A 274,167-nucleotide genomic window follows, 5' to 3' on the forward strand; every position below is an offset into this window, starting at 1 on the left:
TATGGGAGTATGACTCCATTTTAGTATAGCTACAATGTCGCAAATGATGGAATAAGGTACCCATCAATACATTACCTGTTAAGTATAAATAGTTCAACTTGCCGGGTTTGAAAAGCTTAATCCTATTTCTTATGGTAGACCTTAAATAAAATGAAAATACACAACTGACAATGTTTAACGTGCACTTAAAACAAACAAACAAAAAACACGAAAAAAAACAGGAGCTAGCAATTCGAAATCCTCCAAACACCCGCTGAAGTCTGACACACAGGGTGTTTTCCTCGGTGACCGCCAGCCGGACATTCCTATGGGAAAAGCAGCTTCTTGTGTGCGGTACGAACAAAATCAACCCCTTCCTTTCATCCCTTTCTCATTCACTCTGCAGGGGGTGGGCCAACAAGGAGCTGAATGAAGCTCTCCTTTGGCACCCGGACGCACGTCTCGCCTCCTCCCCACTACTTTCTGGGTTCCCCAAGGATGCCGAAGCCGAGGACCTGGAGCCGGGTAGTGTCCCGGCGCTGCGCCCGGGGGCGCCAGGCCTCAACCCGACGGGCCCAGCCCCGGGAGAGACCAGGCACGCGAGGGCAGCCACAGCTCTAAGGGGCGCCAAGAAAAGCAATGCTCACTCGCCACGCACAGGGCTCGGGGGAGGTAAAGGTGCGTTTTCTTCCCATATTCTCGGTGAGAAAACGAGGTCGGGGGAAAAGGGGATGATACAACTGGAGCATAGCACATGGACTCAGTGAACAAAGGGACTGGAGCAAGAAGCAGCAGCCACACCAACGCAGACTCAAAAGGGCTCTCCGGCTTTACGCACGCAGCCCTCATCTCCACAGCGCTCGGCGCCCCTTACGCCACCAGCTCAGCCTCAGAGACTTCGCGAATATGGCTTTGCGCACTGCGGCGGGGCTGCGCCGCAACCGAGCTCAGCCCTGTGGCTCCTCCCCGCTGCCCTGCGCGGATTGGTGGCAGACGGCAACCGGGCCGCTGATTGGGCGGCGAAGGAGCCATTCGGGGAGGCTCTGGTGGGTTCGGCTGCCCCAAGAGTGATAAGTTCGGCTTCAGACACGCCTCAGCGCCAGCAGTGAGTCGGAACTCTATGGAGGTGGCAGCGGGTACCGAGTGGCGGCTGCAGCAGCGACTCCTCTGAGCTGAGTTTCAGGCCGTCCCCTACTCCTTCCTCCCCCTTCCCTCCCCCTTTTTTTTGTTTTCCGTTCCCCTTTCCCCTCCCTTCCCTATCCCCGACGACCGGATCCTGAGGAGGCAGCTGCGGTGGCAGCTGCTGAGTTCTCGGTGAAGGTGAGTGGAGCCGCCGCCGCCGCCGAGTGGAGCGCTCTAAAATGGCCGCCGTCCCTGGCCGCTTCTTCTCGAGTGGTACAAAATGGCGGCCGCAGGCGGAGCCGGGTGGGGCGACCCTTTTTTAGCATTTCCTCTGCGCTTCAGACACCTGGAAAGTCTTGGCCTTTGTTCTCTCTTCCTGTTGCTGACGGAGTAGAAGGAAAACGTCAGTGTTGGCCAGACCGCCGTGGGGTCATGGCAGGATGGCCGACTTCTGCAGGGACAAGACCGTGGCGGACCGAGGCACGGGTGTGCTCGGACGGCGAGGGAGCGTGGCTGGGACCGCTAGCGCCGTGGCGGGAGGCACGCGGGCCGGCAGGGAGGGCCTGGCCGTTGGCGCGGGACCAGGGAACCGCAGGCGTCCCGGAGCCCGGCCTCCCGGCGGGGAGGTGTGTAGGACCTGGAGTCGGCGGGGGCTGCCCTTCGTCGGGGAGGAAAGAGAGAGTGATGATTTCTGCCCGTTTTGTCAACAGAGGAGGCCATGGAGAGGCGGTTGTCAGTCCCGGGGGGATTTATGGGACAGGAGGGGGCCGGCTTGGAGGCGGCGGGTGGGCAGGAGGCCGCCTTCCTGCCTGGAGAACAAAGAGCTGGGCGCCAGGCCGGCGGGGGCGGCCTCAGCTGCTCCTCCCCGCCGAGCGACCCGGCCTCGCGGGGAGGTTGTCGGGAGCACTTCCCTAACTTGCTCCTGGGTGGGAGGAATGCTCCGCTCTTTTGTTCCCAGGAAGGGAAAAACGGGGCGGAGGTTCCTGCTGCCATGTTGTGGCCCTGGTCTTCCGCCTGCGAGTGGTAGTCCCTTACACCCGGCCCCTTCTCGCGCGTCTTTCCACGAGCTCTCCACGGGGAGGAGGCGAAAGGGTGGACAGGGGAAAACTGCTGAAGAGCTTTCGGAGAGACCTCATCCAGTCGCTGGCCTCGTCAAGGCAGTAAAAATTCCTGGGGAAGACATTTTCCACGTGATGTTGCTCGTGTCTGTAGTTAAAGACTTTTCTATTGATCTCCGTGCTCAGTTTTAAAGATAGTAGAATGTGGCTTTTTCAAAAGATTCGTTCTGAGCCGTTTGAAATGCTCTGTGTTCTACGAAGTCTATTTGCATCCTTGAACACCGGGGAATTTCCAGGTGGCTAAACAAAATGTAATTGTCTGTTTGTGTTTTGAGTACGTTCTAGGTTAGTCTTAACTGATCTGCAATGCAGTGACAGTGCCAGGATCTGAAATACGTTATAATTGAATGAAGGCTTGTAGATCTGTATGTTAGCAGTGTCTTAATTTTGGTGCTCTTTCTCGTTCCAGGTATTTCATTTCTCCCGTCCCCTCCCCTCCCCACCCCATCTATTAATATTATTCTTTTGAAGATTCTTCGTTGTCAAGCCGCCAAAGTGGAGAGTGCGATTGCAGAAGGGGGTGCTTCTCGTTTCAGGTATGTGTAGATTTATTTTGAGGAATCCTTTTGAAAAGGACAGTCCTAAAAACTAGTTACCATAGCAAATAAGTCCGACTTAATGGGCTGCAATTTTCATTTGAAAAGTTCTTAAGTTTTCATTGACAGCCTTCTAAGAACTGCCATCTGAAGAATAAGTAAAATCAATTATTTGCATTTCCTTTGGGTCCAAGTTCAGTCTTCATTTGTAGCATAATATACAAGCACTAAAATACAGGCCTGGCTCCAGTCTGGGCAAAATAGCGAGACCCCCCCATCTCTACAAGCAAAGCAAAACACAAAATAATCTTTATTCTTTTTGAGTGAGACATAGTTGGGATACAGTAAACAAAAATTTTTTTCTTTTAAATAGTGCTTCTTCGGGCGGAGGAGGAAGTAGGGGTGCACCTCAGCACTATCCCAAGACTGCTGGCAACAGGTGTGGTAAACATGTTAAAAAAAAAACAGCTTTATTTAACAGATTAAAAGTCTTTCCCATGTGATGGTATAATTAAGGCAATAGCCATTAAGACTCCTAATCTTAAGGGGCATGGTTTCTTTTGGGTATCCTAAATACAGAATATCAGGTCCTGATTATTCCTTGGCCAAATTATCTAAGTGAGTTGAGACTCTCAAACTGTTACTTTTTTCCTTATTCTTTGGGTTATTTTTACTAATGTTTTTTTCTGAAATCAGTAGCTATTATTCCTACTAATTATTATTAGTAAAGTAGTACGCACACAACATGGTCAATAAAACATTAGAAAGTGTTAACTGGCAGCCGGTACAGTGGCTCACACCTGTAATCCCAACAACAACTTTGGGAAGCAAAGGTGGGAGGGTCAGTTGAGCCCAGGAGTTTGAGATCAGCCTGGGCAACACAGCAAGACCTCATCTCTTAAAAAAAAAAGTTAATTTTCAAAATGTGGTTCCACAGCGTTGATACTGGGAATATTTACTAGACATGGAAATTCTTAGGCCCCACCCCAAACCAGTGAAAGCAGAAACTGGGTGGGCCCAGCAATCTGTTTTAACAAGCCCTTCAGGTGATTCTGATGCACACTACTGTTCCAGAACCACTAATCTCCAGAGTTGGCTTTCTTGGAGGGGAGATCGAGAAAGCCTAAATTACTTTTTTCTATGTAAGAGAATTTACGATGTTTAACATTTGGTGTGTGACAATAAGTGTTTTTGCTGATTTTTATTAATCAGCGAGTTCCTGGGGAAAACCCCAGGGCAAAACGCTCAGAAATGGATTCCTGCACGAAGCACTAGACGAGATGACAACTCCGCAGCAAACAACTCCGCAAACGAAAAAGAACGACATGATGCAATCTTCAGGAAAGTAAGAGGGTAAGTTTCAAGGTCTGTTTTACTGAATGATGGGAAGTATGGATTAGCTGTGTTTGGTGTGTGTGCTGTACTACTAAGAAGGCAAGGTTCATGCCCAGAGTATGTATGTTTTAATGAATCCTCATGGTAGCAATTTTTAAAAATATCTTAAACTGGCCAGGCACTGTGACTCACGCCTGTAATCCCAGCACTTTGGGAGGCCTAGGCGGGCAGATCACTTGAGGTCAGTTCGAGACCAGCCTGGCCAACATGTTGAAACCCCATCTCTACTAAAAATACAAAAATTAGCCAGGCGTAGTGGCAGGTGCCTGTAGTCCCAGCTACTAGAGAGGCTGAGGCAGGAGAATCACTTGAATACCCATAGGTGGAGGTTGCAGTGAGCCAAGATCACGCCACTGCACTCCAGCCTGGGTGACAGAGCAAGACTGTGTCTCAAAAAAAAATGTATCTTGAACTGAAGAACAGCACGTCATATTTTGGGGCTTACGGTTGCTTTCAGCCATTGGATTGCAATTCATAATCCTGTCGTGCTAGCATTTCCCTTGACTAAAGGAAGTGCTATGTTATTTAAGCCAGTGAAGCAGGGAATATAATGGTCTTAGTTCATGGTCTAGCCTTGATAATGAGATCTTTGCACTCTAACCTTGAGAAAGTGAGAAAGGATTCTTGTCAAACAGCTGGGAACCCCCCCAATCTAATTCAAATCATTGTAATTAAAATATCAGGTTTATTTCAGCATCCCTTTGGTTTTAGATGAGTAAGAAAACGTCTTGATTATTTAAAGGGAGCAAGTTAGAAGAAAAATCAGTATAATTTAAAAGCAGTTTTTCAATTCAAATTCTGTGTATTAGCTAACACTTAAAATGTAATTCCTTTTTCTCCAGCATACTAAATAAGCTTACTCCTGAAAAGTTTGACAAGCTATGCCTTGAGCTCCTCAATGTGGGTGTAGAGTCTAAACTCATCCTTAAAGGGGTCATACTGCTGGTAAGTTTTAAATATTGGCTTAACTCAAAAGGGAGAGGGAACTGTTTAACAAACTCAGTTGTGTTTTTTTACACTTGGATTACTACTTGAAACCCTTAGGTGTGAGTTAGATAGGTATGTATTTTTGAATACTGATGGTGATGAAGAAGAACCACTGACTTTAGTAGCATTAGATTGAAGAGGTAAATATTAAGTTCATGGTATGCTTGAAGAAGTAAATGTTAAGTTCATGGTATGCTTGAAGAGGTAAATGTTAAGTTCATGGTATGCTTGAAGAGGTAAATGGGGGTGCTTAGCAAGCTGTTCTTTTTCTTTTGTGGAAAACACCATATTTAGGTCTTAGAAATGCATTGTATGACAGTTTATGTAGACTTGAAAGTTTTGATATCCATGGCATTTTCTGACTCCCAAGAGATGGATGTGACTAGATGAAATCTGTATAACTGGACATTTTTGGTAGACTGTAATAGCTAACATTTAGGTGGTTGTATTTTTCCTAAAGGAAGGGTTCTTGGAGAAGTTTTCGTATTTAGTTTAAGCAATGATATTTTCTGTAGATTGTGGACAAAGCCCTAGAAGAGCCAAAGTATAGCTCACTGTATGCTCAGCTATGTCTGCGATTGGCAGAAGATGCACCAAACTTTGATGGCCCAGCAGCAGAGGGTCAACCAGGACAGAAGCAAAGCACCGTAAGTGGTAGTTTTTGTTTGCTTGTTTTAAAGTTGACTTGAAAAATTTCCTTAATAAAGCATGACAATGTCTTTTTTCCAGACATTCAGACGCCTCCTAATTTCCAAATTACAAGATGAATTTGAAAACCGAACTAGAAATGTTGATGGTAAGACTTACAGCTGATAATAAGTACTACTGTATATTTTCAGCTTAATTCTGAATGTTGGCTTACTTCATTGGTATTTTTTTTCAGTCTATGATAAGCGTGAAAATCCCCTCCTCCCTGAGGAGGAGGAACAGAGAGCCATTGCTAAGATCAAGATGTTGGGAAACATCAAATTCATTGGAGAGCTTGGCAAGCTTGATCTTATTCACGAATCTATCCTTCATAAGTGCATCAAAACAGTAAGTGTGACGGGGAAGTTAGGCTTAGGCGAATGTTGTCAGTCATTTGGAGGAAATGAGTCAGTTATTCATCTTAGAGGGAGGTTGACTAGTTAAATACAGATGGGCAACAAAATTTACTAAACAGAATAATTTGAAATACGTGGTGTGTTTGACAAAGTAGGGTTAGAACTGATCAACACAGACTGGTAGAAAGCCCTGTACTAGATTCTGTAGGAACTATGAATGAGTCAGTGCAAACATAAAGGGAAAGTACTATGCCTAAACCAGAGTAACTAAAATTTTGTCACCACGGCCTTTTATTCTTATAGCTTTTGGAAAAGAAGAAGAGAGTCCAACTCAAAGATATGGGAGAGGATTTGGAGTGCCTCTGTCAGATAATGAGGACAGTGGGACCTAGATTAGACCATGAACGAGCCAAGGTATGTGTGTAGCTGATGGAAGCGGTACAAGTAGTTTGTCTTTAAATCAAGCTATTGATTTTTGTGACATCATAAGGGATTGCCATATTTAGCCATTAACTGGGTTATAATTTTAGAAGTCTTAAAGCTGTAAATTGAACACATTTGCTTTAGCTCTTCCAATGAATGTATTCTTCTCTTACCAGTCCTTAATGGATCAGTACTTTGCCCGAATGTGCTCCTTGATGTTAAGTAAGGAATTGCCAGCAAGGATTCGTTTCCTGCTGCAGGTAATATTGGTTTCTTTAAATTTGTTGGTAAGCTGAGTTTTTGGTTTAGGAATATTAAAATAAAATTTTTTTTCAATTAAAGGATACCGTAGAGTTGCGAGAACACCATTGGGTTCCTCGCAAGGCTTTTCTTGACAATGGACCAAAGACGATCAATCAAATCCGTCAAGATGCAGTAAAAGTAAGATTGGGTTTGGTTTTGTTTGTCACATAGACTGTGTGTGTGTAGAGTAGAATGGGATTCCTCCCCACCTACCCCAAACACTTGAGGGGTCTGTCTCATCTTAGGTGGTGGAGCTTAATGTTTTTAGTGTCTTGTCTTCCACTTTTTTTTTTTATTTTTTGAGACGGAGTTTCGTACTGTCACCCAGGCTGGAGTGCAGTGGCGCATTCTCAATTCACTGCAACCTCTGCCTCCCAGGTTCAAGTGATTCTCCTGCTTCAGCCTCCCCAGTAGCTGGGACTATAGGCCTGTGCCACCACACCCCGCTAATTTTTTGTGTTTTTAGTAGAGACAGGGTTCCACCATGTTGGCCAGGCTTGTCTTAAACTCCTGACCTCATGCAAACCAAGGCTTGGGACTCCCAAAGTGGGGGGATTACAGATGTGAGCCATCATGCCCAGCCTTGTCTGCCATTTTTGGAAGAAGTTATTTACAGAAATAACGTAAATTATGGTTTAATATTCTAGGTTTCTCCCCCTAGTTGCAAGAATTTTAGTTTTAAGTGAAATAGTGTCCAGAGACAAAAAGTGCTTATTCACTTCATTTCTAAAGGATCTAGGGGTGTTTATTCCTGCTCCTATGGCTCAAGGGATGAGAAGTGACTTCTTTCTGGAGGGACCGTTCATGCCACCCAGGATGAAAATGGATAGGGACCCACTTGGAGGACTTGCTGATATGTTTGGACAAATGCCAGGTAATTTTGAAAAAACAGTGGTTTCATTAAACTGAAAAATCAGTTAACTTTAGTCTTGAGAGTTGTCCGCATATATATTTTAAGGTAGCGGAATTGGTACTGGTCCAGGAGTTATCCAGGATAGATTTTCACCCACCATGGGACGTCATCGTTCAAATCAACTCTTCAACGGCCATGGGGGACACATCATGCCTCCCACACAATCACAGTTTGGAGAGATGGGAGGCAAGTTTATGAAAAGCCAGGTAAGTAATATTTGAGTGTTGAGGCAACAAGTGTTAAATTCTGCAATATATGTGATCTCATTTGCTATTAAAACGTGAAACTATTTTAGGAGTGTGCATGTTTTCTAAACCATATCTGCAACATTTATGTCAAACTGAAATGTTTATCCTTAAGATTAGTAAAGTATTAGTAAAATCACATCACTTTATTTGACAGTTAGGTTAGATTTTTATTCTTCCCTGTTTCATCTTTTACTTTCTCTGGGCAAATTCAGTTAAACTTTCATTTTGGCTTGGCTCATCCCTTTGGTACTTGATTACCATGATTTTTGGACCCGTTTTTATCTAGACTTTCTTTCTCCTTTTCTGAAATAGGGGCTAAGCCAGCTCTACCATAACCAGAGTCAGGGACTCTTATCCCAGCTGCAAGGACAGTCGAAGGATATGCCACCTCGGTTTTCTAAGAAAGGACAGCTTAATGCAGATGAGGTACATTTGCCTATGTTACTTATATACCATAGTTTGTCAATTCAGAAATTTATTGCCCGATGATTATAAAAAGACGCGTTATTAAGAGGACTTATGCTGGAGTTCTTGACGTTTTTCTCTCTTTTCTATATTTCTTTTTCTTTCTTTGAATGTCCAGTGTCCTGTGAGCGAAGATTATGAGATATGAGGGCAAGTCTCCTGAAGTCTATTAGTTAGAGCAAGAAAACTGGTTGTCAAAATATTGTGGTTTCTTTGTAAGGAGGGTGATTTAACTAAGGATAAAACAAGGCATTTTCTAAACTGTAGTTAAATTTGCAGTTTTATTTTAATATTTTAGTCATGCTAATTCTAAGAGAATTCTCATAAATGTAAGATTCATAATACTATCTTACTACTGTATGCATCAGATCTTTAAATTTTTTGCCAAAAATTAAACCTGTTAATGTGGAGTACCTTCTTTAGTTTTTCAAAAAGCTTAATGTTTCCCTAGATTCTGTCACTGTATAGGATTTTAGGATTTTAGAATGTTGTATTTAATATGTTCGCCAACTGCATGTTGTTAATTTAGATATATTTTTGATTTGTTTTCAATTCCAGATTAGCCTGAGGCCTGCTCAGTCGTTCCTAATGAATAAAAATCAAGTGCCAAAGCTTCAGCCCCAGATAACTATGATTCCTCCTAGTGCACAACCACCACGCACTCAAACACCACCTCTGGGACAGGTACGGACCATAGTAGGACAGCATTTTCTAAAGATGGCTGGAGACTTTTTTCTAAATTTAGTGTGTTCTTCCCCCTAACTTCATAGTCCTCTTCTTAAAAATTGTCTGTCATTGCTTTGTTTTTTAGACACCTCAGCTTGGTCTCAAAACTAATCCACCACTTATCCAGGAAAAGCCTGCCAAGACCAGCAAAAAGCCACCACCATCAAAGGAAGAACTCCTTAAACTAACTGTAAGTTTCAAATATCCCATTTTAGTGTAATTAGCCTATGTTTGAGATAGAGAAAACATTAAAGATACTTGTGTTCTTCACAGGAAACTGTTGTGACTGAATATCTAAATAGTGGAAATGCAAATGAGGCTGTCAATGGTGTAAGAGAAATGAGGGCTCCTAAACACTTTCTTCCTGAGATGTTAAGCAAAGTAATCATCCTGTCACTAGATAGAAGCGATGAAGATAAAGAAAAAGCAAGTTCTTTGATCAGTTTACTCAAACAGGAAGGGATAGCCACAAGTGACAACTTCATGCAGGTAGGACACTTTACTGATTGTGCGGTAAGAACTCTTTCCACTCCAATTAGGAAATTGATAAAACTGTTGTATATTTCTTTTAAGGCTTTCCTGAATGTATTGGACCAGTGTCCCAAACTGGAGGTTGACATCCCTTTGGTGAAATCCTATTTAGCACAGTTTGCAGCTCGTGCCATCATTTCAGAGCTGGTGAGCATTTCAGAACTAGCTCAACCACTAGAAAGTGGCACCCATTTTCCTCTTTTCTTACTTTGTCTTCAGCAGTTAGCTAAATTACAAGATCGAGAATGGTTAACAGAACTTTTTCAACAAAGCAAGGTCAATATGCAGAAAATGCTCCCAGGTAAGAGAATGCTGACTTGTTTGTTTTGTTTTTTTAATATTATATCTAGAGATTTCAGTTACCTTGAGTGGATTTTATGTAGGTCAGTCTGTCCTGCTCAGATAATGATAAACATTACCACAGGTCTCACCTATAAAAAGAGATTTATAATTTAACTACTTTCATTTGATCCATATGTTGAGTTTTTTTCATTTGCTGGGTTGGTTCTCTGTTCTGCTACATGGATCTTACATACTTGGGGACATCATTTGTGAAGCTCTGCTTTCTGGACAGGACAACTTGGTAAAATGAACTGTTAGATGATGCAGGTGGCTTTGTCTCTTCAGAAATTGATCAGAATAAGGACCGCATGTTGGAGATTTTGGAAGGAAAGGGACTGAGTTTCTTATTCCCACTCCTCAAATTGGAGAAGGAACTGTTGAAGCAAATAAAGTTGGATCCATCCCCTCAAACCATATATAAATGGATTAAAGATAACATCTCTCCCAAACTTCATGTAGATAAAGGATTTGTGAACATCTTAATGACGAGGTAAGACGAATGGTTTTCTACATATAGTAATGTTTCGTGTACTAGAAAAGAAGCAGGAGACTAAGAGTTGTCTCTTGAGCAAGAAAACTGTTGGGTTCTAATAAGACTTCTTTCTGTCCAGCTTCTTACAGTACATTTCTAGTGAAGTAAACCCCCCCAGCGATGAAACAGATTCATCCTCTGCTCCTTCCAAAGAACAGTTAGAGCAGGAAAAACAACTACTACTTTCTTTCAAGCCAGTAATGCAGAAATTTCTTCATGATCACGTTGATCTGCAAGTCAGTGCCCTGTATGCTCTTCAGGTGCACTGCTATAACAGCAACTTCCCAAAAGGTGAGAGGACTTGTATCAGAAGAACGGCGTGAGGCAGTTCTTAAGCAGAGCACTAAATAATGGGCTTATTACTTCTTTTTTTTTTATTTTTTAAAGGCATGTTACTTCGCTTTTTTGTGCACTTCTATGACATGGAAATTATTGAAGAAGAAGCTTTCTTGGCTTGGAAAGAAGATATAACCCAGGAGTTTCCGGGAAAAGGCAAGGCTTTGTTCCAGGTAAGTCTTTTGTTAAAAAATTTGGTCTGCTTATTTCAATTTGCTTGGTATTAACTTCACGTTAAGAGCCTTTTTCAACTGAAATACAGGCAAGGTAGTCCTAGTTAGTAGTTTGTCTTCACCTGTACATTGCATTCTGCACTATTTAAAGCTATGATTAAGCAGAGCTACACAATGAATCAATTCTAGTGGTGTATAAGATGTTAGAGGTAGCTAACAAACTTTTCAAGGAGTATAGCTACTCATATACTTGGGAGTGACTGTACAAGTTTCGATTTAAGCTTTTTTAAAAACATCAGTAAAGAGGAAATTGTAGCTGGGCACGTGGCTCATGCCTGTAATCCTAGCACTTTAAGAGGCCGAGGTGGGAGGATCACTTGAGTTCAGGAGTTCAAGACCAGCCTGGGCAGCATAGTAAAACCCTGTCTCTAAAAAAATACAAAAAATTAGCCAGACGTGGTGACATGTTCTGTGGTCCTGGTCCCAGCTACTCGGGAGGATGTCTTGAGCCCAGGAGGCAGAGGTTGCAGTGAGCTGAGATCAGACCAGTGTACTCTAGTCTGGGCAAGAGTGAGACTGTGTCTCAAAAATAGAAAAAAAGTTTAAATACTATATATTTTTTTAAAAAGAGGAGATGTTTCTGATTTCTCACAATTTGATTTTTTCTTATTGAATGAAGTTGTAGCCCTAGGGGGAAGAACATCAGGGCATTCTCAAATCACAGTGAATGCATTAATCACCTGAAGAGCAGTTTAAAAAAAAGCAGGTTCCAGGCCTATTCCTAGAGATTCTGGTTTAGTAGGTCTGTGGTACAAAATGCAGGTGATTCTTTCTCATGCTATTAGTTTTCCAGGGGGCCCAGGCTTGAGAAACGTTGGTCCTGCATCATCTTACTACCTTTTTACTGCGGATGATAAGATTCATGAGGATCATCCTTGCAGGATTAAATCTTTAGCTCTGTGTTGTCCCAAATCTGGATAATATACCACTGTTCGTTAACTTAATATACAAATTGTTGGTAGGGATATCCTTGTTTCATATTCTAAAACTGTCTAGTACCACCTAAAACTATTTGGATGGATTTCTGTTTATATCGTGAACTATTTTAACTTACAAATCTTAATTTATAGGTGAATCAGTGGCTAACCTGGCTAGAAACTGCTGAAGAAGAAGAATCAGAGGAAGAAGCTGACTAAAGAACCAGCCAAAGCCTTAAATTGTGCAAAACATACTGTTGCTATGATGTAACTGCATTTGACCTAACCACTGCGAAAATTCATTCCGCTGTAATGTTTTCACAATATTTAAAGCAGAAGCACGTCAGTTAGGATTTCCTTCTGCATAAGGTTTTTTTGTAGTGTAATGTCTTAATCATAGTCTACCATCAAATATTTTAGGAGTATCTTTAATGTTTAGATAGTATATTAGCAGCATGCAATAATTACATCATAAGTTCTCAAGCAGAGGCAGTCTATTGCAAGGACCTTCTTTGCTGCCAGTTATCATAGGCTGTTTTAAGTTAGAAAACTGAATAGCAACACTGAATACTGTAGAAATGCACTTTGCTCAGTAATACTTGAGTTGTTGCAATATTTGATTATCCATTTGGTTGTTACAGAAAAATTCTTAACTGTAATTGATGGTTGTTGCCGTAATAGTATATTGCCTGTATTTCTACCTCTAGTAATGGGCTTTATGTGCTAGATTTTAATATCCTTGAGCCTGGGCAAGTGCACAAGTCTTTTTAAAAGAAACATGGTTTACTTGCACAAAACTGATCAGTTTTGAGAGATCGTTAATGCCCTTGAAGTGGTTTTTGTGGGTGTGAAACAAATGGTGAGAATTTGAATTGGTCCCTCCTATTATAGTATTGAAATTAAGTCTACTTAATTTATCAAGTCATGTTCATGCCCTGATTTTATATACTTGTATCTATCAATAAACATTGTGATACTTGATGTAGTGATGCGTGGCTGTAAATGGCATCCACAGTCTGGGAGAATTGTCAGCTTTGTTTTTGAGATATAGGAGACTCACCTTAGTTTGACTTAAGGACTTCCCAATTTTTGTTTTTCTGCTGTACAGGCCTGGGTTCCAGAAGGAATTTTTAGACTCTCGAAGATGAGACACAAGATTTAAAGTGTTTATTTCCTTTGAGTTACTGAAACTAACCAATATAAACGATTTTTATGATCAAAGATCACAAGTCTTATGAATTTGGAGGAACATTGCTATGCATAGCAACTAAAATTTGGTGACATTTATCTTTTGTCAGACTGAAATACATGGTGATATCTGGATAAGCTTAGCTGTCCTGCAAGCATCATTCCCAGTAGCTGCCCCGAATGTCCAGGAAGATCCCTGCGTCCTCTGGAAAAATTCCAGTGTCCCAATAAAATTGACTTGATTCAACTAAACCTCTGCATGTTTTCCAAAAGCACATATAAAGGATTTGCCTCCAGCCCTGGAACATTCTGACAATCCTAGGATTACTTCTAACATTGGCATGGATGGGGGCTCTTGAAATGTGCTACTGGAGTCCTGGTTGATGTCAACACCTAAGAACCTGTCCTTGGTGATTGGGGAGACCCTCAAAGCAGACTCATACTGCCGAACCCATTAGAACCTTGAAGTCAGAAGAGGCTGCCCGCACATGCTCCAATGGGTGGGAGGCAGAACCAATCAATGTTTTTGTGTCTTTGGGCCAGGGAAGCTAAACCTTGCATTACGGCACTCATCTTCCTTGAAGTTTTAACAAGTCATAAGATTTGGTGAGTACTTTGAGTACAGCAAAATTAAGGCTAAGCAGAGATTTGTATGAACCTACTTTAGATTTTAAAGGGGCTGTAAATTGTTTCTCTGCCCAACCCTCCCCACCAAGGGAAGGAAACTAGTTTTTAACCTAGCAAAAGGAGCAAGTGGTTGGACAGGTGGATCAGCTATTCAATTCTTACTGCCAGAATTTCCCCAATTCAGCCAGGGTATCAGGCTAAGGGAAGTTTTAGAACTAAACCTGGGCTGGGTGCAGTGGCTCGCGCCTGTAATCCCAGCACTTTGGGAGGCCTAAGGCGGGCGGATCACCTGAGGTCAGAGTTCAAGACCAGGCTGACCAACATGGAGAAACCCTGTTTCCTTCTAGAAAAATACAAAGCCGAGTGTGGTGGTGCATGTCTGCGATCCCAGTGACTCGGTAGGCTGAGACAGGAGAATCGCTTGAACCTGGGAGGCGGAGGTTGCAGTGAGCTGAGATGGCACCATTGCACTCCAGCCTAGGCAACAAGAGCAAAACTCCGTCTCAATAAAAAAAGAACTAAACCCGGTCCGCAGTGGTTTCTCATTGCTTACAGAATCGTGCTTTCATCTTCCCACCCCAAACATGTCAAGAGCTACTCAAAATACTCAACCCCTAGAGAACGTATAATACTGCTGCTACCTTGTTCTAAAGACACTTAACAGTGCACTTTATAATCTACCATACTGTGGAACGGCAGTATCTGGGTATAATTGAGATGTACCTTGCATGATTGCCAATTTCTTTAGTATCAGCATCTAGTGACTAATCTTAATTCACTTCATGGTGACTTCAAAATAAGATTGCATGTCTTTACTGCCCCCAATTTTTTTTCCTTTACTGCAGAATTGAAAGAGTTGTCCAATTTTCCTCATTCTCAAGCCTCAGTAGGGCTTCACTCCCCAGGTTCCCCACACCAAAACTTTCTCAGGGTCACCAGTAACTCCAACGCTATATCCAGTAGGTTTTGATCCTCCTGTAGGCAGCATTTGACAAGTTACTCATTCCTTCAAAGTGTTAACTTGTTCCCAGAACATCTTTTTCTTCTCAGTTTCCAATGGGAGATGCCTGATCTCAACACTTTTTCAGTTGTCATACTCTGCATCCATTCTAGCATCAAATCATGTTGATTGCATTCCAAACATTTTAGAAATTGAAGAACTCGCTTCTTCAACCACCACCCTCATTTCTCACCTAGGTACCACGGTAGCCTTAACTGGCCTCCCTGCCTAGCCCTCACCTCCATTTTTTCTTCTCAACACAGCACCACTTGGCTCAACACCCGCCAAATGGCTTCCCACCTAGTGGGATTTTTACGTCAAAATACTTAATTTGGTCTACATCACCCCGCATCTGATTTCCTTACCCCTCTCCCCATCCTTGCCCCACGACCTGTTTCTCTGATCTAATTTCCTACTGCTGGCACTTAATCCTTCTGCTCCCACCACACTGGATTTGCTGCTCCTGGGACATGCCAAGCATCTTCTTACCTTGGAGGTTTTATGTTCCTCCTTTCTTCTGGATAACTGGATGACTGGCTTTCTCCCCTTCCTCAGGTCTTGGCTCAAATTTTTTTTTTTTTTTTTTTTTTTTTTTTTTGAGCCGGAGTCTTGCTCTGTTGCCCAGGCTGGAGTGCAGTGGCACAATCTTGGCTCATTGCAAGCTCCACCTCCCGGGTTCAGGCCATTCTCCTGCCTCAGCCTCCCGAGTAGCTGGGACTACAGGCGCCCGCCACCATGCCTGGCTAATTTTTTGTATTTTTTTAGTAGAGACGGGGTTTCACCGTGTTGGCCAGGATGGTCTCAATCTCCTGACCTCGTGATCCGCCCGCCTCAGCCTCCCAAAGTGCTGGGATTACAGGCGTGAGCTACCGCGCCCGGCCTCAAATGTCACTTTTATTAGTAAAGTCCTCATTGTCAATTCTGATAACCTCCTGCAGATCTTAAGGGGCAGGAAAGAAATCATATATATATTTAAAAACTCTAAACACATCCTCATTCCTCTTTCCTTTTTGTATCTCCATGTCTCATTACATGACATACTGCATGTTTATGTCTGATTCCTGCTAGAATGTGAAGAGCATTAAGTATTTGACAGTTTTTTTCACTGCTGTATTCCCAGCATCTAGAACAGTGCCCAGTGCCCGGTGAACACTCAAATATTTGTTCAACCAAATCATGAATTAATAAAATTACCCTACATGGCAGGATGTGGACATAGAAGAAAGAAGTAGTGGAAAGACCTCAGACTCGAGTTGTAGATCGATCTAGGGTTAATCTCTTAACACTTACAAGCAGGGTGATCTTAGGTAACACTTACAAGCAGGGTGATCTTAGGTAAGATATTTTTTATCTGAGTCTTGATTATTTTAGAAATTATTTTAGAAAATTTAGCTTGGGCAATGTGGGGAAACCCTGTGTCTACAAAAAAAAAAAAGAAAAATTTGCTGAGTGTGGTGGTGCACACCTGTAGTCTCAGCTACTCAGGAGGCTGAGGTGGGAGGATCAGCTGAGCCGAGGAGGTCGAGGCTGCAGTGAGCCATGATCACGTCACTGCACTCCAGCCTAGGCAACAGAGCCAGACCCTGTCTCGAATGAATGAATGAAAATGTGGCTAACGTGCAGCTGTAGTTCCAGCTACTTGAAGGCTGAGGGTGAGAGGATTGCTTGAGCCCAAGAACTTGAGGCTGCAGTGAACTATGATCATCGTGCCACTGCACTCCAGCCTGGGAGACAGAGCAAGACCCTGTCTCAAAAATTAAAAAAAAAAGAAAGAAAACAGGGTTAATACTTAAGGATTGTCATGAGAGCTAAACAAGCTAATATGTGAAAGTCACTAGGGAGAGCATCCCACACAGCAGCCCAATAGATATGAATGTCACCCTCCTTTCTAAGATTCCTCCCCAGGAGAACTGCTTCCATCTTCTGAACTAACAAGATCATTGGCTAGATCTAACTAAAGGGTATAGCTCAGTCTTATTTGATCAATCAAAAGCACTCGCCAGTTGACTTTCCTCTTTCCCACTTTTTCTCCCAGCTTCTCCTCAGTCTCCTTTAAAAGACCTCTTTTGTCACCTGGCCCCTGAATGTTGCTGTTTTGCCTCCCTCCTTCAACACTGTCACTCACTCCTGTGGATCCGATTACCAGCTATCTGCTGATGACATCTGTATCTTGAATCCAAATCCCTTTCCAGAATGTCAAACTCACACATCCAACCAGCCCCTGGACGTATTTCTGAATGTGCCACAAGCACTTCAAACTCAGTATTCATCCCTAAACTCTTTGCTGCAAACCAACACTCCCTCCCTTTCTAACTCTGGAACCATAGCCTCATGCAAACCAAGAACGAGTCACTTTCTCACTAGACAATTTTCCAAGCAAAGTCCTACAAGAATATGCAAGAGCCCTGGATGAGGAGACAGCTAAGCACAGGGCAGAGAGTAGCGGACACAGGACATTCAAGTCCCACAGCCTGCCCTCGCCCGTCCTGACCCAGGGGGAGTGCAGGGGGCTGAGCTGAACCCAGGTCCCCGGACCGATCGGCAACGCTGTCCCACAGCGCCCTCTGCCGGGCTGCTGGGAGACCACCCCTGGCAGGCGGGTGGGGTTGCAAGGCTCTGGCCCTTATCCTGTACGGCCCACGCGGAGGCAAGACCGAGACCCACTGGTCACGCTCATGGAAAGGGGGAAGTGAGAATGTTGCCCTGGGCTTGGTCTCCTGTCAACGGTGCATGACACGACGATGTGACTGGTAAATGAGCAGTGACTCCTCAAGAGCTGCTCAGGTCAGCTGCACAGCATGCAGAGCCACAGAGCAGAGCACAGGCCCCAGTTTCCCGGGTCATCAGTCTCGGAGCCTAGGCCAATCGCTGCACCTCCCCAGGCTCTATTTGACTTACCTGTGAAATTATCCTTGGTCTGCCCAGCTCTCCAGTGCGTTTTGAGGGGCCGCATCGCTAGGTATGGAACATCAGTGATGGACAGCTGTGGAACTGTTCTACGAGTCCTTGCGTCTCGCAAACATGTACTGAGTACATATTTGCCAGCGTCTACTCCAGGGCCAGAGATGTAACAGTAATGAGACAGTCTTCTTCTGGAACAAACGTTCTGGGTGATAGCAGAGAGGCAGTAAATCAACAAACGTACAGTGCCAGGCAGTAAAAAGTGCTGTATGTAGAGATGCGAGTAAGGGCTAGGGAGTGGAGTGAGTGCTGCTTGAAAGAGGGGGTTCTGGGATGGCCTCAGGAGGAGGTGGCCTTTGAGCAAAGATCTAAGAGATGCCAGGGAGTGAACTCCACAGTCATCTGGAGGAAGAGCATTCCTGGCAGAGGGGAGGCCAAGCTGGAGGCCCTGAGATTGGGAACACACCTGGCCTGTCTGAGGAACAATCTGGCCAAGCAGAGGGCAAGGGGATTTGAGGCTGGGGAGAACGGCGCCAGCCAGTGCAGAGAACTAGTCAGACCCAGTAAGGACTTTGGCTTTTATGCTGAGTGAGATGGGCTGCCTTTGGAGGATTGCTTTTTATCATTTGTTAATATCAATCCCTTATTAAGACCAGTGCAGTGCCTGCACTGCATCCTGAGCTCTGCTAGGACATATTATGATTCCTGTAGCTAACATTTACCGAGGAGTTAGCATATGCCAGGCTGGACCAAGTGCATCAAGGTAGTCACCCCTTGTAATTGTCCCAACATCCTTGAGGCAGGTGCTTCACTATCCGCCTTCACTATCCCCATATCTGAGCCCCAAACTGAGGCTCAGAGAAGCAAAGCACCTGCCCAAGATCTTTCATGTATTTGGCAAGTAGTTATGAACGCCTTTTCTGCATTGTATTAGGCTGTTTTCACACTGCTATAAAGAAATACCTGAGACTTGGTAATTTATAAAAAAAAAAAGAGGTTTAATTGACTTAGAGTTCCACATGTTTGGGGAGAATTCAGGAAACTTGCAATCACAGGAGAAAGCGAAGGGGAAGTAGGCGCCTTCCTCACAAGGCAAAGAGAGAGAGAGTGTGAAGGAGGAACTGTCAAGCACTTATAAAACCATCAGATCTCCTTGTGAGAACTCCCTCACTATCATGAGAACAGCATGGGGGAAACCGCCCCCAAGATCGAATCACCTCCCACCAGGTCCCTCCCTTGACACGTGGGGATTATGGGGATTACAATTTGAGATGAAATGAGATTTGGGTGAGGACACAGAGCCACACCATATCATGCATGCTCTTTCGAAGTACTGGGCCACACATCTATTAAGTCATGGGGTGGTGATTCAAACCCTACACTGTAACTCAGGAGCCGGTGCTCATACCAGATACACCGAAATGCATGTTGGCGTAGGGGACAGAAACTGAAGAGAGAAAGTAAAGGGCCCGTTGCAGAGGCAATGAGCTCCTCATGCTTGGAAGTGTAACCAGGGCAGAATGAGTTCAGGGAGGGGCAGGCGCTTCTGAGGGTTGGGGCGTAGGATCTGAGGTGAGGAAGAATCAGTCCCCTAATCCTTCTGTCATGGGTTGAATTATGTCCCCAGCCCCCAAAGATATATGCTGATGTCCTAACTCCAGGTACCAGTGAATGTGACCTTCCTATTTGGAAACAGGGTCTTTGCAGATGTAATCAAGTCATTAGAGGAGGCCCTAATCTGATATGATGGTGTCCTTATAATAAGAGAAGTGGCACGGACATGCAGGGTGAGTGCCATTTGATGACAGGGGCAGAGACTGGAGTGATGCCTCTACAAGCCAAGGACTGCCAAGGTTTGCCAGCAATGCTAGCAGCTAGGAGACAGACGTGGACTGATGCTCTCTAGAGCCTCCCGATGCCCTGCTGACACCTTGATTTTGGACTTCTAGTCTCCAGAACAATGAGAGAATATGTTTTTGTTGTTCAAGCCATCCTGTTTGGGCTATTTCATTACGGTAGTCCTAGAAACTAATACATTGCCCCCAAGCCCAGCACCATCACCTCCATCTAGGGCCACTGTGCCCTCTAGCTCTGTCCCTTCCTCTCTCCTTCCCAGAACCCACCAGCTGCTTCACAACTCAGCTGGGTACAGAAAGGTGAGGGAAGGGCTTGGACGAACCAGTAAATAAAATGAGTGAATGAATGAGCAGTGGAGCTCTGTTTTGTTCTGAGAAAAATTCTTTGAAGAAAATTAGTAATCCACGTTAGTACTAAAAAATTAGAAAATAAGCCAAAAGAAAAGATATAAAGCTAAGCCTATTAAAATTTTTCATAATTTGGGGTGAGGTGACTTTTCTTTTCTTTTCTTTGTTTCTTTTTTTGTTTTTTTAGAGTCTCCCTCTTTCTTCTAGGCTGGAGTATAATGGCGTGATCTCGGCTCACTGCAACCTCCACCTCCCGGGTTCAAGCAATTCTCCCTGCCTCAGCCTCCCGAGTAGCTGGGATTACAGGCGCCCGCCACAACGCCTGGCTAATTTTTGTATTTTTTAGTAGAGACAGGGTTTTGCCATATTGCTCAGGCTGGTCTTGAACTCCTAACCTCAGGTGATCTGCCCGCCTCGGCCTCCCAAAGTGCTGGGATTACAGGCGTGAGTCACCGTGCCCAGCCTAGGGTGATGTGACTTTTCTAAGCATGTTACTCGGGGGAAGTTCCAGATTCTGTGGGGCCTGAAGTTTACATAATTTGGCAGGGGTGGTGGGGATCTCTTTAGGAAAAAGGAAACAAAATCACAAATGAAAAATTAGGTGCAGCCTTGGAAGAGGCCCAGGCAAGTGAGGGACCCTGATGCCTAAGCTTTAACTTCATGGAACATCTATCTCTTTGTGAAAAAAATATACACATCCAGAAACTATGAAGGGAATTGTTGACAGATTTGCCTATTAATCTGTTTGTCCCAAAATGTTATAAAGGATAAATTAAAATATTTGCATGTGCACAATAAAGGGTTAACCACAAAAAGCTCTTTAAAAAATCAGTGGGAAAAAAAGACTAACCTTTTTGAACTCTGACTATATTATTCTCAGAATAGTCCTGGGATGTAGACATTGTTATCCCAATTTAAACAGTAGGAAATTGAAGCTGAGGGGGATGGAGCCATTGTTCAAAGTCACATCATTTGTCAGAGGAAGAGCTAGGATTTAGAGTTCGAATAACTCTAAAGTCCGCATTTTTTTCTATTACACAGCAGTCAAAATTGGAGCTGATTTCCAAAGATGGGGAAAATAAAACAAAATGTGGCAACCTATAAATACCTGCAGGTTTTGTTTTGTTTTGTTTTGCTTTTGTTTTGTTTGAAGACAGGGTCTCCTTCTGTCGCTCAGGCTGGAGAGCAGTGGCACAATCTCAGCTTACTGAAGCCTCAACCTCTTGGGGTCAAATGATTCTCCTACCTCAGCCTCTCAAGTTGCTGGGACTACAGGTGGGCCACCATGCCTGGCTAATTTTTTGTAGAGACAGGGTTTCACCATGTTGCCTAGGGTGGTCTGGAACTCCTGGGCTCAAGTGATCCACCTCCCTCAGATTCCCAAAGTGCTGGGATTAGAGGCGTGTTTCACTGTGCCTAGCCAATACCTGCAGTTTTTATCCTCTTGAAAAAAAGCCTGACATTTTTGGTCTAACAATTTTTTCTTCTTTTTTTTTTTTTTTTTGTAGAGAAACATCTTTACTATGTGGAGTCTTCCAATCCATGAACATGATATATCTCTTAATTTAAGACTTTTTTTTTTTTTTTTTTTGAGACAGGGTCTCACTTTGTCACCCAGGCTGTACTGCAGTGGTGCCATCTCAGCTCACCGCAGCCTCTGCTTCCCAGGCTCAAGTGATCCTCCCGCCTCAGCCCCCAAGTAGCTGGGACTACAGGCACACGCCACCACATCTGGCTAACTTCTTGTATTCTTTGTAGAGATGAGATTTCGCCATGTTGCCCAGGCTGGTCTTGAACTCCTGAGCTCAAGCGATCCTCCCACCTCGACCTCCCAAAATGCTGGGATTACAGGTGTGAGCCACTGTGCCCAGCCTGAGTCTTCTTTGATATTGTTAGCATCATTGTGTAATTTTTAGAATACATATCTTATACATGTGTTGTTAGTTTTATTTATGTTTTTTACTTTTATTACTTTTAATTGACACACGATAATTGCTTGACAATTTCCGATTACTTGAGGCCCTGTCAATTACATTTGTTTGGACAACAATCTACAGTTTGGGGATGACACATTAACCTGAAGTGATCCCAATCAATAGCTAGTTTTTGATGTTTATGGAGGCCTTCGAGAGGCTTGGTGTCAAAGAAATTGAATACAGATTTAATTGTTATTCCTGGGGACATGGTTGTAAAATCTCAAGAGTTTGCCAAAGTTATAAAGAAGCATTTTAAAGATTGCTTTAAAAAGTGGTACATTAGCCTGGGCACAGTGGCTCATGCCTGAAGTCCCACTGCTTTGGGAGGCTGAGGCAGGAGAATCACTTGAAGCCAGGGGTTTGAGACCAGCCTGGGCAACACGGTGAGACCCTGTCTCTCCAAAAATTTTAAAAATTAGCCAGGCACAATGCTGTATTCCTGTAGTCCTAGCTGGTAGGGAGGGGAGGCAGGAGGATTGCTTGAGCCCAGGAGGTCGAAGCCGCAGTAAACAATGATCTCACTATTGCACCCCAGCCTGGCTGACAGAGCAAGAACCTCTCTCACACAAAAAAGAAAGAGCGGTACATCAAATGAAGATGGGAAAAGCCACCTACCGGACAAATGGGAAGGCCAGTTGTTCTAATGCGATGCAGAGGAGTGCTGGCAGCTCAGGAAAACACATTCAGCCACAGAGCCATGGGCTCTCAAGTCCTGGACCTCAAACAACACGATGGATGGGAAGGCAACGTTCTCCTGAAAACTGTTAGATGATTCCGAAAGTGGCTCAAGTACAATGGACAAAGATTCTGTGATAAATTTGAGTGAAATTATTGTATGGAATATCAATGGAGGAAAGCACTTGTTCTCAACATTTTATGAATGTGTGATTTAAACACATTTTAAATTTAATAAGTATTATTAGTAGACATTGAACTATTTCATCTACATCCCCAAAATTTATAAATTTAAGTTAGTGAAAAATCTTTTTGGCAAAGAGAGAACCTTTACAGTGGGCATGGGGTCACGTTATATTCAGGACACCTTATACTCAGGCATCTATGATATTTGAAGCTCAAGACACAGCTATTGGCCGGGCGTGGCGGCTCACACCTGTAATCCCAGCACTTTGGGAGGCTGAGGTGGGTGGATCACATGAGGTCAGGAGTCTGAGACCAGCCTGGCCAACATGGTGAAATCCCGTTTCTACTAAAAATACAAAAAATTATCTGGGCATTGTGGCATGTGCCTGTAATCCCAGCTACTCAGGAGGCTGAGGCAGGAGAATCGCTTGAACCCAGGAGGCAGAGGTTGAGTGAGCCGAGAGCGTGCCACTACACTCCAGCCTGGACAACAGAGTGAGACTCCGTCTCAAAAAACAAACAAAAACCCCCACAACTATTGCTTTATCTTTGGAAATGCTGAGCTGTAACCACCAAGTCACCAGTGCGTGGGGACAGCATTGTCTGACCACATTGCTCTAAAAAGGCAGCATCCATAACAACATGCCCTGGAGAGACAAGGTCGCGTGCATGGGGCTACCACTCCATGGCTGAGACACCTGGGCTCTGGAGAGGGGCACCCCAGCTTCCTGTCCCAGGAGTGATGCCTCTCCTGAAGTTCTACTGCCTCTCCCTCGTGCCTCCAAAAACAGGATCAGGGCATCACCCGAGTGCAGGAAAGAGCATCCCCAACGGCCCTACTCTGTGCGGTTGGAACTGGTTACCTGTCTTCCCAGCCTGCTTCAGCCCTGCCTTGCCCACGGGAAGTCCAAGGGCCCCAGTATGGACCTGGACCTCACGCTGAACTCCATACACCTGCTAATGTGCCCCCATTCTCCCTCCCTCTCCCCCCTCCCCAACCCTTCCTCCACACCCTCTGGGCCTCACGGTCTGTCAGCAGCAAATTTCCCACATCCTCAATCTCTTCTCTGGACAGTCCTGTCATCCTCTTGCTCTAAAGGAAACCTGGCTGTCCTGTGACATTATCACTTCCCCTGCTGCCTTGCGTCTCATGCCCAATGGCCTTGGCATGGCCAGTGTCCACTCTGCTTTCTGTCCACCTCTCCTTTCTTCTGAAGGCCCAGGTCCTTTAAAATTTGTGCCACTGGACTGCACCACCTCCCCGGTATGCTCACCTGCCCGCTCTTCACAACAGCTGTTTCACATCGTCTCCTCCCTAAGCTTCCTCTCACTCATTCCTCCTGCCCCTGGTAATATCTGCTTCTCCGCACCCCACCCCTACCTGCTGAAATTGCTTTGTCAGGCTTTTAAGCCTCAATGAAAGAAAAGTTGAGGGTGTTCTCCCAGAAAGGGCACATTTGTAATGCTATACAACCTCCCGGGCTCAAAGTGTAGTCTTTGGATTCGTTTCACCTGAAAGCCGGTTAGAAATGCAGAATGTCTGGTCTGACTCCTCACCCACTGAATCAGAATCTGTAGGTGATTAGCCCATTAAAATCTGACGAGCCCTGATATCCAACCTAATCTGCCCAGGTCCCATTGCTGACCAGCAAGGACTGTACTGCCTTCCCAGCCACAGTGACTCTGGGCCTCAGCTTCTACTTCATTGAGAAGCAACTCCATCCCCTATATCTTCCTACCATCCAAGTTACTGACTTGCCAATAATTGCACTGACACATGATTTCCTTTTGTGTGGACGAAGGGACTCAGCTCTTTGCAAAGGCCAACCCTTTCCTCATGCTCCAACCCCATTGCCTAGAGTCAAATAACTATAAGGCATTTGTCATCCCTGCCACAGGAACAAGGGCCTACCAGCCACACCACAGCTGTCATGAGGAGCACACTGTCAGCTCATGTGACTACTGAGAACTTCCGAGCTGCCTTGAATAGGGGTTTTGAACAAGATCAGCTGTTTGCAATGTGAGATTCCTGAAGGGAGGGTCCCGAGTCTTCTTGGAGGATCAAAAGGGTGGGAACCCGGGTTCTGAAATTTCTATAAACCATGAAAAAGAAGGAGGTGCATGGTTCCCATGCCAGAGTTCAGCTAGAACCAACAAGAAGGTTGCAGGCTGTGGAAGCAAGGTTTTAAATCCATTAAACTAGCCCCAGCATTCGTCCCTCACAGTTGCTACTGGCCAAGGAATATGGTGGTGCTCCCTTCTCCCACCTCCTTGGCCTAATTGCTTTAGCTGCCACTCCAAGCTGGCAGCAGCAGGAGGTGAGATAAGTAAGGAGCATGTCTGCACCTAGGCACAGGCACACACATGCAGACCAGGACAATCCGCAGCGCGCTAAGGCAGGAAATGAAGTCGCCACTTCTTTTCAGTTAAGGAAATCGGAGCAGCAGCTCCCATGGGAGATCAAAACAGTATTGTTTCAAAGAACAAAGCAGTTCAGAAGAGAACAAAGGTTTTGGCATTGATCCCCCTCTGGAGAAGATAATATCACAGACATTCCACCCTGTCTGGGACTAAAGACAAACCTACACGTTCATTTATTGAGATTATGCTCAAGAGTAGTGATCTTTGAGTAGTTTGACGGACATTCAATGCCTTCACAATTGTCAAAATGAGAACAAAACCTGGTGGGCATAAGGACGGTTTGTAAGAAACAGCAGCCTGACCATTTCGAGCCACGTGGAGAGGCTGGCAGTGCATCTGCTGTGGCCGCGTCTGTGAAGGGGACCTGGACTCATGCCACATGCTGCCACTGAGTTCAAGTGGAAACCTGACTCCCACAAAATGAATTTGCTAAAACACATTCTAGAAGAGCAGGATGGAGCTGCAGAGGCCTCAGAGCAGAGAGTCCAATCCTTTCCACAACCTCCATGTTTAGTTAATTCAGTTTTAAATTTATATTCAAAATATAAATTAGCATCTACTTCTTGCCAAGCTTTATGATTGGCCCCTGGAAATAGATGGAAACACTATAAGCTCTGTCCTCAAGTTCATGGTCTGGTGGGGATAAATAGATCATTTCAATCAACACTAAGGGGTCACGCAGGGCAGAGGCAAGGAGCCTGACACCTCACTTTCTACAGTAATGCACAATGATAGCAATGTTCCAATTATGACCTACATCCTCAGAAGAGGGCTAAAACCCCACAGAGGTTTAAACACTTGGCTCAAACACAGCATATACGGGAAAGGAGAGGGGTGCAACTGGGAAAGGGCACACAGGAAGCCTCTAGAAGGGATATAGAGGTATTAATTTATATTTATTACATCATATACTCTTCTATATGCATGATAAAAAGAATGAATAAAACTGAGTCTTTCATAATACTGAAACTTCTGATTGAACTGTAGCTTCCTTTCAGCAATCCCCCCGGATGTCCAGTTATAGGATACAATTATCTTTTTTTTTTTTTTTTTTTTTTTTTGAGACAGAATCTCACTCTGTTGCCCAGGGTAGAGAGCAGTGGTGCAATCTCGGCTCATTGCAACCTGTCTCCTGGGTTCAAGTGATTCTCATGCCTCAGCCTCCCGAGTAGCTGGGATTACAGGGGTGTGCCACCACGCCCTGCTAATTTTTGTATTTTTAGTAGAGATGGAGTTTCACTATATTGGCCAGGCTGGTCTCGAACTCCTGAGATCAGGTGATCCACCCGCTTCAGCCTCCCAAAGTGCTGGGATTACAGGCGTGAGCCACTGTGCCCAGTCTTTCCTTCTTGCTCAATCAGTTTGAAACAGAGTTCTCTGTGAATTGTCACCAAAACTTCCTAATTGCTACAGCATTTTCATAACTTACTTGACTATAGAACTCTTTTTTAAGGAGTATCTTTGGAACTAGCACGTCCTGGAAAACACTCTGGGAAACCCACTGGATCGAGGTCTGTTTAGGAGACAGAATTAAAAAGAAGGTAAATTCACAACTTGACTGACTTCTGCAGAAGACACCTGAAAAGCCAGCCCCACATGCCTTGCTAATAAGTATTCTCTTCACTATTTAGCTGTGGACTTCATGAACAAATATACTTGCCCTCAGAGTGTTAGAGTAGTGGCAATCCAGAATTGATCAGCTATATCAAGGCATATGCACAAAAATTGAGATATTTTCCAGAACTCACTGTTTTAAAAATGAAAAAATGTTATCAAAATACCTCTGCTATAAAGCAGAATAAAGAACAGCAAAAGGGGATGGGCACAGTGGCTCACGTCTGTAATCCCAGCACTATGGAAGACCGAGACAGGTGGATTACATGAGGTCAGGAGTTCAAGACCAGCCTGGTCAACATGGTGAAATCCCGTCTCTACTAAAAATACAAAAATCAGCTGGGCATGGTGGCATGTGCCTGTAGTCCCAGCTACTCAGGAGGCTGAGGCAGGAGAATCACTTTAACCCGGGAGGTGGAGGTTGGTAAGCCAAGATCGTGCCACTGCACTCCAGCCTGGGTGACAGAGCGAGACTCTGTCTCAAAAAAACAAAAACAAAAACAAAACAAAAGGCAGCAAAAGACAAGAGCCAAATAAATATACTTCTTTAAAAAAACTTTTTAAAATTGTTTTTGCTGGGTGCGGTGGCTCACGCCTGTAATCCCAGCACTTTGGGAGGCTGAGGCAGGCGGATCACCTGAGGTCGGGAGTTCGGGACCAACCTGACCAACATGGAGAAACCCTGTCTCTACTAAAAATACAAAATTAGCCAGGAGTGGTGGCACATGCCTGTAATTCCAGCTATTCAGGAAGCTGAGGCAGGAGAATCGCTTGAACCCGGGAGAGGGAGGGTGCGGTGAGCCGAGATAGTGCCATTGCACTCCGGCCTGGGCAACAAGAGTAAAACTAAGTTTCAAAAAAAAAATTTTTTTTTTAATGAGACAGGGTCTCACTCTATTGCCCAGGCTGGTCTTGAACCCCTGGCCTCAAGTAATCCCCCTACCTCAGCCTCCCAAAGTGCTAGGATTACTGGCATGAGCCACCATACCTGGCCCAAATAAATATATTTCATAAGCAAAAATATATCTGTGTCTATAAGAAATTAGGCTTAAAATAGCAGACAAGATTTTCAATTACTAGAAACACCTCAAGTTAATAATGCAGTTGAGGTAGAGACACTGTATTTAAATCATTTGGGCAGGGCATGGTGGCTCACGTCTGTAATCCCGGCACTTTGGGAGGCCGAGCCGGGCGGATCGCCTGAGGTCAGGAGTTCAAAACCAGCCTGGCCTGCATGGCGAAACCCTGTCTCTACTAAAAATACAGAAATTAGCTAGGCGTGGTGACCAGCACCTGTAATCCCAGCTACTCGGGAGGCTGAGGCAGGAGAATTGCTTGAACCCAGTTAGGTGGAGGTTGCAGTGAGCCAAGCTCATACCACTGAACTCCAGCCTGGGCATCAGAGCGAGACTCCGTCTCAAAAATAAATAAGTAAATAAATAAATAAATAAATAAATAAATAAATGAATAAAATAATCTAGAAAGCCCCCAGAATGTTAAAAGGATCATAAACAACCTTATTTTATAGATAGGGATACTGAGGCTGAAAAGTGAAGCATTTTGTCACATCGAGTGTCAGAGTCAAACTAGGAGCCAGGGCAGCCTTCCTATCATTAGGGGCTGATCCAAAGTGAGAATCTCTTGACTCTAGCTGCAGTCTGATTTGCTCGGCCCCAAATGGGAGGATGCACTGAGGTCTAGACGCATTTGATTTGCCTGTAGCATATACCCTTTCCTGGGCCCATAATGCCATTACAGGAAGCATTGCCACCAACCCATACTTCCTAGCACACCCAAAAGACCAGAGCATCAGAAACCACCCCTACGACAAAAGTTGCACTGATCATAGGCTCCAAATTCCAGTTTGAGATGATATTATTATCCTTTAAAAGGTCTTTCTTGCCTCTTTTGGCTAATGACACTCCCAGGGATGGAAATTGTTCATTAGTGGAACCAAAACAAGGGATACTTTAAAAGCTCCAGGAAAGTCACATTTCCTGGAGATTCAAAATATTTTTCTCAAAGGGAACGAGGAAGAATTTTTTAAAGGATGACCTGTGAAAGAGTAACTGACCTAGTCCCCACTTAGGCTAAACGAGCCAAGCTTGATGAACAGTGCCAAACATTCAGAGCCAATTCAATCACATGCATAATTTTATTGGGAATTTACAATGCATTCATCACTTAACCTACCTTATCATCCTCACAACATTCCTGAGTTGGGTATATAGTCTTTTGCTATAATGGGATAGTCTGCTTAAAAAGACTGTTAAGTAATTTCAGTGGGGAAGGATTTTAAAGCTTCGTATTTAGAATGGTTTTTCTTGTGTAAATTTCAACAAAATTTATTTTTTAATTAAATAGCTCCAATTTTATGGTTGTGGTGCTTGGTCTAGTTCCAAATGAACATCAAAGACAATGCAAGTCTTATTCTCTATTTGTGACATTGAATTGAGGCTTTCAAGATTAACAGTGGAGAAATGGTTTGATTTAGATGAGGCACGTGGCCTATATAGGGGAAGTAACTTGCCCAAAGTCACATGGCTGGTTAGTGTCATAAAGTGAGATTCCAGTCCTGGACTCCTGGGTTCCAGTATCTCTGCTCTCAGCTCTGTTGCCCAGACTGGAGTGCAGTGGTACAATCACGGCTCACTGTAACCTAGAGCTCCTGGGCTCAAGCAGTCCTCTTGCCTCAGCCTCCCAAGTAGCTGGGACTATAGGTGTGTACCACGGCGCCTGGCTAATTTTTAAAATTTTCTGTAGAGATGGGGCCTTGCTAGGTTGCTCAGGGAGGGTCTCAAACTCCTGGCCTCAAGCGATCCTCCTGCCTCAGCCTCCCAAAATGTTGGGATTACAGGCATGAGCCACTGTACTAGGCCCATTATCTATGCTGCCTGCTCCTGCTGACACCAACTCCACTAAGAAATGGGAGGCTGATCCTGAGGTACAGGCAGGAGCCCTGGCTCAGGCTGAGTCATCTCAGGATTCCTGTCCTTCAAGAAACTTTGTCTTCACTGCTTCCTCCAACCTCCTTTTTGCTCCCACAACCTGTGCAAACATCATCACCCTATTTCTCACACCACAGGAACAACAAATTTATCTTTACTCAATTTTTGAAGACAAGAAGGGAACTTTATCTCTGCATTCTCACCTCAATGGCTAATATAGCACATTTAATAATACTTGTTGACTACAATAATTAAAGCTCTTACAAACCACTACATAAAAATATTACTGTTAATTACTGAATTACTGAAAAGAAAAATACATGCTGGTACCTTAGTTTTCTTGCATCTTTAAAATAAACACTCCACAAATCTGTAAGAATTATAAAAGTCTTGAGGCTTAACGTAGGATTTTTCAAATATTTGCATAATTTATGCTACACTGCCATGCACAAATATATCAAACAAAAAAAGACAGGAAGTTACTCATGAAAGTTGGTAAAAGAATTTTATTATTACGTGGCTTAGGTAGGTGTTTGCATTCTACTAACAGAAAAGCATTTTCCACACCTTATTCAACCTAACAAATTATATATTTGTGATTTTATCTACATTGCTGCAGTATTACACTATTGAAAACCTTCCTTTCAAATGTACTTTGGTGCAATTATACAGTAGATATCTCTGCCTTCAGAAAATAAAAATATTCTCAATCTAAACTCAAAATGGAATAAAGACATCAATACCAAGTTTGTGCACCACTTGGTAAAAGATTGCAATAAAAATCAAAAGAGTATGCTGCTTAACATATAAAGAAGACGAGACATCTGCCACAGTTTCAGTCAAACCTTTGTAGGAATGATTTAACATCTGGGTTTACTTTTACTGCAGTTTTCACATATGATAGGTGGAATTGTACCACAAAGAATAGTCTCATTTGCACAAGAGACTCAAATATCGGACTCTAGCACAGGAAATGTCTCTTGGGGCTTAGTAATATACAAACTGATAGAAAAGAAAATTGCCTTAAGAAAAATTTCACAATTGACTAAACATCTGAAACATTTTTATCACAGCTTTCATATATTAAAAAAGTTTCCTCCAGAGATGAAGCTTATTGATGAAATAAAACCTAGTCACTATCATCTGACCCATGTTCTGAGCCTCTATCTGAGGCCTCATTGTTGGATCCCTCTGGTTCCGATTCATTTCCAGAGCCTTGGCCAGAACCCTCATTATCAGATCCTCTCTCCGATTCGTGATCTGATTCGGCACTTGGAGAAGCTGGGCGAGAGTCATTCTCAGAAACTCCTGAGCGGCTTCTCCCTGACTGCACAGATTCATTGTCAGACTGCTCAGAACCGGAGGGCCTTCTCTTTCTGGATGGCTGGTCACTGTCTGAGTCCTGATCTGACCGCTGTCTTCGTGGCCTCCGGGGACTGCCGGTCTCGCTGCCAGACTTGTTCTGGTTCTCATCGGAATCACTCTCTGATGAGGCATGTTTCTGTCGTTGTTCGTCCTCATCTGAGTCACTGTTGCTGTTGCTGTTCCTGGGATGTCTGGCAAAGATGATCATTGGTTAGAAGCTGAGGATTCTGGCTAACTGGGGCCTTGATGAGCAGACAATGTGCTTTTAAAACAGAAGGGCATTTAATATTCTATTTCTTGGCCTAAATAGTGGTTACACAGGTATCATTTTGGGATACTTGTTTTGTGTACTATTCTGTAAATGTGACATATTTCACAACTCTAAAAGGTTTAAAAAGGAAAAAAAGATAAGGCACTTTAGCTATAAGTCAAAATATAAACAGGGATGGTGACTCACTGGGCACTTTTCATCAGAATGAAGTATTTCCCAATTTCGTATATAAAATTATGAAAAGGAAGGGATACCTTTGTTTATCTTTGTACACAAATTAATAGCAACAAAGGTGAAATCCAGGATCTCAACTGGCTTAAAGACTTTGAAGAATTAACCCTTTTCCAAAGGCAGAAAAGGGTTTCAAAGGACATTTCCCTGTCCTATTGCCATCGGTGCTAACAGGTACCTGAAGAGTGAGGTCATTATTCCTGTCCTAAGATTTGCTACTGCACTAGGTCCCATCTTCCATGACAAGACTTGCTCAAGATAGGGAACTGAGGCTAAAGGGGCCCTTTGGTTTATTTGCCTTTGCTCCCAAGCTCTCCCCTCTACTTGTCAGTTGATATGTGAAAGAAAAGGGGAAGTCATGCTTATGCTTAGAATGGTGGCAGCACCCTCAGAGTCTTGGCTTCCTGGAGGCTCTGAGGAAAAATTATTCCCTTAACCACTGTGACCGCTCCTTTGGAGCAGACACACTTCTCCGGCACATTCCTTAGTTTTGGTTTTCATGACAGATATTCCAATAAAGGAATACTGAATCCCACAGAGTTTGGTCTAGGAATGGTGAGGGAGGTGAAATATATTACTCTCTTTCTGTATACATATTAAAGACCTGTGGGTCTTCCCTGGGATCCAATTCACTCCATTCCATCTTGCCAAATAAGCAAACACACTTTATGATGGTCAGGACAAAGCTTAACTGATGCAAGTGGCTCAAACAAACTTGGCCTTGACCTCAGGTACAGATTTGGAAGCAGCTCAGCCTCTCACAATGGACCTTTCTGCCAACACATTTAATAGTGCTCAGTCTTTGAAAACCACATATTTCATTACATTGATCATGCATGTCTCTAAACAGACCTGGGTAACACTATGGGGACAAGGGCTCAACAGTGCTTTACAGAAAAACAATCCAGATGTGTCAGCCGGTGCCTTCAGAGAAAAAGGGAACTGCAAATCTTTTTTGTTTTTGTTTATTTTGTTTTTATAAAATTTCTGTAGTGATGGAGTCTCACTGTGCTGCCCAGGCTAGTCTCAAACTTCTGGCCTCAAGTGATCCTCCTGCTTCAGCCTCCCAAAGTGCTGGGATTATAGGCATGAGCCACCTCACCTGGCCAGAACTGCAAATCTGGTTCTTTATAGATTACCTCTCTATGAGTCCAATCCCCACCAGAAGCCTTAGCCTCCTCAACATGCTAACCTATGCCTCAGGAATCCCAATTCTTCTAAGACTCAACTCAAACACCCTTTCTTTTAGAAAAAAACATCTCTTTCAACTCCTACCACCACCCAAACTCAAGACTAGGTATGGTTCCTGGATAACAATAATGCAAATTTACATGATAACATTAATCCAACTATAATGTGGGCTTTTTAAAAAAATTTTTTTTGACAAGAGACTCATTCTGTCGCCCAGACTGGGGTGCAGTGGTGCCATCTCAGCTCACTTCAACCTCTGCCTCCTGGTTTCAAGCGATTCTTGTCCCTCAGCCTCCCTAGTAGCTGGGATTACAGGCACACACCACCATGCCCAGTTAATTTTTGTATTTTTAGTAGGGATGGGGTTTCGCCATGTTAGCCAGGCTGGTCTCAAACTCCTGGCCTCAAGTGATCTGCCCACGTTGGCCTCTCGAAGTGCTGGGATTACAGGTGTGAGCCACTGCGCCCAGCCTACAACATGGTTTTGGTTTATCTGTTCTTCTCCACTGCCTCTGAAGCAGAAATTCCTTGGAGAATTTATGGGCCTATCTTTTCTCTCTGTATTCCCAGCACTTATACTATCTCACACACTGGACGTTCAGATGCCTGTTGAATGAATGAATGAAAACGATGGCTACAGAAGAACACAGCTTAGTACAGTATTAAGAGGCCTGGTTGAGAAACCCAAATGGGGGACAACTTGAGCTTGAGGAGCAAGTTTAGCACAAATAAAATCAAGTATTGCTTCACTGGGTGGGCCATGAACTAAAGGAGAGTCTTGTGGAAGGAGTCTAGGATAAGTCCTCCACGGAGCAGGTACTGTTGACTTACCACCGCACAACAGGGGAGGAAACAGTCAAGAAATAGCCTCTCTCAACACAGAGAAACCCCATCTCTACTAAAAATACAAAATTAGCTGGGCATGGTGGCACATGCCTGTAATCCCAGCTACTTGGGAGACTGAGGCAGGAGAATCGCTTGAACCCAGAAGGTGGAGGTTGCGGTGAGCCAAGATTGCCATTGCACTCCAGCCTGGGCAACAAGACCGAAACTCCGTCTCAAAAATAAATAAATAAATAAAATAATAAATAATAATAAAAAGAAATAGCCTATCTCCATATGACCAGGACCTGGCTATCTGTAATACTTTTAGTGTGTCAACAGTAGGGCAGCAAAATGATACATTTCATTTAGAAGGATGTCATCTAGGAAATTTCAGCTAACATCCATGAAGAAATGAGACTTCAAAAAAGGTTTTCTTATTTGAGAGAAAAGATGTAGCAGGACAAAATGACAGGTTAAAGTTTCTTCCAGCTCTCAGATTCTAAGAAGCTGGGGAGAAGACATTTCAGCACAGCAACACTCCCAGTTATCTATTTCCTCCAATTTTCAAGTCTGTCCCCAACCCTCTTGTTATTTATAAATAAAAAGAAAAGTGTATCTTTCCTAGTACAGACAGGCTGATTAGTAATCACTTTTGATTTATCTACATCATGAGAAGAATTTACAAAGAGAAAATATCCTACCCTTCATCAGCAATTTTAAGTTTATCCTCATCTGAAGAGTCATCACTTGATGAAATTATGGCTTTGGATTTTATTTTTCCCTTCATTGATGGAGGCAGACGTTCTGGCTTGGGCTAAAGAATGTTAAACATAATAGATTAGTCAAGACTCTTACATTAGGCCATCTTGTTAAATTGGGTTTGCATTACAATGATACAATCAAACAGCCACTGATGAACTTTGAAAACAAGCATTTGTGCTTGAGAAAGTTGCAAGGAAAGAATGTATTCTAGTGTACTGCAATCTTTCACGTCTACTAGGGGACAGAAAAACACAGTACTATAAACTTACAGCCTTTTTCTTCTCTGCTCTTGGTGGACGTCGTTTTTTCGGTTTGGGGCCATTTTCTGTTTCATCATCATCAGATCCTTCTTCTCCCTTCGGATGTCTTAAATAGTGAACAACAAGAGAGAGTTTGTCAAGAGCCTACCTATAAAGTTCCAGACTACTTTGACATTAAATTATTGTTCATTCTGAATCCTCTTCTATATGGGTGCTGTCCTCAATCATATTGTACACTCCTCAAGGGCAGGGGACATAACTTACTCTTGCTGCACGTGGCTCAGAAATCTGTAAAAACTATGTATTTATGCAATGTCTGCTGATTAGTCACTGCTGAGCTCTCATTAATTTGCATTTGAATCTTGCACTTGGTGGAGTGATAGAGAAGATGAGAAAAGACCCAGGCTCCAGATTTCAACATCTTTCCCCTCCTCTTCCTTCTTTCTCAACTATTGATCCAGGCCTGCTACTAATATCCTCACCACAGCTTCAATTCCACAAGTCTGTGTCTTAATGTATTAGCAGGTTCTTTCCCAAATATAGTCGGCCAAGGGTTGGGAAGGGCAATCTAGGTAAGATAACTGAATGGAGGTTCCTGGACAGGATAGCACAACAAGAGAGGGACAAAGTAACTTAGGAGGCACCTCCGCATGAGAAATGGGTAGGGCATCCTTGATCTTAACAGCAGAGAACACTGGGTGGTTTTAAAGGCGCTTTCACACACATTCACATCTTATGCATTGAGCAAAAACCATGAGGTAGGCATTGCTGTTACCAACGACAGAGAGGAAACCGAGGCTTAGTGATTTTTCCAAGATTGCACATGCAGTTAGTGTGGACACAATCCAGGTCTTATTCTAAATCACATGTTTTCCAATAAATATTTAGAGACACAAGAAAGGCAATTATGACTAACTTGTAGCTCTTAGAAGGAAAGCTGTGGAGATGTATGGAAATCCCAGGTACTCAGTGGATTTTTGTACTGGGTCTATCTTAGGATTAAAGTAGGAAGTGGGGGCACAAAAAGCTTCACTGTTTGGATCAAGTGTTCATAAATTCTAAACATCAAAAGATTCAGAAGGTAAAAGGTCTTTCACCACTTTTATGAGGTTACTTAAAACACATTAATGATGACATTACCTTCTCCTCTTTTTCTTCTTTCTCTCACCACCCTCCTCATCTTCACCTTCTTGTTCACTGCCACTACCCTTTCTTCTCTTCTTCTTTTTGGATATAGGTAGGTCATCATCAGTGTCATCATTGACAAATTCATCAAACTCTCCTCCCTTCTTAGAACGCTAAAATCCAAACAAGACTACAGTCAGTTATTTCCTGGTTGGTGGAATGTGGTTAGAATGCTAAGGTACAGAAAGGGGCCATATCCTATCAGTCATTTGACAATGAAGGATTTTTTTTTTTTTTTTTGAGATGAAGTCTCACTCTTTTGCCCAGGCGGGAGTGCAGTGGGGCAATCTTGGCTCACTGCAACCTCTGCCTCTTGGGTTCAAGTGATTCTCGTGCCTCAGCCTCCTGAGTAGCTGGGACTACAGGCATGCATCACTATACCTGGCTGATTTCTGTACTTTTTAGTAGAGACATGGACCATGTTGGCCAAGCTGGTCTCAAACTCCTGACCTCAAGTGATGTGCCCACCTCAGTCTCCCAAAGTGCTAGGATTATAGGCATGAGCCACTGTGCCCGGCCCAAATGAAGGATCTTTTACTAAGCCACGTGGAAGAGGTTCTTGGCTAGGCCCATATTTTAAAGACTTCTAATTGAGACGAAAGTCTCAACTGGTTAAAACTTTGCAAAAATCAACTATTTAAAAAGATAACTAAAAGGTAAAATATACTTAGCTAACCTTGGAATGCATTGCTAAATACTGGATACCATTTAAATCATTCTCCGTGTTGGAAGACTGTCTCTTAACAAAAGAGGAAGTCAAAACTAGTACGTACAGAAGGAATTTAACCAATTATCCTCATTTCTCAAAGCCAAAAGACAGAAAACGAGGTCACTCGTGCTAGTAGGAATTATCTTACCCGTCCACCACCACCACCTCTTTTCTTCTCTTTTGTTGCTTCAGTCTCACCAGTAAACATAAGAATATTTTTGGTCTTCTCCACATACTGGGCCCGCTGTTCCAAAAGTTTCTTTTGCTCTTCTTTTTCTCTGAGACGTTTCTCTTCCTATGAGGAAAAATGATAGAAAAGAAACCCCACTGAAAATTTTCTTATGATGAAAAATTAATGGCTACCATCCTAAGCAGAGGATTTTTTTCTTTTTCTTTTGAGATGGAGTCTCACTCTGTTGCCTAGACTGGAGTACAGTGGTGCAATCTCGGCTTACTACAACCTTGGCCTCCCAGGTTCAAGTGATTCTCCTGCCTCAGCTCCCCGAGTAGCTGGGATTACAGGTGCATGCCACCACTCCTGGCTAATTTTTGTATTTTTAGTAGAGACGGAGTTTCACCATGTTGGCCAGGCTGGTCTTGAACTCCTGACCTCAAGTGATCCGCCTTCCACCCATCTCATCCTCCCAAAGTGCTGGGATTAGAGGCGTCAGCCACCACGCCTGGCAGAGGACTTTTTTTTTTAAACATATAAAGTGTATGCATGCACACAATTCATTAATTTCAGTATAACTGGAAAATACAAGATACCTGTTCTTTAAGAAGTTTCTGCCTTAACAGCTCCTTTTCTTGCTCTTGCTTGGCCCGCAACTCCCGCTCTTCTTCATCTTGTTTGCGTGCCCGGGCCACGTGGTACTGGGCCTGGCTCAGTAAGTCAGAACACTGCCTAGAACATTTCAGGTTTAGAGAAACATGAATGTAACTACTATATTAAAAAACTTAGCACATCTATTTTCCTTATACAAATTAAAAAATCTGAAGCAGGACCATTAGCTGATCTATGTGAAGTCTTTAAAAAATATTTTTTAAAGAGACTTAGACTCCCACACAATAATAATGGGAGACTTTAACACCCCACTGTCAACATTAGACAGATCAACGAGACAGAAAGTTAACAAGGATACCCAGGAATTGAACTCAGCTCTGCACCAAGCGGACCTAATAGACATCTACAGAACTCTCCACCCCAAATCAACAGAATATACATCTTTTTCAGCACCACACCACACCTATTCCAAAACTGACCACATACTTGGAAGTAAAGCTCTCCTTAGCAAATGTAAAAGAACAGAAATTATAACAAACTGTCTCTCAGACCACAGTGCAGTCAAACTAGAACTCAGGATTAAGAAACTCACTCAAAACCACTCAACTACATGGAAACTGAACAACCTGCTCCTGAATGACTACTGGGTACATAACGAAATGAAGGCAGAAATAAAGATGTTCTTTGAAACCAGTGAGAACAAAGACACAACGTACCAGAATCTCTGGGACACATTCAAAGCAGTGTGTAGAGGGAAATTTATAGCACTAAATGCCCACAAGAGAAAGCAGGAAAGATCCAAAATTGACACCCTAACATCACAATTAAAAGAACTAGAAAAGCAAGAGCAAACACATTCAAAAGCTAGCAGAAGGCAAGAAATAACTAAAATCAGAGCAGAACTGAAGGAAACAGAGACCCAAAAAACCCTTCAAAAAATTAATGAATCCAGGAGCTGGTTTTTTGAAAGGATCGACAAAATTGATAGACCGCTAGCAAGACTAATAAAGAAGAAAAGAGAGAAGAACCAAATAGACGCAATAAAAAATGATAAAGGGGATATCACCACTGATCCCACAGAAATACAAACTACCATCAGAGAATACTACAAACACCTCTACGCAAATAAACTAGAAGATCTAGAAGAAATGGATAAATTCCTCGACACACACACCCTCCCAAGACTAAACCAGGAAGAAGCTGAATCTCTGAATAGACCAATAACAGGCTCTGAAATTGTGGCAATAATCAATAGCTTACCAACCAAAAAGAGTCCAGGACCAGATGGATTCACAGCCAAATTCTACCAGAGGTACGAGGAGGAACTGGTACCATTCCTTCTGAAACTATTCCAATCAATAGAAAAAGAGGGAATCCTCCCTAACTCATTTTATGAGGCCAGCATCATTCTGATACCAAAGCCGGGCAGAGACACAACCAAAAAAGAAAATTTTAGACCAATATCCTTGATGAACATTGATGCAAAAATCCTCAATAAAATACTGGCAAACAGAATCCAGCAGCACATCAAAAAGCTTATCCACCATGATCAAGTGGGCCTCATACCTGGGATGCAAGGCTGGTTCAATATACGCAAATCAATAAATGTAATCCAGCATATAAACAGAACCAAAGACAAAAACCACATGATTATCTCAATAGATGCAGAAAAGGCCTTTGACGAAATTCAACAACCCTTCATGCTAAAAACTCTCAATAAATTAGGTATTGATGGGACGTATCTCAAAATAATAAGAGCTATCTATGACAAACCCACAGCCAATATCATACTGAATGGGCAAAAACTGGAAGCATTCCCTTTGAAAACTGGCATAAGACAGGGATGCCCTCTCTCACCACTCCTATTCAACCTAGTGTTGGAAGTTCTGGCCAGGGCAATTAGGCAGGAGAAGGAAATCAAGGGTATTCAATTAGGAAAAGAGGAAGTCAAATTGTCCCTGTTTGCAGATGACATGATTGTATATCTAGAAAACCCCATTGTCTCAGCCCAAAATCTCCTTAAGCTGATAAGCAACTTCAGCAAAGTCTCAGGATACAAAATCAATGTACAAAAATCACAAGCATTCTTATACACCAATAACAGACAAACAGAGAGCCAAATCATGAGTGAACTCCCATTCACAATTGCTTCAAAGAGAATAAAATACCTAGGAATCCAACTTACAAGAGAGGTGAAGGACCTCTTCAAGGAGAACTACAAACCACTGCTCAATGAAATAAAAGAGGATACAAACAAATGGAAGAACATTTCATGCTCATGGGTAGGAAGAATCAATATCGTGAAAATGGCCATACTGCCCAAGGTAATTTATAGATTCAATGCCATCCCCATCAAGCTACCAGTGACTTTCTTCACAGAACTGGAAAAAACTACTTTAAAGTTCATATGGAGCCAAAAAAGAGCCCACATTGCCAAGTCAATCCTAAGCCAAAAGAACAAAGCCAGAGGCATCACACTACCTGACTTCAAACTATACTACAAGGCTACAGTAACCAAAACAGCATGGTACTGGTACCAAAACAGAGTATAGATCAATGGAACAGAACAGAGCCCTCAGAAATAATGCCGCATATCTACAACTATCTGATCTTTGCCAAACCTGAGAAAAACAAGCAATGGGGAAAGGATTCCCTATTTAATAAATGGTGCTGGGAAAACTGGCTAGACATATGTAGAAAGCTGAAACTGGATCCCTTCCTTACACCTTATACAAAAATTAATTCAAGATGGATTAAAGACTTAAACGTTAGACCTAAAACCATAAAAACCCTAGAAGAAAACCTAGGCATTACCATTCAGGACATAGGCATGGACAAGGACTTCATGTCTAAAACACCAAAAGCAATGGCAACAAAAGCCAAAATTGACAAATGGGATCTAATTAAACTAAAGAGCTTCTGCACAGCAAAAGAAACTACCATCAGAGTGAACAGGCAACCTACAAAATGGGAGAAAATTTTGGCAACCTACTCATCTGACAAAGGGCTAATATCCAGAATCTACAATGAACTCAAACAAATTTACAAGAAAAAAAACAATCCCATCAAAAAGTGGGCGAAGGACATGAACAGACACTTCTCAAAAGAAGACATTTATGTAGCCAAAAAACACATGAAAAAACGCTCACCATCACTGGCCATCAGAGAAATGCAAATCAAAACCACAATGAGATACCATCTCACACCAGTTAGAATGGCAATCATTAAAAAGTCAGGAAACAACAGGTGCTGGAGAGGATGTGGAGAAATACGAACACTTTTACACTGTTGGTGGAACTGTAAACTAGTTCAACCATTGTGGAAGTCAGTGTGGCGATTCCTCAGGGATCTAGAACTAGAAATACCATTTGACCCAGCCATCCCATTACTGGGTATATACCCAAAGGACTATAAATCATGCTGCTATAAAGACACATGCACACGTATGTTTATTGCAGCACTATTCACAATAGCAAAGACTTGGAACCAACCCAAATGTCCAACAATGATAGACTGGATTAAGAAAAGGTGGCACATATACACCACGGAATACTATGCAGCCATAAAAAATGATGAGTTCATGTCCTTTGTAGGGACATGGATGAAATTGGAAATCATCATTCTCAGTAAACTATCGCAAGGACAAAAAACCAAACACCGCGTGTTCTCACTCATAGGTGGGAATTGAACAATGAGAACACATGGACACAGGAAGGGGAACATCACACTCTGGGGGCTGTTGTGAGGTGGGGGGAGGGGGGAGGGATAGCATTAGGAGATATACCTAATGCTAAATGACGATTTAGTGGGTGCAGCACACCAGCATGGCACATGTATACATATGTAACTAACCTGCACAGTGTGCACATGTACCCTAAAACTTAAAGTATAATAATAATAAAATAAAATTTAAAAGAAATGTTTTTTTTCTTCCTTTTTTGTTTAAGAGACAGAGTTTTGTTCTTGTTGCCTAGGTTAGAGTACAGTGGTGCCATCTCGGCTCACCGCAACCTCCGCCTCTGGGTTCAAGCGATTCTCCTGCCTCAGCCTCCCGAGTAGCTGGGATCACAGGTGTGCACCACAATACCTGGCTAATTTTGTATTTTTAGTAGAGACGGAGTTTCTCCATGTTGATCAGGCTGCTCTCGAACTCCTGACCTCAGCTGATCCGCCCACCTCGGCCTCCCAAAGTGCCGGGATTACAGGTGTGAGCCACTGCGCCCAGCCAAAAAAAATTTTTTTTGTTTTGCATTACACTTCCCATACTATACCAATATATGGAGTCTTAATTAGCAAAATTAACTTAGTTTATCATAAGCCAATACTGCCAACTATGTTAAGTTTCCAAACTATAAATGTCCTCTCAAAGCACAGCTAAAAAGATTTTCAACATTATCTTTACATATAACTCAGAGTCATGAATTTTATCTTGACTAGGCTGACATAGCTGACATAGCTGACATAAGTAAAATAGAAAAGTATTTTCCCCCACAACTCAAGTACTTGTACTAAGGCAATTTTGTCCAATTCCCTGAAAGGAAAAAGCCCTGGCAAAGATTAGAGTCTCCCCAAGAGAAGTATGAAAGACTGACCTGTGGAAGGTCAGGAACCTCTGTTCCCTACTATGGCACTTTCCCAGCCCATGCAAATATCACTGCCTCACCCAAAGTCACCTTCCATAAATAGTAACATTACCTGGCTTCTGTAGCAGCAAGGGCCAAATCAAATCTCATTTTATCTCCCACTTTACTCAAATAACTGAAGTATCTAAATGAAACAAGAAAATACTTCACTTTAAGAAAAAGAGATTCTAATGAAATAAAGCCCTTAAAAAATTTAATCTGTGCTACAAAGTCTGAGAAAAGGTTTGCATATTGACTGATTTACACAAATTTATGCCACTCATTTACATTTAATAGACACGTTCATCAAGATGGTCTAAGTTATATTTAATATTATCAGTAAAATCACAAATAACCACAAATCAATTCAAGCAACGAGTATTTACTAAACATGAAATTTACTAAATATGTCAGGATGGAGGTTACGGGGCTCAGGCCATGAAAGCACTTATAATTTATCAGGCAAGGCAAGAATTGTTAAACAAGAATAAAAATAAAGTTGGACAAAACCTGAAGAGACGACAGGTTTTAATTTCACCACCCACTGACTATATGGCTATATATAAATACTATATGGCTAAATAAATTTTGAGCTGAACTCAATAAAACTATTAAGCATTATTTAAGAGGTAAAACCTTAATCCTAGTTCAATGAAAATCAACATACCATGAAAAGACACATTGGTGTAAAATGGAAAACCAACATAAGTGTCTAAAAAATTTCACATGTGTAAAATGCTGGGTCACATTACTGTCAGATTAATAAAAAATCTATGGCAAGTTTGCAAAGCTAGCCAGTCAGTTCCAGAGGTCAAGCTACAAGATCCAAATCTGGCAGGATCCTGACTATAGTTTGGCACCACCTGGTGGCAGTTGCTATCTGCTTTGGCTTAACTATTGCTGGAATGATTCTAATAGACCACCTTTAGAAGGAAGTGATTTTCAGCAGCTTGAGACAAATGGCTTTAAACAAAGCATTTCAGACAAAATCGGGAGAGTTCAAGATGGTATGATCATAGACCAAACAAAGCATTTCACAGGTTGTTTCTACAAAATCTTTACCTATGTGCAAGCTCCAGTTCTTTCACAGCATTAAGTACTTCCTTCAGATTACTTTTTTCATCTTTCAGGACAGAGGTAGCTAATCTTTGCAGGACCAAGGCCACATTAAACATAAGAACTGTATCACTGGGTGCCACATGTCTAGCCTGTGAATAAAAAATAAATATTTCATATGTTCAAATGACATGAAAAGGATTTTAGACAGCAGAGTATTATTAAGTAGTAGGTATGTGAACATGCATCACAAAGAATTAAAAAATACAATGTTTACTGAGAATGATGATTTCCAGTTTCATCCATGTCCCTACAAAGAACATGAACTCATCATTTTTTATGGCTGCATAGTATTCCATGGTGTATATGTGCCACCTTTTCTTAATCCAGTCTATCATTGTTGGACATGTGGGTTGGTTCCAAGTCTTTGCTATTGTGAATAGTGCTGCAATAAACATACGTGTGCATGTGTCTTTATAGCAGCATGATTTATAGTCCTTTGGGTATATACCCAGTAATGGGATGGCTGGGTCAAATGGTATTTCTAGTTCTAGATCCCTGAGGAATCGCCACACTGACTTCCACAATGGTTGAACTAGTTTACAGTTCCACCAACAGTGTAAAAGTGTTCGTATTTCTCCACATCCTCTCCAGCACCTGTTGTTTCCTGACTTTTTAATGATTGCCATTCTAACTGGTGTGAGATGGTATCTCATTGTGGTTTTGATTTGCATTTCTCTGATGGCCAGTGATGGTGAGCATTTTTTCAAAAAAAAAGAAAAAGACTCTAGAAAAAAGCAGGTGGAGTAATTGCTGTGAGTTAATTTGGCTTCAGCTTCCATGAATGTTATAAGGGCCCATATGAGGAAGGAGTGCTGCCATGACACAAGGCCCGAATTGAACGATGAGAACACAGGGACACAGGAAGGGGAACATCACACTCTGGAGATGGTTGTGGGGTGGGGGGAGGGGGGAGGGATAGCATTAGGAGATATACCTAATGCTAAATGACGAGTTAATGGGTGCAGCACACCAGCATGGCACATGTATACATATGTAACTAACCTGCACATTGTGCACATGTACCCTAAAACTTAAAGTATAATAATAATAAAAAAGAGTCTTTTTCTGAAAAAAAATACAATGTAGCACAGAAATGGATGGGAATAATCTCTCTCCCTTTTACCTTCAGCAAAGTCTGTTTGCATTCCTGTAACTTGCCACACTTGAAGAGGGCCCGGGCCAAATAGAGTACAACTTCAGTGTTTTGGTGCTTATAGAACTTTCGGAGGCAGTTTTCATACTACAAAAAAAGAAAAAAGTTAATTAAAACACAACAAAGAATAAATGACATTTTCATTTTGTAGCAAAATGGCATTGCAATTTTAAAGCTCTGTAAAAAGGTGTTTTACCCTTTGAATGGTTAATTTCAGAGGATAATTTGGGGAATGATTTTTGACATTCATCAGGATACATTTTCATAACATAAAAAATCTGACCATTAGAAAAACTAGATGCTTGAAATGGTTTCTTTCCATTTGAAATTTGGACCAACACTGAAAGAAAGGGTAAACAGATTGGAAAGCCTTTTTCATATTTTTAGCAATACTATCTAGAATCAGCTGATTGACCACTGATTAGAAGTCATACACCGTTGTCCTTTGGGTTTTACCATCTATACCTTTCTTAACGATGGGCAGAACCTACTGGCAGTGAGCATGAGGAGTCCTACAGTTCTGGTTGTTAACTTCTTGGTAAAACCAATACAATACTAGTGTTAATTGTGACATGAACATAGCACTTTTTGACCATGGAATACCTCTTGTCATAGGTAAGACCTTTTTCATGAAAAATGGTTAAGACAATTTTTTCCTGAATATCCCTAGTAGTTAATTTGCATTTATAAATGGCAACATTATCATTCAGCAGATCAGGAAGGCCAACCTCACAAAACACAAACTCTGAAGCTACCATATGCAATCTGGGTTCTGTGAGTTTCTGTGATTATTGACTTTCCAATACTCTGAATATTGATAATAACCCACCCATTTTAGAAAAAGGTAAACCACTTCTCAGAGCCTGGACTGCTCTTTTCGTCTACTTTTTGTAAGCTTTTCCTTTCTGACCATAATATATCCCATAGAGCCGAAGATCCTTTTTACTTTTTAATTTTATGGATGCTGAGTATGACTTTTATTTCGAGCTCAAGCACTCAACAAATGTAAGCATAAAAAAATTCTACAGTCATTAAATCTTATCGCTGTTTTGTTTTCTTTTTTCTTTTTTTTTCCCTGAGACAGAGTCTTGCTTTGTCGCCCAGGCTAGAGTGCAGTGGCGGGATCTTGGCTTACTGCAACCTCTGCCTCCCAGGTTCAAGCAGTGCTCCTGTTTCAGCTTCTTGAGTAGCTGGGATTACAGGCACGTGCTACCATACCCAGCTAATTTTTGTATTTTTAGTAGAGACAGGGTTTCACCATGTTGGCCAGGCTGGTCTCGAACTCCTGACCTCGTGATCCATCCGCCTCGGCAGCCTCAGCCTCCCAAAGTGCTGGGATTACAGGTGTAAGCCACCATGCCTGGCCTGTTTTCTTTTAAATAAGTCATTTAACCTTTCTAAAACTCACAGTTCAGTTTCAGAAACTGAATATACAAATGAATATTAAATCCTATTACTTACTGGGTATTACTAATATGCTAGGCATGCTAGTGCCAAGTAGTTTTCATACTGGATCCTCACAAAATTCTATGAAGTTAAGGTACAATTATCTCCATTTTATAGATAGGAGAACTGGCTCAGAAAGGATGTCCTTTGCCTGAGGCATGTAATTAGTGGTGGAACCAGGACTCACATCTCTGTCTGGATACCAAAGCCTGACCTTAGCATTATATAATTATAAATCTCTAAATAGACACAGTATCACAAGAGATAGCATGCAGCTCCATGACAGGGCCAGAATGGCTAAGAAAACATCTGCTTAACAATGAACAAGATATAAAAATATCTTGAAAGAGAAGCTATTACCATCTGAACGGCGCTGATGTACTGCTTTTGCTCCACATAGATGTGTGCTAAGTTCAACCACACATCACTAATATCTGCTGTTGCTTCTCTTACTTGGGCAAATACATCACGAGCTTCACGAAAATATCCTTTGTGGGCCAAAACAGCTCCTAAAGATATAAAAAGGTTCATACTTAAGAATTTTCTAATTGGAGTCAGAAAAACAACTAAAAATTCTATTTTAAAACAACTACATTGATCATATTTTAAGAAAAATTCTGATTTACAAACATTCCTCTGAAAGTATTCATTTAAAACAAATTGTTATGGGTACTCAAGTTTTATAATCACCTATGCCATTGGCAGCATACAGATTCTTTGCATCATTTCTGAGTACTTGTTTGTAGATGGCCAGAGCACGATCTTGATGACGCTTTTCCTACAGAAATAAGTGCTCTTAAAAAAGATTCAAACAAGAATATACAGTATCAGTTTTGTTTAAAAGGACAAAAAGAGATTACCTTTTCTCGATCTCGGGTGGGCTGATGTAAAGTTTGGAGCCACACGTTGCCAAGGGCTAGCATAGAATAGGTGTCACTCTGTGTGGATGGCTGTTTTAATATCCTCTCAAACTTCTTCTGTCCAGGACCCCATTCTTGTTTTGCCAAATGAAGATTGCCAATCAAAGACCAAGCATCTGGATGATCCTGAAACATACATATATGAAGAAGGAAAATCTGCAGTTTAGTTTGAGAGAGATCAATCATCTTCCCACAATAGCTGATTACTGAAGAGGTTTACAAGCTATATTATAACAGTGGTTTTCTTTCTTTTCTTTTTTTTTTTTTTTTTGCATGGCAATCCAAATTTATTGAACTACTAATGCTAAGTTATACAAAATTGCACCACTTTAATTAATGCTTTCAGTTTACATTTGGCCACCTCAAAGTAGTTGTAACATTAGGTTGGTCAATTTAAATACTGTGGCTCCCTGTTGGATGGACACACAATCTTTACATCCAAACATAAATGCATACAAAGCAACAAGGCACTGTTAAATAAAACAGCAATAGTTACTGCAAATTAGGCCTTGTGACCAATTACATATGATTAAAATTACTTCCCCACATTCACATCCACAGTACTTGTCTACCATTTAAAATCTCAACCAAAACCTTATACATGTGGAACCATCACTAACAGGCAAAAATACTAAACTATATTTGGTATTGCAAATACACTTATGCATGAGCAAGCATGGGATTCACAGTGAGAATCTACAGCTGCAGAAGCCTGAAAATGATTTACAAAAATTGTTAAATCATTAAAAAATTGTTTGAAAATATACACTTCTTGTTGTAGACCCCCACGAGTGGTTTTCAAACTGAGTTGATACCCATTAGTGAGTTGTAAAATCAATTTAGTTAGTATTTAGTTATCTGCATAGTAAATGCAACAGAATGGAATAAAGTAAAAATATCAGTGTATCGCCCATTGGCCAAAGCAAATAATGATTTGTGAAACTTTCATTTCAGTTGTTTGTCTATATATACATTTGTGTGTACTAGGCTATGATGTGAAATCTATTTCTTTTTGTGGGCCATCAAAACATTTAGATGACCTCTATGGTTCCACACAAAATCCTAAGATACTATGCTATAAAGTTCTCTCATATGGTACTAACTAAACTGAAAGTGAAGTAAACTAGTGAGAGTAAAAAACACAGGAGCCAGGTCACATTTGTTGAAGTGGAGTGAAGGGACGGGATGGGGGAAGGGAAGAAGGAACAAGGAAGACAATAGTAAAGATTTACATTAAAAAAATGGTCCCTATTTACAACATGATTAATAATGCAACCTAGTACATTTTTAGTATCTAACAAGTAAATGAAAACAAAACAAAACAAAAAATGACAAAACCAGAAAGATGTAGCCATTAAAAGGAAAAACTGATTTATGGGGAAGGAAAAGTGAAAATAATTATTTCTCAAACCTGAGAGTTAATATTACCAACCTGATTAATCTGAAGAGCTTCCTTAAACCAATCTGAAGCCTCATAAAAGTTTCCTTTATCTCTAGCCATGGCTCCTAGGCGCAAATAGCCTGAAAACATATTTAAAAGTTTTTATATCCCAAATATTAGCTATAAAGGATCATAATTTTAAAGTCATACTTTTGAAACAATTTTTTTTCATTAATACAGCCATACAAGGAACAGAAAAGTCCCAAAGGTGAAAAAATATCAATCATCAATCCAACAAGTTAAAGAATAATTTTGTCACCATCTAGACTTACTGTTTGAAATCTAAGACTTACCTCTGCCACTCCACTCCCAATGCTAGTTCCCTGGTCCAAGTCCTTATCTCAAGCTAAGTTATTTTAAAAGCTTGGAACTGGCCCGTTTCTAATTTCTCTCCAATACACACCATTGTCAGTTACCTTTTTAGAAAAAGCAGCTTATAATATGGCAAAACAGTGAAAGTCTGATGAATAGGTATTACTACTTAGAAGACCTGGGCTCTAACTGGGGTTCTTCCATTAATTAATAGTGAAGTGCTACACAAATGTAAGTTGTTGTTTTCTCTAGGAAATGTCACTTCTCTAAGGAAACCAATAATGGTTCAGTACTGCCTAACAAATCAATTCAAATTCAGTCTGGCATTCAACTGAAATCTTGCTTATTTTAAATCACTTTTGCATCCATAACAGCATGACAGGCACTAAGTTAATAGCTCCTGATATGCTGGACGCAGTGGCTCATGCCTATAATCCCAGCACTTTGGGAGGCCATGGTGGATGGATCACCTGAGGTCAGGAGTTCTAGACCAGCCTGACCAACGTGGCAAAACCCCACCTCTACTAAAAACACAAAAATTAGTTGGACGTGGTGGTGGGCCCTTGTAATCCCAATTACTCGGGAGGCTGAGGCAGGAGAATCGCTCCAACCTGGGAGGCAGAGGTTGCAGTGAGCCGAGATTATGCCACTGCACTCCAGCCTGGGTGACAGAGCAAGACTCCATCTTAAAAACAAAACAAAACAAAACAAAAAACTTCCTGATTTACTAGAGTCAAAATATCATGCTTTAGGTTCTTTTTAAAGAAAGTACAAAAACAAACAAAAAAACCCTCATACACACAAATAAAATTAAGTACACTATGTATATTATTATTATTTAAAATATAAAGATGGGGTCTCACTACTGGGGTTGTTTAGGTTGGTCTTGAACTCCTGGACTCAAAGCGATCCCCCTGCAGTGGCCTCCCAAAGTACTGGGATTCCAGGCATGAGCCACCATGCCAGGCCTAAATTATTTTTTAATTAAAAACTTTCCATATTTTACAATGTATAGGTTGCAAAACTCAAATTAGGACATTTTAGCAATAATTGTTTCAAGGAAAAGCACTTTTCTTTCTCACTATTATAAACATTGTAAGAATGTTCATATGAAATCAAAGCAGGATGTTTCAAAGGTAAATGCATTATCAAATATGCCAAGGAGTTGTTAAAAGCCTAACAAAGGTAGCTGACCCACTGAAGATAACCTAGTCATTGAAATACGGTCCACTTGGTTTTAGTTGCTTATTTCTAGCACAAATCTCAGTAAAGCTGCACCTTTGTTTTAAGGCCACAAATTTGCCCTGGAGAAATGGCGACATTAGAACCTTAAACATTTTTTACTATCAATTCTAAATTTTTTTTCAGGCTAAATTTTTGCTGCTCTTGTGGGAATGAAGGGATTTCATTACATAAAGAAGTTTAAAATCCTTACAGTCAACATAATTAGGATGTTCACGTAAGATGTTTTTATACAGTTTTTCTGCTTCATGGAATTCACACATCGCCTCATATAGCCTGGCGAGATTATATGACGTGGTAACGGAAATGGCGTTATAGTAATGCTCATCGTGTTCCGCTTCTGCTTTTGCACGGTCCAATGAAGCCAAAAAATATTTCTATGAGAAAGAAAAATCACACTGTTAAAAGATTTAGTTTATACACTTTTTAAAAAGGCATGCATTCAACTTGATTCAGTATAAAAGAAGCAAATATTTCTATTTTCCTACCTTAGCCTCTCCTAGGTTTCCAAGTCTAAAATGGAGGGCACCCACATTATTGAGAATCTCTGGAGGGACATCGGCCTGCACTTTCTCCTGAAGGATTCGTGTTGCTGTTCCATAGGCTGAAAGGGCACCCTGTATTTTCATGATTGACAGAAAAAGGTGTAAGTGGAAGAGAGACACTACACCAGGCTTACAAAAAACACATCATATGAGAGATTAAAAAACATTACTAAAATACCTGTATATCAGTCTGTTCTAAGATTTGTGCCAATTCAATCCAAGCTTCAACATCATCGGGATACTGTTCTGTGACCTTCTTCAAATGGCCCTGGGATAAAAGAGATTGTTAAGCTGAAGTATTCCATCTATAGGTTGTCAAAATAAAAAGTGGGGGCTATTTAAGTCTGTTTTGTTATCTAAACTGGAACAAGCTCAGCTAACAAAACTGTTTCTATCATATTTCTACTAGCAATAACAGGAAATGAGAAATGGGAGTTTTGGGATAGCTAACAGAAAACAGCTAAGACTTTAAAAAAAAGATGTACCTTGGCAATATCTCGTTTTTCTTGATCTTCTGAGGCAGCATAGAGAGAGCCGAGAATTTTCATAGTTTCATAATTATTAGGATAAGCTTTCAAAACCTTCTCAAAACACTGAGATGCATTTTCTTTGTCACCTCGATAAATATACATTTGTCCCAAACCAAAAAATGGGAGCACAAAAGAGGATGAGGCAAACTGCGTGGCTTGATAATAGTACTGAAAAGCTTGGTCATAATCCTCCTAAAGAATGAAAATAAAAAAAGACCAATATGTACGAAAGTATTGGAAAGATTTAAAACACTATAAGTAAAAAGATTAGACATTTAGAGAAGTTATAAAATTACCTGAACATGGAATGATCTAGCTAGCTGATAGCAGCTCTCTGCTTGCATAGCTTCCACTTCTGTATTATGGAATGCATGGAGGGCCAGATGCTGGACTTTACTATAATCCTGAACAAAGATCAGAAAGTCAACTGAGTGAATTCATAAGACTAGCTTGCATAGCTGTTTTATGTTAGACTAACACTTCGTTTACCTGTAAGATACATTTCCATCTTCTTCATAAATAGTTGCCTTTCAGTGCTATAACAGTTATAACCTAATCAATAATTCACTATGAAAGCGGAGTATGTTTCTACAGCCAGAGAGAGTAAAGCACTGTGGTCAGTCTAAGGTCACATGGCTATTAACCACAGTGCTTTATTCTCTCTGACTGTAGAAACACACTCCCCTTTCATAGTGAATTACTGACTTTAGACTATTAACTCTTCCTCAACTTATCCACCCACAAAATGGGAATAAGATAACCTACATCATAGAATTATTGTGAAGATTACATAAGTAAATACACAAAGTGCACTTTTTTTTTTTGAGACAGGGTCTTACTCTGTTGCATGGGCTGGAGTGCAGTGGCGCCATCATGGCTCACTGCAGCCTCGACCTCCCAGGCTCAAGTGATCCTCCCACCTCAGCCTTCTGAGTAACTGAGACTACAGGTATGTGCCACCATGTCCAGCTAATTTTTAAAAAATTTTTGTAGAGATGAGGTCTCACTATGTTGCCAGTGTTGGTCTTGAACTCCTGGGCTCAAGCAATCCTCCCACCTCGGCCTCTCAAAATGCTGGGATTACAGACATGAGCCACTACTCCCAGTAGATTTACTATTTTAAGAAACCTAAAATACCACTGCTTCTACAGAATTAGTGGCAACTTAAAAAATACAACATGATCAACATGCAAAATAAAAATGTCAGTGACTCCTTGTTCCCTACATAGCACGTCCAAATTCTGATATTACACAAATGCTCCACTATCTGAATCCAAAGCATTGCCTACCATATTATATACTATTTCATAGATTTGTGTGTCTTTCCCTTTTCAACTCTTTAGTGACCTCTTCCTAAAAACCTAGTTCAAAAGCTCTGCAGCCTTGGTGAAAATTCACCTAAGCCACCTGACCACTTCCTCATTTCTCTACCATAAATGAGTAGATACCTTTATTTTTACACTTACATTTGTTTACATGGCTGCTTTTTCTATGAAACTGAACTCCTTGAGTACAGAAACCATGTTTTACTAATCTTCACATCACTACCACAGTGTTGGGTACAGTATATAGGGGTCAATAAATATTAAGCAAATAAATGAATAAACAAATGTAGGTACCCTCAGGTAACTAATACAACATACTCTATAATTTGGAGGGGGGGAAAAATCTGACATTTTCAAATTTCTTTCCAAGTTTAAAAAAGAAATAAAATATCAATTGCAGTACAGAAAAACAAAAATCAGAATTTAAAAATAAATGACTTCTACCTTTTTGAAGAAAAAGTGATTTGCCAAGTGGTTCAATACCATAGGGTTGCTAGGATCAATCGTATAGGCTCTGGAAAGAAGCTGGACGCCATTTTTAATGGAATCAGCCTAAAAGAAAACATTGCAACAAGGTGGAGTGAAAACAATACTAAATTAGCACTTTTCAAGAAGTTTTCTTTAGTCACAAGAAATAAGTTATAAACCCTAAGATCAGACACTAAAACGGATTAGAAGCTTATGATTTTAAATATCTGTATTGCATTTGTAATTAAATCTCCCTTTTAATCCTTAATTTTTTTGTGTGTCACTTTTTTCCCCTCTTTTTATTTTCTTGTTCAGTTCTTGCTTGAGACTTATCTCATCTACTTTATTAGTCCCTGCCCCTACTTCTCCCACAAAAAGCCACCTTTGTTTTTATTTATTTATATTCATTTTTATTTTTTTTCAGACAGGATCTCACTGTGTTGCCCAGGATGGAGAGCACTGGCACAAACACAGCTCACTGCAGCCTTGACCTCCTGGGCTCAAACAATCCTCCCATTTTGATCTCCCAAAGTGTTGGGATTATAGGTAAGAGCCACCATGCCTGGCCTCTACCACCTTTGGTTTTATTGATCCGAGCTGTTTTCTTCATGTGACTGATACTGGTGGATTATGCAACAGCCATTTTACCACTTATCCTGCTAACAGAATCCAGATTTTATAGCCTGTGAAAATCTTTTGAGTTTAGGAAGGAAAGCTTCCTTCCCCTCTTCCCCAGGCCCGGGGGATGAATCATGATTGACCTACACCAGTCCAGATAATCTTTTCCTCTGGCCTAAGGTAGTGGTTCTCAACTGGGGATGAAGTCATGTTTGGTTATCACAATTGGAGGAATGCTATCGGCATTTAGTGGGTAGAGGCCAGGGAGGCTGTTAAAATAAACATTCTATAATGGAAGGGGCAGTTCCCCACAACAAAGAATTATGCAGCCCAAAACGTCAATAGTACTGAGGCTGAGAAACCCAGGTAACCCTGTTTTGGACAATTATACATAAGGGGAAGCATGATGGAGAGCTTCCTTCTCAATATAAGACAGGGCTTCTCTAAGAGAAAGCCTTTTTATCCTTTCCCTTTCCTCCCTTTTTATAAAACCGATGTAATAATGAGAAGCTGGAGATGCTGCAGCCACCTTGTGACTATGAGATGACAGACACGATGAAGAAAGGCTGCACATTAAGGAAGGCAGGACAGAATTATATAAAATCATAGGTTTGGCAACAAGGACCTATCAAATTTGAGACCTTTGACAACTGGTTTAGCAAACACTAAAAGCCCTTATGTTTAAGGCACTGGGATGTGTTTTTTGTTACTTGCAATGAAAGCATTCCAAACTGACATACAAGTCTACGACCCCTTATCTGAGATTCTGAAATCTAAATGCCTTAAAAAACAAGTTTTGTTTTTTGTTTTTTTGTTTTTTTTGGTAATCTTGGAGCAAACTCATTTGGTGGCAATACTACCTGAATTGTAACCCTATCTACTAGTGTGAACAGTCTATCATTTTGCCACAGAAATATAAGTTTGCTTTTGGGGTAGTGCCCAAATAACTGGGTGTTACACATTACAAACTACAGGTACCTTTCTGTAATCTGTAATCTTAATTTCTAAGACACATCTGGCTCCAAGAGTTTTAGATAAGAGGCTGTGGGCCTGACAAAGCAGTTAGGAGCTAGATACTTTTTTCACTTACATACCATACCTCTTTATTGTTGAGTTCTAGAACAGCCAGTCCAACCAATGCTCCCACACATTTGGAATTGAGTTCCAGGGCTCTGCTGAATGCCAGACGAGCTTTTTCCAGTTTGTTAAGTTTCACAAAGCAATGGCCCATTCCTAAACGAACTTCCGCTATAAAATGAAGTCATTCAATCTGTCAAACTAGGGCATTTTTTAGAGTTCAATTACAAAAATGCTTAAACATTCTCTATTTATGAGTTGCAAAATCCCCAAAATTAACCTCAGTATAACTACACTACAAAATCTTTTGACCTATCACAAACTTGGTTTCCTTGGAGGCTACATCACACCACATTCCAACCCTCTCCCCTATCACCGACACATTTCTCACTACAGAACAGAACACCTATAATACTGGTATTTTTCTTGTCTTCTAACATCGCTGCTAACCATACCTTCAATTTCTCATCACTGAAGAACAATTTTTAAACAGAGAACAAAAGTTCCACTTAGACCTTAAATAATGTGACTGATTATGGGCACATACCATTGCTCCCTTCAGAGCTATGCTCATATGTGCTACCTCATTTAAGGCCATGCCAAAACACAAGCAAATTCCCATCTAAAGCCAATCGCCATACTGGTCACTAGATGCCCTCTTATCTATTTAAGGATACTGCTCCAGCAACCTTCCCCTATTTTTTCTCTCTACTGGATCATTAATTCTCTTCTACACATAAACATTCTGCCATCTTATACAAATCCTCTCTTGATTCTATATCCCTTTCCAGTTGTCGATCATGTCTGTTCTTCCTTTGATAGCAAAACTCCCAGAATGATCTAGCTACACTTGCTATGTCTAATTCCTTTCCTTCCATTTTCTCTTGAATACACTCCAGTGAAGCTCTACCCCACCATTCCAGTAAAACTGCTTTTATCAAGGTCACTATGGATTTGTATGCTGCTAAATCCAATGATCAATTCTGTGTCCCTATTTTACGTGACCTAACAGAATTTGACACAGTTGGTCATCATCTTCTTCTGGAAACATTTTACATTTGCCTTTAAGGACAATGCACTCACCCTATTTTCCTCCTATACCTCTGGCTATTATCTTCTCATTCTCCTTTGCTGATTCTTCCTCATTTCCCTAATCTCTTAATATCAGAGTGCTCTAGGGCTCCACCTCCAGACCTCTTTTCTATTTGCACTCATTCACAGCTTTATACACTATCTATATGTTGATGACCTCAGCCCAGACCTCTTTCCTGAATTCCAGCCTTTCTGCTGTCTTCACTTCGTAAATTTTAAATAACGGGATTTGGCAAATATGATTAAGTATAGAGTTTATTGGAGTGCATGGTGTGAGAATGGCCACCAGAAAAGTACTGACTCCAAATGAATGATATCAGTGTTTTCCAAAGTGAAAAAGTTAAGGTTTTAATTATTTGGGGGAAATAGAGAAGTTCTAGTAGGATTATAACATTCTAAAATATAACACTAGGTGCCTATGTCACAGCAATTTGATTGGCTACAAATTGCTATATTCTAAAAAGATTATTTTATTGCTCCATGTGAGGGGGGTCTTATTTCTGGCATCATTTGATCTTAATTGTTTACAGGGAAAAAAAAGGCAGAAATTGCAACTGCATGCCACATGACTCAGGTTGTATAGCCACATTCTTCTCAAGGCTCAGGATAAAGCTCTAAAAGCTTTAAGTCTGAACTGCTTAATTTGACAACTTATATGTCTAAAAGATACTTCAAACTTTTCATATCTAAAACTAGTTCCACTTAAACTATTTCCCAAATATAGTAAAATATAACTCTACTTTTCCAATTCCTTGTGCAAGGGAGTTATCTTTGACTCTTCCTCTCTGTCTTATATATCATATGTACTCCATCAGCTCTCCTTTCAAAATACATGTAGAATCTGACCACTTGTACCAACTCCACTATTACCTTCCTAGTGTAAGCCACAATCACCTCTGACCTGCCTGTCTGCAGACGCCTTCTCCCTGCTCTCCCTACTTCTGTCTTTGACCCCCTCCCCTTGAGCCCCACTCTAGTCTCAACCCCAAAGCTTAAATGATCCTTTTAAATATAGGTCAGATCATGTCACTCTGCTGCCCAAGGCCCTCCAATGGCTTCCTGTCTCTGTCGATGTAAAAACTAAAGTCCTTACAATAATCTGTGATGCCCTACGTGATTAGTCAGTCCCTGGTTATAGCTTTGACCCCATTTCTTACTACTTTTCCCCCCTACTCTTTCTCTCTCTACTCCAGATACAATGGCCTCCTTACTCTTCCTTAAACTTACCAGGCAACCTCTTTCCTCTGGACCTTTGTACCTTCTATGCTCTCTCTCTAGGAGTGGTCTTCTCCTATATATCTGCATGGCTGCTAGTTGTTTTTTAGGTCTTCACACAAATGTTACTATCTCTGATGAGCTTCCTTGGTCATCCTTTCTAAGCAACTCCTGATGCTTCTCATAGCCTTTTTCTGCTTTATTCTTCTCCTTGGCTCTTACTGGTAGCTTACACATCATACATATTTTACTATTTATCTTGCCCACTGAAAACTGGACTCCCTGAGGGCAGGAACTTTTGTCTCTTTGGTTAATTGCTACATTCTCAGGGTTTAGAACACTGCCTGCCACATAGTTGGTACTCAATAAAAATTTGCTACATGAATGACATTTTGGAAAGAAAAATAGTATAGAGCAAAAAGATTATATTATAATCTACTATCCAGACTTTTTTTTTCTTGAGACAGGGTCTTGCTCTGTTGCCCAGGCTGGAGTGCCGTGGCATGAACATGGCTCACTGCAGCCTCAAATGCCTAGGCTCGAGTGATCCTCCTGCCTTAGCCTCTTGAGTAGCTGCGACCACAAGCACTACCATGCGCGGCTGATTTTCTGTAGAGACGGGGGTCTCACTTTGTTGCACAGGCTGGTCTCAAATTCCTGGGCTCAAGCAATCCTTCTACCTCACCCTCCCTAAGTGCTGAGATTACAGGTGTGAACCAGTGCAGCCAGATCCTATCTATTTTTTTTTCCCCTTGAGACAAGGTCTTGTTCTGTTGCCCAGGCTGGAATGCAATGGCACAATCATGGCTCACTGCAGCCTCAACCTCCCAGACTCAAGCGATCCTCCAGCCTGAGCCTCCTAAGGAGCTGGGACTACAGGTGTGTGCCACCATGCTCATGTAACTTTTTTATTTTTTGTAGAGACAGGGTCTCACTATGTTGCCCAGGCTGGTCTCAAACTCCTGGGCTCAAGTAGTCCTCCTGCCTCGGCCTACCAAAGTGCTGAGATTATTGGCATGAGCCATTGCACTCGGCCTTACTATCCAGCTTTTGATTCAAACATAGCACTAAAAAAAAAACCTTGATTCTGACATTTCTATAATCCAACAATATCTTTTCATAACTAACTTCATAAGCAACTGACAAATCCTCAATGCTTTAAGCTGGGTCATATACAGTTTAGACATAAAATAAAATTTTTCTCTTACCTGGACATCCTGGGTTAGTACGCAATGCTTTCTTATAGTAAGCAAGAGCTCCTCTGTAATCCTTCTTGTTGAAGGAAATGCAAGCTTTACCTGTAATGATTTTTAAAAATAATCACAGTGTCTGACTAAAGGCTACAAGTCTATTATGTTTTACACTAACTTAACTAAGTTAAATACATCTCTGAGTAAGAAATACTTGAAAACAGTGAACAAAATTTCATATTAAAAATTTGTTTTTCATAAAAGTATACTAATTTATGTCTAAAAATAAAACTTCTTGTTTTTATGTTAAATGTTATAAAGTTGGCAAACTACCATAGGAACAGAAAACTGAATACCGCCTGTTCTCACTTATAAGTGGGAGCTAAATGACGAGAACACATGGACACAGAGGGGAACAACACATACTGGGGCCTTTTGGAGGGTGGAGGGTGGGAGCAGGGAGAGGATCAGGAAAAATAACTAATAGGTACTAGGCTTAATACCTGAGTGATGAAATAACCTGCACAATAAACCCCCATGACACAAGTTTACCTATGGAACAAACCTGCACTTGTACCCCTGAACTTCAATAAAAGTTTAAAAAATGTTATAAAGTTAATAATTGAAATAGCTTGAAGTTGTCTAAGTAGAGATTGTTTATTGGCTCTTCAGAAGTGTATAATCAATTACTCTTTTTTGAAAAAATTATTTTTTGTAGAGATGGGGTCTTGCTGTGTTGCCCCAGCTGGTCTTGAACTCCTGGCCTCAAGTGATCCTCCTGCCTCAGTCTCTCAAAGCCCTGGGATTACAGGTATAACAAGACAGGGTCTCAAAGCGCTGAAATTACACCATGCCTGGCCTAAATAATAAATTATTCTTAACTGGTATATATTTTATTTCTACGATTTCAACAATATTTGTTGTAGGTAATTTCATCTGTAACAACATAAAGCTCTTCTACTTTGCTGTCTAGCTGAGTTATTAAGGAGCTATTACCAAGAGATATATTCTAGGCATATGCTGAAAACAATTGTTTCCTAACATGTTGCCAAAGATCACTTACCAAGAAGGGCTGGAATATTATTTGGAGACTGATTGAGTACAAAATGAAACTGCGCATCAGCTTGATCCATTTTGTCACCCTCAAGTAGGCAGAAGCAGGCTCTTCCCAACAAATGGTTCTATAAAGTAACGTATTATCTTAGACTTTACCCCTATGTACCATGAACATGTAACACTAAAGTGAAAACCAAATAGGAAGGAGGTGGAGCACAATGCAAATTCCCCTATCAAATGTAATGTGCTTAAGCTACTAACAAGCAATTCTTAATTACAAAATAAGAAATTATCCTGAAATGTAAGTTTTCTGTGCCAGTAACAACAACCAAAAGAAAAATTTAAATTCCTTAAAATATCCTTGAAATTCACCTGGAGATAATAAAATTACTGGAGCAAGTTTTACGTACTAAATTTGCCCATATTACTTAAACAGTAGAAAAACCAAAGCATTCCAATTTTAATGAGGAACCTTTCTTCTTTTTCACTCTATCAACCATGTTATTTGAAGAAAAACTCTTTCAAAAAATCTGCTATCACACACATTTTGCTTTCATGTGCTTTTTTCTCCCTTCATAAATGGAAAGAAATTTGACTTTATTTTTACCTGATCATACATAATAATTTTATCGGCCATTGTATACAACAAGGTGGCCTGCGTAATAAGATCCTTTTTATTGTCCTTATTCTTTTCTTTCCGAGCCTGTTGTACATAATACGCTGCCAATGTATCCAAGCAAGTCATCTGGTCTTTTTCATGGTCTCTATAGTCCAAATTGCCATCTATACGTGCTGCTTCCAACAATTTTACAAACTCTTCTGTTTTTCCTTGCTTGTAGTATTCCAGCTATAAGGTAATGAAACAAATTAGAATCACTAAAGCATATGTCCACATAAAAAGTTGTACACAAATGTTTATAGCAACTTTATTTGTAACAACAAAAAACTGGAAACAATCAAAATGTTGATTAACAGGTGAATGGATAAACAAGCTGTGGTGTATCCATAAAATGGATACTATGCCACAATGAAAAGGAATGAACTATTGATATATGCTACAACATGGATAAATCTCAAAATAATTATGCTGAATGAAAGAAATCAGACCAAAAAAAAAAGAGTACATATTGTGTGATTCCATTTATATAAAACTCTAGAAAACATAAAACAATCTCTAGTGTCAAAAAGCAGACCAGTGGTTGTCTGGCACGGGGATTAGGGGTGGGGTGGGGGACTTGTGGGGAGTGGTACAGAGGACACTTTTGGAAGGTGATGAATGTATTCATTAATCTTGATTGTGGTGATGGTTTCACAGGTATATACAGATGATAAAACTTATCAAATGGTAAATGTCAAATATATGCAGTTTATTATAAATCCATTAGACTTTAATAAAGCTGTTTAAAAAACTGGAATCATTCAAAATGTTCCCAATCTGCTGCTTATCTAGTTGATTTCTAACTAAAATTTTCAGATAAGTAGAGCCTAAGAGAGAAAACAACAGTGAAAGATATGAAGAATTCTACACAGAAAACTTGGGTTCTGGTTCTAGATCTACCAAAAATTATCTGTGATTTGGGCCTGTTTAATAACTTCTCTAGGCATCTGTTTGACTTATAAATAATAAAAGAAATATCCACTAGGTGTGGTGGTATGCACCTGTAATCTACTACTTGGGATGCTGCAGTGGCAGGATGGCTTGAGCCCTGGAGTTTGAGTCTAGCCTGGGCAAAATACAGAGACTCTGTCTCTATGTGGAATATCCACCACTTATTAACCACTGACTATTGGTCACATACCATGAAAGGAATTTCATATACATATTCTCTAATCTGTACAACCACTCTATGAGGTAGATGCTAACATCACTATATTTTAAATGAGGACATATGCTCAGAAGTTAGATCATTTGTCTAAGGTCACATAGCTAGTTAGCAGCCATGCCGGGACTTGATCTAACCCCAAAGCCTACATTCTTTTCCCCATAAAAATCTATATCCCACAATGTGTCATTAATTTATTCTACTACAGGTGCCATGCTAATCCTCCAATATTCTAATTTTTGTTTAAGTGCTGTTAAGGAGGACATATGTACTTAAAATATATATATATATAATATATATTATATATACATCTAAATTACCGTCTGGTTTTAAAAAAAATGTGTGTGACAAGGAGGCTTGGTCTCCATGGAATAAGAAAACTTGGCATTTCAAGTCAAGAAGGCACTGCTTGTCACTGAAAATACTTCTCTGTAAATCCACATCCAAAAGGAAGAAACTCTTAGAGCAGTCTTGAGCACTGGATATAAGCCCAATTCCAGACCTATTTCTCTGACTCTTCAAGACAATATTAGGAGCCTCTTCTGTATGTTTGTATGAAAGCAATGTGACACATCTACTTAGGAATAATGACTGTAACATTTATATTACCTATTCCTATAAAAAGAAAACATCATTATGCAGCTGATGCTGGCAAGTAGAGGATATAGAATTTTAGGCTTTCTGATTGGATTTTCTTGAGAATCTCCAGTAAGATTCACATTGAAGGAGACTAAATAGGACAAAAAACATAAGCCTGAGATAAACTTCACCCAAAACAACTTTTGTGATTTTGGGTGAAGTGATTTTCCCGGAACCTAATCACTTTCTAGAATATTTTAAGGGAAATGTTTTATTGTTATAGGAAACGATGTTAAGCAGTAATGTTTACATAGAAGCACTTCGCTTCTTTTCAGCTTATCTATAAACCATAAGCCAGCCTTCACTGAACAAGCACTAAATTAAAAAATATTCAATATAGAGTACTACTTAAATGAATTTTGCCCTTACCAACATATACTAATTCACCAGTAGAGCAGCATATCATTTAGAAAAATGGCCTTATTGTTCCATAAATTATTAACACAATTAACTTCCATACACATGGTATAACTAATCTATCATGCAGCCAAGCTGGCTATTACTATATCTGAAAACAGAAACTACATATTTTCCTAGTCAACAAATAAAAAATATTTGCTACATGAATACTGACCGCCAAAGCAATCCATATGTGCAGTTGTGTGTGTTCCTGTTTCAGAATACTGATAACTTCATCTCCCTCCGGTAACTGATCGAAGTCAAGTTCAATGACCTAAAATACAAAATGTAGGTCTTAACTCTTATTCCACTTTAAAATTCACATTTCATCTTTGCTGCTTTTCGTGAATATAATCAACACGCATATACATAGAGTACGTGTTCACTTTCAATACGGTTGAGCTAATCCATGTTAATGTTTAAGGAGCACATGACAAATAGGTTATACTATAATAAAGTTAAAGCACAGAGAAGCAAACAAACCCTGCTACTTGTCCCCAAATCACTGGAACTATAAAATGCTAGAAATGGTCTGCTTACTCAAAAATAACAAAACAAAATCCTACTTAACATAGAATCCAAGTAAAGTGCAGATAAGCACCCTAGAGACTCTTATGCCATAGGTCTGACTCCTTGAGACGCATGACCCTACAGGCCATGCAAAGTGGAATGCCACTGCACACATTAATCATGGAGGTGGCACCTGCGTGTAACAGACAGTCCTGACTGTAAGCATAAAAATAATAATAGGAAAATGTCCTGGAATTAGAGGTAATGACTACACAACTTTGCGAATACACTAAAAACCACTGAATTTTATACCTCAATATTATATCTCAAACAAAAAAATAAAAATAAAAGATATACAAGAAGACTGAACACCAAAGCTGAGAGCTTTACTCAGACAAGCCACAGGCCACCCATGAATGAGACATAGGTAAGCGAGAGGAGGTTAAATTTTATCAGCACACAGGGGCGGCTAAATCTTGGGCTATCTCGCTGAAGGAGAGTTGGTGTAGAGAACACAGTGCACCATGACAGACTCGAGTTTCTAAGGGAGAAGAGGCGACCTCCTATATATTCCCAGGGAAAGATCTCGAGTTTGAGCAGCAAGCACATAAACCCCGGTAACATCAGCGCCCACCTCTGTCATCTGCGAGGTGTTTTACAGTTTATCGGGTACTCTCACACCTCTGCTCCCGTGAGTTGGTTAGTAAAAGAGTAGCGCACTGTCAAATTCGAACAGGCTGGAGAGGAACTTTCAAGAACTCCTTCTCCGAGTGGCCCTGAGGCTGCAGAGACGCGGTGCCCCCAGCCTGAGGGCACAGGGGCTAAAGAAGATGATGATCAGACCTTGGCCAGGTATTTCGATCAGGGCTCTTAGAGAAGGAGGATGCTCTCGCTTCAGAAACGAAGTCGAGCGAAGTCGGTGGGGGCGATCGTACAAGTTCATGGCCCCCACCCGCCTCCATACACGACACTTACCTCGTCAGTGTCCCGGAGGGGAATCTCGATGGAGCCCCGCGACATGATGGGGTCAGAAGGCGAGCAAGTGTCTCGCCCCGCCGCTCCGCAGCCGGTAGTCTCCGCTTCAGGCTAATCCAGAGGTGAGTGACGGCTCCGGCTCTGGTCTTGACTGCCGCCCCGCGGCGCCGCCGGAGTTCTGGCTTCTCCTTCCCGTCAGCCGCTTAAACAACGAGCAGCGGACGGCGGACGGCCACTTCCGGCGACCCCGCCCCCTGTCCCGGAAGCACTCCCGCGGGAGCGTGCCCTACGCGAGCTCAGCTTGTGGCTCAGGTGTTTCCGTTTTGGGGTTGGCGGCTCCGAAGCTTTCGTTGGCGTGTCAGCTGTAGGGTGACCCGAGAGCCTGCAGGACCTTCGGGACCATGTGGCGTTTGAATCTCCTCAGCGCTGGCGCGGCCCCGAATGAAAGCTTGGAAGGCGTAGCCGCTTGGTCCCGCGGTGGGCGGGCCCCCTGCCTGACGTGGACCTCTTGGGATGGGCCTGGCCAATCCTGTTTTCTTCCCAAGATTGTTAGGGATAATTCAGTCATTCGTTCCGCAACCCAATCATTTGTTCATCTTTTGGCTCCCGTTAGGTGTAAGTCATACCTGTGATACCTTTGTGACTAGTTTAAATTAAAAAATTTACAATTAATTCGGTAATCATTGTGATAATTCATGTCTTTTTTTTTTTTTTAGTTCTTCGAAGCATGTAAGAGGATCTAGTATATTTGTGATTTAAATAAAATTGCAGATGAGGCCGGGCGCGGTGGCTCACGCCTGTAATCCCAGCACTTTGGGAGGCCAAGGCGGGCGGATCATCTGAGGTCAGGAGTTCGAGACCAGCCTGACCAACATGGCGAAAACCCGTCTATTAAAAGTACAAAAATTAGCCCGGCGCGGTGGTGGGCGCCTGTAATCCCAGCTACCAGGGAGGCTGAAACAGGAGACTCGCTTGAACCCGGGAGGCGGAGGTTGCACTGAGCCGAGATCAGCCACTGCGCTCCAGACTGGGGATCGATCGAGACTCCACCTCAAAAAAAAAAAAAAAAAAGAGGAAATTAATTTTAGTAATATATTTTATTTAACGTGATATATCCAAAATCTCATTTCAACATGTAATCAATATAAAAATTCAGGTAGTTTTTACATTTTTTTATACTGAGTCTTGAAAATTCGATATGTATTTCACATGTATACACTTATCTCAGTTGCCTGATTTTAATTGGAAATATTGGATCTGTGTTTAGATTTCATAAAGTTTGCAGCTGAAAAAATAGGTTCGCATACTTTAGTTTTTCCCAAATTTAATTAAAAAGTTTTTAAATTAAATTCCTTAATTGGATTAGTCACATTTCAAGTGTTCAGTAGCCACATGTGGTTAGTGAATACTGCATTGGATGGCATCAGACAGTATTTCCCAGAAATACTGTTTAATACATTTTAAAGTTTATAAAGTAAGCATTAAACAAAAGTACACATAGTGGTGATTGTTATTCTCCATGCCCAAAAGCTTCCCTGATATTAAAAACTCTATTGGTAGGTTTGGTTTTTCAGTTATTCGCATCCAAAGGCATCATACCTGATAATGCAGAGTGCTATGATTGAATAGTTGGGGCACTCAATTTAGAGTGGGATTTGGAGGAAGTGACATTTAAGTTGCATCTGGGAAAATGATTAAGGTTTGGCAGGTAAAGTATGTAGGGGAATGTGTACCAGACAGAGGGGACAGCATGTTGGGGAAGAACTTTGAGAACCTGCAAAAAGGTCATGTGACTAGAATGTAGAAAATGAGGGGGAGAGTGGCATGAGTTGAAGTTGATATAAGAAGTACCCAGACATGCTGGGCTTTATGCATATAAAACAAAACTGAAATCTTGTCCTGTTTCCAAAATGAGTGAGTGTACATATTACTTCCCACAGGAAAAACAAAATACTTTGTGTTCTGAAATAAACCGTGAAAGAACAGTATCACACTATCTGTAGTCTCCAAAGTGAACAAAACTTTCAGCATTTCCCATATATTACTGACTCTCTTACAGTTTAATTGCTGACTTTTGTACTGCTACAGTCAAGATATGTGGGAGCTTGGGGTCATATGGCAATCATATGAGAAAATTGCTCTTTTCCCACCATGAAGCAACTAACTGTAAACCTTGGTGTGTGTGTATTTGATGTATCAATCCTTCTAAAGCCTAAATTCACTTGTATATTTTTGCAAGTGTTTTTGTAAGTAAACTTTTTTTCTAAATGCTTTCGTCCTTCAGAATTTCTTTTGACTTAGTATATATTAATGATTTGGGGTTTTATGTTACATGCAAAGTGATTGAAAGGTTTTAAGTGATGTGTATGTATCAATGAGAGGGAGAAAGAATAAAAGAGAATTGGTTTTGGCCAGGCACAGTGGCTCATGCCTGTAATCCCAGCACTTTGGGAGGCCGAGGTGGCCTATCACATGAGCTTAAGAATTCAAGACCAGTCTGGGCAACATGGTGAAATTTGTCTCTACTAAAGATACAAAAATTAGCTGGGTGTGGTGGTGCATGCCTGTAATCCCAGCTACTCAGGAGGCTGAGGCACGAGAATCGCTTGAGCCCCGGAGGTGTAGGCGGAGGTTGCAGTGAGCCAAGATCATGCTGCTGCACTCCAGCCTGGGTGACAGAGTGAGACTCTGTCTGAAAAAAAAAAAAAAAAGAATTGGTTTTAAAAGATTGTTCTGGCTACGTTGTGAAAGATGGATTGGAAAGTGTCTCAAGAGGATGTGGGCAGACCACTTAGGAAACTGCTGTCCAGGTCACAGATGATAAATAGGAATAGGTTTAAGACAGTGGAGGTGGAGAGAAGTGGATGGATTTAAGATTATCATCTATCTATCTGTCTATCAATCATCTGTTGATACCTTAGTCACTAGGACTTGCCAATGTATTGGATATAGGCCGGGGTCACTGAAAAAGTAGTGTCAAGAAGGACGTCCAGTTTCTGGCATGAACAACTGGGTGAATGATGTGTCATTTCCTAAAATAGGAAAGATCAGTGGAGGAGCACATTTGGGCAAGGGTACACCACTAGTTGGATTTCACATGTGTTGTTTGTGCTGTCTCTGCGACAGCCAGATGCAGATTTCAGATAGTCGAAATTATAGATCTGTAATTTAGAAGACAGTTTCTAACCTGGAGAAATAAGTCTGAGAGCCATTGGCATAAAGATGAATTTTAAAACTATGGGATTAAATTAGATTAGATAACCTAGAGAGAGAATGGAGAGTGACAAGCGAAGGGCTTAGTTCCCAGCCTGAGGAATTCTAGCACACAGAGGGCATGAAGAGGAAGGTGGCCTGCAAGGAATCAGCGAGGACAATGAAGAGAGAATCACCTACCAGGGTCCTGGCAACAATTGAGACTTAAACTACACTCTTGGTACCAGGTTGCTACAAGCAGCCTTTTGTTTTTCCCTAAATGTAGCAGACACTGATGAAATTAGATGTTTTAAAGCTGTAGAACCAGTTTTGGAGCAATTTCAAAGATTTTATTTCAACTAGCATGATTGCATAATGTCCATTCACAAAACACCATGCCCCATATTGGGCCTGAGTGCACCAGATCGAGGTAAAGCAGTTAGTGTATTTGGCCCGCGTGGGTTTTGTTGAGTACATGTTCTAAATAGATGTTAAGATTCTTAGTTTTATGTTGTTGGTATTGCAGTTGGTTGTAATGTTGGTAAATATATACATTTAGCCAATCCGAAGAGTAAGTTATTTTATATGTTGATAAAATATGCTAATAATTAATTTATTATTTTTGAGGCAGGGTCTCACTCTGTCATGCAGGATGGAGTACGGTGGCACGATCATAGCTCATTGCAGCCTCAAACTCCTGGGCTCAAGCAATCTCCTGCTTCAGCCTCTCAAGCAGCTGGGATTATAAGCAGACACTACCACATCTGGCGAAATATGCTAATTATTAAAAAGGAGTGAAGAAAGTTGATCTTAACAAATTAAATATACATATAATTTGTTATATATAATTATATGTGTGTGTGTGTATATATATATATATATATTTTTTTTTAGACAAGGTCTCACTCTGTCACCCAGGATGGAGGGCAGTGATGTGATCATGGCTCATTGCAGCCTTGACCTCCCTGGGCTCAGGTGATCCTCCAGCCTCTGCCTCCCAAAGTGCTGGAATTACAGGAATGAGCCACCACGCTCAACCTAAATAATATTTTAGATCTTAAGTTAGATATCTTTTAAATAGCAGGACACAAATTGAAGTGTTTTAAGTAGTTTGTATAAATTATTAAGAAACAATACGAAGCTATGTTAGTTTGCTGGGGCTAGGGCTCCCATAACAAAGTACCACAGACTGGATGACTTAACAGAAATGTATTTTCTGACAATTCTGTAGGCTGGAAGTGAGAGCTCAAGGCATTGGCAGGTTTGGTTTCTCCTGAGGCCTCTTTCCCCGGCTCATATATGGCTGTCTTCTCTCTGTGGCTTCCCATGTTCTTCACTCTCTCTCTCTGAGTTTAAATCCTAATCCCATGTTCTTCACCCTCTCTCTGAGTTTAAATCCTAATCCCATGTTCTTCACCCTCTCTCTGAGTTTAAATCCTAATCCCATGTTCTTCACTCTCTCTGAGTTTAAATCCTAATCCCATGTTCTTCACTCTCTCTGAGTTTAAATCCTAATCCCATGTTCTTCACTCTCTCTGAGTTTAAATCCTAATCCCATGTTCTTCACTCTCTCTCTGAGTTTAAATCCTAATCCCATGTTCTTCACTCTCTCTCTGAGTGTAAATCCTAATCCCATGTTCTTCACTCTCTCTGAGTTTAAATCCTAATCCCATGTTCTTCACTCTCTCTGAGTTTAAATCCTAATCTCCTCTTCCTATAAAAACTTCAGTCATTGAATTAGGGATCACCCTAATGACTTTATTTTAATTCAATGACCTCTCTAAAGATCCTGTCTCTAAATATAGTCACATTCTGAGGTACTGGGAGTTAGGACTTCCATAAATGAATTTTGAGGGGAACACAGTACGGCCTGTAACAGAGGCCTATCAGCAGGACACATCTCTGCAGCTGAATTATTTTATTATTTTCCTTTTTTAAAAAAGTTCAATAGTTTTGGGGGAACAGGTGTTTTTTGTTATGTGGATAAATTTTTTAGTGTTGATTCCTGAGATTTTGGTGCAATTGTCACCCGAGCAGTGTACACTGTACCCAATGTGTACTCTTTTATCCCTCACCCCTCCACCCTTCTTCCACCTCCGAGTCCCCAAAGCCCATCATATAATTCTTAGGCCTTTGTGTCCTCATATCTTAGCTCCCACTTATAAGTGAGAACATATGACGTTTGGTTTTCCATTCCTGAGTTATACTTCACTTAGAATAATGGTCTCCAACTCCATCCAGGTTGCCGTGAATGCCATTATTTCACTCCTTTTTATGGCTGAGTATCCCATGTTGTTGCAGCTGAATTTTTAAGTTATACTTTTCCCTATTAATTATTAAAATAAGGCTTGTTTATGAAATATTAGGACAAATCATCATTAGGCAAAAGTTTTAGGGTTATAATTTATCATTACAGTTGCCTGGGCGAGTTGTCTTAGAATACCCTGTGTCATAGTTTCCTCTGGGGTTTCAATAAATATTCATCTCCAAAACATCACTATAGTTTCAGGAATTTAAAATTACATAAAATGCAGCTTTAGGTAAGAACTGGGAATAAAGGTCAACACACCTAATTTGACTGTCAGTAAAACATTCTGATAGAAATCTTAGTTCTGGCAGATTTGAATAATCAGAAAACCCTCCTGCTAAAAACACCTAGATTTGCTGGATTGAAAACACACACACACACACACACACACACACACACACACACACACACACACACACACACACACAGAATAAATGTCCTCATAAATGAATAGCTGAGCTATCTAATAATCTGAAGAACAGGCATTTACGCCCATGCTAAGACTACCCCGGTAGTGGTGGCTGATATATTCCAGTGAATTGTGTCTAATGTTCACACAGAAACAGGGTTAGAGGCTTTGGGCCCACGTTGGAACCCTTAAAAGATTACACCCTAAGTAAAAGTGGGGGAACTAAAAAAAAATCCCACCAACACAGATGTTCTGGGTATAAAAGTTATAGATGGTGCAATGGGGGAAGAGTCTCTCCTAAGCACTTATAACCACAGGTCTGTAACTCAGGTGGGTCTTGTGTTTAACATTGTCTACTTGGTCTGTGAATCCCCAAGGCAAGAGATTAGCATGGAAATTATCCCTAAGTATGTGATATCTTTGGGATACCTGAGCAAGTTACTTTTTTGGTTGATTTTACTTCCCCTAGTAGTAATTAAACAGAAAGTTAACATCTACATTTAATACACCTAACAGGTATCGAATATTTACTTGTCTCAGAATTTTACATACAGAAACTCATTTAATCCTCATAACAACCCTATAACAGGGGCACAGTAATCTGTCAATAGTGTAGATGACAGGGTGGGAGTGAGGTTGGGGTGGGGTAGTCATATCTGTCTCTGAGGATTGGTGTGAAAAATAAGATGGGGTGTCAGGTGTTAGGTTAATGCGTTATGTGTCATTGCTTTAGAAGCAGTCACTGCTTTGGAAGTGGTCACTACTCTATCCCTTGGAGTTTTCTCACTTCAGGTGGAACACAGACTCTCCAACTCTTCTCGTCCTCTCTTTCTTGTCCCCAGTGACAAGAAGCACATGATCTCTCCCTTCTTGTGTGTGTGTGTGTATATATATATATATATATATATATATTTTTTTTTTTTTTTTGGTAGAGACAGGTTCTTACTATGTTGCCCAGGCTGGTCTCGAACCCCTCATCTCAAGAAAAACTCTTGCCTTGGCCTCCCAAAGTGCTGGGATTACAGGTGTGAGCCATTACACCCAGCCCCTCCCTCCTGAAGGACTTTATTATTGATCCTTATTGAAGGAAGGAAGGAAAGAAGATAGAACTTCAGGTAGGCCTTGAAAGATGGGTAGGATTTGAATAAGCAGAATTGTGGGAAAGATGTTTTATGCAGAAAGGGTATCATGAGCAAAATCTTGACAAGAACACTCTTTAAGGCTAGCAACAAGAGCACACGTCATAGCATTAAAATTTACTGATTATCTGACATCCGTTGTGTGTTCCATCTCCAGGAAGTCTTCCTTGTTATCATCCTTCCACAAGGAACTCTCGCCTTTATATTTTTCTTATCGTCTCAAAAGATAGCTTGGCATTGAACGATATTCAGATTCGGAGAACAGTATATCACAGGATATTTACCCTTTTCTCTTTAAAGTACACTGTTGTGTATGTAGTCTTGTCTTCCCTCTGCCTCTGTCCTTCTTGAAGAGACACTTTCCAAACACCCCCTCTCTCAGGGTAAGGATGCTGCAAATGCTCATTACATACATTTTGAGTTTTCTTGTGTATAAAAAAATGGAAACATAGTAAAGAACTTTGTTTCTAAAAGCAAATGTTGTGTGGAACCCCTATTAACCTCAATAGGGAAAGCACCAGGTTCAAGAGGCCAAAGAAGAGACCCAGAGCCAGCAAAAGAGACATGGGGTTTTATTAGGGGCTCACATACAGGGGAGAGAGTCTAGTGGCGGTGGGCTGGGCAGGAGACCCACCTCACCTACAGAAACGGTCCAGTGGCGGCGGGATGAACAGCATAACCACATGACCTAGTGGAGGCAGCGGGCTGGGTAGGAAAACCACAACTGCTTGCAAACAGCATGCAGTTTATACAGCATTTTCACTTAACGCTTTCCTGCTAACAACCTCCATCTGGCAACCTTCATTTAACCGAGAACTCAGGGCCTCAATCTCCCACACAGCCTGTGTTCCACTGGATGGGCCAGGGGCTCAGATGTTCTTCATTGACAAGGAAAGAATCTCCAGGTTGGTCACACACGGATTGCCTAGCTCGGAAACACACACATTTCAGGTATATCTACCATATAAAGTCATTCTCAGGTATGCTTAAGTTATTGCTACAGGTGAATTTACCCTACAAATGTACACACAGACTTTGCATGTTACTGCTTTGTGTAGATGAAACTTTCTGCTTCAGTGTTAAGTAAATATTTTGAAGATATTTTCAGGACCTTGAAAAGATTATGCTTCACATTCATTCCTAAAAGTTGTAAAAAATATTTCAAATTAAAAAAAGATGGGTCATTTTGACCAAATGATCTTGGATTTTGTATATTAAAAGATCTTTATAAAATGGGTTAAGAACTGTTTTAAAATATTTTTTTCCTCTTTCTCTATCTTTATGTATGTTATAAACATACTGTGTTCTGGGACCTGTCAGGGCAGAGAAAAAAATTAACCTGCACTCCAGTGAGAATTCTTTTTACTTACCCCTGGGGTGCTTTTATGCCTAAAGAAGTATGCTATAACCATTTAAGAAATTCTTTCCCAAATATCCTACCCACTTGCTCCCTCAGTTAGTGTGGAAAATAAATTTGACTGTGTAGTTTATGGTTGGTCACATTAGTGGCTAACACAGCGTAACCAAACTTAGTCAACTTATCAGTGCTGCTGATCTGAGGATGTGTCAAAGCCAGGTCATACTGACTTATCTACGCCAGAGTGCAGACAGCTGGCACACGTGAGGCCTATTTACAAAGGCAATTTAAAAAAAGGAAAAAAAGGCATTGGGATCAGCACTATTTTTAGTTCCTTTTGTTTTATTTGAAAAAATTATGTTCCAATGTTAATAGCATTTTAAAATAACTATTTTACAGTGGAATAAAGGGAGAGCTTTTCAAGTTTTGGAGAGGCTTTCCATGTTTTTGATTTCAGTGATAGGACAGTCCCTTCAGGCAGTGCTTCTCAAATGTTTTGGGTAACAAGCATCACCTGGAGAGCAGACTCAAACTGAGATTTCTGGGCCCCACTCACAGTTTCTGATTCAGTAGGTATGGGGTGGAGTGGATAATTCGCACTTCTAATGAGTACCCAGGTGCTGCCCATGCTGCTGGTTTGAGAACCACGGCTTAGAGAACCTGGGGATTAGAATCCTAGAGTTGGACCTTAGAGGGAGTAGTTATAACTTCTTGGATACTTACATTGTGCCAGGCACTGTGCAAGTCACCCCCCCATACATTATGTATTGTAATACAATAGCCTTACAAGTTGGGAATGATTATTCCTATTTTATGGATCAAGGAACTGAAGCTCAGAAAGTTAAGTTATCCAAGATCACAAAGCTAGTAAGTGGCAGAGACAGAATTTGAAGTGGGGTTTTTTCTATCTCCAGATCCAAGTTGTTTCCATAAAAATGTGCTTTAGCTGGATTAAAGCTTATCCAGTCCCAGTTCCTTCCTCATGCAGGGAAAGCTGCTCTACCAACCCTGAACCACGATTCCTCGGCTTCTGCTCAGATCCGTCAGCGACAGGTACTCTCTGCTTCATGAAGGATGCCTTGCTGGGGGACAGCTAGAGTGACCAACCATCTGTTGGCCCCATTTGCCTGGGTCCTAGCAGTTTTCCGAGATGGCACTTTCAGTTTTAATACCGGGACAGTCCTGGGCAAACTGGAAATGTTTGGTCACTCTAGGGCAGCTCAAACCATTTCCGATTCTTTATAAAGAGCCAAGCCTCCACTTTTGTTACAGTTTTCTGTAAAAGGGTCTTGTACATGACAGTCCTTCAGATGTTTGAAGACGGTACTCATTCCACCAGACTCTGGACTGCTTTTTTTTTTTTTTTGAGACAGAGTCTCACTCCATCATCCAGGCTGGAGTGCAGTGGTGCGATCTCAGCTCACTGCAACCTCCGCCTCCTGGGTTCAAGTGATTCTTTTTCCTCACCCTCCCACGTAGCTGGGACTACAGGCGTGTGCCAGCATGCCTGGCTAATTTTTGTATTTTTAGTAGAGACAGGGTTTCACCTTATTGGCCAGGCTGATCTCAAACTCTTGACCTCAGGTGACCCACCCACCTCAGCTGCCCAAAGTGCTGGGATTACAGGCGTGAACTACGGCACCCAGCCTCTAGACTGTTTTTATTCCCCTTGGCCTTTCCTCACACAACATCATTTATACAGTACTTATGATGTGTCAGGAACTCTTCTAAATGCTTTATATATATATTAACTAATTTAATCCTCACAAGAGTCCTATGACGTGGGTACTGTTATAGTCCGCATTTTACAGATAAAGAAATGGAGGCACATGGTGGGTCAAACAGGGAAAGGTTTTTTTATTTTTTTGTTTTTTTAATTTTAACTTTTAGGTTCATGGGTACATGTGCAGATTTGTTACATAGGTAAACTCGTGTTACAGGAGTTTGTTGTACTCTTATTTCATCACCTAGGTACTAAGCCTAGTACCCAATAGTTACTTTTCTGCTCCTCTCCCTCCTCCCACCCCTCAACCCTCAAGTAGGCACCAGTGTGTGTTGGTCCCTTCTTTGTGCCCATGTGTTCTCATCATTTAGCTCCTGCTTATAAGTGAGAACATGGGGTATTCGTTTTTCTATTCCTGTGCTAGTTGGCTAAGGATAATATAAGGAATTATTAACTGTGCTGAAAGGATTACTAAACTATGTAAAGAAACTCTGCTCGGTACCCTAGGGCTGAGGCAGGGCACCGAAAGAAGCCAACCTTGGGAGTAATTCAGATCTCACTGGAGAAGCTGTGGTTCAGCCACCAAGAGCAGTGTCTGGTTAGGCCAGGCTGGAGCTGGCTAGAGTTGCTGGACAAGCAGTTGGCCACCCCTAGAATGCAGGGAGACGTGCAGGCCATCAGCATGTGGTGGCCTGGGTGGTCAGGGCACTGGTTTGGGCAGGAGGCCTTCAGAGCATGTGAGCCACACAAGGGCTTCACGGGGGCTCTGGTTTTTGCTGAGAGGGCTCTGGAAACGTTGTGAGTAGGTCGAGCTGCAGGGTTGCAGAGACACAGTGCTCTGAGTGCCTGACTGGGGCAAAGCTACCATGTGTCCTCATGCTCACTCCACCAACCCTCGACCTTGGCAAAATGGCAGGAAGGCCTTTTCCTCCTGCAATGTCCCTCCAGCCTCCAACTGAGAAAGCTTAACATCGTGCCCACTTTAAGGGAGAGACACTTAAAGGAAATCTGTTGCCTAGTGCAGAGCATACATTGAAAGGCTCATTCCGTGAGCTGAGAGGCAATAAATTGATACTGAACAATTGAGCACCAGGTTTTTAAAAAATTCAAATAAAAAATAATATAAACCCAAGGTAAAAATTTTCAAATCCTTTAACTTTACTTTAGAAAGATACAAAATGAAAACAGAGACTCAATTTTCTTCCCTCTCATCCAATTTTCTCTCCCTAAAAGCATACTTTCCTGTGATTCCTTCCAGAAAAAAAAAACTGCATCTACCTACATTATGTGTCAGTGTTATAATTTATACAAAGGGGATAATTTGTCCTCTACACCATGCTTTTTTTTTTTTCACTTAACATATCTTAAAAATCTTTCCACATCACATATCCAGAACTACCTTTTTTTTTTTTTTTTTTTTTTTTGACAGTGTCTCACTCTGTCATCCAGGCTGGAGTGCAGTGGTGCAATCATAGCTCACTGCAGTCTTGAACTCCTGGGCTCAAGCGACCTTCCTGACTTGGTTTCTCAAGTAGTTGGGACTACAGGCGTGTGCTACCATACCTGGCTAAATTTTTTGTGGGGAGGAAGGTGGGCAGAGTCTTGCTCTGTCATCCAGGCTGGAGTGCAGTGACGCAATCTCAGTTCATTGCAACCTCCACCTCCCGGGTTCAAGATTCTTGTGCCTCAGCCTCCGGAGTAGCTGGGATAACTGGCATGTGCCACCACACCCAGCTAATTTTTTGTATTTTTAGTAGAGATGGGGTTTCATCATGTTGGCCAGGCTGGTCTCAAACTCCTCGCTTCAAGTGGTCTTGAACTTCTGGCCTCAAGTAATCCTCCCACCTTGGACTCTCAAAGTGCTGGGATTACAGATGTGAGCCACCATGCCTGGCCTAATTTATTCTCTTTAATCACTGTATGGTATTGTGTCATGTGGAGGATGGATGATGGATCATTTAGGTACTTTTGATGAACACTTTGGGTTTGGCTTTTATAAAAATTCTGCCAAGAAGATTCCTGTACATATATATGGCTCAGTTTTGTAGCTATAATAAACTATTTCTAAATTCTTTGCTATGTGAAAGGATATGTGCCTTTTAAATTTTGATAGATTTTGTCAAATTAATGTGCAATAAGATTGCATCAGTTGTACTATCCTCTCATCAAAAGTGGGTGGCGGTATTCCTTCCCTCATATTCCTGCCAGCACTCGGGAAGCCTTTCACCAGTTTAACTGGAAAGAAAATGTTTTCTCACTATTTTGATTTGCATTTCTTCTACTATACCTCAAGTAGAGCATCTCTCCATATGTTTACAGTCTTTGGAATTTGTTTTTCTATAAACCATTTCTATCCATTGCACAATTTTCTATTAGATTGTTCTTTTTTGTTGTTGTTGCATTCATGTGTATCAGTTCTATTTATGTTAAGAAAAAAGGCTCTTTTACAAATATGTTTTCAATATTTTCCCTGTTTTTGTTTTTGTAGAAATAGGGGGTCTCACTATGTTGTCCAGGCTGTTTTCAAACTCCTGGGCTCAAGCAATCCACCTGCCTGGGCCTCCCAAGGTGCTGGGACTGTTTTCCTTATTTTTGAACTGAGTCTTTTGATTTAGTTGTGTTATTTTTCCTTCTTTTTTCATACCAAAGTTAGATTGCTATTTAGACAAACATTAATTTTTTGCCTTATTGCTTCTGGGTTTTGGGCTTTTCAAACAAAGTCCTCACCTTTCTTAGATTTGTAATAAATTGATCCACATTTTAAGATATTTTATGATTTTTTTTTACAAATATTTGATTCACTACCATTGTTAGGGTAAGGAGTCAGAGAGGAACTCGCCGTTGTCATCTTAACAGGTACTGACCAGCTGTACTATCACCATTTGTTGACTAATCTCTCTTTTCCCGGGTAATTAGAAATCTCACTTTTACTTTACACTAAATTCCCTGTGCATTTGAGTCTACTTCTGATTTTTCTTTGGTTCCACTAATTTCTTCTCTTATATCAAATTGGTTTACTTACTGGAGTTTCAAAATATGTTTTGACATCAGGATAGACCTAGAAGTGGACATACTTTGGATGGGGCAAATGGAGAAGATCTTGTTGACTAGGTGACAGATAGGCTGACATTTGAAGAGTAGGAAGTAACTAGCTTCACAGAGATGAGGCAGGAGCATTCCAGGTAGAGGAAGCTGCATGTACAAGAGCTGAAGGCAGAAAACAGCTTGGCATGCGTACAGGAGGTTAAACGAAAAAAAGGCCAGTGGTGAGCACATTAAACAAGGGAGAGAAGGATGTGAAATGGGGTGGGGAAGCTAGGCCAGATTTTGTAGGACTTCGTAGACCATGATAAGGAGCTTGGTTTTGTCCTAAGCACAAAGGGAAGCAGTTAATGAATTTGAAGTAGGAAACTGACATGCTCCAATTTCCCAGAGGATGACATTGTCACTCTGGCTGTTATGTGGAGGTGGAGGGGACAGTTGTGGAACTTTAAAAAATATCATCGGCTGGATGCAGTGGGTCACACCCACAATCCTAGCACTCTGGGAGGCAGAGGCAGGAGGATGATCTGAGCTGAGGAGTTTGAGAACAGCCTGGACAACATAGCAAGACCTTGTCTCCACTAAAAAATGTGTGTGTGTGTGTAAAATATTTGGGCTTATCTATATTATAAAGTCTCAGCAAGTGAGCAAGTGATACACTTGCTGAGATGGGGAAGGCAGGTTTGAGAGTGACAGAGCCAGGATTAAATCAGGGTTGAGATACTAAGTTTGAGAGATCTGAGAAATCCAAAAGCTGAGAGCGGGCAGGTGGTTCTTTGATATGTGTGGATCTGGAGCCAGAAGGAGGGGTCTAGGTGGAGACACCAATCCAAATAGGAATGTTATTCAAAATCACAGGAATGGAGGAGATGATGGAGGAGAAGTAGAGTGTGGAGAGAGAAGAAAAGAGGGCCCAGGCCCAGGCCCAGAGGAGCATCAGCATTTAGAGATGGGTGGAGGTGAAGGAGTCTGCAGGACACTGGTGAGCTGGTGTGGTACGGAGAGCAGGAGGGCATGATCTCAAAATCCCACTTCTTTTTTTAAATTTTTATTTTTATTTTTTTGAGATTGAGTCTCACACTGTCACTCGGGCTGGAGTGCAATGGCATGATCTCTGCTCACTGCAACCTCCACCTCCTGGGTTCTAGCGATTCTCCTGCTTCAGCCTCCCAAGTAGCTGGAATTACAGGTGTCTGCCACCACGTCTGGCTAATTTTTTATATTTTTAGTAGAGTCGGGGTTTCACTATGTTGGCCAGGCTGATCTCAAACTCCTGACCTCATGATCCGCCTGCCTTGGCCTCCCAAAGTGCTGGGATTACAGGCATGAGTTACCATGCCGGGCCTTTTTTTTTTCTTTTTGAGACGGAGTCTCCCTCTGTCACCCAGTGATGTGAAGTGATCTTGGCTTACTGCAACCTCCCCATCCTGGGTTCAAGCAATTCTCCTGCCTCAGCCTCCTGAGTAGCTGGGACTACAGGCACATGCCACCATGCCCAGCTAATTTTTTAATTTTTTTGGTAGAGATGGGGGTTTCACCATATTGGCCAGGCTGGTCTCGAACTCCTGACCTCAGGTGATCTGCCCGCCTCGGCCCACCAAGCTGCTGGGATAACAGGTGTGAGCCAACGCCTCACAACCCCACTTCTGAACCCTTCCATGGCTCCCACAGCACTTAGAATAGAGTCCAAACCCCTTTCCATTCTCATCGAGGCCCTGCCCCCTCTGGCTAACCTCCAGCTATAGCTACTCCCTACCTCTATCACCTTTTCTGGTACCTTCACGACAGCCTTCTTGTGCCTCTGCCTGGAAGACCCACCCCAAACCCCTTATCCCTTGGATGTGATTCGTATTCATGCTTAAGTTGCCTCCTTATCTTCCCTGAAGCTTCCCCTTGTCTTAGTCTATCCCAGAATCTTACTGAGTTCCTTTATCATGGTTCACGACTGTGTATTTGTGTATACAGAACAGTGAGCGCCATTTGGGCAAGGATAGTTTCTTTTTGTATCCTTAGCAAATAGTAGAGGTGCAATAAACATATGACTCATAAATGAATGAATAAGCCCTTTTAATCTTCACCCTGGTCCTGTGAGGTAGGGATTATAATCTCTGCTTTGCTTTAAAAAAAAATCTAGGACATGAAACTCTGAACGACTAGGTGACCGTTCACAGGTTCCAGCACACTGAGGAGTGATGGGTGGGTGAAAGTATTGGTGAACCTGTTCCAGCCTCCAGACCACAGAGGAACATGAAAAGGTTGGCCAAGAGCCCCCGGTGTTCTTGGTGGCTGGTGAGCCCCGGGGCTGTGTAGGCAAGGGCCCAGCAGAGGGCAGCAGAGGGCTGCACTGGACTGGGATCGCCGGAGGGAGCAGGCCCTGGGCGGAGCAAGGGGTGGGCGGCCAGGCACTGGGCTGGGACTTGGGGAGATGACCTTGTTTTGTCTAGTCCTTTGTAGGACTCTAGAGTGCGCTGATGGAGCGCTTGAGGCAACGTTCCTATTTGTGTTTACATGTGCCGATCCTCACCACAAAGTATAAGGAAGCTGTCTTTCTTACCGTGGGGCCCTTGTTGGAAAGGTCATTAAGTCTATCCAAGGAGGCGGGAGGAGAGGACAGAGGACGGGGGGTGGGGGTGACGGAGGGCCCTGAGGTGGAATGGTGAGTACAAATGTGCAAATGGGATTTTTGGCCTTGGCTGCTAGGGGACAAACGTCCTAGGGTGGCGTCCAGCAGTTAGCGCCAGGCAGGGAGCTGGGAAGGCTCTGAGACAGCTGGGTGGGGGAAATAGGAGGTCATAATTGGTTCAGGGACATACATTGTCAGAAATGATTTTCTAGGTTTCTTATGTTCTCTGAATGGATTTCCTTTCTCTTCTTTTTCGTTAGGAAATTTGTTAAAATTTCCACCCCTATCATCTATGCTTAGGGGAAAAGGGATTTTGCTCATAAACGGGGGCGAGGGTGGGGGGATGGGGGAGCCCCTTGGGGGAGAGTCAGAGTCAGAATGGAAGGCCCCAACAAGAATGATATAATGGACTATGGGGACTGGTGGGGGTGGAGGGAAGGTGGGGAGGGGAGTGAGGGATAAAAGACTACGTATTGGGTACAGTGTACATTGCTGGGGTGACGGGTGCAATACAATGTCAGAAATCACCACTGATGAACTTATCCATGTAACCAAAAACCACCTATACCCCAAAAACTATTGAAAATAAAATAAAATAAAATAAAATTTTAAAAAATAATGGAAGGCGCACTTAGTCCAGCATATGGTCTTCTCAACTAATACAAACATACACACACACTTATATGCACAATCACAACATACATGCTTACACAGTCACATCACGTGCACAATACACTCTCATACCCACAAGCACACACCTCACACACTGACACATCACACATACACACTGACACAACATGATACACCTACATCCACACTGAAGAAGGGTCTTTGGGGTGAATATCTGCAGTTGCCATTGCAGGTTCCCCCTTCCACACCCCCATCCCATCGTGGTTTAAGTCTAGGATCAAACCAACTCTTAGTTTCAGGGGTCAGTTCCAATTGGCCTAAACCCATCAACATAATCCCTGCCCCCTTGGCATTCCTTTGGCCACTGCGATTGTTTTAGGGGTGGGCATACAACCACACTGATCCCCCAGATGTGAGTGAGGAAGCGCTGAGCCCTGGACGCTGTCAGCTGCCTTGTGCTACCTCAAGGAAAGGCTGGTTTAGAAAAAGCCAACTGGGAGGCAGAAGTGAGAAACTTTCAGACAAGCAGAGTTGCAGCCCCCAAAACACTGGGAGCTCTCAACAGCCTGTGCCAGAAGCCCACGTTACCTCTAAACTTTAGATTTTGTGAACCAATACATTGTTTTGGTTGTTTAAGGCATTCAAGTTTGATTTTCTTTCCCTTCCTCCCTTCCTTCCTTTCTTTCATCTCACTGTGTCATCCAGACTGGAGTGCAGTGGTATGATCGTACCTCACTATAGGCTCAAACTCATGGGCTCAAGCAATCCTCTCACCTCAGCCTCCTGAATAGCTAGTATTACAGGTGGGTGCCACTGCACCCGGCAATTTTCTGTTTCTTATACCTGAAAATCTCAGAATGGATCAACTGCTCCCAGAACTTTTTTATAGGAAAGCCCAGGAGGGGTCCAGCTACCTCTTTAAGGAGGGCTGCTCCTTCCTCCCCCTCCTTTGTCCTCTTGGTCCTCAAAGTAACCGCATGCACCTGACGTGGTTCTTGGAGCCTTATGCATATAACAGAGAAGAAGAAAATAGTATTTAAAACCATGGCCCACTGTAGCCGCTTTGCCTTAAAAAGGAAAGTGACACAATTGAAATCTGTAACAAATCTCTAAATAGATCTTGTTCCTTGCAGAGGCCAAGATGAGATTCCAGCCAATGTTTGGAAATTTCAAAGGGTGGGAAACCTTGGCTGACATGGTGGCACTCAGGGCACAGGATTATTATTTATATATATAATATATTCAATTATATCAGTATATATTATATATATTTAAATGTATTCATTTAATGAATGAATTAAGCACCCTAAAAAGTGAGCATTACTTTCCCCATTTTACAGATTATGAATGAGGCTCAGAGACAGAATCACCCACTCAGCTACAAAGGGGTGGAACTGGGCTTCCAAGCCAGGGCTTCTTGGTTCTAAAGTTTGTGGTTGCCCTTCCAGAACAGAATGCCGTTTGCCACCCCCATAGCGGCCTCCTGCCTGTGATTTGGTCTAGGTGGGCTTCTCGGGAAGGGACATGTTAAAGAGGTAGAAGGCAAGTTTTATTTGTATGTTTACTTAACTTTTCATGTTTTTTTAAACTTTCATGGGAGTGACAGAGGGGGAATGGGGAGAATAGAGAAACTCTTTTTTTTTTTTTTTTTTTTGAGACAGAGTCTCACTGTGTTACCCAGGCTGGAGTGCAGTGGCACAATCTTGGCTCACTGCAACCTCCACCTCTGGGGTTCAACTGATTCTTGTGCCTCAGCCTCCCGAGTAGCTGAGACTACAGGTGCATGCCACCACCCAGCTAATTTTGTATTTAGTAGAGATGGGGTTTTGCCATGTTGGCCAGGCTGGTCTCGAACTCCTGGGCTCAGGTCATCTGCCCACCTCTGCCTCCCAAAGTGCTGGGATTACAGGCGTGAGCCACTGCACCTGGCAGAGAAACTCTTATACCAGGATTCTGATCATGGTAGGAAGGAGAAGCCTAGTGGGCCTTGGAAAGTCAAACTCTGCTGGGGAGGCAATGTGGCATAGTGCTGGGCACACAGGCTTAGAGCCCAGCTAGACTGAGTTCAAGTCCCAGGGCCATGGTGTATTAACCGTGATCTCACACAAGTTAGTAAACCTATTGAGACTTGAGTTTCATCCTTAAAAATGAGACCTACCTCCTAAGGTCTTTGAGTAAATCAAACCAAAAACCACAAGTAAAGCACTTAGCATAGTGCCTAGCATCCTCCAAATGATAGCTGTCATCATACACATTAAAATACATAGTGCTCGGCAGATTCGGAGGCATTCTAAAGTCCCCTCCTGGTAAACGTTACCATGCTCATATACTACGCCATACTGAGAGGGCATGGGAAAGCAGCTCATGCACGGTGCTTTTTTCTGTTTTTTGGCCCTTGGGAGCAAGCTGGTGGGAAGTGGGGTGGGCTTCGGCTTGGACTACCTCTGTCATTGGCTATTGGTATGAAAGGAGAAGGACCTGCTTACTATACAAAAGACCAGTATCCATCATGGAGACATGAGGACAGAGGGATTGAAATATATTTGGTTTTTTGGTGCCAGGAAGCCTGGCACAAAAGAGCTGGTTCTCAGAGATCCTGGTGCCCCCTCTGACATCTGGCCCAGAAATCAAGCTGGAGGTGGTAGGAAATCTGATCACCATGCTTGGCCAGGACCTGTTCAGAGACTGTCAAGGCTGGGATAGGGGTGCAGGTTAGGTCTGCCCTGGGAGCTGGCTAGAAGGAAGGTGAGGCAGGGGAGGCACTCGGGGCTCAGCATTTGAGGAGACACTCACTCTCAGGTGCTGACCCTGCACTTGCATGAGCCAGAGAAGGAGTGTCTTCTTCAATTCTGTGCACTGGGTACCCCCCTTGCCTCCCTAGCTGGGGGGTGGAGGACGGGGAGAGAGAGAGAGAGAGAGAAAATGCAAGGAAGATGAAAGTCATAGTCCTTTATAGCCTAATCTCAGAAGTGACACCGCATCACTTTAGTCCTATTATGTTAGAAGCAACTCACTCTGTACAGTACACACATGCACACACACACACACACATGCACACATGAGGGGACACACCAAGATGTGACTGTAACTGCCTATTGGGTTCTTGCCTGCTGCCTAGACAGAGCCAATTTATCAAGACAGGGAAATTGCAATAGAGAAAGAGTTTAATTTACACAGAGTCAGCTGTGTGGGAGACCAGAGTTTTATTATTACTCAAAGCTGTCTCCCTGAAAACTCGAGGATTGGGGTTCTTAATGATAATTTGCTGAGTAGGGGGTCGAGAAGTGGGAGTGCTGATTGGTCAGGTGGGATATGAAGTCATAGGGAGTTGAAGCTGTCCTCTTGCACTGAGTCAGTTCCTGGGTAGGGGCCACATGACTGGATGAGCCAGTTTATCAATCTGGGTGGTACCAGCTCATCCTTTGAGTGCAGGGTCTGCAAAATATCTCAAGCACTGATCTTAGGCTTTACAATAGTGATGTTAGCCCCAGGATGCAATTTGGGAAGGTTCAGAATCTTACAGCCTCCAGCTGCATGACTCCTAAACCACAATTTCTAATCTTGTGGCAAATTTGTTAGTCCTACAAAGGCAGTCTAGTCCCCAGGCAGGAAGGGGGTTTGTTTTGGGAAAGGGCTGTTATCATCTTTATTTCAAAGTTAAACTATAAACTGACTTCCTCCCAAAGTTAGTTCGGCCTGTGCTGAGGAATGAACATGGACAGCTTGGAGGTTAGAAGCAAGATGGAGTCAGTTAGGTCAGATCTCTTTCACTGTCATAAATTTCTCAGTTAAAATTTTTGTAAAGGCGGTTTCATGACTATCCAGATCATCAAGACCATTTCAGAAGTGGCCTACCACAGGAAGGGAATAGAGGCAAACAATTGGGATTTACTGAGGTCTAAACATGTGTGAGGGCATCTCATAATTATCCCATTAGGTTCTTTTTTTTTTTTTTTTTTTTCTGAGGTGGAGTTTTACTCTTGTTGCCCAGGCTGGAGTGCAGTGGCAAGATCTCAGCTCTCTGCATCCTCCATCTCCCCACCTCCTGGGTTGGGTTCAAGCGATTCTCCTGCCTCAGCCTCCCAAGTAGCTGGGATTACAGGTGTCCGCCGCCACACCTGGCTAATTTTTGTATTTTTAGTAGAGATGGGGTTTCACCATATTGGCCAGGTTGGTCTCAAACTCCTGACCTCAAATAATCTGCCCGCCTTGGCCTCCCAAAGTGCTGGGATTACAGGCATGAGCCACCACGCCTGGCCCCATTAGGTTCTCAGGTTTGTGAAGAAACTGGCCTCTGTTATTCTCTGCACAAAAGAACATCAAGGAAGGTTCGGAGGAATTGAAGCCCACTTGGGAGGCCCATATACATCTGAGGAAGACAAGTCTGAGTTCTGTGAGAAACTACAAGTGGGGGCCCTGAGGTTGGAGGTCAGAGATTAGTCAAGTTTGTAGCATGGTTGGCAACTGACAGGCAAGCCGACTTCAAACCCAAAGCCACTGCTTGAGTGGGGAAGGTGGAGACTACTCTTTTGTGATGAAATGTGTGGGGGACAACAATAAGGCTGCAGGACAGCTCTGCAGAGGCTGAGATTGGGATTGGAGTTATGAAGCCACTGCACACCCATGTTCCTGAATCATCCATGATGTTGTAAGAAACAGCCACAAGCTCCTACAAGAAGTCCTCTGAGAAGCTGCCTCTGTACTTCTGGAAGGGTGTCAGTGGGCATGCCAGCTCAGTAGAGTGTCACCCTGATGGCTGCCTCAGACAGAAGCTGGAAGACGAGGTGGGTCCTGAGACGATCAGGATGGTCAGAATAGGAGGAACTTGTGCACAGAGGACAGCAAAGTGGGGACCATGTGGAACTTTTGGAATTTCTAATAGATGGACCTATAAGCTAAGCTATCTTTCCTTAGCTTGTATGATTTCTGGAGTTTCCCCTACTGTCCTGGGATGCAGCTGTATTGATGTGACTGGAGCAAAGGTCACATCCTCTGTATGGGCTGGGTGTGGTGGCTCATGTTTGTAATCCCAGTGCTTTGGGGGGGCCAAGGTGGGAAGATCACTTAAGCCCAGGAGTTTCAAACCAACCTGAGCAACATAATGAGACCCTATCTTTACAAGTAATTTAAAAATTAGCTGGGCATGATGGTGTGCACCTGTGGTCCCAGCTTCTCAGGATGCTAAGGTGTGAGGATCGCTTGAGCCTGAGAAATTGAGGCTGCAGTGAGCTGTGATTGTGCTGCTGCACTCCAGCCTGGGTAACAGAGCAAGACCCTGTCTCAAAAAAATAAAAAACAAAAAAACAAAACCCGCAAAAAAACCTTATTCTCTGTAAGCCTTAGTTCCCATATCTTTAATGTAGTGATAAGGCCTACTCATCGTGTTATAGGAATTGAGGGATATAAGTTACCTCGTTTACAGTAGGCGCCTAATAAAAGCAAATTCTCTTCTCCCCTCCACCTTCTTCCTCTCTCCCCCCATTCAAAATGATATGGTGTGGTTTATCTGTACACAGTAGATTGACACTCAACCTTTATTACATCTGCCTTCTAGTGAACTCTCCGGTAGTGTGGAGGCTGGAAAGCTAAAAGCTACATTTCCCAGACTCCCATGCGGTCAGGGGTCCGAGGGCGTTAAGGCTCAGCGAATCAGATGCACTGTGTGAGATCTGGGCGGAAGCCAACGAAGACCCTTGCCTGCTGCTCCCACTGTTTCTGCGGGCACTGCCGTGGGGGGACTGGCACTGCAGCCCTGTCACCATCCTCGTGATGTTGGGAGGCGAGGGGCATCCATTCTGCTGGGGGCCGGTCCTGGTCAGAGGCGACCCAGCAGCCCCCTTATTGGCATGGGGCTCAGGTTTCATTTGGGTAAGCCTTGCTGAAATCTCAACTTAAAGTCTTTTCTAAATCCCTCCTAGTAGTTTTGTAAGACACTTTATACTCTGTCATAAATCCTCTCTTGCTTAATCTGGCCAGAGTGGATTTTGTCTCTTAGGCTAACCAATATAAGTGGTATGGAGAGATTTTTATTGCCAAATTCCTCTTGGAGCAATCAGTCTGTGTGTTTTGGAAAGATGCCTGGATAAGGGCTTGCAAGGAGGGTAGTTCCCCCCACTCACACACCCCCCATCTCACTCCCACCCCAGCCCTCAGTGTCCTCTCACACTAAAGCTTTAGAAACTTTTTGAGTTGCTCCTGAAAAAGAGGAGAAAAGAGACAAAAGTATGGAGAGAAGGCAGAAGGACTCAGCAGATGGCAAAAGCCAGGTGTGGTATTATATAGCCCTTTTCCAGGAACCCCACCCCTACCCCATTTTTCCACAAAGCCTGTGTAAATGCTTGCAGTGGTCAACTTTTTGTTGTGGAAACAAACGAAGTGACTGAATTTTATGTTGGGGAGAACGTACTATGGGGACAGAAGGGATGTGAGAGGAGGCCAGAGTTTTGAGAGGTAAAAAGACCAGGAGACCACAAGTCCTCCCAGGGGACCAACAGATATACTGGGGAGGGTGTTGAATCTCCAGTCCATGGGATTCAGAAGTCTAAGGCCATCTCACTTAGGTACTGAGGAGCAGAGGCCCTCTGCAGACAGCTGGAGTACACATGAACAGCAATTAGGGCTGAGTCCTTTGCCCTTTGCTGGGCTCTTTACCTCACAACCTGATCTGTCTCCCTGAACTCAAAATACATAAGCTCCACAGCCCTTCAAAGTGTGAGTCACTTTCTCATCTATATTGACATGCATTTTGCTTATTGTTGTTTACCTTTTCTGCAAGACTGACAGCTCCTGGAAGGCAGAGGCTTGGATCTAATTCATCTTTCAATCTTTAAAGTTATTACATGCAAGTGCTATGTGTATGTGCCTTCGTGCATTTTTTTTCTGGGTAGAGTACCTACAACTTTAATCATATTCTCAAATGAGTCCAGGATCTAGAAAATGTTGAGAATCTGCATGAGGAAGTCTTTTGGGGGATGTCTGGATATTGTTTCTTGACTTACATGCAAAGGAGAGTCATCTTTCAAAAGTAAAATCCATCTTATCCTCAAACTTGTCTTCCATTAAGGGTGTGCACCCACCGAGATCTAAAGCTCATGGGCTATGCAGGAAACCTAGACTCAGTCTCTGGTTTCAAGATTCTGTCAGTTAGGGGTTCAGCCAAGCAATGCTTGTTTATAGCTTCTTCCCCAGGACGCCTTGCCCTGCATTCAGAGAGGTTTACAAGCCAAGACGACACCAAGTGAGTCCCACTGTGGGTGGGATCCATGGCTGCCATGTGCTTTCCAGCCTGCTGTCTCTTAAGCTGTAAATATTTATCAAGTGAATGTGGGGATGTCAGGCTCCAAAGAGTGTCTAGGGCAGTGTGTGGGTGTGTGCGGGGGTGGTGCTGGAGAGTGAGAGTCCCATGAAAGCTGGTATGTGATGGTGATGCCTTAAGACAAGAATGATAATAAAAACCCCATCATGAGTCTGTATCTCAGCAGCTCAGGGCTGGTGGGAGATGAGCTCCGTTCTAACCTGCACATCTCAGGCCAGAAACCATGGGCAAATGTCAGCAAAGCAAAGCTGGGTTCCTGACAACTGCTGAGTTTGTAAACTTTCTAAAGTTCCCATATTTATCTCTGAAATTAATCCAGTGACACTTCTACTTGGCTGACAGCATGGCATGTGGGTGTGTGGATGAGTTCAGTAAGGGAGACAATAAAAGACTGGAGGGGGCCAGATTAATTTTTGGTTGGCATTTTATGAGTTTTAACTTGGAGTAATTGGTTGTTAAAATGGAACTGTGTAACTCTCAGTTGCAGCTGAGGCTCCAAAATCCCTGAACTTTCCAAGGTAAGATCACCTATGCGCCTCACACACTTAAGGATATAAAAGAGTTGAAGTAAAGGTGGCCAGGAGAAGCAGGCATTGGAGGAGGAATTTGATGAAAGCTGTCTGTGTGCTTTGAGTACCCCCGCAACCCTCCAACTCTAGAAGGGGTTGTGGAAGGTCTGAGAATTATTTATTTATTTATTTTTTGAGACACTCTTCCTCTGTCACCCAGGCTGGAGTGCAGTGGCGTGATCTCAGCTCACTGCAACCTCCACCTCTCGGGTTCAAGCGGTTCCTGCCTCAGCCTCCTGAGTAGCTGAGATTATAGGTGCATGCCACCACAATCAGCTAATTTTTGTATTTTTAGTAGAGACGGTGTTTCACCATGTTGGCCAGGCTGGTCTCTATCCCCTGACCTCAAGTGATCCACCCGCCTTGGCCTCCCGAAGTACTGGGACTGCACCCCACCAGGTCTGAGCATTTTCTACTCTGGAAGCCACCCCACTACTCTGTACAACTGCCACCCCACAACCATGCCATACTAGCCACAATCTCATAGCAAAAGGATGTCCCACCCTTTCTCTGGACACCCAGGAGTCAGGATCTGAACAATGGGGTTGCTGCCACATATGATGCCAAGAGAGCACACACCTCCATGTCAGAGCTTGTCAGCAGAAATAGCAAAAGGCATGGGAGCTCAGCCCACGCCTGACTTCTGCCCTCCATGTCTTGCTTTAGCACATCTCATTGGAAGGACCTAAACCCTCTCGGAAGGGTTGCCTGCAAGGAGTCTGGGGGTTGTAGTTTTCTTTCATGAGCCTCTGCAGTGCAGGAAGGCTCACCAGGAGGCATGAGTGCCGAGCATCAGTTCATCTTGGCTAACACACTCCTACTCATGCTCCAAGGCCCACATCAAGGTCCCCACTGAGACTCCTCTCTCACTGTCACCTGCCCCCACCCCAGTAGAAAACTTCCTCCCTGTGATCCCTGGTTTATTGTAATCCAGGTAACATATCAGTCTCCTGTGTTAAGCTGAGAGTTTCTTGAGGGCAGGGATTTTGATTCGTTTCTGATGTCTCTAGCACCTAGTACAAGGCCAGATAAGTCATATCTGTAGTGGTTTTAAAACATGCCCACAAATGTTTCGATACTTCTCTCTTCATTTTTTTAAGGCTAGTCAAATGAAACAGTGGGAGGAGAGAAGAAAAAAAGAAATCTGTAACTGGTTGTGATCAATTAGTTGTAAACACCACTGCATTCGGACCTGCCTATGTCTCTCTTCAAAAAGTAGAACCTAATTCCTCTCCCTTTGAGTATAGGCTAGACTTACTGACTCACTTCTAATGAATAGAATGTGGTGGAAGTGATGTGTGACCCTGAGACTGGTCATAAAAGATATGCCTTGGTCTCTCTTGGATCACCAGCCCTGGGGGAAGCCAGCTGCCATGTTGTGAGGACACTCAAGCAGCCCTCTGGAGGGATCTACATGTCAAGGAACTGAGGCCTCTTTTCCCCAACCAGCCCTAACTTAAGAGGCATTTTCCTCTCCTGGGAGGGAACCTCTTTCTCATCTAATGTGGGAGGGCATTCAAGTCTCTTGTCTTCTCTGATCCATTAATGTGGTTAAAAACCACAGCCTGTTGACTCATCCATCCTCTTTGTTTCCTATGAGTTGAGGCATGGTGGACAAAAGGGGAAGGAATCAAGGGTGGACAAAATAGAACTGAGGCTGGGAGTTCCCTGTTCTCATCAGCGTTACTGGTTTTGGTTTGGCCAAGTCCGACTAATCTCACTGAGGAAAGTGAGGAAGGACACTTACAGTTCAGAGCCCCCTCACCTCTCCTCATCAAAGAGAAGCTTGTGGTCCTGGTGAACCCCAGAGTCTCTAGCACGGGTCACACCTGAGGAAGAAGAGCTCATCAAAGAGTAGCTTTGGCTGGGCATGGTGGCTCATGTCTGTAATCCTAGCACTTTGGGAGGCCAAGGCAGGAGGATTGCTTGAGCCCGGGAGTTTGAGATCAGCCTGGGCAACATAGCTAGACCCTGTCTCTACAAATAATTAAAAAATTAGCTGGGCATGATGGCATGTGCCTGTGGTCCCAGCTACTCGACTTCAGTGAGCCATATTTGCACCACTGCACTCCAGCCTGGGTAACAGACCAAGACCCTGTCTCAAAAACAAACAAACAAAAAGCGGTCTTGCAGGCCTGGACCACCCTAGTTGGCCTGCATGCAAGCAAGTGGTCTGGAAAGGCTGCACCCCACAGCCGAGAGAGAGAAGGGTTGTTACCCAGCAGTAATGCAAGAGCATTTAATGCAGGCGCATTAAGCCCAGCTCTCCAAGCAACACGTCCAACAGGAAGGCCCTCCTTTTCTCTGTTTCTTGAGGCAGTTGGGGATAAATGAGCAGCTGCCCTCAAGCAAACCAGCTGAGGGTAGAAATTTACTTCTTCAAGAAGGCAGGGCCTTGGCATTCCTTGACCTGCTTTTCCCATGCTGAAATCCTGTCTTTTTTGTTCTAATTACGCAACTAATACATTTTCATTACTAAAAAAAGTTTAAACAGTACAATTATATGGAGTAAAAACACAATGTTCTTGATAACCTACCCCCCAGTTTCATTTCCTCCCTGCAGGTAACTATGGCTAACAGTTTGACATATAGCCTGCCAGACCTCATGGATATAGAAGTATCATACTTTATATGTTGCCCTGCAACCTGGCTGTTTTTTTCTTCTCTTCATCTTTTTTTCATGTATGTACAGATGAACTCACTCATTTTTCTAAGAGCTGTGAAATATATCATGGTATATGCAAGAGGAAGAACCTTCTGTAGAGTGAAGAGTATGGGTGTTGAATGGGGAGTTCCGCTGAGCATCCAGAAGGGTTTGGATGGTTAGGGTTGGGGACAGAGTAATGGAGAGCTGAATTACTCTTTCCAGTAGAGGGGAGGGAATCTGGAGCTTCTGAGGCTCCCTGGGGTGGAGGGAGAATGGGGGAAGGAAGAGGTTGCTGACAAGATGGAATATGAGTGCCCTGCCCACAGTGATCCTCCCCACAGCCCTCACATCTTCAACAAGTTTACTAAATCCATGAATGAACATATTCCCCACCTAATGTCTCAAGGATGCACTACAGCTCTTGGGACATTGTTTGTTAAATTGTTATTTCCAGGTCTGTAAGAATTATGCTGCTACTTATGTTTCTCTGTGTGGGGAGATGGAAAGAAACCATAGTTTAGGACGTGCATTTCTGAAATCTGAGAATGGAGATGATCTTCACAACGTCTGGCAGAACAGCAGATGAATGTGGAGGCCTGCTGTGTGCCAGCCCCTGTGCTGCACTGAAATGCCAAGGAGGCTGAGCTGACTCAGGCATCAACCTCAGCGCCCAGCCCCACGGGGCTGACAAGCTTAGGGGTCAGGCATGCATACAGAGAGTGGCCACACTGGGTGCGGTGGCTCATGCCTGTAATCCCAGCACGTTGGGAGGCCGAGGCAGGTGGATCACCTGAAGTTGGGAGTTCGAGACCAGCCTGACCAACACAGAGAAACCCCATCTCTACTAAAAATACAAAATTAGCTGGGTGTGATGGCGCATCCCTGTAATCCCAGCTACTTGGGAAGGCTGAGGCAGGACAGTCGCTTGAACCCGGGAGGCAGAGGTTGCGTTGAACTGAGATCGCGCCACTGCACTCCAGCCTGGGCAACAAGAGTGAAACTCCATCTCAAAACAAAAACAAAAACAGAAACAGAGTGGCCACAAATACTAGGAGAGCCACAGACAGGGAATTACAAGCATGTGACGCCTCTGCCCCACTCCCCCGCATTCACTCTTTTGGCAAATGTCCCTGATTGATCAGGGAAGTGTTTCTTGCTGAGCCCAGAAGCTGATTCGGAATCTTCTTAACACAGTGCTACAGGCAGCTGTCACCAATCAGTCAGAATTGGATGGTTGATGGGATGTATTTGCCACCCTGCTATAGGCTCAATTTAAAATGGGATTCTGAAATGTTGCCTTTTACAGAAATTTTATTTTTCTTTCTTTCTTTATTGTTATTATTATTTTTTGAGACTTAGTCTCACTCTGTTGCCCAGGCTGGAGTGCAGTGGCATGATCTTGGCTCGCTGCAACCTCTGTCTCCTGGGTTCAAGTGATTCCCGTGCCTCAGCCTCCGGAATAGCTGGGATTCCAGGCGTGTGCCACCACGCCCGGGTAATTTTTGTATTTTTAGTAGAGACAAAGTTTTGCTATGTTGGCCAGGCTGGTCCCAAACTCCTGGCCTCAAGTAATTTACCTGCCTCAGCCTCCTAAAGTGCTGGGATTGCAGGTATGAGCCACCGTGCCCGGCCAAAAAATGTCTTCCCACTGGCATGGTGGGAAGATGGGTGAGTGGAGCTCAGAGGGGAAGCAAGTCCCCTGCACCCACTTCCTGAGGCTGGCCTGGGTCGCATCTGGTGAGCCTGGAAGCCCATATTGGAAGCCCCAGGCACTTGAGGAAGCAATGGTGGCTGGCTGATAGTGGCAGGGGAACCTCAGGAAGGGGCTGGAGCACATCTGCTGGGCCAGTTGGTATGCTATCTGCCAGGAAGTCAGGGCCTGGAATCAGAAGAGAAATGAGGGGAGTGTTCTGCCCAGCAGCCGTTAAAGGCCTTTCATGATCCTTGGACTTGAACCAGACATCACAGGGCCAGAAGATGTGAAAGCCCACATGAAAGCCACATGAAAGCCCACAGCAGCTCTATGCCTGCCGTTGAGTGAACTGCCTTGCATAGGGTTGGTCCCCTTTGCTTCATTTGTCCAACAGTAGTTACTTCTCTGGAAGTTAGGCAAGAAGTGCCTGCCCTTCTCTATCTCATTCCCACCAAAGACCCAAGGAATCATCCTTGGAGACCAGTTTCCTCTGACTTTGGGGCAGTGTCTTCCCTGAGGGGCTCCTGTGGCCTCCCACATATCCCACCTTCTGGTCAGCCCTGGGTCACTCTGACCTTGAATTGCAGCTTCCCTGGTCTCTGTGGGTCCCAGATCCTGCCTTTTTGCCCCTTGTCTTGTGCTTATATCTCCCCAGGCCCCACCCCACATAACTGCCCACCTGTCTCCTGCCTACCCAGGATCCTCACAGGCTTCTCTTAGTGCCCAGGCCACTCCCTCTACAGAACAGTGACCCAACCTGCCAGATCCTTGAATACTGGCCTCACCTTCAAGCATCCTCCTACCAGCTGGGCCACAATTGTCATCCCTCACTGGGCTGTTGGCCCCAGCTCCTGTGTGGCCATCTGGGAACTGCCAGTGGTTGTCTGTCCAGAGTGGTCTGGGCAGGAAGCCCATTTGTGTTTACAATACAATGAATTGGGCACATCTACATGGGAAGTACAACCACCAGGCATGGCTCACTGGAGCCCAGGACACATGGTAGCATCACTCATAAGGATATCCCTTCTGTCTAAAGCAGCAATGGCTGGTGTAGAGAAAAGAACAGGGACTTCAGAGTCAAGCAGACTTCACAGTCAAGTAGCAAAGTTCGAATAATGGCTCATCCACTTAATACCCTGGATGAATCTCTTAACTCTTCAGAGCCTCGCAGTTCTTATTTGGAAAATGAGGCTAAATAAAAATATCTCGCTCACTGAGTTGTCATAAGGATGACTAAAATAAGTGAGCATGATTTACAGTGAGGATTTTTAAAGTGTGTTAGTTTCCTGTGGCTGCCATAACAAAGCACTGCAAATTGGGCATTTAAACAACCAGAAATTTATCATCTCACAGCTCTGGAGGCTGGAAGTTCAAAATCAAGGTGTGCCCAGGGTTGGTTCCATCTGAGGGCTGTTAGTTAAGCATCTGTTCCAGGCCTCTCTCCTTGGTTTGGAGATGGCCGTCTTCTCCCTGTATGTGTGTCTCTGTGACCACATTTCCTTTTTTTTTTTTTTTTTTTTAAGTAAGGACATCCATCAGTCATATTGGATTAGAGCCTCTCTTAATGACCTCATCTTAATTAATTACATCTGCAGCAACCCTATTTCCAAATAAGGTCACATTCTGAGGTGCTGATGGATAGGATTCACCATATGAATTTGGGGGTGGCACAGTTCAACCCATAATAATAAGCTGTCACTATTTGTCATCAGTTTTACTAAAGCCCTGGTTATTGATGGGATTTTAGTGGAATTAAGTGGTAACCATTCAGCCTTTTCCAGTAAGCTGCATTCTCCTTGAGATACCTCTTGTATCAGTCACACACTGGTAACAGGTCAGTTGGTGGCCCCACCAGCCTTGAAGTCCATGTGTAGAAGCCAAATTCTGAAAAGTCCCCCACCCCTTTTTCTCTAAACCGTGGTGGCAGTGATGATAGTGGTGGCAGTGGCAGTGGTGGGCTCCCAAGTGTCATGCAGGCTACACCTGAGCCAGGTGCCCATGTTGGATCCTTAGGGCCTGGGGCCTCCTTTGGACCCTACCTCCAACCCAAGCCACTATGAAGATGCTTCATGCCTCACTGCAAATTCCAGTCTGACTGGGAATTCTTTCCCTAAGAAGTGGAGGAGATAGAAGCCCTAGGGAAGCCTCCATCACCCTCCCTGTTCTGAGGAGAGCTGGATTCCCACAGAAGCAGCGCCCAGCAGCTGATAAGCAGCCTTTCTTCTGCCACATGGAAGGCAGTGGGGAAGTGGAAAGCCCAAGGGACACTGGGTGTGATGCAGGTGAAACAGAAGAGCTTCCATGACCAATAAGTCTTCTGCACACCCAGTCCATCTTGGCAGGGTTAACTGAAGCCTAATGTCTTGGCTGATTCTCCCTTCCCCCGCCTCCAAGGGGAGCCATATTCAGGAAAACTGCTCTGAAAGTAAGGCCCAAGAGTGGGGAGCCTGAATGTCTGGGACATGCACTTCTTTTTTTTTTTTTTTTTTTTTTTGAGACAGAGTCTCACTCTGTCACCCAGGCTGGAGTGCTGTGGCACTGTCTCGGCTCACTGCAACCTCTGTCTCCTGAGTTCAAGTGATTTTTATGCCTCAGCCTCCCAAATACCTGGAGTTACAGGCACGCGCCACCATGCCCAGTTAATTTTTGTATTTTTAATAGATGGGGGTTTCATCATGTTGGCCAGGTTGGTCTTGAACTCCTGACCTCAAGCGATCTGCCCACCTTGGCTTCCTAAAGTGCTGGGATTATAGGCATAAGCCACTACACCCAGCCTGGGACATGCACTTTTGGTGTCAATGTCTCAGCAGCTCAGCACCCAGATGACCTATAGTTTGGACAGGTGTCGTGTCTACTTCTCACCAGGTCAAGGCTCTGTCTCTGAATGTTGCGGCAGGATTTGTGAGGCTGGAGACAGCCAGGGTTTCCTAATGAGCCCTTGGGGAATGGCCAAGCCCGGGGCTGCTGTTACTTTGCTCTCAGCTTTGTCTATGAGGCTGTGCTAGTTTTGTGGAGGACACAGGGCCTCTCTCTTCTCTCTCTTCTATTAAGGGAAATTGGAATTTCCTTTCTAATTTCATCTTCTAGCTCAGCTCTGATTCAGCAAATATTTATTGAATATCCACATCATGCTAGCAATTACAGCTGAATAATAATATATGATCCAGACTTCAAGGAGTTTACATTCAAGTGAGGGTTAAAAAAAAGACGTGGAAACGCATTCACTGAAGCATAGGCAGAGAGCAACAAGGACAGCTATTTAGGTGATGGCAAGTACCAAGAGGCAGAGAGAAAAGAGCGGTTACTTCCAATTAAGGCACCTGGAAGCCCCATGGAGGAGGTGGTATTTGTTTTGAATTGTGAGGAATGGATGGGATTTCAATGAGTAAAGAGGGAGGAGTGGAAAGAACAGACAGAGCAAAGTTAGGAAGGTTGAAACATGCAGGGCATTGTAGAAGGATAGGTATTCAGGTGTGGCTTGAGCATAGGATGGTGGTAGGGATAGAGTGAGAGATGAAATTAGAAAGGAAAGTTGTGCCTGGATCATGTGGGATCTTGGGTGTCCCATGGAATGATTTAAATTTCATTCTGTAAGCAACGAAGACCACATCTAGAGATCTGGACCAAGTTAACAATCTGATCAGAATGCTTTCAGAAGATTCACCAGGCATCTTTCTGTGCCATGGATTTATACAGTGGAGCTGGAGGTAGGAAAACCACATTAGGGGCTGCGGCAACAGTCCGGGAGAGAGACGAGGCGCACATTAAGATGGCTGGGGTGGTTTTCACAGATGAGGAATAAGAGCAGATGAATGGTTACTTAGAGCAGGACAAGCAGAAGGGTCTTCCCCCACCTACTCCGTAGCTGATCAGGAGCTATTGGATGTGACCCAGTGGCAGGTCATACCAAGGATCCTGGCTGGTATATGCAGTGATCTACTGGTAAGCAACAATTATTTCATGTCCCTCACCTGCATGAAGTAAGTTGGTAGGGCATCTTAAGTGGTGAGCAGGAGTCAGGGAAGCCCAGGTCGGCAATAGCTGGAACTCCAGGCAGGTATCCTGGAGCCAGGATCTCTGTTATTGGCCCTGCCTAGCTGTGCAGCTTTGACCAGGCATTTTCTCCATTCAGCTGCATACTCAGGTCTCTTTGTCAGATCAGCCAGTGTCCAGGCTAGCTTGTGGCTTCCAGGTTTGCCCTTATTCATGTGGTATGGTCCAAGAATCGCAAATTCCATCCTCCAGCCTGATCTCTGTAGCCAGTGCTTCTTCACCAAAGTCATCCACATTTTCCAAGGCCCAGGATTCCGTTGTGAGAAAGATATGGAAGTGCCAGCCAGTCTTGGGCCCTTTGGGATCCTCTGTCATCCTTAGAAATGTGTCTTGGGTCTTCTAATTATTTCATTGCTCTTCCCATGAAATAGGAATGGGGACTGGCGGGCAGCCACTCAGCTTCATCTATGAGGCTGTGCTAGTTTTGGATAGCCTCAGAAGATGCCTTGTTACATGCAGATGCAGGGGCCAGGCAGAAGGTGCACTTCCACCTGGCCAGGTCTGGCAAAAAGACGAGGACCCACCTCTTCTCCTGGAGCCAGTGGCAACTAGGCCCACACTTTTCCAGCTGCACTAGCTTCTTCATTGCTGGCTCTGTGGGAATGGCTCTATATTTGTTTAGTATCTCCAGCTACTCCACCTCTCAGAGATACTCCATTCTTCAAATGCTGGACATTGAAATTGGGTTTTGGTTTATTTGCTTTTTTCTTTTCCTTTTTTTTTTTTTTGTTCATATTCTCTAGGATTTTTAACCTCTACTGATGAGCTACAATCCAGAGAGGCATTGATGAAGCCATTGGCCTTCTTTTCAAATGGAGTGACAAACTTGCCCTTGTAACCTAATTGTCAGGCCCCCCTTAGTATTTGAGCTTTGGGAAAGATTGCTCCCAATCCCAAATTCCACAGTGTAGGGAAGTCCAAAGCATTCTCCAAGTCTACTGTGAATTCTCATGGTGCTTCTCCTTCTGGGCTGTTGCAACTGTGTAAGCCATCTCTGATCCAAATGCCCCATGTTCCCTGTATGCATAATTCATCCCTTCACTGGGACTACAAGGAATCCACTCATAGGGAATATTTATGAACTTAGCAGAGGGAGGGGGTCACCTCACAAACCCCAAAGCCTTCTCGTTGGTGTCTTTCCTATTTCTGTCATGTCTTCCTCCAGAGTGTTGTCTGCCTTCCTCCTTTATAACACAGAGCAGTCCCCTACCTGACACCTCTTTCCCAGCTGACACTCAGATCTTTGAAGCTCCTCTTCCTGCCCTAATAGTTCTCAAGGTGTTTTCTTCAACAAAACCATTTTCTTCCTAGAAAAAATTCTAAAGCGTCAACTCTTACAATAATAAAAATTTCTCTCTCTGATTTCACATTTCTCGTACACAGAATTGGGGGTTTTAAGAAATTCTCTTTAGCCATTAGGATGTGATTTAACAGGAACCCAATTCAAAGCGGCCTAAATAATAAAGATCATTATTATCTCACAAAATTAGAAGGCCAGAGACAGGTTGGCTGCAAGCTTCAGGGCCTCAGCTCTATCTCTTTGTTCCGTTCCAGGCTTAGTCTCGGACTGGTAGCAAGATGACTGCTGTAGTTCTAGGCTTCGTAGCGGACTCCACAATGTGCCGGACAAGAAGAAATGGTGTCTTCCCATAGCTCTTCTTTATAGGGAGGAGTCATTTCCCAGAAGCCCCTGAGCAGACACTGCCTTCCCATCTCATTGGCCAGGTTTGGGCATATGTCTAAACCCATGACTGGAAACCGGGGTGGGATCTGTGACTCGCCTAGATTAAGCAGGAACCATTTTCTGCGGCTGACGGAGTGTGGAAGGCATACAGTGAAGCATGAGGCTGTGTGGAGGAGGATGGACACCCCAACAAAGCTGGGGCATCTCAGCATTCCTGCTGCTCTACCTCCTGGCCCTGCCTGATGGCAGGTTGTCCTCCCCCAGTATCCCTGTCTGTTCCTATAGCCGCAACCAGAGGGGAACCTGCCAGACCTGAATGTCTCTGTCTTTACAGGTCTCCTCCCACCTCTGCACCAAGGGCAACCCATCACCTTCCTGGAGTAAATTACTCTTATGATTTGAGGAGTTTGTATTCTCGTCTTTGTTTTTCTGTTTACAACATGCTAGCAGCCTTTTGCAAGTAATTGCATGAAATATTTATTGAGAGACGTTACAGGCATTTGGGGGATTCCAAAACTTCCATTTCACATAAGCTCATAAGAGTCTTTATTTTTTATTTGTATTTTTTTTTTTTTTTTGCCTTTCACTAGTTAGGACAGTGGTTCTCAAATTTCCATGGGAATTTCTTAGAAAGCCTGTTAGAAATGACTGTGCCCTCCCCCACTCCCTGTCTGCAATCTGGAGTAGAATCTAGGAATGTATATTTAAAGTATGTATCAGAGGTGACCACATGTTGAGAAACACAATTTTAGGAGAAGGTGTGCCGATCTAACCCTGCTTTGATAGATTAATTGAAGACAGGGGGGCAATTCTAATTTGATATAATTTCATTTTTGTTTATACGAGGGACTTGAGGAATGCAAAAGCAAAGGTAATACGAATTTTAGATCATCAGGACATTTTGTTCCTTTAAATACATTTACAACTCAGAAAACAAATCTCTCACCAGGCTGTCTTCCTAACTAGATGTCAGGATGTCATTTGTTCAGATGAAATGGTAATTGCTTGTTTTCCAAATGCCAAGTGTTGGGCTGCTTAAGACCTTGAACAGTCTGGGCCTGGAGAGAAAAGACTCTGGTACTTGGAGTATTTTCAGGGTGTTGAAGTCCCCGAGTTGGTCTTCCCTGAATAGGTTTGTTTCTTTATAAATGGGGACCTCTCCTTGTGAATTAGGTCAAGTTAACGTGTACTGCGAACTGGCTGCAGAGTCTGCTTCTGGGGTTCTGCGCCTCTTGCCCAATTTCCCGGCAGAGTTGGAAGCTCGCAGTGTGGAGGAGGGGGATACAGTAGAGATGCAGTGAGTAAGAGAAGGTGGCCACTCTCAGCAGGTCAGGGAGCAGATGGAATCAAGGATACTCCAGGGTAGCCTCCATCTTTTGAGTTGGAACTGGGCAGCTTTAAGTTTCGACTTTCAGGGTGTGGAGATGGAGATTGGAGACCTTTTTTCCCTTTGGAGAAGGTTCCCAGCACTGCAGCAGCAGAGGGAGCATCTGAGAAAACAGGCAGAGACATGAAGAAGGACATGCAAGGGGCCGAGGCCTTTCAGTCCCTGATACCTGGTCCCCCTCTGCCAGAGACCATAAGCAATAGGGTCCATTTTAGAAGTCTCTCCATGGCTGTTATGGGGGGACTGGATTGGACAGAAGCAAGAAACAAGACTAGTTAGAAGGAAGTAGAAAAAAGTATGTGCTTATTGAAGGAATGAATTTTGTGCTGTGATATTAAGCTGTGGCTTTGGGTCCCTGCTTTGGGCAAAGGCCACTTGCACCATGTTCCCTAGGGACTGTGGTAGGTCATCAGACTTCTAAAAGAGAAAAACCCTTCTCTTCCTGCTCTCCTCCACTGACTCTGTAGATCTCCACTCTTCCCCTTCCTGGGAAGTCCCTGTGGCTGTAGCCCCTGAGATCCCATCCTGTTTTCCTCTCTGCTCTCTGGTGTGTTTGGAGCTCACTCTCAAGCTGGTATTAAGTCTGGTTCTGCTTTGGTGAACCCCACTTTGTTGCCTTTTGTAGTCTGAGCTGTATCTTGCTTAATAGCAAACACTATTTTTTGTTCATAGCCTGTTTGGCTCACACCACATTTTTAGCCCACCAGAATTCCCACCCCACCCCTCTACATCCACATTTGAAACACAGGCAGGTAATCTCTGGGCCATGGGATGACAGCTTACGTGCAGAGCCAAAGTCTATACACCTTTGAGGGGGTTACCTACTCTCCTCAGGCTCTTGCTGCTCTCAAGGAACCCACCACCTAGGTGCTGCGTCCCCAGGGTTCTGCCCTGCAGTTTTCCAATCCCAGGATGCTTAAACATTCAGGAAAAAAAAACAGGCATTATTCCTATCCGTGAAAGCTGAGGGAGGTCTCTAGCACCCTCAAAGCTAGCCTTTGGGCCAGGCATGGCGGCTCACACCAGCACTTTGGAAGGCCAAGGCAGGAAGATCACTTGAGGCCAGGACTTTGAGACCAGCCAAGGCCGCCGGTCGCGGTGGCTCACGCCTGTAATCCCAGCACTTTGGGAGGCCGAGGTGGGCGGATCACGAGGTCAGGAGATTGAGACCACGGTGAAACCCCGTCTCTACTAAAAATACAAAAAATTAGCTGGGCGCAGTGGTGGGTACCTGTTGTCCCAGGTACTCGGGAGCCTGAGGCAGGAGAATGGCGTGAACCCGGGAGGCGGAGCCTGCAATGAGCCGAGATCGCGCCACTGCTCTCCAGCCTGGGCGACAGGGTGAGACTCCATCTCAAAAAAAAAAAAGAAAAAAGAAAAAAAGAAAAGAGACCAGCCTAGGCAACATAGCGAGATCCGATCTCTATTAAAAAAAAAAAAAAAAGACTTTTTTAAAAAAACTAACTTTTGGAGAATCTAAAGCAAGCTTAGATGCTTTGAGAAGATATCTTTTTCTTCTAATCTAGAAGAAGGAAGGCAGATCACAAAGTAAGGCTCAGATCCAAAGTGAATTCTTTGTCTAGTGCATGGTTTATTTTAAATGGGAAAGTTCAAGGTTATAAAAACAAATGATTTGGATGGGGCATTTGTGAATTCTGAAGCATAGATGTTTCTTCATGTTTGAAAGATGTGCTCAGATATTTGTGTGATTTTTGTCATTGTTGAAATAAAAGAGGTAGTGAGGCTGTGGAACATTGCACTTAGCATGATGTAAAAAATAAATAAACAACAACAGTACAGGCCCCAGTGTCCCAAGGAAAGGGAGAAAATGTGGTCCTGTTTGGTCTTCCTCTCACATGGTCCCAGAACACCTCAAGGAAAAGTCTCTTCCTGACATACCAAACCATGAGTTGAATGGCTTTACTGATTGAATGGAATAAATTGGCCAGGTAAGCTGTTGTCAAGAAGACTGACCTGCAGAAGTAGAATGCTTACTTTTTCTTTGTCTTTAACTATTGATTTTGTTAAAATCTCTTTTTATGACCTTGGTGTTAGATTGCATTGACTTGATTAGATAGCTTTTGGAAGTGAATTTCTTGGGGAAAGAATTGAATTCAGTGTCAGTAACTGGATTAAATGAAAGAGATGGGCCTTGGGGTGTTCAGGCCTATCCCTACCACATAGCACCCGTGTGATCTTGGATAAGCATTTCAATTCTCTAAGTTTCATTATCTTAACAGGAAAATGCAGACCAAACTCTTTTTGTGAATATGCTTTGAGAGTAGATGATGTATATAAATTGCCCTCTATGGTATCTGGTATTATACAAAGTAAGTCTTTGATACTTGCTTGTTTTCCTTTTCTCCTCTGTTCCTCTTCCTATCTCCCTCTTCAACTTTTGCATGTGTCCAAGATGTTCATCTTTAGCACTTTGGGAGAGATGTTTTTCGAGGGCGTGTCTCAGAAGCTGAAAGCCTGGCTGACTGGTTTCCTTCAATGTTTATGACTTTCCCATTGGACTCTGAAATGTGGCTCTGAAAATCTTTGTGTCTGTAGCTGCATGTCGGCATAAATACTCACACTTAATTTTTGGAATTAAGGTAGAGTGGAGGAGAGTATGAGCTCTGGAGCTAAACTATCTGTGTTCAAATTCTACCTTTTCCACTTACATGAGCTTGCATAAGTCACAGCCCTCTAGGCCTCAGTTTCCTCATCTGTAAAGCGAAGATAAGAGTAGCATTTAACTTACAGAATTAACATGTGGTGAAACAGCTTAATATACATAAATACTCAGAACAGTACCCAGCACTAGAAGTAGCATTTGAATGTTGGCTACAGTGATGATGACGGGATGGTGATGATGATGGTGGTCTCCCCTGTTAGACTATAAACTTGAGGCAGGGAGTATGTCTAATTTGTGCCCCATGCCTAGCGCCCAGCACAAGGGCTTAGTCCATGAAAGAGACCCTCCGAAAATGCTTGTGGGATGAATAAACGCCTGCATGAATTAATAATATGAAAATAATAAGGGATCAATGTGCCAATAAGGCAGACGCATGTGGGTGCTTCATATGTGTGTATTTTCCTTCTGGGTGAGAGTTCTTCAAATATTCTAGTTTCATTGTGAAATTTTTGGAGGAATTAAACCCAAAGAGCTTAAAAATGTATAAGATTTGCATTCAGATTCCATGGCAGGGACTAAATGCCGAAGGTTGAGCACCGTTGTAGGGCAGGGGCACTCCTGCATAAGGCGGGTCACAGCCTGGGATCAGACAGGGATTAATGTGGGTCAGGTGGGATGGATCCTGGAGAGGTGGTCTTCATGCCATCCACCCAGGACCTGGAGCATCCTGGAGTCATAGGAGTCTGACCTGAGGCTAAGCAGGACTCTGGGAATGCTCTCACCCGTGTGGCCCCTGAAGAAACCATGATCCCAAAAGCCACGAGCCATGCAGGACCTCAAGAGCTTGTCTGTCAAGTAGAAGGAGAGTGCCATCTGTCACGGTAGGCTGGCTTTGAGAGGGACAATCTTCAGGCCATGTGAGTGGGATAGGGTCTCAGGCATACCCAAGCCCGAGAACAGACACAGCATCTCAGATTCTGATGGGGTGGGGGGTGGTCATATGATCCTATCCAGATCCAACACTGTTATCATCCTTAGATATGGGTTCAAATCTTGGCTCTCACCATCTATGAGATCTTTGAAACTCAGTTAACTAATTTATAAAATGTGACTCATAATGACACTTAGTAGGTACTCAATAAATTCATTAATTCATTCAGCCAGTCAGTCAAGAAACATTTACTGAGTGCTTACCTATGTGCTGTTGTGGGCACCAGGAATACAACAGCTGACAAAACAAAGTTCCTGCTTTCACATTCTTGAGGCAGAATATAGACAACAGACAAATAAATATGTAACATTTTAGATAGCAAGAAGTGCTATAAAGGAATAAAAGAGGGGATAGAGTGACAGGGTAGAAAGTGATGCTTTAGATTGGATGGCCATGGAAGGTGACCCTGCATAAGGTGACATTTGAACAGAGACTCAAGAACATGGAGGGAGTGAGCCCAGCAGATAATAACTGGGGAAGAGTATTCCAGGCAGGGGAACAGTAAGTGCAAATGTCCTGGGAGTGGAAGATCACTTGGAAGAACAGTGAGGAGTGAGACTGGAGATAAGGTCCAGGAAACCAGGATTAGATCATGTAGGACCTCTTAGGCCATGGAAAAGATGCTGGCTTTTCATACTGAGTGATGTGGGAAGCTATTAGAAGGTTATGAGCAGGGGCCGGGTGCGGTGGCTCACGTCTGTAATCCCAGCTCTTTGGGAGGCCGAGACAGGCAGATCACTTGTGGTCAGGAGTTCGAGACAAGCCTGGCCAACATGGTGAAATCCCATCTCTACTAAAAAATACAAAATATAGCCAGGTGTGATGGTGGGTGCCTGTAATTCCACTTACTTGGGAGGCTGAGGCAGGAGAATCGCTTGAACCTAGGAGGCAGAGGTTGCAGTGAGCTGAGCTTGTGCCACTGCACTCCAGCCTGAGTGACAGAGTGAGACTCCATCTCAAAAAAAAAAAAAAAGAAGAAGGTTATGAGCAGGGAGTGACATGATCTAACTCATAATTGAAAAGAATCAGACCAGGCACATAATCCCGGCACATATTCCCAGCACTTTGTGAAGCTGAGGCAGGAGGAAACAACCATTTCTACTAAAAATATAAAAATTGGCCGGCCATGGTGGCACATGCCTATAGTCCCAGCTACTTGGGAGGCTGAGGTGGGAGGATCACTCGAGCCCAGGGAGGTTGAGGCTGCAGTGATCGTCACCATTGCACTCCAGCCTGGGCAACAGAGTGAGACCCTGTCTCAAAATAAATAAAGAAAGAAAGAAATAAAAGAATCACTCTGCCTGCTCTGTGGGGGCAGGGGAGCACTTAGGAAGCAATTGTGTTGATTACGTGGCAAGAAATTGTGGTTGCTTACACTAGGGTAATGGCAGTAAAGATGGTAAGAAATGGTCAGATTCTGGATACATTTCTAAGGTAGAGCGAAAGGACTTTTTGATGAGTTCCCTGTGGGGTGCGTGGGGAACTGGAGGAAAATCACAAATGACTCATGTTTTGTGCCTGAGCCACTTGAAAGATGGACTTGCCATTGACTGAAATGGAGAAGACTGAGGGAAAAGCAGGTATTAGAGGTTGGACACATGTTAGAAATGTCTATAAGATGCCCCCAAAAAGTATTGAGTAGGCACCTGGGTGTATGACTTTGGAGTTAAGGGAGAGGTCCAAGCTGGACATAAACGTTGGAAAGTTTTCAGAATACGGATGGTATTGAAAATCATGAGCTTGAATAAGATCACCTTGAGAGTGAGGATAGAAAAGAATCTGGGTCTGGGGCCCAAGCCCTGGAGCCGTCAAGTGTTGCACATGAGAGAGATGAGGAACAGATACATCCTTCCTACCCCCACTCCTCCTCCTCCTTCTTTTTCTTTCTTTAATTCGGTTAGCCTTCACTTGAACAAATCTGCTTACAAAACTTCTTTTGGGTTTGCTCTTTAAAAGTAATATGTGCACTTTTTAACTTCAAAGACTTTTAAAAAGAAAAAACACCCAACTCTGGGCTGTGGAAGAAGGCCTCGTGGTGCAGGCATTGAACCAGCAAGGCCAGTGCATCTGGAGATCAAATTCCTTTTAGGATTAGTGAAATCGAGCTTTTGTTAGCATTCATCTAATGGTGGAATGTTAACGTGAAAACCTCAGAAATCCTTTTCTGCTCCACATCTCTTTCTTTTTTCCATTTAACAGAAAAACTATGTGAAGCCAGAAGGGAGAATCTGAGAAAGATTTGACTCTTCCTTAGTGAGATAAACAGTCTGTTGTGTCATGGCACCAGCATAAAAATCCTGTGTTTGAAGAACAGGCTGAAACACAGTGTTTCTCAGGATAGTTTAGGAAAGGGCAAAGTAGGGATAGCTCAACTCCTGTGATAAAGATCTCAGGGTCTCAGTGGACCATAGATTTCCTATGAGCCAAGTAATGACATGGCTGATACAAGAGCCAACACAATCAAAGAAGTCTAGTGTACTGGCCATAGGAAATCAGAATCCCCTGAATAAAGAGAATACTGGTTGGATGACACAAGCAGTCCACGATGCTATTCCAGGCATTGCATTATGAGAGGGACTTTGGCAAAGTGTCTGGTGTTCAGTGGAAGAGACCCGCATGGGACAGGTTTTAAACAAACAACAGGAGTTTGGCCTCTGCTGGAGCCTTGGGCATGATGTAGTCACTGTCTTTAGATATTTGCCAGGGAATGAGGGAGATTGGTTCTATATTACTCCTTAGAGAGAACTAAAGGAGAGAAAGTGACATAGAAATTTTTATGGTTGGAATGGGCTTAACATAAAGTAATGAGCTCTCTTGCCCTTCCTCTCAAATGGAGGGTAAGTAATCAATAGTCAGGGATGCTGTAGAGCAAAGACTTTTAGGTGGGGGCCGGTGGATGAGCCTCAGGAGGTCTGTAAATCCCATGAAAGTACATGCCAAATGGTATAGGCATGTGTGTATTTTTCTGGGGAGAAGATTCATAGCTTTTTATCAGATTCTCAGAGTTATGGGACCCTAAAAATGTTAAGAAGGTCTGCCATAGCAAATACCTGTAAGCTGCAAGGTTTGAACCCTGTGGTCTCCTTAGACTAAGTTCGATGGTTTTAACTAGCTTGAATAACCCCTATTCCCTGGCTGAGCGGTCCTGTGGAAAGAACATTGACTTTGCAGTTGGACAGATTTCAATTTGAATTCTAGTTCAGCTACCTTCTACTTTTGTGACTCTAGGCAAATTGCTTACCTTCTCTTAACTTCAGTGTCCTCATTTGTAAAATAGGAATAATAAAATCAATCTCACTGGGCCATTAAATCACATAATGCAGGTCACCTGGCACAGTTCTTAGCTCATAGCAGGAGCTTAGTAAATGCGAGGTCCTTTCCTCACTCCTTTTCTCTGACATATTTTATTGCCTATCCCACCTACGGCCACCCTGTTTATCACAGGGTCCAAGCTATGGCTATCTGGTCAGAGAGGGATATCTGCCTTAAAGGTAGCTAGAAACTTTGGAGACTTGGCTTAAACAGACAAACTAGATCTTTTTTTTTTTTAATCTGAAACAGGAGATAGCTGTCAGAGGGTCGGGGCAGGAGAAGGCTAGAGCTGAGAGGCCATGATGGGCCATAGCAAGGTGAGTGTGCAGAAAAAGCAGGAGAAGAGGTAGGAAGAGGAGAAGGAGGAGGAGAAAATGGATTCGCAGAGAGAAGGGGGAGAGAGAGAGAGATTACATGGCCTGTGAGATCACAGGGCGTGTGGGAGACAGGGACGCAGACATTCACACGGAGTAACAGAGTAAGGGCTTCAGTTCCTGACAGCCCTCTGCTCCCTCAAGGTCTGGGTATACTTAATTACCAGTACTTGGGTTCTGTAGGGGTTCAGTTATCGTTGGCACAGGCCCCTTTAACACTTGAGCCAGACAGAGTTTGTTTCTGTTCTTTGCAACTCAAAGAATCCTGCACTGTCCCCATCCATTCTGCTATTGGGTCCAGCAGAGTCCACTCACCCAGCTGGCCCAATCTGGAATCCCTTCCTCCTCCCTTGATTTTCCCTATTCAATTCAACACTCAAGGCCCCACTGAAGCTTCTGCCTCTGTCATGAAGCCATTCCTGACCACTCCGGGAGCCAGAGACCTCTTTTTCCCCTGAGCTTCTACAGCTTTTCTAGCATTCTCAGCCCTGCCCCATCTTCGTATGGGCAGGCCGGGTAGAGGTTTCCTTGTGGGCAGAGTCCATAACTCATTTCATCCTTGCCTGGCCTGGCCTGTGCCTGGAACCAAGCAGAGCCCAGCAGGCAAGTAGCCGTTGGCTCTATTCACTCAGACCCCAAACTGGCTGCACCTGGGCCTCTCCTCTTACTTAGTAAGGATGTGATTTCAATTCCTGTATTCCTATGCTGTTTCTGGTGTTCTTGAGGCATTCCCTCTGGTGTTCCCTATTGACTCATTTTCTCCATGCACAAGTCAGCTCAGATCTCCCTTCAAAGACCTGGAACCTATCTCTCCATGCCCAGTAACTAGATTTTTTATTCTTCCCAGTTTAATTCAGCCAACATTTTCACTTAACATGTATTAGATGTTAAAGTAGGCACTGGGGCTATTGCCTCAGGAGGCAGTGTGAGCCACTGGTTTTGGATGCTGGTTTTAGAATTTGACTAACTGAATTAAAATCTAAGCTTGCATTCTGACAGCTGTAACCTTGGTCAAATTACTTATCATCCCCAACCCTTAGTTTCCTCACCTTTAGAATGGGTAGATATTCATAACAACAACATGCCTGCCTTGTAGGGTTTTAGTGAGGATCGAATGAGATTATCCATATGAGGGGCTTAGCCCAGTGCCTGGCACATAATAGATAATCAATGCTTCACTGTTGTCATTGCTGTTACTATTATTATTATAAAGATGCATTGCCTGGGTCCTTATCTTTGAGGATCTCACAACCAGGTAGAGGAGGCAGAATAGCCCCAACATTAGGCCACTGACCATTGTCCATGTAAAATAATAATAATAATAAAAATAATAATAATATGATGATGATGATGAAAGAAAAAGAAAAAAAGTAAAGTCCCAACATCAGATGATAGGTGTGCAATACTGAGTTTCTCTTTGGTGTGCTCCAGCATTCTCATGGGCTATGAATGGGGTAAAGATAGGCTGAGATACTGATTCCTATCTGTTCTTTGAATGTATTTGTAGGGTGTGGGACTACCACAATCTCCAACTGACCACCTGCAGCCAAGAACAGTCTTGTCCACTCACCCTTGTGAGCAGGTAGACAGCCATGGAAAGCTCTGCTGTAATGATGTGTGTGAGCACAGGGTGCAGGGGAGCTCAGAGGAGGGAACAAACTCATCTACCACACTTCTCCAAAGAGCAGTACTGCTTGCTCTGAAATCCTCACCTGGCTTCCACCTCATTTTGGGACTTCTAGGTCTCCTTGGTATCACAGTTCATCTTACAACCTCCCTCCTCATTCCCCCATATACGACAGTACATGCTTGCTGAGTGAATGATGAAGTGACCCTCATAGCCTTCACCTCCATGACCTCACAAAACCCACCGGTCTACTGACAAGGCTTTCTAAGGTCTGATAGCTTGTTTGCAATCCTCATCTCCTGGGCTCCCTGAAGTACTCTACAGGCCACCTCCTCCTCTCTTCCATGTACTGACAGCAGCTTCCTGTCTCTCACCAGTTTTTTACTGGCTCCTCATTTTTTGGTCTTCTGTGTTGATTTTCCCCTTTCTCTCTTTCCAAGCCTTTATTATGTCCTCTCTCTCTCTTTCTCTGTCTCTCTGACTTTCTTCCCCTAGCTCTCTTTTCTCTCACACCCACCCTAATCAGTTTACAAAGGCCTGTGACTTAAAGCTCTCCTAGAAGTCCATACTTCTGAATTCGATGTCACCAGTCTGCACCTCTCTTAAGCCACAATCCTTGTCACTCTGCATTTCTAACCATTTGCTGGGCCTCTCCATCTGGGCCTCCCACCAGCATTTCAAACTGAACTCATATCATCCTTAACCAATGCACTCCTGCTCCTGGCTTCCTTGGGGCATTAACTTCTCTCTACCTGTCCAGAGATCAAAACTTTGGAGTCACTCACTCTGTTCTTCCCATCTCCCACATGCAGTTAGGGCACAAGTTTCTTGAGTCTCTCATCTGCCCACCTCATCACTATCGTTCCCACTTCTCTGTGGAGCTTCACATGTTCAACTGTCCAAGTGTCATCTCTGCTTGGATGTTTCACAGTCAACCAAACTTAACATGTCCATAATAATACTCTGAGTCCATTACTCCTGTGTCCCCGGCTCACTCCTCCCAGGCTTTCTCTTCTCAATAAATGATTTACTTTACATCAGTTGCTCAACTGGTCATCCTGGATATCATTCTGTTTCCTGAGGGCCACATCTTTATGGGGTATTTCAGGAGGGCCCAGGCTAATGTTCAGCCCATCCACCCCACTACGGCTATGAATTGTTCAAATATTAAGGTACTTCCCTGCCAGTTGCAAATTGCTGCTGCCCTGAGACCTCTCCCTATCACCCCAGTCACCCTGGCCCCTTCCCTAGGATTACCTGGACCTTGTCATAATTTGGCAACTGAAGGGTTGATGCCTGGTACTGCTGGGGACCTCCAGGACCCAGCTCTAGCAGGACAGTCACTGTTACCGATACTTAGTGGCTAGTACCCAGGCCATAACAGTTGCCAACTTTCTTGAAGGCAATCCCCAGTGTTACTGATTTTGAAGATGAGGAAACTGACATTGGAGAGGTTAATTAATTTTTCCACAGTTCCGTGGAGTCTGTCTGGCTCCAAAGTCCACTTTCTTTCCACAGCATTTTATAATAATCCCTTGACTTGTCCCCTGCCCTAGAGCAATCTTCTCAAAGCCCAGCTGATATCAGACACTTTCTCTGCTTAGAAACTTCCTGGGGCTCCCAGCCCACATAAAAGTAAGTTCAAACTCCCAAGCCTGGGGTTTAAGGCTCCTTCATTATCTGACCTACTCAGTCAGCCCCAAAACAGAACCCCTACTACTGCATTCCTGAACACTTCGCCATACCTAGGCATGCACTACTTCTTTCCCTGGGAAGAAGACCCTCCCTGACCCACACTCCATCCTTTGAAACCTTGACCTGTTTGGACTTAATAATTGCCTCAAATGTCAACTAGAAAGCAAATCTTCCCAATGCTCCACTTCTTCCTCGGAGCTCCTGCAGCACTTGGTTCAAGCTCAGTGATCCCTAACTCCTGCCCATCCATGGTACTGACTGTGTTCTTCCTTATAGAATAGTTTTACTAACAACACCTCATGTAAGCACACCAACAGAGCTTGCACACCACTTTCACATAGCTTATATTATGGATGTTACTGACTTGTTGAAGTCTTATACTATCAGCTCCTGGAGGGCAGGAGCCATATCTTGCCCACCTCTGAGCCTCCCTGCCTAGCAGAGGCCTTGGCACAAGGTATGTGCATAGTGCATATCTGTGGAATGAATGGGTAAGTCATGCTCTTGGGGCAGAATGCAGAAAGTAGATGACAATGTTTCCAGTAGCTATTCCCTCCAGTCAGGATGCCAAGACCCTTTTGCTCCCTCTTTCTCCCCACCAGCCTACCTCAGGGCCTCCTTCTAATGAAAAGAACACCTAGGCACTTATTTTAATTTTTAAAATAATTTTTAAATAAAAGCAATACCTCCACATTGCTTTTTAAAAGAATCAGAAGAGAAAGCCTTGTAACAAAAAGTCCTGGTTTCCTACCCCAAGTTCTGCTGCTACAGGGAACCCCTTTAACAGTGTCTTTTTTTACTCTTTTTCTTTTTTTGAGATGGAGTCTCTCTCTGTTTCCCAGACTGGAGTGCAGTGCCATGATCTTGACTCACTGCAACCTCTGCCTCCTGGGTTCAAGCCATTCTCCCACTTCAGCCTCCTGAGTAGCTGGGATTATAGGTGCCCGCCACCATGCCTGGCTAATTTTTGTATTTCCAGTAGAGATGGGGTTTTGCCATGTTGGCCAGGCTGGTCTCGAACTCCTGGCTTCAAGTATTCCTCCTCCTTGGCCTTCCAAAGTGCTGAGATTACAGGCGTGAGCCACCACGCCCAGCCTAACAATGTCTTTAGATGGATACTACTGTAATGGTGAATAATATAAATAATGTATGAATTACAGACATATCCCAAGGGGGCCTCTTTATATAAGTAATGTATGAATTACAGACATATCCCAAGGGGACCTCTTTAATTGTCTGTTTGGATAGTTACTGCCATAACTCTAAATTATAGAAGTGATTTATGAGATTTAGACTTTATCCTTTGACTTTATACCATGATAGATGTTGCAGGAGCTCACTCACACTACTTTGATTTTCATTCCTTTGCAGGTGGCCTGTTTCCCCTCCCCCCACCCGCACCTCCTCCCTGGAAGTTTTTGATTTCTTCTCTATTTCCTTGTTGGTCTAAATTCCACAGTGTTATGTCCAAGTGTACGCCTTTTCTTATTTTTGTGTGCGAGGCACTCTGTGAGTTCTTTCAATCTGTAGACTCGTGTCCTTTGCCCCAGGGGAAATTTCTATTATTTCTTTGATAATGTCTTTCCTTCTACTTTATCTTTTTTTTTTCTTTTCCTGGAATTTCTATTCATTGGGATCCCTTGGTTTCGTTCTCTATGCCTCTTATTTTTTCTCTTTCCCATCCCTTTTTCTGTCTGTTCTGCTTTATGGCAGTGGAATTCTCCCACCTCAACTTTGGAAATTTAATTTTGGCACTATCTTGATATCCAAGATTTCTCTTTTGTTCTCATTTTTAAAATTAGATTGCAATTTTTTAAATCTTTCTGTGGATATTAGTTAGAGTTATTTTAACAATAATCTTCTGTTTCCTGGATTAACTTTGTTTTCTCCATGGCCATATTTTTCTGCTCATTCATTTCTTCAGTCTAAATTTATTTTAGGCCTACTATGTCCATACACTATTCTAGGTACCAGGAAAAGAGAGATTAACAAAATAGACAAAAACCCTATCCTTATGGAACTCATATCGGGAAGGCTGTGGGAGAGAGAGAGAGAGACAAATAAATTAATTAATTAAAATATAAAGTTTGTCAGATGGTAACAGGTGCTGTGAAGTAAAACAGAAAATAAGGATAGGACTGCCTCGGCAGGGGTGGGGCTCCGTATCATGAATAAGGTGATCAGACAACACCTCTTTGGGAATTGATGTTTGAGTAGAGACCAGAAGAAGGTGAGTGTGTGAGCCATGTGGAGACCTAGAGGAAGAGCATTCCAGACAGAGGGAAGAGCAAATGCAAAGACCTTGAGACATGACTATGTTTGGTTTTATGTTTTCCTTTCATGTGGGCTTTCCTTAAATACCTGGTTGTCCTTTGCTGCCCAGGTAAGAGTGAAGCAATAGAGGAGCTGTTAGCTCTGAGTGCACAGGTGGCCTGCTTTGCCGGCTCGCTTTGCTCAAGGGTGGGGATTGTTCAACTTTACTATAATTCCCTGTTAGGGAGTGGCTTTCCAAAATCACAAATCATGCCAATTTAATCAGAGCTTTTTTGGGATGGGGGGATAGGACCCAGGCATCCATGGTTTTATTGATTGATTGATTGATTGAGACAGAGTCTTGCTCTGTCGCCCAGGCTGGAGTGCAGTGGCGCGATTTCGGCTCACTGCAACCTCCGCCTCCCACATTCAATCGGTTCTCCTGCTTCAGCTCCTGAGTAGCTGGGATTACAGGCTTCTGCCACACGCCTGGCTAATTTTTGTATTTTTAGTAGAAACTGAGTTTCACCATGTTGGCCAGGCTAGTCTTGAACTCCTGACCTCAAATGATTCGCCTGCCTCCCAAAGTGCTGAGATTACAGGTGTGAGCCACAGAGCCCAGCTGATCAGTGGTTTTAAACAATCCCTAGGGGAAGCAATGTGCAGCCAATTTGAGAACTGGTGCATCAGGGCTGGTGGCCAGTACTGGAATCACCTGAAGAACTTTAGCAAATTACCAATGCCTGGGGCCACATCTCTGAAAACAGTTAAAGCAGTGATCCTAACATATAGCCAAGGTTAAGGACCTCTGCTTTAGAGGATGGGGCTGCGCTTTCAGCCCACTCTGTTTTGCCATTCCACCCCCAAATGCTGGACTGCAGAGGGCTTTCTTTACTTAGGGGCAGCAGCAGCTCCCATAGGAGCTAGTCTAATTTATCCCAGGTTATTCAATTTCCTTAGAGAAGAGCCCTCTGCTGCTATTGTTCTTGTTGGGGGTTGTGAAATCAAATATCTCATTGCCAAGCTTGCTTTCTGCTTACAGAGGTAGGGAAGAGGGTGAGAGAGTAAAGGGGAGACTGATGTTTGTCTATACATCTTGTCTATATTGAGATTTGTCTTATAGACTCCAACTCCCTCTTTTTTTGCCATAATTTCAGACTTACAGAAACATTGCAAGGATAGTACAAATAGGCCGGCGTGGTGGCTCACGCCTGTAATCCTAGCACTTTGGGAGGCCGAGGTGGGTGGGTTGCCTGAGCTCAGGAGTTCAAGACCAGCCTGGGCAACATGGTGAAACACCGTCTCTACTAAAATACAAAAAAAAAAAAAAAATTAGCTAGGCATGGTGGCGTGTGCCTGTAGTCCCAGCTACTCCAGAGGCTGAGGCAGGAGAATTGCTTGAACCCAGGTGGTGGAGGTTGCAGTGAGCCGAGATTGCGCCACTGCACTCCAGCCTGGGTGGCAGAGAGAGACCCCATCTCAAAAAAAATAATAATACAAATAATTACTGTAGATCCTTCACCCACATTACCCAAATATTGATATTTTATATATACTTTGTTTTATCCTTCTATCTATTTAGCTATCTCCTGCCTACCCCCAATCCTGAACTGTCTACAAACCTTATTCAGAATTTGCCAATTGTCTCAGTGATGTCCTTTAGAGCAAAATAAAGTCCCGAATCATTTATTGCATTCAATTGTTATGTCTCTTTAGTCTCCTTTTTTTTTTTGTTTTCAAATAACTGCTCTGTCTATTTGTGTCTCCTGTGATATTGACATTTTTGAAGAGTACAGGCTAGTTTTGTTGGATTTGAATTTATCCTCACGATTACAGTCAGGTTATGCATCTTTGGCAGGAATATCGTATTAGTCTGTTATGCTGCTAATAAAGACATACCCGAGACTGGGTAATTTATAAAGGAAACAGGTCTAATTGACTCACAGTTCCACATGGCTGGAGAGGCCTCACAATCATGGTGGAAGGCCAAGGAAGAGCAAAGGGACATCTTATGTAGCGGTAGGCAAAGAGAGAATGAGAACCAAGTAAAAGGGGCCTCTGCTTATAAAACCATCACATCTTATGAGACTTAGTCACTACCACAAGAACAGTATAGGGGAAACTGCCCCCATGATTCACTTATCTCCCACTGGGCCCCTCCCACAACATGTGGGAATTATGGGAGCTGTAATCCAAGATGAGATTTGGATGAGGACACAGCCAAACCATATCATTCTGCCACTGGCCCCTCCCAAATCTCATGTGCTCACATTTCAAAACCAGTCACACCTTCCCAACAGTTCCCCAAAGTCTTAACTCATTTCAGCATTAACTCAAAAGTCCACAGTCCAAAGTCTCATCTGAGACAAGGCAAGTCCCTTCCACCTATGAGCCTGTAAAATCAAAAACAAGTTAGTTACTTCCTAGATACAATGGGGGTGCAGGCATTGGATAAATACACCCCTTCCAAACGGGAGAAATTGGCCAAAATGAAGGGGCTACATGCCCCATGCAAGTCTGAAATCCAGCGGGGCAGTCAAATCTTAAAGCTCCAAAATGGTCTCCTTTGACCCCATGTCTCACATCCAGGTCATGCTGATGCAAGAGGTGGATTCCCATGCTCTTGGGCAGCTCTGCCTCTGTGGCTTTGCAGGGTACAGCCCCACTCCCAGTTGCTTTCATGGGCTGGTGTTGAGTGTCTGCGGCTTTTCCAGGTGCACGGTGCAAGCTGTTGGTGGATTTACCATTCTGGGGTCTGAAGGATGGAGGCCCTCTTCTCATGGCTTCACTAGGCAATGCCCCAGTAGGGATTCTGTGTGGAAGCTTCAACCCCACATTTCCCTTCTGCGCTGCCCTAGCAGAGGTACTCCATGAGGGCCCTGCCCTTGCAACAAACTTCTGTAGGTGTTTCCGTACATTTCCTTTGCCTGAAATGTAGGTGGAGGTTCCCAAACCTCAATTCTTGACTTCTGTGCACCCAAAGGCTCAATACCATGTGGAAGCTGCCAAGGCTTGGGGCTTGCATCCTCTGAAGCCACAGCCCAAGCTGTACCTTGGCCCCCTTTTACCCATGGCTAAAGCAGCTGAGACGCAGGACACCAAGTCCCTAGGCTGTACACAGCAGCAGGGCCCTGGGCCTATGAAACCATTTTTTCCCCCTAGGCCTCTGGACCTGTGATGGGAGGAGCTGCTACAAAGGTCTCTGACATGTCCTAGAGACATTTTGCCCATTGTCTTGGCGATTAACATTTGTCTCTTTGTTGCTTATGCCAATTTCTGCAGCTGGCTTGAATTTCTCCTCAGAAAATGGATTTTTCTTTTTCTGTTGCATCATCAGGCTGCAAATTTTTTGAAATTTTATGATCTGTTTCCCTATTAAAACTGAATGGTTTTAACAGCACCCAAGTCCCCCCTTGAATGCTTTGCTGCTTAGAAATTTCTTTTGCCAGATACCCTGAATCATCTCCCTCAAGTTCAAAGTTCCACAGATCTCCAGGGCAGGGGCAAAATGCCACTGCTAAAACATAACAAGAATCACCTTTACTGCAGTTCCCAACGAGTTCCTCATCTCCATCTGAGACCACCTCCACCTGGATTTCATTGTCCATATCATTTTCAGCATTTTGTTCCAAGCCATTCAACAAGTCTCTAGGAAGTTCCAAACTTTCCCACATTTTCCTGTCTTCTTCTGACCCCTCCAAGGTGTTCCAACCTCTGCCTGTTACCCAGTTCCAACGCTGCTTACACATTTTCAGGTATCTTTACAGCAGCACCCCCTCTACTGGTACCCATTTACATTATTAGTCTATTCTCAGGCTGCTAATAAAGACATACCTGAGGCTGGGTAATTTATAAAGGAAATAAAGAGGTTTAGTGGACTCACAGTTCTACATGGCTGGGGAGGCCTCACAATCATGGTGGAAGATGAATGAGGGGCAAAATCATGTCTTACATGGCAGCAGGCATATACACATACACATCTATATCTATCTATCTATCTGCCTATCTAGTAATCTAGTTTACTCCAGTTCCTATAGTTCTAACACAATACTGCATAGTTTATTCTATTTTCTCTCCTTTTTCATATTTGTAACTCTCTCCTTTGACAGTGAGAAACTTTGCTCTTGTTATCCAATATTTACTAATTTGTTCAACCCTAGAATACAAAGAAAGTATTTTCAGAATTGCTAATACACATGTCTATGAAAAAGAAGTATATTCAACATTTGTTTATAGTTCTTTTTGACTTTAGCCTGATGGCATCTAGTCCAAATCTAGTACAAAAGTTTCTTGAATTAATTCCCTTTCTGTACCTTCTGCCCATAAACTTTAATTCATCCCCTCTCTGGCTCCATAACTCATTCCTGTCCTTGTCACACGTGGCTTTTCAAGTCCAGAGCCTCTCAGGGGTTTCAAAGCTGGTGACCTCCCTCTCTAGGTGTTATCTAGGGCTAGGCCAAAGCTTCCTTCTCCCTGCCTCATTAGGCACCTCTCTTCTGTGCTCTTCCCAGCTTCCAGAAATATGTCCACTCATGCCTGCCCTCTCCCTCCATTCTTTTGTGGCTAAGAATTTATTCCTTTTTAAGGAGTTCTTTGCTATCATTTTAATGGGATTGTGGGACAGGGAGAGACACCTGTGTTCCCAGTTTGTAGTCTCAAACCTGACACCCGGGAATTCTAAAGTCAGAGAGATCTGGGTTTATGCCCTGCAAGACATCGGCAGGCATCATGACCGCCCTGCATCTGTTTCCCCATCTAGGACATGAGGGTGAGAAGCTCCCCACCACATGGATTTGGTGAGGATGAACTCTACCATATATGTAAAGTGGCTGACAGTGCCTGGCACCATGTTCAGTAAATGATACCTGTCATTGTTGCCTGGGTGCAATTCCTACAGATGTCGTCTCTTATTTGCTCACTCACTCATCCAGGGCTGAGTGCTGAGCATATCACAGAGTTCCTAAGTCTAAAAGGGGTAGGGAAGTCAAAACACCCAGTGAAGTCAACCCAGCAAGCGATCACAGAGCTGGCAGCATTCTTGGCAAGAAGTTGTTTTTCCTTGCTTGGCTCCCCTTGGTCCAAGGATGTCTTTTGCCTGAGACTCTAAAACTTCTTCCCTGGCCTTGGATTAAATGGCCTGTTGGGAGAGCCTCCCCGAGCTATGTGCCAGTCTGCCTCTGCTGGGCCCCTGCTTTTAGGCAGAGGACACATGACTGTCTCTGATGGGAATGAGTGAGGAGCTGAAGATTTTGGTAGAGCGAGGCCAAATCCCTGTGTGGCTCCAGGAACAAGGATAAATATAGCCAGAGTAATTGCTCATGCTCTTTTAAGGATTAAAAGTCAGCTTTTGGGCAAGCTGTGAAGCTCCATGATAGCAAGGGACACGGTTCCTTTTTTAGAGCTGTGGTCAGCACTCCTTGTGCATTGCTGGATCCCAGGCCTCCATGACGCTATTCCCACTGGAGTAAAGGGATCACCTTCACTAGTCTACCTGACACAAGGGAGGGATGGGTCTGAAGTGTTCCTGCCACATCCCATTGTCCCACATGATGTCTGGCACACTAAAGTTGCCCAATAAGCATTTTTAAATGGATGAGTGAGCTGTGAGAAATTTATACTTTTAAAAATAACCTTTAGGATAAGATGTGTAGTCTGGTTAACAGTAGCATCCCAGTGCCAATTTCCTGGCTTTGAAATATACTGTACAACACCGATGTAAGATTCTCCATTGGGGAAGCTGGGTAAACGGTATGTAGGACTCTTTGTTCTATTTTTGTAACTTCCTGTGTATCTATAATTATTCCAAAGTAAGAAATAAAAAAATAATAATAACCTTTAGTCAGGATCATGCCAATACCCTTTGACACTTGGGGGAAGCAGTGCTGGAAGATGAATTGAGTAAATCCCTGTTCACAGCAATGCTTTTGTTTTGTTATTATTTGTGAATGTAAACACATGTTTTGCTCATATGATTCAAGACTTTAAATGTATCAATAAGGTATAACCATGGTCAGTCTTTACCCCAGCCACTTAGTTTTACTCCCCATTGGCAACTAATCTAAATGTATTCATTTCTTGTGCTAATTTTAGAGATGATATGCATACTCACATATGAACTTGTGTGTATACATGAATGTAAGTATATATATGTATTTGTGTGTATATATGTACATATTACAATATGTACACACACACACTCTTCTTCACTCAAATAGTAGCATTTGATAGACACTGTTATTTTACTTTTTCTACCTAATGTATCTTGGAATCTTTTCAGATCAGCACACCAAGAGCTTCCTCGCCCTTTGTTGTGGCTGCACTCCATCTTCTTTTATGGCCCCAGTTGCTAGACATTTATGTTGTTTCCAATCCTTTTGCTTTTGTAAATAACGCTGCAATGAATAATCTTGTTCGTTTGTCGTTTCCCAAGTGTGGGAGTGTGTTTATGGAATAAATTCCTAGAAGTGGAATCGGGTCAAAGGGTATAATCTTGATAGTGCTAAGTTGTCCTCTATAGAACTTGTTCCATTTTTACACACTGACCAGTCATGTGTCTTATAAAATGGTATCGCTAATGCAATGATTAAAAAGTTATTTGGTGATGCCTTTGTGTGGTGAAAGCTGTGGGTCTTTACCCAAGAGAAACATAAACCATATAGTGGCTTACATGCAATTTCAGTTGGCTCAGAGATCCCTGAAGGTTATCCGTGAACCCTGGGTTCAGAAACCCTGGCTGAAAGGGAGGCAGCATGATAAAGAGGACAGAGCTTTAGGGACAGACCACCTGAATTCACATCTCAGCGCTGTCACTTACTTACTGGCTGTGGAACATCAAGCAAGTTGTTTTACTTCTTCCAGCCTTCGTTTCCTTTTGAAGGAAAGGCATAGGCACTTGTGAGGATAGAGTGCTTTTATGTAAAGCATCTAATCTAATGCTAGGAATATAGTAGGTACTCAATACAATATATGATTTTGAACTCTCTCTCTCTCTCTCACACACACACACACACACACACACACACACACACAAACAGCCAGCCCTAGGTTCCATTTCAACTTCCAATTTTGATTGTCCCTGTAGTGCCTGCTGCTGGACTCACAAGATCAACCTTTGAAGCGACGTTCCCTAAAGTGGGATCCTTGGACCAAGTATATAAGAATCACCCAAGGGCCTTCACTAAAATGCAGATTTCTGGGTCCATTTCAGATCCATAGAATTAGAATTTCTGAAAGAGGAGCCCAAGGAGCTTCACACTTGGGGGTTCTAATGCACATTGAAGTTGGAGAAACAGCACTGAAGAGTTTGGTCAGTTCCTTCTAGACCATATACTTGCAATTCTAGTAGTTACCACCATGTGGCTTTGTGAGGGACAGGGATTGTGGGGGGAGCCTGTACCGCCACGTGGATGGGTGTGGACACTTGAGAGAAAGCATGGCTAGTACCCAAGACAGCTTCCTCTGGTTTCATTTACAAAAAACAATTATTGATGAGGGTAGCAGACTTCATGCGCTGCACCCCTGTTACTGATCTCTCTTACAACAACCACACAGAAGAGACAGGACTTCCTGAGAACCACATGCTTGAGGAAGGTGCTGGGTGGAGGCTCAGTGGGCCAGGCTCAGTGGAGAGCATCTGCCACTGCTGCACGACTGATCTGTGGCCAGGAGCTGAGCATAAGGACTGTGTTTGCCAGGAGGGCTTGAGGCCATAGGCCTGGGAGCTCCAATCCCTAGTGCTCTCTACCATGACTGCTGAATGTTTTCTGGGTGGCTAATGATGGCCAAAAGCTAGGGTTCCCGGATTTATCAAACAAAAATAGAGGATGACTAGTTAAATTTGAATTTCAGATAAATAACAGTCTTTTAGTACATGTCCTATGTTTATCTGAAATCCAAATTTAAATGGGTTTCCTGTAATTTATCTAGCAACTTTACCTAGGGTTTCTCTGTGCTGCTCTAACCACAGAAGGGGCTGAAGTCCCCATGTGGCTTGCCCCCAGCTTGGAGCTCCGTGATTCTGGCTTTGGGTAGGCCCTATACCCAAGGCAGGTGAAGAGTGTGTATGGACAGGGTATGGATTTCCCGGGCAGGGGCAGGAAGCTCATTCATACTGATCTAGCTCTTATGAGATGCTGGCAGTGTGTTAAACACTTGACTAACATCTCATTTAATCCCCTGACTACCTGGTGAGTTAGGCATTATCATTATTATTCCCACTTCAGAGATAAGGAGACTGAGGCTCCACGATGTTAAGACCACAGGCTGTTAAGTGGAGGAGCGAGGTTGACATCCCTGGGGCTGGTGCCAAGTCTGGGAGTAGCTGAATCTCCCAGGCCATTCTCTCTGGCAATCCCAAGAGTTTAACGCAGTGGGAGCAGCCCCTGCCCCCGAATCCCCAGGACAGGAACCATTCCCAGTTTCTCTTGGCGCTGGCCCAGGGTCTTCTCCAGGCTCACATGCTTGCTGGCGGCTCCGGGCGGGTGGGGAGATCTGCAGGGTCCCTTTGTTCCCGTCTGGCCAGGACAGTGTCCAGTGGCATGAGTTGCCATGGGGACTGCCATCTGCTGTGTGGATACCTATCGGAGGGGCCCAGGGTGAGCGACTGACCCAAAGGCCCAGCCTGCCCTGAGCCCTGAGGCCAGCTGGTCGGCTTTCCCTGCCATTATCTCCCGAGCCAGGCCGGAGGGGGACTCCCAGAGGAGCTCTCGGCTCTAAGTCCCAGCCCCTCTCAGAGGAGGCGTGCGGCCGAGGTTCTGCAGCCAGAGGCTTCTCGGCTCCGAGCTCCGGAGCCAGATGTAACATTGACCTTAAATGGTAAAAGCTCCCCAGAGTGAAGGGAGGCTGGCCAGAGGAGGAAAGGAGAATAACTCAGTTTTAGGTAAGCCTCCCCTATATCCTAGAATAACCTGCCTCTTCGGCTGGGAAGCGGAGGGAACCTTCTCTTCCTTAAAGGTACAGGGTGCTGGGATGGGGGCGCTAAACTCTAACTTTCCAGGGGAGCTTGCTTTGTTGGGTGGCATTTCAGCTGAGTATCTTTATTGTTGTTGTCTTAAGTTTTAAATCAGAAGTGAATCCTGCCAGTCCTAACTTAACTAGATTGTGCTCCTTTTGCTTGCTGTTGGAAAGTGTGCACAGCTCAGGGTGAAAATGTGGGTCCTGACAGGCGATTGTGACCCCTAGCTTTCCTGTGGGCCCCTTTGTGGCAACAGTGGGGTCTTCAGCTTAGGCAAGTCTGCTAAGCAGGGCTTTCTCCCCTCTGTGCTTCCCGTGTGTCTCTCTCTGTCCCCCTATGCCCCTCTGCCTTGAACCTGGGCTGGCATGACCTGTCTAGATCCTTAACCCTGCCCCTATTTCTGTTTCTGCCCTTCCCATCCTGTGTTCTTGTCACAGTCCCTGTTTTTGTCTCTGTCCCTGTCTCCTCTTTTGTCTCCAGCTTCCCCTGGCCTATGCCCTTTCCTGCTCCCACATAGAGGGCATGTATGTGCCCGGCCCGTGCCCGGCCCTGCTCACCTCCAGGGCTCCGAGTTGAAGCGATTCCTAGAGTGAGCAGCATTTGGACTGGCTTTTTCCAAAGGCAAAGCCAGTGGAAGCCAGAGGCCAGAGAGAGGCCCAGCTGTCTTGCTCCCTCCTGCCCAGGAAACAGTTGTAAAGGCTATAGAGGCTGTGCAGTTTGAGTAAACAGCAGCCCAGGGTCTGGGACCCCTGGCCAGCACTCCAGCCTCCCAGAGCTCAGCAGCTGCTGTTTCCCAACACTCTTCAGGCTGCTCGCTAGGGTGGCACAGGGAAGTAAAGCTGGTCTGAGCAGGGTTTTTTGCAGGGAAAAGGAGGAAGCTTCCCGGGACTGTGAGCCTGGGGGTCCAAAGGAGTCAGGACCTGCCAAGGATTGTATTGCCCCCACCGAGGGACGATGACATGCTAGTGAGGCAGGTGGAGTTGCCCATCCCCCTGCACTCCCCTGCCCCAACAGTTCTATGGGGTAGGGAACTCAGGTTAAGTGACTTGCCTAAGGTCATTCCACCAAGATGGAGCAGAGCTAGGACTCAAACCCTGTATGAGTTTGTATGACTCTAACTCCAGTGCCCATGCCTCTCAACACAGACATGAATGCCAGGGTATGATCGTGCCTCCAATTGTGTCTTGCGATTTTTGACCTAATGGACAAAACAGTTGTCATTATCATGTTTGTACTGTCCATGATTCCATTGTGCTAGCATGTGTGTGTGTGTGTTCATGTATGTTTGGTAGGTGGCTGTTTATATTCACAGCAGATGTACCTATCTTTATGCTTGGAAGTAAGGGAGGCATTCCTGTATCCTTTATCATCTTGGAGGGATAACCATGTGCTAGCTGCTACAACATGATTTGTTATCCCCATAAATGTATTTCTGGAAGAAAATAAACAGCAAACACATGGTTCTTACTATGTATTAAACACTTGTTCCCCTTCCCATACAGTAACTCATGACTCCCACAGCTCTACAAAGCAGGGGTCATTCTTTCCACCCTGGTCTTGTAGAGGAGGACACTTTAGCACAGAGAGGCTGCACAGCTGGTGCTCAGCCCCAGTCCATGGTCTCTGGAGGCTCTGCTCTTGACCTCCATGGTCAGCTCCCATCTGCTTGGGACCCCGTGTCAGAGTGCAGCGGGGGAATCACCGGCCCCCCTGGAACATGGTGCATCTGAGGCTTTCCACGAGGGATTTCACATGCCCCTCACAGAATGCCATGAGGGATGTGTCTTTACCTTACTGCTCCAGGTGAGGACACTGGGGCTAGGGGATGTTAAATGACTCATCCAAGCTCACCCAGCCACCAAGTGACAAAGCAGGGAATTTAAATAGTATCTTGGGTAAGGAAGTTAGGGCCATGTGAAACCTACTTGAAACTGAATCCCTGGGAGGCTGAGGGGGCTCATGGTTTGGGGATGAGGAGTTCTGTGGGTCTGTGTGAGGAAGCTGGGTTCCTTGACTGATGGGCTGAACTATACATCATGGGTCCTCAGCTTTCAAAAAGCCCCGCCTTTCTCCTCTAAGCCTTTGTAACAGAGGTGGACAGAAGCACCCCACACGTCCTGGAGGAGCAGACTGAGCCCTGCAAGGGTGGAGACCTTATCCTGTTCCTCACCTGCTGTGTGTCTAGCACCCAGAATGATGCCGAGAGCCCATGAAGTGCTCAGGTTCAATCATGTTTCTGTGAATAAATGGACACAATGCTCATAAAGTGGGTTCTGGTTACACAGGGCCCTGGGTTGATTTTGTACATGTGCCTGATGATCAGATTCATCTAGTTTGACTTGAAAGAACACAAGGTAGGGGCCTGAAGTTACCCACCTCTCTCACCCTGCCTCCTCTCCTGGGTCACCTCACAGAGCCTGGACTGCCCCTCAGTCACTCTCTCTGGGGCTTATTGGTCAGCAGAGGGATTCTGTTTGCTGACTGAGTAGAAGCAGAGGCCTGGGTAGATAGGGAGAAGGGAGCTTGGGGCCCCCAGACTCTGGCCCTGCCCCTGCCCCTTGGGGAGCTGAGTCAGAGGAGGGAGATGGAGAGCTGAGTTCTCAGGTAGTGAATGTAAAAGGAAAGAGGGGAGAAAATTGGTATTAATTGAGCTCCTACTTTGTGCCAGGATCTGTGCTAGATCTGTTATTTAATTTAAGCCTCATGTTAGAGATGAGGAGAGAGGCATACAGCTGGTAGGTGGTGGACTCCAGCTCAAGCCACCTTGGTCCGAAGTGGGCGCTTCCTGCATTAGATGTCACCCTGCCTCTAGTTAGTAACTTAGGTCCTGGGGCAGTTACTGAGTGTCACAGTCCAAATCATGGGAAAATCACGAATAGAGGGAAAGGGGATATCGTGTTAGTCCTGTGGACCTTGGAGGCTAGTCTCTGAGTTCAGGTGACAGTCTAGGGCAGCCTCACCAATGGGCCTTCAAATTCAGAGTCTTAGCAGAGGCAACCCATGCCCATGACCCTGGACAAGCCCTGCCTTCTCTGCAAGGGCTTTCTCCATGGGAGGTGGAAAGCAGAGGACGGTTGGTCAGACAGGAAACTTTTTTTTTTTCGAGACAAGGTCTCACTCTGTCACCCAGGCTGGAGTGCAGTGGTGCAACCCCCACCTCCCGGGTTCAAGCAATTCTCATGCCTCAGCCTCCTGAGTAGCTGGGATTACAGGCGAGTACCACCATGCCTGGCTAATTTATACATTTTTAGTAAAGATGGAGTTTTGCCATGTTGCCCAGGCTGGTCTCGAGCTTCTGACCTCAAGTGATCAGCCCACCTCAGCCTCCCAAAGTCTGGGATTATAGGCGTGAGCCACCGTACCTGGTCAGACTGAAAACTTTTCCTAGCAGAGAAGACATGTAAAAAATAGTCTGCTAAGGCTGGGCTTAATCAGCTCTGGTTACTTTCTTCCTATTACTTTTTTATTTGTAATTTGTAATTTTTATTCAGTTTTTTCTAGTAAAAAAAGTAATGCATGTTCTTTGCTAGACTTTCTTGGAAAATATAGAAATGGATATAAATAAGAAATTCAGAAATAAATATAAAGAAATAAAAAACTCTCTAGAATCCCATTCCTCAGTGATAAGTATTGTTTATATTACGGTGTGTTTCCTCCTTTATTTATTGTGTGTAAGACTAGGGTCTTAGTGTGTATGTTATTTTTTAGTCTGATTTTTAAAACTGAACAGTCTAATATAATCCTTTTTTCCATATCATTAAAGATTCTCCAAAACATGATTTTTCAATGGTTTTATAACATAGAGTCATTTTAGCTGTGCAACAATTTAATCACTGTTCCTCTTCTTGGCATTTACAAATGTGATTTTTCTTTTGGGGACCTTCTCAGTGGCACATGTGACATGATGGCTTTTCCATAGGTTTATAGCATTTGGAGACTCAGCTCTCAGAGGTGGGTTTGTGTGGTGTGGCCCAAGGTGTGGGCTTGTTCTGCAAGATGATTGTATGTGGGATACTGACCCAGCCTTAAACACACAATATCACATTGTAAGAATATTATTCCTTCTTAAGTTCTTTTTATTCCTTTGAATGAAGGAGAGAAAGCCTCTATTTGAGGTAGGGTGACCAACTGTCCAGGGTCACACAGGAATGAGAATTGCTGCAGGACTTTCAGTGCTAAAATTGGGGCAGGTCCTGGACAAATCCAAAAGGTTGATCACCCTCATTTAAGCCTCATATGCCTTCAACATCTTTCTGTTTGTTTCCCTTCTTAAAAAAATGAGAGCAGGCCTTAGCTAAGGTTTAATAACTGTTTTCATTTTATTTATTTTTATAACTCTATTTGTGGTAAGTGGTATTGCTTTTTCCATTTAAGGTAGGAATATAAAGTTTCCCTTTTAAATAAAAGTAATGACAATGGTAGCTAGCACTTGGTGAGTGTGTACCATGTGCTAGGCACTGTCCTAATGCTTTACCTGCAGTCGCTCATTTAGTCCTCACAGCAACCCTCTGAAGTAGTTACTGTCATTGTCCTCCTTATACAGATCAGGAAACTGGGGCACAGAGAGGGTAAGGAACTTGCCTAACAACACAAAGTTAGTAAATGGCCAACCGGGGTTTCAGTCTTGATTTTCTGGCCCATTGCTACTCAAATGAAAGAATATTAAGTAAATAAGTGCATAGGTAAAACACAGGCATGGGAAAAATTGTGAGTATAGTGTATAAATGAGTCAGGTCATTCCACCACGGCTTGGTGGAAATCGGGTTGTATGAACTTGGTGGAATACAGGTATTGGTGAGTGCAGGGTGTTGGGGAAGTTGAGTCATCCCAGCAAAACCAACAGGAATTTAGGAACCAATGGGCTCAGTGAGAGAGGCTGGGAGGGATGAGACTATACACTGCACACAGCCTGGCTCTAGGGGTGGGATGTGGTTCCCAGAGTGGCCACCAGGGAAGGGACACAGAGAGGCCACGGAGAGTTCTGTGGCTGATAAGCAAATCAAGAGGGTATTTCCAGAGAGCCCAAGCTTCCTGGCTCATCAGGAGGAGAAGAAAGCCTGAAGACACTCTTGACTTTGCTCATACAGGTGTGGTGAAAATAACCCTGGGCCCTGAGTCAGGAGGTGGGCTCAGTGTTGGCCAGCTCTTCCCTTATTATCACAGTGGGGAGATGACATCTTGTAATGGAGGCAGCACAGTGTCCCTGTGGAAAGTGTGGACCCTGGAGCGACCATGTGGCTCCACCACTGACCAGCTGTATCCCTTGAGCTGCATCTAATCTGTTGGAGCCTCAGTTTCTTCTCCTGTAATATGGGTTCAGTATCCCTTACCAAAATGCTTGGGACCAGAGGTGTTTCAGATTTCACTTTTTTTTTTTTTTTTTTGACTTTGGAATATTTGCATCATATTTACCCAGTTCAGCATCCCAAATCCAAAAATCCAAAATCTGAAATGCTCCAATGAGCATTTCCTTTGAGTGTCTTGCCAGTGGCTAGGAAGTCTTGCATTTTGGAGCATTTTAGATTTCAGATTTTTCAGATTTGGGATGCTCGACCTATAATGATAGTGTCCATTTTACAAAGTTAAATCCCTTAGCCTGGTGTCTATTCTTAGCACTCAGTATACATTAGGTCTTATTATTTCTAGCCCCTGTCTGTTCCCCTCCAGAGATTCCATCAAGAAGACTTCTGCACTGGGTTTGAGGCTCTGACCATCCACAATCCTGGGTCCTATTCTCAACTCCAAAAATACCCCAAGGAGAGTGGTGGACTTACTCTCAAGAGGATTGGGCGTCTGTACCTGGTGAAGTCTTTAAGGAGGCCCAATAAATAACACCTCTTTCCTTCACTGAAGCTTTAAGGCTTGTTGGGAATTCAGAGACTAATATCACCCTTATGACTGATGAAGCTGGTATTGCAGAATGTGGTTTGGATCAACAGGCAAGTAGGTTTTCTAATATTGTATTGAGCAGATTTATCCCCCAGTCCTATGGGGTGCCCACTGGGGAAAGTAGGGCCCTTTCCTGGAGGAACAGAGCAGAATGTGTGTCCTCTGAAAGCAGCTGAGCTATTCATGCAGACACTTCTCAGAACTCACCATCAGATAGCCATTCTTCTGGCATGGAAGAGTGTGGCACTCTGGGGTACCACAGTGAGGGCCTGGCTAAAGCCCACTTGCAAGACTGGTCTCTCATGGGCACCTGGTAAGACCTGTGCCCTGCCCTAGTGAGATACACGCAGGGCTGAGGCTGCAGGGGTTGCCACATGGTCCCATGGGCACCCCCTCTCCTCCCTTTTCCAGTTAATCAATCCTCACCTTTTCTCCAGAGATGCCTGGTGGGGAACTTGTTTAATGCAGAGTCCTTCCTTAGATAAGGCAAGCATCTGACTAGAAGTATCTGAGGCAATGAATTTTCCTTTTTTCACAGGAGTTTCATTTAGGCAACTCCAGACAGAGAGCAAGTGATCTCTTAACTCCTTTCCTCTAGGTTACTTCTTACAGGTAGATGAGAAAATACATGGGAAAGGAACTACCATTATTTGAGCAAGTTTGTATGTGCCAGGCACATTTTATACAGTATCTCATTAAATCTGTACTTTAGCCATGCAAGGGAGTTATTTGTGAACAAACTGATTCAAGGAGGATAGTAACTAGTATGAGAAGAATGAGAGTCAAACCAGAACCATCAGACCACCAAGCCCCATCTCTTTCCATCTCTCTGTGGCCTATAGACCCGGCTGCAGGACAGAGTGATAATGCCTGACCCTTTGTTCCTGCCCCTATAAGAACAAAGCCCTGGAGGTCCCAGTGCTGCTGCTCAGAGCTGAGGTCCTGAGCTCTCGGGGCAGGGCACTGGAGCAACTTCCCCACTAGGCTTGCTCTACTTTGCACCTCTCTTGGTTTCTTTCAGTATGTAATGATCTTTATCAGGTCTCCTAGTCTTGTTTATGAACAAGTTCCTTCCTCTATTTAGAAGGAAAAATACAAATTTAGAATCACAAGCTTTTTACTGGCAAGAAATGCCATCTCCTACATTGTGTGTCTTGAGTCACTTTCTATGGCTCTCCAAGGTTTGTGCCCTAAAAGTCTATAAATGTTGCCAAGGTCACCCAGTCTGTTCAAATCCCAGCTCCACAACTTACTGTTTGACTTGGGCGAGTGATCTAACCTCTGAGTCCCTTTACCTATGAAATGGATTGCTAGATCTAAAGTACTTATACCTGAATAAGTACCCAATAAGTAATTATTATTATTGAAGCCCAGATTAATATTGAGCACATGGGAGTCCTCTATTTTGGATGCCCCCAAATGGTCAGGTTTCCCCAAGGACTCTCTTGTCATATTTTTCATTTGTATGGGTATGGTAGAAAGAATATAATGTCTTCCTGGGCTTCTTACCTAAGACATCTTTCTTGTTTCCCACCTGAGATCTAACTGGTCCCTGATGTAGGTTGGAAGGCAATGATGATAAGGCTAGGTGTTGTCAAGACAAAACTGGCTAGTTGGCTTCTAAGAGACTTCCCCAAGGAGCATCACCTTGGGGATGTTCTAGAGTCCTGGACCTATCCCTAAGCCTGGTTAGTGACCTGGAATTGATTAGTTGATTGCTTATGTAGAGACTGACTCACAATAATCAAACCCACAAGAGACTGAAGTATACAATTTTTTTTTTTTTTTAAGAGAGGCAGGGTCTCACTCTGACCCCCAGGCTGGAGTGCAGTGGTATAGTCACAGCTGACTTGCAGCTTTGACCTCCCTGGCTCAAGTGATCCTCCCACCTCAGCCTCCCAAGTAGCTAGGACTACAGGCATATACTACCTTACCTGGCTAATGCTAATGTTTTAAACATTTTTTTGTTTTAGAGACAGGGTCTTGCTATGTTGCCCATGCTGGTCTCAAACTCCTGGACTCAAGTAATACTCTTGCCTCAACCTCCTAAAGCACTGAGATTACTAAAGTATACAATTCTTTGAATTCTTTTTTTTTTTTTTTTTTTTTGAGACGGAATCTTGCTGCATCACCCACGCTGAAGTACAGCGGTGCAATCTAGGCTCACTGCAGCCTCTGCCTCCCAAGTAGCTGGGATTACAGGCATGCGCCACCATCCCCAGATAATTTTTTGCATTTTTAGTAGAGACAGGGTTTCACCATGTTGGCCAGGCTGGTCTCGAACTCCTAACCTCAAGTGATCCACCTGCCTTAGCCTCCTTTCAAAGTGCTGAGATTACAGGTGCGAGCCACTGCACCCAGCCAAGTATACAATTCTGAATGTCTATGTGCCAATATATAATGGGAGACAAACCCTTTCCAATGACCAAAATGCTTGATAGATAGAGATTTAGGTAAGAAGGCAGAAAGTTCTGAGGGGTGGGTCACCTAAGCTATGATGTGGCCTGATGAGCCGCCTCTGCCTACAGCAGAGAGACTCTTCCAGAGCTCAAGAAGGGCCTCTTTCCTCTGGGAAGTTTGGACAAGCCTTTCTCTTTGCTGTAGAAAAATGCTCTATAAAATGGTAGTTATTATGTGATATTCACATAGTCTGTCCCAGCACACAAAAGATTGCAGATCCCACCTAAATATTGGTTAAAGTTCTTTGATTGCCAGATCTCAGAAGCCTATGTTGGCTAACTTAAGAGAAAGTGGGATTTATTATAAGGTATTTGAGAAAATCAAAGGAAAAGGTAGGTAGCCAGCAATGCCTCAGGAAGGCAGGACCCAGGGCAGCTTTCGGATCCCAGCAGCAGGAACTTGCCAGCCTTTTCTCTACAGGAGAGGTCTTCAAGTTTTTTGGATGTTGCATCTTATTAGTTTAGAGAAAATTTTTTTTAGCATGCACCTCCAATTTATGTATATTTCTTTATTATAAATCATATTTATGAGCTATTGTTCTAATGTGTTACTTTACAAAAACATATAAAAATAGAATTTTTTAAAGAATAAGAAAGATGAAATAATATTTTGAAAATCATGCTTTTTTCTTTTTTTAAACAGTGTCAACAACTTTTCTGCTTTCCCTAAATAAGTATTCTTTCGTCATGATTCTATGTGCTTCTTCAAGGGGAAAGAGAAGAAAATCGTGTTACCAGAAGCCAGTGAGCTTCGGAGCCAGGGAAGAGGGTCCATCCAGAATGAGCTGTAGCTAAGGAGAGACACAGTCACTGCCAGAGATGTGGTTCTGGAGCAAGGGAGGAAAGGCCCAGGCCTCTCTCTCCTCCCATCCCCTACTGGTCCATTGGCCAAACTCAGCCAGCAAGCAAAGGAGCCCAAGTTATACATTCCACGGGTGTCATCCTGAAGCACACAGCAGAGAACCAGGGGGCAGGGCAGGAAGAAAGGGAAGGAGGGCGGAGGAAAACCAGCTCAGACACCTCATGTGGAAGAAGGACATCCTTACTTCCTGAATTATTATATTAAATTTTCAGTTTTATCCACTACTTTGTAAAAATTTTTTTTGAGAATTACTTTTAGCTTTATTAGTAGAAGTATTTTCATTGTACTTTTTTTTTTTTTTTTTGTGGCACAAACCTTTTAAGCCGCATACCCATTTTATGATAGTAGGTTTGGTTAAAACTAGATAAATATGTTTTGTTAATCTACTTACTTGGGCACACACAAACTGTGTCACCCTTCAGGGAAAACAAATGGATACATGAGGGTGCTACATCAGTTCCGTAACACTGTAGAATTCCCCTTACAACAGCTCACAAACTGGATGTAACAGTGGCCTTTCAATACATGAACCAGCACCATTGCCAATCTGTTTATTAAATATTAAGGAAGTGTACTTTGTTACTATTTTTAATTAAAAATTGAAAGTTTTTATTTTAAATTTCCTTCCTATATTCCACCAAATCATCCTACATTCCCTGGATGATATACTCTACTATGAAGACCACTGCCCAGGCCACAGGCCCAGTATGACTAGGTTCCAGAAGCTCCTGGTCTCTAAGTTCTTGAGAGAAATAATCTGATAAGTCCAGCTTGGATCAGGGTCAATCAGTCATGGCCAGGGGACAGGATTGTGGGGTATAAATATGGTCATGGGGAAGTCATCCCTCATATATAGGGGTTCTTACTAAAGAAGGGAAAATTGCTTAAAGTAAAAGTGTCTTCAAAGAATGTCATCACCCACTTATTTATAGGTGTCTTTCTGTCCTGCCTTCTAGAGATGTCTGTTAAGCCTCTCAACTCTGCAACCCCATATACAGAGAATTTCTTGGGTTACTTCCATAGATAACTAACCATGTCCATTGTTTATGGGTTTTTTTTAACCTTGTTAATACATTGGAGGGCAGCCCCATTTCCTTGCCGTTATCTCCATGTATAGCCAACATTCCTAACAGGTCTGGGGTTCACAGACCTTATCAGACTTAGAGGAAGACTTTCTCAGGCCAGCTGGGCCCAGAAAGGAAAAAAAGATATGGTTGGTTATAGACATCAAGGATCTGTTGCATTAGACCTGAAAACATTTGGCAAGTTGTCCCTATATCATGATTCCTATAGTCTATAAAGCACGAAAGTTGCTTAGGCACATGAACAAAGAGAGCCTGACTTTTTAGAGTCCCAGAGGGGAAGATTCCATTTTCTGAATCTCCAGAGACGTGTTTCACATGACAAGAGTAATAATAATGTGCTTATTACTGTAACACCTGTCATTTATTGAGCACCAGCTAAATACTATGTTAAGTTCTTTACATACATTATCTCATATTTTTGCAGCATCCTATGATACAGGTTATAATATTATCTCTATGTTACTGATGAAAATGGAGGCTTTGTGAGGCTGAGTAGTTCACTCAGGATTACACAGCTAGAAAGTGGCAGAGCCAAGGCCATTTTGCCCTTAGTGCAAAGTGCATGCAGCCCATCAACAGATAGAAACTCATACTTGGAGTTTTTCAGGCCGGGAGAGAGTAGAGCTGGGACAATAAGATTTCAAAAAGGGTTAGATCATTATGGTTTTATAGAAAGGTATTAAGGGAAGCTAGCACCATGGCAAGTTTGTAGCAGGTGTTTGGTAGATACATTAAATGAATGAACAAATGCATGCATGAATGAAACCTCTCAGGTTTAAGGGCAGTCAAGGTCTTCCAGCATCCGTCCCTGGTGCCACTTCCTAAGCTGAAATGAAGAGACCGTATAAGCAGTGGTCCTGAGTTGTAGGCCTGGTTCTGCCTTCAACTCATGTTGTGCTCCTGAGCAAATCAAATCTTCTTTCCAAGTCCTCATTTTCCTCATCTGTGAACCATTCACCCTACAAGGCCCAGTGATTCATCCCAATAGTTGCATGATGGAGCCCATCTCAGCAATAATTGACAGCTGGGCACTGTCAGTGACAAGGAGGAGGACTGCAAGTGTGTTTGAAGAGTCAGCTGTTATTGTTTATTTTCTACAATCCCATTCAAGTCCTTTGGTGACAGTTAGAATGGGCATCAGGTCCAAAGTTAATGGAAGGTTGTATTTTTTAAAAAAACATTTACTGCTAAAGGGAATGCCTATTTATTCTCTTTTTTATTAACAAGGCACTTGACTCATGCGTTAGACATTTACTGCTCAGATTGGAAATGATGGTCCAGGCAGCCGCTAGAGCCTGGCCACTCTGCCCTCACACTAAAGGGCCAGCTTCTCCCAGCAGTCCAGCTCTGGGGGCAGATGAGTATGCCCTACAGGAGTAGTGGGTGGTGACAAAAGAACAAGATTTCTGTTCCTTGGAAGTGGTGAAACTCATAGGCACCAGAATTTGAGGGGCCTCCAGGAGGTGTCGGGCACCCCCTAAGAGCTCCCTAAGTAGAGGAGATCTGGTGAACTTGAAAAGACCCAGGAAGATGGATCAAGCAGCTAACTACCATCTGCATAGCACTTTCTCCTCCCACTGGAACTCACTGACCCTCCCTGAGGACCATGAAACCATGCTATCTGTGTAATCTTTCATGAATTATCTGGAGTTTTATAGTTCTATGCATTATAGGTAACATAATCCCTCTCACTGCCCCCTCTAACCCGCCAGGCCCCAAGGACCTTATTAGAATTTTTGTGAGCCCTATGTCACAAAAGGCATTGTTCTAAGAAGTTTATATTACATAATTCACAAGATTATTATTATCCATGTTTTACAAGTGAGGAAATTGAGGCATAGAAAGATGAAGCAGCTTGCCCAAGGTCACATGGCAGGGCTGGGATATGAACCCGGGAAGCCCAGCTCCAGGGCCAATGGACATAATTACTGTCCTCTCTCACCTCTGAACAGCCTGTAACCTAAGAGGGTTTAGGGCATTTCTGAGTGGAGATTTCCCTTCCCCTTCCCCTTCCCCTTCCTTCCTTCCTTTCTTTTTCCCTCTCTCTTTCTTTCTCTGTCTTTCTTTCTCCCTCCCTTCCTCTCCTTCCTTCGTTCCTTCCTTCCTTCCTCTTTCTCTTTCTTTTTTCTTTTCCTTCCTTCCCTTTCTTTCTTTCCTTCTTTCCTTCTTTCTTTCTTTCCTTCTTTCCTTCCTTCCTTCTTTCTTTCTTTCTTTCTTTCTTTCTTTCTTTCTTTCTTTCTTTCTTTCTTTCTTTCTTTCTTTTCTTTCTATTCTTTCTTTTCTTTCCTCAGTTTCATTCTTGTTGCCCAGACTGGAGTGTAGTGCTGTAATCTCTGCTCACTGCAACCTCCACCTCCTGGGTTCAAGCGATTCTCCTGCTTCAGCCTTCCAAGTAGCTGGGATTACAGGTATGTGACACCACGCCTGGCCAATTTTTGTATTTTTAGTAGAGACGGGGTTTCACCATGTCGGCCAGGCCAGTCTCAAATCCCTGACCTCAGGTGATCTACCTGCCTGGGCCTCCCAAAACGTTGGGATTAGAGGTGCGAGCCACTGTGCCTGGCCCAGAGTGGAGTTTTAAAGAGGACATTTTGAGATACTCCTTGGAAAAACATTTCATGGTCAAATAAATTTGGGAAACATTATATCCTTTCACCCCTTCTTGGAGATTTATACTGCACATTTACTTTTAAAGGCTCTGAGATGTCCTGCAAGACAGAAACCTATCTCCCGCTGATATTCCCAAATAGACTGAAACACATAATCTTTCTTTTCAGAGCTCCTGACAACATCACCCAGATCTGGAGTTGTATAGAACTCTATACAACTTTGGGATAAGTGGTTAGTGGTATTCCTACTTGGGTGGACACAGGATGGATCACGTGGCATCTAGAGAGTCCTTGCTGCTTGCAGAACTGCTAAGGAAAGCTCTCAGTGAGCAAGGTCAGCTCACAAACCTTCTGCCTGAGAGGCAGACAGTGGGCCGGAATGGGGAAGGCATGGGCTCTGACGGCTTCAATCCCTGTTTGGCCACCCATTAGCTCTGTGACTCTGGAGGTCACAGCATCACATTGAACTTCAGTTTCCTTATCTGCAAAGTGGCATCCACCTCATAGGGCAGTTGGGGGATTGAGTGAGTAAATATGCCTAAAGCACCAGGCACCAGATCTGTGGTTGCCAGGGCCTGGGGGGAAGGGGAACAGGGAGTGACTGCTTCATGGGTACAGAGTTTCCATTTGGGATGATGAAAGTGTTCTGGAACTAGATAAGGGTGGTAGGTGCACAACATTGCGAATGTACTTAATGCCACTGAATCGCACGCTTTTAAAAAGCTCTATGCCTCTGATGCACAGAGAATGTTGTTATTGTTATCATTGCCTGTTTTGCTTATTTCTACAGTCTCCTGGTCTCATGTAGAACTAGGACACTAAGATTGGAAGCTTCCAAGGAGCAGTATAGACACAACTTCACCATGTCACGCTGAAGGGCATTGTGCTTCTTTTCTACTCCAAAGAGGTCAGGGGACCCCTTGGTCCAAGGGTTGGTTTCCTCCTGAGAAAGGGAAGGGGATACTCTTGGGTTGACCTTGGGTTTAACAAAAGAACAGGGAGGAAATTTAGAGAGCTGAGGTTGAGCTTGTGGGACACACTCAGATTTAGACTCACAGCAGCATCAAAAGGGAACATTAACCCAGGATTGCAGAAGGTGACAGAAGACCCAGAAAAGGTAAACATTGGTCTGTTTGATACAGGCAGAATCTGCCCCAGGAAAAAAGCTTCAACTACAAATGAGGTGCCAACTGGTAGAGTGTTTGCAGAGGTCTGTGCCAGCATCGACCAGTTGCCTACCAAGAGGGCATTTCTAAACAATGGTGGATCTGAGAATACATTTCAGAAGGTGGCTATTTTACAAAGACTTTGGAAAGAGAGGCAAATTGAGAGAGGGCCACTGTGGTGGTGTGGAAAGGGCACTGGGCTGGGGTCAGTCTCAGCTGGGCTCCTCATGGCTGTGTGACCTTGCCACATTACTTCCTCCTCGGAATCTGTTAGCCTCTACATCTAAAAAGCAGACATAATAGTTTCCTCCTTACAGTATTTCTGTGAGGAACAAATTAAATAATATGTCTGAAATAGCTTAGACAAAGGAAAGCTCTAAACAGCAAGAGGTCAGTATTAAAAACTAGGAACATCCTTTAGGGATTGCCATCAGGAGATGACAAGACGAAATTGCTCCCTTCTAAGAAGCTTGGGCTCTCTCAGGGTGAAAGCAGTTAAATAGACCCAGCATGTTGGTGAGGCTTGGAGAGAGCAAGGATAAGCAGCCTCCTGGTAAATGTAAAATTTCCATATGACCCAGCAATTCCAGCCCTAGGTCTAGATGCAAAAGAATTGAAAACAGGTGTTCAAACAAAAGTTGTATCACAATGTAACAGCACTATTCACAATAGCCAAAAGGAGGAAACAACCCAAATGTCTATCACCTGATGAATGAATAAACAAAATGTGGGATGGATAGATAGATAGATGACAGATAGATAGATAGATAGATAGATAGATAAATGATGGAATGTTATTTAGCCATAAAAAGGAATGAAGTATGGATACATGCTACCATGTGGATAAACCTCAAAAACATTATCTAAGTGAAAGAAGCTAGACAGAAAATGTCACATATTGTATGGTTGCATTCATATAACTATCCAGAACCGGTTAAAGCCACAGGGACAGAAAGCAGATTCGTGGTTGGCAGGGCCTGCCAGAAAGGAGGAACAGGGAGTGACTGCTTACTGGGTACAGAGTTTCCATTTGGGATGATGAAAAAGTTCTGGAACTAGGTAGGGGTGATAGGTGCACAACATTGTGAATGTACTTAATGCCACTGAATTGTACACTTTAAAATGGTTAAAATGATAAATTGTATGTCACACATATTTTATCATAATTTTTTTAAAAAGAAGTTTACTGGTGAAGAGGAAACGTGACCCAAAGTTTAGGCACCCCTCTCCTAGAGTATGGTTGAGGGGAGGCGACGGGGTAGTCAGAGTTTGTCAGCTGGAAGCCAAGGTCTTGGGTCAGCAAATTCAGGGAGGGTCTAGAGTGAGCAAATCTTGTGGAAGGATCCCAGGGGATCCTGAAAAGAGTAAGACATGCTCCCTGCTCTCAAAAAAAATGTATAAATTACTCTCACGTCATAAACACCAAGAGGTACTACAGTATGTACAAGGGAGACATTGATTCAGGAGAAGGAGACATTGACTCAGTCTGGGGCCATCCATGAAGACTTCTTGGAAGGGAAGGTAGTTGTGGATCTGGCAGGTAGGTAAGAAAGAAGTGAGGAACTTCCCAGGAAAGGTACACAGTTGGGAGAGTGGAGGGAGCGTTTCAGAGTGGGGAAGAGGTTGGTATGGGTGGGGCACAGAGTATTCATGGACCCAGAGGGGAAGGTCATGGGAGAGATGCACAAAGGAAATTAGGGTCAGATGTAGAGCTTTGCAGGTGGATCTGAGGAAGTTGGGACATGATCTCCAGGCAGTGGGGAGTCAAGGCATCTTCTAAGCCTGTGTTTGAGAACAGTCAGTGCAGTAAAAGACTGAAGAACGAGAGACTGAGGACAGGGAGATGAGCTGTGGCATTGTCTCTGCAGAGGCCAAGGAACACCGCTCACCCCAGAGCAATGGCCGTGGGAAGGGTGAACCTCCAAACATATTGAGCTTGGCATTTGCCAGGATTCTGGTTTGCCCGGAATAGAAATGGATTCAAATTAGATTAGCAAATTAGCAGAATGTTCTGGATCATATCATTGAGAGTTCTAGGGCAATTTCGGACATGGCTGGATTCATGGCCTCATTCCCTCTGTCTCTCAGCTGTCCTTGGTATTAGATGTATTCTCAGGTGACCTCTCCTGTGTGGTGGCACTGTGGCACCCACAGTTCCCAGCCTCTCCTTTCAGCAACGCTTGCAGCAAGAACTCCCCCAACAGTTCCAACAGAAGTCACCGAACTGAATGTATTGGCCTGGTCTGAGTCATGTGCTCATTCCTCAATTACAACCCAGAGCTGGGAGCATGGGATGTTCTGTGGGGCCAGTCCAGTGTTATAGCTCTAATCCCACAGTGGGATCAACCACCCCCATCCCAAGCACAAGTATGATGAATATGCTGCTGTTACCAGAAGAAGGGGGACTGGGGGCCACATGGGCAAAAATGCAGCTGTCCCCCCAAAGTACTGATTTTGTGCTGAGTCATTTACACATCTCATGTCATCCTCTCAACCATTCTGAGGTAGAAAGTATTATCTCCCACCACACAGGAAGAAACCAAGGTGTGGACTAACTTATCCTCCTTCCTCACCCCTCCATCACTTTCTGTGTTCTGCGCTTCTGGAATCTCTTAGGGAGGCAAAGTGAAGCCACTAACAGGCAGTACAAGCATCACAGCTAAGAACCTGAGAACTAAAGGACATGATCACAAAGATCAAATCACGATTCTCTAGGCAGAGAGATTCCCAAACTGCATTTAAATCAGGCAGCCCAGGCAGTGGTTACAGACGCTGGCCGTTTAGTTGTTAGATGGGAGGCCAGCCTCCATGAGGTGGGGGAGAGGCTTGTTCCTTGCCTCACTCCTGTCCATGAATAAGGCAGCTGAGAATCATGGTCGATCAGTGGGTAGGAGAATGCAGGGTGTGAATCTCTAGGCATAGGAGTGTAACTTGGGCAAAGGTGGCCATTCCAGAGCATTCCAGAGCATTCATTGCAGACAAACTTAGTAAAGACCACAGCTTTCCACTCTTAGGAAGGCGCTGAATAAGAGGATGAAGGGGCATTTGTCAGTCAGGGAAGAGGGCGTAAATGGTGTTTCCTGCATAGAGCACAGGATGTGCAAAAGCACTGAGGTAGGCCTAGAGTGACAAGTCTTCATGATGATGAAATTCCCTGAGATCCCAAAATAATTTTATCAGAGAAAGACAAGCTACTGTGGAAATGACTCCCTTTGGCATCAGCAGCAGACCAGAGGCTCAGGGTTCCTCAGGTGACCTGCTTCCCCAGTCGTCATTGTTAGGAATTAAATCCCAACTCAATGATAGAGAGCCACCCAGGCCACTTCTGCAAGGGACCATTTCTGCCCTTCCAAGCCATTTGCAGAGTTAAAGTTCCTGGACCTGGTAACAGCAAGTGGCAGGCATAAATTAGCATTTCCTGTTTGGGAGGCAGTGCACGTGACACACAAGAGAAGGGAACCGGGCAGGAGCCAATGGAACCAGGAGAGCTTAACGGTGGCCCAGATTCTACTTGGGGTCTGACAAAGGCACTCTGGGTGAATGGGGACATTTTAGAAATGCTGACATTCCCAGGGGACTGGCCCAGCCCAGGGTGGAAAGCAATTTTAGATGCTCTGGCTACTATTTTTGGAGCCTGAATCACATTAATTCACTGCTGCTCCAAATGGTGCACAGCCAGGGAGACCTTCAGGGAGCCCAAGGGCTGTTTCCCAGCCCAGCACTGGTGCAGCCTGCCCAGAATCTGCAGGGCGGTGTCCACTCCTTCCTGCTCCGGGTCACTCTGCATTTCCTATTCGTGTGCCAGTGCACGGCGTCCAAAGCCCCCAACATCTTCTCCAAAGAGAATCCTTCATATGAGGGGATGAACCCCCATCTTAGGATGTGACTTGGGGCTATTTCAGGAATATTGTGCCGCTTGGACTCTCACTAAATCTGGAGTTAGGAGAAGAGGGACCCGGGCAAGAGATATCCAGAAACGTCCCTGGCCTTCCGTCCTCAGAGTTGGCTGAATCTGAGTCAGGCAGGGAGCCGACACTGTGCAGGGAGCAGTCACTTTTCTGTTGAGCTTCAATTCCCTTTCATGTGCCTGTCAACAGAGAAGCCACAAGACAGGAGAAGGGGCAACATGTGATGCCTTTATTGGGCCAGGTCGCCAGGTCTGGATGGGATGGAAGGAGGGTGGAACAAAATGTGTTCTGGTGTTCTGGGAAGTTTCCAGCTGAAAGCCCAGAGGAGTGGTGCTGGTGTGCCTGTAATAGGTATCATTCCTCTCTGTTTCCAAAGCCAGTCCCTCCCGATGAGGGGGAAAGAGTACTGGGAAGCTCTGGAGTGAGGGATGAATCCTGTCCTTCAGCCTCATTTTATAGAGACTTCAGGGAGAGAACTGAAAGGTGTCACCCCCGTTTGTGCCCATACTTGTAAAAACCCGTTTATCTGAATGTCTGCTAGCAGAACTCTAAATGCCTCAGATGAGGAATGGCGCTCCCTACAAAAATGATTCTACCTTTGGGAAAGTTGTGCATGTTGAGTGTGGTGTGGGGTGTGTGTTGCATCTGTGCACTTCTGGAGCATCTTGAATTACTGCATCCCAGCTCTCGCTCTCTGTGCTTGCTTGCAAATTGCCTGCTTACTGCTATGTCTCTTACCTCTCAGCTCAGTGCCCTGGTCTACCTGGTTTACTAGTGCACAGAGCTTGGCACTTGGTAGGTGCTCTGTAAATATTTGTTAAATAGAAGAACAGATGAGTAATCTGCACATTCATCCCAGTGAGTCTGTCTTTCTTTTGGGGTGTAGTCTTGTCTCCATGTCTCTGTCTGTCTCTCTGAGCCCGTGTCCCTGTCCCTTCATCTCTATTTCTCTTAGTCTTCTTATTGTTGCCTCCTCCTTCATTTCTCCTCACACGAGCCCATCCTAGACACATAATCTATCTCTTTCCTTCAACCTGTTTTCTTACATTATGTACACTCAGCAATTTCAGAGATGGAAGGCACGTTATAAATCATCGAGCTTAATTTCTAATGTTTATGTTTGAGGAAGCTATGCCCAGAGAGGTCACAAGGCACTAAGGACCAAAGCTAGCTTCCTTCTCTTTTTTTTCTAATGGAAGTTAGAAAAAATTTTAAACAGCTTTGTTAAAATATAATCCACACGCCATATGATTCACCTACTTAAAGTGTACAATTCAATGGATTTTAGTATATTCAGAGAGTTGTGCAGCCATCATGGCTAACTAATTCCAGAATATTTTTATCATCCAAAAAGAAACCCCATGCTTATTAACAGCCACGTCTCATTTCCCCATCCTTTCAGCACTAAGCAACCATTAATTTACTTTCCGTCTCTATAGCTTTCTCTATTATGGGCATTTTATATAAATAAAATAATATGTGTGGTCTTTTGTGACTGGCTTCTTTCACTTACCATAATATTTTCAAGTTCATCCTTTCATTCATTTTAAGTTTCATACTTTAGCATGAAACTTAAAACTTATATAATTACTTCATTCCTTTTTTTTGAGACAAAGTTTCACTCCGTCACCCAGGCTGGAGGGCAAGTGGCATGATCTCAGCTCACTGTAACCTTCGCCTCCTGGGTTAAAGCAATTCTCGTGCCTCAGCCTCCTGAGTAGCTGGAATTACAGGTGCACGGCACCAAGCCCAGCTAATTTTTGTATTTTTAGTAGAGACGGGATTTTACCATGTTGGCCAGGCTTGTCTCAAACTCCTGACCTCAAGTGATTCACCTGTCCCAGCCTCCCAGAGTGCTGGGATTACAAGTGTGAGCCACCACGCCTGGCTCTTCATTCCTTTTTATGACTGAATAGATTCTACTGTATGAATATACCACATTTTATTCATCCATTAATTACTTTATGGACATTTAGTTTGTTTTCATGTTTTGGCTATTATAAATAGTGCTGCTATGAACATTGTGTACATGTTTTTATGTGGATATACATTTTCATTTCTCTTGGGTACCTATCTAGAAGAATTGGTAGATCATGCAGTAATCCTATGTTTAACCTTTTGAGGAACTGCTAAGCTGTTTTCCAAAGTGGTTACGCCATTTTACATTTCTACCAGCAATATATAAGGGTTCTAGTTTCTTCACATGTAGTCGACACTTGCTGTTACTTGTCTTTTTTATTTTAGCCACCCTAATGGGTGTAAATTGGTATCTCATTGCTGTTTTGATTTGTATTTCCCTGATGGTTGATGATGTTGAACATCTGTTCATGTGCTTATTGGCCATTTGCATATATTCTTTGGAGATATGTGTATTCAAATATTTTGCCCATTTTAAAATTGTATTACTTGTCTTTTTATTATTAAAAGAGTTCTTTATTCAAGTCCTTTATTAGATATGCTATTTGCAAATTTTTTTCTATTCTGTGGGTTGTCATTTTACTTTCTTGATAGCATCACTTTCAATACAGAATTTTTTTATTGTGATGAAGTCCAATTTATTTACTTTTTCTTTTGTTGTCTGCACTTACGTTGTTGTATCTAAGAAGGCATTGTCTAACCCAAGGACACCAAATTTACTCACATGCTTTCACCTAAGAATTCTATAGTTATAGCTCTCTCATTTAGATGTTTTGAGTTAATTTTTGTGTATGGTATAGGAAGGGGTCCAACTTTACTCTTTTACATGTGGTTATCCAGTTGTTCCAGAACCATTTGTTGAAAAGACTATTCTTTCCCCATCGAATTGTCTTGGCATCCGTGTTGAAATCAATTAACTATAAATGTAAGGGCTTATGTATGAACTCTCAAGTCTGTTGCATTGATGTGTATGTCTCTTCTTGTATAGTGTAGAGATCATACTATATTACGATAGTTTTATAGTAAGTTTTGCAAATGGGATGTGTAGATAATTGTTTTCTTTTTTTTAAAGTTTGTTTTGATTATTGTTGCTTCCTTGTGTTTCCATATGAAATTGGAATGAGATGGCATTCCAACAATTTAGGGCTTTAATTTCTTTCAAAAATATTTCATATCTCTCAGAGTAAAAGTTTTGCATTTATTTTAAGTATATTTCTGGGTTTGTTGTTGTTGTTGTTTGTTTGTTGTTGTTTTTAAGACAGAGTCTCACCCTGTCACCCAGGCTGGAGTGCAGTGGTGTGATCTTGGCTCACTGAAACCTCCACCTCCTGGGTTCAAGCGATTCTCATGCCTCAGCCTCCTGAGTAGCTGGGATTACAGGTGTGCGCCACCATGACCTGCTAATTTTTGTATTTTTAGTTTAGATGAGGTTTTGCCATCATGGCCAAGCTGGTCTCAAACTCCTGGCCTCAGGTGATCCATCCACCTCAGCCTCCCAAAGTGCTGGTATTACAGGTGTGAGCTACCACACCCGGCCAGCCGTTGGGTGTATTCCTAAGCATTTATGCTTTTGATGCTATTGTGAATAGAATTGCTTTATTAATTTCATTTTTTGATTGTTTATTGCTAGTGTATAGAAATATAATTGATTATACTATATCAATCATATATCCTGCAGCCTTGCTGAACTTATTTATTAGTCCTAATAGTTTTTTAGTGGATTCCTCAGGATTTTGCATATATAAGATCATATCACCTGCAAATAGAGATAATTTTACCTCTTCAAAGGTAGGATTCTTGGGACCTAGTCTAGAGAATGTTTATTTCATTAGAAACGTTCTGAAGCGAGTTTTGTGGTTGGCCTGGAAAAATACTAAAGCAATTATTCTCCAAAATGTATTGATCCCTATTTCAAAGATTAAATGTTTGAAACAGACTTGAATTTAAATCTGATATGGCTGAGAGATTCTATCAACAGCTATATTAGTTTGTCAGAGCTACTGTATTAAAATATCACAAGCCAGGTGGCTTAAACATTGGCAATTTATTTTCTAACAGTTCTAAGGAAGTCCCAGATCAAGGTATCAGCAGGTCTGGTTTCTTCTGCAGCCTCTCTCCTTGCTTATAGATGGCCACCTTCTCTCTGTGTCCTCATATGGTCTTTCTTCTGTATAGGCACATCCTTAGTGCCTCTACATCCAAATTTCCTCTTCTTATAAGGACACCAGTCAGATTGGATTAGGGTCTATTCTAATGGCCTCATTTAAACTTCATCGCCTCTTTAAAGGCCCTGTCTCCAAATACAGTCACATTATTATGTACTGGGGGTTAGGATTTTGACATAAGAACTAGGAGGAGTATTGGGGGGCACAATGAAGCCCATAACAATAGTCTTCTTGGTTTTCCTTTGAGAGATGTGATTTCTGGTTAGTTGCAACTAGTGAAAACAGAATTTGTTAAATAACCCATTCACCGTGACCACCAAATGACAGTGACCTGCGGCCAGAATTAGAAAGCACTGCCTATTTTCACTAGGCTAAAGGATCCTTGTGCATGGTTTTGCATGACCCTAGAACTCGTTTTAGTTAAGGACTACTCTAAAGCCACGTCAAGGAGGGTGGATGACCAGCCATTAGACTCAGACATGTACATAACACCTAGAATTTGATTTACACTGCTGGCTTTAAAGTACTTCCAGATCCTGTTGTGTAAACAATACGGTGACATAGTTGTATAAGGAGTCCCTCTGTGAAGTGAGCTTTATAAAGTTCTAAAATGCAAAATCTCACTCTAATTTTGTTCTCTGTTGGACTAAGGGTTAGTTTTGGAAGCTCAAGATGTAGCTACTCCTTGCTCTGCAATTCTTGCAAAAGCCAAAAACAAGGTGCTGCTGATCTCAATTGGTTATGTCAGTAGGAACCGAAAAGCAAGATTCCCATCCCTGTGATCCAGACTGAGCAGTCATCCCACCTCAGCTAGTGCAGCTATCTATCTCCCACTTTCCTCTGCTCTCTTTTTCAGCATTTATTTTTAACTCTCTTGGCCTCTGAGTGTTTTTATTGCCATCTGGCCACAAGCCCTTTTAGGAAGCAGGCAGTTATAAATCACCTGCTGGGAAATCAATAAAAGTCAGTTCAATCCACAGTTACACCGATTTGCCCCCAGATAACCAGGATCCTGCAGGCTCAGTATTTTATCCCATGGGGGTGTCTGCAAGGAGGGTGAAGGGTAAGGGGGGGAACTACTTTCTGAAACAGAGGGTGGACTGCTGCTCCCAAAGGCTCAAGGAAGGGATAGACTTTGGCTTTCATCCATGTGCTTTTCATCTGGCCTCGGGGGAGAGCTGAGTGTTTCCACTTCATCCAGCACAGAGTTTTCCACACCATGGCATTTTCTTATCTTCTGAAGATCTACTTCAGGACTAAAGCATCTTCTTTAAGCCCGAAGAAAAGGCAGTAGAAATGAGTCACTGTATTTGCTGGGGAGGACAGGGAATATGCTACTGCAGCATGGAAGAGGGAAGACTCTCTATCAAGCTGCCTGTTGCCAGGCCACTGTTTTCACTCACCATGAGTTGGTTCATCCCTCTGGCTAGAACTCCAGGGAGTCAAGGCTGAAAGTTATTATACAGAAGCTGAAAGCTAGGCCCAGAGAGGCGGGTGACTGGCCCAAGGTCACAGAGTAGTTTCACAACCAGCTCACAAAGAAACGGTCTCACTGCTTGGAAATCCTAGTTCTCTTCTCAAAAGCAGCTTTTGTCAGGAATGCAAATTCATGGGTAGTTGAAACCGAACAAAATATAAATCTCCAGAGAAAAAATACCAATCCATTAGTTCATTTATTAAAAATGGGTCCACCAAATTGCCCCCTCTAAGGACCATGGGGACCATTAGACCATCCATTTGTGCATTCTTGGATAATGGGAATATACTAACCTTTGTAGGAGTTCTTCCTCCCCTCTCTATCAGGGGAAATATTACAGCTGCAAAGCACAGAGTGCTGGGTTTTGGGTGGTGGGAGGCAGTGAGACTAGGATGCTGAAGCCAGGAGGGAGGCAGCCTCAGAGCCAGGTCTGCTGGCACTTACCCATCTTCCCGTCAGGGCTTTCAGGAGATGTGTGCATTTAAACTGGGTTAAAGAATTATTCACTTCAATTTAACATATACCAAGCCCTAATTATATACCAAATGTGAGAGATACAAAGATGAGAAAGACTTAGTTTTAAAGGATGAACAGGAGTCTGCCATGAAGATCCTTGAGTGTCTCTCAGCCAAATGGGGGAGACCAAACTAAAAAACAAATAATTGCAATTATGTTAGAGCAGGGTTGGCTAACTTTTCTGAAAAAAAGGCAGCTAGTAAATATTTTGGCTTTGTAAGTCAGAGTGTCTGCCTCAACTACTCAATTGCCCTCATAGCATGAAAACAGCCATAGACAATATACAAATGAATGGTTGTGCTGTATTTTGGTAAAAATTTATTTACAAAAACCATTAGTTGGTCAGATTTGGCCCAAAGGCCATAGTTTGTTGAACTCTGTGTTAGAGGAATGCCATCATAATATAGGAATAATAATAATAAAAGTTACCATTCTGTTAGTTATTTTGTGCTAGACACTGTATATCTAATTTACATATATTTACATACTTTTCAAATTTGAATATCTTTCGTAATAATTTGTGAGGACATTGAAATTCAAGAGCCAAAGTCTTAGAGCTAGAAAGTGGCAAATAGAAAGTTAAAGTCTATGTTTCCAACTAAACAATTTAAAATGCTAAAAGGAAATGGGGCAGAGGGCTTAATCTGGTGAGAATCATGAGGTGGCTCCTGAAGGATGAGTAGGGTCTTTCATGGAGACAGATGGGGGGATGGCCTTCTAGGCAGAGGGAGTGACACTGAGGTTTGATAGCACGTGAAGTATTCTGGAAAGTGAGCATTAGGTGAGGCTGGGGTGCAGGATACCTTGGTGTTAGTGGCTGGAGAAAAAACAGAGAGGTTTGGCGGTCTCAGAGCAGAAAGTTTTGCATGAGTGCCCAGGAACCTGGACTTCATCTGTGGACCAGGGCTTCTCCAGTTCTGGTCTTTGGATCAGATTCCCCTTTAGGGGCTTTTAGCCATACAGATTCCCGGGCCCTATTGCCAGATATTCTGATTCAGTCGATCTGAGAAGGGCGTAGGAATCTTCATTTTATCAAGCACCTCAGATGCTTCTAGTAAGCAGCCAGACTTGGGAGTCAGCACACAGAAAGCCACTGAAATGTTTGACTTGAGGAAGGCCTGTGACCACAGCTATGTTTTAGAATTCCAGCTGTGTGGAAGATGGATTACTTCATAGGAGAACCACCCTCCACCTACCCCAGGAGTCGATTTTCTGGTTATTGGCTTTTCTTATCTGGACATGTAGAATGAATAGGGCTGCAGGATGGCTAGATTTTTATGAGTAGGGAATTGGGAGGTAACTGAGGCAGTAAGAGGATATCAGGAAAGCATTGAGTAGCTGCTCCCTCCCTCCTGTCCTGGGGCCCCTGCCCACCTTGGGCCTTCCAATGCTGACCTGCAGGCTGAGCAGAGCAGAGCGGCTGCTCCCAACCAGTCCCAACCACAAAGCCTGCCAGCCATACCCCAGCCAGCATTCCAGCCCAGGGCCCTAGAGGGCCTTTGCTTTTCCCAAACTCTGCCAACCCTAGAGGAAGGGCCCTATGTAGGGGATCCAGAAGATCAGAGGAAAAGAGATGAAAGGCAATGAGAACAATGTCCCAGGCCTTTGGGGCTTCTAGGATCCAGGGTGACTCCAAATTAGGTGCTTTAAAACAAAACAAAACAAAACACTTCTGTTCTATAAATGTGTGTTGTCATATTAAAAATATCTACATTCCTCTACATTCTATCATAGCATTAATGAAAAAACCATTTTATAACTAGGAAATACCAACTGTGGGCACAGGAAAGAGGGGTGCCTGGATCAACGTAAGTAGCCTGGGGGCCACCCTGGGAAAATGTTCCCCAGGGTGCAGGAGCTCCACTCAGGCCTTGGTAATGTTGCTAGTGTGATCCAAGAAAACCCTGCCAACACCCAGTGATTTCCCGGTGCCTGTGGTCCTTGTGGAACCTGGGCCAGGAAGGGGGTCTGCTCACCTGCCTGCCCACTCACAGCCCAGAACAGCTCCTGCAAAACTGCTGAGGCATCTCCCGGCAGTCCCTGGCCTTAACCTGCCCTCAGAGCTCTCTTTACTCAGTCTTTTCTAAAAACAAGAAAATGCTTCATGAGAATGACTCAGCTTAACTCCTTGGATAAACTCTATGCTATTTACCAGTTAACTTAAGCAGAGATATTGCACATATAACAAACTGCAGGTTAACAGAGAACATATGTAAAATCTGATTGTTAGGGATGATACCTTCTCCATGATGACAAACTGGTGAAGCCTTAGCCAGAAAAACCTCTTCTGGTCCTGTGTCAGCATTTCATTTTTGGTTGAAGTTGTTGCTGCTGCTGTCGTCTGGCTCTGTATTGACCTAGAAGCCTTCATTATGGTATACCGAGCAGAACCCTGGGCTTGGAGTCAGGCTCCCCTGAGCTCAAACCGTGTTTACATTACTTAGTAATTGTGATGTCTGAAACAAATTACTTTACCTTTCTGAGCTTCAATTTTCTCACCTGTAAGGTGGGAATATCGTACCATGCAGGGCTGTTGTAAGGATTGGATAAGATAAAGGATGTAAAGAGTCAGGTAGAGCACCTGGTACAATAAATGTCAGTTTCTCTCCTGCTAATGCCTTGGAATCACTCCCAGACCATCCCTCCCCTGGGGAGAAATTCTCTATGGTTACTTCCAATCTCATATCATTAGGCAGTCACAGTTGCACGTGCCCATTTAAGCAGTAGGACCTTGAAATACATGTGCCTTCAATCACCAAAGCTTACTTGTTGGGAGAGCCATTCCCAGGCTCTACCCTCCCGGCTTCCCCTCACCCCTGCCATTGCATATCACTGTTTGCCATAGCCTGTTCTCAACTTGGGTCTAAAGACTCAGCTAATGCAGCTGTTTGCATACATCTGGATAACCAAGGGACTGCTCACTTTTACTTTATCACGTGTCTTCTTGCGCACACGCTCATCATCCTGCAGTTCAGCTCAGAGTCTATTGGCAAAAAAAAGACCCTGGCCAAGATCCACAGCTGCTCCCACCCTGCTGCTGGCCTCAGTGGCCAAGGTGTGAGCTTCCTTCCTGTCCTGCATATGGGAGTCCCCACCCTAAACTCTGGTGCTGGGGTTCCAAGCAGAGGGCTGTGAGCCTGTTCACACAGCCAATCATTGTCCAGTTCTTGGGATGTGCTCTTCTGGGGAGGGTTGAGAGTGAGAGCCTATCCAGCTCTGAGCTGAGGAATAGGTAGGTGGAGTGGTCGCCCCCAGGAAGTAATGATGTTTGAAAATCATTTGAAGGTTGAAATTTGACTCAACAAACATATCTTGGTGTGTACCAGTCTATCTTCTAGGCAGGAACAGGGAGGTTGGTCAAACCGAGTCACTCCTCTGGAGCCCTAAGAGTTTAGATGTGTGTACTAGTAAAAAGAAGTGGGGACAGGCATCCTGGAGAGGTGGGAGAAGGTTCTATGTTTGGGCTGGGGTTTCTGGCCAGATGCTGGGCCCACCAATTGTAGCAGGGAATGCAGAAAGAGGAACAGGTTCTGAGGAAAAGGGCATGGTGATATTCTAAGTTAGGGAATAACTTAAGGTAAGCTCATCAACTCTAGATCTGAGTTCCCAGCTTAAACTGTCAGGTAAGCAGCAGAGTAGGGAGGTGAGAGAAGACTTTGGTGCCAAGAAAGACCCCACAGGCAGCATTATAAAGGATAGGCTGTTTGCACCAGTTGGAACTCTTTATTGCAAGTGCCAAAAAAGCTCGTACAAGCCAGCTTAAGAAAAAAGGGGTATTCATCGGTTCTCAAAACAGAAAAGGCTGGGGATATCAGGCATGGCTTGATCAGGATCTGAGAAGATAGCCTCAGGACCTAGTTTCTTTCTGGCTCTTAGCTGTGCTCTGTCTCACATTGATTCCATCCTTAGACAAGTTCTTCATCATCTTAAGAGGGATTCTGTTTTCACCCTCTGGAACTCAAGGTTGCAGTTAAGGATGGCTTTCCCAGGATGCCCAGTAATGTCTTCTTGCATCTCATTGGTTCTTGTCAGCTCACGTGCTCACCCTCCAGCCAATCACTGTGATCAGGGGGATGTGTGGCTGCTTCCAGCCCTGGGATGCCAGGAAGGCCACTAACTTCCTACTGTGTGACTGCTTTCAATAGGCAACGTGGACTTGAACTTATGGGGCAGAAAGCAGGGCTCAGGCTGGCAAGTTAGCCCAGCCTTTACTATAGAGATGGAGAGACTGAGGCCTGAATGGTGAAGGAACTCATTCCTACACAGGCAGTTACCATGGCAGTCTGCTCTTCACTCCCCAGAAGGCCTTGTCCCTGAACCCCTATCTCAATCCTGCTGTAGCTTTCTGTAGCACGCTTTACACCAGACTTTGCCTAGCAGCCCAGCCCAAGGTTATTGGGCCTATTTCCATGGCTTTGGAGAACTGGGATTCCCAGAGTGGAGATGAACAGGAGGCAGGGACCTGAGCTGGGGTGCTCCATCCCAGCAGGGAAGAACACTCTCTCCTGCTGGTCTTAGATGATCACAGTCGCAGCTGCTTCCTATCTACCCCAGGGGATGCCGTGAGAAGGACTTCCAGTTCCTCGGAGAGGGGCTGCGTCTCAGCTGGTGTTGTTCTTGTTGGCTGTGCTGGCTCTGAAAAGAGCTGGGATCTAGAATGATCAAGAGCCCTGCCCTGTCAAAAAACATCTCCTAATACCCTTGTTCTGTCTTTGCTAAGGTTAGAGAAGCATAGGAATAAGCTCTCTCTAAGGAAGATCCAAACATCCCATTTTGGGCAGAGGAGACCCAGTGTTTAATCCTGACTCTGCCTTCCGACTGTGTGACCTAGAGCAAGTCACTTGCTTGTCTAAGGCTCCGTTTCCTCATCTTTAAAATGGAGAAGTAATTCCTTTCTCACAGACCTGAGATGGTTCAAGAGCTAGTGTATCTACATTGTGCTGGGTGTGTAGTAGGCCATGTGAAAAGTGAGGCTTGATTCCCAGAGTCCTTGCTTTCAAAAGAAGAGATCCACCAGGTATTGAGAACTTTCTCTGTACCTGTGTTATGTTCCCAGGACAAAAGAAAGCTCTCTGCCCTCAGCCTTTGCAAATGAGATACAGAAACCACTGCTTGGCAGATTGGGATAGCCACACAGTGCTGTCATAGACCAGAGAGAATATAGCTTCCAGGAGAGGTCAGGGAAGCCTTCCTGGAGGAGGTGGCCTTGGAGGACACACCCCAGAGCCCCAGTGCCCAGCACAGTACCTGACACATAGGAAGCACTCAACAAACTTTTCTAGAATGGGTGAATGATTTAGGCAGGCACCATGGAGGCCATCTTTTCCTTCTGACTTTCCCATACCAGTTCCTACATATATTCCTATATTCCTATATGTATTCCTACAGGTTCCTAATAGACCCTGATGACCTCTTCCTAGAAGAAAACTGGGAAGGGAAGGGGAGATGAAGGAGAAGTAGGAGGAACTGAATGAGAGAGGCACACTGGGAACTGGGTGTTAATTTTCTTTTCTTTTTTTGCTTATTTATTTATTTATTGGGCTGTGGTGTTGCCAAGTCAAGGAAGTTTTATTTTTATTTGGAACAAAGTTTCTAAAGAATCCAAGGCAATAGGGTGCCTCTTCTGGTTCCTGGTGGTCTAGATGGCCCTTGACAGATCTCTGGGCCTGGACAAAACACCAGCTTGCCTTTATCCATCCTTGCCCCCATCCTAAGAAAAGGGCATCTTCAGGTTCAGAGGCCAGGAGATCCAAGGAAGAGGCCTTTGGCTCAGATTCAGTCCACATGTTGGTTTCTGAAAGAACCAAGGCCATCAAGGCCTAGTGCAATCCCATCAAGTGGGTGCAATGCCTCCTGCCTTCTACCTGAAATAAGGTACATTTCCCAGAGGCCTGCTTTATGGGAATGGGCAATCCCAGGTGCTGGATTGCCAGGACCCCTAATACCAGAGTCTGTGCCTTTGCTGGAGCAGGAATCAAGCCATGAGTCCAGGTCTGGGTTTAAAGGCAATGACCACCTTGTAAAGCCTCCTGGCTCTGCTCTGTCAGGAAGGAGATGGTTCCAGAGTACCACGGCAGCAGACACAAGGGTGCTGCCTCATCTGAACACACATAACCAGCTGTTTGAGGAAATGCTTTGGTCAGCATTCCAAGCGGAGCCAGAGGGGCTGGTGGGTGTGCTCTGTCTTCTGTTAGGCTTAGGTTAAAGCTAGAAGAGCCATTGATAAGTTAATCTGAAAACTCACTTTGCAAATTACTCCTGGATGGTAGGACAGAAGCATGAAGGTGTCAGAGAAGGAGGCCCTGCCCTTTTGTGAGGTTTTAGTTGTAGAATACTGTGGAAGAAATTTGCACATCTGTGTGGCAGAGAAGACATGAAACCCAGGTACATCATCAAGAGAAAAACTTGGCCATTAACCTGGGGAAGCTCAATGAGAATGAGGGCAGGCAAGGCCACCCACCTGCTTATATAGCAACCCAGATGATGGCTAAGTTTTGTATTTTTAGTAGAGATGGGGTTTCACCATGTTGGCCAGGCTGGTCTTGAACTCCTGACTTCAAGTGATCCACCCGCCTTGGTCTCCCAAAGTGCTGGGATTACAGGCATGGGCAACTGCCCCCAGCCTATGTAAAACCTTCTTATCTGCTTTTTAGAAATATGGTGTCATTCATTTATTAATTCAATAAACATTTAGTGAATGACTACTCTGTGTTTGACTCTGTACTGGAGGCAGGTCATAAAAATATGAATATTATAAGAATATTCATAAAGCTATGAATAAGGCAGAGTCCCTGCTCTTGAGGTGTTCAAATTCTAGTTGGGTTGAGTTCTGTGCAAAGTACCCTGGGAGGATAGGGCAGTAGGCTGAATACTCCCTGCTCCCCAAGATGTCTACATCCTAACCCAGGAACCTATGAAGATGTTACCTTAAATGGCAAAAGGGCCTTTGCAGATATGATTAAATTGAGAATACTTAGATGGAGATTACCCTGGATTAACTGAGCGGGTTCAATGTAATCATGAGTTCTTATAAGGAGGCAGGATGGTGAAAGTCAGAGGAGAAGGAAATGTGAAGGGGGAAGCAGAGATCAGAGGGGAGAAAACATGCCAGCGACTCTGCTGGCTTTGAGGATGGAGAAAAAAGGGTCACCAGCCAACCAATGTAGGCAGCCTCTAAAGCTGGAAATGGCAGGAAATGGATTCTCCCCTAGAGCCTCCTGAAGAAGCACAGCCCTGCCGATGCTTAGACTTTAGCCTGCTGAGATGGATTTTGAACTTCTGACCTCAAGAATTGTAAGATAATGAATTTGTGCAGTTTTAAGCCACCAAATATGCGGAAATTTGGTACAGACGCAGTAGGAAACTACTACAGGAAGGGAGTAACTTTTCCTGAGGTGAAGAGGAGGAATGGGTTTATGAAGGAGGAGATATGTGAACTGGGTCTTGGAGGACAAGTGGGAACCCATAAGGTATACAAGGAGGACAGAAGGCAGCCCAAGTATAAGGAGGAACATGTATGCAAAGGGTGTAAAAAAGCAGGGCATGTTTGGAGGTTGGCTTTTGGTCCACTGTGGTTGGGGCATAAGGTGTATGAAGGCTGAAAGAGGGGATCAGCTTCGAGAGAGGGGCTAGGAGCTTGACTCAGAACTGCCCCCCACCCATGATAAAAGGGAATCAGTCCTCAAAGAGTTTAGGAAGGGGAAGGATGATCCGATTTGTGTTTCAGACAGACTGCTCTGGTATCATTATGGAGGGTCATTGGAAGGGACCAGGCCAGAGGTAAGGAGAAAAATGAGGCAGTTGCAGTGACTCAGGTCACACAGAGCCATGGGCAGGGGTGCCAGGGATGGGAGGAAGGGCATTTCTGAACTAGGATTGACGGGACTCAGAGTCATCTAATTGAATGTGGAGGGTGACAGAAATGAAGAAGTCACGGTGACTTCTAGGTTTATAGCTTGAGTGCCATTCTCTGGGGCACAGGAGGAGTGGGCTGGGGAGGGAAAGAAACAATGAGGTCTGTCAGGGATGTGTTGAGTGTAAGGGATTTGTGGTCCACTTGGGAAACATTGTCCAAAGACAATTGGCAATGAAATCTCCATAACTATGCTATCTTGGGGTGATATTAAAGTAATCTGTGTTCCTTCTGCACCCTGGTAGGAGCAAGAATCAGGGAGCCTGGGGCTGAGTGGCTCAGTGGTGTGCTGGCAATGTTTCACGGCCAGCTCTCTGGGGGGAAAAGGCCCTCATATGTACGTAGCATTTGCCAATTTCCATGGTATAGGTACTCCCACTATGACCAATGGCAAGCTACTAAACTCAACCTCACTGATCATGGAACTGAGAAGAGATGGGCAGTAGCAAATCATTATGTAGAGTTTCCACCATGCAGAGACAACAGAAATAAATCTTCCTAAGACCATAGATAATAGTAAAATGTAGTAAAATAATTAAAAAGCAGTTATTTTGAGTATTTATCTCCTTTTTGTTTAATGTAAGTTCATGTAATTTATTTTTTAATAATGTCTGTGTTTAACCACCAGTTCACAAAATTCTTGAAAATGACATTAGACTCTTATGAGCTGGAACAAGCAGGCTCCTGTGCACCACTAAAGAGACTCCTTCAAAGTACAAGTTAGAAGGGCCCAGAAATCCACCTACTTCTCAGGCTTAGTGACTCTCTAAAGTCACCTATGTGGGGAGGCAGAGCCAAGCCTAGGGCTTAGGAGACAGTTCCTGATCCTCCTGTCTCCCTGGAGACCCCTCGGTGCCCTGCCCTTTATGGGATCTCACAGACCCGGAATGCCGTGTGGTCCTTGACCCCAGGATGATGACTCATGTCACTCTTGAGTGAGTGACTCAGGGAAGAGGCTGCTGAGCAGCCTGGAACAAACAGAACTGGGCAAGATTTATATCTGCTAGGCGCTAAATGGGAGGCTCAGATACTTTGCTGCTATTCTTGGTGCCTTTGAACTGCCTCCGATTGAGCAATTGTACATATTTTGAAGAAGAAAAAATTTTTTCAAGTGGACCTAGTTTTAAAAAAAGAATTCCTGAAGTGAACAAGCTGGAAAGGAAACCTGGGGAGATGTTTAGGCTTATTTCCTGTCATTGGTCTGAGCAGGTGCTGGCTCCTTCCCAGGGCACCCCCAGCCAACAAAGCCTATATGAGATCCACAGGAGCAGAGAGCAGGGCAGGAGAAAATCGGGCCCTAAGAAGGTTTCCCACAGAGGTGCAAACCCCAGGAGTGTCGGGGTGCTCGGGGCCAGCCTCCCGAAACATGACTTTGTTTAGGGGACACAGTCTTGGGGGAAGTTACTTCCACTTCCTCATCCTCCCTTTTCTGTTGCCACTGAGGCTTTCTCCCTGCATCTCCGCCCTTCACCATTCCTGCTCCTGCACAATTCCCTTCAATCTAGATCCACTTTCAGGAGAGAATCCTGGGGCTTCCACCACACACTGGGGGGTGGCTGTACCCTCTTCAGTCACTCACTTACCCACTTGTTCAGCACAGCACAAATACCTACTTGGCCAGACACTGTGGCTGGCCCTCTTCCAGGAGGGATTCCACTCTAGGCCTCATGTGTCACCTGTGGAATGAAAACCTCTGTTTTTGGGGAGTCATGATGAGTACAGGGATAATGGAAAGAACTGGGGCTTTGAAACCAGACCAACCTGGGACTGAGCACAGCCCAGACCTGGGACTAAGCACAGCACAGATCTGGGGCAAGCACAGCACAGACCTGGGACTGAGCACAGCACAGACCTTGGGCAGCCACAGCACAGACCTGGGACTGAGCACAGCACAGACCTGGGACTAAGCACAGCACAGACATGGGGTGAGCACAGCACAGACATGGGGTAACCACAGCACAGACCTGGGACTGAGCATAGCACAGACCTGGGACTGAGCACAGCACAGACCTGGGACTGAGCACAGCACAGACCTGGGACTAAGCACAGCACAGACATGGGGTGAGCACAGCACAGACATGGGACTGACCACAGCACAGACCTGGGACTGAGCACAGCACAGACATGGGGCAAGCCCAGCACAGACCTGGGACTGTCCACAGCAAAGACCAGGACTGAATCTCTTTTACTTGCGGGAGACAAATCTGGGAGCTCTGAGCCACCTAGGATTGAATACCAGAGTCTCTCTGAGCCTTGGCTTGGTTTTGTTGATGGTGTGCATGCTTAGAGAACTCAGCTGCCCTGTTTGGAGAATGGCGAGGGCACTGAGTGGACTCTATGTACCAGCACCTTGCATGTATTTCTTGATTTAATCGTTACAACAATACTAAAATGTGGGTGCTCTTACCTCCATATTCAAATGAGGAAACTGAGGCCAGGGGAGATTTATCCAGCAAGGGAGAGGCAGGGAAAGGATTAGAACGGAATCTGCCAAGCAACAAAGCCCCGTGAGCAGGCCAAGGTTGGGAAGCAGGATGGGGCTTTCCCAAGGCAGGCTTCCCATCCAGCTCACTTGCGGAGGTGCGGAACCCAGCTCTGCAGTTGGCCAGACCCAGGGGACCCCCAGAGGCACCTCTCAGCACTTTCAGCAGATCTGCAGGGAGCATCCTCTCTCCCGCGAGAGTGACCATGAGAGCAAGAACAATGACGAGTCACTGCCGAAGGACGCCTGCTTTCACAGCACAGACACAATGGCTTACCCTTTACTATGAGCAAAACTGTCAAAATGAAAAGTCAGAAAGCTGCCACATGCAGCCGGGCTCGGAGCGTGGGGGCTCTGGGGCCTTCTCTGACTCTGCCCCTCACTCATAGGTGTGGCCTTGGTCACGTGTCTGCCCCTCTCTAGGCCTCGGTTCCCCATTGGTAAAAATGGGTGCAGGGGTAAGACTTGTGAGTTCCCAGTGGCTCCTCCATCACCCTCTGGATTTGCAGAAGGGCTAAAAGAGCTCCATGTGCAGTCGCCCCCAACAATTCCCCCCATCAGTTGTTCATCTAGAGATAGACCCGTGGTATTAATAGCAACCTAATCTCTTTCACATTCTTTGTGCTGCTAAAATGAAAGCAAAAATTCAAAGCTGGAAGAACAAAAAAACTCCCTTCTGAGAATACTGAGTCACTCCAGAAAGGTCAGTGGAGGCTAGGTTAACCCATTGTTTCCCGAAAGGGCTTCTTGGCTCTTCCCTCAATGCTCAAAGATTCACAGAGAGAATCTGAGAGCCGCTCAGCTTACAGGCTGTGCTCCTGGGATACTGTGGTTTCAGAGAGGAGTTTGGTCTCTTCTAGGCAGGTCGCAAGGCTCTGGGAGAGGCATCTTTGGCGCCATGATGAGAGGCTGCTGCTGCCTGCCGAGAACAGGCTTGGCCCTGCAAGGAAGGGGAGCATCAGACCCAGATTCGGTGAATTCCCAGCACTGCCATTCGTGAGCGATGACATTGGGCAAGTCTCTGGGCCTCTGTTTCCTCATCTGTAACATGGGTCTAACTTTAATGTTAATAATAATAGTACTTACTCTCCCCATCTCACAGGGTTGCTGAAAGCACTGAAGGAGATAGTCTCTGTAAATTCTGTTCCTGAACCCTGCATCCCGATGATGGCTCTATACTTTCTGGGATACAGTAAGGCCTTTGAAGCCTACAAGGCAGGGCTGTCCTCCGCTTCCCCCACCTGCTGCTACCACCTACCAGAGGACGTGCAGGCTCAACCGTAGGCCACTCTTTAGCCCTCATAAGACCCCTGGCCCGACAACCGAAGTGTAGGTCCTGTTTCCTCCCCTCTGCCTCCCACCATCCTTAGCCTCACTGGGAGTACTCACTCCAGCCCTCCCCTGGGAGGCAGGGCCCCCGTGCTAGGCTTTTCTGCCACACTCAAGCAGAACTCCTGGTGAAGAAGCCACAGTGGAAGAGAGGAAAGATGGTGGGCCTAGGAGTCAGACTAGCCTGGATTATAACCCTTCACCAGCTACTTACTAGCTGTGTGATCTTGAGCAGGTTGCGGAACCTTTCTGAGCCCTAGATCCTTAATATATTAAATGGAAATAATAAAACCTATCTCATAGGAGTTAAAATAGCACTTGAAATACATCTAGCATAGTGTCTGATGCTCAGTAGGCAACTTAGAAGTAGCTGAAGAATGAAAGCGTGAACAAAAGCATATTAGTTTGTTTTCTTTCATGAGCAGGGGCAGATAAAATATTTAAATATGGTTTAGGAACTTCTAGCCTCTTCAGTTGCACAAATTATTGGATAGTTATCCCAGCAGAGTCTCTTGGAAAATTTGCACCAGATACAAGGGTAGCTGAACCAGTCGAGTTGTTTCCGTTTCTGCACCTCAGTTTCCCGACCTGTAAAATGGGCAAGGTTCTAGTTAGGCACTAGCTGGAGGCAGAATGAGTAGAGTCATAAGAGCTGATTAGCTCTTGGCACTGGCTCACCTAACCCTTTCCAAACCAGACTGGAGAAGCAGCAAGAAGGGCCCTGAAAATGGGTTAAAGAAGGAACAGCTTAGAGACCAAACATTACTAAATATTTTTTCCTTTTATGGGCTGGTGCTCTAGATCAGCACTTCCTGGAGATTATATTCTAAACTTTGCTGTGATGGATGTGAGGTCCGTGTGCCCACAAGCTCCAGCAGAACCCAGATGTCACCCTGGGGGAGGGACTCTCCTTTTACCTTGCTATTTTAAGCAGCGAGTTTATAATAATGGATGGGAGAGACAGCAAACAGGGCAGGAGCAGCGTGGGAATGGCCCCGGCAGGCAGGGCTGCTGGGGCTCCCCCGAGGAGCCTGGGGTTCCATCTTGTCAAGAGTGGGGCCTCAGCCAGCATCCACTCTACTTTTATGTTGTGGCAGCTGACATCTGACTTAATTCATTTGTTCTATTTTGCTTTCTGTCACAGGGACTGACTTAAGCTCTTTTTGGAAGAGGCAGGTGGAGGAAAGAAAGTGGAGGGTTAAAAAATGAGGTATTTCTCATGAGACTTCAGACCATAATCCCAGAATCCTGGGATGGAATCGTCAGGTCTTTCAGTTTGTTGTAGCTAAAAAGAGTCCAGGATTTCAGGGACTCCCAGCGTTAGAAAAGGCCCCTGAAGTGGATAGGAATCCTGTGACCCTTGTCCCAGGCTTTACCAGAACCCTCCAAGGAATGGGGAGCTCACTACCTTAAAGAACAGCCTGTTTCATCTTCAGGTGGTTCCAACCAACTAGAAGGTCGTCCCTTGCCTTCATCTGACCTTTCAGTCATTAGTTATGACGTCTATTCTTTGGGAACAGTAGAACCACATGAATGCTTTCCAAACATCTGAGAAGAGATTTTTATTTCTCCCTGCACTTCCTCTTCTCCGGGCTAAAGCTCTCTAGTTCTTTAAACACAAATTCTTGTTCTCCTTGCTTCCTGCTTCCCAGTTTCAAAACATGTCCCAATTTGTCTAAATCCTTCTTAACAGGCAGAGCACAATATACTTTGTGTAGATTAAGACAAAAGAAAAGTGGAATAGTCACCTCCCATGTTTTAGAAACCATACCCCTGTTAAGACAGCCTGGACCTGTACATACATCACACATAATTTTAAAAGGTTTCCTAGGAGATGTAGCCAACTTCGTTTAGTAGAATCAGGGTTTGTGGCTACTCTTTTGCTACCCTCAACCCCTTTTACCAAATACTTTACCCAGCACCACTGATGCCACTGCAGCTGAAATCCAAGTAAAGATAATAGAAATTAATCACAGAGCTTACCTTTGGGTGAACCTGATGCTCAGTTTATTCATACAGTAAGAATTTGGTATGGAAGACACAGACAGCATGCCCTGGCCCTGTAGTTCTCATTCCCAAGAGCCAGGTGAAGTCTGTCCAGTGTGGCTTCTACCCATCCTGTCTTATCTTCCCCACTAGACACCCAGCTAATCTGTTCCAAGAAATTCCACTCAGCATTTGTGTTCATGGCTCAGCTCAAACATTTGTAATGTGAAATATTTGCTAAAATCATGTCCCACCATCCCAATTTCCACAGGTAACCTTTTTCTGGGATCCTGCAACTTCTCACTTTCAAAATATTTACCCCATTATACTGTTCTCCAGCATCTCCTACCACTGGGCTCTATGTTCCTTGAGGGCCAAGATTTTCTTTGTGTCACCAGCCCCTTGCACAGGCCTGGTAGAGTAGGTGTAAAGTTTAGGCAGTGAAAGAATGAATGACTCTATGGATGGTCTACTTGAGATTTCTTGAGGTCGCCAGTAGGGGTCACCCTAACTGTTCCAGAGCTGTGTGAGCTAACGTTCATTGCAGAGAAAGACAGCAGTCAAGATGGTGGTCACCTTGACCAATCCTGGGGCTAAAAGTCCCTAGTTCTTTAAACATAAATCAACAATCATTCTTTGCTGAATCTTTTGGGTACCTAGGATGAATCTGACATCTTGCCTAGCTCAAGGAGCTCAGTCCAGGAGTCTAGAGGTATGTGTGTTGGCTGGGGGGGCGTGAAGGGTCTGTCAGAGCTGGGCTGATGGCAGCTCAGGCCTTTTCTGCAGCACTCTGACTCTAGGGGCTTTCGGAGCCCTTTCTGAAGGACAAGAAGAACACCAAGTATTATGGGAGGTGGCAGGGCTTTCCGGCTCTTCCTCCTACAGCCTCCAGCAGTCAGCAGTACCTTCCAGAGGACCTGGAACACAGTTGGTGCTCAGTAAATGACAGTGTCCTTCATCTCCACCCCCACCCACCATGTCCCATCAGCCAAAGGTCACCTCACTATGTTATCTGCTTGGTGGTCTTAATCTACTGTCCAGTGGAGCAGCTCCTTCAGGGAATCTCTAAAAGTTGCAGAACCAGGCCAATTGTTAGTTCTATAGATTCCTGAAGGTATTGCCCACCCCACTAATAGAAGAAGGAGGGAGTTTAAGGATGGGGAGAGGACAGGCAGAGCCCATGGAGCTTCGGCCAAGCTTCCTGGGCTGCAGACCCCCGTGCAGGTGGTCTCTGAACTGAGTGTGTTTCATCCTTGGAGCATCCTGCTTGGGAGGCATTCTTATCTGTTTTGACAAGAAAACCGGGACTCAGAGATGAAGCCAACTTTCCAAGGCCACATAGCCAGTGACTGGCAAAGTGAGCACTCACACCGAGATATCTGGTTCCAAAGCCTGTGTTCTTTCTACATTGCTATCCTGCCTTTCCCTATGGAAACCTGGCATTGCTAGTCTCCTCTTCTAAGAGGAAGCAGAGGAGCTAGACCCATTGGCTCAGGTCTGTTGGCAGGATCATACTCCTAGGCATCTTGACAAACAAGAAGCATGAAAGAGTAGTGGAGCATGTTTTCAGTTACAAGGAACAAAAACCCAACACAAAGTGATTTCAACACCAAGAGGCTTAATTGTTCATGTAACCGGCTAGTCCAGAAAGTGTTCAGGCTTCAGGCACACTTTAATCAGGGCTTCAGTTCTGTTTCTCTGCAGGTCCCTTAGCTCTGCCCTCCTCTGTGTGTATCAGTTAGATTCTGTCTGGCTTTCCTCATGGAAGCAAAATGGTATCCATAGCACCAGGTCTCATATCTTCACACTCCGCCACTCAGAGCAGGAGAAAGCATCTGGTCCCAGAAAACTACTTTAAGCTCATTGATGTAGGCTGGGTCCATTGTCTATCCCTGAGCCAGTCACTGTGGGAGGTGGATGAGATTACGCTGATTGCAGTCCCAATCAGCACTGGGACCCCAGTGCCCCCAGGCTGTTGCACCATAGGGAAGGGATAGCTTGGCTTCTGGGAGTCAATCTAAAGTTGCCAGGGGTGGACACAGGGCACACAGAATTCACCCTGCCTGAGCCCCCAGGTTTTAGCAGGGCTGGTGTAGTCCCCGTAAGGGCTGAACTCAAATGAGAGAGCCTGTGCTGAGGGTCAGAAGAGCATGAGGGGAGGTGTCAGGGAGGAATTCAGGAAACAGCACCTCTTACTCCCCATCCACATGGCTGAGGAACACTGTGTGGTATAGCAGAAAAAGCCCCAGCCTCAAAATCAGGAAGATCTGGGTTCAAATTATTGGTTCTCTGTATGATTTGGGGCAAGTGACTTTCACTCTCTGGGGCAGTTCTCTCATCTGTAAAATGGGAATATTAATGGCTACATCAGAGGTCATCTTGAGGATTCAATTAGATGATGGTGATGCTCCTAGGACAGGGCCTGGCACCCAGTAGGTGCTCAGTAAGTGGTAAACAACTCCCAATCTGATCTCAATGGAGTATCTTCCATTAGCTACAGCTTTGAGGAGTTTGAAGCACTTTTCTCCCTTCTGGGATAGCTGTGTTTACTGTAAAGACCAAATTAGATGCAAAATCTCTAAGGTCACCTCTGACTTTGTAAACAAAGCCAGAGAGCCGGAGGAAATGAAATTCCAAATGCCCTCGCCTAGCCTGGTTTGACCTCCGGTGTTGATGCAAACTCAAGCCGGCTCTCACTGTGGCTTGTGGCTCCGGGAAATGGAACCCAGCTTGGGACAGGGATGGGAATGGATTTGACTTGTCCTTTTGGCGTCTCCCCAGCCTGTGGAGCCCAGGCCTCTTGGAGCATCTTTGGGGCTGACGCAGCGGAGGTTCCGGGCACACGTGGCCACTCCCAGCAGGAGGCTGCCATGCCCCACATTCCCGAGGACGAGGAGCCCCCCGGAGAGCCACAGGCAGCCCAGAGCCCTGCCGGCCAAGTAAGTGCCCCCTCCCTGCCCTCAGCTAGCCTGGCTGGGGGCCAAGCCAAGCACCTTGGGCTGAGGCCACAGCTTTTAGGCTGGCCAGAGGGTTTGCTGACAGCTCATGTAGATTGCAGTGGGTACCTGGAGAAGGTGTGTGGCTTCCATACGGAGGAATCAATTACTCTGAGTTGGTTTGAATTGACCGAGGCCCCAAATATTCTGGGTATAGAACCAACCATCTAGGCTGTGTCTGACTGAGGCCTCAGAAGTCAAACCACAAACCAGGCAGGCTCCCCCTGAAACCGGAGAAGGACTTAGATGAGAACCATTAGCACTGAGAACCTCTTATGTCAGGTGAGTGGGCACGAGAAAAGGCCACTTAAAGTGAATCCACTTAAAATGGAGATCAAAAATGTACAGTAAATAGCAAAAAAGGTTTTCAGTGAAATTTTATTATAGAAAGGAAATGATGAAAGCAGGTTAATTTAAAGAGACATTGAGATTTTTCTAGTACAAATGAGGTATTCAAAACAAACTATTTTGAGCTAACAGATTACAAAATATAGGTTATGTGCTAATTTTCAGATTGAAGAAAGAATAAAATGTTGATTTTGGTGTGGGTATATTTATTTATTATACCAGCAAAATGATCTGTTCACGTAGTAACTCGCTCTTCACATTTTACTTTACAGCACCTAATTAAGAGTCTCCATCTGTTTAATACTTAAGGGCTTCATCCATTTTCCCAAGGATCTCTTTCAGTCCCTCGATATTAAAATTATTCCCTTTTGAAGAACCGATGTGAGCATCATCCTCGTCGTATTTTCTTCACTTAATTGATAAGCTCTATCTGATCTCCTTGGTCAAAGACCTTGCATGTAAAATTCTCCATCACTGTTTTCTTTGACTTCATGAACTTCACAGTTGATTTGCATTGAAATGGTATTGTTCTGTTATATCGGACAGTCGTCCAAACTGACCTGAGCCAGGTGGGATAGACACTTTTTAAGTGAGGGAAGAATCTATGAGTGGAACATTATTTTTACAAATGGGCAGATTCTTAGTGAATATTTTCATGTTATGATGGCATTTGTTTTCTGACACATTACGACTCTGGGAACTTAGATAGTAAACACTTAGAAAAGAATGGCCCTTTGTATCTCCATATCCCAAGCTCATCGGATTAAGATGTTGCCGAACTTGGCCACCTTAGGGGTGAGGGGGTTGTCCTTCCCTTGAATGTCTAAGTGACAGTGGGCCAACCCCCTAGCCCTTCAGCCTCAGGCAGCCCAGCCCAGGGTTTTATCAAGTCCAGGCCCCCATTCTGGGAAATAGTGGGTCCTGCTGCTGAGGGTGCCAAGTTCCAAAAGCTTGGGGATTAAGGAAAGGAGAGACAAAACACTTACAACTGCATTCAAATGCGACTGCTTCCAGACCCTCAGGCCATGACTTTCTTGGCCTCTGTCTCCTTAGCATCCCTATTTCCGCGCCCTGGACTCCTCTGAAAATGGCCATCCCTGGCTCCTTCTACTTCACTAACAATGGTAGTACCCTTGAATGAGATTCTCAGGCAAAATGTAGATCTTAAATCCTGGGCAGCTCCCCCAAACAGCTGCCCCAAGACTAAAAGCATTCCTAAAATATAAGATAATAAAAATCAGCAAAGATGCACCTCTGCTGTCAGTGAAGACAGGCTTTTATATTGAGTTAAGTTCTTCCTGGTTACAATGCTTTATAATTAAAAGCTCTTTCAAAGTATATCCTCAGGAAACACAAAACAAGACAACATAAACACCTGTCACTTAGACAGTCAAGGGAAGGGCAGCTCCCCACACACAAGACTGCCAAGTTCTACAACATCTTGATCCCATGGGTTTGGGATATGGAGATCCAAAGGGCCATTCTTTTTAAAGTGTTTGTTATTTAAGTTCCCAGAGTTGTAATGTGTAAGAAAACAAATGTAATCATAACATGAGATTCTAAGAATCTACCCATTTGTAAAAATAATGTTCACTCATGTATTCTTCCCTCATGAGTCCTTCTGCTGGGCCCCAATAATGCAGAAGCTATCAGTACCTGCAAACATTCTCTCTATAGTCTTGATTTCCCATGGGCACAGAGAGAATCATGGCACTTGAAGGGCCTTCAGAGACCATCCGTTATTTAATAAGAGTCTGGTTCTGGCTCAGGGTCACGGGGAGACTGAACTTGTGGGAAACTGGAATTTGGAGCTCCCACTAGCCAATCAGGGATCGCTTACTCTCAACTTTGTGGCAGGCAAGCTCATGGAACCCTCCCCCCATTGTGGCAACCTCTAGAAATTCATCATGCCAACCTAATGGCACTGTACCTATATGCATTTTGAAACCGTGATGGTTAGGAAGGCCAGCATGAATTCAGGGGAGCCGGGAGCTGAGAAGCCCAGGTCCTATCAGGGAGGACACATAGCACAGGATTTAAGAATATAAACTGTGCAGTCATACCAAGCTGGGCTTCAATCCCAGCTCCTCTACATTCTGGTCAAGAGACCTTGTCTTGGCCAAGAAACTTTGAGACCAAGTCTGTTAACTTTGCTGTGCTGCTGGTTTCTTATGTGTTACCCAGTACAAGGGTTAGTTGCTGCCTCCTAGACTCTGCCTGTTCAGCCCAACCCTCAAGTGCCTTCTATAGCCTGAGGGACCATGAAGCTGGGGCAGTTTAGACCCCCCCAACCAAAGGCCACATCAAACTCAACTTTCTTTTACCCTCTTCCCTTACTGCCACACTCTGGATATTTCAAAGCTTTTCAGAAGGCAACCAGGCATGGTGAGTAAAGTGCTTCTCCCACTATTGCACCCACCAGACCACCTACATTGGGTTTCTCAGGTAGTCACGGCCTCGGGAGGGTCAGGCCTCGGGAGCTGGCCTGGAGCCTTCAGGGGCCTGGAACCTGAGTCCCTGGGAGCATCTGAGGCCAGGCAGCCAAGGAAGCGGGGTTGGCCAGGATGACTCGGCTGGAAGTCCCAATCCTGCCTGAATTCCCAGTCTGTGAAGCAGGCAAAGAACAGAGCATCCTTCTAAGTTTACAGCTCCCTGGGGTCCAGCCCTAGTTGTGATTCCTCAGGTCCCAGCCCCTATTTCCCATCACTGGCATGAGCACTAGCCGAGGCCTTCTCACACACAAACACAAAATCTGTAGGACTAGATCCTGTTTCTCTTTCTGCACGTACACACACACACACACACACAGACACATGCACAGATACACAAGCATGCACAGACAGATGTACTCTTCAGGTCCTTCATCAGAAGCTGCAATCAAATACCACAAAAAGCCCCCCAACAGTGCACTTTGTAAGGCTATGTCCTGAGTGGGGTTTTCTGCATTGGCCCTTGAACAGGGAGAGACTCAAAGGGAAGAGTCTGTAGCCAACGGGTTCTAGCAGGAATAGAAGCTGTCAGGACACAAGCCTGGGACCTGAGGGGACCACAGAATGACAGACTGCCAGTGCTAGAAGAATCCCAGGTCACATCTAAGCTCCGCCCAGGCAGGCAAAGCTCTCTATAACGTGAGCCCCACTCAGTCACCCTGGGAATTTTTTGAACACCAGATTCCTCAGCCATCCAAGACCTACTGAATTGGAATCTCTTGAGGTAGGTCTTAGGAATCTGTAGGAATATAGCTTTTTATTTTTGAGACGGAGTCTTGCTCTGTCACCCAGGCTGGAGTGCATTGGTGTGATCTTGGCTCACTGCAACCTCCGTCTCCCAGGTTCAAACGATTCTTGTGCCTCAGCCTCCCGGATAGCTGGGACTACAGGCCTGCACCACCATGCCTGGCTAATTTTTGTATTTTTAGCAGAGATGGGGTTTCGCCATGTTGGCCAGGCTGGTCTCGAACTCCTGGCCTCAAGTGATCTGCCCACCTCAGCCTCCCAAAGTGCTGGGATTACAGGCGTGTACCACCAGGCCCGGCACAGGAATCTGTAGGAATATTTCTATAATGAAAAGCTCACCACCTCCCAAGGAAGCCTGTGCACTGGTTGGCCAGCTCTGTCCTGGTCAAGCTGGAATCTGCCTCCCCTAAGACTCTCCCTCGTTTCTGCCCTCCATACAACTTATAGTGGGGTGAAATCCTATAGATGCAGGAAGGCAGTTCTGAGTCTTCTCAGAGTCTCTTTTTCTCTAGTTTCTTCAGTCTTTTCTCCCATGACAGTGTTCAGAGCCTTCCTAACCTCCACTCAGGACACACCAGCCCATCTCCGTCTTACTGTAGGGCCTCAGACCTGGCCCCAGGCTCCAGATGCAATCTTACCTAGGCCTAGATGAGTTCCAGGACTATGACCAGCAGCCACAGTAGGAAGCTGACTCACCCGGACAGTGCAGCATCCTCTGAAGTGCCTTGTAAACCTGAGGGTACAAAGAGGCTCACGTGAGCTGTAAGAGCCCAATTTTCACTGGCTCTAGCTTCCACCTGAACAACTCCCATCCTCCTCCAAAGGGTTTTAGAAGCCCCCAGAGGCAGGTCAGTGTGAACTCATAAACAGACTTCACCTCTTCATATCACCTGTTCCAGCACCCAGCTACCACCTCCCCCTGTTCCCCTACCTCCATTGCACACGAAGCCACTTAATAATAATAGCTAACCCTGTGCCAGATACTCGTCTACTGCATTAACTCATTTAACATATAATTAGCCTTACAGTAGGTATTATCATTCCCATTTCATAACTGAGGAAGCTGAGGCACAGAGAAATTAACTGCCTTCCTCCAAGGTCACACAGCTCATAAGTGGCAGGCCCAGGATCTGGGCCCAGGCAGCCTGACCCCAAAGCCCATACTTAGTCCATACCCTGCACTGAGCACTGTTACTGCCTCTGGGTCCTCGTGAGAGCTCTGGGACCTGGGCCAACAGTACGTTGTCCTGTGTTCCCAAAGCCACTCACCCCAGAAGGGCCAACTTCAGAGCTCGCTGTCAGGCGAATGCCAAAGCACCACCAAACACCTTCTGCCCGCCAGCCCCACGGGAACACAAGCTCATGGGGCCAGCAACCAAAGCTGCATGTCACACGCCTGTCTATGCCCCTTCCTCATTCTCCTTCAGCCAGGTAATCAAACAGCCCAACTTTAACTTGAGTGGGCTGTCTGATTGCTTGGCTGAAGGAGAATGAGGAAGGGACATGGACACATTGAGGAAGGGGAAGGGCACATTGACTCCTAGAAACACAGGCCACCATGCTATTGCCTGGTTTAGGCCACATGCATGAAGCACTCTGGGTCTCCCCGAGCATCCACTTTGTATTTCATTCATTGATGCTCTAGGCAGACATGGATGCTCAGCCCTGTTATGCAGTAGCTCTTGTGACTTAAGGTCACTGCAGCACTCCACTGATGAGTGGCATCCGCGCCCCTCCCCTCCCCTAACTTTTAAGTAACTGAGATGAGGTTAGAGCATGCTCCGGAGGAGCAGTCCTGTTTGTGTGGCCCTTATAGGAAGGGATCTGCTTGTGGAGCACCTAGAACCTCTGGCCATGAAGCTGCTGGCCTTCCTCCTCTTTTGGCTCAGAAATGGGGACTGACGTAAGTGCCACCATAACAAATCTGGGGTTGGGTAGATAATTGGCTGGCTAGATGATTAAATGACTGCACTAAAGGGCAGAAGAAATGGAGGCAGGACTAATGTTAGGAAGGGAGGAAGGAAGGGATAGGAAGGGAGGAAGGAAGGGAGGACAGTAGATATGATGGATGGATGAATGACTAGCTGAGTTACTCTCCTTGGAATAAAGCTAACGCATACTGTGTTTTTTCACACTCCCAAAGTCTGTTGGCATGAGAGTAAAAACAGTGGACAAGGGTTGTAGGAGGCCTACCCTGGCTTACACCCTCAGTCAGTGGGCTGGGCTCAGAGCCAACCTGTCTGTCCTTTTAGAAGAGGAGGATGACCAAGCAGCCAGGGAGTTCCAGAAGGTACAGGAAAGGCTCATAGGAACGTAAGGTATAAGCAGCATGGCAGAGCAGGAAGAACTTGGGCTTCACATCCTTGACTGCTACCTTGGATAAGTGATTCCTCATTATTCCTTGCCCTAGTTTCCTCATCTAGAAACTAAGAGTTATAGGAATAGCCACTAACAACAGCTAACCTTTATGGAGAACTTACTATGTGCCAGGCACCATATTAGGCTTGTTTTATATGTTACATTATCTCATTTAATTCTCACAATACTCTTGGGAAAACTATTAGTATTCCCACTAACAGATAAAGAATTTAAGCACAGAAAAGTAATGTGCAGTGGGTGACATAGCTAAGGAAGTAGTTGAGGCTAAATTCAAACCCAAGCAGCTTGACTTTAATTACCAGAATAATATATATAAAGTGACGAGCAAAGTACTTAGCTCACAATAGGCGCTCAGTCCCTATAGCACAAAATGGTTTGCAAAAAGTTTCCACATGTGTCACTGCAAGTGCAATGACATTGCAAGTGCAAAACCACTGTGAGGTAGACAGAGCAGAGAGAGTCAACCCCATGAAAGTGTGAATTTAGAGCAGTTAAGTATCTTATCCAGATGAAGGGAAAGAAACTAACACACAGGTTCCTAGTGTTTTCTAGCATTTAACCTTCAGAACACAGTCCTACACGGTAGTGATGACTACGCACATTTCACAGATCAGGATACTAAGGCTTGGAAAGCTTAAGCCAGTTGTTGAAAATCACATAATAGGAAAATAGCAAGGCCTGGATTCCACTGTCTCATGGTTGTAAGCTGAGGAAATGGGCTATAATTAATTGTTTTCCTATTTCTATTCCAAAAATACCCCATTTATGCAATAGAGTTTGAGCACAGAGGCAAGGGATGACTATTCACATACACATGGTAGGCACTCAATAAATATGGAATCGAGGAAGTACATTTACTCAGTCAATGTTTATTGAATTTGCTCATTAAATGTTTATTGAGCATTAACTAACTAAGGTCCTGCTCTCAGGAAGCTCACTTCCTGGTAGATTTACTACCAAATGCCAGTTCTGTCGGATCCAATTTGCTCTTGTGTTCTCCCATGGCCTTCTCCCATCAGGACCTGGAGGAGACTTGTTCTGTGCTATCTATGGGAATATCTCGAATTTAGCCATATACTTTACTGCTGAAGGCAGATTGCCAGCTTCTCTATCCATTTGACTCCTTTTGGCTGTTCAAGCCCTGTCCTCACTGGCCAACAGAGAGGTTCTGCCTATACCTCCCTGGAAACTCCTTGGGAACCGTGTGCTCCCCGACTGGAGAAAAGGCGTATGACCCAAAGGATCAATTATCTGTCAGGAATGAGATGAAGAGGAAACAGATAAAGCATGTAAAACACTTAGAACCTGGTAAGGACTGTGTAGAGTAGGGATCCCCCTGCCCCCCAGCTTCCCCAGTGAGAACCCTCATACGGTGCCTCCCATGTGCCAGGCACTGCTCTAGGCACTTTACACATAGCAACCTCACAACAACTCCAAGACACAGGCATGATGATTATCCCACTTTATAGATGAGAAAACTGAGGCAGGTAAGGGCACTGTACTCACCAGAAACCAGGAAGTATTTGGATGCTCCCATCGAGGATTTTGAATTCATCTTCTCTGAGTTCATTTCCACTTAACTCATCACATCCTTTGCAAGAACAGCCTCAATTAAGGCCTTCAATAAAATAATTTAAAATAAATTATCAGTAAAATATTAGTATCTGGTATACAAGATAATGGTAGCAACTACTGGGCACCTGGTATGTGGTCTAATCCCTCCAAGGTAGATATTATTATCTCTATTTTTTAAATGAAGAAATGGAGTCTCTGAGAGTTTATGTAATTGTCAAAGATCACCTAGCTGTGCTGTGGTCAAATGGAGATTCAAACTCAAGTTTCTCACCGATGTCATCCTGCCAGGTTTTCCTTACTTTCCTGGCCCTAGCTAGGACACCAGAGGCCCCATGCATGGGAAGCAGGTGCTTGATGCTCCATCATTATAAAAAAGAGCTCAAGAGGACAGTTCCACCAGGCTGGCCTCTAGTGCTTCTGGTCACAGGGTAAGAGCTGTGAGAATTTAGCTGTGGAAGTGCCTAAAACAAGGCAGAAAGTGTTTTAGAAATGTTGACGGTTACAGACAGTCAGAAATGCATATAAAAATTATTTTCCCTTAGTTCCTATTGTGAGCAATGAAACAGATTGCTGTTCTTTGTTTTTCTGTCTCCCCACATCAGGCTATGTGTGAGCTACTTGGGGGCCACAGACTGTGCCATTCACATGTGTATCTCCAGCCATAAGCATAGGCTCCAGCATGTGGTGGGAGCTTAGGGAGGGAGGGAGGGATGGATGGATGGAAAGGTGGATGGATGCTTGATTGTGTTGTGATAGGTTGGGTAGATAATTGGCTGTCTAGATGATTAAATGACTGCATTAAAAGGCAGAAGAAATGGAGGGTAGAGTAGTGTTAGGAAGGGAGGAAGGAAGGGAGGATAGAAGATATGACGGATGAACGACTAGCTGAGTTACTCTCCTTGGAATAAAGCTAACATATATTGTGTGCTTTTCCACACTCCCAGAGTCTGTTGGCATGAGAGTAAAAACAGTGATGAACAAGGCAGTTGTTCTTTATATCTGACTTCTAGAAATAAATGGACAATAGCAGGACAGAGGATCCACCAGAGGCAGAGCAGGCCCTTGGTGCAAGGGAGGGCCTATAGGGCAGACACCGGGGAGCCTTCGGGGAGCCAGGGAACTGGCCTTCTGTGCTTGGCAGGGAGGACCCCCATGCCCAGCAGAACTCAGCAGAGGCACTTCTGCTCTCTCCTGTGCCCCTAGGACTTGCCACTGGGATAATCATTTTCTTTGAAGTCCTCAGAGAGTCCTTTTTTTTTTTTTGAGACGGAGTCTCACTCGTCGCCCAGGCTGGAGTGCAGTGGCACGATCTCGGCTCACTGTAAGCTCCACCTCCTGGGTTCACGCCATTCTCCCACCTCAGCCTCCCGAGTAGCTGGGACTACAGGCGCCCGCCACCACGCCCGGCTAATTTTGCTTTTGTATTTTTAGTAGAGACGGGGTTTCATTGTGTTAGCCAAGATGGTCTCAATCTCCTGACCTTGTCTCGGCCTCCCAAAGTGCTGGGATTACAGGCGTGAGCCACCGCGCCCAGCCCAGAGAGTCCTTTTATCCTGTTGTAAGAGCACTGGCTGCTTTTGCTGCTGGATCTCCTCTCTACCAAGGCAGTCCCTGTTTGCCCTCCAGGCTATAAGACAGGGATCTGGGGATACAGTCTCACAGCGCCCACCTACCACCACCACTTTCACCGTCATTATTATTGCTTTCTCTCATTTAATACTTAAAACAAGCCTAGAGAATAGTGATTATTAGCTCTATATAATGTTTTAGACCATGAAAGAGAAGTTTAGTAACTAGTAACTTGCCCAAGGTCACCCAGGTGGGATTCTGGTCTAGGCCTACCCAACTTCTTCACTAGCCCACGTTGCCTTCCAGCAGGGTCCTCCTCTCCTGGGCTGTCTGCCAGTGCCCATCTACAGGATCTAAACCCCCCATGCCTGCCTGAGCTGGAGTGGGCTGGAGCTGGGGCTGGGGCTGTTCCTTACAGTTTCCTAGCCTGGGCCTAGCCATGTGACTCTGGGGAAAGGAAGCTATTATTCCCATCTATGACACTGGCCTATATTTATCCCTGTGCCCAGGCGGTTAGGAAAACTATTGTGCATTCCTGAGAATTTATGAGTGAAATAAACATTTAGATGTTTCTATAAGATTTATTTAAGGAGAACAAAATGTGGCCTGCTGGCTTATTAGAGGGTGAGCTTGCTGGGAGATGGCCCAGCCCTCAGTGCTTGGCTGATTCCAGAAAAGGGAAATGGACCCCCAGGGAGGCTGGGCCCATGGATGAGTGAGAAAGACAGTGAGCCAAGGGCATCCTCTGCCTCTGCTGTCCTTTTCTCCAGCCGTGTGTTCAGCCTCGTGCTGGTTTGAGGGCTTCCTGGAGGAAGAGGTACCTTCTGTGAAGAAGAGCGCAGCTTGGAAGAATAAGAGTGTCAGGGGCCAGCAGGGCACGAGGAACCAGGGGAGGTGAGACCAAAAACTGGGGATGCAGCTGTAAGAGCAGCGTGATGTTGTGGGAAGGACACAGCCTGTGTTCAGTCACTTCCCCTGTTTACAAGTGGCACAGCCCTGGACAAGTCAGTTTTTGCATTGATAAAGTGGATATCAAAATAGAAAAGCAGAAGAGAAAAAAGAAAGATATCAATCTTCTACCCCATGCTCATGGCCTTCACTTTCATCTTCTCATTTCCTCTTCACTATTCGATGAGTTTGGGAGGTATTATCACCCCCAATTTGTAGATGGTGTCCTCAGGTTTACTCACTGAGTTTCTGGGAGGATTTGGTGAGAAAACACGAGAAGGGTCTGGGACAGGGCCCACCACACAGTGGGCCTGAGTAACTGCCAGTTCCCTCTAGCCAAATTTGTTTCTGTGCTTCCATGTCTGTAACCCACAAAGAGCATTGATTGGTTTGAGAAGCAGAGGGTGAGAGAGGGAGAGGAGCCGGGTGAAGGTGGCCTTGATGGTGGGTCCTTGATCACTTGGGCTTATGTGGTCGGAGGCCCCAGGAGAGGTGCTCCATTGCACCGTGACCACAGGGGCTGGGCCCTTCCAATTTAACTCCAAATGGTTGAGGAGACCCAGAACTAAGAGCAACAGTCTTTTCAAAACCAAATGCCAAAGTCATTAATTCAATCCCAAAGGGAATAATAAGGGAACATAACATCTAATGCTTAGTGAGCACTTGCTCAGTGCTAGGTGCCCTTCCACAGGCTTGCCATCTAGGGCTGCCAGATTTGGAAAATGAAAAGATGATTATATGCTGTATATGGTGGCTCACACCTGTGCCCAGCTACTCGGGTGAGAGGATCACCTGAGCCCAGAAATTTGAGACCAGCCTGGGCACATAGCAAGATTCCGTCGAGAGAGAGAGAGAATACAGTTATGTCCATGGAATATTTGAGACACACTTACACTAAAAATTATTTGTTGTACATTTGAAATTCAAATATAACTGGGGCATCCTGTGCTTTATCCAGAAATCCTATTTCTATATCAAACTGTTTAATTCTTATAACTACCCTGTGAGATAGTTCCATTATAGATTAGGTAACTGAGGCACAGAGAGGCAAGGTAACTTGCCCAAGGTTATACAGCTAAAAAGTATACCATAAGGTAGCGTGACTTCTGAGCCTGAGGCCCTGAAGCCCCTAAGCCAGCAAGTTGCCTGGCCAACGATATTTGGTCTTACTGCTCTCCCAAGCTTTCTTGAAGGCCTGCCTTGTGTTTGGCAGCTCGGAATGGGAGCAGGGACGCGTGTGTGCACTGCATTAAAATCTGGCAGAATTCACCCCAGAGGGCCCCTGGAATCTTCCCACGCACTCTCTTCTGGATTACTGTCTCCCCAGTCCCTGATAGAGTGAAAAACAGCCCCCACAAGACCTGAATGTTCCCACAAAAACAGTTTTGCAGAAAAGGAGAAGTTGCCCAGAGCTTGCTCAACGATTCTGTGAGCTGATGAGGGAAAGAACACTATGATTTTATGAGTTGTGTATTTTGCACACATTAGAAGGCAAGTGTGAAGAGCTTCCAGGATGTTCCATCAAGGGATTAGAGGATTTCCTCCTGATCGCTTTATGCTTCCTGCTTTGTAAGCCACTTGGAATTGTGATTGTCTGCGGTTACCTGCTTGGCACTTGCCACCCATGGCTTGTTCTGCCTTTTTGTATGGGCACCTCTGCCCTGGTCCTCCTCCCCAGTGAGATGCCTACAGTCAGGAGAGCTTTGCTTCAAGTAGCCATTAGCCAGCAAGCAGAGAAAGCTCCTCTCAGAAGGCAGCTCACTCCAGTGCCTTGTACCCATTTACCTGGCAGGTATCAACACAGAGGACACTATTAGTAACAGCAGTGGAGGTTACTTCCCCTTCTCTCCCAATTCCGTCATGCTAATGAATGGGAAGCATTGCAGAGGCCTGCCCAGTTCACCTTTGTCTTCCCAGACCTTAGCATAGACCCTGGCCACAATAGGCATTCAATAAATGTTTGCTGGATGACTGGACAGAATAAGGTCCAATAATGTGGGAGTGTTCACAGACCACATCCCTTTCTTGGACACTAAACAGAATCTGATCATTGCCAGCCCAGTGCCCCTCTCTTCTCCAAGAAGGTCTTTGCTCTGCAAGAGTCTTCAGTAAATGTTTTTGAGTCAATCATACAAACAAATGAAGACAATCTGCACAAAAAATAACTGGATGGAGCTGGGGGAGTAAAGGTTGGAGCGGGAGAGAGAGAGAGAAGGTAGACAGAGGATCTGGGCAGGGAGGCAAGCAGGGGAAGAGTCATCAGAGAGGGGCATGAGAAACGTGAAGGAAAGAGAAAAGGGGAGAGGAGAGGACAGTATGGGAGTGAAGATTTGTTCCTCTTTCATGTTCTTTGAGAGGTGAGAGTAAAAAATGAAGTTCCTTCTACATTGGTTTTCTTTCTGTTGAACAGTTCTGTAAGGCGAGCCTTCTCAGAGTCTGCACCACGTGGATCACGGCTTCACTAGGTTTCAGGGCAAATAGTTTAACCACAACTCCCAACCATAGACGGTTAGGAGCATGAGCTTCTCTTTGTCTGCTAGGGATATTTATGCTTGTCAAATCATCCATCATTCCCCCATTTATATAGTCTCATATTTTTATACTTATATTTTATTGTTGGTTACTTTAAATTGCTTTGAGAAGTAGATAGTGTCAATAAGATTAAAAATAAACAAAGGCCAGGCGTGGTGGCTCACACCTATAATCCCAGCACTTTGGGAGGCCAAGGCGGGCAGATTACTTTAGGCCAGGAGTTGGAGACCAGCTTGACCAACGTGGTGAAACCCCATCTCTGCTTCAAATACAAAAATTAGCTGGGCATGGTGGTGCACGCCTGTAGTCCCAGCTACTTGTGAGGCTGAGGCATGAGAATTGCTTGACCGGGAGGCGGAGGTTGCAGTGAGCCGAGATCATGCCACTGCACTCCAGCCTGGGAGACAGAGTGAGACTCCATCTCAAAAAAATACATAAAAATAAAATAAAATATGTATTTTACTTATTTAGCAGCCTGAATATATGAAACTGTTGGATGGATACATGCTATAACTCTCCTAATACCACCACAATTATTTTTTCAGAATACAACATGGAGTTAGCTCATGTTTGGCCCATCCTGCCCCTTTAAATAGACACAGCTTATCCTCATCAATGCATGCCAGGAATTTATAAAGCCCCACCACAAGGGGTGGCAGAAACCATATGATAGAATGCATGTAAAAATGAAATTTTAGCCAAAATGCATTTCTTCTTGTTCATCAGAGGACTCATACAGGAAAGAAATTCTCTAAATATGACAGACATGAAAAAGGCAACTTTCAGAGCTCAAATTTTCACGGTCAGAATAAAATTCAGAGAAAGAAGCCCGCGCATGCTATAAGCACAGTCAGAGTTTCCATTGGCGTTCCCATGGTGATAGGCATGAGGCTGCCCAGATGATGTGGGCGGGAGAGATTTTAAGCACAAACCTCCTGTGCTCTGGAAAACCAGGCCAGGATGAAAACTACATGACACAGGGCAGTAACTCAGATGCATTTGGGGCCAGGGAGCACAAATCACTGAAGAAAGCCAATTTAGGATAGTTCAAACCGGGTTACTCTGCAGAAATGTGAGCCTAAGATTGTTTGATCTTTCAGTTTAAGGAAAAGCAGGCTATCCAGACCTGTATGTGAATTCTTACAATTATGGAACGTTGGTAACTAATTAAAAAACTTGTAAACACTACTAGCAAACAGGCACACGGGTCTCTAATTTGCACCTCTGAGCTCAGAATATGCATCAGAGGATGCTGATTGCTTAATTGACATCCAAGAGATCACACCTGCCAGAAACACTGACAAATCCCTGATTCCCAGGAATGAGTTTTGCTAATGCTACTCCCTTTTAATAATGTGAAGAGATTCCTCTGGAAAGACTTCAGCTCTTCCTACTCACCAGAAAACCCGCACAGTAGAAAACTCCCTATTCCTTCTTCTTCCCTTGCTCTCCCATTTAGCTTGGCACCTGCCCCTGGCCCTGCCTGCTGCCCCCTCTCTCTGGCTACCTGCCATTTGACACACTGCTTCCCCTTCTTAATCTCCCCAGCCCTTGTGAATACTGTTCCACTGCATGTCCTCGGGGCCCCAGATCATCATTCCACTTCCCTTCTGGTCCCCTGGAAACCCCCAGCCTCTGCTGCTTGCTGGCCTCCCACCAGGGGAGCCCACTGGACAAAAGATGGGAAAAACTGGCTCACCTTGAATAGAGCCATCATTCATTTTAATAATAATCATGACTCAAGGGTACTTGTAGACCATATGACACTTATCAAAGTGTATACACATTTGTCATTTCTTTTTACTTGCATAATCTTCCTGTGAGACAGAGCAGGCCTTCGGCCATTGTGCCATTATAGGAACAGAGGGATAAAGCCACAGGAGGACAAGCTTATCACCAGCCCATCAAGGCATACTATCCAGAGAATGAGTTGTTGCTTTTCAGAAAACTCCCTGGGTGTGTCTTCTAGGGAGAGTCCTTGACAGAAGGATGGGTATCTGTGTCCTCAGAGGGACTGGAGCTCTGAGATCATGAGGACAGGTCAGCCAGTCTTGGTTTCAGCCACAAGCACCATGCCGACTTCTTGTCACTCCGTCTTGGCCAACTCTAGATTTCCAAATGGAGAGCATTTGGAAACACACCTCCAATTTACCAGGGAGCTCCTCAGAATTCCTATAGGGGATGATGGATGTTCTAATAACTGGGCCTCTCCTGTCATCTCAACCAGTGTGAATAGAGGGATGCATGGATGATCTGCTGTCAACATTTCTGTATTTCCCTTTGGGTAGTTAAGTTATTCTCAAGCCTAACCTTCAGGGCTTCCCATCTCCAAAACCATAAAGACCAAACTCATTAGAGTAGCTTCAAGGTCCTTCAGAAGCTGGCTCAATCTCTTATTGTAGTTTCACAATTCCCCCAGCCCTGACCTCTCCTATCTCACATGTCATAGTCCATGCACCTGCACCAGCTACACTGACAAATCCCTGATTCCCAGTAATGCCTTTTGCTAATGCGATTCCCTTTGGCTGAATCCTGTCCTCTAACATCTTTGTCGTGCAAGCTCCTATTCATCCTTCAAGACCTAGCTCAAATGTCCACTCCTCTATAGAGTCTTCTTTAACTCCCCTCACTAAAGAGTTTTCTTTTCCTTCCTCTGAGCTTTCACAGAATGTGGTCCATCCCTTGTTACCTTATATTTATTATGAGTTACTTCCCTGTATCCCTTGCTTGACTACAAGCCCTTTAGGGTCTTCTCTTCATATCTCAAGTTGCTTTTGGCACATGGTGGATAATCATAAAGTGTTTGTTGAACGAGAAAGAAATCTGAAGTAATATAAACACTTATTTAAAATATTAATCATATGCTAGATGCTTAGCACATTAAGAATATCAATCATGGCCTGGCATCGTGGCTCACACCTTTAATCCCAGCACCTTCAGAGGCAGACGTGGGAAGATCGCTTGATTCTGGAAGTTCAAGACCAGCCTGGCCAACATAGTAAGACCCTGTCTCTACAAAAAAAAATTTTTAAGTCAGCCAGGCATGGTGGTGCACACCTGTAGTCCCAACTACTCAGGAGGCTGAACCAGGACGATCACTTGAGCCCAGGAGGCAGAGGCTACAATGAGCTATGATTGTGCCACTGCACTGAAGAAACTAAATAAATTAAATAAATAAAAATATCAGTCATGCAGTAGGTACCTTATCAATGTTATTTTTAATCTTCACACTAACCTTGTAAGTTAGACTTTATAATCATGGATCATAGAGAGGTTAAATAACTTGTCCACGACACATAGCTAGTAGTTGAAATTTGAGCCCAGGTTTGTCTGACTCTTCCAATAGGCGATGCTGCTTCCTACTGCTTCTACACAGCCCACGTCCCTGCCCAAGCTTCCCTTCCATGTCCCGGGAGATTCTGAGTGTCTCCTCTTCCTTCAGCCACTGTAGCTCTCTGCACTGAAGAGCTCCCGGATTAGAACACAGAACCCCATGAACATCTCAAGGATCTGGCTCTGGGTTTCCACATAAAAGCATCATTTCCACAAGAGAAGCAGCATGGTGCTCCCCAGGCTGGACTCTCACCCAGAGACTTCTCCAGCTCATGTGGCCTTATGCTTGGGGCCAAAGAAGGGAAGAGATGAAAATGAAAATGGGAAAAGCTGGGTTCACTAAAAATTGTGGGACTTAAGAAGTCCAGATAGCACTGTATGAGACCCATTTCACAACAAGGCATAATGTCAAAAGGAGAGCAGGCCTACTCCCGACCTTGCAGGGAACCAACACCTGCGCACTCAGGGCTCAAGAACACAGCCTGGCTCTGCCAGAGGCTCCAGCCCATCGGCAGCTCCCACTGCCAGTGGGGCTAGTGGAGGTGAAAACATTTCATGTGCAGGGGCTCTAGAAGGATTTGGCCCACCAGGGAAAGTGGCAATAGGGACAGTGTGCACCCACTGCTTTGAAGCTGCGGGAGGCAGCACCAATAGTGGAGGTGGCAGCGACATGCTCTGGGACGCTAGGAGGTAGGCCTTTGGCAAAGGCAGTCAGATGCTCACAGAGGGAGCAGTGGCAGCACACGCCAGTTAAAGGGGTGGGATGGAGGAGAAGGAAAATGACAGGCACCCTCTTAAGTTGATGGAGGGACCTAAGAGAAAACCCCAGGAGAGTCTTCTAACAAATTACGATTACTGAAATGTCAAAGTTACCCAAAGGTAGGACTGTCATGGAACATCAGGGGTGTGTGGGTGCCACTACCTTTTCTCCAGGCCATCATTCTTCCCCAGCCAGGCTGGCCTCAATCTGAGGACTCTGTACCATTCTTTTCCTGCATTGCTAGTGAGAACTAACTAGGGATAGCTTGTAGTGTCCCTAATCTTAGTGCATGAATAGTGGACCGTGTTAAGCTCAGGTGAGGGCCTGCTGGGGAATAAAGGAGAAACTGCCTTTTCTGTTTTCTGAGTAATCCAAATAACCTATATGTGTGCACTATTCACAATAGACAAGATATGGAAACAATCTAAATGTCTGTCAATGGATGAATTAAAAAATGTGAAAAATATATACACAATAAAATATTGTATCTGTATACACACACATACACACACACACAAGAATATTATTCATCCTTAAAAAAAGAAGGAAATCCCACCTTTTGCAACAATGTGGGTGAACCTGCAGGACATTACACCAAGTGAAATAAGCCAGGGACAGAAAGACAATACTGCGTGATCTCACTTATATGTAGAATCTTAAAAGGTCAAACTTGCAGAAACAGAGAGTAGAATGGTGGTTGCCAGTGACTGGGGGTGGGAGAAATGGGGAGATATTGGTCAAAGGATTCAACTTAATATTTTGGTTATGAGGTGAATATGTTCTGGGGATCTAATGTACAGCATGGTGACTATAGTTAATAATGTATTGTATACTTGGAATTTGCTAAGTATTGTCCACCATACAAAAAGTAACTATGTGAGTGGGATATATTAGTTAGCCTGACTGTGGTAATCATTTCACATCAAAACATCACACTGTATGCCTTGAATATGTCACATTGTATCAAAACATTGTATCAAGGTAATGAAAACATCACATCGTATGCCTTGAATATATACAATTTTTATTTGTCAACTATACCTCAGTAAAGCTGGGGGAATAAAGAGTAAACTGCATTTGTCCCCTTATCAAGATGGCTCTGAGCATCATGATGTGAGAATAAATGCTCCGGCTCCTGTCCCTAGAAGCTCCCACCAGCCCAAACCTAACTCTGTGTTTTTGTTCTAAACCAGCAGGGTCCTCCTACCGCAGGAGTATCTTGCAGTCCACCTCCCACGATTGTCCTGACTGGGGATGCCACTTCACCAGAAGGAGAAACCGACAAAAACCTGGCCAACAGGTACAGGCGCCTGATCCTTGCATTGTGACAAACAATATTTCCTAGAACATGAGGATCAGACAGCTATATTTTTAAATAAATCTTTTCTTTTTTCTTGTATCATTTTATTGACTAAACTAAAATCAAGCAGTTTTTCAAAATACAAGAGAGAAATTGGAATTTTTCCATTATCTTCCTCCTAAAATGATTTTTCCTCTCCTAGATGTGGCCCTTTTGGCTCTGCAATGGCTCCAGCCCATTCGCAGCCCCCTCCCCCAGCAGAGCTAGTGGAGGTTAAAACATTTAATGCCCAGGGGCCCCAGAAGGACTTGGCACCCCATGGAAAGGGCTAGCCTTTAAGAAAAGCATAAATCACCGCAGGGGAGTTTCCCATAATAACTGCCCAGCTATTTGCAGCCAAACATGAAAGGTGCAGGTGTTTGAATGTAGAATCCTGCCCCTGGCCAAAGCGTGTGGAATATGATCTCTTGGCAGGGACATGGGCTCACAGGTACAGGAATGTCTCCGACTTGGTTTCACAGAGCACTAGCCCACGAACTGGGCTTGCTGAAATGAGACTAATTTTCAAAAAGTTAAAAAGATAATTCTCGGCCAGGCGCAGTGGCTCATGCCTGTAATCCTAGCACTTTGGGAGGCCGAGGCGGGTGAATCATGAGGTCAGGAGATCGAGACCATCCTGGCTAACACAGTGAAACCACGTCTCTACTACAAATACAGAAAAATTAGCCAGGCGTGGTGGTGGGCGCCTGTAGTCCCAGCTACTCAGGAGGCCGAGGCAGGAGAATGGCGTGAACCGGGGAGGCGGAACTTGCAGTGAGCCGAGATCGCGCCACTGCACTCCAGCCTGGGCGACAGTGCGAGACTCCGTCTCAAAAAAAAGAAAAGGAAAAGAAAAGGAAAAAGATAATTCTCATATAAATATACTGAGCATATGTCAAAGATTTACTTACCTCATTAATACGAGAAGCATCTGGATAACAAAGCCGGTTCAAAGGAGGATACAAGCAATGGATATACATATATCATCAGTGGGGAGGAAAGTGCTGGAATAAAACTGCTAAGTTAGATATAAAATAGGTGAATGTTCTACAGGGCAATGAAACCATATTTTTGTCTTTTTTCCCAAACAGAAATCATCTGCGTCTTTGTCAGACAACAATGATTTACATTTTATGAGGCTTCTACAAGTTAGATGTTAGCTCAGAGTCTAGGACCTAATGAGTAGGAAATAGTAAGTCAAAGTCACATCCTCTTAGGGCAGTGGTTGGAAAACTTTAGCACGCGTCAGAATCACCTGGAGAGCTGTAAAATCACAGCTGGCTGGGCCCACCTCCAGAATTTGTGATCTGAGTTGGGGCCTGAGAATTTGCATTTCTAAGACGTTCCCAAGTTGAGAGTCAGAGAAACCCTCGAGAAGCTTGTAAGATGATGTTCTAGGATGACTTTGAAAGAATATACAGGCATCTGGCTAGGCACAGTGGCTCATACCTGTAATCCCAGCACTTTGGGAGGCCGAGGCGGGCAGATCACCTGAGGTCAGGAGTTCGAGACCAGCCTGGCTGACATAGTGAAACCCCATCTCCACTAAAAATACAAAAATTAGCTGGGTGTGGTGGCACATGCCTGTAGTCTCAGATACTCGGGAGGCTGAGGCAGGAGAATAGCTTGAACCTGGGAGGCAGAGGCTGCAATGAGCTGAGATCGTGCCACTGCACTCCAGCCTGGGCGACAGAGTAAAACTGAGTCAAAAAAAAAAAAAAAAAAAAAGAAAGAAAGAAGGAAAGAAGGAAAGAAAGAAAAAGAAAGAAAGAAAGAAAGAAACAATATACAGGCATCTTTTCACCTATTTTCAAGTTGTAGATCGATTTTCTGAACAAGATGACTGTTCTGTCTTTCAGAGTTCACAGTCCCCACAAGAGGCTTTCTCACCGACACTTGAAGGTGTCCACTGCCTCCCTGACATCTGTGGGTAAGGACCAGGGCAATCTAAGGCATGTTTGAGTAGAAAGACTGAGGTCTGGCAGCGTGGCTGGGCTTGACTCCTTACTCTCTCCTGCTCTTCAAGGCGTTCCCTCCTGATAAGCCCAACAGGACAGGGTAGATCAGCCCCTCTGTGTCTGGGTCTAGGAGAAGCATATTTAATTCAGTTTTCATTGCTCAAAAGACAAGACCAGGGCATGAAGAGGAAGATGCAGAAGTCAAAGAAAGAAAGAACAGCTGAGTGAAGCTCATTTCTGGGGTTTAGGGGGCAGAGTCCTCCAGCCTCTGCTAGAGAGGCCCACATCCAGGTTGGAATGGGTGCCTGAGTGTAAAAGGCCGGCTGCCCTGGTCATCTGCTCATCCCCAGATGGTGGCTTATGATCTGCCCTGGGCTGTTGGAACATAGATCTCATATAGAGTTGGTCCCTGCCTTCATGCTGCTCATAGACTATGAAGAGACTGAGAAATGAACAGATAATTGGGACACTGTATGATAAGGGGCTGCACAGAAGAGCTAGGCCAGCCAAGGCAAGAAGGGGACCGAGTCTCTCTGAGGAGAGGAAGTTTTAGGAAGGTATTCCAGAGGAGGTGGCATTTGAGTTGTGCCTTAGAGATCTGGACAGATAAGCGAGGGAGGAAAGGCATTCCAGGGGGAATAGGAAACACACTGAAAGAGCAGGAACCTCCATGGAGCATGTTGCTGGCAACTGAAACTCTGCCATGTGTACCAATTGGGACTTTTTCAAATGACAGAAACCCAACTCAAACTACCTCACACCAAAAAAAAATTTACAAAAGCCAGGGCTTGTGATTTCAGGTAGTGCTGGATCCAGGTGCTTGAAGTGGGTTATTAGCAATTGTCCCATTCCATCTCTTGAACCTTTTTTCTTGTGTGTTAGCTTTCTTCTTGGCAGACTCTTCAACACATGGTAGCCAATAGCTACCAGCAACTCCAAGCTTACGCCCCATCAGTGAAGAGTTCCTCTTCCCCATATACTCCACACCAGGATTGCCTCTCAATGGCTTCACATGGCCATCCCTGAGCCAATCCCTGTGGCCAAGGGGATTCGGTTCATTGATTGGCCAAGACTGGTCCACGTTCCCACTCTTGGCACAGGGGAGGGGGGTTAGCTAATGAGGAATCAGAGAGGTTTTTACCAAGTGAAAACCAAGGATCTGCTGCCCAAAGAAGAATGGAACCCAATGGAGGCGAAATGGGAGCTGTTCACTCCAGACAGAGCTGAAGTGGAGGGACTTGGGAGGAGTATGTGGGGCCAGCAAGATTGGCTGAGCCCAGTTTAGGGTTTGGATACCACACTGAGGAGCATGAGAAATCCCCATGAGATGAGGTGGAGAATGGCATGGCCAGATGTGGCTCTGATAGCCACTCTGATAGGCAGTGGGGGATGGGACGGAGGGGCTCACCTGAGGGCAGGGACCTCTTAGGTGGAAGACATAATTGTCCAGGAAAGAGCTAACAAGCACAAACGAGGCTGAGGCAGGAGAATCACTTGAACCCGGGAGGCAGAGGTTGCAGTGAGCCGAGATTGTGACACTGCACTCCAGCCTGGGCCACAGAGTGAGACTCTGTCTCAAAAAAAAAAAAAAAAGAGCTAATGAGCAAGAATGGAGATGAGGAACAGGCTCCAGAGATGTTTATAGGTAAATGCAGGGAGGACTTGATCAACTGATTGGATGTTGGGGGAGGGAGGAAGAGGGAGAAGTGGGGAGTGACTCCCGTGATCCTGAGCAGCCAGGTGAGAGGTGGTGCCATTCACCCACCTCATCCAGAGGGGCAGTTTTGGAGAAAAATGGCGTGAACAATGTGAGTGGAGGGAAGGTGGCCATGGGGTTGTGGCCGTGGCCAATGATCTTTGGTCTCCTTCTTTTATTCACAAACCTTAAGCGCATTAGCTTGTGAAAGAAACAGGCCAGAAGCAAGAATGCACTGGGGGCGCAGACAGCGCTGGAGGTAGGGCTCTTGGGTGGCCTTCCCTTCCTGACAGAGTTTAGGAAAATTCTGGGAACCTGAGATGGCTCCAGGACCATTTGTGACGGAGGACCATAGGCCATAAGCCAGAGGGGCCAGGCCTGCAGAGGAAGCCACTGTCTGTCCCCATGCAACCCTCTTGATGGCAGTGGGCTGAGGTTTGGCTGGCTGGCTCAGCTGTGGGCAGAGTGCCTGGGATGGGGTGTGGTATGGCATGACCTCAGCCTGGGGCCACAGATGCAGTGGCTCTCAACCCAGCTCACCCTCCTTCTGCAGACCCCACGGGGCACATCATTGACCTGGTGAACGACCAGCTGCCAGACATCAGCATCTCAGAGGAGGACAAGAAGAAAAACCTGGCGCTGCTGGAAGAAGCCAAGTTGGTGAGTGAGCGATTCCTGACCCGCCGTGGGAGGAAGTCCAGGAGCAGCCCCGGAGACTCCCCATCAGGTAGGGTGGGCCGGGATGTACGGTTGGCTGCCCTGAGCCCCTCTAGGGTCGGGAGGGAAGGGCCTGGCACCAGCTGCAGTGGGCGCCTCACCTCTGAGGAGGTCGCCTTGGACTCACCTGCTCTCCTCAGCAGAGGTCAGGATTCTGTCCTTGGCTCCCTTCCCTCGATCTCTAACTGTGGGTGCTGGGAAGGATCCTAGGCCCTCTGGGGAAGGGGAGATGGTCTTCGGGGAATTTCTGGGTTAGAGGGAAGATTTTCCTGGGCCCAGAAATCTTGCTGCTTCATCTATGCTAGAGTCACTTTTCTTCCTGAGCAAAAAGTTGGGCAAGTGTGTAAGTGTACTTAGGAGGACAAGGGGAGCTTTTGAAGTCAGGGCCACCCTGGGAAGTCTAGAAGGAGCAGCCTCTGGAGCAGTACCTGCCAACCAACGCCAGGCCTCAGTTTCTGGACAGTGCCTTGAGGTCAGGCCAGGCAGGCTGAGGAGTGTGACTCTATCCCGGAACCCCCAAATGGCCTGAGGGCACCCATCTCTTGAGCAGCAGCAGGGAGGGGTTGGGCTGTAACAGGAGCGTCATATGGCAGTCCAACATCAGCCCCTGAGCCCAGCAAGGCAGACCCAGTTCCCAGGGCCCGGGAATACCTAAAAGGATGCCTTTGTCAGGTTGAAGTCCTCAACCTTCACGAATGCCAGCCAATTTGTGTTTGTCTTCACAGCTGTTTCCCCGAACCTCAGCCCCAGCGCTTCTCCTACATCCTCTCGAAGCAACTCGCTTACAGTCCCCACCCCACCAGGTGAGGCCCAGCTGCCCGGGGACTTCCTGCCCTGCCTCTCGCTCTGGGTGGCAGCTCAGCCTGGACAGATCAGCATGCCTCCCAGCCTGTAGGCTTCCCCTTCAAGAACTCTGTTTGGCCCCTTCACACCCACAGCAAGACCCCTCTCCAGGGGGCATTTGCTGGGCCACCCAGAGGAGGCAGATAGACTTTTCTGTTAGCGTCTTGGGCTCGTGTCGGGAGGTAGGTGTACCCCAGGGTCAGGAAGGCTGGGTGGGAAAGGGGACTAGGACAGCCTCTCTTGCTCAGGGAAGCTCAGAGAAGCCCTCAAGAGCTTATACGGAAAGGCCTCTTTGGGGTCTGACTTCTTCCCTTTCATTAGGCTGTACCCAGAGCCACACCCTCCGGCCAACAGGGAAAGGAGGAGGGTGCCAGGAAGGGCAGCCGGCCCTCATCAGTGCGGCAGGGCACGCTCAGCCTGGGGCCAGGCAGCCTGGGCCCAGGCAGCCTGGGCCCAAATCTCAGTGCTGACATTTCCTGGCCACGAGACTTTGATTTCTCTGTGCCTCAGTTTCCTCCTGTGGTCTTTGTGAACATTCTGTGAGGGCCCACCTGAGAACCTGGCACACAGGAGGTAGTCAGCAAATCTTCCAGGCTTGTGATTGCAAACGGAGGATAGTCTGGGGAGGGAGATGTGGCTGAAAGCACGGCTGAGGGCCTGGGCTGCTGGGCCTCACTCACTAGTGTCTGGACCCTTCCAGGTTTGGATGTGTGCAGTGGCCCGCCATCCCCTCTGCCTGGAGCGCCACCACAGGTGACAGGACCCCCCACCTGCTGTGCTGTTTCTATGCCAATGGGTCTCTCCCCTTACCCCAAACACCAGGAGGCCCTTCATGACCCACCGGAGATGAGGGTGCTGGGTGGAGGGCATGAACACCACTGCTAGGGGGCCTCCTTGGGGATATTTCAAGAGGAAACACGGTCTCTTCCCATTGCTGACTGACTTGTGTTCACCTTCTCCAGCAGAAGGGGGATGAGGCCGACGTCTCTTCACCTCACCCTGGCGAGCCTGTGAGTTTGAGCTTTGTTCCCTTTGGATGATTTGAGTGTGGGGGAAACAGTCTCCTAGAAGCCTAGGCTGGCTCCTGGGCAGCCTTCAAGTGTGTGTGCATGCACACGTATAGGTGGAGGGTCAGGGCCGGGGAAACAGCAGATTCCCCTGCCCTATAGTGACTAGAAGTCTAAGGTGGAGGGGTGGGGAGGCAGGATTCAGGGGGGTGAACTCCGTGGAGGCAATACTTACAGCGCTGACCCCCAGTCAGGCTGCTGGTTGGAGACAAGGGGGACCTCCAGGCCAGGAGCCTGTGGCTCCTGTCAGCTCCAGTGAAAAGGGCAGGAAAGCGCCAGCCCCTGCCTGGGATTCTGTCTGGGGAAGCTGAGAAAACCTCATCTTTGTTGATGAGCAACAGAAGCGCCCCACCCTGCTCACAGCGAGGGGCCCACGTGCTCAGTGTTTCAAGGGCAGCAGTAGAATTTAGTGTCACCTGGAACTGGGTCTGGGATACAGTCCTCTGGAAGAGTCTCAGCACACACGAGGCAGCCACATAGACCCCCAGACCCACGTGCTGCTCACGGCCCAGGTTTCCCCTGGGGAATGAACAAAGTAAACTAACACTGCAGAATCTTAGAGCTTCTGAGCAGGAAGACATCACCTTTGCGAGAATCACCCCATCCAATGATCCCTAACCCCTTTGGATCATGGAACTCTGAGAAATTGTTGAAAGCTGTGGATGTTTTTCCTAGAAAAACACCCCTCCACACACAGACATACACATACATAATTTCAGAGGGTTCACAAACCTGGGTCCCTAAGAGTTAAGGGCCTTGCTAAGCAGCACCAAGGCTAGATCTGGGGCAACTGAGTTAGGGCCAAAGCTGCCTTCTATTCGAGTTTCCTCAGCTCCTATCCCTTGGGAAATTTTTGGCTGGTTTTGAATTGCAGGTTCCATTTTCCTGTCTGTTTCACAAACCTCGGGCAGAAGCCCTCTCCTTCCACATTGTCCACTCATACCCCATACACACTTATACAAATGGGCCCCTTGGCAAGGTGTGTGGGGGCGGAGACCCCACAGCAGAAGTGGCCCCACCTGTTTCCCCTCAACCTGCCCCGCAGGGTTCCAGCTCTACCTTGTCTTTTTCAGAACGTCCCCAAAGGGCTAGCTGACAGGAAGCAGAATGACCAGAGGAAAGTGTCTCAGGGCAGGCTGGCTCCTCATCCTCCTCCAGTTGAGAAGTCCAAAGAGATTGCAATAGAACAAAAGGAAAACTTCGATCCCCTCCAGTACCCCGAGACCACACCCAAAGGCCTAGCTCCTGTTACAAACAGCAGTGGGAAAATGGCCCTGAACAGCCCTCAGCCTGGCCCCGTGGAGAGCGAGCTGGGGAAGCAGCTCTTGAAAACGGGCTGGGAGGGCAGCCCTCTGCGGAGAAGTCCAACCCAGGATGCGGCAGGAGTGGCTTCCCCAGCCTCCCAGGGAAGAAGCCCAGCTGGAGAGCCGATGGGGCCCAAGGCTGGCTCCAAAGCTGAGCTTCCACCCACTGTGTCCCGGCCCCCGCTGCTGCGAGGGCTCTCCTGGGACAGTGGCCCTGAAGAACCTGGCCCCCGGCTGCAGAAAGTGCTTGCCAAGCTGCCACTGGCGGAGGAAGAAAAGTGTTTTGCAGGCAAAGCCGGCGGCAAGCTGGCCAAGGCCCCTGGACTCAAAGACTTTCAAATACAAGTGCAGCCCGTGCGGATGCAGAAATTGACCAAGCTCCGAGAGGTGGGTTCCTGGGGGCCAGTTGGGCAGAGTGTGTACTCCAGGTACTCCCTGGGCTGAAGACCTCAGGGCTGAGTCTGGGCCCCTGGCCACGGCAGCTCTGGCCTGGACTTGGGCCTTGTGAGGGCGTAAATTTTCCCACTCTGAGAAGTCAGGCCTATTTATGTGGCATCTCTTTCCTAAATACCAGTTTTAGGTGCTTTTTTATGCCAGTTACCAGGCAGAGCTCAGTCTAGAATCTAGTTGCCACACAAAGCCACATCTCAGGGGAAGGCAGACGTGTGGAGGGACATGTGGGCCCCTCAGTCGTGGGCTGCTTTCCTCCTCCAACCAGAGTCAGTGGCTCATAAACAGGAATCCCTTGATGGAGTGCCCAGTCATGCCTAGGATTAGCTAGCAAGGGTGAAAGAGTGATTTCCTTTGTGATGCCCCCAAGCCTTCCTTCTTGATGCTGGTTAACAAAAGCTTTAAGTCCATCTGCAAGTGTGATGGCTGCTCCGCCCATGGTGAGTTTCTTCCAGTGCCCATGGTGTCCCCTCAGCTTCTGTTGGCCATCAAACCAGGCACAGCAGTCTCCCGTGGGGTTGCCACCCTATGCAAGGTATGATTGGGGGCATCCAGAGATACAGACCAGATAACAGGACAAAGCAATCCTGACCAGTCCTGTCTCCTCCAGAAGGCCCACTTGGAATACAAACCAAGGCACTTGGATTCCACAGAGTGAGGCCCAGCACCCTCAGAGCAGGAGGCTTCTCCTGGCTCCTCTACAGAGGGAAATGTGGAGCAGGGAAGAAAAGAAGGTGCCCGATAGCACTCAAGCACAAGTGAGGGGATTTCTGTGCTGGCAGGGACACATTCCAATGCTGGCCACGATCCTATTCAGAAACCTTCATGATGCTCTGAACTTGGAGGCTCAGGGGAGCTGGGGCGTGGCTGCTGATGTTAACATTTTACACACAAAACTCTTCCTAGTCAGAAAGACCCAACTAACTAGTGGATCAAACAGCACAGGGCCCAGAGGAGTTGCCACGGTCCCAGATCTCTAGCGGAAGTTGGAGCCAAGGGGCCGATAGCCAGGGATTTGCCTCCATGGGCCTCTGGTTATCAGAGCCTCCTCACTCCCTACACTCCTGCAGGTTTCACCCACCCAGAGAAGTTACAGGGAACCTGGAGGCCCCCTGTCACTAACCACTACCCTGGCACCTGAGTGCCCAGCCCCTACCCAACTCCAATGTGCTGAAGCTGATGGGCTGTGGGCCTCTGGCTTGCTAAGCAAATGGGTAAAGTGTGCTTGACCATGACTTCCACTTGGATCATGAGCACCCTCTGCTGGCCCCTTCCTTTCCTCCTTTCTCGGGGGACAAACCATTCCCAAGTGCCCTCTGCCACACAGCAGACTGAAGATCCATAAGTCACAGGGGCCAGGAGCTCTGCCAGGTGCCTCCACTCAGGGCCTTGGTCTGGTGCTGATTGGCTTAGAGCAGGTGTGAGCCCACTTGGGCCACATCCCATCTCTCCCCAGGCTCTGCCAGCTGAGGCCCCAAGCCAGCAATTCTCAGGCCTCACTTTTCTGGAGAGTTTAAAAACTCAAGAGGTACCATAAAAGGCCTTTGATGACCCGAGTGTGTAGGGCAATCGCAGCTCCTGGAAGTGAGCAGTCACTGCCCAGAATGACAGGGCAGGAAGATCCAGCCAGCCATGAGATCGCCAAAGCTGTTTCCGGGAGCAGTGCCATACACACCCAGGGGACCCTCCTGTCCCAGAGCCCTTAGTTCTGCCCCTGTGTGTCCTTTGCAAACCTAGCCACAGTGAGGCCAAGCAGTTTATTTACCCTGAAGCCCACAGACTTGTTTAAAAAGACCATGCCAAGGGTAGTCCCTGACCCATGGAAAGTGGTACTGACAGTGGCGTTTCGGGCACCTTCATGGACTGGGAGAGGAACTATTTCCTGGTGCTTCTCAGGCCTCACCATGCCATGCCTGCCCACCCACATCTCAGGCTGCCCCGCTTTCCCACCTAAGATAGTGGTCGCCCACCTAAGATAGTGGTCGCAGAACTATAGACAGAGCAAAGAGAACAGCCCAGCCCAGTGTCATCATCTGAAATTGTTGTCTCTTTCTTTCACCACAAAGGAGCACATCCTGATGAGAAATCAGAACTTAGTGGGGCTCAAGCTTCCAGACCTTAGTGAAGCGGCTGAGCAGGAAAAAGGTAGGTGGGGTTGGGGCAGATGCTGTCTCAGTGAGTGCTGATTTGTCTGTGCCAGATCAAGGAAGGTGAATGTGTAAACACAAGACTTCCTGTGTCTTCCTCAGGAAACATTTGCAGGTGAATGAATAGAATCCGATTGTGTCTTCTGCCCCCTCAGCACCTCCAAACCTGCCTCCTTCCAACCAGCCCCCAGGCCTCACTGTCAGCCCTCCCTAAGCCCTGCTGGCATCTAGTGGGCCTGGAAGGGTGCCTCAGGCCTGAACTTTTGACACTTCCTTTTCCTCGTATACCCAGGAAGCTGCCCAAATAGAAGAGTTCCTCTTTTTAAGGCATCACGGCCATCTCTTGCTTTCTAATCTGCTGTCACCACAAAGTCCATACCCCAGCACTGCCCTGCTGGGTAGCTGCAGGCCCCTTCCTCCAAGCCTCTGGTTCCCTGCCCACCTTCTGCCAGAACCATGGCAGGGAAAATGGTTCTGAAAATGAGGCTTTAGCCCCCGCCCTGCCTCCCTCTCTGCACTCACCTCTGCCGAGGTTCTCAGTAGGGTTCTGACCCCTCTAGATCTAGCTGGGCAGGTCCAGCCCTGCTCCCAGTGCCCCCAACACCCTTCCTCGGCCCCATTCTCCAGCATGAGTATGTCGAGCCCCACCGCGAGTTGGAACTGTAAGCCCTGCTACCACTCAGGTGACCCGGGCAAGTTATTCAACCTCCCTGGGCATGTAAAACCAGGCTAAGAACAGTACTTGCCTTCTTAGGTGATTATGGAGATTAAAGCAGCTAATATCTATAAAATACCTAAAACAATACCTGGTACATGACAGGTGTTATCTAGGTGTCAGCTATTATCATCCCTAGAGAAGAAGCCCCCAAGGGCAGGAATGTGTGTGTGTGTCCACTGCTTACAACAATGCCTGGCACTACTAGGGCCTGCATAGGTATTTGTTGAATGAACGAATGAAATTTTATGAGATGTGGCAGGGGGCTAGGTGAACCTGTAATCCCAGCACTTTGGGAGGGAGGTGGCTTGCTTGAGCTGAGGACTTTGAGACCAGTCTGGGCAGCATGATGAAGCCCCATCTCTACAAAAAATACAAAAATTACCCGGGCATGGTGACACACACCTGTAGTCCCAGCTACCCGGGAGGCTGAGGTGGGAGGATCGCTTGAGCCTGGGAGGTCAAGGCTGCAGTGAACTGTGATCGTGACACTGTACTCCAGGGTCTCGCTCTGCAGTACGGAGTGAGATCCTGTCTCAAAAGAAACATTTTTAAAAAGATGTGGCAGGAGCATTGAGATAGGTACATGAAAATAATCTGTAACTGTAACCATAGTGCCATGAGGTGGGCAAAGAGGCATGGGCGAGTGGAGAGGAATGAGTGTTTCCAACAGGCCAGGCTCCTGGCTCTTCCCTCTTCCCAGAGCCTCTTCTCTGTGGCCACTCACCCTCTCGCCTCTGTGCCTCTGTCCCTGCGGCATCTCCCTCCTGCTGGGCTGTCTCCCTCCTCTCTGAATCATATGGTACCTGTTCCTTAAAGCAGTGGGTTACTCCCACCAGCTCTGCAATCTTCTCCTTTCTTGACTTTCTTTTATATTTTACTCTATATAGTACTCCCTTTTTCAGAGGGGGTGGGGGACTATTTTTTATTGTAAATATATATAACATTCAACTTGCCATTTTAGCCATTTTTAAGTATACAGTTCAGTGGCAGTAAGTACATTCATATCATGCAACCATCACCACTATCCATTTCTAGAACTTTTTCATCATCGCAAACTGAAACACCACACTCATTAAAACAATAACTCCTTATTCCCTCCCTCCCCAGCCCCTGGTGATCACCTTCTACTTTCTGTCTCTATGTATTTGACTCTTCTAGATCCCTCCTAGAAATGGACTCATACAGCATCTGTCCTTTTGTGTCGAGCTCATTTCAATTAGTAAAACATCTGCAAGGTTCATCCATATCACCTAGTCCTTTTAATTCAATCTTAATTAATACATTTCCCATAGCATTTTCCACAGTATAAACCATTTTGTACCTCTGATTTTATGTAATCTTCCCAGTCAGCTAAGAGGGGCAGGGATTCTTGCTCTTATAGTTGAGGAAACTGAGGCCCAAGGATCTCCTGACTCCAAATCTCATGGTTTGGCCATCTCATGAACAGTTTTAAAACTTTTTTTAAGCTGCACAACATTTCAGACAAGCTGATCTGTTAGGAGGCCAGTGTGTTGGGGAGATGCAAGTGGGACTGCTCTGGTTGAAGGGGATAGAAGGGCTTGGATTCTGCATCTTCTGAGACTGTGGGCCCAAGGTACCTCCAGGGACCCAGGCTTCACAGAGCACCATATGAAAATCCTTGCCCCGCTTCAAGCTGCTGGGGGCCAGTCTCAGCATAAGAGCCCTATGGATTCTTGTGTGAATGTGTCCAGGATGTCACTAACAATGGTGGAAGCCCCTGGTCTGAACTGTAGTAACTTACACCTACCTATTTATTCAGCATTAATAAGAAGGTTCCCAGAAGTAAAATTTCAAACAATATTTTTTCCCAAGGGCAAAATATTTTAAATAACCATCTTTAGAGGGATCTTTTGAAAATGCAGTATATACTTCTCTACTTATAATTTTAAATTTACTAAAGCATTTTAAAACACTGGAAAAAACACTTTAAAATTTCACCCACAACCCCATCAATTCTGAAAAACTAACAATTTTTCTTCTTTGCAATATTTGCCCATATTTATAATGTTTTCAGTTGATTTGATGAATAGATACGGCTTCTTTTTTTTACTTGTTATTTTATACTCAGCAACTTCTCAGTTATGATTTAATGGGTGCATAATTCCTTTTGTATTGACATATCTATTGTTCTTTGAACTAGGATTAACAATTCTAATATAAACAATTATGGACTGTTAGTTGTTTTTCTTTCTTCCTTTAAATTATTCCCTTGAGATAAATGTTCAGACTTGAGAATCACAAGGTTAAAGAATAGAAACATTTGCATTTCCCAAATTACTTACAATGAATAACGCTACTGACGAAGACTGCATGGACATCTTTCTCTTACGCATTACCCGCACTGGTGTTTGCTTCTGCTCCTTATTATTCAGAATATAGTAAGAATAATCAATAATTATCATTGTTTTAAGTTTATTATTATTAGTGTGAAATTTCATTATTATTTCAATTAATTTGCTAGGAAGCTCAAACTTAAAATGTTAAAATAGTCACTTTGTTTTCTTATTGGGTGAATTAACTTCTTACTTCTTTGCCCGTGTATCCATTTGGGTCTGGGGTTTTTCATTGATTTGTTTGTTTTTTGTTGGTAATATATGTAAACTTGATACATTATAGATATTAGCCCTTAATTGGCTTTCTTTCTTTTGGGGGGGCTGTATTTTAATATATTTTCATTCAATCATTTTTTTTGCTTTTTAATAAGTTTTGTGTTATTTTAGAGTAATTGTAAAGATTTTACATAATCATGTTTGCCTATCTTTCCCTTTGAGAAGTCTTCTATTATTTCAATCATTATAAATACTACTTCTCCCCAGTTGTAATAATAGATCTATTTTTTACTAGTTTATATTTATTTTGCTAATACCTCTGAAATTTATTTTAATATATATGTATTTTAAGATTTAAGGTCTTGTTACCGCAATAATATTTTAATAGTGTTTTTATTTCTCTTGTGGCTTAGTCATGTGTTACATTCTTTTTATATATACACCAAAAACTAGTTCTGGGCTCCTGATTTTGTTTTATTGGGATCAATACCACACCATTTTAATTACTGCTGCCTTATAATATATTTTAGTGTGCAATGGGGTTAGTTTTTCCTCATTGCTCTTCTTTTTCAGGATATTCATTGATATTCTAGATACAGCAATTCAGTGCAAAATAACAGAGCAACCGGACAACAAGTCAGGGGATTTGAGCTCATGTCCCAGTCCAATTAACAGAGTCCTTAAATGTGTTCCTCAACCTCTGTGGGCCTCCATTCCCATTTGAAATGTATACCATTTTGTATAACATTCTAATTGTGATTGCTATAAACCTACACACTGAATTCAGAAGAACTGTCCAAGTTTTGTTTGCCTTATAGTCTATAGACCTTTAAAGTACTTACTTTGCAGACGCTTATTCTCATTCAGGCACATGGTTTGTTCCTCTATTAATTTACATATTTCCTTCTTTCTCCCCTAAAAGACTTAAGGTTCTTTGTATACATCTTCCATATCTCTTACTGGGGCACAATCTATGTAGCTTGTATTTTTGCTTAAGACTCTTTTTGTATTAGGTTTTCTAGCTAATAATTTGTGGCATAGGTGAATGGTGCTTGGTGTCATACATGTTTCTTGCATAAAAAATATTGTTACCAAATGGTAGAGTGATTACTATAGTGATTAATCAGTGTGATTATTATTACTAGAGTGATTACTATGTGCCAGATACTGTGCTAAGTACTTGATGATACCTAATGCTCACAACAGTCTTGGGAGGTGGCCTTATTACACTCATTTTACAAATAAGGAAATCGAGGCTTGGGGGAAGTTAAGGTCACGTGGTTGTTAATTGCTGAAGCCAGAACTGGAACCCAGATGTGTCTAACTTAAAAGGCTCTTGACCATTTTGTAGAACACCTTTCTTTCTCAAATTCACAATCAAACCATCTGTGATTTTTATTTTACCCAATTTGTCATTTGTCTTAGTTGTATGCTTGTGTGTGTGTGTATTTCTCAGTGTGTATCTGTATATGTTTTATTACTTTGGCAACATTCTCTAATTCAATAATGGTGATAAGGAGAACATGTGCCTGGTTTCTCTTTTTAACTGAGTTGTTTTTTATATTTTTCTCTCAAGCATCATGTTGTGTCTTGTTACTAAATAGAGGCACAATTTCAATTTTTATTTTATAGTTATAAACTAAAATATATAGGTAATATAAAATATTAAAATACAGAATTTATACTTTTTACTTAAGGAAATATTTTTCAAGTTTCAAGATATATGTTGACTTTTATTAAGTGTGCTATGGATATCTACTGAAAAAATCATGTATTTTTAATAAATATTTCCCATATATAAAAATTATTTTCCATAGAAATAAACCCTTGTGGTGTGACAGTGAAACTCATTTGGTCATGGTTTATTTCTTTTATATGTACTACCAAATTCTATATATCAGTATCTCTTTTAAAGTACTTTGCAACTTTCCTGCATTAGTTAAGATAACATCCAAGTTGCTGTAACATAGAGGCCCAAATACAATAACGTATAGGAGAGAGAAGATTGTTTCACTCTCAAGTAACAACTCCAAGGTGAATTTATCAGGTTAGCAGCAGGCTGTACTCCATATGATCATTTGGGGACCCTCACTCCTTCCCTGTTGTCATTTTGCCATGCCCTGAGGTGTTAGACTTGATACAAGGTCGAAGCTGGATTATGGGCAAATCTGGGTTCTTATGTGAGGGAAGGAGAGGGAATGGAAGCCCAAGCTTCTTTTCTTAGCACAGGAGTTGCACATACCCCTTCAGCTCCCACTGCATGGGTGATAAGATGGTAATGTGTCCATACCTAGCAGCAAGGGAAGCTGGGGAATGTGGTTGCTGGTGGGACAGCTGGCCATATGCCCAAATTAAACTCCATTCGCATGGAAGGCAGAGAAGACATGTTGGGGGATGACTAGGTGCTTCTGTCACATTCTCTTTTCTACAAAACAACATACTTTAGACAGTTTCTCATTTAAAGCATATGCAACTTTAAACATTTTTAACTGTTTTATAGTATTATGTAAGAAACACTGTATTATTTGACCTATCTCATTAATATTTATGTTATTTCCACTTTTTTCTCTATTAAAAGCACTGTTATAATGAATACTATCTTACATAGATCTTTATAGAAATCTGTTTTCTCCATGGGCTACTATTCTAGACTTGCAATTGATCAGTTAAAAGTATTTACTTTTAAATGTGTATGTGCACACTGCCAGATTAGCTTACAAAAATTATACCAATTTAGACATCCACTACCTACAGCAAAACTTTATTATCCAATATTAATAGGGCATAAGATGGATCTTAGAAGTAAAATTATCAGGCAAATGAATTTGACTCCTATAAGCACCAAATTTTAAAAATAAAATTAACCATGGTCAGTGTCCAACAATATACACTCCCTCTCATTTTCTCTCAGTTCTAGGGTCTGGATGCTTAAGAGCTCAAACTTCATCACTTACCAGCTGCATAGCCTTGGTCAAGGTTCTAATTCTCTCCACGCTTCAGTTTGTTCATCTTTTAAAGGAGGTTAATAACAGTACCTACTTCATTAAGCTGCTGTAATGTTTGCATGTGATATTGGTCTTCATTCCAGCAGGAACCTGGCATACATTTTAATTTCTGTCATTTAGGTTGTAGAACTCTATCTTGCCAACCAAATGGGATATTCTTGTACACTGTGCTCCACAGTGCTAGAGATGTGGTGGGCAACCCTCCATGTTTAATGAATACTTGCAGACTTGTGACTTTCCTTTCTTATATTCTGAAAGCCCCATCAAAGAGCCCCATCCCCTCCCATACGCCGGATAAAAGGCTTTGGGAGCATTTTATGAGAGCTGGCTCAGATTGTATTTATAGGCACTAAATACAACCCTGCATATGAACTCATGGGGAAGACTCCAGTCTCTTATGATGGTTGTTGGCTGTTCCTTTGAGAAATGGGAAAAGATACTTATCAGAACATTCTGGAGTCTGAAGAATTTTGGCTCTCCTTCAGTTTGTGAGGACTGGGAGGCTCATTTCTGTGCTGCATCTAGTCTTTCCAACAACCCAATCAGTTCCCTTCTCAGGAACTATATTGTATGCTGTTTTGATCTTTGATCATTTGCAGGTTATTTCAAGCCAAATATGTGAGACTGACTGTGGGCCAGTTCTTAGGCTGTGTGCTGGGGATGCATTAAGTGAAAAGGGTTCAGGCCCCACCATCAGGGAGAAGGCCTTGTCCTAGCTACCATTATCAGTCTCCTTGGCTATCTCAACGGCCTGCAACCTGGTCCCCTCTCCCTGCACTCCCAACCCCCAGCCCAGCTCACACCATGGCCAACACAGCAGCCGCAGGGATCTCTAGAAGGCAAATCTGTTTCAGCATCTTCAGAGGCTTCATTCTGCTCTTAGGAAGAGCACTTGAATCCTCAGTAGAACCTACGAGGCCCTGGATAGTTAACCCCACCCACTTCTCCAGCATATTCTAGGGCCACACTCACTCTCACTCACAATATTTTGGCCTGCCTTCGGCAGCTCATTCCTTCCTGTTCTTACGCATGGTGCATTCTGTCTTCTGCATGGAATGTTCTTCCTCTCTCCCTCTTTGCCTAATGAACTCTCAACTCAATCTTTAGATATCTGCTCATGTCACTTTTCTTGGGAAGGGTTTGCTGGTACCTTCAGATCCCTTCTCCTTTGTAAAATCTCTCAGTGTGAAATTGTTTGGATGTTTCTCTGATTAATTTCTGTCCCCCTGAATAATGAGCCCCAGAGGATGTGGCATGTCAGTTTTGCTTAGCATTGTATCCTAAGCTCCCAGCTCATTGCCAGGGACATAGTAAACACTCAATAAACATTAAATAAATGTATGAACGAATAAGCTCACCTTCACTGTCTAGGAGAGGAAACATAAGAATAGACAAAGTCACTACGATAAATTATGATAAAACTTTAACAGGCCATAAAGTACCTGGGAACAAAGAGGAAGAAGCAGCTAGCTCAGTGGGGTTGAGTCAGGGAAGGTTTTCAGGAGGAGCCACCTTGAGCTGGGGAAGAGAAAGTCATCCCAAGCAGGGGGATAGCAGAAGCAAAAGCATGTAGGCATCTTCTAGTGCTTGGCATACTTCAGGAACAGAAGGAATGTCATGTGAACTAAGTGTGAGCTACATGTCCCAGAGAGATGGGCATGTAGGTGGGAACAGTGGGCTGAGACCGGGGAAAGTGAAGGCTTTGAAGGCCAATTAGTGAGTTTGAATTTCATTTAGGACACTTTGGAAAGAGAAGCCTGCAGGTAAGGAAGCATCAAGATCAAATCTATATTTTAGAATAATTCTTCTGGACAGATTGTGAGAGCTGGCCTGAAACAGGAGAGGCTAGAGACAGGGAGACACCAGGTAAAAGGATAGGGAAATAGCCTGGTGAGAGGTGATGAGGTGGTATTGAATGTGGACAGGACAGTTTGACAGCTATTGGAGATCAGCTTGTCAGGACTTGATGAGGAGATGGAGTTGAGAGGCAGACCAGGAATACCACCAGGTACCTGTCTGCATGGCTGTGAGGGTGATGAATTGTGAGACAGGAGGAGGAGTTTGCTTGAGAAGGAAGACAGTGAATTTGAGTTTGGACATGTCAAATGCCCATGGAAAGCAGCTTGAATGCAACAGACAAACCTGGTTTTGCATTCTGGCTCTACTGCTGATAAGCTGGACCCTAGTAAATCACTTTAACTCAGCTGAGCTTCAGTTTCTCCAGAAAATGCATTTCATAATACATTCTTTGTGCTTTTAGAAACCAATTTCTCTTCTTTGGAGGAAGCAATTACCAAAATTCAGCAGGTCCTACAGTTTCACTTCACTTCAAGTTCAATTAAATTCTAATACTTTTAATTTCAAACAATTATATCTAGTATAATCTCCCTCTTTTTCCCTTGCTCCTTCTGTATTTGTGGTGAAGGAGGTGTTTAAGCTATTTTTTATTTGCAGTACTATTGTAAGAAATGACAAAGTGTATCTACTGCATAGTTGATGTTCAGTAAATGGTGGCTCTTGAAATGATTTTTATTCTCCTTAACCAGGTGGCAATGTCTAGAAGGTAGTTGGCTATCTGGACCTGGATTTTGAGGGACACGTAGGCTGAGGCAGAGAAGTACATCGAATGGACAGTCCTTCCAAAACCCCCAGTCTAGACTCAGAGCCTCAGGTCTTGAGCAGGAAGGAGGACTCCCTGAGAAGAAAGAGGTAAAAAAAAGTTTATCCCCAACTAGCAGCTTTGACTTTTGGGAACCATCCTGGAACTCAGAGCATCTTTAACCAGAGCTCCAAAAGTAATTTTTCCAAGTCCCTGACATGGCCAGAAACAAATATTTTCATTGGAATGAGCTAGTACTGGGAGATATATTTGAAAATAATTTTATTACTTTTTGTTGAAAGTGGCTTATGGTCATATCTAAAAATTAAACCAATAGTGAAAAATACAAGGAAGAAAGTAAAAATAGCTTACACTAAACACCTCCTTCCCCACAAATACAGAAGGAGGAAGGGAAAAAGAGGGAGATTATACTAGACATACTTGTTTGAAATTAAAAGTATTAGAATTTAATTGAACTTGAAGTGAAACTATAAGACTTGCTGAATTTTGGTAACTGCTTCCTCCAAAGAAGAGAAATTGGTTTCTAAAAGTATAAAAAATGTATTATGAAATGCATAAAGGGTTTGGAGTTACTGAGGTAGTTTTTTGTTTTTTGTTTCTTTTTGCTTTGGTATGAGTTTTAATTCAATTTTTATAAATAATCATGTCCATAGTACAAAATTCTAAAAGTACAAAATGAGACATAGGAAAAAGTAAGTCTCATTATATCTCTGTCCCCCAGTAGCAAAGGCAACCACTGTCACTATGTTTTAGTATAACTTCTAGATATATTCCAAGCATTTCCAAATATAGACATGTATGTAAAAGTGGATTTTCCTTTTTTTTTTGAGATGGAGTCTCGCTGTCACCCAGGCTGGAGTGCAGTGGCGCCATCTCAGCTCACTGCAAGCTCCACCTCCCGGATTCACGCCGTTCTCCTGCCTCAGCCGGGACTACAGGCGCCCGCCACCACACCGGGCTAATTTTTTGTATTTTTAGTTAGTAGAGCTAGGGTTTCACTGCCGTTAGCCAGGATGGTCTCGATGTCCTGACCTTGTGATCCGCTCACCTCGGCCTCCCAAAGGGCTGGGATTACAGGCGTGAGCCACCGTGTCCGGCCAAAAGTGGATTTTTTTTTAACATAAATGATAGTATATTATACAAGCTGTTCCAAACCTTGCTTTTTTCACTTAGTGAAATATACTTTTTTTTATTATTATACTTTAAGTTCTAAGGTACATGTGCACAACGTGCAAGTTTGTTATATATGTATACATGTGCCATGTTGGTGTGCTGCACCCGTTAACTCATCATTTACATTAGGTATATCTCCTAATGCTATCCCTCCCCCATCCCCCAGACCCCACGACAGGCCCTGGTGTGTGATGTTCCCCTTCCTGTGTCCAAGTGTTCTCATTGTTCAGTTCCCACCTATGAGTGAGAACATGCAGTGTTTGGTTTTTTGTCCCTGCCATAGTTTGCTGAGAATGATGGTTTCCAGCTTCATCCATGTCCCTGCAAAGGACATGAACTCATCCTTTTTTTATGGCTGCATAGTATTCCATGGTGTATATGTGCCATATTTTCTTTATCCAGTCTATCATTGATGGACATTTGGGTTGGTTCCAAATCTTTGCTATTGTGAATAGTGCCGCAATAAACATATGTGTGCATGTGTCTTTATAATAGCATGATTTATAATCCTTTGGGTATATACCCAGTAATGGGATGGCTGGGTCAAATGGTATTTCTAGTTCTAGATCCTTGAGGAATCGCCACACTGTCTTCCACAATGGTTGAACTGGTTTATAGTCCCACCAACAGTGTAAAAGTGTTCCTATTTCTCCACATCCTCTCCAGCACCTGTTGTTTCCTGACTCTATAATGATCGCCATTCTAACTGGGGTGAGATGGTATCTCATTGTGGTTTTGATTTGCATTTCTCTGATGGTCAGTGATAATGAGCATTTTTCCATGTGCCTGTTAGCTGCATAAATGTCTTCTTTTGAGAAGTGTCTGTTCATATCCTTTGCCCACTTTTTGATGGGGTTGTTTGTTTTTTTCTTGTAAATTTGTTTGAGTTCTTTGTAGATTCTGGATATTAGCCCTTTGTCAGATGAGTAGATTGCAAAAATTTTCTCCCATTCTGTAGGTTGCCTGTTCATTCTGATGGTAGTTTCTTTTGCTGTGCAGAAGCTCTTTAATTAGATCCCATTGGTCAATTTTGGCTTTGTTGCCATTGCTTTTGGTGTTTTAGACATGAAGTCCTTGCCCATGCCTATGTCCTGAATGGTATTGCCTAGGTTTTCTTCTAGGGTTTTAATGGTTTTAGGTCTAACGTTTAAGTCCTTAATCGATCTTGAATTAATTTTTGTATAAGGTGTAAGAAAGGGATCCAGTTTCAGCTTTCTACATATGGCTAGCCAGTTTTCCCAGCACCATTTATTAAATAGGGACTCCTTTCCCCATTGCTTGTTTTTCTCAGGTTTGTCAAAGATCAGATAGTTGTAGATATGTGGCATTATTTCTGAGGGCTCTGTTCTGTTCCATTGATCTATACTCTGTTTTGGTACCAGTACCATGCTGTTTTGGTTACTGTAGCCTTGTAGTATAGTTTGAAGTCAGGTAGTGTGATGCCTCCAGCTTTGTTCTTTTGGCTTAGGATTGTCTTGGCAATGCAGGCTCTTTTTCGGTTCCATATGAACTTTAAAGTATTTTTTCCAATTCTGTGAAGAAAGTCATTTGTAGCTTGATGGGGATGGCATTAAATCTATAAATTATGAGTAGTTTTTTTGTATTATAGGTTTTAAATTTAATCTAAACTTTGGACCTGGCATTTGTTTTAATCAGATATGGTATGACACAGAGACCCACAAATGATTCTCATGAAGGAATAGGTTTATACTCACAGATCCCTAATAGCAGGATGCATGGCACATCATACAGAGCCCCTTGGGGAAGGACCAGGGTGGGTCAGAAGGCAGAAGTGGTGAGGGGAGAGATGGCCCCAAGCCTTTACTGGAGTTTTCTTGGAAAGGAAAGGTAGAGGCAGGGTAGGTACCCTGAGTATGTTTAGGGTTGGCTAGTTTGAATAATTTTGGCAGGCCCTAGGCTATAGGGTGCCCCCTAGTTGTCAGGTACTGGCCCTGGGGCGATTTAGGGGGAATATTGGCTTGGTGTGTGAGAATCTGATAAAGGCGATGTTTATAGGTGTGGGTTCTGGATTGGCTGGTTTGTATTTCAAAGACACACTTGAAGGAGAGTTTTTTCTAAGAATTAGCTAGCCTTGAGAGGGGCTGTCTTTCCAGGATTAAGGTACCAAGTGACAGAACATCAAGAATACAGAAGATAAGAACATTTAGTCACTACAGTGGTACCTACTGACTTCCTGCAGGAAAAGATGAGAATGGCTGAATATCTTCCCACCTTCACGTTTCTTCCTACATTTCCATTTCTACCTCTACACATCTTGAATTATTCTTTGTACATCATTAAGGTTATAACATTTACATTCCATATTCTGTAACCATGGTTTCCACAGTTATTTAGCCTTAGACTTAAATGTAAAAGAATTTCATGTTCACCACTGATCCCTTTCCCAAATTTATTCTGATTTATGTCTTGTTTACCTGGATTTTGTTTTCCAACAATTTTCCTGGAAGAGTTCAGAGGTGCTGTGTTCCCCGAGTTCTATCACGTTTGAAAATTTTGTCTTATTCTTGAAGGACAGCTTGCGTGGTTACAAAATTCTTGGTTGACTGTTTTCTTTGGAACTGCATAGATGTTGCTCCACTGTATTTAAAGTTATGGAGAAGGCTGGGACCAGCTGATTTCCAGCACCTCTTAATCTTCACTTTCCCATGTAGATGTCTGGTATTTTTTGTGTGTGTATGAAGCATTTAAATATATTTTTTAACATGATGTGGTCTGTCAACCTGAAGGGTTCAACTTTCCCCTCAAGTGAGGAATATTTTTCTTCTGTTATATCTTTGAATAAGTCCTTTGTAACATTTGTTTTGTTCACTACTTCGGAGACAACATAATGCATAGATTGGTCATCAGTGTCTCAACTCCACATCCATTATTTTATCTCTATATACTTCAATCTTTCTTTCCTTCTTTGCATTCCTTATGATTACTCAATCTCTACCACCCTCCTCTAATTCAGTTTGAAGCTATATCTGCTTTATTCCTTCATTTTTCCAATAAATTGGTTGGTTGTATACGTCCCAATTTCTTGATTAGTTCTTTTATTTTGGTCTTTAATTTGTTTCCTTAAATAGCAGTCATCTTCCATCTTTGCATGATCTTCTCATCCCAACTCTAATTTCTTAATTTTTTTTCAGGTTCTTATTTTCTCTAGAGTCAAAGTATTTATGGTATACATTTTGCACAGAAGCGTACTTTTGCATTTTTTGATGTGTTTCTTGCAACTATGTTTCCATCCTGACATCTGTCTCTTGCACGTTTCCCTTTTCCTTCCTTTCTATCTTCCTTCCTCTTTTGTCTGTAGTATTTTTGTATAGTTGCCATGCCATCTGTTTTCCTTTTATTTCTTTCTGATTTGTATATTTCTACCTTGATTCCCTTTCCCTAGATATATTGTATTGTAGGTTAGTTTTTGTTGACTCCTTCCTACCTTAGCTGGGATCTCTTTGCCTTCCCTTTAGTGCTTTAGTTGAGGATTGTGTATTTTGTGTTTGTTTTGTTAGTGCTTGGGTGGTGGGGAAAAGGGGAAGTTAAGATAGAGCTGTTTGTAGAATTGGTTTCTGCTCTTTTTCCGTAACTCTGTTCATAGTCCAAAACATGAGTTTGTTATACCAAATCGGGGGCATATCTTATTCCTTTGGAGGTGGTTAGTAGTGGGTTTCAGATTGTTTCACCAATTTAGGTTGGAATTGTAGAGACAAGCTGTCCATAGGTTTATTTTCCAGACTTGACCCAATGCTTCCCAACAGCTACTCCTCTGCTACGAAAGGAAGGAAATAAAGACAAATCCAAGGAGTTTAGCCACTGTTTTTCAGGAGTTGCGGGGAGAACACGGTGGTTGGGGCTTTCCATGTGTCTCCTGCCATTCACTCCTTCAGAGGGACGTGTTTTATTTACTTTATCGTTAGTCTTCCTTCCTTGTAAATCCCTTCATATCATTCAAGAAAATCCACTCTGTGCTCTGTGCGATCATTCTGCCTTTCCTCTCTTCTTCTCATCAGTAAGAAAAGCAAAATGGCAGGCAGCCCAGGCAGTTTTTTCTCTCTTCGAAATGCTGGTAAGATGGAATGGAGAACCTTCTATTCTAGGGAAACTTTCTGAATCTCCTCTGACAACTGCCTACTTGCCCCCTCCATCCCTTTCCCTCTCTATTCTGTGGTATTGAACTCTTTGTAAGAATTTTTTCTCTCCCATCTTCCTTTCAGTACTGATTCTTTGGAGAAGAAGAAAGGGTTATCATGGGTGGAAACTCTAAATTTATTCCTAGTAATTTTTATTCTTTCTCTAGTCACTATTTTTAAAGACTATTGCCTTTTCTTGTATCTTAGAGTTCCTTGTGTATTTTTTATTTGTTCTGAAATTTTTTGTTGTTAATTTGGTTGAATTCAGGAGGAAGGTGGTTGGTTCCTAGAATCCACCAATTGTGGCATTACTCTTCAAGCACAATTTTGGGAAACTTTTCTAGGCAAAAACCCTGGTATGGATTTCACTTGATTATTAGACCTCATATGTTTCAATCATCCTATAGATATCTCAGGAGCTTGCTACTCAGTTGACTCTCTGTTGAGTGTGGTAGGGATACATACATAAAGGTAGAATGATGCCAGGGGTGTCACAAGGTTTACCACAGAAACCTTGTCAGAGAGCTGTAAATACCAGGACAGAACCAGAGAGGTAACAGGTAGCTAAGAGAACTTCTAGTTGAATCTCATATCCAGAGACGAATTGCTGACTGACCCATCTCTGACAGATGATCCTCCAGCTTACTTGGATACCTTGAGTACCAAGGAATCCATGCCTACCATTCTGTTATTGGCAAGCTCAAACTATTTAAACATATTTTACCTTGAGCCAAACTACATAGCCTCTTGTCTCTTCATGGTCTCCTTTCGTGAGACTTCTTTCTATTCACATGATTCCCAGTCTTAACTCTTCAGGTGGCTACAACTATGCCTATATATAGTCCTGGTCTCTAGCCTAGCCTAGGATCCTGGAAAATGATTGAGCAGATTGGAAAGCTACCAGGTTAAAATCCATGAGAAAGAGTAAAACATGGATAAATATTAAGTTCTGCATGCAAATGGAAAGTAACCATTATACAGGATGAGGATAACTGATTTGGGTCAACTAAAGAGGTTGAGAGTTTTGCTTAATGCTAAGTGTACTGTAAGCCCGTAGTCAGGCACACAAAATCTATGCTGCATGAATAACAAACATCAATGCCAGGGACATTTACCAAAGTCCTCCTGTGCTAAGAGCTTGTTAAAGAACATCTGGGCCTCTGTAACAGCAACAAACCAGAATGTGTGCAGGAATGGGATGGTATCTAGAGACCATGGGCCACAGTGGGCCACAGTGAGCTGTTGGAAAAATGGAGCTAGAGTCTGGAGAAGAGAAGCTTTAGAGAGGCACAGGAGCTGTTTTCAAACAGGAGAAAGATTTATGGAAAAGAGAATACTTGGTTTGTTCATTCTGTCTTCAAAGCACAGACCCAAGATAGTTTTAGAAGTTTAAAAAACAAAAAGCTGTTCATTGTCTCTGTTGACTAGGAGGCATTTATGTTTCTGAGATCTGTAAAAGATCTAGCAACCTTAGGTTTACTCTGGAAAATCTCTTATCTATGGCGTATGGAATCAGATGCTAATTTCTAAGTAGGATACATAATATAGAACATTTTAATTTATCTGAGGAGGAATAATTGAACAACAGGTCTCCTGAGAAGCCTGCCAAGGAGCAGGTTTTTTCCCCAAACATTACAGCCAAAGAGCCAACCAGCTTCCAATTGCCAGCTTAATACTGTGGGAAGCAAAGGGAAGAACGTAACATTTGAAGCAGGTAGACCTTGAAGTCTAGCAATGCCATTTGCTAGTTCTGTAATCTTGAGCAAGTGACTTAACCTTGCTGAGACCTGGCTTATCCACATGTAAAATGGGATGACTAAGTTCTAGCTCATTGTGAGAATAATGTAAGATAACAATTAAAAAGCCCTTAACATAGAACTAGATACTTATAAATGTCAAAGCTCTTCCTTGCCCCCTGAAGCTAGCTGCCAACAGTACTACCGTGATTTCAAAGAGACATTTTATAAGTAAGCACTTTTTTTTCAGGGCTTCCTTCTGAACTCTCCCCAGCTATTGAGGAAGAAGAGTCAAAGAGTGGCTTAGATGTCATGCCTAATATTTCTGATGTGCTGCTGCGCAAACTGCGGGTCCACAAGAGTCTCCCTGGAAGGTAAAATCAGGATGTGGATTACAGAAGACCCTGTACCGAGTGGCCCCTGTGTTGGATTCTAGGTGGGACACAGAGGAACACCAGTCTTAATTCTTGAACCCAGAAGGGCCAAAGTCCAATTGTCTAGATAGGGATAATGCATTCAAAACAAAAAGAATAATGAAAGGCCAGGCTGGGTGTTTTCAACTCAAAGACCAGGTGGGGTTCTTAGGTGAGCACAGTTCATGAAGGCATAAGGGTCACCAGAAGCTCACGGCAGCAGAGAATGGGCTTTGAGCCAGGAGACATGGGTTTCAATCCCAGATGCACCATTTACCCATGACTAGTTAAGTTTTCAAATTCTTTTTTGTAGAGATAGGGTCTTGCTATGTTGCCCAAGATAATCTTGAACTCCTGGCCTCAAGTGATCCTTCTACCTCAGCCTCCCAAAGCACAAATAACATTTAAGTAACCAAATGAATGATTTGAAAGAGTAAACTTGATAGAAAGACCATAAAATAGGGCACATCTAGAGAATGACATGAGAGTGGGGCATTGGGTAGGAGGTCAAGGAAAGGCCTCTGTGATAAAGTAATAATTTGAGATGTGCAAATAACAAATGACAAAAAGCCACTCATGCAAGGGTTTTGGTAAGATTTGCAGAGGAAAAAAAATCGTAATTTTAACAAACGGTGCTGGGACAACTGGATAGCCACATACAAAAGAGTGAAGTTGGACCCCTACCTCACACAAAACACACAAATTAACTCGTAATGGATCATAGACCTAAATGTCAGAGAGAACACTATAAGACTCTTCAAAGAAAAAATATAAGTAAGTCTTCATGTCTTTGGGTTTTTTAGATACGGCACCAAAAACACAAGAGACAAGATTTTAAAAATAAATAGTACTTCCTCAAAATAAAAACTTCTGTGCTGCAAACAATGTCAAGAAAGTGAAAGGCAACCCACAGAATGAAATATTTGCAAATCACTTATCTGAAAAGGAACTTGTTTCTAGAGCATATAAAGAAGTCTTACAACTCAATAAAAAGATAAATAACCAAATTTTCAAAATGGGGAAAGGATTTAAATAGACATTTCTTCAGAGAAGATATACAAATGGTCACTTAAAAAAGATGCTGTGTCCTTTTAGAGGCTCACGGCTCTGCCCCCAGGTACCTATGCCCATTTATAAGGCACAGTTATCTGCATCAGACACCAGACATACCATGTGGCTTCTCTGCCTACATCATACTTCTCTGAGTCCTCAGAGTTTCCCCCTCAGACCCCCACTTTTTTTTTAAGGTGGGTATGTTCTAACTGGGTGTGGTGGCTCACACACCTGTAATCCCAGCACTTTGTAAGCTCAAGGCAAGAGGATCACTTGAGGCCAAGAGTTTAAGACCAGCCTGGACAACAGAGTGAAACTCTGTTTCTACAAAAATAAAAAATTAGCCAGGTATAGTGGCATGCACCCATAGTCCCAGCTACTCTGGTGGCTGAGGCAGGAGGATTGCTTGAACCCAGGGGTTCAAGGCTGCAGTAAGCCACCTCTGCAGTGATCCTGCCACTGCATTCCAGCCTGGGCAGCAGAGTGAGACCCTGTCCCCAAAAATAAATAAATAAAATAAAAATAAGGTGGGTGTGTTCTATAGCAAAAAAGCAGAATGTGAGTCATTGAAATAGAAAAATGTTTGGTTTATAACTTATGAAAATATGTACATTTCACATAATATCCCAACAAACCCAGGAGTCAGAAACAAACTTGGCAAGTTTTGCCAAATCATTTAAATCATATGTGTATGCTGTAGATGACAGTTAAGGCAAGGGCCTGATGGGTGGGGTTGTGACAAGGACTGTAAGTGTCAAACATCCCTGCAGCTGTTTGTCCCGTGTTCTGGACTCTGCTGACTTCATGGCCATGGGGTCTTATCACCTCATCCTGACAGGAAGGCACTCATATCATTCCCTAGGGGTGAGAACCAGCCCCCTGCAGAGATGGCTGACCCCTACCTTTGCTCTTGGGGTCCCTTCACACCCGTTCAAGAGAGGAAGCTGTGTTTCCTGAGAAGCTTATTGATGGCATGCTCTGTTGCCAAGTTCTGTGACGCTGGTAGGACCCCTCCCAGGCCTCCCCGCCGCAGCACAGGAAAGGGCCTGTGCATTATTTACATTGTGTGGGCTTCAGATGGGGCCAGCTTTAGTTACCAGCAAGAGCAGCAGCAGCAGCATCGAGTGGACGTGCAGATGCAGGGACTGCCTATGGCTGGAGACCCCTGGCTGTGGGAACGCCACAGACAAGGAGCTGCTCAAAAGGATGCCTCTGTGTCGGCTGGGGCTTTCTTGCCACTCTGTGATTCTAGCCATCAGAAGTTCTTGCTGTGGAGAAGAACCCTGGTCACTCTCTCCTACCATTTATTCTCTGCCCCGCATGCACCTTTGTCACAGCCCTCAGAGACAGAGGAGGGGTGAGGCTTTGCAGACCTGGGTGGATAGCCCCAGAACAATTATAATGGCAACTTAGATGTGTATGAGTTATAAAGTCCTTATCACATGCATTTTCTTATTTCTCAAGCAAGGCTATGAGTTCAAGGTCACATTTCCTGAGAGCCCACTGAGTGTGGATGCCATATATTTATGCATACAAACACATATACATACATACATGAGTACATATAGTGCTTATAATACCTCTGCAAGGTAGGTGATATGATTCCCATTTTGCAGATGAGTACGCTGGGGCTTAGAGAGATTAAATAACTTGTCCAAAGTCACAGAGATAGTCGTGGCGCCGTAAGAGTCAGTATCTCACAGGTGACAGAGCACAGGCAAGGGGACATTGCATCTTTTCCTTCTCACCAACACAGCTTACTCCACCCCTGGAAACACATGGTCTGCTGGTCATTCAGAGTCACCTTTGGGTCTATTGACTAGGTTGCATACAGTTCAATTGTGTGTTTTCTTTTTCACAGTGCCCCTCCACTCACTGAAAAGGAAGTTGAGGTAAGTGACTCAAGTGTGTTATGAAATCTGGTGCCTGTGCTTGACTGGGCTTATTCAAAACATTTCTTCCTCCAGACTCTAGCTCTGACATTTTTAGACAAAAATGAGAAAGAGTGACTGTAGGGTAATATGAACATTCATGACCAGCCCTCTTGAACCATGAGATCCCCATTCCCACGTCCGTTCATGGAAGATTTTGACAAATTTGGGCAAAGGGGAGAAGGTAGTTGGAAATTTTACATTCCTGTAAGGATTGTTTATATTCTTTAAATATACGACTTAGATACACAAAACCAGCTGGGAGGCTGCAGAATTGAATCAAATTTATTTCAAAATTACTGAAAAATGGTCAGATTTCAAGTTCTAAGCTTTAATTTAGTGGGAAAGGGGGCTGGCCTCCTCAGGGTTTCAGCTACAAGAATGCCAGCTCAGCGGAGCCAGCGAGCTGTGCTGTCAGCAATCTAGCCTTCCGGGATTCCTCACTGGGGCCTCCTTGTCCCAGCGGGGTTGTGAGTGAGCTGAGGGGAATTTGCATTTCATTCTGTAGTGGACAAAGAGAACTTGTCAGAGGTGAGACAGTGAGAACTGCTGATGTGGACCAGATAAGCAGAGGAAGACAGACTGTATGAAGTATCTACCACAGATAGTATCAATAACTTGCACACAGGCATTGCACTTGCAGTCTATAACACATGCATAGCCATCCTTTCAGCTGATCCTACCAGCAGCTCTGTAAAGCAGGTGGAGCAGGCATCAGCACAAAGGAGAAAACTGAGTGAGTAAACAACCACACCAAGTTTCTAGATACTGTAGTTGGCAAAACCAAGACCTAGATCCAAGTGTTCTCACTGAATTCAGAACTTGTTATGTCACACTGCTGTTGAGGGGATAATCAAGGTATCGAAAATTAAGCATTGAGCATTATTCATAGACTTGACCAAGGCTGGGTAAGGCAGAAAATTTCTGTCACTGGGCTATGAGCTCTAAGCCTACCCACTGACATTTGTGAAGATGGGCCATGGGCGGTTTGTTTAATGTCCAAATGCTGACCGCAGATGTATATGGACACAGCTCTCAGCATGGTGGAAATAAAACAGGCTTTCAAATCCGACAGTCTGAGGTTAAATCCTGGCTCCGTTACTCCCTGTGTCACCTTGAACAAGTTAATGACCGTTCTGGTCTTGGCCCCTTTACCCATAAACAGGTATAACAGTTCCCACCCCAGAGGGTTATTGTGAGATTACATGAATTTGTAGAATGAAAAGCAGTGCTGGCATATAGTAGATGCTCAATAAGGAGTAGTTTTCAATATTGCCATCATCATCATCATTGGGTCAATTCTGTGCCTTCAGTTCTTCTGGAGATGATTGCCTTCCATGGGCCATGTTACATGAACTTCAGAAGCCCCTGTGGTTACTAACCCTGCAGGGTATAAATCTGCTACCACTCAGGGCAGATGATGGCTGTAAAATTGAAGACCATTGCTTCCTTCCTGAGTGAGGTCCATCTGTCTATTTCTTCTCTCTAGTAGTTTCCTACTGTTCTGGGAATTCCATGCATGACCAATACTATCTTTTCAAAGTCTGTTCATGCAGGCTGCAATTTTGGCATGAAATATTTATTTATTCCAGAAAGCTTAACTGAATAGAATCATACCTGGCCTTATTTAATCTCCTGGTAGCTACTTAAAGCTTCTATAGATACAGAATTTGGAATACTCAGGCTAGATGCTGATTGAAGTTTGCTTTAAGTCAACAATGCTTAAATCTCACATGGAGTTTCTTTCAATACAGTATTCTCATGCAAAATCTCCAAAACCCCTCATGCAATAAATCCCAGCATAAATCCAAATGCTTACACAGTTAGCTGTACTGGCCTGAGTTTATCTAAACCCAGATACAGGATGTTATTTTCTTAAAATTCAGGAAAAAGCAAAGTGTTATTCTCTTCTTATTTTTTGGTTGAATACATTTGGACCTCTGGTTCTGGGAAGGGCCTAGCATGGACCTTGGGTTACTGCTTTACCATCTTTTTTGTGGTTTCCTGTGAAGTGAGCATTTCACTTGCACATGGCTGCTTTGGCAGCTGGTTCCAGGGGCTGTTGCAAAATGCTCGTACAAAGAACACACCTGCAGCCTTGTCCTCTGCAATAACTCCTCCTAGCACCTCTCTCACACTCTTGTTCCCAACAGAACGTGTTTGTACAACTGTCCTTGGCCTTTAGAAATGACAGCTACACTCTGGAATCTAGAATTAACCAGGCTGAAAGGGAACGCAACCTGACAGAGGAGAACACTGAGAAGGAACTGGAAAACTTCAAAGCTTCCATTACGGTAATTGTGGAGCCTGATGTGAGGAATCCCTGGAGCAGGGACTGTCCCCAAGGGCCATACAGGGTGTCATGCTTCTCTCAGGTACCAAGTATAGCCTCCTGAAGTGAAAAACTGAGCCAAGACTCTGACAGAGTGTTCCTCAGAGAGCTGGGGGGGGAAATGAGGCAGAGATCCCAAAGGCCTGGTTCCCTCAGGGCTGTGGGCAGGTCCTGCAAAGCCTTGGGAGCTTCTCAGAAGGGGGCAGGGTGGCCTGGGTGTGACTCCTCCTTTCAAGCAGCCAGGGATAGCGTGTTCACATTGGGCTTCTCCAAGCACCAGAAGAAACTGTGGCCCAGGCCCCGCAGAGGCTACTTCTCTCAGCCTGGATGGGGCCCAGAGCTGGTTTCATGAGAGCTGAGTCTAGGCTTGGTATGTGTCTTAGTCAGTTTGAGTTGCTGTAACAAAGGGCCTTAGACTGGGTGGCTTCAATGGCAAACATTTATTTCTCATAGTTATGGAGGCTGGAAGTCCCAGATCAGGGCACCAGCACGGTCGGGTTCCGGTGAGGGCCGTCTCTGGCTTGCAGACTACCACCTTTCCATTATATCTTACATGGTGGAAAGAGAACAGAACTCTCTGGGGTCCCTTTTATAAGAGCACTAATTCCATTCATGGGGGTTCCACTCTCCTCACCTAATCACCTCGCTCAGGCCCCACATCACTATCACATTGAGAAGTTAGGATATGTCCCTCCAAAAGTCAGCAGATGACTTTGTGGGGGGCACAGACATTTAGCCCAGTGGTCTCCAACCCCTGGGCCAGGCCACAAACCAGTACCAAACCATGGCCCCTTAGGAACCAGGCTGCACGTTAGGAGGTGAGCTGCCTGAAAGCATGACCTCCTGAGCTCTGCCGCCTGTCAGATCAGCAGCAGCATTCGATTCCCATAGGGTTACAAACCCTATTGTAAACTGCGCATGCGAAAGATCTAGGTTGTACCCTCCTTATAAGAATCTCATGATCAGAGGTGGAACAGTTTCATCCCCAAATCATTGCCCCCACCAGGTTTGTGGAAAAATTGTCTTCCATGAAACCAATCCCTGAGGCCGAAAATGTTGGGGACTGCTGATTTAGTCCATAACATTATTTGAGGACCCCAGGTGATGCTCCTACTCCTGTTCAGTCCTCAGCTTCACTCTGGCACCACTGTGAGCACCAGGAGACCTACCAGAAGTTGCTGGAGGACATCGCTGTCCTGCACCGCCTGGCTGCCCGCCTCTCCAGCCGAGCTGAGGTGGTGGGCGCCGTCCGCCAGGTGAGTCTCTCCAGCCCCCGGTCTTGCCAACTCTGTTCCACCTACGTAAAGCAGAGCAATCACCCAAGCAGTGGCAACTACAGATACCACCTAGAGGTGGCTTCCTCTGGGCCAGGCATCCTATGTACATCATTGCAGTATTATTCAGAGTATTTTTGGCAGATCACTGAACCCTCAAGGTGCTTTGTGGAAAAAGGTTTCTGTGGACGCACAAGTTTGGGGACTACTGCATACTATCTTTCTTTCTTGGAAATTTCTAACACATTGGCCTAATCAAGGCTTTGATAACTCCTATGGTGGAGAAGCCTGGTTCACTTTACCTGCGTACTTCCCAAATGTATTTAACTGAAGAATTCCCCCCACAGCTCTCCATTTTATTTTTCTCAAAAAATACCTATTCAACTCCCATGGAGCTAGTTTTTGACAAAACATACTTTAGGAAAACCTGCTTTGTCTCATTAAATCCACCCAGCAACCGTATAAATATCCTGTTTCCCAGATGAAGATGCAGAGTCTCAGAAAGTAAAAGCGCTAGTGAGTGGCGGAGCGGGGCACAGGCCCAGGTCTGGCTCTCTCTTGGCCACTTTGAAGTCCTGAAGCATACAGAGTCCCGCCCTGGCCCCCCATGTTGTAGCAGGACCACGTTGCCAGAGTTCTAATCCTGGCTCCACCCTTCATTCGCTGTGTGACCTTGGGCCGCTTACTGAGGTTTCTCTGCTTCAGTCTTTTCAAGTATAAAATGAGGATGGTCACAGTATCTGCCATAGAGGGTTGCTGCCGTATTTGTAAAGCATTTGGATGTTGTTATTATGTTGCTATGACAATCTATGTCCTGCTGCTCTGGTTATATGAAAGGAGGTTCCTGGGGTGGTGCAGCCCTGAGCAGTTCCTGTTAAATAAAAGAAGGACCTGTCGCTGGGCCATCCCACCCTGTGTCCTTCAGGACAAGGACATCTGACTCAGCAGTGGTGCCCAGGAAGTCACTCCAGCTGGGAGCAGCAACACAGGAGGACTCTAGAGAAGTAGCTGGTCTCAGCCACGCATGGCTGTGGGACCTGTTCCTGCGAAGCCACTGGGTGTGTCCCTCTGTGGCCAGGCAGGGCCTGAGCTAGATCCTCTGAGGGATCTAACTGGGGTATGAGCAGAGAGAAATTGTTCCCATTGTGTACAGGCTTCCCAAACATGTGCCTCAGCCCACTTGTCACTCATGCCATCTGCTCCCTTCTCCAAATGGTTCCCTCATCTTGGCTGCTATGCCTCAGTCTTTGCCTTCCTCTCTGGCTCCACTGGGCCAGGTCAGGCTTCATCCTGTTTTTCCCTGCTGCTCTCACTGCCACCAGTCTCACTCCCTTGAGTCCCATCTCTACCTGTGACCTGATTATGTTACTCTCTTACTTTAAGGGAGATATTCAATGGCTTCCCTTTTCCTTCAGAATAAGTTCTAATTCCTTTGTCTAGCATTCGAGGTCCTTCACAACCCAGACTTACAAATAGACCCAACTGCTTGCTGATTCCTACATAGGTAGGAGGACCTGTAGTGTCTGGGCTTTCTGGACAGCCCTGGTTTATGTCGATTGTCCCAGCATAATTTGTCATCGTGCCTTTCTTTGCTCTCCAGAGGACTCTTATTCAGAGGATAAAACCTTATCTACATATAAGCTCTGTGCTTCCCTGCCTCTAGACTCCTCTTGGAGTTCCCTGGCCTGAATGCTGTGTCCCTCCTGCCCTTGTCTATGGGCCCAGATGCTACTCACATCCTACATCCACTTCATTCCATCTCATGAAGCCTCCCCTGACCCATTCTCTGCAAGCAGGAACAACTCTCCTCTGCCTCTCATCTCCTGCAGTATGGTGGCTGTGCTTTTCTCATTCTTCCTAAGCGCAGGGGCTGAGTCCACTTCAGCTCACATGGCAGACAGCAAACTCTTCAGAGGGCAGAGTGTTGTCCCTGTATCCTTTTGATTCTCCTAGCCCAGACCCTAGCTCAGAGCAAGTAAGTGCCAACGGAGCCTTTCATCCAACGGCCTCATGCACTCATGCGCTCCTTCCCTGCAGGAAAAGCGCATGTCAAAAGCAACGGAAGTGATGATGCAGTATGTGGAGAATCTAAAGAGGACGTATGAGAAGGACCATGCGGAGCTCATGGAGTTTAAAAAGCTTGCAAATCAGAATTCAAGCCGCAGCTGTGGCCCCTCTGGTAAGGACCTAGGCTCCTGCCCCATCTTGGCCCTACAAGGTGGACTTCCAAGAGCTCTTGGCTAGGATTACAGCTGTCAGAGCAGCCCCAGGACTTATTTCCAGTTGAGCAGCACTCCTGTCCAGTGCTGCCCACAGGGGCCTCCCAGCAGCTGCTTCAGTGGGCCTGGCAGGGCAGTCTGGAACCAGGAAACATGAGCCTTCCCAAAGTGACTTCCTAACTCCCAAAGCAATAAATCACAGCGGCTGACCATGGATACAAAGCCCACGGGCTACAAGAGCTCTTGGACTTACAGGGTCTGAGAGTGACCCTAGACCCTGTCAGTCTGTGTGCTTTGGGACCCCCTTTTAGGCAGCACATGCTAAGGAATTTGGGCTTTATTCTGGAAAGCATTAGGGATCCAGCCAATGATTTTAATCAAGAAAATGACTTGATCATATATGTAGTTTAAGAAGATTCCCTTTAACTGTGTAATTACATTACTGGGACAAAGCAGGGATAGAAAACCCCATGAAGATGTTCTTGCAACAGTCCAGGTGAGGGGTGAAACCTGGGCAGTTAGGGTGGAGTGAGAGTCTGGCTGAAGGAGATGTTATGGAGAAAAACAGCAGACTCATGGGTAAGACAGAAGTTTCAAAGAAATACTCTTGTTTAGAAGTTCTATACAAATTGCTAGAGGAGCACAGAGGAGGGCCCACCTGATTCTGCTTGAAGGGAGACAAAGAAGCCTTCAAAGAGGGATGGTATCTTGTTGGTGTTTTAAAGTAAAAATAGGAGTTCTCCAGTCAATAGAGGAAGATACATCCCAAGTGGAGAAACCAGCATGGACAAAGGTGTGGAGGTTGGGGGTGAAAAGAAGATGAAACAAACAGTTTGCCATAGTGGCAGTGTCAGGGTGTGGTAGTGACAGGTTGAAAGTGAGACTTGGTTGACCAGGGCCACACGCCAGGCCATGCTAGCAATTTGAGCCTCTAGGCAACGGGGAGTCATTGGTAAGTTTATACCACATGATGTAATCAGGCTTTATTTTTAGATTATTCTGACTTCAGTGGACAATATATTGGAGGTGTGCAAAAGCTGAGGTAAAGAGAGACACAGTAAGAGGCTCTTTCTCAGTCCAGCAGGAAGAAGTTGGTGCCTTGGACCAGATCTCCCCATGGGCACTGTCAGAGTTTGGACTCTGGCTGATGAGGGTGGCAAGCAGGAGAAAACAGACCTTTTAGCAACAGGAATCCCTGTGGAGTGCAAACATCCGTGTTACCAAGAGCTGCAGAGGGAAAGTACAGAAAGTATAACAGATGGAGAAACCTTTATAAACAGGAGGTTTCACAAGTTTCCTGGAGAATATCAGTGACATGTCCCAGAATCCAAAGGCAGCATGCACACATGCTCTAGACTGTCAGCTTTGGATCTGTCAGCAAGGCTCCTGACCCACATGCACCTGGGCCTCTAACCATTTTCCGTCAGTGTTGGAAGCTGAGGAAGTTGCCGCCAAAGGAATCCTAATGCATGGACTCCTGCATTTATTGCTGCACAAGGCCCGCAAACCACCTTACCTAAGATTTATAGGATGAGCAGTTACCCATGAGTCTCATTCATTCATTCTACAGACATTTATTGAGTACCTTTGGTTTGCCCTATATAATACTGGAATATAGAGGTAAAGGGCACACAGTCACAGACCCAAAGGAGCTCCCAACCTTTGGGAAGTCAAGGCAGTGTAGCCAGTGCTATGACAGAAGAAAGCAGACTTCCAAGGAGAATACACCACAGAGTCACACATTCAGTCTAGGAGGATAAGAAAACGCTTACCATAGGAAAGGTCAACGATAGCTGTACATGTTTTTCCGATATTTGTTTCCACTCCAGTTGTTCTTCCAAGCTATACCTCAGCTTGGGCTAGGCAGAGGGGCCGTAACCACTCAGCAGGTGTTTCCATAAGATACTCTATGACTGTTCCCTAATAGTGTTTCTGTCTTAAGCCTTTACACAACCTCTGCAATCTTTGTCTATGCCTGGAGTTTTGAAGACTGCAGTAAATAAAATATCCCTGATTTCAAGGAAGATGATATACATTTTTAAAAAATAACATGTTTCTTTCTGAATGTGAAATTTACCAATTATCTGCATTTTAGATTATTTCCTTAATGTAGATTTCTAGAAGTATGAATACTAGCTCAGGGGCAAGAAATTTTTTAAGGCTCTTGAAGCAAATTATTTTCAAATAACCCATTTGTGTTTTCACTGAATGGGTTACAATACTCAATTCACCGTGCTATTGACACAATTCTTGTTCTTTCTTTTTGTAAATATCCATGACTTTGATAGGCCAAAATTGTGTCTTATCTTATTGTTTTAATTGTATTTCTTGGCCTTTCCAAATGTTTATAGAACATTTGTATTTCTACTTTTAAAAATTCTGTATTTATGACCTTTGCCACTTGTAAGCTTGGTAGTTTACTAATTTATATGAACTCTTCACATGTAAAGAATATTTTCTGGTTCTGCTATTTTGGCTGACTGGAAAACTTGAAAATCTTTTGACCACAAGCACTTAGAAATTTCTGCTGGACAAAATAAAGCAAACCTTTGTCTAAATAGCTGAATCCACAAGAAAAGAAATTGAAATACTCAGATACAAGAAAAGAAAAGAGAACTGAAACCAAGCTGACCCTGCAGCTTCCTTAGGGACAAGTGTCAGCCTTGGTTATCTGGGAGCTGAGCTTTTTACACTATCTGTGATCTGAGACAAGGCCTGGAACACCTATGGTAGAGAGTTGATACAGATTCCCACAGAAAGTTAAGGCCGTCCAAGGACTATATCCTCAGATGGAATTTGGATAAGGAAAAATAATAATCACCAACCAGCAGAGAAACAAGGAAATTTGTTTCACCCTGGACTATAGTAGGAAAAAACACTTTCTCCTTCCTCATAGGAAAAGTATGTGCTCACAAAGTGACAGCAGTGATGATGCAATATGCAGAGGATTTGAAAAGAACAGCAAGGTGGTGCCTCTAAGATATGTTAGAAATAAGCAGAAAAGCACTCTGGAGAGACAGACCCTGCATCTGGACACACGGGATTCCTCTAATAAAGCCTCACTGAAGATGACTTCACAACTTAAAATTATAAAATACACAAGAAAACAATTCATCATGAACAAAAATCATCAGGTACACCAAACAATAGGATTATATCCTAAGAACCTCGGAAAATAAAATGATCTGATAATTTTTTTAAAGATAAGCTTAAAATTGTTAGAGGTAGCTGGGTACAGTGGCTCACTTCTGCAATCCTAACACTTTGGGAGGCTAAGGTGAAAGGATAGCTTGAGGCCAGGAGGTTGAGACCAGCCTGGGCAACAAAGTGAGACCCTGTCTCCACAAAAAATAAAAATGAAAAACAATTAGTTGGATGTGATGGTGGGCACCTATAGTTCTAGCTTATCAGTAGGCTAAGGTGGGAGGATCGCTTGAGCCCAGGAAGTCAAGGCTTCAGTGAGCTGTGATCATGCCACTGCACTTCATCCTGGATGACAGAGTGAGACCCTGTTTCTAACTTAAACAAAAATTATTGGAGACATAAAAGAATGGATCAAAAACAGAGTAAAAGAATACAGTTATCAAAGAAGAATAAAATAGAACTCCTCAAAATGAGGAATAAAGTCACAGAAATCAAAAACTCAAGAGTTTGGGTGTGGTAGTTACTATATTTGAGGCTATTCTTCATTATTCCAGATCTCCTTCTTCTGGGCACATTTACCCATCCCCTTGAAGTCACAAGACAAGGCCATTGGATTTGCTTTGGTGAATGAAATATGAGTAGAAGGACATGTCACATCTGAACCTAGGCCTTTAAGAACTAGTATGCAATTTGCCCTGTTTCTTCCTCCTAACATGATAACCATCATTGCTCCAGAATACTAGAAGGCCAGTATTAGGCTGAGTCCAGAGTGAGGAAACACAGAACCAAGCCTGCTGCAGACTTGGAAGTAAATGAGCATGTAGCATAAGCAAATCACATCTTCCTTGTTATCAGCCACTAATATTTTGGAGTTGCTTATTATTACTATGCTATTAAACTAGTATAACCTAGCTTATCCTGATTGATTATAACATTTAAATCAAATTGGGCACAGTCGAAGAAAAATTAGTTAACTTGAAGATAGGTTTGAGGAAGTTACCCAATGTACAGTTCAGAGAAATAAATTGATTAAAATTATGAAAGAAGCATTGGGATATGGGATATAGAATGTAGAATTAGAAAGTCCCAAATACATTTATTAGGCCATCCTTAAGGGAAAAACCAAGGAGAGAAAATATGCCAAGAAAGAATGGCTAAGGATTTTCTAGAACTAAGGAAAGTCATCAATCATTGGATTCAGAAAATACAGTGAATTCCAAGCAGGAAAAATAAAAACACACCAAAGAGAAACTGCAGAACAGTAAAGACAAAGGGAAGATCTTAAAAGTCATCAAAGAGAGAAGATTATTTACAAAGGAACGACAGTTCTCAATGGCAATAATAGAAGAAGCCAATGGAATAATCTCTTAAAAGAACTAAGAGAAAATAACTGTCAACCTAGAGATAACACAGATGGCTAAGATACCATGCAAGATTGAGGGCTTGGTAAAGACTATTTGGAGACAATTGAGAAAGTTTACCTCTCATAGACCCTCGCTGAAAGAACAACTAGAGGATGTACCTAAGGAAGATTGAAATTGAACTCAAACACATGCTGACAAATGTTCATTGCGGCACTTTTCACAATAGCAAAGACATGGAATCAACCTAAATGCCCATCAATGACAGATTGGATAAAGAAAAATGTGGTACATATACATCATGGAATACTATGCAGCCATAAAAAAGAATGAGATCACCTCTTTTGCAGGAACATGCATGGGGCTGGAGGTCCTTATCCTTAGCAAACTAACACAGGAACAGAAAACCAAATACTGCATGTTCTCACTAAGAAGTGGGAGCTAGACATTGAGTACATATGGCCACCAACAAGGGAACAACAGGTACCAGGGCCTACTTGAGGGTGGAAAGTAGGAGGAGGGAGAGGAGCAGAAAAAATCAATACTGTCTACCAGGCTTAGTACCTGGGTGATGACATAATCTGTACAACAAATCTTCATGACAAGTTTATGTAATGCCCCTGCACATGTACCCTGAACCTAAAATAAACGTTAAAAAAAATTGAGCTCAAAAGAAACAACTAGGATACAAGAAAGAATAGTCAACAAAGACATTTGTAAACATGTAGGTAAATCAAAATAAGCACTCTCTGTAGAAATCAACAAACATAATGAATAATTTAAGAATACAAACGCGAGGTGAAATAAAAATACTGGAAAGCGATATAATTAAGAGGGAAGGTTATTATTTTAAGATTTATTCAAGAAAAGAATAGAGATCTTGTTTAATTTTAAATTTAAAGTCAATATGTTCAAAAGTTAAGAGGACATGCTAAAGGTTAAAAATAGAATGTATAATTTCCAAACAAATGTGTAGGGTGGGAGGAGGGGTAGAAAAAGTCAATGAATAAAACAAAATAAATAGAAAATATAAAATTACATGGTAGAAATAAATACAAATATATTAATCACAAGAACTATAACTAGTATAAATCCATTGGTTAATAGAAAATCTCAGATTAGATTATGAAAAAAACAGGCCAGGTGTGGTGGCTCATGCCTGTAATTGTAGCACTTTGGGTGGCCGAGGCGGGTAGATACTTTAAGCTCAGGAGTTGGAGACCAGCCTGGCCAACATGGCAAAACCCTGTTTCTACTAAAAATACAAAAATTAACCAGGTGTGGTGGCACACATCTGTAATCCCAGCTACTTGGGAGGCTGAGGCATGAGAATCACATGAACCCAGGAGCCGGAGGTTGCAGTGAGCCAAGATCATGCCACTGCACTCCAGCCTACGTGACAGAGTGAGACTCTGTCTCAAAAAAAAAAAAATTTTCTTTTTTGAAAAAACACATACAGCTATGTGCTTTTCAAGAGACTCACCAAAAATATATGGATATGAAAGACAGATATGCAGGCTAAATGATATTGGTCAAACTGAATCAAATTGAATTGAGCTAGCAAATACCTTTCTCTGCACGTACTCAGGTGTTTCCTGGTGGTAGTATTATCCAGGTATGAAGCTAAACATATTACCTGAGTTATATCACTTAATGTATGTAGTAAGGAGAAGAAAATCCTGGGGTGGTAGCTTCCTTTGTTCTGAGTCATTTGGTAGGTAACATATTGAAACTACTTCTGTTAGCAAGTTTTCATTATTTACTGGCATCACACCTTCCTTGCTCATAGTTTCTCTGACTGTACATCCTTGAATGAGCATGAAATAACCCAATAAGTCTTGGTGTTGCTGAGCAGTTTTCATACACTATCTAGGGTGTTATGCAGAGCGTGTTTAGTGGGGTTAGATAAAGATCAGAGGTCCAAGACTGGGGCTTCCTATAGTGAGAAGTGGAGTTAGGATAAAGGTTTTGTCCAAAAAAAGCCGCCACTCTGCAGCCCCGTCTCAAAGGACGAAGTGCCAAACTCAGCGTCCCCAACACTCAGACCCTTGGGCTATCCCTTGAGGGCCAGTTCTGGCCCATGGATACCATAGCCTAGTTTCTGTTTCCTGCTGGTGCCTAGCCTGAAACTTACCTGTGTTCTCTTCTCTGCTCCCTCCTGCTGCAGAAGATGGGGTCCCTCGCACGGCACGGTCCATGTCCCTCACGCTGGGAAAGGTATGCATGTTCAAGGAATACCAGGGCTCCTGGAAGGAGTATGACAGAAGTTTCCATGGTCACCCAAACAATCATTCATTCTGGGATCCATGGATGCCAGAGAATCTCTGAACAGAGTTTCTATTCGGCTTTCCACGCTCTCAAGTTTAGCCTCTGACATCTTACCTTTCTTGCTCATGGTTTCCTTAACTATGTATACATCCCTTAAATGAACATGAAATGATCATAAGCCTTCATATTGCTACAGGCAGCTTGAATACAGTCTCCAGGGTGTTACCCAGAGACTGTGGGGTCATTTCCATTCTGTATCTCCAAGATCTCATAAGCTAAAATAGAACAGATTGAGCGTTCACTCACCAACAACAGAAAATTTGGGTCAACTTTGGCCACTCTCTCCACACCAATTCTATCACTGCTACCGCAAAACCAAAATATCCCGTGAATGCCATTATAGCATTAGAAATGAGTAGGCTTTTTCCAAGCCCTTCTGAACTATGGCTATTGCTACCTCCAAGACAGTGAGCCTGGTCACTTCTCTTCCCGCAGAATATGCCTCGCCGGAGGGTCAGCGTTGCTGTGGTTCCTAAGTTTAATGCCCTGAATCTGCCTGGCCAAATTCCCAGCTCATCGTCCATTCCCTCCTTACCAGCCTTGGTAAGTATGACAATGTCTGCCTCCCAGCACAGAACAGTAGGAAATAACCTTTCCTTCGTACTCAGTCCTAGGGCGGGGAGGGTGACCAAATGGGGGCAGGGTCAACAAGAAGAGGAAATTTCCAGAATAGAATCTGAGTGATAGGCTCAAAAACTCAATATACACCAGGCTGCATGTATTCTACTACTCTGGGAAGTCCCACTGCCCTTAGCATGGTGTTGGCAGCTCAGCGTTCTTTGCAAATGATAACTCTTTTTTTGCTTACACCACAATCTGCCAAGGTGGTTACAATTTTTTTCTACTCTGCAGTGGGCTTAAGTAGCTGAAGTTTGCAATGTGTGATAGGTGGTAGAACAGCTTTGAACCCTAGGTTCTCTGATTCCGGAGCCTGAGTTCTTCAACCCATTGTTCTCCTGCCTCAGCTCATTGTAGCATTGTTCATAACAATGAAAAGTGGGAAACAATTCCATGTTCACTAATAAGAGATTGGTTAAGCAAATGGATATCCCTATAAGGGGTTTCTGTAGAATTATCCGTAATTTATTATGAATCAAAAACAAGTAAAATAGAATATACAAAACCTAGTGTATAAACAGTATAATTCTGTTTTGTACTTTTTAAAAGAGTGTATTTCTGTGTGTAGACATAGAAATTTCTGGTAGAAGATATGTGAAACAGCTAATAATGGTTATCTCTAGGCAATGGTAAAATAGTTCATTTTTATTTTCTTCCTGATGCCTTTTTATATTTCTATAATAAGGATGTATTAGTAATAATCAGGAAAAATACATTTCCATTTCTTTTAGACAAAGACGTTTGGATATAACAAAATATTTTCTGTATCCCAGGCCTTTGTGCATCTGGCTAATTCTCTCTAATTCTTTCTTCAGTGGTTTCTCTATCCCCTGCCTATGACTAGCACTACCCTATAAGGAAACAATCTGATTGTGTAAGCAATTGGAAATTCAAGCTCTATGTAATACCAATGGGTGGTATTCACTGCTTCCTGCCTCAAGCATTTCAGTCATCTATGAAATCAACCTAAATTCTCAAATTACCCACTAAAATAAAACAACCTGAAAAAAATGTTTAAGAATGTTGGAGAGGACTGGTTAGTGTATTTTAACAGATCTATTTCCCATACTTTGCCTAAAAGCATAGATTTATTTTCCAAATATATATTCCTTTAGACTAGGGGTTGGCAATTAGGGCCATAGATTAAAAACCACACTGGATACTTTTAAACCATTCTTCCCCCAGGCCCCACACCAATATTCTGGAGTGGATCGATACATTTTTAAAACCTCCCCCAGGTGATTCTAATGTGCAGCCAACATTGAGAAGCATTACTTAAACCAAATCCATTGCAACAACACAACCTGGAAATCCTGGGGAACGTATTGTAAAGAAATTTCTGATGGTTTGAGCTTTCAGTAGTGATTCGCATCTCCTGAGAATTGTACCTGGAGCTGTGTCTCTAGGGACAGTGATGGGCTTGTGTGAATCTATCGTAAGGAGCCTGGGACTCGCATTTGTAGGAGGCCCACTGGTGTTCAGTCGCAGTTGCTAAACAGGACAGAGAAAAACTGATGCCTCCTCTCCAGAATGGAGCCTCAAGATGTAAACTTCCCTCTTCGCTTAAGGAAACTTAGCAGAGGCGAAGGAAAAGGAGCAAGCTGCATGTGCCCTAGAGGAAAGGAACACTGAGGAAAGGAGGACAGGGAAGGCCCAAGGGAAAGGGCCAAGGCCTGGGCTCAGATGAAGATTGGAAAGTCAGGGCATGGAGGAAAGAGGAGAAGCAGCAGCTCCCCTCCCAGCATCATCAGAAACCCAGCAGCTCTGGCTTCTTCCTTCCGTAGCGCATCCTCAATTCTCTGTCTTCTGTTTTTCAGTCGGAATCACCCAATGGGAAAGGCAGCCTACCTGTCACTTCAGCACTGCCTGCACTTTTGGAAAAGTAAGTTTGTCGATTTTCCTCTTGGCTTCAGGGATCTCTCAGGCAATTTTCCCCATTTTACTTTCCTTCCTCCCATTTTCATCCCCAAAATGCAGTGGAAAGCAAATTAAGTTTTAAGGGAAATGAATGAGGGTCTGAGACCCACAAAGATTTCAGAACCTGTTTGCAAAATTCTTGAACCAGGAAGATGCCCTGAGTGAGGCCAAGTGTACCCAATCTTAGAGAGCCCAGAGAAGACTGGAGCCTTCTCTGCCAGTTGGGATTCTTTGGGCTACAGAAAAAAGAAAGCCCCAACTCAATGGGACTTAATAAGTCCAGAGGTAGAGCTGCTCCTGGTATGGCACAGCAGGGCTCTAGCTCAGCGTGTCCACAACTTCCTTGCCTCTGGCCACATTGTATGTTAACTTCATCATCAGGATTGTGGCAAATGGCTGGTAGTTCCTGGGATCCCCTCCAGACAGGACAATACCTAGAGGAAGAAAGGGACTGTTTCTTGCCATGTTCCTTTCTTAGGAACAAACCCAGAAGCCTTTCACCAGTCTTCTCTATTATCTCATTGACAAATCTGGAAGGAAGTCCCTTTCTAAAAGAATCACTTTGGGAAAGGGATTGTCATTATGGGATTAAACTATTCCCTGGGGTTGGTGAGAGGGTCAGCTTCCCATAAAGCAGAATGACTCCATGAAGAAGAGTAAATTCCTGAACAGAATCATGTCGCTGTTGGGAAGTAGGAAGGAAAATGCATATTGGATTAGCAGCCAGCAGTTTCTGTGATTTTCTAGGCATCTGTGCAATTTGCAGATCTTTTCATCCTCAGCCAGAGTAAGGCAGGCTGTTTCTATGCACTCAGAGGAGTTTATAGCTTACTTTTCAAATTCTTTCATTTGCTTGCTGAAAAACATCTGGATCACACCTGCTGCCTCTCAGAATTTTCCCCTTGTGTCTTTTCTCACTTGGTAGAACATATACCTTATTCTTCCTTCTTCCTTGCCTCAAGACAGCTTTAGTCCTTTGTTTTTCTTTGCTGTTAGAAAAGTTTTGCTATCTGGCAGGGAACCTGTATGCTGGGATCCTTTTCAGTACAGACAAGCTCCCATCTCCAGACTCAGCCTGTCTCCTACATCTCTCATTATGTACAGCCACCAGCTTATCACCCAGTGATTTGTTAGTCTTGAAGTTTGCCCAGCATTTCTTCTCTTTGCCACCTCACCCCCATAAGCTCACAGGTCTTTCGTGTTATAGAGGGTCTCTTGGGGTCTCTCTCTGTCTTTTCTTGATCACTACAGGGAAATTGTCAAGAGGTAACACAACCACCACCACGTGGAAGTAACCGAGTTTACAGAAACTTACCAAGTCCCTAGAGTCATAGTACCTCATCCAGGGTCTCTGAATCTCTCCAGAAATGGTCACCTGATGCTCTGACTGAGAAACCCACTAAAATTCTCCCTGCCAACCTTCCCTTTGGGTGCACAGATCCCTACTTCAGAGAACCCTCAACTCTAGCCCCTTTCCCAACTCTAGGCCTGCAGAGCCACTCAAGGCAGAAGATCTCTTCAACAGACTCTTAATCATGACAGAGAGGGCCTGAACTCTGTAGAACTTATGCCAGGCCAGTTGAGCACTTCTGTCCAAGGCAGTGGGGATCATGAAAACATGAATTATCCTTGGTAAGGGAAACTGACGTACAAAATTGGAGACAATAAGCAGCAGCCCCAAATTAGGAGTGTCAATGGGTGACGATCAATAGTGGTATCACCTTTCCAGTGGTTTATAGAACCTGGAGAGATAGGGACAGAGTGGGGATTAAGGCAAGTCAAGCACACTGGGGCTGACTCGCCAGTTGGGAATATACCCATGTAAGAATGGTTGCAAAGAGGTTAGGGCATCTTCAGAGGAAGAGGGGTTCAGGATGAACAACAGCTTCCCCTTCTGGATTTCTCAAAGATGTTAAGTGATTTCCATTTAAAACTGGAAACATGGCCAGGCACGGTGGCTCACACCTGTGATCCCAGCAGTTTGGGAGGCCGAGGCGGGTGGTTCACGAGGTCAAGAGTTCAAGACCGCCTGGCCAAGATGGTGAAACCCTGTCTGTACTAAAAATACAAATAAATAAATAAATAAATAAGTAAATAAATAAATAAATACAAACTGGAAACATTTACTTGATTCCCAACAGACTAACAATGAGACAATATATGAGTAAAAGTGAATTCGTATCTTCTGTCCTATACACAAATAGTCAATTCTAGCTGCCCTATCCATATCGTGAAAGAGAAATAATGTGTTATAGTTGAATATACATTGCTTCAGAGATTGTTGTATTCAGCTTTGTATTAAAATGATTTCACCTTTCCTAAGCATACAGTGACGAAGCAGGAAGGGCACTGGCTAAGCAAAGGATAAGATCTAATACCCTGTGGCTAGTTCACAGGAAAATACTTGAGAGCTGGTTACACTGCTTCATGAGATTTCAGAGAATGTTGAGCCTTGTTCTTGAAGGTCATTTCGTAATGAACTGCTCTTCACTCATCAAGGGCCTAGAAACGTGTAGACTTAAGCATAAGGGTGGAGAGTGATATTTAAAGTTAGTCCTGAAGATGAAGAGAAAACAAAGCTCAAGAGCAGTTCTGCAAGTAGAAATGGCTACGTAATTGTAGTCTTTTGTTCTTTCATTCCTTCAGCATTTAATCACCAAGGGCCAGGCACATAGAATGTACTCAAGGAGCTCACAGTCTAGCAGGAAAGACAGATGGGAAGCAGCCTATTATAATACAACATGATGGGTGGGATCGTAAGGAAGTGTAGGTTGCTAAGAGAATGATGCAGCAGAAAATGAGCACCTAACCCGATTTTGGTGTAAGGTTGGGGGAACTGGGGAAGTGGGGGGAAGAGGGAGCTTAGAAAATGATTCCCCTTGGCTGGGCAGTGGCTCACACCTGTAATCCCAGCACTTTGGGAGGCCAAGGCAAGTGGATCACTTGAGCTCAAGAGTTGAAGACCAGCCTGGGCAATATAATGAAAGCCCCATCTCTATAAAAAATATAAAAATTAGCCAGACATGGTGGCGTCCACCTGTAGTCCCAGCTACTCGGGAGGCTGAGGTGGGAGGATGGCTTGACCCCAGGAGGTAGAAGTTTCAGTGAGCTGAGATTGCGCCACTGTACTGCAGCCTGGAGCCTGAGCAACAGAACCAGACCCTGTCTCAAAAAAAAAAAAAAAAAAAAAAAAAAGTTTCGCTCTAGGAACTTACTTTTAAAGTAAAAATCTAAAGGGTACATAATCAACTAGGTGAACTAGGTGAACAGGAGGTTAACGACATTCCAGGCTTTTCCATGTGACAAAATATGGCATATTCAAGGAATGATGATAATGATAAGGATGACAATGGTAATTACTGTTGACTATTTACTGCACTGATGACAATGGTAATTACTGTTAACTATTTACTGCACTGATGACAATGGTAATTACTGTTAACTACTGCACTGATGACAATGGTAATTACTGTCAACTATTTGCTGCACCTCGCTTTATGCCAAGTGCTTTGCTAATTGCTTTGTATTAAGAATCTCAGTTAATCCTCACAGTAATTCCATGAGGTAGATATACTATTAATATCTCTGTTTTATAGATGAGGAAACTGAAGCTCAGAGAAATTGTCACGTGCCTGAGGTTACACAGCTGGTAGATAGCAGAGCACACGCCCTTACCCTTTTAATAGACCGCCCAACTGGAAGAACAAAATGAAGTTCAGTGTGACCATAGAGAAGAGGATGAATTTAAGAGCTATTTTTGAAAGAGCCTGGTGACCGGTTGGGCATGGAGTGGAGAACAGAGTCGGGGTGAAAGACAGGGTGTGTGTGGAACTGTTCACAGAGGGATCAGAAAAACCAGGATGTAGATGATGCACAGGGTTATTGTCAAAAAGGGGTTATTATGTTAATGTATCACAGAGCAATTTTAACTCTGAGTCTCTAAAAATAACCATGTTTCTATACTCTTGAAGCACCCAGGGTAAATTCCTTAAAGATTTCATAGGACACTAAATTTGTACAGTAAGCAACTCCCCCTTGCTGATGGTATCTTGGAGTGAATTCCCCCCTCTCCCCCACCCACCCCAATAAATTTGTGGTGGACCCCAGGTATCTAGGACTGAGTAACGCGGAGTAAGGAAGCTTGGGTTCCCTGGGCTGGGCTTGTCAGAGGGAACCATGGCAGTGGGGGTGACTTGGAAATATTGCTGAGCCCAAGAAGATATGCCCATCACAAAGGATAGTGATAGGCATATCACTATCCTTTGAAAGCCACTTTCAAATATTGTTTACCGTGTGGGAAAAGTTGAATCTAATATACTTGCCTGTCCAAAAATATATTTTGACTAAATAGTTCTTCACGTTACTAAGAGCTGAACACAATGACAAACATTTTTGACCTGGTGCATGTGTGAGAATAATGAGCCTCATTTTCATGAATCATCCCAGAAAGCAAGCACATAGGATTTCAGGCAGGGGACAGATGCCAAGATCCATGAGCCTTCGGGCCAGAAATCCCTAGGGTGGGCACAGGCTGTGCTCAGCTCTAGTTTACAGCTGTGATTACAGATTCCTTTAGCCCAACCCAAACACTGGGTTCTCAGGAAATAACCATTTACAGAGAGGACTTGTGCCTTTTACAACATTCCTAGGTAGGGACTGGATAAGTCATAGTGAAACTGATGCAACGTGACAGGCACTTAAAGGCACCTACTGTATGCCAGGCACTATTCTGACCTAAACACAGTCCTTCTACCTGTGATTACAGTCATATGCAGGTATCTAAAACATACATCAATGCCTCCCTGTGAGTCATGCTGTCACAGAGGTGCGGTGGCAGCATAAAGGGAGAGAGAGGGCCAGGTGCAGTGGCTCACGCCTGTAACCCCAGCACTTTGGAAGGCCAAGGCAGGTGGATCACTTGAGGCCAGGAGTTCGAGACCAGCCTGGCCAACATGGTGAAACCCCATTTCTACTAAAAATGCAAATATTAGCCAGGCGTGATGGTGCACGCCTGTAATCTCAGCTACTTGGGAGGCTGAGGCAGGAGAATCGCTTGAACCTGGGAGGTGGAGGTTGCAGTGTGCCCAGATCATGCCACTGCACTCCAGCCTGAGTGACAGAGTGAGACCCTGTCTCAAGGAAGAAAAAAAAAAAAAAAAAAAAGGAGAGATCAACTTTAACCAGAGGGTGTGGGGGAGGGGAGAACACCAGCAAAGGTTTCACAGAGGAGAAGGCATTTGAGCTTAGTCTTAAAGGTGCTTAGAGAGAAACTTCCAGATAGTTAGAGAAGATATTTAGGAAACTATAAGCTCAGTTTAGAGGTCAGAAGAGAACAGCAAACATGTTTCCCCCACTTCCCACCCTACCCGCAACCCCTCCACTCCCCCCTACCCGCCCCCCAACACACACACTAAACAAAGGCCCTCCCAGCCACTTACACTGTAGACAAGCAGCCTTGAAAAGAGGGGCAGCATGGAAGCCACGGTCCAGCCCGAGGGCAGGAAGGGCTTCACTCAGCAGAGTGAAAGGAAGAGACTTCTATTGAAAGAAAGGCGGGGGGGTTCATGGAGAGCTTCTATTGAAAGAAAGGTGGGGGTTCATGGAGGGCTTCTATTGAAAGAAAGGTGGGGGTTCATGGAGGGCTTCTATTGAAAGAAAGGTGGGGGTTCATGGAGGGCTTCTATTGAAAGAAAGGTGGGGGTTCATGGAGGGCTTCTATTGAAAGAAAGGTGGGGGTTCATGGAGGGCTGGAAAGTCCATCTTGACACGCAGGTAGAATTCCAAGGTGAGAGTCCCAGCACCAATAACGTGAATTTAGGCAAGTCACTTAATCAACCTGAGCTTGGGTTTCTTATCTGTGAAATGGGATAACACCCCACCTAGGTGGCAGATAGTGCAGTCAGAAGAATGGGCGCATATCAGACTGCACAGGGTAAAATTTGAGCTCTACCACACACTGGTTGTATGGTTGTTTGACAGATATGAAATCACTTGAAATGCGATTCTCATGCCTCAGCCTACTTTTTGAGCCTTGGTTTCCTCATGTGTCAAACAGAGAACACTAATACCTTCTTGGGTCATTTGTGAGCCTTAAGTGAAATGTTAGACCACAGCCTGATACATATAAGTTAATGTTTAGCTCTTCTTATCATTGGAAAGATCAAGTGAGAGAATGTATATGAGAGCCCTGTAGGGGAGCTGAAATGAACAGAAGATCTGCATGTAAAAGAGTCGATGAAATGGGCTTCCTGGCCCTGCTAGGGAAAAGTTTTCCTCTTTAGAGATCAGTGACCCAAGGACAATGAGAGCTTTGTTTACAGTCACTTATCTGCAAAATTCTAAGGTGCATAGTGTGTGCTGACACACAATAGACATGCACCTGAGAAATTTCCTAAAGCCATTTTACGAAAATGTAATGTTAATTTTACCATACCTTAAATTAGTTCACATTTAGGGTTCCTCTGACTCTGAAGTGTCTCAGTAATATATAATAAGTTCTCCCTTGATGATATAAATAATTGCCTGGATTTTTTATGAGTCATATTTGGAGGTAGCTCAGATTGCTCCCAAAATGTACCAATACATTTACTATATAACAATAATAATAGCAGATATAATTTGTTGAGTGCCATATTCCAGAAAGTTTATTTACATTTCTTCATTAATTCTTACACCTCTACCATCAGGTATGTATTACTATCCCCATTTTACAGTTGAGGAATCTGAAGTTCAGGAAGATTAAATAATTTGCATGTCTTGGAGCTGGGATTTGAATCCAGGTTTGTCTCAGGCAAGTTCTTTTCCTCTATACTACACTGTCCTCCTTCACACATGTTTAACATTAAGGAACCTCTAAGGCTGACAGTTGTATATAAATCAAAAGTCTGATACCAATATCTCATTTCTTTTATATATATATTTCATGAAAGAATTACTTTCCCTGCCCTTGGCTGTAGCTATATTTCTCTCCTCTTGCTCCAGTCATTTGGATAAATAGGAAACTGCACATTAGGCCAAGGTCACATGGAAGGGAGTGGATAATGTAATTTGCAAAAGGAGAAATGTTATGAATAGCTGGTATTTTTAGAGCGTTATCTTTCTTGTTCACAATGGGTTGTGGTTTCCAGCCTGACTAAATGTAAATTTTAAAAGGTCTGAGGAAAACTAAGAGATGGGAAACTGATGCCAAGAATGAGGAGAAGATACAAGGCTCACTCATAAACCCTGTCTGAGAGTTCAGGGAGGGTGGCAGCTGTGATCTTTCAGAGTCCTGGCTGGAAAGCTCTGCTCACAGTGTTGCCTTGTCCTCCATGATGACATTGCTCCCACTGGGAATCAGGACATGAAGGTGGGCTGCAGGATTTCTAGGGAAAGCATAGCCATCTGGATACTTCCTTTAAACTTGTGATCCCATACCTGCAATTATCTCCCAGCACCCCCCAGCCATCTTACCAAGATGTTCTAGTATGTCTGTTTTCTTTCTTTCTCATATAACTCTTTTACACGCCTCCTCTCTCCACAGACCTTCCTAGACCCCTCTACCTCTCACTCTCAGCAGATGACCTTGCCTTCCACTTTATAGAGAATACCTAAGCTACATTCCCATAGGAGCCCTCTCACTTTCCTTCACCAGATCTCCAGCCCAACAACTTCATCATCATCTTACCTTTGTTACAAACAAGGAGAGGTTCTCTAGTTTTCCAAGGTCTGTCCCTATTTCCTTTTGCAAAGACTGAGTTCCTTCTGGCATCCCTTTCTCTCATCCTTTCTACTGGATCATTTCTACCTACATTCAAATGTGCATCCTCCCTTGACCTACTTCAGCTGCACACTCTCTCCAACACACCCCTCTACTCTCCTTCCTACTCGAATTGCTGTGTCTGTGGCTTCCCCTTTCCAACCTCCCCTTCTTTACTTTAAACCTGCGCTTGGCTCCCACCATTACATAGAGGCTCCTGTTGACCTCTGTATTATCAAATCTAATAGTCACCTTGTCTGCGCGCTTCAAACTCAGAAGTGTGTGGCACTGTTTACTCTTCCGCCTTGATGAGCTCTTGTCTCCTGGCTCCCAAGACTCCACCTGCTCCTAGGTTTCCTCTTACCTCTGGCTGCTACTTCTCAGCCTCCTAGGTTTCCTCTTACCTCTCTGGCTGCTACTTCTCAGGTGGAAAAAGATGCCACCTTTTCCACCTGAGACAAGTGTGGAGTTCCTCATGGCTTAGTCCTGGGTCCTCTTCCTGTCTTTCTTCATATTATCTCCCTAAGCAATCTTGTCTATCCCCATGGCTTTAAATAACATTTATGTTCTGATGACACCAAATGAATATCTCCAGCTAAAACTCTTCCCTGACTCACTTTGGTGAATTCAACTTTCTAATTGACATCTCCCTTTGGATACCTCACAGGCATTGCAAATATCTCTTGTCCAAAAGTTAACTCCTGCCACGCTGCCTCTTTTTAAGTTCTCAAACAACTCAGCACCTTTTGTCTCTCAGAGTCTTTACATGACCCGCATTCTCTTCCTGGAATGATCTCTCCTCTGCTTTTTTACTGAGTTTTGCTTTGTCATCCAGGCTGGAGTGCAGTGGTGCGATCTCAGCTCACTGCAACCTCTGCCTCCAGGCTCACTCAAGCGATTCTCTTGCCTCAGCCTCCCGAGTAGCTGGGATTACAGGTGTGTGCCACCACACCTGGCTAATTTTTGTATTTGTAGTAGAGAGGGGGTTTCACCACGTTGGCCAGGCTGGTCTCGAACTCCTGATCTCAGGTGATCCGCCCGCCTTGGCCTCCGAAAGTGCTGGGATTACAAGCATGAGCCACCACACCCAACCCTCTCCTCTGCTATTAATACATCTGACTTCTCATCCTTCAGGCCTGTGCTTCAACTTCAGCACCTCAGAGAGGCCTTTTCTAACTATTTACTCTAAACACATTCTCTCCTTGTTATTTTCTGTCACTGTACAGAATTTCTTTCATAAAAGTTATAATTTGTAATTAATCACATATTTTTTCTTTCCTTTTTTGGGGCTTTTCCTTCTGCTAAGTTCCATGTTGGTAAAAACCATTTCTTTATTTGCTAATGTGCCCCCAGCACATTACAATATGCCTGTGGCTTAGTCATGCTCAGTGGATATTTGAAAAAATGAGTGGGGGTCTTCAGGTGAAAGATAGACGACAGGAATGGAATGACCTTAAACGTGCTGGTCTGCCCCCATTTTCCTCATCTCAGTGCTGTAGATCACCCATTACAGCATCTCCTGGAATAAGAATAAACGCCAATTTGGGAGCATGAGGAGAAGGGGAGCTGGTGAGGTATTTAATGGGCTGGGGAAAATTCATGGACTAGGACCTTTATAAAATCTTGTCTCAGGGTAGAAGGATTGGGAAAAAATGTGAAAGTTACTGAAAAAGCCTGAGTTTCCTCACTCCTAATCCGGAATCAGGCCAAAAACATGGTTTTGTTTTTAGGCCTCCACCTTTTTCTGAAATGATGTCCTGTACTTCCCTCTTCTCACTAGTGGAAAGACAAATGGGGACCCAGATTGTGAAGCCTCTGCTCCTGCGCTGACCCTGAGCTGCCTGGAGGAGCTTAGTCAGGAGACCAAGGCCAGGATGGAGGAAGAAGCCTACAGCAAGGGGTGAGTCAGACCTCAGCCACCCTGAGGGCACCTGGCAGTTCTCAGAAGATGCCTTCCCATGGGTCTTTCTTGTTTCTTAGAGGCTTTAGGGAAGTAACCATTGGCCTCAGGACCTCCTTGCCACAGGAAGGAACTACATAGGAAAGAGCAAGACTGTTCCACAGGAAGGACAGGAGGAAGCAGGGTCAGAAGGTGTGGTTAGACAATAACGAGACTGCCCTCTTTTTAGGCAGAGAGCCACCAGAATGCCACCGCTCAGAATAGTCTGGAAATCAGGGGCCCTGGGTGGGTTCCTCTTGGTGGTGCCTGAGGCTTCCTGACACGTGCTCAAAGCAGTCATGTTGCTGCCAGCAGTGCCCAGGAGCAGCTGCAGCTCTGCTTCCTAGAACTGCTTTGGTCACTCCTTCCTCCTATAAACGGAGTCTCTTCAACTTCGAACTGCCGCCTCCTCCATTTGAGCTTCAATAGCACCCATGGCCAGTTGTCAGCACTGGAGAGACCAAGTCCTGAGTAGGGCCCAAGCCTCAAGGTAGAGAATCACCTCCAACCACGTATGGTGCCCTATGCGTCTCCTGTCTCCATAGCTCATGAGGAAGACATAGCTTCCCACTGACACAGAACCCATGGGCTTCAGTGGTGGGTTTGCCCAGCCAAACTGCTAGTGTTAGACACTCAGCGTAGGACAAGTGAACAGAGTATGTTTGGGGTAATATTGATCCTGGGGGAGAAAAACCACAAGGGTTTCTCTTGGAAAGCCTGCCTTTTTCACCCACCACTGTGCTCTATCCTTGGAATGCATGGGCATGAACTCCTTCATTGGTTTCGTAAACATTTACTGAGTACCTCTCTAGGTCAAGCCATGTGCCTGGCACTTCCAAAAATCATTCCAACGCCCTGTGAAATGAGTGTCACCCTCCCTCTTTTACAGATGAGAGGCTGAAGCTCCACGGTCACGTGGAGAACAAATACAATCTTAGCCCTACGGAATGTTTTGTGGGTTAAGAACCCAGTCAGGAGACCCTGTGCCACATTTTTTCCCTGTCAGTTTTGTCACACTTTCACATAAACAGGAAGGATGACTGAGGAGTGAGGGGAAATGGTACTGGCATGAGCTGCCTTAGGATTCAGTGGAGCTTCCCAGCTTTTTCCTGTTTTGTGGAACCACAGGAAGCGCATAATTATTGGAGGTGCTGCTCAAGTCCCCTCCCCTAGGAACTCGGGAAAGGATGCACTGCATCTGGCCTTTCCAGACTCAACTGTTCCTTTTTGCCCCCCAGATTCCAAGAAGGTCTAAAGAAGACCAAAGAACTTCAAGACCTGAAGGAGGAGGAGGAAGAACAGAAGAGTGAGAGTCCTGAGGAACCTGAAGAGGTAGAAGAAACTGAGGAAGAGGAAAAGGGCCCAAGAAGCAGGTGGGAAGCCTGTGTTTGGAGTCCTTGCCATTGCTGAAATGGGGGTTACAATTCATCTAATTTAAATGCACAAAATCCCTGGAAATGCCAGTCCAGGGCAGCAGTGAATCTGGGGCCCCAGTGAGTAGCCAAAGAAACCAAGAGGGCACGCATGTTGGGAAGAAGGTAGAGGAAATCCCAAAGAGCCAAGATAGCTAGCAATGAGAAGTTTGCAAGAGCTTGAGAGGTCAGGGGCAGTCATGGGAAGGGAGGATGGCAATCAAGAGCTCCAGGAGCTAAGGAAGGGCGAAGGGCCCTGAGTGGAGTCCCTCCCAGCCCAGCCATGGTTAGCTCATTTCCCAGATGAAATTATGGGTAGCCATCCCCATGAAAAGGCCCAAGACCAAGAAAGTTGACTCGAAGCCCTGGAGTGAGTTTCTTACAAGAACAGGGACAGGGAGGACCCACGGAATAGAGGGCAAACTCAGCTCAGTGGCAAAGGTGAGTCTCCAGCAGGTGCCTACCATGCTGACCAATCAAGCTTGGTCACCCAGACAGTGTCTTCACTTTAGGTTGGAAATACTCGGGGTTTTCTTTTAAAATACTTCCTATTTCAAAGGTACTTTCCCCTAAGTTGGGGGAGGAGAATATAACATGTAGATAAAGAGAATATAGACCTGTATCTTGTCCCACTTGTGGTTCCTGCCTGGCCTTTAGGATGCAGAATCGTAGAAATGACCTAATTTAGTTCCAGGGCACTCCATGCAATGAAGTATTATAGGAATGAGGTCTCAGCCCCACCTGGCCTGAATTATCCCCCAGAAGTTCATGCTTAGGAATAGGATAAATTAGCACCCATAGATGAGGTGTACTCTACCCCATAGATATAATAACCATGCCAACATTCTGGATTTTCAGGACAGCCCAGTTTCATATATTCAGCTATGTTGTCTCTATTAGTATAGGTAAACCACAAGTCTTGAATTTTGATTTTTTAAAATGTAGTAATAGCCACCTTGGAAAACCTTCACCGAAATCTGTTTTTAGACCCCTGGGATATCTTGGGGTCCAGGGCAGCTCCAGACAAAATATCTAATCAGCTGCTGAAATATTATCTAATCCAGTTATGTATCTGTGCCTCATTGCTGGAAAACTCTGGAAACCACATGCATGCAACAAATAGGTAATGAAGTGAAGATTAGAAGCAAAATGGATAGGCACACAGGAGCTACCAATAGAGCCCAGTTGGTGGAGAATTCAACTAAAGTCAGAGGTCTCAGCCCACGCCGGTCAACCCCATTGTTCAGGGAAGAGCCGTTAGGAGAACTGGAGAAATGCTTCTCCACTGAAAACAAATCACACACTGCCTCCCCAGTGAAAGAACCTCCAAGTTTAACAATTAAAGTGCAATCCCTACTCCAAGCAACTAGATCCTGTTCTCCTTAGGCCTCACCTCCCTCCTGAGGGTTCTCTGCTCATATTTCTCAGTCCACCACATTGCCTTCCTCCCCTTTAATGCAGTCAAGCAAAGCCCTAGACAAAAAGCCTTTCCTCTGGCAGCTGTGAATACAGCAGAGACAGACTGGAACTTCTAACACTTCCAAACACTGAGAAAGAACAAAAGAGAAATAAACAGAGAGAGAGAGAGTACATGGAATATAAACAGTCTGGTTTGCAAAGCAAGGGGCTCAATGTCTTATCTAGCTAATTCAATCTCAGGCAATTGTCAGCTCCCTCCCATTTCATGAAACCCCAGGGGAAGTAAGGCTTAGCTTGGTTCCTTTCTGTCCAGCTCCTGGTCATCAGTGCGTGACAATGGTGCCTGTAACATTTATCGTGCACCTGCTCTCAAACATGATTTCTTCCCTGAAATGTTGGTACCTCACTAACAAGCATGGTTTGAGGTTATTAAGAGTTCCATGTCCTACTTAGTGCATTTTTAAAACACTGGGTTCAGCCCAGCTGCTGATCACTTAAGAGATTCAACATCACACATTAAAGTATTTTTGTCTGAGTCACGTATCTGTTATATATAACAATTATGTTACAAATATTGCTCTCTTGAGGATCAGTTTAAATAAACTTTGGGTGAACCCCAATATTTTAACCATATTAAAACAGAGAGCACAGTCTTCTGACATCCAACAAGTGAGACTCATAAGGGACAAGATAAAACTTTTGTCTTTTCTCCCAGTGGCTGTTCAAACCAGTTCTGTGGGGTTAAGAGGACATTTAGGTTCCTTTACTTTTCCAATAACTCTCAGGAAACAGAAGTTTACTTATAATAACCAAAAATTGACTTCTAAAGAAAATTCTATTTCTAATCTATTTCTAAACTCTTTTATAGGCCAGGCATGGGTGACCAGCTAAGGTCACACAGCCAGATCTTGGTCTCTTCCTCTGGAGCCACACTTAAGAGTGGGGTCAGAGTAGGGAGAAGCCACTCTGGCACCTTGTTTTGGAGGATGGAAATACAGCCCCGAAGGCTCCATTTTAGCATCCAACTCTGTCTAAATAGAATCTAGAGAATCTACAAAGGGCTGAGAGAAAATAAGCTTCTACTTCTAAACCCTCCCTTCCCAACAGTTTGAAAATAGTCAATGATTTTCAAATCAGCGAATGTGCTCACTTTCGTGCTTTCCTTAATTGTGACTGAAATGATCTGATGGGGTTCCCACATGGAACAGAAACCTGTCAATGTTCTCTGTGGTCCTAGCATCCAAGGCAGGCATTCTGAGCATCTGGTCCCTTTCTAAGGAGGCCATTTATTGAGTCTGTCAATCCTTTGTTAGTCATGCATTTTCTGCTACCTCTAAATTTGAGCTCTCTGCTTCTCAGCCAATGGCTTGGTCATTGCTGTGTGTGTGTGAGCCTCAGGATCTTCAGAAAGCACTTCTATCACTTTCCCCACCTCCTTGGTTCAGGAATCCTCAGTATTCTCACTTTTCATATTTTAAATTATTTTTTAAATTGGATTAGAGGTTAAAAACATCAGGAAATCCTAGCTTAACGAAGGGGCTCAAGGGCGTCTTCAGAGAGCTCTAGAATGAACTTGTCAAAGCAGGCCATCTGCCCGGTGTCTTTTTACCACACCACAGAGAGAGAGAGAGGACAAAATGAAAGACAGTTGGGAAGGAATCAAGAGGGAAAAGGGGCAAAAATGGAGAGGAAGAGAGAGATGAAAGGGAAAGAGAAAGAAGTGTGGAGAGAGTGAAGGAAGAAAAGGAGGAAGAGGGAGAAATTAGAGAATAAATATTAATGAGGTTGAAATAACATCATGAACAAACCACCCAGACATTGCTAGAGGCTTCTAATCTTCTGCCTGCTCTTGGATGGTTTGAAGTGAACTCTTGAGGTTGATCTAGTCCCTTGTCATTTATCACTGGATATCAAGCTTCTTAGAGTTTAGCACAGTCCTTCCACTCTGGACACAGTTAGATGTGGAACTGAGAACAATGAATTATGCATCTGAGGCAAGGGACAGGTTAGAGCTTGGAACTGATCATTAATGCAGCTAGGTGCTAAAAAGATGCATGGCCAACCAATCCTGTACTCTCGGGCTTGGGAGAGTGCAGATATCAGTAATCACCCCGTGAATAGATGAGGGCATGTATGGATGGATGATCAAACAATTAAGTAGAATGATCTAGACAAGTAGCTCTCAACTTCAAGGCTGTGGACTGGTGGAATCAAAATCACCTGGGAAAACTTAGCCAATGATTCCTAGACCATAACTTTGGATATTCTCATTCAGTATGCTTGGGGTATTTTGAACAATTGCTGCCAACCCAATCTAGGCACAGCTGAGTTTGAGAACTATTGCTCAAGACAGCACAGAAGCTATCCACAGAGAGAACTATGGGTCTGTGTGTCATATGTGTGCCCAGTATACTAAAGCCTCTGCCTATTTTTTTCATTGACAGCAAACTTGAAGAATTGGTCCATTTCTTACAAGTCATGTATCCCAAACTGTGTCAGCACTGGCAAGTGATCTGGATGATGGCTGCAGTGATGCTGGTCTTGACTGTTGTGCTGGGGCTCTACAATTCCTATAACTCTTGTGCAGAGCAGGCTGATGGGCCCCTTGGAAGATCCACTTGCTCGGCAGCCCAGAGGGACTCCTGGTGGAGCTCAGGACTCCAGCATGAGCAGCCTACAGAGCAGTAGGAAACCTCACACCTAGCCAGTGCCCTGCTCTGAGACACTCAGACTACCACCCTTTCCCCAAGTATAACGTCAGGCCCAAGTGTGGACACACTGCCGCCCATCCCATCAGGTCATAAGGAAGGGTTCTTTTAACACTCGGCAGTTCTGTGGGAGCTATTCATACACAGTGACTCGATATTCTTGGAGAATCAACAAAACTGCCTTGGGAAAGCATCCAGTGGATGAAGAAGTCACCTTCACCAAGGAACTCTATTGGAGGGGAAGGTCTCCTGCCCCTAGCTCAGGTGGCTGGGGAGAACTAAAACACCTTCACTGGTGGTTGGGGGTAAGGAGCGGGGCATGGGGGAGGAGGAGGTAGGGGGCAGTAAAAAATTTACTCTCTTTTTTCGTCTCTGTAATTGGTTATCAGGAAGAATTTGCTTAATGACTAACACCCTAAGCATCAGATCTGGAATTTGGAGTTGCAAAGTGACTATCTTCCCATTTCCCATCTCATTTTCAATAACTTCAGCCTCCCATTCTTTCCTTTGGAATGAGAGTTTCTTTTTTACAGAAGTAGGAAAGGCTTCTCAGAAAAAAAAAAAGTATAGGCTGAATTTAGCTCAGTGCTTGAAATGGGAAGATATGAATTATTATATACACATCTGTCCACACATACACACATACTGTTGTGCACACACATACACCCAACATGCCTGTGCACAGAGCCAACAACCCTTCAAAAGTGTGCTCTGGGTGTGTACCTCTGCCTAAATAAGATGCATGCCAAGCCAACCCACAGATTTTCACTAGTGTGCGGCAGTCACCAGGCACCTGTTCAATGAGCTGTCCACATGGATTGAAGATGTTTTAAAAACACAGAAAACTCATGGCTTCAATGGCAGACTTACTAGTCTCCATTTCAAATGCCAACTCTGAGCTGCTGTACAGCACAATCTATTCCCTATTCTCTCTCTGAAAACAGTTAACCCACCTCACAGGTGAATGAGGAGAGAAGATGTGCTTTCTGCTTCAGTCTCTTACTCTGTGTGTGACCACATGCAAGGGTAAACTTGCACCTCACTGCTTCAATTCAAATGGGATTTCCAACCCAAGTATAATTAGGGGTGTTTCAGAGCATCCCCAGTTATTTAGCACAACACTGAAGGAGCACATCCCCTCTCCATTTTGACTTCTCTCCCCACTTTTACAGCCACTGCCTTCATCAGTTTTGTAGGGGTGTTGATTTCCATGTGGGTTTTGTTGTCATTGTTTTGCATTTTTGTTTCGTTATTGATATTGTTTGCTTTCATTGCTAAAACTCATATACGACTTACTATGAGCCAAGCACTGTTCTCGGTATTATATAGGTATGAATTCATTCAAGTCCTGAAGAAAAAGAAAAAAAAATATGAAGTGGATACTACCCTTCCCATTTTCAAATAAGGAAACTGAAGCACAAAAAGAACAAGTAACTTGACAAGGACACCCAGATAGTAAATCATGGGGCTGGAGCTCAACCCCAGGGTAGGCTGACTCCAGAGCTGTGCTCTCCTTGACTCTTCTGATGGTCTCCCAGCTGGAAGCCTCATTCCCCCAGGTGGCCCATCAGCTACTCCATCTCTGGCTCCCAAACTAAACAGTTTCTCTCATAGTGCTGGACCTCCACTCACTAGTTTTTTTTTCCAGCTGTTCTTCTCTTTTCTTCAGGTCACTCTTCTCGACCAAGTGCAAAAATTATCCCCTCCATACCAGCTTTGATGACCTTCCTTCCATACTCCTCACCAGACACAACATAATAGGTCACACACTCCTCTGTGCTTTCTGGCACGTTTTAAACATTATCATTATTGACCTTTACCTATAGTATATCACGGCCTATTTATGTATCTGTCTCCCCTAGCATTTTTCCTCAAAGACAAGAACCATGTCTTACCCATCTCTTGGGTAAGTGCCTAGCATGGTGGCTGACGCTTGGGAGGGTGTCATTAAATGTTGCTCAAAAGAACAAGCAAACATTTAAGGTGGTGGAGAGCAGCCTGGGGACAGCTGACATGCTGCATGCTTCTCAGTACCAGCACCATCACCACCATTACAATGCAAAAAGCAACATCTTTCTTAACCTCAGCTTATTCTGTTTCTCAGTCTACTCTGTGAGAGAGCAGGAATGAGACCAGACTAGCAACACCATTGCCAAGCTCAAGGACTGGGCTCAATGCAGTCACTCCTTCAGAGAGACCCCCCCCACCCCAAGCATGCCCCATTTTAAGATAGCATGTTTATTGAAGGGGGCATCCTTTACAGTAGCTAGAAAATTACTGAGGCCCAAGCCAGGGTTGATCAAGGATGTGCCATTAAGGTAAAGAGTTACAGAGCAGGGCAGAGGGACTTTGGGGGCAGAAGTGGATGATTTGCCCGGCCTCTTCCAGGGGGTCTGGATACAACTGAAGGAGCTTTAGCTACATGAGGCCCTCAGAGCCAAAGACACGATGCAAATAGAGTTCCAGAGAGTGGCCGTGGAAGCAGAACTCCAGGTGAGGAATGTTCAATCTCTGCCTCCCTTAAAGAAGGGCCAGGCTCAGCTGGCCCCATTGTTCACTTGGTCACAAGTTTCCTACCTTTGTTTCTGGATAAGTCAAAGGCCAGGAAGGCAGTTATGGAGAGCTCCTGCACCTCCAGCTGCCCCACAGAAAAGCCTGCAAGAGTACTTCCAGGCACAGGCCCTCTCCCACCCTATTCCATTTGTAAGCAAGGGAGGTCAAGGAAAAGGACATCTCCAAAAGGGAGCATAAGAATAGCCATATGTACAAGGGCTGAAAAAGTGCTCATGGGTCCATCTTTTCTGGAAAGCAAAGAGCAGCCTGAAGCAGTGGGAGCTGCTGCCCAAGCAGTAGTGAACTGGAGAGAAACAGGCCCTAGATTTTCAATGAGGATGTGGATCTGAAAAGTCCCCCAAATGCCTCTGAAGTCTGACATCTCTGCTTAGCCCTAGGAGTCTGGTTCCGTGCCTTCATTTGCAGAGTGATGTGTTTGTGTCATTATTGATGTCACCTCCTAAAAAGACCTTCACTTTCTGGCTGCCACAAAGCCATATGTGTTGCTCCCCATATACAGCCTGACAGAGTAAATGGAGAGGAATTGCTGGATTTGTGTATCACTGGCTGTCAGTTCCTCATGTTGTTAAGCCTCACATAGGTGTGCTAGCATTGAACTGTAGAGTGTCACATACCTGAGTTTGAAAATAAAAGCACATTTCCAAACCTCTGGCAGCAGCCAAATGCCTCCTCATTTTATGGAGTTGAGTTACAGTCTTACCCCAACCCAGAATTAGATGCCTTTGGATATATTAGTGCATTCCAGAACCAAGTCAGAGGTCCCCAACCCTTGGTTGTTATACTATGGGCTACCTCACAGGGTCTGGATCAGTTCCTCCTCTTCCCTTCCCCATTCCTGATCCTGGTTTCCTGTATCTTCCTGGTCTATGATTTTTTTTAATTAACACATTTTGCTGTGATTGAGTCTGCTGAGTTTTTAACCAACCTGATTTCCACAGCTGAACTATTTTTTAGTCTTTCTTACAGCTAGCTGCAGGGGAATGTGGACTTTCCAAATCTAGTTCCCTAAATATAAACTCTCCTGCCCAATACTTCACACCTTTTTTTACTCCCTTCTCTGCCTGCCAAAGCCAGAAGATTCAGATGAGAACACTGAGACCCAAGAAAATGGCAGAACCACTAGATGGAAGCTGGGTCTTTGAATGAGCACTCCCAGTATTGAACTGTGACATGAATAAGAAATAAGATTTTAGTATATTAAGCCACAGAGATTCCAGGATGTTTATAGCAGTTAGCCTACCCTAATGCATATATTTGAACCAGAAATTGTGTACTTTAATAGCAAAATTCCAAAATATGAGGTTCTAGCTTACCAGTTACATGGCAAGAAACAAAACTGCTAGAAAGATGGTAAGATGGTAAAGTCTTACCTGTGATAACTTGATTTCCAAGTTAGCCTATTTATAAGTGGTGGAAAGAATCAGCGCTGGGGTATGGAAACTTCTCTTGGCTGCCTTTGGCAAGGTATTGCAGGAGAAATAATTGGCTATGTGGGAGCAGAAATGAAAAAGAATATAGAGTATTCAGAAATGTGAAAGACTGAAGGGTGAGAAAACCTGACCACTTCTAAATCCCAGACAAACTAAAAAGAGCTTTGAGTGGGAGCCAATAAAATTTCTCAGTTGAACAGATCGACTCAGCCTTATGGCAAAGGCTAGATTAAGGATGTGGCCCTTTGTGAGTTCAAATGAACTTAGTGTATTCACCACTAAATTTGAGGGGTATGGTGCTGAGAAACAAGAAATACTTCTTGAGAATTATGACTGGGAAAGGATTTGGGGTATGATTATTGGCACATGAAAGCAGAAATCTAACTCTGTGAGGGAATTTACAAAGTAACACAAGCCAGGACTAAAAACCCCTTTCATTGTTCAGGTGAGGAAACAGCTTTGGGGAGGAAAGAAAATATATCAGAGAGATACCTGCACCCTCATGTTTATTGCAGCAGTATTCACAGTTGCCAAGATATGGTATTAAAACGTGTCCAGCAACAGACGAGTGGATAAAGAAAACATGGTGTTCATATACAACGGAATAGTATTCAGCCGTAAAAAATGAAATCCTGGCATTCACAGCAACATAGATGGAAATGGAGGTCATTATGTGAAGTAAAATAAGCCATGAACAGAAAGTTAACACCACATGTTCTAATTCATGGAAGCTAACAAAAGATCTCATGGAAGTAAAAAACAGAATAGAGGATACTAGTGGCTGGAAAGGGAAGAGAGAAGGGAAAGACAGATTTGTTAAAGGACATAAAATTAGGAGGAACAAGTTGTAGTGTTTTATGGCACTATAGGATGACTATAGATAACAATAACATTTTCAAATAGCTGGAAGAGAAGATATTGAACACCCCCAACACAAAGGATAAATGTTTCAGATGATGGATATGCTAATTAGGCTGATCTGATCACTACATCTTGTTTGTATGGAAACATCAAAATGTACATGTGTATAATTATGTATTGATTAAAAATAAAATTTTTAAAAAATTAAGAAAACTTTTGGGATCTTAGCTTATGCCGGCAGGAAGCAGACTGCAAAAGCTGTGCTATTCCCAAGGAGGGCATACTCCCTAATATCCACTTCAAATGTGGACAAGGAAGATTATATACAAATGAATCTCCCAGAGGGAAGCAAAGGGCTGCAGCAAACAGTGGATGTGGAAGTTTCTCTCAGAAAGCAGATCAGAATCAAATCAAGGTTAAGTGACTGTGGAAGGCAGAGTTTCTAGAATGGCCCTCCAAAGACGTCCCACCCCAATCCCTGGAGCCTTTGAATAGGAGCTATCACTCTTGTTGTGTTACATTAGATGGTACAGTTGACCTTAAGATAGGGAGGTTATCCAGGTGGGCCCATGAGCCCTTAAAAGCAGACAGCTCGCCGGGCGCGGTGGCTCACACTTGTAATCCCAGCACTTTGGGAGGCTGAGGCGGGCGGATCACGAGGTCAGAAGATTGAGACCATCCTGGCTAACACAGTGAAACCCCGTCTCTACCAAAAATACAAAAAATTAGCTGCGCGTGGTGGCAGGCGCCTGTAGTCCCAGATACTCGGGAGGCTGAGGCAGGGAATGGCATGAACCCGGGAGGCAGAGCTTGCAGTGAGCCGAGATTGCGCCACTGCACTCCAGCCTGGTCAACAGAGTGAGACTCTGTCTCAAAAAAAAAAAAAAAAAAGTAGCGAACTCTGCTTGAGCCCAGGAGGTAGATGCTGCAGTGAGTCATGATGGCGCCACTGTGCTCCAGCCAACAGAGCAAGACCCTGTCTCTTAAAAGAGCAGAGAACTTTCTCTGGCTAACTGTAGAAGTGAAAGAGAGACTAGAAGTATAAGAAGGACTCAGTGTGTCATTGCTGCTTTGAAAATGGAAGGGCTCTAGGAGAAGAGAATGGTCCCTGGCCGACACCCTGCAAGGAAACAGGGACCTCATTCCCACAACCTCAAAGAAATGAATTCTGCCAACAATCTGAATGTGCTTGGAAGTGGATTCTTCCCCAGAGCCTCCGGGCAAGAGCCCAGCCTAGCCAGCACCTTAATGTCAGTTTCATGAGAGCCAGGGCAGAGGACCCAACTGAGCCCACTCAGACCTCTGACATATAGAAGCTGTGAAATGATAAATGAGTACTGTTTAAGCCACTAAGTCTATGGTAATTTGTTGGACAGCAAGAGAAAGCTGGCACAGCGGCCTTTCTAAGGCCTCTTCATTGGTATTCCACAAAGCCTTGCCTTCCCTGATTCATTCTTCCCTTTCCTGTCTTCCTTCGTTCTTTTTGCAATAAGTGAACAAATGCTAGAAAGCTAGCTCTCTTTCGGGCATGGTGTTAGGCTTTAAGAATAATCACAAAGAGGCCAGGACCCTGCCTGTCTGCCTCCCTGGTACTGTGATGATAGAGTCATGCACGTTTCTGAGAAACTGGGGCTTGTGCTCACCCAGGTCATGAGGTCGGTATTGGAGATGTGTAAGGGCTGTTACCCTGGTCTCTTAGAAGTTCCCTGCATTTGTTTAGAGCAGATTCTCTTTTTGTTATTGATATTTTTCACACAAATATCTAACTTTATGACCAGTACCACTTAGATAAAAAACAATTCGTTATCCATATACTTTTCCTATACAAGACATTCATTTTGGAAAAATCTCATAAACCTTTGCCCAAGACATTGCTTACAAGCCAGAACTCCATAATTACCATGAAGCGAAAACCATTGAAAATCCGGCTGGAAAAACATAGAATACACTCTGCTGGTACACAGCACAGATAAACCTCATGTTCATTGAACAACAAAGGTGGAGTCTGACTTGAATTCTGGCCTACCAGAATATTAAAGGAGTTATTAAGAGAAAGTTATTTTATAAAGGACCCCTGCAGTGGTTACTATTGTAAAGTTAAAAATCCTTGGGGAAAGTGTAAAATGTTTAATTTTGTAAATTGCCCTCCTACTTGTGTTATATAAATGTGAATGTTTATATGTGCCTGGTTTCTTTGAAAAAGGAATCACCTGTAGTGGTGTAGAGATTTCAAATGTGTAAAAGGAGACTCAAAGGAAGGCAGAAGGTTCTAGACTCAGTATTTAAATGGACATTTACTTTCATGAGCTTCAGCATCATACCCTGCAGATCACAAGGCCGAACAGCTGGGTGGAAAAATCACTGATTGCAGGAGGAAAAGAGGCACAACCTATGCTCAGTCTCCTCTAGGGACAGAGATGTTTCTAGGAGTACATAAATGATGGACTCCACAGGCAGTAACAGTGAATGGTGTGAGAACTGAGCTGCTGGGGGAGGAGGAACAGCAGGGAATATGGGAATTGGGAGAACCTTCAGCAGTTCACACTGTGCTATCTGCCTTCCTCATTTGTGTGTTTTCTGAGTCAGCATTAGCTAAATTTTCCAGAAGGCCATCCACAAAGTACAGCCTGGACGTTCAAGGGACGTCACTCATTTCCCCCAGTGACCTTGACAAGTCAGAAGCTTGAAAGCAGGGAAATCCGGATGTCTCGGTTATGAAGTGGAGCAGTGAGTGTGAGCCTCAACATAGCTCCAGAACTCTCCATCCGGACTAGTTATTGAGCGTCTGCCTCTCATACCACCAGTGGCCATCTGAGGTGTTTCCCTGGCTCTGAAGGGGTAGGCACGATGGCCAGGTGCTTCAGCCTGGTGTTGCTTCTCACTTCCATCTGGACCACGAGGCTCCTGGTCCAAGGCTCTTTGCGTGCAGAAGGTAGGTTTCTCACCAGATTTCCAAACTGAAGCAAGGCTTCAGTCCTAAGCCTCCTAAGCTGTTGACTATGGATTTCTGGGAATGAGGGTGACCCTCAATGTCAACAGCAGGTCTAATTGGTGGTACTGCTCTGCCAAAAATATACCACCATATTGTCAACTTCACCAAAATGATTGACATTTACATTTGTATCATTTGGACTTTTACTTTTGGTTATGGAATATTTTTAATGAGGACATTTTGAAATAAAACACTGAAGAGAAACCATTTGATTTTTACTCTTTTTTGTATAGGTGGTATTTAAATTTTTTGTAGCAATGGGATCTCGCTTTGTTGCCCAGGCTGGTCTTGAACTCCTGGCTTCAAGTGATCTTCCTGCCTCAGCCTACCAAAGTACTGGGATTGCAGGCATGAGCCACTGCATCCAGAAGTAATAATTTTTTTTTGAGTATTTCATTGAAGCAGCAAACCATGATTGTAAAAAATTTAAAGCAATCACTAAGCTTGGGAATAATGGGTAACTTTCACTAAAATTGGCCTGTTTTTATGTTTTTTGGGAGTGTTAGCATAATTATTTTAATTTTGATTTTATCATACCATGAATGAGGTGCAATGTTTTTAAAAAATATTCAGTAAATAGCAAATTAGCTGAAAGAAATCTGTAAAAATATAAGTTTGAAAATTAAGCCATCGGCTGTCTACTAAAGGAATGACTTAAAGTGATTGCTGGGCTTTTGAGATGCCTAAATGGAAACCTCATTTTGCACTGTAGGCAAAAAAATTGTAACCACAAATCACTCATTGCAGCTCTGGGCAAATGAAAATCTGAGCACTTTAATAGGAAAATGTGTGTTCCTATGCTGGAAGATGACCTGAGATATAAAATATGCTAGAAACAGACATTCAGAGTTGATTTATATATTGTTGCATTACATTTTATAAGAAAGGTCAGAGTTATATGATTAGTTTTTTAAAATACTGTTACTTCCAAATAAGTTTAGTCCTCTTTGAAATCCTCTGGGGAGACTATTTTTCCCCACAATCTGCCATTATTCAAACTATTGGACACTGTTTTTTGAAAATGACTCCATCACACTCTGGACTACCCTCAGCAAGGGAAAAAGATTTCCTAGGGAAATTACATTTTTGGAAACAACCAAAAGTCAGCATAACCATGACTGCAGAATAAAGTAGCTGATGAAGGTAAGTGAATAGGGGTACTATTTTTGAGGGCCAATTATATAGTGATCCAGAGCTAGGTGTGTATATACAATTTCATTTAATCCTCTCAAGAAGACAATTTATAGGTGAAGTGACTTGCCCAATGTCATGCAGGCAGTACATAATAAATATTGGGTTTAAATTCAGCCCTATCTGATTCCTAAGCCTATGCTATTATCTGATTCCACATCCTTATATCTAACTCCTAAGCATACACTATTTCTACTATGTTTGCTGTTTCCTGAGAAATCTTAAGGAAGGAGTTACTGGAGAACTCCCTTAAATTCCAGCTCCCTCTTTTGATCCCTAAATGAAATAGGAAAGCATAAAATGACTAATGTTCTTGACTTCCTACTGGGCCCCGCCTCTGCTAGGTACAAGTTATCTAATTTAATTCTGATAAAAATCATGTGAAGAAGATATATCCATCCCCATTTTCAGATGAGAATGCTGACTTGCCTGATGTCCCAACAGCCAGTTAACAATAGAAAAAATATTCAAAGCTAAGTCTATCCACCTAGAATAAGTCTATCACTCCTCTAAATAATAGTATTTGGAGTACAAATGACATATGACGAGAGGGTAGTAAGACCACTTGATAATGTGACACATAAACCTCTGCAATCCATTCCCAAAGAAGTAGCTATAAGAGACCTGAGCAATAGCAAGCTCATGAGCTAAAAGAGCCAAATTTCAGGGTAAACGGTGTGTTCAGGGAGTTCAGCCTAGGGGTGTGTGTGTGTGTGTCTGTGTGTGTTCATTTCCTTATAGCACTGTGAAAGGTAAAACAGTGTCATTGTTAAGAATTGGGGGCTGGGATGGGCATGGTGGTTCATGACTGTAATCTCAGCACCTTAGGAGGCCGAGGTGGGTGGATCACCTGAGGTCAGGAGTTTGAGACCAGCCTGGCGAACATGGTGAAACCTCATCTCTACAAAAAATACAAAAATTAGCTGGGCATGGTGTCTCGCATCTGTAGTCCCAGCTAGTCAGGAGGCTGAAGCACAAGAGTTGCTTGGACCCGGGAGGCAGAGGTTGCAGTGAGCAGGGATCATGCCACTGCACTGCAACCCGGGTGACAGAACAAGACTCTGTTTCAAAAAAGAAAAAAAAAGGGCCAGGCACAGTGGCTCACACCTGTAATCCTAGCACTTTGGGAGGCCAAGGTGGGTGGATCACCTGAGGTCGGCAGTTCAAGACCAACCTGACCAACATGGAGAAACCCTGTCTCTACTAAAAATACAAAATTAGCCGGGTTTGGTGGCACACGCCTGTAATCCCAGCTACTTAGGAGAATGAGGCCGGAGAATCACTTGAACCCAGGAGGTGGAGGTTACGGTGAGCCAAGATCACGCTATTGCACTCCAGCCTGGGCAACAAGAGCGAAACTCCGTCTCAAAAAAAAAAAAAGAACTGGGGTTCTTGCTTGGCCATACTGGTGCACACCTGTAGTTCCAGCTACTCAGGGAGGCTAAGGAGGGAGGATTGTTTGAGCCCAGGAATTTACGACCAGCCTGGGCAACATAGCAAGATCCATCTCTTGGGAAAGAAGAAGGAAAAAAAAGGAACTGGCGTTTTAGAATCAGGCATAATTGAGTGTGTGCTCCTAATCTGCCACCACAGCAAGGTTCATATGGAGGACTTAGAAATGCTCCTTCCATGTTTTCAAAAAGAAACTTCCATTAGATATCAACCTAGAAAGTGGTCAAAGCATTTGACTGAGCATCCAATACACAGAGCTGTGTACAAGCAATTACTTGAGATTTTAAATGCCCTTTTATGGATGTTTGTGGATGAAGCCCAGTAGGAATAATGTATTTGAATACAATACAACTTGGCAATTTTATACAGGTCTATACATCCCAGAACCCAGAGAAAAGGGCTCAAAAGAATTCCCAAATCCATTAGATTTTGAGTAGAAATATTATTCATATCTTACCTATTCAACAGCCTCAGCTTCTGTGGGGTAATCAATCATTAGCAGACCAAAACCAAAATGCTTTAAAGATAATGATAATATTATGTGTGATTTATTAAGCACCTACCATGTGGCAGGCACTATGCTAAACATTTGTATTAGAATTTACTCATTTAACTTTCACTACCCTATTCAGTAGACACTGTTACTCTCTTGAATTTATAAACAAGGAGGCTCAAAGAGCTGAAGATTAAGAGATGAAGTATCTAGGCTAAGGTCACAGAGCTAGCAAGTGACATATGCTAGATCTAAGCCCAAGTCTGACTCTAAAATTCTGCTTTCTTCATTTAGTTTTTCTGCCATTCAAGGTTTACTGCCAGCTCCTCCAGGAACTTCTGAGTAAGCCTGCCCCCCAGTGGCCAAAAGACCTGGAACTGGGAGTACTCACATTCTTTTATAACAAGTGTGACATTTTCAGCCCATCTCACAAATAGTAGTGTCCCCAAACCACATTGGTTTGGGGTATTGCTAACTATTCTATTAACTAGAGCCCTGAATTCTATCTTTCTCAAAGTCTCAGATGCTTCATTTTACTGACTCCAGAAAGGTTTGCAGTAACTGCATCCCTTAGACTGCACCCCAACAACAGGTAGCCAAAGCCCCTATGTGGTGAGCAAGGCATCTTAATGCAGTGGGATGGGATCGACTTTGATCAGGCGACATTTACAGCTTGGACAAGAACAAGCATCCATCTAGCCTAGCAGATGGTCCTTGTGGAAAATGCCTGGTCTGTGTCCTGTTATTCTAAACCCCAGTCCCAGCCAGATAGACCTCCCTGCGCATCAAGAAGATATGCTCTGCTAGGAAGGAGAGTCTAAGGGCTGGAAACAAGGACAGCGGCAAACTGAGGACCTATGTGATTCCTTTGCAGAGCTTTCCATCCAGGTGTCATGCAGAATTATGGGGATCACCCTTGTGAGCAAAAAGGCAAACCTGCAGCTGAATTTCACAGAAGCTAAGGAGGCCTGTAGGCTGCTGGGACTAACTTTGGCCAGCAAGGACCAAGTTGAAACAGCCTTGAAGGCTAGCTTTGAGACTTGCAGGTGAGAAAAAGCTGGTTTCACTGTCACTGCTGGAGTTCTTCTTTAGCTCTGTGTTCTTGTTCAGCAATAGAGATGAAGCCTTCTAATCATTTTTCTGTTCAACTAGTGTGTATTCTTTTACAGCTATGGCTGGGTTGGAGATGGATTCCTGGTCATCTCTAGGATTAGCCCAAATCCCAAGTGTGGGAAAAATGGGGTGGGTGTCCTGATTTGGAAAGTTCCAGTGAGCCGACAGTTTGCAGCCTATTGTTACAACTCATCTGGTGAGTCTGATCTGCAGCCTTTCCACGTGGCATTCTCTGGGTATCTCTCACTCTGAGACCTGTCTGGGAAGAGTAACCCTGAGCAGCAGCAGAAGGAATCACAGCCACGGCCATCTAATTCTCCCAAAACTGTCTCTCTGGCCAGGCTAGGGGTGGCAATATGCCCCTCAAAGGAAAAAGTTAGGAGAGATATAACTGAATGGCAACACAGGAGAAGACATTCAAGAGGCTCAATTACCACTGCCACCATCCCTGCATCCTATAAGATAAGCAGGCAGAAGGGAAGGAAACAAAGGTACAGATGTATGTAATGCATCCATTATGGACAAAGCGATGCACAGTCATCCCTCAGTGTCAGTGGAGGATTGGTTCCAGCACCCCATCATATACAAAAATCTACAGATGCCCAAGTTCCTGATATAAATGGGGTCATATTTGCATATAACCTACACACATCCTCCTGTACACTTTAAATCATCTCTAAACTACTTATAATACCTAATACGATGTAGATGCTATGTAAACAGTCATTGTACTGTATTATTTGCTTTTTTATTGTTGTATTGTTTTCATTTTTTTCCAAATATTTTCAATCCAAGGTTGGTTGATTCCACCTATATGGAACTTACAGATCCCTATGAGATATGCTTTATCATCCCCACTTTGCAAATAAAGAAACCGAGTTCAGGCCGGGCACAGTGGCTCACGCCTGTTAATCCCAGCACTCTGGGAGGCCGAGGCGGGCGGATCACAAGGTCAGGAGATTGAGACCATCCTAACATGGTGAAACCCTGTCTCTACTAAAAATACAAAAAATTAGCCAGGCGTGGTGGCAGGCTCCTGTAGTCCCAGCTACTCAGGAGGCTGAGGCAGGAGAATGGCGTGAACCCAGGAGGCGGAGCTTGCAGTGAGCCAAGATCATGCCATTGCACTCCAGCCTGGGCGACAGAGCGAGACTCCGTTCAAAAAAAAAAAAAAAAAAAGAAACCGAATTCAAAGGATGTAAACGCATTCGTCTAACGTCTCATTACTGTAAAGGTTCAGACTCAGGTCTAACTCTGAAACCGCGCTCTTTCCACTGTTCCACATTCCTTTATAATTTTAAGAACCAGACCCAGTCTCCATTTTATGAAGGAAAAGATTGACACCTGGAGGGTAGCACTGATTTGTTCATGGTCATGAAGTCACCCACTAACCTTGCTTGAAGACCTTGGCTGCCTTAGCCCAAGTGCTTCACCTAAGTACTTCTCAGAAAGTTTTTTTTACTAAATACTCACTTGCTCTCAGTTTGTCATAAGGACCCCTGTCTGATTATTACTTTTCACACATACTCATCTATCTGACCTTCTGAAGGTTAGGTGGCTGAGAGGTCATACACAGGATAGATTTCAAGATCATTCTCTAAGATCCAAGAGATAAATGTGCATCAGCCAATATTAGCAAAAACTGTCCCAGAAAGGCAATATAGGATCCAAGTAGTTCCCTGATCCAGAGGGCTTTGGCACAGAAAAGGCCCATGGAGAAACTTTGACCAGTTCCCTCACTTCATGGATAAAACCACTACAGTTCAGAACAGGGGCTTAGCTTGTTCAAGGTCCTACAGTCAGTTAGTGGCAGAATCAAGACTGGAACATAGGGCTTCTCCTAACATTGTATTTGCCATCTTCCTTCTCTTCTCTGCCTCTTTGGTCTATCATCACTGGCTGGGGAATTGGTGAGCTACATGCCTGCATATCTCATAGCCAGCCCATGCCTGTCAAATGGCTTTGCTTTTTAACTGCCTTCCTGCCAGCTGGCAATGTGATGATACCCAGCCCTCTAACTAAACAGAGAAGAGCCAGAGGAAGAGGACTTGGATTTGTCTATTTCCTCATGGTTTCATTTAACTTGTACTCCCATCCCATGTATTTATTTTCTTTTTTCCAGAGATAATTTTATTATTTTATTTTTATTATACTTTAAGTTCTGGGATACACGTGCAAAACGTGCAGGTTTGTTACATAGGTATACATGTGCCATGGTGGTTTGCTGCACCTATCAACCCGTCACCTAAGTTAGGTATTTATTCTAATGCTATCCCTCCGCTAGCCCCCCCCACCCCCAGCTGATGCTACCCACTGCCATAAATAATTAGGGACTTAAAATAGATGCAAATTTATATTATAATATATTGCATGGCTCTGCCATTTACTAGCTCTGTGACTTTGGGCGAGTTATTCAATTTCTCTAAACTTCAGTTTCCTCCTGTGTAAACAAGGGTTTGATAATATTGTTCAATGAGATACCTATTTAAACACTTACTGCCATGGTCAACTCAGATTAAGATGCTTTAACAAGTGTTTCCTCTCTAGCACATGCAACAGATTGGAAAGCAAACCCTTATCCCTCTCCTGGCCCCTTTTTGTTCACTTTGTTTTTTTTAGTGAGCCCAGAAATATCAGGTCTTAGCATATCTTTGTCCTGAAGTGACACCACATGTGTATATTTGGTCTTCCAATCTATACTTTCCTTCCTTTCCCCTTTCCTTCCTTCCCTATTCATCAAATAGTTATTGAGCATGTGCTATGTACCACACACAGTGCTCATACTATGCTGACCAAGACAGACGGGGTTTCTGCTGCCAGAGAGCTTGCAGTCCAGTGGGGAACAGTGTAATGAGAACTGTGACAAGGAAGTACAAGAACATATGCCTAGGGACCCAATCAAGTCAACAAGTCTGCCTGAGAAAGACAGGGTCAATCTGAGACCTGAGGGATGAGTCAGAGTAAGCTAAATAAAGAGAGGCAAAGAGTCATAAAGGTGAATAAAGCATCGTGGTGTAAGGCTTGGATGTAAGATAAAGTGTATCAAGGAATTTCAAGTAATTTCAGTATGGCAGGGGCAATGAGAGAAAAAGAGCAGAAGAGGCTGGCATGTTAGCAGGGGCCAAATCACAGAAGGCCTTGTAGGCCATACAACAAAGTTAGCCACTGAAGGCTTCTAAGGAAGAAAGTGATATGGTTAGATTTGCTTTTTAAAGACCATTCCAGCTGCAGTATAAGGGGTTTGGAGGTAGTAAGACTAGAGGCAGGAAGAACAGTTAGGAGGCTGTTGCAATACTTTTATTTCATGTTTCCCTCTCCCAACAGATACTTGGACTAACTCGTGCATTCCAGAAATTATCACCACCAAAGATCCCATATTCAACACTCAAACTGCAACACACACAACAGAATTTATTGTCAGTGACAGTACCTACTCGGTGGCGTCCCCTTACTCTACAATACCTGCCCCTACTATTACTCCTCCTGCTCCAGCTTCCACTTCTATTCCACGGAGAAAAAAATTGATTTGTGTCACAGAAGTTTTTATGGAAACTAGCACCATGTCTACAGAAACTGAACCATTTGTTGAAAATAAAGCAGCATTCAAGAATGAAGCTGCTGGGTTTGGAGGTAAATGGTTTCTGTGTCTATGTTACGTGTGTATGTATGTTCACATATAACAGACAATTCATAGAATCCTGCCTGTCTCTAGATGAGGCACTCAGGACCTGTCAAATACTAATAAAAGTTTAACACAAACTCAACTTTCCTAAAGTCATAGAATCTGAGAGCTTTAAAGAACCTTAGTGATTAAGCTAAAAAGTATAAGTATAAAACAATTTCACTGTTGAAAACTCAAGACTTCTAAAAATAAATCACTATCTGCTCCTATGCATAAGTTCTTTTTAAAATATATACCCTAAAGGCCTATGACTTTATTCGAATCATCTCTTTCTCAGGCAGGCTTGTTGACTAGAGTAGGTCTCAAGGCCATGGAGGAGAAATGAACTCTGTCATATTGCAACTGATAGAATTAAGAGTGTGAGAAGCAAGGCCAGTGATTCTACAAGCACGAAGCAAAGAAGCTGGTGTGGGCCCAACATCATACAGGGCTACAGAGAAGGTTTTTCTCCTGTACTATCTACTGTCTCAATCACCTGGATCATGCAATGAGCATTACACACAATGTTTAAGTGAAGGACCAACAGACCATGTCTCTGTTCCTTGCAGGTGTCCCCACGGCTCTGCTAGTGCTTGCTCTCCTCTTCTTTGGTGCTGCAGCTGGTCTTGGATTTTGCTATGTCAAAAGGTAGGGTTGTTGGCGCACTGCTAGTCTTGTAATCTTTGTCATGTTTCTATCCTGTGCTTTTTCGGGGTCGCTATTGGCATTTTGCTGATCAAAATGGAGATAGCAGTCCTCTTATGTAAATTTCTCCCTCATCTCATCTCTTTCCCTTCCGCCCAATCTTTTCTATTTCAGTACATGCATGTCATCCAGCCATCAGTCAATGACTGCCCTTTGAAAATCAAGAAATAAAAAAAAATTGACATGTGGGGAAAATTTATATGCTTTATTTGATTTTTGGTTCTTTGTTTTTGTTGGAAGAGTTATGTGGTCAGCCTAAAATCTGGCCTGCAAACATATTGTCCAATTTAAATGAATCCATTAAGGTGGTGATGTCTTAATGTATTAGAGCATGCATGTGCTGGCATCACTCTGAAATAAAGGTATCCAGTGTACTGTGCCAATATGTACCATGGCCAAAAAGTGTTATCTATCATTATGTGTGTTACACAGAGTCTCTCACTTTAATTTCATATTTATGCCTAAAGGTATGTGAAGGCCTTCCCTTTTACAAACAAGAATCAGCAGAAGGAAATGATCGAAACCAAAGTAGTAAAGGAGGAGCAGGCCGATGATAGCAACCCTAATGAGGAATCAAAGAAAACTGATAAAAACCCAGAAGAGCCCAAGAGTCCAAGCAAAACTACCGTGCGATGCCTGGAAGCTGAAGTTTAGATGAGACTGAAATGAGGAGACACACCTGAGGCTGGTTTCTTTCATGCTCCTTACCCTGCCCCAGCTGGGGAAATCAAAAGGGCCAAAGAACCAAAGAAGAAAGTCCACCCTTGGTTCCTAACTGGAATCAGCTCAGGACTGCCATTGGACTATGGAGTGCACCAAAGAGAATGCCCTTCTTCTTATTGTAACCCTGTCTGGATCCTATCCTCCTACCTCCAAAGCTTCCCACGGCCTTTCTAGCCTGGCTATGTCCTAATAATATCCCACTGGGAGAAAGGAGTTTTGCAAAGTGCAAGGACCTAAAACATCTCATCAGTATCCAGCGGTAAAAAGGCCTCCTGGCTGCCTGAGGCTAGGTGGGTTGAAAGCCAAGGAGTCACTGAGACCAAGCCTTTCTCTACTGATTCCACAGCTCAGACCCTTTCTTCAGCTCTGAAGGAGAAACATGTATCCCACCTGCCATGTCCTTCTGAGCCCGGTAAGAGCAAAAGAATGACAGAAAAGTTTAGCCCCTGAAGGCCATGGAGATTCTCATAACTTGAGACCTAATCTCTGTAAAGCTAAAATAAAGAAAGAAATAGAACAAGGCTGAGGATACAACAGTACACTGTCAGCATGGACTGTAAACACAGACAGGGTCAAAGTGTTCTACTCTGAACACATTGAGTTGGAATCACTGTTTAGAACACACACACTTTTTCTGGTATCTACCACTGCTGATATTTTCTCTAGGAAATATACTTTTATAAGTAACAAAAATAAAAACTCTTATAAATTTCTATTTTTATCTGAGTTACAGAAATGATTACTGAGGAAAATTACTCAGTAATTTGTTTAAAAAGTAATAAAATTCAACAAACATTTGCTGAATAGCTACTATATGTTAAGTGCTGTGCAAGGTATTACACTCTGTAATTGAATATTATTCATCAAAAAATTGCATATAGTAGAACGCTATCTGGGAAGCTATTTTTTTCAGTTTTGATATCCCTAGCTTATCTACTTCCAAACTAATTTTTATTTTTGCTGAGACTAATCTTATTCATTTTCTCTAATATGGCAACCATTATAACCTTAATTTATTATTAACATACCTAAGAAGTACATTGTTACCTCTATATACCAAAGCACATTTTAAAAGTGCCATTAACAAATGTATCACTAGCCCTCCTTTTTCCAACAAGAAGGGACTGAGAGATGCAGAAATATTTGTGACAAAAAATTAAAGCATTTAGAAAACTTCTTTGCTTTCTTATTTACATAGATGCATTATACCTTTCGTGTAAAATTAAAGTGAGGACCAGATCATACCATATTGTTTGCAAAAATAAAAGGGACAATGTTGGTTGTTAAAATACAAGCATATGTCAACCAAACAGCATATATCATATGGGGCTATTCATGCTCCAAACATTTTATTTTGAGTTGGCCAAGTACATACACATTAAACTGTCCTTTACTAGAGATGCTGGCCCTACATTTCCATCCATTTCAGAATTCACCAGGGAGCTAGAGATTCAGGATGGCTCATTTGTCTCACTTTTGACAGCCCTGCTTCTCTAGTTTTCTCTTTCCCTCCCCCTTAGACTGCTAATTGTCTTCTTCCCCTCACCAGTGACCCCACAGCTCCATGGTTCCTTTAGCCCAGATACCACAACCTGCTGGCATAATCTTTTCCGGTTGGCCCATGGAGCATAATCTTAAAATTTGGTTTCATTGCCAGGCATTAAAAATCAAGAGATTTCACATGTTTACATTTCTGGGTTCCCTCTAAAAATGGAAAGATCTGGAAGTAAAGAACCCATGTTCCCTCATAGCAATCATTATCTGATACTGAGTAGCAGCTGTCCCCTTTCAATGGGGTCTGCTCTTTCTGTTTCGCCACAGTCCTCATGACTCTCTATTGCACACTCATGCCAAAGTAAAGGCGCCCTGTCCTATGAACTTTGTAACACTGTTGCCTTTTCTTCACACCCAGCCCATGTCCCTCATATGTATCACCTGCCTGCCCCAGTAGGTCTATGAGTTTGAAACTGGTTTGTCAGTCCTTAAGCTTTATCAGCTTCATCCATTCCTCAGGGAGTAAAGAAGAAAAGAGGGAAAGCGCCTAAGTAGTGATCTTCCCTCTGTGTGTTAGCTGAAAAAAAAACAGATCTCCCACACCACATCTCCCATCTTGTGGGCAACTACTACATATTAGAATGCTACCATCTTCTCCTGTTAAACAGGTTTGTGCCATATCCAGGAGGAGGAAGTGGGGAGGAGAAAACCCTGCCCAACCACATAAAATCACTCAATAGCCCAAATATCATGTGCAAACATACTGATAAGAATGTAACTTCCATGATTATGGAAGGAAGGAGGGAAGGAAGAAAGGAAGGAAGGGTGGGCTGGCTGATTTATGGAGCATCTACTAAGTGACAGTCATTTTACATGTTGCCTCATTTAATCGCTACACTTTCCCTGAGAGGTGAGGATAATTACTGCCATTTTTATTAATTAGAAAACTGGATGTTTAGAGAAGTTAAATCACTTTCTGAGGTCACAGGTCTAGTTAAATGGTAAAGGTCAGAGTGACTGCAAAGCCCATGCTCCTTTCCCTACACCACAGTGCTTCTCTTGCAAATGACAATATAGAAATGTAAACTATTCCAATATGCAAGCTTGAGATTGGACACTTACCACAAACAACAGGGGTGAAGTAAGGAAAACAACTTAGGACTCCTGTGTCAACTTCACAGAATCTATCTTAAATCCATTGGCAATGACAAGGAGAAAAAGAGAACCACTAAAGAACTTTGAGAACTGCCTCCTCATTGATGTAGACACCAACCTCAACAAAGACCTACCTGAGCCAGTTCATAGGGTCAGAAAATGTAAGGCTCAGAAGGATCCAGAATAATTTCCTCTAAACCCTTCATTCACAGAGTAAATAAAATGAAGCCCAATGTCACAGATAGCTAAAGTTAGTGCTTGGTCTAGAAATCTCCTCCTTATTTAAATTTTCTTTATTCTCCACTGAACAAAGAGAAATTGGAAGAATACAAGGGATCTCCCCACTTCAGACCTACAGTCCACCTCGCCACAGCCAGTCTTCAAAAGAGGCAGGTGGAGAGCCACGTGATGGCATTTTCACCTGGTGCAAAGGATCTTCCCTGCCCTTTCAGAATGCCCCTTCTTCATGCCTGCCTCCCTGGCTCACACAGAATAAATCCATGCCTTCGAGCAAAGACACTCTATCCTGAGAAGGAGTCATCTGCAAAATTGTATGCTTTTATAAAGGCCAGGCCACTATCAAACATTAACATACCAATATAGGTCCAATCAAGCAAAGCTGATTTCCAAGAATAGGAAGCTGGACTAACGCAGATGACTTGAGGCTCCACACAGGGCTTGCACACAATTGGAGTCTACAGATATCATTTGGCTTGAACAGAATCGAATCATATTGATTTCTAGATAAGGATCCTAAATTGTACTGCCTCTAGACCTTCAGCTAGTACCTAAAGCAAATCAATTGCTCTAGGGAAAAACAAGTTTGTAAGGACAATAATAACATACAAGTAAATACATTTTTACTAAGAAATGGGAGGGTCTCTCACACCAAAAAGAAAATGTTTTACTGTTATGAATAGTGCCACAATAAACATACGTGTGCATGGGTCTTTATAGCAGCACGATTTATAATCCTTTGGGTATATACCCAGTAATGGGATGGCTGGGTCAAATGGTATTTCTAGTTGTAGATAGCAAAGAGTTGGAACCAACTCAAATGTCCATCAATATAGACTGGATTAAGAAAATGTGGCACATATACACCATGGAATACTACACAGCCATAAAAAAGGATGAGTTCATGTCCTTTGTAGGGACATGGATGAAGCTGGAAACCATCATTCTGAGCAAACTATCGCAAGGACAAAAAACCAAACACCGCAGTTCTCACTCATAGGTGGGAATTGAACAATGAGAACACTTGGACACAGGGTAGGGAACATCACACACCGTGGCCTGTCGTGGGGTGGGGGGAGGGGGGAGGGATGGCATTAGGAGATATATCTAACGTAAATGACGAGTTAATGGGTGCAGCACACCAACATGGCACATGTATACATATGTAACAAACCTGCACGTTGTGCATATGTACCCTAGAACTTAAAGTATAATAATAAAAAAAGACAAAAAATAAATATCTTGCTTGAAAAAAAAAAAAATTTAAGCCTCTGTTTCAGAAAAACTCCAGAGCCTTGTTTTACCTCTGCTCTCACACCACCACAACAGTCATCAACAAAGAACTCAATGACAAAAGGTAAGGGGATTTTCCCCACACAACAAGCCGCAGACACCAGCTGGGTGTCCTCTAATTAAATTCTGACACTATCTACCTAGAGATAGCGTCAGATCCCACAGGGTGAGGGCTCGGTCCCCAAAACTGCCCCCTACTCCACAGACACCAGTCGCAAGTCTGGGCCTCTAGAACTCCCGACGACGGTCATGAGAGGGGGTTCTCATGACCCCCTCTTTGGGTTCAATTAATTTGCTGGAGCTGCTCACAGAACTCAGAGTAACACATTTATAGGTTTGTTATAAATGTTGTTACGAAGGATACAGATGAAGAGATGCGTAGGGCCAGGTAGGGAGGAAGGGGTACAGAGATTCCATGCTCGTGCCATCTTCCAGGAACCTCCATGTCTTCAGCCATCCAGAAGCTCTCCAAACCCTGTCCTTTTTGTTTTTTACATAGGCATGATTGACAACTGTGTAGAAATGTGATTGGACAAAAAGGGTATGACCTCATACTAATAGACTGAGTTGGGAAGCCCAGCAAAGCCTGCCTGTTCAGGTTCCCCTTGGCCTCTCTGTGCAGCTTTTCATCCTCCAGAGTATGGGGCAGGACTCTGTCTGCAATGAGGGTCTTTTGACCCACAATCGGATTAGAGTCCTGCCTTGGAGCAGGTAAAAGGAGGACAGGAGAAGGTCAGAGAAAGGGATTCTGTTGGCCGGGCACGGTAGCTCATGCCTATAATCCTAGCACTTTGGGAGGCCGAGGCAGGCAGATTGCCTGAGCTCAGGAGTTTGAGACCAGCCTGGGCAACACGGTGAAACCCCGTCTCTACTAAAATACAAAAAAATTAGCCAGGCGTGGTGGCGTGCACCTATAGTCCCAACTACTTAGGAGGCTGAGGCAGGAGAACTGCTTGAACCCAGGAGGCGGAGGTTGCAGTGAGCCAAGATCGCGCCACTGCACTCTAGCCTAGGCAACAGAGTGAGACTCCATCTCCAAAAAAAAAAAAAAAAAAGAGATTCTGTTTCCTGAGACCTGCTCCTGAGCCCTAAAGCACCTCAACATTGTAACAAAAGACTGTAACAAGGACTCTGGGAGTTATGAGCCAGGAACTGTGGATGAAAACCAATATATTAATATTTATATAATCGTAATATAGCCTCTAAACAGGAGGAAAAGCAATTATTTGTTAGTTGGATTTTCTAGTTAAAATAAATAAAATTTAGTGGGTTACTCCTGTAATAGTCTATATATAAGGTCAAGTTTGATCTAAGAGCATTTTTCGTAATACTAAAATCAAATAGGAATTCTCTCCTCTCTCTATGTTCCTCAGGAAATGCCCAAATTTCCAAACAGTGCTGATGTGATTTAAGATTTCCTCCTTTAGCATCTAGAAGACTATTTACTTTTTAAAAAAAACTTATTTCAGAATAAATTTACCAAAAAAAAAATGCGAAAATAGTGCAGAGTTCCCATACATCCACACCAGTTTCCCGTTATTAATATCTGATATTAGTATGCTGAATTTGTAACTTAATGAAACAATGCTGATATGCTATTATTAACTGAAGTCCATATTTTATTCTGATTTCCTTAGTTTTTACCTAATGTCCTTTTACTGTTCTAATAGCCTACCCAGCACACCACGTTACATTTAGTCATCATGTGTCCTCTTGGCTATGACAGCTTCTCTGACTTCTCTTGTTCTTGATAATTTTGTCAGTTCTGAGGAGTACTATTTGGGTATTATATAGGATATCTCTCAGCTGGGATTTCTCTGATGTTTTCTTATGACTACACTGGAGCTATATGTTTTGGGAAGGAAGACCACAGAAATACAGTGCCATTTTCATCACGTTATATCAACATGATCTATCACCTGCTGATGTTCACCTTAAGCACCTGGCTGAGGTAGTGTTTGTCAGGTTTCTCCACTGTAAAGTTACCCTTCTCTATACCATATTCTTTGGAAAGATGTCACTATGCACAACCCACACCTAATTAGAAAGGAGTTATGCTCTGCTTCCTCAAAAGTGGAATATCTACATAAATTATTTGGGCTTTTCCTGTACAGGAGATTCATCTATTCCCCCTCATTAATTTATTTTTTAAATAATTTATTCATATCAGTATGGACTCAGGAATATTTTCTACTTTAGGTAATAATACAATACTATTTTATTTATGTCGTTGCTCAATTTTTTCCAAGACTGACTATTGGGAATATTGGGAGCTCTTTCCATTTGCTCCTGTATCCCTTTGACATACTCCCTTCTTTGTGTTTTTATTGGGCACTTCCCTACTTTCTGGCCCTATAAGATGCTCCAGTGTCCTCTTATTTTGTATCTTTTTTTGTATCTTATTTTGCCCTGGTTCTAGAATCAACCATTTCTTCAATGAGCTCTTGCCCCCTCCTTTTCTTTAGAGAGAGAGAATATCATTTCTTTACCTTCCTGTCACATGAGTTCCCCTGCACTCTGACCAGTCAATGATCTCCATACTCTGGCCCACTCCAAAACCCTTAAAAACCTTAGCCTCAAATTTCCTGAGGAGACAGATTTGAAGTTTCCTTCTGTCTCCTTGTTCAGCAGCCCTATCTATGATTAAACCTCTTTCTCTGCTGCAACGCCCGTGTCTTGGCATATTGACTTTCCATGCACATTGAGCAACAGACCTATTACAGTTGCATCTCCTGCTTCCCCACTTTTCTTATTATAGAGGAGATGGAAACTTCCCTAGTGGACCCATTCAGAGATAATTGCTCTGGGAGGCATTCCTGGGGCTGAGACCAGAAATTATTACTCCAGCCCTTCCAATGATTTTATAAGTACCTAATTTCCTGTCTTAAACTTTTTTTTATTGTTTAAAATAGTTGGCAAGTTTTCCGTAAGTGAACAGCGAAATAAATGACACTGAGTGCATTTTACAATTTGACCTTGAATCCTCTTCTCAAATCTTATTCATTCCTGCAAGGATACTTCATGCTATGGCTACACAAATTCATTTACCATTCTAGAATTTAATCTCTATGATGCCCTCTCATTTTGCAACTGCCATTCCTTCTATTTTAATCACCTTCCTTTTCTTCCTAATTGTATGAGTTATCAATTGTTGCAAAGCAAATTATCTGAAAACTTCATGACTTTTACAGCATTTATTATCTGACATTGTTGTGGATCAGGAAACCAGGCATGGGTACCTGGGTCCCCTGCTTCAGGGTCTCTCACAAAGCTGCAATTCAAGTGTCTTCCAGGGCTTAGTCATCTCAGGATTGACTGGAATAGAATTAACTTTCAAGTTCACTCGCATGGTTGTTGACAGGATTTAGTTCCTTGTTTGCAGCTGGCCAAAGGCTACCCTCAGTTCTTTCCTAGCAGACCTCTCCTTTGGGACAGTTCACAAAATAGCGGTTTGCTTCATCAGAGCAATAAGCAAGAAGAGCCAGAGAGGAAGCGTGCTAGCAAGATGAAAGTCATAATCTTTTAGATCTAATCTTCGAAGTGACATCCGATTATTTTTGCCATATTTTATTCATTGGAAGCAAGTCACAATGTCCAGCCCATGCTTAAGTGGAAGGGATTACACAAGGGCATGAATACCAAGATGAGGAGATCACTGGGAGCCATTTTAGAAGGCTGCCTCCTATCACATTAATGAATTTTTCTCATTCCTTCTTTTTATAATTTGTTTATACATCTGTGTTATATGCCACATTGTATCGTGTTAATTGTGTACATATTTTATTTTTCCTTGCATTCTTAGCACTTGGGTAGTATATGTAAATCTAGCACATTTACTGAGTAGGCTGTGAGTAAATGTTGAATGAATACATCATTCATTCATTGAGATTTCATGAGCTGCAAGTTATACCTTTATCCAGTTATCTGCATTAAGTGCTAAGGTCACTCAGTACAGGGCTAACTGTTCCTGTCCACTTAAATTTTGTTCTTCTTGAATACTTTATTTTGGTGTAGAATGCAACTATGAACAAGCCAGAAGAATGCATAAAGGCTACTATACTTGAACTTTACTCTCTGAGTTGGCCATTGACTCACTTCTGTGAGTCAAACTGATATTTATCTTAATAGAGAAACTAAACTGCAGTATGTTTTGGACTGTGGGTAATTAAAAACAAATTGAGTTCCCTCAGTAACAACAAAGCTAATAAGTATTGGCAAAAATTTGATTCCTTGGTCTCTATATTTCTATTTTAGTCTTTGAAGCCTAGGACGCTTTCTTGGCAATCCAAAATTCTGCACTAAATGCTATCATTTTCTGAAAATTAGAATCCTTTTTGATAACTTCCAGACTCATTTTACCACTCCACTGTTATTTTGTTTGAATTTTGCCTTCAGTGAAGTTGAAAATATTTTTGTGATAGAAAAAAGACAAAATCAATTAAGAATACCAAAAGACCGGCCAGGCGCGGTGGCTCACGCCTGTAATCCCAGCACTTTGGGAGGCCAAGGTGGGCGGATCATGAGGTCGGGAGATCAAGATCATCCTGGTTAACACGGTGAAACCCCGTCTCTACTAAAAATACAAAACATTAGCCGGGCGTGGTGGTGGGCGCCTGTAGTCCCAGCTACTCAGGAGGCTAAGGCAGGAGAATGGCGTGAACCCAGGAGGTGGAGCTTGCAGTGAGCCGAGATTGCACCACTGCACTCCAGCCTAGGCGACAGAGCAAGACTCCATCTCAAAAAAAAAAAAAAAAAGAATACCAAAAGACCTAATTCAGTACTCCACTGTGCATATTCTTTTACCTATGAAGATCACCATTTCAGCAAAGTCAACATCATAAATGATAACAGTAATAACAAAGACTTCAATGTTTTAAAACATTGATGTTATATAACATTGATACGATGTTATAGTATCATAACCATATATCTTAAAATCATGTTATGTTTTCTCCATTAGTAAAGATTAGTAAAAGAATGTATCAAAGATATACTATCAAGTTAAAGAACATAACAGAAATTTCTATGTAGTAAAAATATGGCGAGAGGATGTTTAAATATGAAGATCCAGCATGGAAAATATGTCTGGGTGGTCAATCCGGAAAGGAGGGTGGGATGAGGCATATACCATTAGTAGGCATCAGAAATGATGTCAACTCACCCTTGGTATTGACTGGTATCTGGGCAGAGGCAAGAGGCAAACTTGATCCTGATTTGGACAGAAACAAGGCTTTGCCTGCAAGAGATCTTGCCCCAAGCCTGAAACCCCAAGGCAGATAGATCAAAGCACTAATATACTCAACCAAAACGACATAATAATCATTCAGTAGTCAGTGGGAAAGCTGGGGAATCTGCATCTGCATGAAGGAAAAAAGTCATGTGGTGACAATCAGAGCTGGGGAACAGTTCAGACTGTAACATAAGCAAGAGAATATTCCCATCCTTGCTCCCACTTCTTCATGTCCTCTTTCCAATTCCCCACTCATACGAAGAGGAATTGCTGAGCCTACTGATAAAGACCAAGACTTTTACTGGTAGGCACACACATTTTACTGATTGGTGAGGTTATCCTTAAACTTCAAGGTAGCTGAGCTACCTTAAAGCTCAGCACCCATTCATGGCACTCACTTGTCTGCTTCCTGTTTCAGCCTCTGGCAGGACTTGCGCCCTAGAGGCAGGTTAGCCACTTTCTACCCTTACTTCTATTCCACATATGGAGTTAGATAGCTGGACTCAGCCCCTGTTGCATCTTTCTCTTTGTGGATCCTACTTAGGCCTCCAGGCTTAAGCCATATGCTTAAAAGAGTTTTCTCAGAGAACTCTGCACTGAGGGTTATTAGCTGATATTAATGAAGTATGGATGGGGGCAAAGATAATTATTTTTGTTGTAATATCCAAACTTCTTTTATTCTCCTTTCCCAGAATGATGGCTTGGGATGCACCAATGTAACTTTTCTCTGAATCGATTAAAGCAGAATCCTGCTCCCCGCAGAACAACAAACTTCTAGGTTTATCTGGAAGCAGGTAACTCAAATATGCTCACAAGCAAGTGTGATCACCTTCCACATGGCATTAAGTGTTTTCCCACTGCTCTACTCCACTAATTCCACTAATTCTACTCCAATGAATACTATCATGTCTCCCACTAGGCACACTGACCACTTCCCCTTGTTTTGTCCATCTTCCTCCATAACTATTTCCTCTAGGTATCACCACATCTAGCTGGTACTGCTGCCCCTACTAGGCACAGCTTCTATATCTTCTGGGCACTGCCACACCCACAAGGAACTGCTGACTCTGCCAGACTCTACTGCTGATTCCCTGGTAATATCCTAGGTGGCATCTACCAAATAACAGTGCTACTTCTCTACATGATGTCTTGTCCACTGGAGACTGCTGCCTTTTCCTCCAGCAACCACAGAATTCTCCAGGCTCTGCCATCTCTGCCAAGAACTATTGCGGTTGCTATTGACTGACACCAGCACGGATACGCTGGAATTCTGAAGCCACTTTAGTATGGAAATCAAGGTACCCTTGCTGTGGTACATTCAATCCTATGGGAGATATTATGTGTAAATATGGAAATACAGGATTAGAACACCAATGAAGGATAACAATTGGCAATGTAGATTTGGAAACCATCTCAATACTGGTGAAAACTAAAGCTGTGAGTGCATGAGCACCACCCCCCCAGCCCCAAACATTTAAAAAATAAGAGCAGAGGGCTGAGAACAAAGTTTGAGTAGAAGCAGCCAGAAGGAAGAAATCAATGAGATAGAAAAGCCTCAAAGTCCTAGAAAATGATGAAGCTTTCATCTTAATTGTAGGTGACTAGGTGTTCCTCTTATTCTACACTGATAGAATTAAAAGCAGTAATGTATTGTTAGGAAAAGCACTGGACTAGTGGCCAGGAAATCTGTATTCTAACCCAGTTTAATTAACTTGCTCTGTACTCCTTAGATGAATCATTTTCCATCTTTGGGTCTCAGCTTCCTCACATCTAAAAGAAAAATATCGGACCAGGCGATTGTTAGGCAGTTTTTTTCAACTTTATGATTTTATGAATTACATACGGAAAGTTAAAAATGTTTACAATCCATAGCCACTCAGGGTCTTCCTCATATATTCCCACAGTCCTAACACAGATGCTTAGTGACCTTACAAAAAAGCAGGAGACATTGGACATACTTTCCTAGAAAAAACATACCAGGCTGGGCTCAGTGGATCACACCTGTAATCCCAGCACTTTGGGAGGCCGAGGCGGGCAGATCACAAGGTCAGGAGATCGAGACCATCCTGGCCAACATAGTGAAACCCCATCTCTACTAAAAATACAAAAATTAGCTGGGCATGGTGGCACACACCTGTAGTCCCAGATACTCGAGAGGCTGAGGCACGAGAATCTCTTGAACCTGGGAGGCGGAGGTTGCAGTGAGCCGAGATTGTGCCACTGTACTCTAGCCTGGCAATAGAGCAAGACTCCACCTCAAAAATAAATAAATAAATAAATAAATAAATAAATAAATAAATAAATGGAAGAAAAAATATACCATTCCAAAAGTCTCCAATTTTCCTGATCTTCACTACAGGACCATGTTTACTAGAATTTATCAAAGCCTCTGTGTTTTCTTTAACTGGAAAATACTGATTAAAAAAACTATGAAAATCTGAATATACATTACAAATTACAAGACTCATGGCAAAATGATCCTTCTTCTTATAAAAAACTTTATAAAACTTATAAAAAACTTAGAGGTTTCTTCTTCCATAACTCTTACTATTTATATATGTGGTTTCCTACAAATATTTTTCTTACACTTTTTTATATGTAAGAAAAATAAAGTTTTCCTTATTCCGCTGCAAAGTAGCTTCAAAATTCCTATTCCACAGAGGATTTCTAATCTCTTCTATTTTGGTTTTTAAGATAATCTTTATTACTGTCTCATTCTGTTTTACATTCTAATTAATTCATTATGCTCATGCAAAGGTAAGAAGAAGAAAGCTGTTGTGATGAGATGGTATCTAGAGGTGTCATTAATAATATTAATTTAATACTGATTTTAAATATTTTAGTCTTTTAGTCTTTTCCTTGTCAATCCTCACTATACTCCCCATGAGATATAAGAAGGAGTAACAGCTCTATTTTACAAAGTTGAAGGCAATCTGTGCAGAGCACTTTTCATGACTGTTTAGGCCACAACACAAAACCCTTTAAAATTCAACTAGCTATGTCTTTTTTAAACAAGTTTATTGAGGTATAATTGGCATACAATAAACTGTGCATGATTAAAGTGTATGAGTTGAGAAGTTTCAACATACGCATCTGTGAAACCATCATTTATAATCAAGAAGATGAACATATCCATCACCCCAAAAAGTTTCCCCCCACTCCTGTGTGGTACTACCCTCCCACCCATCTCCACAACACCGCCCCCGCATTCCCAGGCAACCACTGATCTGCATTTTGTCACTATAGATTAGTTTGGATTGCCTAGAATTGTATATGAATGGCGTCACACCATAGGTACTCTTTTATTGCGGGGGAGGATCTGGCTTCTTTCACTCAAAATAGTTATTTTGAGACTCATCCATGTTGTTGAGGTATACCAATCAACCATTCCTTCTTATTGCTTAGTAATATTCCATTTTGTGGATATACCACAATTTATTTTCCATTCACCTACTGATGGACATTTGGGTTGTTTCCAGTTTGGGCTTATTACAATTAAAGCTATGTATATTCATGTATAAGCCTCTGTGTAGGCATATGCCTTCATTTCTCTTGGGTAGATACTTAGGAATAAAATGGTTAGATCATGTGGTAGGTGTATATTTAGCTTTTTAAGAAATAGCCAAACTCTTTTCCAAATTGTTGTATTATTTTACATTTCCAACATGCAGTATACAAGAATTTCAGTTGTTCCACATCCTTGTCAACACGTGATATGATCTGCCTTTCAAATTTTAGCCATTCTAGTAGGTGCCGTGCACAGTGAAACCTTATTATTTTCCTAATTTGCATTTCCCTAATGATTAATGGTATTAATTCATGCACTTATTTTGTCATCTATAAATCTTTGGTGAAATGTCTGTTCAAATATTTTGCCCATTTTAAAAAGTTGGGTTGTCTTCTTATTGGGTTGTAAGAATTATTTATGTATTCTAGTTAGAAGTCTTTTGCCAAATATATGTTTTGCAAATACTTTCTCCAAGTCTGTGGCTTACCTTCTTATTTTCTTAACAGAGTCTTTTAAAAAGCAGAAGTATTTAATTTTGATGAAGTACAATTCATCCTTTTTCTTTTCATTTATAGTTTGTGCTTTTTGTGCCATCTTTAAGGAGTCTTTGAGAAATCCAAGGTCACTAAGATATCTTCTAGAAGTTTTGTGATTTTAGCTCTTACGTTTAGATGTATGATCCATTTTTAGTTAATTTTTACATATAGTATTGATGGCAGTGGCAGCCCGTCTGGAGCAGCTGCTGCAAAGATGCAAGCTGCAGTGAGGGAGGCGTGGCCAGGGCTGCACACTCCACAGAACCATGAAAACAGGAACAGGCTGGAGCCCCACCCACTTCTGAGTTGGTGGGGTGGGAGCCCCACCCTCCTGGGCACAGCTGCAGCTGCCCAACCACAGCTGTGGACCTAGACATCCTTGTGCTCTCAGGGGCCCAGGAAGCCCTTGCCCCCACAGGCTTGAAAGTGCCTGCTCCTGCTGTCTGGCCTCTCCCTGCCTCTGGGCAGAGCAAAGTTGTGGCCAAGCCCATGCTGTCACAATCTGGCAGGTGTGTGCATGCTTGGGGCAACACTGACATGCCAGCCCCCTGCCACCTCAGCCCCCTCTGGACTTTGGACGCTGATGAGCATGGGAGGGGAAGCTGAGGTGGCGCTGAGGGCAGCTCAGTGTGGGCCTGCAGGCTCCCCTTGGCACAAACAGCCTTGGTGCCATGGATAGTGGCATGAGGCAGACAGGCTCCTGGGCAAAAAGGGGTGGGTCCTCAGCAAAACCCTACCTTTAGGCAACTAAGAGTCTGAAGCCTGGGGGCTGGGCTGCCAGGTCCTCAGACTGGAGTGAGAACTTATCACGCTTTTTCTGCTGCCCATGGACCAATCAGCATGCGCTTCCTCCCTCTTGAGCCCATAAATATCCTAGGCTCAGCCAGACTCAAGAAACATGGGGACAACCTGCCTGTGTGTAGGAGCTACCCACTCCAGGTCTCCTCTCTGCTGAGGGCTGAGCAGACATCCTGACGACCTGCCTGCAGAAAGGAGCCACCCACTGTGCATCTCCTCTCAGCTGAGAGCTGGGCAGACATCCGGACTCTGTCCGCAGAAAGGAGCTACCCACTTAGAGTCTCCTGAGAGCTATACTGTCACTCAATAAAGCACCTCTTCACCCTACTCACCCTCCAGTTATCTGCATACCTCATTATTCCTGGATGTGGGACAAGAACTTGGGACCTGCCAAATGGCAGGACTGAAAGAGCTGTAACACAAACAGGGCTGAAACACCCCCTCACTCCCCGCGTTGCAAGCGATGAGAAGGAGAGAAGAGAGAAGGAGAGAAGAGCTTTGACACTTCGGGCAGCCCAGACCTAAGAGCTCCCTGAGCCAGGACTGTAACACCCTCTTTGGGGCTCTGCATTTCCTGGCATCTCAAAGCTTCCAGGTGCCACCACATTCCCTAGTGCCAGCAGTGGAAGCCCCTTGTGGTACTCCTGGTCCAGCCACAGCTTTGCAGGAGCCGGCACCCATGCCGGCACTTGGAGCCGCCCGCCCCGCCACAGCTGGTGTGCCTAGCTGTGCACAGCGGCCAGACCTCGCGCTCACTTGCTCATGCACCCCTCACCACTTTGCGCCTGGCTCGTCCTTGGCAGGCATGGGATCTGGGCCAGTGGCATGAGCTGAGTGCAGCCTGCAAGGCCAAATGGGCAGAACGAGCCCAGTGGGCCTGAGCAAAACTCGGGCAAAGGAGCCACCGGCCACAGACGTTTCTGGCTGGCAGAGCAACACTCCAAGGATCCTGTGACAGTATGAGGAAAGGAGCAAGATATTAAGAGTTTTTTGGCATATGCTATTCAATTTTTTCAGGGTTATTTGTTGAAAAGATTATCTTTTCCCCCACTGAATTGCCTTGGCATATTTGTCGAAAATCAATTGATGACATATGTAGAGATACATCTCTGGGTTCTATATACTGTTCCATTACTCTATTTTCATACCTATACTATACTGTGTTGAGTAGCTCTTATTATAATGTCTTGAGATCAGGTGGTGTAAGTCCCAAAACTTTGTTTTACTTGATGAAAGTCTTGACTATCCTAGGTCCTTTGCATTTCCATATAAATTTTAGAATTAGTTTGGTCATTTCCACCAAAAAGAAATCTGCTAGAATTTTTATTGGAATTTCCTTAAATCTGTAGGTCAATTTAGGCAGAAATGATATCTTAAAAATGCTCAGTCTTCTGATTCATGAACATAATATATCTCTATTTAGGTCTTCTTTAATTTCTCTTAACAATGTTTCTTATTTTATTTTAGATTCAGGGAGTACACGTGTAGGTTTGTTACATGGGTATATCAAACGATGCTGAGGTTTAGGCTTCTAATGATCCAGGTCACCCAAGTGGTGAACATAGTACCCAATAGTAGTTTTTTCAACCCTTTTGGAATCCCCAGTGTTTATTGTTCCCATCTTTGTGTCTGTGTACTCAACGTTTAGCTCCTACTTATAAGTGAGAACATACAGTATTTGGTTTCCCTTTTCTGCATTATTTTGTTTAGGACAATGGCCTCCAGCTGTATTCATGTTGCTGCAAAAGATATGATCTAGTCCTTTTTGTGGTTGTATAGTATTCCATGGTGTATATGTACCACACTTTCTTTATCCAATCCACTATTGATAAGCACCTGGGTTGACTCCATGTCTTTGCTATTCCATAATATTTTATAGTTTTCAGTATACATGTCTTTCTCATCTTTGGTCAAATTTGTCCCTAAATTTGCTGCTTTTTGTTGTTGTTGATAAGAGATATTTAAAAATTTTCCATTTCTAATTGTTCATTGCTAGTATATAGAAATACAACTGATTTTTGTATATTTGATTTTGTATCTTGCAACTTTTGTAAACTCACTTATTAGTTCTAGTAGCTTTTTTGTAGTATTCTGCAATTTTCTTATGCAAATAAATGCAGTGCTACAACTTCCTTTCCAACTTGGATGCCTTTTATGTATTTGTCTTGTTTTATTTCATTGACCAGAACTTCCAATACAATGTTTAATTGAAGGCAATTTTTACAGAGTAACATTTCTAACTCCCAGGCCCGGATTAGGCTGAACTATGGAATCTTTTTGAATTTGGTATCTTTTGGAATTTACTAAATCATTATTTATACTTCATTTTTAAGCTTTTCCCTTTTCCAGTGTTCAAATATTCATCAAATGTTTAAATATTGAACCACTACCATGCTGGCTGTCAGGGAAATAATGGTGCACAAACAGGCATGGACCTAGCGCTAATGAAGTCTTACTGTACTACCGAGGCAGTTTAAAACAGGAATTAAAAACACAGGTTCAGGGTTCTGTCTGCTTGGGTTTGAATCTGGCTCTGCTCCTTAATGGTTGTTTGACCTTGGAAAAGTTAATCGACTTTTCTAAGCCTGTGTCTTAGTGAAGGTATTAATAATACCTACTCACAGGATTGCTGTGAAGATTAAACGAATTAATACCTTTAAAGTCCTTAAAATAGGGTTTGACATATAGTAAATGGTCAACGAATATTATTATTAGAGGGAAGAATTAGCTCTTCACAGGGTGAATCTACAAGTGACTGGTGAAGGAGGGGTGTCCAAACAAGAAACATAAAAAGCAGTTTAACTGCTAAGCATAGAGGCAGCAGTGTCAGCTGTATCTGGGTTAAAATCCTTGCTCTGCTGTTTATTGTCTAGGCAACTTTGAGCAAACGACTTAAACAAGAGCAATGCCTGTAAAGCGCCTAGTGCAGTATTGACACACAACAGATGCTTAAAAGACAGCAATTATTGATTCAGACGTCCCGAAGAGCAGTAATATCACTAACGTGTTCATCATCATATCTATCATTTATCAAAGCTCAGGATTTTGAACCTTGTAATTACTTTTCATACATTCTCTTATGCTTAACAACTCGGCTAGGTGAACACAATCCATTTCCTCATAAAGAAACAAGATGACCTTTGTGTATCTATGATCAGTGGGGAGGCTGGAGGTCTGGGAAGTGGTACCTTGGAGCCCAACTGTTGACCA

At 43.8% G+C, this 274,167-nt stretch overlaps 4 protein-coding genes, 2 long non-coding RNA genes and 1 other non-coding gene across 18 annotated transcripts; 5 read left to right on the plus strand and 2 right to left on the minus strand.

The window, feature by feature from the left end:
• Positions 1-1,354: 1,354 nt before the first annotated feature.
• Positions 1,355-13,130, plus strand: EIF4G2 (eukaryotic translation initiation factor 4 gamma 2). The gene is made up of 23 exons (XM_054524662.2): positions 1,355-1,649; positions 1,708-1,727; positions 2,629-2,755; positions 3,129-3,194; positions 3,968-4,108; positions 4,993-5,095; positions 5,653-5,784; positions 5,867-5,933; positions 6,021-6,172; positions 6,484-6,594; positions 6,780-6,863; positions 6,946-7,044; positions 7,639-7,780; positions 7,865-8,025; positions 8,380-8,493; positions 9,091-9,216; positions 9,344-9,448; positions 9,532-9,747; positions 9,832-10,090; positions 10,417-10,621; positions 10,743-10,954; positions 11,051-11,172; positions 12,303-13,130. The coding sequence occupies exons 1-23, from the start codon at positions 1,534-1,536 to the stop codon at positions 12,366-12,368; spliced, it is 2,946 nt and encodes a 981-aa protein (XP_054380637.1). The 5' UTR covers positions 1,355-1,533; the 3' UTR covers positions 12,369-13,130.
• LOC112135677 (small nucleolar RNA SNORD97) lies at positions 8,546-8,686 on the plus strand. The gene has a single exon (XR_002916926.1). It is a non-coding gene; the product is annotated as a small nucleolar RNA SNORD97 (small nucleolar RNA).
• Positions 13,131-30,377: 17,247 nt separating the features above from the next.
• Positions 30,378-63,454, minus strand: CTR9 (CTR9 homolog, Paf1/RNA polymerase II complex component). Its single transcript, XM_002822031.6, has 25 exons — positions 63,190-63,454; positions 61,880-61,978; positions 59,451-59,690; positions 58,851-58,968; positions 57,806-57,895; positions 54,313-54,461; positions 52,572-52,679; positions 51,099-51,206; positions 50,758-50,994; positions 50,451-50,540; positions 50,216-50,344; positions 49,921-50,104; positions 48,165-48,253; positions 46,673-46,858; positions 46,503-46,590; positions 46,173-46,321; positions 44,337-44,453; positions 43,157-43,302; positions 42,168-42,239; positions 37,457-37,592; positions 36,837-36,983; positions 35,935-36,092; positions 34,804-34,900; positions 34,474-34,586; positions 30,378-31,445 (listed from the first exon to the last, which is right to left on the minus strand). Exons 1-25 carry the CDS (start codon positions 63,232-63,234, stop codon positions 31,019-31,021), a joined length of 3,522 nt encoding a protein of 1,173 aa, XP_002822077.2. The 5' UTR covers positions 63,235-63,454; the 3' UTR covers positions 30,378-31,018.
• Positions 63,451-64,267, plus strand: LOC129048686 (uncharacterized). The gene is made up of 2 exons (XR_008511229.2): positions 63,451-63,804; positions 63,906-64,267. It is a non-coding gene; the product is annotated as an uncharacterized LOC129048686 (long non-coding RNA).
• Positions 64,268-120,413: 56,146 nt separating this feature from the next.
• IRAG1 (inositol 1,4,5-triphosphate receptor associated 1) lies at positions 120,414-242,734 on the plus strand. Of its 12 annotated transcripts, none has more exons than XM_009246622.4 (21): positions 120,414-120,713; positions 161,332-161,489; positions 179,420-179,526; positions 181,425-181,495; positions 183,773-183,946; positions 184,662-184,739; positions 185,480-185,532; positions 185,742-185,789; positions 186,920-187,537; positions 189,667-189,745; positions 205,956-206,079; positions 209,033-209,063; positions 211,256-211,396; positions 212,559-212,690; positions 214,746-214,887; positions 221,600-221,649; positions 222,196-222,303; positions 224,196-224,260; positions 233,814-233,933; positions 235,211-235,345; positions 239,248-242,734. In XM_009246622.4, the coding sequence occupies exons 1-21, from the start codon at positions 120,647-120,649 to the stop codon at positions 239,489-239,491; spliced, it is 2,745 nt and encodes a 914-aa protein (XP_009244897.3). In that variant the 5' UTR covers positions 120,414-120,646; the 3' UTR covers positions 239,492-242,734. The 12 variants fall into 12 exon arrangements, with proteins under 12 accessions (XP_009244897.3, XP_009244900.3, XP_002822079.3 ...); XM_009246625.4 differs by having other exon boundaries at positions 179,423-179,526; XM_002822033.6 differs by having other exon boundaries at positions 179,423-179,526; positions 185,745-185,789.
• Positions 156,331-183,090, minus strand: LOC129048687 (uncharacterized). The gene is made up of 4 exons (XR_008511231.1): positions 180,477-183,090; positions 169,016-169,127; positions 165,769-165,863; positions 156,331-157,152 (listed from the first exon to the last, which is right to left on the minus strand). It is a non-coding gene; the product is annotated as an uncharacterized LOC129048687 (long non-coding RNA).
• A 4,348-nt stretch (positions 242,735-247,082) lies between the features above and the next one.
• Positions 247,083-258,939, plus strand: LYVE1 (lymphatic vessel endothelial hyaluronan receptor 1). The gene is made up of 6 exons (XM_024254802.2): positions 247,083-247,308; positions 251,379-251,550; positions 251,674-251,813; positions 254,942-255,247; positions 255,848-255,926; positions 256,451-258,939. The coding sequence occupies exons 1-6, from the start codon at positions 247,224-247,226 to the stop codon at positions 256,635-256,637; spliced, it is 969 nt and encodes a 322-aa protein (XP_024110570.1). The 5' UTR covers positions 247,083-247,223; the 3' UTR covers positions 256,638-258,939.
• Positions 258,940-274,167: the final 15,228 nt, after the last annotated feature.

The sequence above is a fragment of the Pongo abelii genome, chromosome 9, assembly GCF_028885655.2.
Source record: "Pongo abelii isolate AG06213 chromosome 9, NHGRI_mPonAbe1-v2.0_pri, whole genome shotgun sequence".
Classification (NCBI taxonomy): Eukaryota; Metazoa; Chordata; class Mammalia; order Primates; family Hominidae; genus Pongo; species Pongo abelii.

What these genes read in the sequence shown, in the direction of transcription:
- EIF4G2 (XM_054524662.2), top strand. Translation starts at nt 1,534, where the DNA reads ATGGCAGGATGGCCGACTTCTGCAGGGACAAGACCGTGGCGGACCGAG. An exon ending in GGGGGTGCTTCTCGTTTCAG is followed by an intron (nt 2,756 to 3,128) that starts GTATGTGTAGAT and finishes TCTTTTAAATAG; the next exon opens with TGCTTCTTCGGGCGGAGGAG. An exon ending in GTGAACATCTTAATGACGAG is followed by an intron (nt 10,622 to 10,742) that starts GTAAGACGAATG and finishes CTTTCTGTCCAG; the next exon opens with CTTCTTACAGTACATTTCTA.
- CTR9 (XM_002822031.6), bottom strand. Translation starts at nt 63,234, where the DNA reads ATGTCGCGGGGCTCCATCGAGATTCCCCTCCGGGACACTGACGAG. An exon ending in ACATCCTAATTATGTTGACT is followed by an intron (nt 48,254 to 49,920) that starts GTAAGGATTTTA and finishes ATATGTTTTCAG; the next exon opens with GCTATTTGCGCCTAGGAGCC. An exon ending in AAGAAGAAAAAGAGGAGAAG is followed by an intron (nt 34,901 to 35,934) that starts GTAATGTCATCA and finishes TCACTATTTAAG; the next exon opens with ACATCCGAAGGGAGAAGAAG.
- IRAG1 (XM_009246622.4), top strand. Translation starts at nt 120,647, where the DNA reads ATGGTAAAAGCTCCCCAGAGTGAAGGGAGGCTGGCCAGAGGAGGAAAG. An exon ending in CCCCGGAGACTCCCCATCAG is followed by an intron (nt 183,947 to 184,661) that starts GTAGGGTGGGCC and finishes TTGTCTTCACAG; the next exon opens with CTGTTTCCCCGAACCTCAGC. An exon ending in CACCTCACCCTGGCGAGCCT is followed by an intron (nt 185,790 to 186,919) that starts GTGAGTTTGAGC and finishes TGTCTTTTTCAG; the next exon opens with AACGTCCCCAAAGGGCTAGC.
- LYVE1 (XM_024254802.2), top strand. Translation starts at nt 247,224, where the DNA reads ATGGCCAGGTGCTTCAGCCTGGTGTTGCTTCTCACTTCCATCTGGACC. An exon ending in GCTAGCTTTGAGACTTGCAG is followed by an intron (nt 251,551 to 251,673) that starts GTGAGAAAAAGC and finishes ATTCTTTTACAG; the next exon opens with CTATGGCTGGGTTGGAGATG. An exon ending in TGAAGCTGCTGGGTTTGGAG is followed by an intron (nt 255,248 to 255,847) that starts GTAAATGGTTTC and finishes TGTTCCTTGCAG; the next exon opens with GTGTCCCCACGGCTCTGCTA.